This window comes from Xenopus laevis, chromosome 5S (genome assembly GCF_017654675.1).
Source record: "Xenopus laevis strain J_2021 chromosome 5S, Xenopus_laevis_v10.1, whole genome shotgun sequence".
In the NCBI taxonomy this organism is placed as follows: Eukaryota; Metazoa; Chordata; class Amphibia; order Anura; family Pipidae; genus Xenopus; species Xenopus laevis.
In genome coordinates this window covers 27,376,535-27,656,747 of record NC_054380.1, presented here as the reverse complement: position 1 = coordinate 27,656,747, position 280,213 = coordinate 27,376,535, and the positions used below count along the sequence as shown (strand labels likewise).

General features: G+C 37.3%; 1 protein-coding gene and 1 long non-coding RNA gene across 2 annotated transcripts; one reads left to right on the top strand and one right to left on the bottom strand.

The window, feature by feature from the left end:
* Nucleotides 1–25,941: 25,941 nt before the first annotated feature.
* LOC108717538 lies at nt 25,942–59,306 on the bottom strand. Its single transcript, XR_001935852.2, has 5 exons — nt 59,218–59,306; nt 41,605–41,700; nt 40,562–40,672; nt 27,151–27,271; nt 25,942–26,109 (listed from the first exon to the last, which is right to left on the bottom strand). It is a non-coding gene; the product is annotated as an uncharacterized LOC108717538 (long non-coding RNA).
* A 48,620-nt stretch (nt 59,307–107,926) lies between these two features.
* On the top strand, nt 107,927–231,301 carry ccdc85a.S (coiled-coil domain containing 85A S homeolog). The gene is made up of 3 exons (XM_041564344.1): nt 107,927–108,632; nt 130,156–131,083; nt 231,080–231,301. Exons 1-3 carry the CDS (start codon nt 108,426–108,428, stop codon nt 231,127–231,129), a joined length of 1,185 nt encoding a protein of 394 aa, XP_041420278.1. The 5' UTR covers nt 107,927–108,425; the 3' UTR covers nt 231,130–231,301.
* Nucleotides 231,302–280,213: the final 48,912 nt, after the last annotated feature.

Sequence of the window (280,213 nt, the reverse complement as noted above, 5' to 3'; positions counted from 1 at the left end):
AAGGTTTCATTTTTGCTTAACAAATAATTCACAGTGATAATGTTTTATAACTTTTATATATTTTTTTTTTCCGAATTTGACAATGCAAGGCATAGATTACTGTTCAGCAATTTCACTGCAGGAGGTAATGAAAAGGAGGCATTGCAAAAAAGAAATCAATATATGGAGAAAGCTTTGGCAGCCCACATGGCTGGAGGTCCATACCATATTTCTATTATTTAGGAATAGACTTTTAAGGGGAACTACAACTTAACTAAATAAGAAGGGCAGAAATGTTTGTTTAGGGGTTTTATACCAGGACAAAGGCACCCACAGCCCTTTATCAGGGAAGATCTGTGTCTCCAAAGATGCCCCAGTAGCTCCCCCCATCTTCTTTTCTGCTGATTCACTGCACATGCTCTGTGCTGCTGTCACTTACTGAGCTAAGGGACTGATGCACAATATGCTGAATATATATCATATATATCATATACATGTCACAATATATGGCTGATTACTAAATAATTCATATTATTGATACATGGCATATCAGAAACCAGCACAATTAGCATCAGAATCTAATAATCAGCCATGTAGCATCTACTTATATATGACAGGCAAACTTAATTTTCTGCTTTGCAATTTATGACAACTCCTAAGCTTAGCTTCTTAAAAGCTGCTCAAAGTCCACTGAGCATGTGCGTGTCAAAGACACTCCTAACAAAATCCAAGATGGAAACTCCTGTGACAACTTGGAAAACCTGGATCATTACTACTACAGATAGTTGGCACCCGCAGGGACATCGCCAATTCACTAACAGGTGCAGGCACCAACTCGTTAGCAAACAGGACCGTTGCAGCGGTCATTCGCACGATATTGCCAGGCGACTTAACGCTCTGGCGAACAGACGTTACTCCACAAATTCACTAAAATGTGGATTTTACTGAACGTTAGCTCTTTCGCCAGAGTTGCCTTTGTCACCTCAGACCAGGTGAAGTGCTATAAAGCAGCTAGATCTTCCTCAATCTTCTGTTACTTACATATCCTGTGTGCTGAAAATGCATTAAAGTTCAAAAAACACTGGCGACTTTTCCCTTTTTTAAGTGGGATTGGCTGCAAGAGTCTTACTTACTTTTTTGGGTAAGTGGGTTTCTCCACACATTTTATTAGATATGGAACATTAATTTTACTGTGGACTCATGTGTAGGGCATTATATTTACTCTCTTGTCTTTATTAAGGTTCCCTGGACATGTGTAATATAAACCGGTAACTTAAACCATTTGCAGCAACATTTATAATAAAGACGTCCATACAACTTAAAATTTCCCGCTGTATGCAAATTGACCTAAGGGCAAGATCACTAGCGAAGTTTCGCTAGGCACAAATGAATGCTAGCGCATCATCACTATGAAATGCTTGCACAACCGAAGTAATGATAGCGAAAAGCCATCAGTGTTCGACGCCCGGGATGAAACTTCGTATTTTATTGAATTGGAGTATTCGTAGCATATTTGCACCTCGCAAGTACTGCGACAGGTGCGAAGCTGATGCTGGTGAAAATTCGCCCGTTAGTGAATCTCCCCCTTAGAGGTTTTTGAATCCACCATTAAACTTCTATATTAGGTCCTAAATCTTCAGAAAAAATACGTTTCCCATAGAAGTTTATTACACATTTTGTACCATGTTCAAGAAAAAAGTGATCATTCTCTGACCTAAATGCTCTGAACAGCATTTCTCTGCTTTTTTGTTCGGGCAATAAACAAGAATGACACATTACTGCACAGTGTCTGATGCATAAACAAACATGGTAGCTACTGCGAGAGCAGAGGAGTGCTAGCAGTTGGGACCAAAATGTGTAACCTTTGTTCTGCAGGAAGAATGTGGTCCCACTGGGCCAGGGTTCAGCTTCTTTGGACTGCATTCTTTGGAGTATGGGGGTATGTGCCATGAGCTAGTAAGAGCAATTATGTGCTCCAACAATGAGACTGCAGTGTGGGGTAGTTCCCACCATTAATACCTGCCAGACTGTAGGGACTCAAGACAGTGGAATCCCTTTTAGACACACTGTCAGATCCTGGTATGCTGTGGGCATACACCTGACTAATACCCATGTGGAATTTTGTGATATGATGATCTACCGTAAATATTCTGTGTATGTTACCTTTCTTATTTCTTCAGTAAATCTACTGTTCTTATTTAAGAACCAAAATTATTTGTGGTATTATTTGTGAAAGAGTTATGCTTCAGCTTGAAGATCCTTTCCTCCATTTATCCATTCCATTGTGGCCCAGCTGATCAGAGGAACCACATGAAGCAGTGTTGTAGAGAGAAGATGATAGCAGTACAGAGCTACACATGTATGGAATAGTTATTCTAAATATATTAATTGTTTAATATCTTGTCATTTAATATCTAGAATACAATTTTATGTTCACCAGCACTTAATGGGATATAAATTATGTTTTCTTTGGTCCATTACCTGATCTCAGAACACAGTATGTAAACAATGGAACAAGCTCAAGTTATGGTGTTGTATATTTATTGATATGGTACAAGGTTTCATGCTAATTATATTTTTTATCTTGCTTCTCAGTTATGTTCACCACATGCCAACAATATATAATTATTACCTGAAATCTTAGTGAAAAGCCTTTAGTTCTAGATGATGTTTTTTTATTTACATTAGGAACAGTATGTGCTTTTAGTGTGAAAATTTCTTGAAGGAGAAGCTTGGCCTTTTTTTCTTCTTTGAACACCTTCATTAAGAGCCTTTCTCTGTAGAGGTGTAATTATGTCATCTATGACCCAATCTGTTTTTCAGAAGGCATACCGTAAATGTCCCTTGCAGGAATAGTTCCATAAATGTTGAAATGTGTGTTGTTATGCCCTTCTAATAATTAATGACTGCCTGATGTATGCATGTTCTGTTTATAAGGAGCCTAATAGTCTCTTTTTTATTTCTCATAGAAGTATGTCTAGTGCATAATCTATGCAGCTTTGCTGTTCATTCCCTCTCTTGCTCAAGCTCCCTCTCTCCGAGAGACATGTACAGTCATCCATCTTCTCAGTGAGTAGCTTGTGTTCATCCTTCCATTAAAGGAGAAGGAAAGGTTAAAACTAAGTAAGCCTTATCAGAAAGGTCCACCTAAATATACCAGTAAATCCTCAAAGTAATGCTGCTCTGAGTTCTCTGTCAAAAGAAACCCAGCATATCTTTCCTTCTATTATGTACACATGGGCTTCTGTATCAGACTTCCTGTTTTCATCTTAAACCTCCCTGCCCAGACGTGAGCATGCTCAGTTTGATCCTCTCCCTCCCCTCCCTTCTCTGCTGTAATCTGAGCCCAGAGCTTTGAGTGAGCAGGTAGAGACTCAGGCAGGAAGTGATGTCACACCAAGCCAATATGGCAGCTGCTATCCTAAACAAGAGATTCTAGAGCTGTTTACTCAAATATGGTAAAACATTCTACAGAATAACATTCTAGCTTGCACTATTGTGGCTAATCTATTGGCAATAAAATGCCTCCATATCTTTCCTTCATGTGGTGCTGTACATTTTATTTTGCTTTGTTATACATATGCTTTCTGGGAGGCTTGTATCATTACTCAGGAGCACATGAAATTGTGGTGATCATAGAGACTTTTATGTGAAAACATAACATTTTGTATCAATTTTTAAAATCTGTGCACAAAAAATATATTTTTGAACATTTAGGGGGTTATTTATTTAAGTCCGAATTTATCTCAATATTTTTTGCTACAAACTCTGATCAAATCCACTTGGGTCTTTTAAGCTTATTTATTATTACATTTTCTTGAAAATTAGCTTTGAGGGAAAAAATCAGATTTTCACAGTTTTTTCATTATTATTGCACGAAAACCAGCGCACATCAAAAAATCATTAGGACTTCTCCCTTTGACTTATATGCAACCTCGACAAGTCTGAGATGCTGGATTTTCAGATTCAGACTTTTCCATCCTCGGCGTTTAATAAATTCTGAAAAATTCATGATTTTTCAAAAGTCCAATTATATAAAAAAAATCACGAATTTTTCGTGATTTTTGTATTCGGAGTTTAGTAAATAACCCCCATAAAGAAGGAATTAGAGGTAACCTTGTTTACAGAGCAGTGTACCTACTGAAGGCACAAGAAGAACTGGGTTATATAGTTATTGCAACAACTGGAAATTGTAGTCCTACTCAATGTCTCACTGCTGTCCTATGTACTGCATATCCTTGCTTGTCGCCTATATTAATGATAATTTTTCATTCTCTGGATTTCACTTTCCTTCAACTTGATTAAACGCAATCTCGAGTGAGGGAAGCACAAAGTGCAAAATATGATGTCCCAAGAACATTGCGTTATAGGATAGGGAAGAAAAGCTTACATTTTGCCTACAATATCAAGTATAATTTTAAATACTTTTGTCTTAACTACCATGTAGTAGTTCATCAGGTTTTGCCGCAAACAAGATGCCCATAGACTCCAATGGGTGAAAAAAAATTTGTGCGTCAAAACTTTCCCCATTTCGCCAATTTTCGGTGAAGCAAAACAGGTCAGATTCGCCCATCACTAATCATGTCATGGTTATCACAATAGACATAATCAAATCTCACATTCAAATTCAATTTCGATTTGGTGATTTAAAATTCAAATTTGTAAGTTTTGACCAAAAAAAAATTTGAATTCAAATTTACCATTCTAACCTTAATAAATCTGCCCCTATATGTCTATGAAAAATACTACGTTGCAAAATGCAAACTTTCATTCTTACTTTTTAAACTACTATTCATGCATTTTTTATTACTTTCCCTCAATAATGTTTTAGAGGAATGTCTCACAAGTGATTTGAGATCAGTGAAAATAAGCCTGAATTTGGTGTGCCTCAATAATTAAAAAAGAGAAATATCCGGTTAAGCTTTTGTCATGGGTTGTGGGTGTTTGTTCTAGTACCAGTTGCAGAGTGTAACTGCACAAACTCCAGTGTTTTGCATGTAGTAGCATTTCCTAAGTGACCACCCATCCGTTTCTACTGTGTTTGAAGTCAATTTTCCAGCAGCACACCAAGTCAGTTGTAGTGATTGCAAAAAGAGAGGCTTGATAAAGGGTCCAGTGGCCTTAAAACGTTGCCTGTTTGATATGTGGTTTTTGGGCTAAATAAATCACTTTTTGCAATCACTACAACTGACTTGGTGTGCTGCTGGAAAATTGACTTGAAATATTTATGATCCCGTGGCAGGCGTGGATCTCCCAGTTCAGCACCAGACACCAGTGACTGGATGTTATTTTGTGGGAGTTTGAGAATTCCATTCCTGTTATTTCTACTGTGTTTGATGAAGTATACATTTGCCTGTTTGCTTCTGTTTCCTTGATGCTGCCTTGTCTTCTACAAATGTATAGGAAAAAAGTCTGTTTAGTGAGAAAAACATACTACATGGTACATGGTTTGTTGTAGCCAACAGGGCAAAGTGTAGTTGAATTAGTTGAATCTTATAAATATGAATCTTGCCCTGTATACCAAAATCCAATTTGTCTTATCTGTCCCATCTGTTGCTATTTTACACTTGATAGCAAAGAGCTTAGCCGAAAGATGTTAATAGTCTCATAATCCCAATTCAAATTTATTTTTGGAGGATAGAACAGTAAAACTCCCATGGAAGAAATCATACTCAACACTATTTTACTCTACAGTCAGCTGTGATTCCTTTTGGTAAATTTGCATCAAAGATGCAGAACTGCACATACCATCTCCCGTCGTGGCCAAGCTAATAATTTCTATATTATCTTTAGCTGGTCTACATCTTCTGCTCTCCCGCTTTAATTTCTTTTGTTTCATCAAATGCTATTTCACCATATATGAATGTCAAACCCCATCACAACTTACAGGAATCCCTTCACAAACCATTTGTCCTTATCTGGATGATTAGTCGTTATTATTAACATACAGAACACGTAGGCTTTTTGATGCAACCAGTCCCAACGGATGACCAATTATTTTAATGGTTTATATGTGATAAATTATACATATTTGATGCTGAAGAACAGTTACTAATTTTGGGGGAAAAGGGATAGCCTTTCAGTCAATGGTAAGCTGGACTTTCTTTTTGGGTAAAAATAGATTTCTCAACTTCATAAACTTCAACTTCTAAATCAGAAGAACAGATTAGCAAGAGGCAGTTAAAGACTTGTAATCATACTGTAGTTGTCTAATTGAGCAATCATTGTGGAATTGTTGGGAGCCTGATTGAGTAATCCTACAGCCAATCCTTAGGGAAGACAAATGGAAAACATTATGGGTGCATGACAATCTGCAAAATCAGTCTTCGTGTTACTTTAATGTAGACTGAATCACAAGAAACTTGTAATTGACACTGAGTGAATGATGAAAAAGATAAAGATATTCCAGAATGCAGTTATTTGCAAACATTTGTAGGTGGTAGTGTGTTATAATGAATAGCAGCTGAAAAGAGTTCAAATGTAACATTAGATGGCTGCTTTCTAAGGTCTGTAAGCTTTAGCAAGTCAACAATAAAATAATAAACTCATAAAGATAAAAAGCCTAACGTGTCTATAAAATACTCACATTTAAGAATAGACACAAGTATAATTAATTTAATATGAATGCAACAGCATATCCAATAGGGATTTAATTAAAAACAAAATGGCAGAAGAAGCAATCCAAATTAAAGGGATACTATTATAAAAACATGTACATGTATATTTTTTCTTATTACTTTATTTTATAACATTCTGATCACACCAAAAGATCCAACTACGTCCTTGCTAGACAAAACAATACAATCCATATTTCCTATATATATCCTATGCAAAACTGGTCCTAATGGCAGTGAATCTGAAGTTAGCCTCCAAATGGAAGCAGAGTATGGACCTCTCTTGGAAACCTGATCTCCAAAAAGCACCAAATGACATGAAGGGCACCTCCTGTAAATTGTATTTTAAGCTAATAATACCCACACCCAATTTTATTGAGCTTTCCCGGAATTTACATTTTCTAGCATCTTGTATCACATGTACAGTACCCTGATTTCTTGAGAAAATTCTACTATATTATTGCTCTACTTTTGATCATCATTTTTTTCTCATCAGTGAATAAGAATGATGAAGTTTACTTTGGTGTATGAAAGTATTTTAGAAAAAGGTACATGATTATTTTCATGTGGTGTTGACTTTGCATCACACTTGTGAACATACAGTAGCTATGAATAAAGTAGAGGTTCAGGAGACATCAGCATAGGAAGCATCTAAACACAACAAGCCCATGAGTATATCAATAACCATATCCCAGCTGTAAATTTGCTGATCCACTGCCTGAAGCAACTCTTGTCTGAATGAGCTCAGGGTACAATGACCTCTTCTTACAGAATAACGCATTACCCACAATCAAATATAAAAAGAGCTGGAGAGCAACACAAGCATGCAAAAAGTTTCTGATGGTGCCAAATATGGCCTATTATGGGCCATTGGTAGCCCCCATGTGGACTGGCAGCCTACAGATGCTCTGTTTGCAGTACACATTTGTTTTATGCAACTAAAGCTTGCTTTAAAGCCAGGAATTAAAAAATGAGCATCTGCTTTGAGGGCACTGGAAGCAACATTCAGTAGGTTGGTGAACAACATGTTGCTCACAAGCCACTGGTTGGGGATTATGGCCATTAACTTGTCACACAAAAATACCTATCGTATCACAGTGAGGAGCAAGCTACAGTAAAATAGCATTTAGATGACCCAAGTTTTACTGGCAAGGGATATAGGACATTCAAGAAAAAGTTACATCTAAAAATATTGAAGAGTTGATGATAATAGAGGATAGAGACAGGTCAAGCTGAGGTTCAAATGTGGAAAGTGGCATTGTCAGTGGTTAAAAGTTTTGGTGAAATGTTCTAATGTGCCAAATTCAAAAACAGAAAAATAACTAACTAGATTAGCTATAGTATAGACTTGACCTACCTACCCTAAATAAGCTGCAACAACCAGTGGCAATTAGCATAACTGTACTCACTCTTATTTTATAGATGCTTTACTATTCTTTAACAATGTACCTTAGCAAGGAGCAAAAGGTTGAAGTTAGTATCCTCTACTTCATCTCTTTTTAATAACAGTGCCAGTAGTGGGAACAGAAGTGAGTCAGTAGAGAAATGGCAAGTAGTGGAGGGTAGAGTTAATGGAGTGTTAGGTTGAGACTTCTGGAACTGGGAGCATAGAATTATCAGCTTGGGACATAGTTAGAGGCACGCCGAAAGTTAGGATGGGTAGGACTCAATTAGAGTCTATTGGAATAGGGTAAGGTTAAAAACACATTGAGACCTATTTATTGAAGGTTGAATTTTAGTGGTTTTAGAGGTTTCTAAAACCACAATTAAACTCGTTTTCTCTAAAATCACAAATGTCATGAAAGTTATCAAAGGATTCAAATATAAAAGTACGAACAGAAAAAAGGATGAATAATGAGTTAAAAAATAAGAAACCTCTAAAAATTTTAGTTTTTCAGATAATTACTAGCAAAAAAAAATCTGTAAACCTCTAAAAGTCCAAATTGATAAAAAAAAATGGTCCAATGAGATCGGTGCAGTTTGCATTGAATTTGATGGGAGCTTGACAGCTTTTACTTGGCGCAATCCTGTATTAGAGTTTTTTGTGGTTTGTACACTTATAAATCTAAAATTTTTAGAGTTTTAAAGAAATACAGAAAAAACACAAATTAGAGATTTGTGGAAAAAAAGGGATTTGATTGTTAGTAAATAGGCCCATTAAAGTAATCCCAACACTAAAAAATACACTTGAAAATATGAAAAAAAAATGTAGAGAAAAAATTTGATTTGGCAAAAAAATAGAAATTTGAATCTTAGTAAATTGGCTGCTTTCTAGGCAACAAAAATCAACTTACACAGAGAAAAATACCCATTCAATGTTAAGCTGTGAGGTATATACTTTCAGTGAATATGCACGTTTGACATTCTGTTCTTACTTATATATTGATTTTTATTACTTAAAGGGGTGGTTTACCTTTGATTTAGCTTTTGTATATTATAGAGTAGACAATGCTAAGCAACTTCATTATTAATGTTTTAAAGTATCTTAACTATTTGCCTTTTTCTTCTGATTTCTTTCCAGCTTTCTCATAGGGTCACTGACGCCATCTAAAAAAAAGATGAACGCTCGTGGAGTTCTACCCTAAGGCTACAAATTTTATGTTATTGCTACTTTTTATTACTCATCTTTCTATTCAGGCCTCTCATTCAAATCAATGTCTGATTACCAGGGCAGCCATCAGGGGGGGACAGGGGGGAGAGTTGTAGGGGACCCGAGGGTAAGGGGGGCCCGGCCACGACACACTTACTTGATTAGCCGGGCCCCCCATCATTCTGAGAGCTGCTGACTTCGGGAAGGCATAGACGTTTAAGGGGCCCTGGCCACCAATTTTCTCATAATGTGGGTGTGGGGGCTGGCCACCATTTTTTTTTCTCATGTGGGGTCCTAGCCACCAATATTTTTTAATGGGGGGGCCCTGGCCACAAATGTTTTTTTTGGGGGGCCCTGACCACCAATATATTTTTATTTTTTACTAACATGTGGGAACCCTAGCCACCAATATTTTTTTTTGTTTTTGTACTGTGTGGTGGGGGGCGAACCTGTAGATGGGGCTTGCGGTGGGCGCAGCCAAGGGGGCCCAGAAAATGTTGTCATATGGGGCCCTGCGATTTCTGATGGCAGTCCTGCTGATTACTATGGTAACTTGGACCCTAGCAACCAGATTACTGATATTGCAAACTGAAGAGCTGCTGAATAAAAAGCTAAATAACTCAAAAACCACAAATAATAACAAATTAAAACCTCTAAATCATATTAAAGGTTAACTCAAAGGTGAACAACCTATTTAAAGGGAATATTATTTAGAGTTACACTACATGGAGCATTAAAAAAGATGTTTGTGCACTTCTATCATGGTGATCACAATGCACCCCTGGGATTTACAAGGAAATTAAATCAGTTTGCTGTTTCTAATTCACGTTTCAGTTACTAATCAGGCCACTTTTTGGCACCGGACAGAACTAACCCTTCCAATTCATTCACAAACACATTGAAAATACACATGCTTTGACATCTGATATTCTTTATTTGCAACACAATTTCCAATGGAAATACAATTTTGCCATTATTTAATTAATTATTTTGCTTTCAGCTGTTAATAGTTCTAAATGACTGCTGACTTCTATAAAAAAATCCCCACATAACTAATGATTCACGTTGTGCCACAGGGACTCTAAGATTTATGCTTAATCAAATCCCTGGAAACCAAATGATAAGCTCTTTGGATGCCTTTCAGAATGACTAAGCTAACAAATGGCAAGTGAATAACATTGTTTTAACTTATTTGAAAAAAAACCCAAAAATCCAAAGACATAGATTATTTCCAGTTGCTGGTATCCTTTTTTTAACTATATTGCACTATAAATGAAGAGGTCTATGTCTTAAATATATTGATAATGGGTTGAGTGCAGAGGACTCTTGTATTTGTCTATATGTATTTTGTGGTCACACCCTCATTGCACCCCCGCCTAATGATTTTAAAAATTAGTGGTGAGCACAACTTTCCCTTGTTTGTTGTACATCTATATTAAAGGAAATATTGTAAGCCTAAAGTTCTACAGTTAAGGTGGGTTGAAAAAAGACCAAAGTTCATAAATTTCAACCCTTCCAAACTAACCCCATATGTATACGAATCTTGATCTTAAAGGAACATTGTCTTAAAGGAAAGTCAATATAATGTAGTGCTGCCCTGCGCTGGTAAAACTGGTGTGTTTGCTTCAGAAAAACAACTATAGTTTATATAAACAAGCTGCTGTGTAGCTATGGGGGCAGACATTCAAGAACAGAATACGCAGTAGATTACAGATAAATTCTGAATAATCCCATTGTATGCTAAAGCATTTATCTGTTATCTGCTGTGTATCCTGTGCCTTTTCTCCCCTTTCAGGTTTGAATGGCTACAGTTCACTGCTGCACTTTCATCAAAACACTCAGCCTCTCTCCAGGCAAAGTCACCAGTCCCTTGGCACTCTCAAGCTCAGGCGCTCTGTCTCTCTTTATCAGACACTCTCTGTGTCTCAGATTCCATGAGTTCCTTGGTTCTCTTTCAGGCTTTTGTTCCCACACCAGGAACACCTAGGACTGTATCTCTTCCAGACATCCAGGGAAGAGCCCATAGGTATGCGAATGCACCCCTTTTACCTGCAGGAGCCGCCATCTAACTAATTACTTGATTGGGAGGGAGTAGGCAACCCCCTTCAGCCAATACACTTCGGAGCACAACTTCGGATTTTAGTGAATTAGCGGCGCCCTGGCGAACTTCGCCTGGCAAAGAGCAGCGAAGTGCGCGAAGGCTGCGCTAGCGCAACTCCGCAGGTTAGTGAATTTGCCCCTTAAAATTTGAGGGTAGATGGTCAAGGTTGGGGTTGTTTTCTTTGGAAAAAAGATGCTTGACATTAGAGATTATAACTAATTACAAGTACATTAGATGGAATCTTTTTTTCCAAAGGATTATCTAGAACTACAACTGATTTGCTTCAAGTGACTTGAAAGCTAATGCTGTTATTGCCATGCATCAGAAGTGACACATTGTAACACAAATACTGGGGAAATTATGTAAGTACAAGTTGTTTTGTAAGTGCAAATTGTGTAAGTGCAAATTGTTATGTGTATTCTGGATTACTCAGCACACAGGCTCCTACTGAACATATAGATTAACTAGTAATTACGCAGGTTTTATATATAGACAAGGGTAATGGCAAACCAGGAGATAAATCGCCCATGATAAATCTCCCCTTTTCCAGGTGACTAATCTCCTGTGAATGCTTTCCCACCAGCAATAAAGTAAATCTACAGTGGTAAAACATAAAGTCGCCGAATGCATGAAGCAACTTTGAGCGACTTCGACCAATAGCAATATTAAATTTGCTGAAGATATTCTGCATTTAATAGCTGGGCCTAACACATAAAGAGAACAATTTAACATATAAATCTGATTTTAATTAGGAATTTCTAAATGGCTCCAAATTAGCAGTTGTGTTAAGCCACAATAAAAAGTTATCTGTTAACACTGCTTTAATTTTTTTGTTAAGGAAGTGATAAGTGGAACAAAACATGAGCTAATACAAAAAAAAACAAAGCAAATTTGCCATTTTGAATTGCAAAAGTGTGAGTTGCTAAAGCGTAAGTTAATTAAACGAAATAGTTTATATTACACTCATTAATGCTGCATTCTACTAAACATCTTTTTATTTTGTTCTTCGCCTTAAACTGTCTGATAAAGATATAACGACTGCATTCTTACAAACTTTGTTCATGCACCATATGACTTTCCTCAGGGTATCAGCTCTTTAGGTGTTTCATTATTAGGCTTTTATTTTTTATCTGTAAACGTAATTATAATTACATTACATAATGATAAATGAGGTTACTGATTGTAATTATCTTACCTCTGTCCAGATCAAAGTAAGATTCATCTTGCCTGATTACGTATTCAGATATATCAGATTAACACTCCATACTTCACTTTTATCCGCTTCTGACTCAGCTTTACAATCATTTTCTTATCAATCTCTACTACCCCACAGCTCATATTTTACTTATTCCCTTCATCTCGTGTTCATGATCATGATCTTATGTTCTCAAGGTATTAGTTGAGATGCTTAGAGGTAGCTGCGGCAAATAAATTCTTTTGTAACCCTATATAGCAGCTGGGGTTCCTACTCTAAGGTCACTTTGGTATTACTTGTGCCAGGCCTGGTAAGTTGCTATTACTCCCAGTTTACCATCTTTTACACATGACTTTTACCTTCATGTACTACTGCAGGAAGGGTTTCCACATTGGTCTAAAGTGGGGATCCCTAACCTTTTTACCTGTGAGCCACAATCAGATGTAAAAAGAACGCAAGCATTAAATACATTGCTGGGTTCGTGTGATTGCCCATTTGGTAGCTCCTATTTGGACTGGCAGCCTGCTGGAGGCTCTGTTTGACATCACATCTGTTTTTTATGCAGGAATTCAAAAATAAGCACCTGGGAGCATCATCCAAGGTGTTCTTGAACTACGTGTTGCTCAGGATCCACCGGTTGGGGATCACTGGTCTAAAGAATAGTTTCCCTGATGGCATGGGCACAGCGTAGTAGCTATAAACAACATTAGTACTTACTGGACATGTGTCTGCAGAGAACAAGGCCCTTGCAGTAGTGTTCTCTTTATCCCATGAATTCTTACGCTGCTGCATGATACTTATGCTACTGACCCTTTCTACTCTCTTTGGTGGAACTTCTGACTGCTCCACAAATTGCCCTAATCCTATCTCTGACTCCTGTAGTGAGTGGACTATTCCATGAACTTGCCCTCACACTAGCTAGGTATAACTACAATTGAGACCTTTTCTCTTTCTGAAACATCCTGCTTTAGGCTTTTCAGCACCATCTACCCCACGCCCACCCCCACCCAGCAAGTATAATCCAAAGAAACTAAACCTTCTCTAAATCTCTTTTATAGATTAGGAAACTCAACAGACACTCCCAGATTTCCCCCAGAGCATGACTAATCAATCAAAAATCAGACCCAGCCCATAGTTGGTGTTAACTTCTTCCAAAAATGAAAAATTATACCCTTACTATACTTATATTATCTTCTTTATTAAAGAAAAACATTCACAAAGAACACTGAATACACTTGTGGTTACAGCATTTTCATATTTATTGTGCCCACAGTTAGGGCTGCCATCAGGGGGGCACAGGGGGTACTCCTGCAACGGTTGTGCTGCACTTTTTGACCGTGCCGATCCAACTGCTCCAGTACCGTCTCCATGGTGCCTGCCTCCTGGGTGATTGCGCTTATTCCCGTGGGTCTGGGTTGAGAACTCACTGCTGAAGTTGAAGTCCGGCACGCAAGGATTCTTATAGGAACAAGCAGAATGCCAACGCCCAAAGCCCGCAGCCAATCGGAAAGCTCAATTGCCTCCCCCACAACTCGCTGGCCGCTTCAACACCTTGTCTGCACTGGCTGCGGGGACTCGTCTCCCTGGTACAATGACAGGTAGCGGCTGAGTCCACTGTCAGGTCTGCGCTTTGGGGCAGAAAATAATTCTCTCATTTCTAAAGGCACCAGTTGAATTAATGTCCTGACAGGACTCCCTGGGCTCACAGTCTGGGCTCTACCGAGAGTCCCAAAAGCGGAAGAAAGACACGAAGTCCCGAAAGCGGCGAAAAGACACGAAGCCCTGAAGAGGAGAAAAGACCTGAAGTCCTGAAGCAGGCGAAGTTGAACTTCTGAAGCCACAAGTTCAATTCTACTGAACACCATTTTTTTTTAATCCCCTGGCCACCAATGTATTATTAAAAATTCAAAATTATTAAAAAAATATTTTCTGGGGCCCCAATTTTTTTTAACTTGTAAGGGGGGCCCTGGTGCCAATGTTTTTTTTTTAAATATTCTCTGGGGCACCAATTTTTTTTTTTTACTTGTAACGGGGCCCAAAGTTTTTTTTTTTTTTTACATACTTTATGGGGAGGCCCTGGTCACCAATTGTTTGTTTTAACTTTTAGGGGGGCCCTGACCACCAATTTTTTTTTTTTTAATGCCACAGTTTTTTTTTAATTTATAAGGGGACCATGACCATCAATATATTTTTATAACTTGTGTGTGTACCTTTTTTAGCGCTGATGTCGGTGTGGTGTTTTAACTGTGGTGTGTGGAGTGGGCAGGATCTGGGGTGGGGCTTGGGGTGCGCGGGGCCCTGAAAATTTTGTTGTACGGGGCCCTGTGATTTCTAATGGCAGCCCTGCCTACAGTTTTATATAATACATAGGTGGAGGGGTCCATTGTGGTAAAAAAAAAACTTTCCAATAAGGCTATTCCTTTTATAAGATCTATTTTTTCTGTGCAGTTGTAAGGCTTTCCTAATTATACACAAATTCATACTCTTTCTAATTTCTGACCAAGTGTTTTCTCCAGTAGTAGAAAATCTCTAGTGGAGAAGATATAGATACCACAGATTCCTCCCAGTGTCTCTCCAGTAAGAGGAATGAAATCTGCCTGTTATTGTGCAAATGGGGTGGACTGAACAGTTTTTGGCCGGAATCTGCTTGTATGTATAGTGATAGGCTAGCGGATCTCTGCTGGTAGTTTTCTGCCAGTGGAAAAAACTCTTGGTCTGACATTAGCAATTGCTTTCTTCCGAGGAAGTGGTGAGATGTAGTGGTGGGTGAATAAATTCGCCAGGTATGGATTTGCGGCAAATTATCGCAATTCTCCATCCGCAAATAAATTTGTGAAATTTTACACGACAGAGTGAATTATTTGCAGTGTGAACAGTGTAATTTAGAAATAAAAACAACACCATAAAAATCATGACAGAATCCCTTTAAAATGAGGCTGGCTACAAAGACTGAAAAACAATTCACTATTGGCTGCTGGGAGAAGCAATGGAATTTGGTGATGCCAATTGATACTTCATTTATGAAGGAATTTTTCAGTCTTCAATTCATAATACAGGTATAGGATCCATTATCCAGAAACCCATTATCCAGAAAGCTCCGAATTCCAGAAAGGCTGTCTCCCATAGACTCCATTTTATCCAAATAATCAAAATTTCTAAAAATTATTTCCTTTTTCTCTGTAGTAATAAAATAGTATCTTGTATATGATCCAAACTAAGATATAATTAATCCTTATTGGAAGCAAAGCCAGCGTATTCGGTGTATTTAATGTTTACATGAATCGTTATCTGGAAAGTCTCAGGTCCCGAGCATTCTGGATAACAGGTTCTATACCTGTATAATACAAAAAAGCCATTTATAACCATGTAAAAATATATCCCTATACATATGGCTTTGTGATTCCATCGTTAGGGCTCTTACTGACGAGCGTTTTTACCTGCGCTCCCCTGAGTTACGTTTTTCTGCGTTCAGCCGCAGGGGAGCGCAGGAATAAATGCATTACATTTTTTCCAATGGGGCTGTACTCACACAGGCGGGTGTAGGCGCCGAACGCAGGAAAAATACAGCATGTTGCGTCTCAACCTGCGTTCGTCGCCTACACGCGCCTGTGTGAGTACAGCCCCATTGGAAAAAACGTAATGCGTCTATTCCTGCACTCCCCTGCGGCTGAACGCAGAAAAACGGAACGCTGGGGAGCGCAGGTAAAAACGCTCGCCGGTAGGAGCCCATATACTCAGTTTTCGGTGATATCACATGACAAATGGACATTAATGCTTTATAAGAAATAGTATAGCATGCCCTTTAAGAATATCAGAAGTCACCTGAGACTTTCATGATCTGTATAAAATCACTAGACATATGCCTTTATATATCGCAGGGGGAACATTAAACTCTTTATAATATCTACACACATTTGTGGCCAACTTATTCTACAGAATGAAAAAATTGTGCGCCCTAAAAAGATGTTTGTTTAGATGCCGAAGGCAATGCATTAGGAACTGATGGCTGCTCCCTGGGATCCAATCAGTTCCTGATGCAGTATCTACAACATCAAAATAATTGAATTTGGCCTAGATACAGTAAATGTATTTTATGAAACAAAACTAGATATAAAACCCAGTCTGATATGTCTTTTCTGATAAAGAGCAGATAAAGCTGGGTATACACGTTTATAAACAAGACTTATCCTTTCAAAGACACTGATGGATAAAGCCGACCAATTACAAACGGGACAGCCTCAATATTCACGGTATTTAGTTATTACTGACTGACACACTGATTTAGCAGACCGCGCGGATGTATTGATCCATAACGCGAGAGAATTGCTGTGTTTAGCATAATCCCAGAGACCACTGTGAGATAATTTATTAACTGCTCACAGTTGCCAGCTGAGATTAAGCCAATTCACAGCCATTTAGTTTAGCCGTGCAAGTGAGTTCTTGTCAGTTGCGTTCCTTTTCTAAATTCCTCCGTTAGTGGGAATGGCTTCATTCCACACATAAAATAAAAACACCTGGCAACCAAGAAGATATGCAAACCTTTTAAATCCTCGTTATTGATGGGCTTCATTTAAGGAACGTAATCAAGCAAAGTATTCCCAGCACTAACAGCCATTCATTTAAAGCATAGATTGTCCTGGTATATGAAAAAACAAAAGCTACTGAAAATTGTTTCTTTGGAGAAAGCCTATTATGAGCTAAATTCATATTCTAGGCAGATATTGAGTAATAACTACTCCTATTTTTCTATGTTATTGCTAAACTGACTACATAAAGTAGGGAACATAAAACTCATAGTTTTTATACTTAGAGCTGGGGCAAGCACAGGTTTTTCAAGGGGAAAATCCTCATTTTCTCAGTAAATGTTTGTCGCTTTGGGGTTTCCTCATGAGGCAACTTCGGGCGACTTCGGAAAACGAATCGAGTGCCATCACGCCGACGATTTACATTTTAGTGGATGGGAAGGCATGAGAGGCAGTTCGGGGAGATTAGTGTGCCCTGACCCTAACGGAAATTTTAGTATGATGTGGAGCGTGACAATTTGCAGTTGGTTTTCATTTTTATTACTTGGGGTTTTTGAGTTAGATTTTTGTTCATCAGCTCTTCAGTATGCAATTTTAGCTGGTTTATCTGGTTGCTATGGTCCAAATTACCACAGCAACCATGCATGGATTTGAATAAAAGCCTGAAATATGAAAAGGCCAACGGGCCAATTTACGCCAGTGACCGCTTTGCCACACTCCGCGCCACTTTGCCAGGCGCAAATTTATTACCAATACGCTAATTCACAAAAATGCAAAGTTACGTCTCAGCAGCTGAACGCTGGTGAATATTCGCTAGCGTTACTTCGGCAGTGCGAGCATTTTAATGCATTTCCGGCATACAGGATATGATGTCACTGACATAAGATTGAGGAAGATTTAGCTTCATTTTATAAGTTTGCCTGGTCTGAGGTTGCGAAGGAAACTCTGGTGAAAGAGGTAACGCTCAGTAAAATTCGCACTTTACTGAATTTGTGGAGTAATGACCGTTCGCCGGAGTGAAAAGTCGCCTGGCGATATAGTGTGAATGAACGCTAGCGATGGTCTCGTTTCTCAACGCCTGTTACTGAATTGGCGATGTCCGTGCGGATGGGATTTCTGGCGAATTGTCGCTAGTGATGGGCGAATTTGTCCCATTTCGCTTTACCGAAAAAAAATTGCAAATTTATTAGCCGGTGGCGAAACTCGGAAATTCGATGCGAATTTGCGCCTGCCGAATTTATTCGCCCATCACTAAACTTTGCCCTTTAGTGAATCTGCCCCTATGTCTCTTACCACATAGCACTTAAGCTCTGTGCCCTTATCTGAGCTCTGTGTACTGTGTATATTTATTGCGTATTTTTATATATTGTACTTTTATTTACATTGTACATTTATGCATTGTACAGTGCTGCGGCTTCTTAACAGTGCTTTCCAAATACAGTAATACATACATACATACATACATTTTCTTTAAGATGGGGTAGGTGACCTCCACAAGAAAGATGGAAAGAGTCAGCAGAAAAAGGCAAATAATTAATAAACTATATATAAAAAAAATAAACAAAGACCAATTGAAAAATTTCTTATAACTAGCTAAATTCTACAACATACTAAAAGTGATCACAATGAAGATATCATTTCATATATACCATATTTCTTTTAGTAAGGGAATGCCAAGCTTGCCTGGGTTAAAGTATTCAATTTCCTTGCTTGTAAGTAAGGGCATGATAACAGAAACAGCAGACCCTATGGCTCCAGGAGGATCTTTGAATTTAGAGGCAATTACATAATGTGTTGAAAGGTTCAACTGAAGAACAAGTTAGTTATATCCTGACATATTGTGCCTTCCAAGTTATAGTTGTTCTTCATAAGCATATATAGCAAGAATGACAAAAAGAAAGGTTTAGAAGAAAAGAAAGGATTCGTGAAGTATATGTTGAAACTTAAAATAGAGGGTTTTAAAGCTATAGGAGGTATTTTTAGATGATGCAAAAGCAACTCTTGCCTCCTCCTCTTAAGTTGAGGGAATATGCCTTGAAGCCCAAGCAATGGTTCTGTAACAGCCTGAAAAATGCACTAGAGCACTGCAGGCTGAAAACATCAATGTAAAGAAGCAGGGAACAATTTCAGATACGTTGGTGCTGGCTAAAATCCACCCAATGTGCCATTAGAATTAAATGAACCCGGCACACATAGTTTGCTGAGACATAATTCATTTTTTTTATTTGTTATTGTGCCAAGAAACTGTGCAGGTATTTTGTCTGGAATTATGCTAGCATTAGATACCATTAGATGCCATACTTTAAATTCTTTAGAAACCTGTGATGAAAGTTCTAATGCCTGCTGCAACAAGTTCAAAATAGAGATTAGTTTATAAAACAACAGTCTATTAGATCCCAAAGTCTGTGTTATGAAACCTTCTGATCTGATACATGAATCAGACTGCAAAATCAAATTAAAACATGTAGATTGTGTGTTATAGATCCAAGAAGAAGCAGGGCAGAATTAGTCTTGGTGTCTATTATTATTATGTCTATTATTATTATATTATGTGTGTGTGTGTATATTTGTTCAGCCAAAATCCTTATTGCCCTTTTAGCAGGAGTTTCAGGGGTATCTATTATGGCAAATCTCCCCCAACTGGACTTAAAGGGAGCCAAGTGGAAACATATTTTTTTCAAAAATGCATCTATTAATAGCACTCCTCCCAAAGAATCCTGCACTGAAGTCTGTTTTTCAAAAGATCAAAAATAATTTTTATATTTAATTTTGAAATCTGGCATGAGGTTAGCCATGCTTTTAGTTTTCCAGGTGCCCCCACACATGTGATTTATATCAAGTCAAGTCAAGTCAAGAGTGAGTTTATCATCATTTCATCCATATACGTTTGTACAGTACACAGTGAAACAAAACAACGTTCCTCTAGGACCATGGTGCTACACACAACATAGATTTTGGACAAAAGACAAAAATTTTGCAATTTGCAATTGCAAAATTATGCAACTCCTGCAAGACAGGACAGCATAGTGCAGGGACAGGACAAGACAGTGCAGACTCAGCATATGTAATATGTTAAGTAAATAATGCTAAACGTCAGACATGATGGGTGTATCATTGTGATATGATAGTAGTAAGAAAGTTATAAAGAACATGATAAAGTGCAGATGTGCTCATAGAGAACAATTGTATCCAATGGCAATTTATTTATACAATAAGGTCAGATGGAGTGTGTGTGTGAGACAGATCTGTCCAGTCCCTGAGTATTCAGGAGCCTTATGGCTTGGGGGAAGAAACTGTTACACAGTCTGGTAGTGAGGGCCCTAATGCTTTGGTACCTTTTTCCAGATGGCAGGAGTGTGAACAGTGAGTGTGAGGGGTGTGTTGGATCAGCCACAATGCTGGTGGCTTTATGGATGCAGCGAGTGGTGTAAATGATCGTGATGGAAGGAAGAGAGACACCTATGATCTTCTCTGCTGTCTTCACTATCCTCTGTAGGGTCTTGCGCTCCATGACAGTGCAGTTCCCAGCCCAGACAGTGATACAGCTGCTCAGGATGCTCTAGATAGTCCCTCTGTAGAAGGTTGGTGGGAGATGAGAATTCCTCAGCTTGCGAAGGAAGTAGAGGCACTGTTGGGCTTTCTTGGCTAAGCAAATGGTGTTGCGGGACCAGGTGAGGTTCTCTGCCAGGTGGACACCAAGGAATTTGGTGCTTTTGACGATCTCCACATTAGAGCCGTCAATGTACAGTGGCAGGTGGTCACTCCTAGTCTTCCTAAAGTCGACAACCATCTCCTTTGTTTTGTCTACATTGAGAGACAGGTTGTTGGCTGCTTTGCTAAAATGCTCCCATGCCCCACCTAGTTTTAGATATAAGAACAGCACTCAATAGTAAAGCACCCAAGTCCCACTGTGACTCCTCCAGTTACATTAAGTAGGAGAAACAACAGCTTTTCTGAAAGCAGTTCCATTGTGAAGTGCAGGCTCTTTCTGAAAGCAAACCAATATTACAGCTAATATTTACACTTATTGGTTAATATATACACTAATATATTAGGGCATATATTGGATAATAATATATGTACACTTATTGGTTCAAGAATAAAAATGTAAATGGTAGATTAGATTACTTGCAATGTAATTTAGTGATAAAATTATACCATTAAACTCATGGCAGAATCCCTTTAATGCATTAATCTGTTGTGCAAACATATGAAGCACCGTGCATAAAGTTTACTACAGCGTCCAGCTCGGAAAGTATTCCGTTTTTGGACACACGGGTGTCGAGATGTGGTGGGTCCCTGTCGGTTGATCTGTATGTCAAACCAACCGACAGGAATACCCTACTTCATTTTGATTCCTTTCACCCCAAGCAGGTAAAAAAGTCCCTGCCTAAATCCCAGTTCACCAGGGTTAAACGAATTGTGAGTGACGAGCCCTTGTTGAGCTTAAGACTGACCGAGATGCAGGATAAATTTAAAGCAAGAGGTTACCCTAATGATATGCTTATGTCACAACGCAGACAGGCTGAAATTGAGGGAACAAATAAGAAAATGTGCCAGATAACTCATGAGCAAGATCGCATTCCTTTTGTCTCCAAGTTTAACACCTTATCCCATAATGTTTCAAATATTGTAAAAAAACATTGGAAAATCTTGAGAGAAGGGCTTCCTAACGTGAAGAGCTTCCAAAATTTCCCTATGATGTCTTATAAGAAAAGCAAAACCCTAGCCTCAACTTTAGTAAAATCGGATATAGGCAGCCAAAAAATGAAACAAGGCACACTAAGATCAATCAAATGTGGCACTTTCCCGTGTTTGGGATGTAATTGTTGTTCAAACTGCCAAAAGGGTGAAGTGGTGCATCATCCTCGACAGGGCACACCTTTTAAGATACGGGGATATTACACATGTGCCACAAGCTTTGTAGTATATAGCATCAAATGCCCTTGCGGCTTTTTATATGTTGGTCAAACCTCACGCCCTATCCGTGAAAGAATTAGAGAACATAAGTCAGCAATTAGAACAAAAAAGGTTGACCAAGCAGTTGCTGCACATTTTATAGAGGCGGGACATGGGATACACCAATTAAACTTCCAGGTACTGGACCATATTCCCATGCTTAGACGAGGGGGGGATCGCAAAAAACTTTTGCTTAAAAAGGAAGCTCAATGGATCAGGAGACTTGGGACACTTTCCCCACAGGGACTGAATAGGGAATACGACCTACAGCCTATTTTTCGCTGAATTTGTCATTTTATGTATATTTTTTTAATTCGCCTTTTTAATCTGTTTTTGTTTTTCAGACAACTTGCATACATTGAGTGGTCTTTGACCTACAAAGTATTTATTACGAAACTCAATGACTTGAAGTATTGAATAACAGTATGTATGTAATATGTTTTCCTTTTTTTGATACCTAAATGTAACCAACAGGTGGTGTGCCTTTGATACAATGTAATTATTAGTATAATAATATGTATGCAAATTGTTGCGTATACTGCTGTATAACCAGTAGATGGCGAAAATTCTCTTTGTATAAAAGGGGTGGTTTTAGTGGGTGATTTTAGAGCTTGAGAAAAGGCCGGTAGGCCTGAAACGTCGCAGACCAGGCTGTTTGCCAAAAATGTACCAATAAAGGCATTTTAAATGGATGGGTGCTGTACGGAAAATCTTCTTTCTTAACATATGAAGCACACCTAATCTTATGGATGAACACTTGACAATGCTAGTTAATGGACCTTCTGTATACTGGGTCAGTTCATTTTCCAAATGTTTTTCTACCAACACTTTAACCTGCCTGGGTGGAGGGGGGCTGGTAGACTTTCAGCAGAACAGTGAGAGAAGTGCTAAAATCTTAGATGTCCTTCACAATGATGGCACGTGCACTAAATGCTAGATACTGTACCTCTTCATCTTTACTAAGCAGTTAATATACAATACTTCATTCTTAGATTTAAATACCTCTGCCTTCCTCCAGTTCCTCATCCTCTTTCGATATTTTTCATGGAAAGAGGAAAGAAACCTACCAGGATAGATGATTGTTTGAATTAAATCAGATCTGCAACAGCACAGCTTGAACACATTTCTGAGACACAAATCGTTAGTTTATATGTGGCTTTCACGCTATGAAGTTCCCTATACTTGTCGGCGTAATAGTCAAAATGAAAACAAATTTAGAACAAACATGAATATATGTTGCATTTTTCCATGGACCATTTGCTAAATAAATTTCTTACAGGAGCCACAATTTGTTTTTCTATAGGCACATTTTCTGTGACAGTTGGGTATTTACAGTGAGTACATAATTTTGCTTTTGAAAGGATCACAGATATGGATTATTGTGGTTAGGTAGGCTTACATTTAGACATCAAAACTGTCTAAATGTACAGATATGTGAAAGGCTATGATTTAAAATGTGCTATTCACGTGCCTTTTTTTAGAACTTATTTGGTTTTAACAGGTAAGTTTCCAAACATTGCGACTTTTCTCGAAGGCCAGGAACAAAATGTCCTCAGTGCAGATTTACAGAGTCATCTTGTGATGGAGTTGCAGAAACTCATTTAGACAATAGTCACACAGTAAACAATAAGCAATAAAAGAATAACATAAAAACATCAGCATGCTCAGGTTTATAGATCCTTTCCTAACCCTTCTTTCTGTTTGTTTTTGTGCCTTATTGCCTAAGGCAGAGATCCCCAACCAGTGGCTTCTGAGCAACATGTTGCTCTCCAACCCCTTGGATGTTGCTCCCAGTGGCCTCAAAGCAGGTGTTTTTTTTTTTAATTCCAGCCTTGGAGGCAAGTTTTTACTGCATAAAAAAAACAGGTGCACTGACAAACGGAGCCTCCTGTGGGCTGCCAGTCCACTTAGGGGGGCTATCATATGGCCAATCACATAATTTATTGCTCACAGGTAAAAGAAGGTTGGAGACCACTGGCCTAAGAGGATTAGGTATGTCTGCAGTACATGGTACACTTTCCCCACAGCTGATACCCAAAATCATGGGGTATGGAGCCCCTGGTCTGACCTCTAAGTGGAGAGGGGGGCCTGTTGGGGGCCTGTTGTTGGGGGCACATGCCTTTTTTGTGATACAAATATCTGTATGCATATAGAAGGGCATCAATCAAAAATCTTAGGGCTAAGTTCCCTGTTACAAGTGTAATATGCCTTTGTAAGCATCACCACGACCCAGCTATTGAAAAACCTGGCAGGTGGAAGGGCACATTTCTACTTTTTCATAAAGCTTACTGAGGTCCAGACACTGTGGATCGACTCTGGGTTGCAGGTAAAACCAGCTGTCCACCACAAAGGTGGACTGGCCAAAGCAGATGAAAAAAGATGAATGAAGCACATGCCATATCTATATTCCTTTAGTAAGCTTTTGTTATACAGGTAAGGAACCTATTATCCAGATTTCTGGGGATCTGGGGTTTTCTGGATAAGGGATCTTTCTGTAATTTAGATCTCCATACATTGTCTACATTGTCATGAAACATTAACATTGAAATACTCAATAGAGTTGTTTAATTGTCTAAGGATTAATTATATCTCAGTTTGGATCAAGTGCAATGTGCTGTTTTATTATTACAGAGAAAAAGAAAAACAGTTTTTAAAATCTTATTGATTAAAAGGGAGTCTGTGGGAGACTGCCTTTCCATAATTCAGAGCTTTGTGGATAATGGGTTTCCAGATTACGAATCCCATGCCTGTACTTACATCATTGCAAAATGTAATGTGTGTTTGTGGTTTAGTATTTACCTATACAGACTTTTTTTGCGCTGAAGCATTTCATAAATTTAGCTGGTTTATTATGCAATGTTTTGGATATCTGATCACACACAAATGAATCACACTGATCAGAGTTTTCAGAGGGATTATTTAAATTGTCATACTCATCTGTGGTCCCATTATCCCATTATCACTTCCCAATTGGGATGATGAGTGATGGAGGACTGTTGGTAATCTTACCTTACATATCAGTAATTTATTGCCAGTCGGCCCATGCCAGCCTACTGCCTCCCTCTGTTGTGTACGAGAAGGAGTGTCTTTGTGGAATAAAGAAATTTCCATTCCATCCATCTTATCCTGAGTTAAATTCCTAAAGTGAGGGTAATCTTGTTACTTTTTTATATGTTCCATACCTCTGGGAATGTCTAAGAATACTGGCAACCAATTCAACATTCCCTGTAGGTCATGCAGAGTCTATATTACAGTACTAATTAAAGGAGAACTAAAGTCTAAAATAGAATAATGCTAGACATGCACATATTTTGTATACTAAATATAAACATAAACTTACTGCACCAGAAGCCTAATAAAACAAATGATTTATGCTTTCAAAGTTGGCCGCAGGGGGCTGTAATCTTGTAACTATGTTATTTATCTTTGCAAGACCAAGACTATGCACATGCTCAGTGTGGTCTGGGCTTCTGTTGGAAGGGTTAAGCTTAGGGATCGTCATAAATTATCAAAACAGCACAAGTCAAATAGAAGCTGATACAGCAAGGCTGATTAATAATCAGAATATACAGACTGCACTGGGTCTGCGGATACAAATCTCTACATGGTTGCCGGCTGCTCTACAGGGAAACAAACAAAGCTGCTCTCCCGTTTGAAAGTATGATCGTTTCCCTGCAGAGCAGTTAGGACCTTCTGAAATTTCCTATCCGCAGCAGTCAGAGCAAGTAAAATGGAGGGGGGATTTCACTACATACAGTCAGGTTTCTTATAAAAATGGTACACATATTTCAATTGAAGTATATTGGAGATAGATTTCTTTTTCATTAAAGAAAGTAAAAATTGGATTTAATTTCTTTGCATCCCCTTTAACAACAATTTGTAATATGTATACATGATTTTGATGTAGTCCATAGCTATATAATATATGTATAATTGATCTATAGATATAACATTAGACATGACATTAATACTTACCCAATAGTTCAATATCGACACAGAGATTTAAAAAAACATTTTTGGTAAGCTTTCAGAAGATTAGAGCCGAGGTATGTGGGGAGATGCCACATATTTGGCATTGTTTCTTAAGGGCAGAGATCAGTTTGTCAGGTTCAGATGGAAGCCAAATGATTCACTTGTCGGAATTCCATCTTCGATGAAAGAAAATGAACATAGAATGTGTGTTATGAATTTAGTTCTATCAACAGTACAATACAGGCAAATCTTCTCAAAATCATCACACTAATGTTGTACAACACTTTCTCCTGTGAGAAGCAGAACTATTTAAGATATGCTGACAGTTTCATATCAGTGCTGCATTTGTGCCAAAAATAAAAATCGAATCTACAAAGTGCAAGTATGCTGGGAGTAACACAAATCGTTCACATTGTCATTTAGATTCATACCAGGGAGAAATATCTCTAATGATGACTGTAATATGCTAAATATGCACTTTTCCTCACAAAAGATGTGTTGATTATAGGGCTGTTCCTTAGGAATACTTTAAATAACCACTATTTCCCCAGATGTTTTACAGAACTGTGCTTTGTTAGTGTGGAATCATATAGCCATTCTAAGAGACCCTCTCAATTTGAAATCAAAATAACATTAAAAGGGTGGTTCAACTTTACAGGGATACTATCATGGGGAAAAAAATTCAGTTGATAGTGCGGCTCCAGCAGAATTCTGCACTGAAATCATTAAAGTTTAGTATAGTCTGACTGCAGTGGAAATAAAAGTAGGTACCAAGCTGACAGGCAGGAGTAAAGTAGATAAGTACAACACAGGGTAAAGGTGGCCATACACGGAGAGATCCGCTCGCTTGGCGATGTCTTGAGGTGGGCAATATCGGGCTGATCTGATCGTGGGCCCTAGGGCCCAAAGATCGGATCCTAACAAATTGTAACGTGTAGTCGGATCGCAGGACCGCATCAACGAACAGATGCTGCCGCGATCCGACGGGATTTTTAGTCCCATCCAATCGAGATCTGGCCGAAACTCGATCGGGGAAGCCCGTCGGGGGGCCACATACACGGGCCAATAAACTGCCGACTCGGTCTGTCGGCAGCTTTTATCGGCCCGTGTATGGTTACCTTAAGAAGGATCAAGAGGTACAACAAGCTGATCAATACCTAAAAGGATCAATACCTAAAAGATTACTATTAAATATGAATATGAAAAATCAAATATACCTTCAGACTGTTGGACCATTACTTGCATAATAACAAGATGTCTTGCCAAGAGGGGTAGTCTATGCTGCAAGTTCTAAGATTTTCTGCATTGCCAGGGGGTTACTTCTTCCATAATTCTACCCTGAAGGAAAGACCAGACATTATTTAGAGTACTGGAAGGCAATTTTCCTCATTAGGATGGTGCTATTTATAAATTAGGAATGCTATGGGCTAAAGGACTATGTGCAAAACAAAATTTAAGTAGGTTTAGTTGTTAGCAGAGCATTTTAAGAAGCATAGACAACATATTTACAGTCCTTATACATGTAACTGGAACATTACAGCATAATGCATGTTGCTTCTCCTGGTTTATATGGCCATGCCAGACTGGAAAAGCAAATCAAGGAGCCGTGCCAGACTGGAAAAGCAAAAACTATTAAACAATTAAACAAATAATTGAGGTTAGTTCATAAACCACAAAGTCTAATGGGGGTCTCAACTCATATTTCCTGGACAAGAAAGGCATACAAATTCCTGGCACACATCGTTGAGAAGAGATAAAATATATTTTGGTGACATTTTTCATCACAAACTTTAAACTTTTAATCTGGTTGTACTTCTAACATGCTAAAAATAAACACCTTCACAGTATAGTTACTTTATCCTGGAGTTGCACTCTTTTAATAAACTTCTCTGGCCTGATTCATCTCCCAGCAACAGACATTGGTTATTGCCTCTTGAATTATACTATTTCCCAAAAATTTGTGATGTGGAAAATATCTAAATAATATAATTACACTCATATGAGAGACAATATAAATGTTATTCAAGGAAATATGCCTATTATATAAATTGTAGTGTGGCTCTGTAAGTTGTACTGTTGACTAGTGTCCTCTCAATAACAACAACATTACTGGAAGTTAATGTGATGACAGAACATCTGGTGGGAAAGGTAGTGCACAATGGAGTGTGGCCAAAGCAGAACAGGGCTAGGGTAGTGGGTGTTAAAGGTAACCTTGTAACTTTGTTAAACATCTTTGCAAGACTAAGACTGTGCACATGCTCAGTGTGGTCTGGGTTGCTTAGGGATCGTCATAAACAAAGCTGCTTGAGTTCTGCATGGCTGGGAAGTAAGGCGGGGGCTCCCCCTGTTGTTCATAAGTATGAGACTAAGACTGTGCACATGCTCAGTGTGGTCTGGGTTGCTTAGGGATCGTCATAAACAAAGCTGCTTGAGTTCTGCATGGCTGGGAAGTAAGGCGGGGGCTCCCCCTGCTGTACATAAGTATGATTGTTTCCCTGCTCAGCAGTTAGGGACCATCTGACAATTCCTATCCACAGCAGTAAATGAAGGGAGAATTTCACTGCATACAGTCAGGTTTCTTATAAAAACGGTAAACATTTTTTAATTACAGTTTATTGGAGATAGGTTTCTTTTTCATTAAAGAAAGTAAAAATGGGCTTTTATTTTTTTGCATTTACATGGCCTTTGCACACAATGTTAATATTACAGGAATGTTATGGTATTTTAGGTTTGGATTTATTATTTGGAATGCTTGAAACATGGGTATTGGGGGTATTGGGAAGGTGCCTTAAAATTAGGCATGCACCGAATCCAGGATTCAGTTGGGGATTCGGCCTTTTTCAGCACGGTTCAGATTTGGTCAAATCCAAATGCTTGGACAAACTGAATCCTTAAAATCATGTGACTTTTCATCACAAGGAAGTAGAATTTATTTAACCATGCATCATGTGCATGTTTCTCTTTAACCCCGGTTCTTTTAACTAAAATTAACTGTGGTTCTTTTAACTAAAATGTACCATTTGTGTCCATGTAGGAGTGTCAGAGCATGTGACATAAAAACAGGGATTGGCACATGATTCAGTTGAATATCACAGGAAACCCTAGGATTATCACCTGCTCAAGGCAGGTTCAAATTATATGACTCCCTTGAACCAAAGTATAATGCATCTTACATCCTATTCTGCAGAACAGAAATTATCTATTAATTACAGTTGCTTATATATTTAGCAATTTATCAGTGTGTCCCTAAACCTAGATAAATCTCACCTAACAGGTGAGCAAAAATTTGCATTGCACAACTGACAACATGATTTATGTTTTTCGTCAAATCAAGCAACTTATTTATACCTCAAAATCGAATATATGAAAATAATGAAACCTATTTCTACAAAAATAAACATATTTTGTATACACTACAGTGCAGGGTACATGCATAAGTCATTTACAATTACTATAAAGTATTTAAACTTTACAAAAACTATTAGCCCAGTAAAGCTTTGCATTTGCATTTATTTCAAGCTCAGAATCATGGAAAGGCCATCTCCCATAGACTGCCATTTTACCCAAATAATCCAAAGTTTTAAAAATGATTTCCTTTTTCTCTGTAATAATAAAACAGTACCTTGTACTTGATCCAAACTAAGATATAATTAATTCTTATTGGAGGCAAAACAGGCCTGTTGGGGTTATTTAATGTTTACATGATTTTCTACTACACTTAAGGTATGAAGATCCAAATTACGTAAAGATCCATTATCCGGAATGCCCCAGGTCCCGAGCATTCTGGATAACAGGTCCCGTACCTGTAGAATACAATAATTAACAATGGGCAATACGGAACGAGAGCCGGTATAATGGGCAGTTATAATGGGCAATAACAGATAAAGCAGAGTTAATTGGCAACTGATAAGGACACCATGACTGGAAACACTTGTTATGGTTAGGAGGGACTAAGAGAGAGGCATCAAGAAGGCATGAGAAGTATTAATTGGAAGGGCATTTTCAAAAAAAAGGTGGATAATCTTTTTTAGATTTGGGTAACTAGTTTATTTTTTATTCCTTTCTTTTACATTTTACTGTCTTCCATTGGTAAGAGAAACAGTACTGAAAGATAGCTCGTGTACGTGTTGTACATATATCACCAGAAAATTCTCATGTAACTCAGTCAGGGGAATAAATAATTTACAAGCAGTAAAAAGTACTAACAAAAAAAATGTGGATTCTAGGGGAATCCCTGCAGTAAAATACCTGTTTCATCTCACAATATTCCTAACCATCAAATAAACGCTAGAAGAAAAGCTTTAATGGTCGACAAAGGCTTCAAGCTGGTTGCTTTCCATTTTTCCCTTTTAGTTTTAAAGAGGTGTGTCAAAAATGTTGGTATGACAGTTTGAAGAACACAGGCAGGTGCAATATCTTATTGCTCTGATTTTAAATCCAAATAATTTGGTATGTAAATCAAATATAAGATGAACAGTTCTCTGTTTATCTTCTGCTAAAGACATATGCATTTGAAGGGGGTTATTTATCAATATCCACATTTTATGATGTTTTAAATAAAAAAGTCCAACCAAGTAGAATCTCATTTGGGAAAATGAGGAAAAAACACAACTTTTTTGCATTGTTGCACTAAAAATATGAATTTGTCATATGTGAAACCCGAAAAGTCTGAATTTTTCGTGAAATAGGAGGAAATACCAAAAATGTTCAGATCGTACGAAACCCAGCCAAGACAATAATATCTTTGAATTGCAAATAGGACCTCTGCCATTGATTTCTACAGGATCTCGACAGGTTGGAGATGGAGTATTTTTGAATTCTGACTTTTTGCAGCCTTGGGGTATAATAAATCTAAAAAAGAATGTAACTAAAAATTTGGATTTTATAGGATTTTTTTTTTTTAGTTTTTAGCATTTGGACTTTAATAAATAACCCCCTTATTGTTATATATTGTTATATATTTATTTTACAGAATGCTGACATTTGTATTTGTACACATGGGGGCACATTTACTTAGTTCGAGTGAAGGAATAGAAGAAAAAAAACTTTGAATTTCGAATGTTTTTTTTTGGCTACTTCGACCATCTAATTGGCTACTTCGACTACAACTTCGACTCGAACGATTCAAACTAAAAATCGTTCGACTATTCGTCCATTCGAAGTCGAAGTACTGTCTCTTTAAAAAAAACTTCGGCAAGTAAAACCTACCGAGGTGCATAGCTTTCTAACAAAAAGGTCCCCATAGTCATTCTAACAATTTTCTGGTCAGAGAAAAATCGTTCGTTCGATGGATTAAAATCCGATCGAATGATTTTTCGTTCGATCGAACTAACGAATTGCTGTAAATCCTTCGACTTCGAAGTCGAAGGATTTTACTTAGACGGTCGAATCTCGAGGGTTAATTAACCCTTGATATTCAACCCTAGGTAAATGTGCCCCATATTGTCAATGATTACTGTTAAATAACAGTTGATTTTTTGTTTTTTTTTACAAAGCTACCACTGGGGCACTGACCACCCACTACCAAGCAACAGTTTCCTTAGTAACAGTTAACCAATGTGGTGCTCCATTGTTACTGGGTCTTTGCATGTGCAAAACGCAGCAATTCACAAGAACTGTCATGGACCTTGAATTTATAAATACAAAATAGTTTATCACCCAGAATGGACAACATTTTTTAAATCTTTTTAAACCTTTGAATGTGTTTGAATTATCAGTCATTTTTAGAGATACAAGCTTATACCATAAACTACCACAAAAAGTGAACGGAAAAATGTTAGGAAATGATTTTCCAAAAAAATATAATTTTAATTATTTTAGTGGAATGAACAGTTTTCCTACTTTACACAAGGAATTATAACAGACGGTTATATGAAGTCAGAAGGATGTGTTATCATTTCTTGGAAATGTCTGTGAAAATGACGTCTCAAATTAAATCTTCGTTAGAGCTAACTCTTGTTTTTTTGTTCACATTCAATTCTGTGAATGAGCCAACATACTTTTTCAATTAAAGCAAGTACAGGACATGCTATTTTAATCCACCCCCCACCAATTTCCTTTATGAAAAGTAAAATGCTAATAGTTAGTCATCGTGGGTGTGCTCTCCTTGTGTTGCTACACCAGGTCAAATACCACATGGTAGAAAATAAAAATGAGACGCAATCTTGTGCCTATTTATTATGGGCTAAATATATTTCATGACGAATAATCTCAGTGCCCTTAATAGAATTAGTAAAACCCACCCATGATGCCTTATGCTTCTCATATCACATAGCTGTAATAATCTTCAATAGTTCTCTTATGAAATCCCAAGGGGAAAATGTGGTTATAACACAAAGCAGTGGCGGAACTACCGGGGGAGCAGGGGGTGCGAGCGGGCCAGGGCCCGCACCCCCTCAGGGCCCCCCGGCAGTCCGTTCGCCTCTGTAAAAGACCGGCAAATGCGGCCGTACGGAGGGGGCAGGGCCCGGCTGTGCGTCACGCACCAGGGCCCGCCCCCCTCTAGGATCGCCACTGACACAAAGTGCTACGTTGTATAAAGTGCTACTTTAATGTATACAATCAAACACAATTATCAGTAGATAACCTTACTCCTAAGTAGGGATGCACTGAATCCAGGATTCGGTTTGGCCAGGATTCAGTTTTTTTAGCAGGATTCGGATTTGGCCTAATTTTTGTGCCTGAACGAACCGAATCTGAATCATAATTTGCATATGTAAATTATGGACGGGAAGGAAAATAACGTGACTTTTCATCACAAAACAAGGAAGTAAAAACATTTTCCCCACCTTTTCCTTTCCCACCCTTAATTTGCATATGCAAATTAGGTTTTGGTTCGGTATTCAGACAAATCTTTCACAAAGGATTCGGGGATTCGTCTGAATCCCAAAAAGTGAATTCAGTGCATCCCTACTCCTGTATCTTATTTGTAAGCAGAACTATAAAATATGTTCCCATTATTGCATTTCTAGATTTATTTGAAGGGATTTATAGACATTTGGTTTTGGTTCATTCCTCTATTTAATGGTGTATAGATATGTTTTACCATATCAGTGTTTATCATTAAGTAAATGTGTGTATTTATTTTATATCACGAACAAGAGGGAAATCAAATATTCTAAATAATAGCCATATGAGAATCCCAAACAGAATCCAAGACTCATCTAGAGAAATCTCCAAAAAAATGTTTTGGGATATTTAAAGTAAAATTGACATCACCAAGGGTGGAACACGAGCATCCTAAGAAGTGACTCAACATTCTTACTCAGAGCCGCACTCTTTCCAAAGGGCGAAAAGACAGAAAAAAAACGTGTTTAATAACCATCAAGATGTAAATACATGGAGATCCAGCTTGAGCCACACCATATCCCTGACAGGCTGTCGGCGGCCTAGTCCTGATGCTCAGTCACCCTGGAGAAAGACATCCTGAAGATGGGAAACTGATTCACTGGTAACAGGAACAGCAGCACCTGTAGCACCAATATTTAAAAGAACAGTTCAATGTGAAAATAAAAACCATGTAAATAGATAGACTGTGCAAAATAAAAAATGTTTCTAATATAGTTAGTTAGCCACAAATGTAATGTATAAAGGCAGGAGTGACTGGATGTCTAACATAATAGCCAGAACACTACTTCCTGCTTTTCAGCTCTCTAACTCTGAGTTAGTCAGCAACTTGAAGGGGAGCCACATAGTACATTTCTGTTCAGTGAGTTTGTAATTGATCCTCAGCATTCAGCTCAGATTCAAAAGCAACAGATATGACCCATGTGCCCCCCCCCTCAAGTCTCTGATTGGTTACTGCCTGGTAGCCAGGGTAACCAGTCAGTGTAATCCAAGAGAGCTGAAAAGCAGGAAGTAGTGTTCTGGCTATTATGTTACACATCCAGTCACTCCAGCCTTTATACATTACATTTTTGGCTAACTAACTATATTAGAAACATTTTTTATTTTGCACAATCTATCTATTTACCCAGTTTTTATTTTTACACTGAACAATTCCCAAAATAGAGGCATAGGACTCCTACTTTACCACTGCAAATATTGTAATAGACTGGTCATCTCATTAGAAGCCTCCTAGGGATAAATATATCCTAAGACATTACTATTTTGCAACCCCATACTTTTCCTCCTTGGTGGAGCACAAACTACTCTTCATAACTTGTTCTTACCAACTTATACCCCAGGGGATGTACTATGACAGGAGCTAGTCTGTCACAGAGCCCCTATATCTCCTGCTTAACTAACTGAAATGTTTATCTTATTGCCTTGAACTTCTCCTGATGCCTTCCTCTAGCTCAGTCTATTTGTCACATCTACCCCTTGCACAGGGGTAGTCCACAAAAAAAAAAGAGGCGGAGCAGAGCACTAGGGAAGCAGGAATTCTGTACTACCCCATGGTCAATGGAAGTATAGTAACCAGCACATTTCTTACATCAGTAACTTTAAAAGGAGAAGGAAAGGTCTTTTAACTTGGGGGTGCCAAAAGTTAGGCACCCCCAAGTGATCGCATGTACTTACCTTAAACCCTGTTTTGGTGCACCTATAAGGAGAGAACTGCACTGGCCCAGGAACCTTCCAGCGAAGCCTTCTGGCTTCTTCTTGTTTCTTGCAGCTGTGCATGAGCAGTAGCAGGAAAGCTGAACTTTAACGAAAAAGTCAGCTATTTCATTCTACTGCCCATACGTCTGCCCTGGGAATTTTGAAGCTAGAAGAAGTGGAAAGACGATCGCTCCATGGTTTTTGCTGCAACACTCAATGAGTATCAAACTTTAGTAGAGGCTGGTGACTTCGTACAAACACCAAATTAAACAATTGAGGTTTTTTTTTCCACTAAAAATTCTGATTTTATAGTAATACAAACTCAATTTTTTTAGCATTCGGACTTTAATAAATAACTCCCTAAATGTTCTATTAACATTGTTAATTGTGGGATTATCAAGAATAAAAGGTCTATGGGAGGAAATAAGGTCACTGACATATTGACAGAAGTAAAGCAAGACAAATACCATTTAAAAATGTATTAGTGGCCCTTCAAATCCTAAATTAAAATCTTGTTATAATGGTAACTCACAAGCTACACATATAGAGCATAATAGATTATAAAATGTTGTCCATTTTCCTGTTACTTTGTCACAATGGATCAATTCTTCAGCACTTCCAACAGAAACTGCCAGTGAATTCATAAAACAAAATCTGTTCTCAGTGTTTGTCTTAATATGGCAAAAGAATTGTTATCAGCATGCTTATATAGTTTTACTGAACTGTAAAATGTTTTGTCAAGCTATAATAATATGTATGTGTTTGAAGGGGGACCCATGGTGCTTACCGTAGGGCTCCAGGCAATGGTTTCTATCATTAAAAACAAAATGTTTTTGCTGAGTCCTTGAACAATTAGCAAGCAGCGCAGTTAATGTTTTTTTTTACCCATTTGCAAGCATGTTATTTGAATATTGGAATCGGCTGCTTGTTGAAAGAATAGCTCCCTCTTCTGACTAAATATAGATCTGAAGTGCAGAACCTGTAAAGTGCTTATTAGGTATTAAAATGCAGATATTTAAGGAATTCACGTTATTGAGAAAATGTTTAAAAGCCAGATTAGTAATCCAGTTTTGCACAATTATTTGCATAAAGATCCTCGCATCCATTGCAAACAAAATGATTACTATATTCCACAATTAAAGGGGATCTTAACCCCAAAAAAACATAAATTGGTGTAACCATATTGACTGCGCAATGAACATTGGAATGAACATGAATCTCCTATTTTAGGTAGTTTCTGAGATATATCAGTTTCATACAATTTTATACTGCAGGCTTCAGCCTTTTCAGCTTTTTGAAAGCCAAGGATGTCAGCAACCCTAACAGTCTATGCACTTGATTCAGTTAACTTTTGGGTTGCTGACTTGCCCTGAGAGAGCCCCAAAGCCAATGTCCTCTGACACCCCGTCCCACCCAATGCGCACATAAACATTCTTCCTTTATAACGGAGCACTAGCGCCTAGTCTCTAGCTGGATGGCATGCTGCCCCTTAATCACAGCTGTCAGCCTTGGCTAGTGGAAATGTGGGGGACCTTGCCACCAGAAATTTTTGACACAGACCTGAAGTGACATCACACAGTGAGCATACTCGCCTGGTAGTAACGTCACAAGTATGTGCAAAGGATCTACTGATGTCGCTGTGCTCTACCCATGCATTAACAAATGCTTTCCTGGGATGTCGCTGAATGCTATTGCACATCCACATGATGAAATTTACAGAAAACCTTGAAAAATTTTGACAATTCTCTAGGGTGACGGCAAACCGGGGGAAGGGTGCTAAAATCAAGTAAATCGTGAAAAATGGGAGGGATGTAACAGCTCTGCTCCAATTTAAGCCCCCCGAGGCCGGACCTTTGTGGCCGGGCCTGGCTGACTCTCAATTGAGTCAAAAGCTCAAAAAGGCTAAAACACTTAAATTATTTCAGAAAACATAAAAAAAGTAAAAGAGCTCAGGAAAGCTCCTGAGTTTACACAGGATCCATTTTTAATCCAGTCTGGACAGCACAAGTAAAACATTTATTAGAACATCAGTAATAAATCACGCAAACTGACTTAATTTTATTTTTCTTTAAAGCACGTGTTTTCATGATAATGATATACTATATACTATAACTAATTTACATGGTTTTGCATGTACCTCCAGGGACATACAGTAACCTAGAACTCTTGCTATGGACAAAGGGGTGTATTTAATAAAGAGTGCTTGCAATAGTTTGCCAGAGTGAAATTCCTTTGCTATCTCTCTCACTCTATTAAATTTTGTGTAATTTTGTGCATATTTTTCAAAAAAAACAAATTAAGGGGGTTGTACCCAAATTTTTCTCATTATTTTATTAATACTCCCACCCACAATTTTACCTTATTTATCAATAAAATAACTTGAAAATTTGGTGCAGGATGAGATTCTATAAAATCAAGGTAAAATCGTGGAAAAAAGTTCTGGATTATGGTCTGAAAACCATACATTTTTTTGGATCATAGTATGAAACCAAGCGCAGATCATGATATCTTCCAATTGGAAAGGGGACATCTGCCATTGACTTCTACATGACCTCTGCAAGTTCTAGACAGAATATTTTTGGAATCTAACTTTTATCAGCCTCGAATTATAATACATCTCTAAAAATGTGAGGTTTTTTTTTCCACGAAAAAATTGTGTTTTCCCCTTTAAATGCCAACCAGAAAAAATTAGACTTTAGTAAATAACCCCCTAAATGTCTACTTTTTAGATCACTAGAAAATTAGTCTAGTCCTGATACTGTCCTTGGACAATGCCTTTACTGTGTTCACTTTTCCCCCTCCAATTTGTGCCTGTATGTAAGCCAACCAACCATTTAGAATGTAAGCTCTATGGGGCAGGGACCTCCTTACCACATAGCACTTAGGCTCTTATATGAGCTCTTTGTACTGTGTATATTTCTTGTGATCTTTTATATATTGTAGGAAATAGGAAGGACTTTATTAAAAACAAAAAATAGCAAATACAATAATATATTCTCGTAATTTCCGATATATCAGAATAAATATGTTCTGTGTCTCAGCCTTATCATAAATGCAGACTTCATAGACTTCATATGGTCAGAACAGTTTTGGTTAAACCTTCCTTTGATCACACTTTGCATGATAGATCTTATAAAACAAAACCTCAGTTGAGGAGTGTCTGGGCTTTGTTAATTTATTAATTATCCTACTTAATTATTAATTATTAATCTGTCCTACTTAAAAAGTTAGTAAAATTTACCAGCACCATTTGAATACTGTAGGTAGTTTGGTGTATTGGTACATTATATATATTTCATTCTGAACATTCAGGGGGTTATTTATCAAAATCTGAAAAATCCTCACTATTTTCCGAAAACGACTCTGACCAAATCTTTGACTTTTCCCCCTTATTTATTAAAACATTTTTCAGATTTTCAATAAAATCGTGAAAAAATCCAAAATGTACAAACTGCGAATTTTTTGGATTTTTTAGCGCAGATCAGGATATAAACGGAACATCTGCCATTTACATCTACTTGAACTCAGCAGGTCTGAGTTGGAGTACTTTTTTTTTTTTATCAGGGTCTAATAAATCACAAAAAGTTTGAGCTTTTTTTCTATGAAAAAATGGCGGTTTTCCCCTTCAAAAGTCCGACCAGAAAAAAACAGACTTTTATAAATAACCCAATAAATGTTATTTAATCGGTTTCAGCCATCAAAAAGATGAATTTGGCTCTATGCCAGCGCTAGAGCTCTGTAAACGTCTTTGGCTCCCAAACATGGCATATACAATATTGTGACCCCAACAAAGAAATAGTTGTAGTAGATCACTGATCTCAATGTCCAGCTGGTAAATCAGCTGATGCCCCTGCTTGTGCTGCACATGTTATTTATTTACTCAAGCTGTTTATCTTCTATAATTATTCCCCAAGATCACCTTCTACTTCAGTTAAACAATTATTTACATGTTTAGTTAACAATTATGTTTACAAAACTACAAAATTGAAGAGGTACAGTATGATTTGTTCAGAAACTGATGGCTAGTAATGGGCGAATCTGTGCGAAACGCATTGAAGCCAATGGGGGTCAAAATAATTTTGACACGCGTCAATTTTGATGCCATCGACAATTTTTATATGCTTTTTTGTAAACTATTTTATCCAAATGCATTAAAGATAATGGGCGTCCGAATAATTTTGACGGACAACAATTCTTATGCATGCAACAATTTTGGTGCACACCAATTTTTTTTGACGCGCCAGATTTTTCTAATTTATTCACTGGCGGAGAAACGCGGAAATTCGCAGCGAATTTGTGCCTGGAGAATACATTCGCCCATCACTACTGATGGCAAATAAAAAGATTATGCTGACCACAAGAGGGAGCAAACCTTACATATTCTATATATGCAATAAACTAGAGGCACACTGATCTACTGTAACATCTGATTCAGCAATACAGCTAACTGAATTGGTCTGTGAATGTGAAGTGTAACCAGGGTCGGACTGGGACACCAGGGGCCCACACAAAATCTTTTGACCAGGGGCCCAACAATTAATCTTAGACCAGGGGCCACTGTCAGTACTATTATTTTTCCTCTCCACACTCAACCTCTATTCTCCTAGTCTCTTTTCTTTGCATAGTATAATCTATTATTCCATCTATTTAGCCTCTTTGTTCTCATAGAAATAGGGAATGGCCATGAAATAGGCCAAATGTTTAGCAGCATGAGGGCCCACTGACACCTGTGCTCACCGGGAGTTTTCCTGGTATCCCTGTGGCCCAGTCTGACGCAGAGTGTAACAGAACAGGTAAATAGACCCATCCTTCTGTAGATTGCCCATCTACAATTGAGGTTCTTTAAAGGTTCTAGACAACACCCTTAATAGGAAAACTGGTACACTTTAGAAATTTAGACAACTCACCACTTCATTCAGTGGGTCCAGGTGCACAAGCCCCAGACAAATGCAATATCTGTGCTAGATGAATGGCAGGCACAAAACTGGACCAGGCTCTGTCTGCACTACAAAATGGTGTTTGTCATCAAAATAATGAAAAAATATAAATCTGTGAATACTAAATAAGCTATCAATACTTCACTTTTAGAGGGGTGCGCCGTTTTGGTGTAAATAATGTAGATGGATAAATAAGGGTTTGCCTAATTTTTAACTATAAAGGGAGGACTACTACTTCTGTGTTAGTAGTACAAGTAAAGGGGTGTAAAATAATTCATATGTATCCTGCAATATATTAGATAGCTGGAAATGCCCCTCATAGCATAGGGTAGTCCATAATCGCTGTGCACGAATTTACACTTTGCATAACATTTTTCAGAGAATAGAAGGGGTCCTACAATACCTTTAATGTAAATAACTCAGTATATTACAGTATATAAGGTAGTACCACAGTATATAAAGTAGCCTGCAACACCTGCAAGCAAAAAGTAGTCAACAGCCATGGTCATACACAGGCCGATAAAAGTTGCTGACTCAGTGTCTTATCGTGCAGTATATTGTGCCCACCAACGGGATAACAATATTGAAAAAAGGAATTTCTGGTTCAAAGCCAAATTATACAATCTCACCCATCTACACGTGGGGTCTGGGTACACACACCCAATAACTACAGCTCAAGGTGGAAATATTAAACCAAGGAAGAAGCAGCAGGCACTCACACTCAGTGGACTGTCAAATTTTATTTCAGGCAAGGAGCGAATAAGCACACCACCTTATGCATTTTGTGCATGCAGATATTTAATCATAGACTTCAATGGGATTGCCCTATTAGATATTTTGTCAAAAATTGGGAAGATATTGGTCAGGCAAGTTTAAAAATCCATTTTGGTGATGACCGCATCAACTCATTGATGCAATCCTTGCCCTGACAGCCTGCGTTCCCAGCATTGTGATCCAATCGTTTGGCCCTGTCAGCCCAAAATTGCATAAGGGCATATCAGGGAAAGGTGACCTGGCCAAACAAGTGGATGTTTATGTGTATGGCTAGGTTAAGTTAACCCACAACACCCACACAGCACCCACACAGCACAACATGTAACACAATACCCCACAGATAATAAGGTTGGTTATAAGAATAGACACTACTTACCAGGACTCGTGTGTGGTTTACAGGGGTTTAGTAGGTGACGGGCCAGGCTGACAACCCATATTTTCATATTCCCTCCTTCAGTGGAGCAAATGGGCGATCAAGAAAAGAAGTCTATGACACACAAAGCAAAGAGGGTCAAAAGCATGGGACAAAAGAGATGGGGATGCAGGTAGAAACAAACAGTGCAACTATACCAGAAAGATCTCCAAACCTTCTCAACTAATTTTTGACCAATCACAAGTTTGACTACTTTTCAATGGTGTATACATTCCGTGTTCTGTAGGCAGAATCACAGTCAACCTGAAGCCATAAATAATTCAAATGTTCTTATGATTAAATGCTCCTTTTATTTCTCAGAGAATTGTAAGATTGACAACACAAAGGTTAAAATATCTTATGGCCGAAGGAAACCTGATACAGGCACAACATGCTCATTATCCGAACTTCATTAATGGCACAAAACATAGTCATATATATAATAGCAATATTTATGAAATCGGAATCATTTTAATTAACTTCCACTGCAACCAACCACAAACATCTTGGCTGCTAAACGGACCTCTGACAGTTGTTGATAATAGAAGAGATTTCTGCTACATTCTTTTTTCCCATTAGCCTCATGCATCAGATCATGTGATGTCAACCTTTCTCCAAAGCAGAAATCTGTTTTTTGAACCTGCTTGAAAAGCACTTCCCACATTACTGGATATTATTGCTCTTTCTTTGAGATCTGTGATGCAAGAAGTAATCACATTGGAGGTCAACCTCGTATTTAGCCCTTTGTTTGTAATTAATTGTGAATTAAACCAGTCTCTTGCAAATATGTGAAAAGTTATTTAAAAAAAAAAGTATTTGTTAAAAGTAATTTATGATTATAATGAATAGTTCTACTATGTATCTCTGCCGTGTACAATGAGACATTATGGGTGCACACTTCTTTGTGACAGTATCTAGAACATGTTTAGCATACATTCATTATACAGTATGTTGTTTTTCTATGATAACATCTTTAAAGAGATCAAACAATGTCACACATTTCCTACCTTCAACCTGTTCTCCAGTGATCAATGGCTGTTGTTGTCTCTGATATTTTCTGTACTGGAGCACAGGGAGGAGGATACACAACCAACCAGACATATCTGCAAATGAAGACAGAATTAAGTTTTGTATCTGAATTAAACTGCCAGGCAATACTTTGCCATTCAATTGGAAGACAGAGTCTTTCTGACAACCCAAACCTTGTAAGCCATTGTCCTGCTGGGCACAGTGGGAGTCCAACGCTGAGTGCCATCTGTCAATGCCTTAGACTTTTTTTTGCATCCGCACCTTTAGAGTAAACTGTATAAAACCACACAAAGAAAGAAGTACTTATTCTGTTTTACCAGTTGATCAGACATTGATTTCTTGCACTGTAAACCTATAGGTGTTCTGCTTTTGCTAATAAAAATATCTGTTTACTCTATGGCTGTTGGCTATAATTGGAACAGTTGCACAGACATTCAACATTTTTAAAGGACTATCATAAAGCATATTATTTCCAGTTATGTTGGGAGTATTAAGGTGTTGCCAGGGATACATGAACAATCTTCTTTGGCATAATTAATGTTATTTATTGGGAATTGCTTTGACCTTCACTGAAAAAAGAGTTCAAAACTTTTAACCTGTTTGTGACTGTATACAGCACCTATTTACAGAAGGATACAGTTATATATCAAGAAGTGATAGACAGGAGGGGCCAATTAGTGTGCAAATGCAGTGAGCAAAGTGCAAGTTTTAGACATGTTATCCGTTCGACAAAGCAAGATTTTCATCAAAATTCTAATATTGTTGTGGTCATCAGGTGGAGTTGCTCCTGACACAATAGTGACCAATGCATCACAATTGATGTGCTTTTACACAAATGAGACAAAACTACACTGAAAAAGTTTGGATGACATCACTTCCGTTTTTAGACACAATGGGGCAAATTCACTAAATGGGCAATTTTCACCAGCGAACGCTCCACCACACTTTGCGCCACTTCAGCAGGCGTGAATTCATTACCACTATGCGAATTCACTAAAATGCGAAGTTGCATCTCAGCAGCTGAATGCAGACGAAGTTTCGCTAGTGTTAATTCATCAATGCGAGCATTTCTTAACGATTTTTCGCTAGCGTTCAATTCTGTCGAGTTAAACTTCATTATTACACTTATGTTTAGGTCAATTGGAATAGGGTGGGTACATATATGGCATATAGACGTCTTTATTAGTGATGTTGGTGCTTGAAATGGCCACTTATTATTACACATGTCCAAGGAAGCAAAATAAAGACAAAAGAGATCCTCTAATGCCCTAGACATGAGCCCACCTAAAACAAATGTGGCATGCCCCTCAAAAAATCTTCAATAATTAGAACTTTTGAAGGCAAGCCCACATTAAAATATGAAAAAACTTTTATGACTTTTCCGCATACAGGATATGATGTCACTTACATAAGATTGAGGAGGATGTAGCTTCATCTCTTCAGTTCTCCAGGTCTACGGTGGTGAAGCAAACTCTGGCAAAAGAGGTAACGTTCTGTAAAATGTGCACTTTAGTGAATTTGCGTAGTTGCAATCGTTCACCTGGCGATAGGGCGCAAAACTGTGCTAGCGATTGTCTCTTTCGCTAGCGAAGTGTCCTCTATGCCTGTTAGTAAATTGGCGATTTTCCAGCAGTTTGGATTTCTGGTGAATTTTCGATATTGATGCCCACTTCACCCTTTAGTAAATCTGCCCCAAAGTGACGCTGAATATATTAATGTTGGGAACTGTGGGAACTCTGAAGCTACCACCTTGTTGGAGGTGCCACTAGCTCAAAGGTTCCCCAGCGTCAGTGGGTGCAACAGTGCTTCATTTGGAACAGGGGGCAAGAAAAAGTGATGCTGAGCGCAACCATATAGAAGTACAAGTAGCATTTGTTGACACAAGTACCTATGTACCTTTAATAAATGGGGTTAAATGAGCAACCGACTGTAGGAAAACATTTTTTGTGACCACAAATGTCCATGCAGTTCTAAATGACTCCTAGTAGTAATTATGCTGAAAAAGCAATACATTGCAATGCAATACAATACATTACAGGTATGGGATTTCATATCTAGAAACTTATTATTCAGAAAGCTCAGAATTATTGAATTATGGGAAGGCCATCTTACATGGAGTTCCAATAATTAACTGACACTCGCGACTGGTTCATGCAGGGATAAACCCTTGCGTGTTTATTTGCAAATGTGCAATGGGGTACAACCCCCGAAACATTGCACATTTGCAAAATAAACAAGAAAGGTTTATCCCTGCTTGAACCAGCTGCGAGTGCCAGTTAATTATTGGAACTGTCTGTTTGGGAGGGTGCCGATCCCTCCATCACCGTGCACCAGGCGCTGATTCTTGAAGGCCAGAGTGTGCGAGTGGGCCATACTATCCATCTTCCATGGAGCCCATTTTAAGCAAATAATTATATTTTTTTAATGATTTCCTTCTTCTCTGCAATAATAAAACTTGTACTTTTTTTCTGGTCTGACTTTCGAAGGGGAAAACACCATTTTTTCTGAGGAAAAAAAACAAATTTTTCCTGATTTATTAAACCCTGATGAAGGAAAAAAGACTTAGGGCCCATTTACTTAGCTCGAGTGAAGGATTAGAAGAAAAAATACTTCAAATTTCGAATGGTTGAATATGGCTACTTCGACCATCGAATAGGCTACTTCGACCTTCGACTACGACTTCGAATCTAAAGATTCGAAGTAAAAATCGTTCGACTATTCGACCATAGTCGAAGTACTGTCTCTATAAAAAATACTTCGACCCCCTAGTTCGCCACCTAAAACCTACCGAGGCCAATTTTAGCCTATGGGGAAGGTCCCCATAGGCTTCCTAACAATTTTCTGATTGAAGGGAAATCCTTCGATCAATGGATTGAAATCCTTCGAATCGAACGATTATTCCTTCGATCGTAGGAATAGCGCTAAATCCTTCGACTTCGATATTTGAAGTCGAAGGATTTCAATTCGGCAGTCGAATATCGAGGGTTAATTAAACCTCGATATTCGACCCTATGTAAATCTGCCCCTATATGTCATGGGTTGCGACCATCTAATTTGTAATCCCCATGACTCTCACTATTGCCCTGGGCATAAACAGCTGAGCAAAATGGAAACTGAAAGCTGCAGTGCAAAGCTCTACTGTGCAAGCTCACAACCCAGAGCAGCAGATAGGATTGGAGAAGCCATAAGCAAGATGGTGGCACAGTGCTTCCTACAATAGAACCACAGCCGCCATGCAGTTTTTTTCATCAAAAAGGAGCACTGGTCCAGGGTCTGAGGTTAGTGATTATAACCTCTGAGGTAAGCCTAACAAATTGGCACTCCCATTGCTTAAGTCTTTCATTCTCCTTTAAGAAATCTAAGATGGAAGAAGGAGGCTGCATTTGCAGAAAATCTATAAGGAAGCCGCAGACGCAGCACAGAACAAATAACAGTCTAATATACAGTATACCTGTACTGTAAGTGCCTCTGTTTATAACCACATTGTACTCTGTGTAATAAGAGTAAAAGATATCAGAGAAGAATAACTCCTGTATTTTCAGCAAACATTGTGTGTTTATCATTTCTGCAGGCAAATTATTCTTCATATATCTGCTACCTGTAATGCGCACTATTTTACAAAACAGATGTTAACGTATCTGGTTCTTAATAGCCTTGTTAGATTAAACCCAGTGCCAAAATCAATGATCCTTTAGCACTTAATAAATAGAAGCAATATCTTATCTCTCAAAGCTCTTTTTCAAGAGCTGCCCTTTATCTTTCTTCCCTCTCGAAACTAATCCCAGAATCAGTTTTCTAGTTAAATAATTTTACAGAAGGAAAAAATACTCTATCATAGCCCAAAGCAGCATATATATATACTGTATGCCATCAGGTTTTATATGTCCATAAAATTAAATACTGCAGTAATTTCAGAATTATGGACTAGACTTCATCAAATGCTGCCTTTTAAACCCGAGCGCATTTAATCATAACTAGAAGCCAATATTGTACAGACTACAGGCTATAAATGCTGTAATTGTCGGAATCTTTTTATATAGAGATACTAGAAATAGGAAAAGTGATTTGGAAGCCCAGGGACTCAATAGAAAATAAGACTGCCAATAGCATAACCAGTATTTATATGGCATGCACAGATGTATACAGTGTATTTTTTCATTTAACATTTTAATTTGAACAATGAAAAAACATAGCATCCCTGTGCAATAAACGTTGGTTTCTTGATAAAGTGCTGAAAAATTGAAATGGGAGGAAAACTTGAAAATACAGTAACTGGCTTAATGAAAAAATAGGAATTTAGAACGAAAATTGAAAGCCAACAAGTCACAGACAACTATTCATCGAGGAAAAAGTCTAATTTAAGTGGTTTTAGAGATTTTTGGAATCACAAATAAATTCACTTTCTCTGAAATCATGACTAAACTTACTTTCTCTAAAATCTCTAATGCCATGGAATTTATTAAAAGGTCTGAATTTAAAAAGCTCGAATGAAAAAAAGCACTGCACAATCACACAATTCTTAGTGAAAAAAACCCCCAAAAACCTCTGAAAGCCCCACTTGATTAAAATACATTTATGTAGTAAATTACTGTATGTGGTGTATTAGAGGTCCATTTATCATTGGTTGAAATTTAGTGGTTTAGAGATTTTAGAAACCATGATTTAACTAAATTTATGCCATGAAAGTTATTAAACAATCTGAATTTTTCAGACAATTACTAGCAAAACAAAATCCAAAAACCTCTAAAAGTCTAAATTGATTAAAATGGTCCAATAGGATCAGCGCAGCTCCCTCTGACTTCTATGGGACCTTGACAACTTTTACCTAGCAATTTTTTTTTGTTTTTTATACATCTCAAATATTTAGCGTTAGAAAGAAATATAGTAAAACCACAAATTTTTAGAGATTCATGAAAAAAAACATAATAATTTGAGTTTATGTAATGTCAGAGTTTTAAATTTAAAAAAAAAGTTGAATGCTTGCTTATTTATTAAAAAATCTGAATATAAAAAAATCTGATAGAAAAAAGTGAAAAAAAATTGAATAGCCTTTTACTCCGTTTTTTTATATTATTTTGAATGGGTCGGAAAATTGAAAAAGATAACATTAAAAAAGCGCATTAAAATCAGCCATTGCCTTCTACATGAACTAGCCAGCTTTTTTTTTTAATGGAGCTTTACAAATAAATATCATACTTACAAGTTTTTCTAAGCCTATTCGAACTTTACAAATAAATATCATACATACAAGCATAATTTGAATTCACAAGTTTTAGGGCAAAATTATTCAGTTTATATATCCCCCTAAAGGTATTAGCATCCGCCATCGACAAATTCTCCTTGAATTTTTCTAGTTGCACTACACTCTGGGCCTGCTTGCATTGGTAAAGGTAAGAGTTGCTGAAGACGGGGTGATTTCTAGTGACTATAGAAGAAGCAGACCCCCTCGGTCCGGGCACACCTTTGCACTGCCCATTCTAAGAGTGCCAAGACCTACGGAGCAAAGTGCACAAAAAGGCCAATACATGCACTGGTCTCTGTTCAGCTTGCACTTGTCACATATCCGCCCTGTTCAGCAGGTACCAAATGAAATTGGAAACCTGGTATGAATAGAATTTGCTGTGTAACAGTAGAATTAAAATAATAGTGCTATATTGCTAGAAAAGCAGCTATAGGCATTTGTTACGTTTACCTAGAATGGCATTTATTTTCTGAAAACATTTCCCTAAACGAGTAATTCAAGATTCGCTGAAAAGTGACACTTCTTACAGCTAGAATTTATGCAAACCAATTCCTTGGTAAAACATGTGCATTTTTAAACAGCCCTTAAGGCTCTATATCATGTAAACATCATCCTTTAAAAAGTAACAGTTATGTAAAAACTTCTCACGGCTTTAGGATTCTCTTCATTTCCTTTGCATTTGCACTAGGTAATGCAAATGAGGGGTCATCTATGCCGACCCCTGGACAGATAAATCCACCACTGCATCTCCCTCACCACTGCGTGTCTAAATGGCGCTTAAGATTGGGAACACATGTGGGTGGAAGCTTTTATCTTCTTCTCAACCCTCTTGAATACAACACTGCCAAAAGCAGGCAGCTCTGTATTCATGGGGACAGTCACTCTGTTATCTGCAGAAATTGTTTAAAACAGGAAGGCTGTGTGCAAAAGATGGCAGATAGTTGTTTTGTACTTTACATACTGTATTCCCATTTGTGAATGACCCCATAGGGTTTTAATTAAAAAAAAGCCAAAAAAAAAAAACCAAAAAACAATATAGAGAGAGAGAGAGAGAGAGAGCGATATATATATATATATATATATATATATATATATATATATATATATATATATATATATATATATATATATATATATATATACACATATATATATATATACAGGTATGGGATCCGTTATCCGGAAACCCATTATCCAGAAAGTTCCGAATTACGGAAAGGCCGTCTCCCATAGACTCCATTATAATCAAATAATCCAAAATTTTAAAAATGATTTCCTTTTTCTCTGTAGTAAGAAAACTGTACCTTGTACTTGATCCCAACTAAGATATAATTAATCCTTATTGGAAGCAAAACCAGTCTATTTGGTTCATTTAATGTTTACATGATTTTCTGGTAGTCTTAAAGTGTGAAGATCCAAATTACGGAAAGACCCGTTATCCGGAATGCCCCAGGTCCCGATGATTCCGGATAATAGGTCCAATATCTGTATATACATATACAGCATTTTAACCAATGACAAATAATGGTGTTGTTTTATATTGTCATTCCCGGACTACTATCAGGGCAACATTCTGTCACCATGCACACATGTACAGTCCATGTTGTAACATTATTATTATTATTATTTCTTAAAATAGAGCTTCATTATTCTAATAAATGACTACATGCGGAGGCTTATTTATTAGAGGTTGGTTTTAGTGGTTTTAGAGGTTTTTGAAACCACTACTAAACTAACATTGAATTTAATAAAGGTCCCGATTAAAAAACTAAAAAAAAAGCACTGAATGGAGAGGTAAACAATCAGAATAACTCAAAAACTTTGAAAAATTTGAGTTTTTCAGACAATTTCTAACAGAGAAAAGATCTGAATACCTCTAAAAGTCCAAAGTGATTAAGGGTCAAAGCACACAGGCAGATTCCGGGAGATTAGTTGCCTGGCGTTAAATCTCCTCTTCTTCGGGTCGACTAATCTCCCTGAACTGCCTTCCCTCCAGCTAAAATGTAAATCGCCAGTGGAATGGCACTCGGCACGATTCGTTTTCCAAAGTCACAACTTCATGAGGCAACTTCGGGTGACTTTAGTAAACGAATTGTGCCAAGTGCCATCCCGCCAGCGATTTACATTTTAGCCTTAGAGGTTTTTGTCATTTTTGCACTAAATAAATCTTGAATTTTCTCAATTTTTTTTTTTTAGAAATATAGGCGGCAAACCACAAATGTTTTGAGATACACGGAAAAATGAAATTCGATTGTTAGTAAATGGGCCTAAGAGTATTAGTGGAATCTTCGATTTTAGATCTAACACTTGATATTAACTGAGCTAACATGTATCCTATTGGTTTTGTAATGTTTTAACTAGTCATTGGTGAATTTATTCGCCAGAGACGAATTCATGGCAAATTTGCGCGTTTCGCTGGCGGCAATTAAATTTGCAAATGAAAATTCAATGGCAAAAATTCACTGGCATCTAAAGATTTTTGACGCTGGCGTCAAAGTTTTTTCGACACCGGCTGACGATCGACGGATGCCCATTGACTTTAATGGGCGCCGTCGTCAACTGTTTTATTACTCTTTAAAGGGCATGTAAAGTCTAAAATAGAATAAGGCTAGAAATGCTGTATTTTGTATACTAAATATGAACATGAACGTACTGCACCACAAGCCTAACCAAACAAATAATTTATGCTTTCAAAGTTGGCTACAGGGGGTCACCATCTTGTAACTTTGTTAAACATCTTTGCAAGACTAAGACTGTGCACATGCTCAACGTGGTCTGGGCTGCTTAGGGATCGTCATAAACAAAGCTGCTTGAGTTCTGCATGGCTGGGAAGTAAGGCGGGGGCTCTCCCTGCTGTTCATAAGTATGATTGTTTCCCTGCTCAGCAGTTAGGGACCGTCTCACAATTCCTATCCACAGCAGTAAATGAAGGGAGAATTTCACTGCATACAGTCAGGTTTCTTATAAAAACGGTACACATTTTTTAATTAAAGTAGATTGAAGATCAGTTTCCTTTTCATTAAAGAAATGAAAATGGCATTTTATTTTTTTGCCTTTACATGCCCTTTAAGGAGAACTAAAGATTAACTAAAGAAGTAGGGCAGGAATATTATACATTCTATTTTGGCCGTCTGTACCAGCCCAAAGTAACGACAGCCCTTTAGCAGTAAAATCTGTGTCTCCAAAGATGCCCCAGTAGCTCCCCATCTTCTTTTCTACTGTTTCATTGCACATGCTCTGGCAGTTACTGAACTTAGGGACCAATACACAATATGCTGAATATATATAATATAAATGTCACAATAGAAGTCTGAGACTGATTAGTAAATAATTATTGGTATTTGGCAGCTCTGAAACCAGAACAATTAGCAACAGAATTAATAAGCAGCCATGAAACATCTGCTTATAAAACAGTTAAGCCTTAGGGTAGGACTACATGGATGTTTTCGTCACGATCCGACGCGCTGCGACATAACGCATGCGACAAGTGCAAATCTGCATCCGACAGTCGTGTCGGATAAACACTGCAACACCATGCGACAATTCTATCACTTAACTTATTTTTGCCGCATATGACTTGTCGCATGCGTTTTGTCGCAGCGCGTCAGATTGCGCCAAAAACGTCCATGTAGTCCTACCCTTATTTTCTGCTTGATGATTTAGCTTAGCTTCTCAACAGCTGCTCAGATCACATTGAGCATGTGCATGTGCCAATTTTGCAGGTCTGGATCCTTATTACTATAGAGATACTCAACCTTTATGCTGGTTCAGGAAGTTTAATATATATAAAATATTAATGCACCATAATTGAAGATAGCGTGTCTGCTTCCTGAATATTTCACCTGCTGCAGATTGCTTGTGGCTACTGTTGTTTCACCATGCCTTGGAAAGTCTGAGAACGTGCCAGTTGCAGTAACTAATTGTGCAGATGTCCTGCTTCACAGCAGTGGGCCTTGGATTACACGGTCTTTAGCTCTTGTCAGTTCATTGGGGCATTTGATATATTAATAATGCTTAACTAAGAATAACTGGTTGCTGCAAATCTACAGAGACTTGTAGGATTCAGCAAAAACATACTGTAAGCAGGCCTGGACTGGGAGTCAAAATAGGCCCTGTCATTCCAAGTACACAGAGGCCCAAACTGCCTCCTACCAGCCCAAACAGCCTCCTACCAGCCCATTATATGGTAACTTTTATGGAGCCGTACAGCAGCCCCTCTGGCATTTGCCAGAACCCACAGATTGCCAGTCCGGGCCTGACTGTAAGCATGGAAAAATGAAAGGTGCAGCGTTTAACCCATTAATAATTGCTGTAAAGACATTCACATATACTCAATACTCAAATGATAAAGTTGTCACCAGAACAAGACAATGATTTATTTGATACATTTTTGCACTCACATTTCTGTGCCTGAAAATATATGCTTATTGTAAAGAAAAAGGCTCATGCACGAATGGAGCACATTGGGTTAAGTGCACTTTTCTGACACAAATCACCATGGGCGTATAAATTTGCCACACACAAATTCACAGCGGATTTCCGGGTTTTGCCGCAAGCCAAATACAGCATTGACGAAAAATCTGCCGTCAAAAAAAATTGGCGCACGTCAGAATTTCGATGTAAATTTGCGAATTTTTCGGCAAAGCTAAACTGCACAGATTCGCCCATCACTAACGAGCAACTCAGTAGAAGCCATTTGCTGCAAACCCAGGGGTGATCCTGCCCAATTTGCAATGTACTTTTTGTGGTTCATGTTGATAAAAGAATATGGGCTTTATAGCAGCTTATGCACAATAATGATGATGGCATCACAGATACAAGCAGATACCTAGGGGCATATTTATCAAGGGTCGAATTTCGAATTGAAAAAAGACCAACTGAAATTAAGTAAAAGTTATTTTGTGGGTTGAATAGGTCCATTTTCGATCGATTAGGTCCGTATTCAGCCAAATTCGAATCGTACGAATCGAAGGAATAGCGCATTCGATAATTTGATTAGAATTTTTTCCCAAAAAAAACAATTGACTCCAAATAGGTTCTAGGAGGTCCCCCATAGGCTAAAACAGCAATTTGGCAGGGTTTAGATGGAGAATGGTCGAAGTTGAATTTTTAAAGAGACAGTTTGATATTCAAATTTTTTTAAAATTCGAATTGAATTTGGACTATTCCCTAGTCGAAGTACACAAAAATAGCTCAAAGTTTTTTGTTTTTTTTTCATTCGAAAATTCACCTCGACCTTTGATAAATCTGCCCTGTAATGTATTGTTTTACGATGGTTTGTTTTGGGGTCTCAGAGACTGAATGATCAGAATCTGATAGGAGGCAGGCAGCTCAAGTTTAAAAGAATGCATTTGTAAAGGGCCAAATCTACATTTTTCAGCAAAGTTATATAGAAAAATGTTTCTTTCCACTCAGTAAAGCAATGTGCTCACATCATGCCTTCCTTCTCCAGTTCAAAGAAAGTATAAAACAAATCAGCAGCCACAGAAGATGATTGTGGGAGGGGACAGGGGTAGTTTTTGCCAGACAAAACTCTTATTTCCTTCCCACCCTTCTGCCCACATCAACCTTAGTAACCCAGCAGGGAAATTCTGAGGGGGGACAGGGCCCCTTTGGTTCAACACCTTCACTTAAACGGACACTAAACTGTAGTGATGGGCGAATTCGCGCCATTTCGCTTTGCTGAAAAATTTGTGAATTCCCTGCGAAATTCGCGAAACAGTGAAGAATTCGTGAAACTGTGCCGGCGTCTCGTTTTTGATGCCAGCGTCCAGTTTTTTGGACGCGGGCACACATTAGCCGGCGAAAATGCGCCAGCATCCAAAAAATGGACGCTGGCGTCCATTTTTTATACGCCAGCAAATTTTTGCACTCATTTTGCGAATTCGCGCCTGACTAATAAATTCACCCATCACTACTAAACTGTATTGCACTGCTCAACCACACTTAGTAGATAAAAATTCCCAGCATACCGGGTAGGTATAGTCCAGCAACATCAGGGCTTTATTCTTAAAGTATTATTACTTAAAGGACACCCAAAAATATTATCCCGAACATAAGGTGCGGCAAATATAACCCGCACTCCGGTTACGGATAACAGTAACGAGTGGGCATGTCACGTATATGGATTGCACATAATGCACGCATATGAGTAATAAGTGACAATCGCTCATTATGTGCATGCGAGTGCCGCAACATGGCCGCTCATACACGGAGCTCCCTCCTGGTGTGGGTGGCCTAGTGCTGACGGGGTGCAAATTATAAAAAAAAAACTACTATTACCCCCAATCGGAGTGCTGGCTCTATTTGTTTGGGGAAAATGTTTTTAACAATTGTGGGTCCCTTTAAATGATCTACTTCGGGAAGGTCCTCTTATTTGGCTGTGGGCTGCACCTTCTGTATGTTCCAATACTTAACCAATGTCTAATGAGTCTGGATAAGATGCTGATTGGAGAGGACATTGTTGTGGCCCCTGCATGAGCCCTGCATGCTCATGGGCAATACGGCCAGTATATAGGCAGCTTTAGAGAAATGTGTTTTCATAATTTCAGATTCTATGTACTTATGAATGAAATAAAATGCTAATAATTACAGTCATAATAGTCATGTGAAATTGCATTTAATAAAGGCACCGGGTTCTTTCTGACAGCATCCCAGCATCAGTTTCACTTAGAGGGTTTCACTAAGAGAGTCTAATGATTTCAAATGGGTCATTTAGACTTTTAAGTGCATATTTAGGAATGTGACTGAATGTTTCCCCAGTAGAATGAATAGTAATACTTTTTTTTCTTTAATAGCTGCTTGCATACACAGCACATACAGAACACTGAAAAAGCCCCAACAGGGAGAAAGTTTGAACACAAAGACAATGAAACAGCGATGCTAAGGAAAATGTGATTATTCAATGAAAACAGCACAAAAAAAGGTACTTTTTCTCTTCAGCACAAATGTTTATTATCCACAGGGATACAATGACTTTATGTGCTTTGAGCTGGTGGGGTTTTTTTTTTGTACTTTGCAGATAAGAAGAGCTATACAGGCTTAAAATAAGAAGAAATTGTTCTTTTTAAATAGGCAGCTTGTTATTTCTATTCTTAAATTCATGCGATTCAGCATTGTCAGTAAAAGTGATGATGTCGCTGAAGGGAAGTTTTATCCCATTAACAAGTGAACAAAGAGTGTAGTACATGTACGATGCTATATATATATATACTGTATAAACAAGTCCAGTAGGTGCCCGCACTCTGACTCGAGTCTTCATTTATGGGTGCTGGGTCGATTTAATTGTATATTTCTTATAGAGGGACCCGCACACCAAAATCTTGTGTTATAGAATCTTTATTGATCCATCACATATATATATATATATATATATATATATATATATATATATATATATATATATATATATATATATATATATATATATATATATACTATATATACTAATACCTGTAACTAAAAGACTTTTTCCAATTACTTTCTATTTTCTATTTGTGACAGTTTTTTTCACCTTCTAAAGCAGTTCGGGGGGAGGGGTCACCGACTCTTTGGGGCAAATTTACCTAGGGTCGAATATTGAGGGTTAATTAACCCTCGATATCTGACTGCCGAATTAAAATCCTTCGACTTCGAATATCGAAGTTGAAGGATTTAGCGCAATTCGTTCGAAGGAATAATCGTTCGATCGAACTATTAAATCCTTTGAATCAAACAATTCGAAGGATTTTAATCCATCGATCGAAGGATTATCCTTCGATCAAAAAATTTATAGGAAGCCTATGGGGACCTTCCCCAATAGGCTAACATTGGGCACGGTACGTTTTAGGTGGCGAACTATGGGGTCAAAGTTTTTTTTAAAGAGACAGTACTTTGACTATGGAATGGTCGAATAGTCGAACGATTTTTAGTTAGAATCTCTCGAAACTAATTGTATCAACTAAGGGGCAGATTTATCAGAGGTCGAGGCGATTTTTCGAATGAAAAAAAAAATCGAAGTTTGAGCTATTTTTTGTGTACTTCGACTAGGGAATAGTCCAAATTCGATTTGAATTTGAAAAAAATTAGAAAATTCAAAAATCAAAATTTATCATGTACTTTCTTTTTAAAAATTCGACTTCAACCGTTCGCCATCTAAAACCTGCTGAATTGCTGTTTTAGCCTATGGGGGGCCTCCTAGAACCTATTGAAAAATGTAAGTTTTTTTGGGGAAAAACTTTGAATCGAATTTCTTTTTCGAATCGAAAAAAGTCTGTTCATGGAGAACAATCTGAAATCAACTGAACTGAGAAAAAGTGTTTGGAAGGTGAAGAACCCCTTTAAGATCACAATAGTCTTGATTATTATACTGTACTTGTTTTCTAATGCTTTGTCCTGGGTAAAGTACTCCTAAAATGTTTATCTTACATTATGGGGAAGATTTATCAAAGGTCGAGGTGAATTTTCGAATGTAAAAAATTCGAATTTCAAGCTATTTTTCGACTAGGGAATAGTCCAAATTCGATTTGAATTTGAAAAAAAGTAGAAAATTCGAATTTATTATGTACTGTCTCTTTAATAAGTCGACTCAACCATTCGCCATCTAAAACCTGCCGAATTGCTGTTTTAGGCTATGGGGGACTTTCTAGAACCCATTTGGAGTCAATTGGTGGACTTCAATTAGTGGACTTCAAAAAATCAAAGTTTTTTTGAGGAAAAACATCGAATTGAATTCAATCGAATTCGCTATTACTTCGATTAGAACTATTCGAATTCGGTCAAATACGGACCTATGCGATCGAAAACGGACCTATTCGACAACAAAAAAAATCGAATTAATTTCGCTTGGTCTTTTTGAATTAGAATTTCTGAGTTTTTTCAGTTCGAAATTCGACCCTTGATAAATATGCCCCTAATAATAATATGTTTATCTTCTATTCAAATTAATTTATCAATATCAATAACTAGTGATGAGCAAAATGGGGGAAAAAAATTATCGGACATCAAAAAACAGTGTCTCCCGTTGACTTCAATGAATTTGGTAAATTTTCTCTCAAATTTTCCCTAAGCAAATCGGGTCAGATTGGCCCATCACTTAAAATAACCTTTTAATAACAATTTGTTTTCCAACCTTGGGTCCGTCAGTTACTGTACTATAACTTCCACAATCTAACATAACCATACTTATACAGTATATGTAAGTTGCCAAGAGAACTTATGACAAGTTTAAATAAATGAGCTGCTGAAATGCAATGTCTTGTTTTCAAACAACTGGAGGAATTGATATCAGTGTGTAATCAAATTGTGGACTTTTGTATTGTGGGAGGTGATTAGGTTTTTAGGAAATGATGGATGCAGGTATTTGAATGTAATTAGTATATAAATAAAAAGTGATGGCCCTTGGGATTTGTGCACTTGGCCTGCTGGAAAGTTGGTGCTTGATTCCACCAGAAAAGAACCAAGAACTGTAAAGTTTGGGGTTGTCCTGCCTTCATTTATTTGTTGTATCTTAACACAGCAATATATAGAAAAGATACACAAGAACTTCACACGTAATACAATATAGTACAGGTATGGGACCTGTTATCCAGAATGCTCGGGACCTGGGGATTTCTGGATAATGGAACTATTACAAATTTGTTTGGGTTGACTACAGGGTACTGTTTTATTATAACAGAGAAAAAGGCAATCATTTAAAATGTTAGAATTATTTGAATAAAATGGAGACCATTGGAGATAATCTTTATGTAATTCAGAACTTTCTGGATAACGGGTTTCCAGATAACGGATCCCATACCTGTACAGTATTGTATTGTATGCCTATCAGATGTGAAAAATAAAACTATTTTAAACAAAAAAGTGGTTTCTAGAAGAGAAATTTGCAATTGGCCTTCAGATAGAATAACTTTTCATGCTGCTGATTTTCCTGGTGTCTGGTTGATGTCAATGACCATAAGAACCGAAGTCCAAAATGCCCAAAAATAAGGTCTCATTTACAAGCAGAAGTGCATGTCACCTGATAGGGTTTCCAACGTTATTGCCATGCACCTGACCCAAGTCTGGCCAATGTTTAAAAATGAGTACAATTGCACACATGCTTCAGAAGTCTCCCTTCACTGGCCTTATATATAGGAATTGCACCTGGGCCCATCACCCCCGCACCGCAAATATAAAATCTACCCCTGTGCTGTCACCCTTGATAAGTGGTATCACACCTCCGGAAGGCTCCACCCACACCCTGGTAGTTACACCTCTGATATTAAGTTATAAAGAGTCACTTATGGATGCAGCCGCAAATGAGCTGATGCTACAATGGGTGAAATGTATACATATCAATGCCATTCATTAAAGGTACTTGCACCATTGTGCCTGTCTAGACTCATCTACCGAATTTTTAACGTTGGCATGTTAACGCTGCATGCCAGAAATAATGGCACAACTACCATCTGTTTTGCAAACACGAGCAATTGCAGTTGTTCACCTTTTGATACATTGGACCCAATTAGGGTTGCTCAATTGTGGCTGTGCAGTTAACTGCTTAAAAAGTTGCTTAAAATGGAATTCTGGGTGGATAATGCTGCATTGTGGGTAGAAGGCATGGTGAATTGTGCGCTAAAATGACACTTTACACACTGTACTACATTCGTAAATGACCCTTTAGGGTTTTTTTATCTCAATATTTCTGCTACAAACTGCGATCAAATCCACTTGGGTTTTTTATGTTTATTTATTATTACATTTTCCTGAAAAAATTTTTGCAGGAAAAAATCAGATTTTCACAATTTTTCCGGATTTTTTTAATCTGATTTTCACGATTTTTTCTGAATTTTCACCCAAAAACTTCGGGGAGAATTGCACAAAACCCAGCGCACATCAAAAAATCATTGGGACTTCTCCCATTGACTTATATGCAACCCGGACTGGTCTGAGATGCCCGATTTTCAGATTCAGACTTTTCCATCCTCGGGGTTTAATAAATTTTGAAAAATTTGCGATTTTTTAAAGTCCGATTTTATAACAAAAAAAATCAAGATTTTTTCGCGATTTTTGCATTCAGAGTTTAGTAATTAACCCCCTTATAGTGTTACAGTATGTGCAATGTGCACAACTGGGCACCCCTACTTTATATTTATATATGAGTAATAAAAATGTTTCATTGCATGCATATTCATTAGGAAATGTGATACCTTTTACAAAGAAGGAAGGAATTATGTGAAGGAAAGGAGAATATCAAATTGTTGAAATAAATGTAAGCAATCAAACTATGCTGTAAGCATATTCTCCATAAGATATTTTATATATAAATATATATACATGTAAACAGCCCACTATGACTTTGCTGCACTACAGGTATATGGAATGCAAATATTATCAACCATTTTCCAGATAAGGGATCTTCCCTTACATCTACTAAATAATTTCAACACTTGGGGGCATAATTATCAAGGGTCGAATTTCGAATTGAAAAAACGTAAAAATTCAAAAAGACCGACCGAAATTAAGTCAAAGTTTTTTTTGGGTCGAATAGGTCAGTTTTCGATCGAATAAGTTTGTATTCAGTCGAATTTGATTTCTACGAATCGAATGAATAGCTCATTTGATCAAATTCGATTCAAAGTTTTTTCCAAAAAAAACTTTCATTTTTCAAAGTCCACCAATTGACTCCAAATAGGTTCTAGGAGGTCCCCCATAGACTAAAACGGCAATTTGGCAGGTTTTTGATGGCGAATGGTGGAAAGTCGAATTTTTGAAGAGACAGTACATGATAAATTTCGATATTCACATTTTTTTGCAAATTCAAATCAAATTTGGACTATTCCCTAGTCGAAGTACACAAAAATAGCTTGAAATTCAAATTTTATCAATTCGAAAATTCATCTCGACCTTAGATAAATCTGCCACCCCCATCAACTCCCATAAATTTGAAAAAAATGACCAATTGAAATTTATTAAAAATGGGTGAATAGGATCGAGCTGCAAATTTAAATCTTTTTATAAATTTTTTTTTTCAAAAGTCTACCAAATGACTCCAAATTGATTGTAGGTCCCCCATAGCCTAAAACACAAATTCGGCAGGTTTCAGATGGTGAATAGTTGAATTCGAATTCTTAAATGGACAGTACATGATAAATTTCGAAATTCTAATTTTTCCTAGTCGAATTAAACTAAAATAAACTCGAAATTCGAGTTTCAAATAAACTTGAAATTTTAATTTGACCCTTTATAAATCTGCCCCTTAAAATTTCAACATTTTAAAACAAAGGGCTTGCTTCTTCTGCCACAACATTAATTTATGCTAGATTTATTAACACATCCCCAATCTGTTTACACATTCTTAAAATGAGCCAAACAATAAAATGTTTTTTCCTACCTTTTTATTCTTGGGTGACATCTGTAGAAATTTCGGCTGGTAGATGTTACAGAAAGCCTCGTAATTCAGAGGGAATAGTGTCAGTTGCTGAAAGAATAAACACACAAGACTGAAAGACTGAAAAGCAGGTTAATAACAACCCTAGGAGACCCCGCCCATTACCCTCAAAGGCCACAATTCTTTATCAATGTCCCATTATTGATCTCACTCGAGATTAACCATTAACCATTCATCTTTACATTTGATTATGAAGCTCTTAGAAGAGTTGTCACATTTACTCTGACCTTTTAAAATATTTATAACCAACACTCAACAATACGCTCTATCCACTGCGACCTATAACAAATTCTGTAACGTGTTTATTAAAATCGAATGGCCGTATTTATTTCACATCTGCTGAAAAAACAGCAAGTAGTGTGGGCAGTGAATATTTAAGTATTGAAATGATTCATTTCGGAAAGCAGATATATGTGACCTTTAATAATTGTTGTTGTTTCTATATTCCAGGTTACCAACTTGCTGTGGAATTAATCTTACATCTCTTTTCCCCCTTCTTTTGTTCATAGATTGAAGAGCAGAATATTTTCTGTTTGTATATGCCGAATTCACTTGATTGTAAAAAAAAAAGCAATTTAAAAGGAAAACAAAAATTAGCATTAGTGATGGGCGAATAAATTCGTCCGTCACGAATTTGCGATGAATTTCCGCACAAAATTTGCCAGCTTCAAAAAATTTTGGACTCGCGTCAAATAGCCGTGCGTCAACACAATTCGGATTCCAATTGACTTTAATGTGATCGACTTTTCAGACGCGCGTCCAAAACTGGCGTCAATTTTGATTTTCAAGTTTTTTTTTGCAAATTTTTTGCTATTTTGCAAATTTTGCGGGAAACGGGAGAAATTGCCCATCACTGATTAGAATGTTTATACAAGGAGATACCATGGTCAGCATAGTTGTTTATGCTCTTGTATAAGGGGAGAGGCACGCGCTCACATTCGGGGAGATTAGTCACCCATCAACAAATCTCCTCTTCTTTGGGCAACTAATCTCCCCAAATCTGAGATGGCAGTCGGTGCGCTTTGTTTTCCGAAGTCGCCTGAAGTTGCCTCAAGATCTTCAAAGCAACTAATCTCCCCGAACTGCCTCCCGCCAGCTAGAATCTAAATCGCCGGTGGAGGCAGTTCGGGGAGATTAGTTGCTTCGAAGAAGATGCGATTTATCACTGGGTGACTAAATCTCCCTGAATCTTAGCGTGTGCCCTTACCCTAAAGGTGCACCTCTGCCATGTTTGTTTGTTTCTGAACACTTAGGCCACACAGGAAGATCAGTAGCTGCTACTTGGAGCTGGTTAAACATAAGTTTCCCATGAGGTGTATAGTAAATTGCACATCCCACAGAAAACTACTACCCCCAAATTTTAGATACGGTTTAGATGGGATGAGGTTTCCAAAAGGGCCCATTTTCCCAACTGCTGCATCCAATAAATTAAATAATCTCTGGGGAATACACTGCACAAAGCAACAAAGAGGTTAATTTTTAATTTCCTAATCATGAATAGATAGCTGCTAAGCAGTCAATTTAGTATCCCTATTTCACCAAACATTTGGAACTCTTTTAACCGAGTTACATCTCCTTATAGGTTCATTTCTGCTGAGACTGGTGTATTGAGAATATACAGTAAATTGTAACCAAATATGGAAAATCCATGGAGTGTAAAGTCTCTTATAAAACAAAGAATAGCTTCTGAATTCTGACATGGGCAGATGTGAATATGTGAAATGTGCTTATCTTTTTTCAGAACGACAGGACCTTGAATATTCGAGTGGAATGAGCTTTCCATGTGCCGGGGACCTGAGAGAAATTCAGCATCTGTAGCGACAAGCCGACCCTGATAAAATCCTGCACTTTGTGTAATGATCACTTGGAATTTTTTTATGTTTAAACATGTGCTAAATGCAAATTCTATATACATATGTTGCTTTGTGCTTTATATAGGTTAAGCCCTGGGTGGCACCATTCCAATTTTGTTAAATGCAGGTCTATAAAATATCACTAGAAAAGGATAAAAACTTTTGTAGTACAGGTATAGGATCCGTTATCCGCAGGTCCTCTTACCCAGAAAGCTCCGAATTACGAAATGGCCATCTCCCATAGACTCCATTTTATGGTAATCCAAATGTTTGAAAAAGGATTTCCTTTTTCTCTGTAGTAATAAAACAGTAGCTTATACTTGATCCCAACTAAGATATAATTAATCCTTATTGGAAGCAAAACCAACCTATTAGGTTTATTTAAAGATGAAATAATTTTCTAGTAGACTTAAGGTATGAAGATCCGAAATACAGAAAGATCCATTATCCGAAAACCCCCAGGTCCCGCGCATTCTGCATAACAGGTCCCATACCCGTGCTTTCCATAATTTGGATCCCCATTCCTTAAGTCTACTATAAATCATTTAAACCTTAATTTAACCCTTAACTTAATTAAGTGGATTGTTTTGCCTCAGATAAGGACTAATTATATCTTTGTTTGGATCAAGTACCAGGTACTGTTTTATTATTAGAAAAAGGAAATGATTTTCTAATAATTTGGCTTTGGATTATTTGCAATTATGGGAGATGGCCTTTCTATAATTTGGAGCTTTCCAGATAACAGATCTGTACCTTTACTGAAATTTTGCATAAAACTGTTTTTTTATGTAATAAGCATAGAATACCATTGTGTATTTTAGTATTCTTATAATGGTTGGTGTGCAAATTTCATTTTGCATTTTATCTACCTTATCTAGGTACACAGGTTACATGACTTTCTAGTAGACTTAAGGGGGTGGTTCACATTTAAGTTAACTTTTAGTATGTTATAGAATGGTCAGTTTTAAGCAGCTTTTCATTTGCTCTTCATTATTTATTTTCTATAGTTTTTTAATTATTTGCCTTATTCTTCTAACTCTTTCCAGCTTTCAAACGGGGGGTCACTGACCCTATCTGAAAACAAAGGCTCTGTAAAACTACACATGTATTGTTATTGCTACTTTTTATTACTTCTCTTTCTTTTCAGGCCCTCTCCTATTCATATTCCAGTCTCTTATTCAAATCGGTGCACGGTTGCTAGGGGAATTTGGACCCTAGCAACCAGATGGCTGAGATTGCAAACTGGAGAGCAATTTTGACAACTTTCATAGGGTACGAAAAACCCTGGGGTTTATTAACTAAACTAAAAAAAAATCCAACCAAACTAGAATCCACGATTTACCCTCATTTATCATATCATATTTTTCAACAAAAACACGGAAAAATTGAATCAACAAAAAACAAATTTTTGGATTGCTGCACAAAAACTTCGACTGTTGGATTGTTGAGCGAAAAATCTGAATTTTTCAGATCTTGACACCCGAAAAGTCTGAATTTTTCCTGAAATCAGACGAGAAGCCCGAAATGTTCTGATTATTGCATGAAACCCAGCGCAAACAAAAATATATTCGAATTGCAAATAGGAACTCTGCCATTGACTTCTACAGGACCTTGACAGGTTCATTTTGGATAAATCTTGAAAAAGTAATACATTTTTTTCCCACTAAAAATTGAGTTTTTATAGTAAAAACACTAAAATTTTTCAAGTATTTACCATTCAGACTTAAATAAATAAACAAACCCCCCTGTGTTACCTCATTTGCATTGCTTAGGTAGTAACAAGGTCAGTGCAAGTTTATTATTGTATATAATACTTAGTGGTGACGGAGACCATCTGTAGTTAGAGCGAACAACAGGGATTAAGTGTTGAGGTTTTACAGAAATCAATCAGAACCTTAATGGAGCAGGAAATTAGAAAATAAACCGCAGCTAAAGTTCAGCAGGTAATAGAAGGCAAGATGATCAGAAATGTTGAGATAAGAAAAAGTCACTGTAGTTATTTTCATCTGGATTATGCAGCTAGCATTAGTGATGGGCGAATTTCGTTTTTTTTTTATGCAGGCGTCCGTTTTTTGGATGCCGGCGACATTATTTTCTGGGAATTTTCGCCAGCAAATTTTCGCGGCCGTTTCGCAAATGTATTCGCCGACGGCCACTCGCGCAAATTCGCTGCAAATTCATGCCTGGCGAATAAATTTGCCCATCACTAGCCAACGCATTAGTGATTGATTGCAGTTGACTGGTGATCCTTTTTTATATCGGGGCATTACATTTGATTTACGATCAATATTTTTCTGATTGTCAGCCTACTACTGAAAATAAAATACAAAAAGGAAAAATTGTGAGAGCACTCCATGGCTAAATAAAAATGTACTAAAAATACATTGAAAGTGCTACTGATCTGGCCAAATTAACTACAGACATAGAAAAAAAGAAGAAAAATTGATCAATGCACATTCCCTGGTCCCCTGTCATATCAGTAATCTATGCAGATGCATGTATTTACAAAGACAGGGGGTTTTTTAGTTACAAAATTATGATCATAAGATTGATAAGCCACCATACCACGTCAAGGTAAAACCCATATGGCGGTCCCTAACTATTTACCTCTGGTAACTGAAAATAAAAGCCTTGTTTAGGTTCCCTTATTGATGCTTTTCTCAGTAAACCCTTTCCAAATATGAAAAGAAAAATATTCAGGTCTATTATCCAGAAAACCTGATATTCAGAAAGCTCAAAATTACAGGAAGGCCACTCGGCGCTTCCATTTCCAAAGTCGCCCAAAGTTTCCTTGCGAGGAAACTTCAGGAGACTTTGGAAACTGAAGTGCCGCGATTGCATTTTGGACGACTTCGGAAATTGAAGCGATGCGAGTGCACTGCCGCAGGCATTTTTTAATTGAAGCAGGCGGAAGACACAGGTAAGCAGTTTGGGGAGATTAGTCGTCCCAAAGTAGAGAGGATTAGTCGGCGGGCGACTACATCTCCCCGAATCTCCAGGTGTGCCCTTACCCTAAAGGGCAAATTCACCTTCATTAGCAAAACTGTAATAAAAAAACAGAACAGGCCGTTTAGCAAATTTATTCGCTGGTGGCAAATCGCGCAAATTCACTGCAAATTCGCGCCTGGCGAATAGATAATAATAATAAAATAATAGCTTGTACTATAGTTACTACGTTACATGAATCCATATTGGCGGCAAAACAATCCTATTGGGTTCATTTAATGTTTAAATATTTTATAGTAGACTAATGGTATAGAGATCCAAATTACAGGAGGATCCCTTACGCAGAAAACCCCAGGTACCAAGCATTTTCCATAATAGATCCTATACCTTTGTGTGTGTATATATATATATATATATATATATATATATATATATATATATATATATATATATATACATATACATATATGCGACAATATTGATATTTCTACTGTATATATTGTTATGTAACAGAGAGAGAATAGCATTTTATATTTATATATGATATTATATTGATTTCTATTGTACCTCTTTTTCTGAATGTAAAAAATGCAGATGGAGCCGACTTGACATGAGAATCGGCTTCACCAAAATCATATGGATCACATGGAATTCTAGATACACTTTAGAGATTTATCACAGTCACAGCTTGAAATCGCTCTAAATTATTCGTTAGTCCGTTCCATGTTTCTCTTTCTATTTGTCTAATGGAAATAGGAAGAGCACTGGAGCCCACCACATTTAGCACTTCAGTAAAACTAATACATAGTTATTATGGTTTTGCACTTACCTTTTGTTTCAAGCCTTTAAGCAGAGACTTTAAAATGAAATAAATAGGACAGCACCTACTGCAATTGATTAATGTATAATGTAAGTGAATTTAATCTGCAGCTAGAGCTTACCTCCCAACTGTCCTGTTTTTAGAGGGACAGTCCCTCTTTTGGCAGCTCAACCCGCAGTCCCTTGTTTGTACTGGAAAGTCCCATTTGTCTCTGCACTGAACAGCTAGAAAAAGAAACAAAGTTTCTAACCTAATTGGCTTTTGGCAGAGAACCCAGAACAGCCACAGCAGCAGAGAAGATACTTTGTAACAATTTCAATATAAGCAAATAAATCATTGTAACAATACAAGATAATAGGTCCCTTGGGAAAAGTTAGACTCACAACTTTAGGGCAGGGTCACATGGGCAGATTCAGGGAGATTAGTCGCCTGGTGACTAATCGCCTCTTCTTTGGGGTGACTAATATCCCCGAGCTACTTCCACATGTCTTCCGCCTGCTTCAATGAAAAAACGCACCAATGCACTCGCGGAGCTTCCATTTCCGAAGTCGTCTGAAGTTTCCTCACGAGTAAACTTCCGAAGACTTCGGAAATTGAAGTGCAGCGATTGCATTTTGGACGACTTCGGAAATTGAAGCGATGTGAGTGCATTGCCGCAGGCATTTTTTCATTGAAGCAGGCAGAAGACAAGGGTAAGCAGTTTGGGGAGATTAGTCACCCCTAAGAAGAGAGGGCACACCTGAATCTCCAGGTGTGCCCTTACCCTAAAGGACAATTCAGCTTCATTAGCAAAACTGTAATAACTGAAAAAAAACAGAAATATGTTCAAACTTTCATAACATGCCAAATTTAGTAAAATGAACATGGTAATTAGGGGGTGTGGCCACAAAAAATGGGCATGGTCATAAAAAATTTCACAGCGCTACACGCGGCTTCTTTTTTGTGCCTCTTTTTTTTCCAAACTGTTGGGAGATATGGCTAGGGATGCCATCTGGCCGGTAAAAATAATGGTTTATCCCAATGTTACTAATAGGGAAAAATGATAACTATATAGGAAGGCCGGTATTTTTTTACGGAAAAGGTGTCAACCCTATCTGCAGCCTATTGGACAACTTTGTTCAAAGGTTCCCGACTTTGCAGATCATTGGATACAGATATGGAACCTGCTTTCCACAATGCTTGGGACCTGGAGCTTTCTGGATAGTGGATCTTTCTGTAATCTTGCCTTCATATTTTAAGTCCACTAGAAAATCATTTAAACATGGCTGTTTTTTTCTGTAATAAGGATAAATCATATCTCAGTTTGAATCAAGTGCAAGGCTCTGTTTTATTATTACAGAGAGAACAAAAAATTTGCATGCAAGTAAATGTGCCCTTAAGTGTTTTTCTGGTGGGTCTCATATGTTTCGCTGCATTAGTGGGTGTTTGTATCTTTAAATCTGCTAGGGAGTCTGGGAATTGTGAGGTATAATAGGAGCAAACGGAAGTCACATCTCTAGGAGGAAGCTAATCCAGCAAAACATACTTTGGTCTGTGACCAAATGCATTAAAGTCAATGGGCATCTGAATAATTTTGATGGGCAACAATTTTTTTATTTGCCCATCAATAATAATGACCATTTCCCCACATGGAACATTCATCAGGGGGAAATTTTACAAACTGTGCTGGCACCCTTTTAAGTTCTAACATACCAGTGGCGTAACTATAGAGGAAGCAGACCCAGCAGTCGCAGGAGGCCCAGGGTATGGGGTCTGCTTCCTCTATAGCTAATAAAAAAACCCTCCCCAGCAGCTCACTTACTTGCAGCGAGGATGGGGCCGCAAGCTAGATGGGATTTGGGTGGGGCAGAGGCGGGACAGGAACTAAGGGAGAGGATGGGGATCTAGTTATGCCACTGACACATACAGGGGCGTGACTATAGAGGAAGCAGACCCTGAGGCTGCAGGGGTGCCCCAGGAGGCATAGGGGGCTCCATGAGGCCCAAATAATGAGCAATCTCAACATTTATGGGTAAAACAGGGCAATCTCTGGATATGTTGGGGCCCTAAAATAAATTTGCTGTGGGGCCCAGTAACATCTAAGTACTCCACATACTATTGAACTTAGAACTTTACTTTACAACTCGTGTTTGAAGGATTATGCCTGTGGGGCAGGATCTTTATATTACACATAAGCATGGAGGAGGGTCCCTTTACTGCATATTGTTGAACTATAACTCACAAATTGGGTGAAAGATTACGTCTGCATAGGAGGAATCGAAATCATAAGGTTGGAAACATGGTAATGGTATTGTGTAATAGTCCACAGTAAAAAAAAGTGTGTTAAGAAGTTTTGTTATACGAGGTAATCTAACTTGTGCTAATTACATGGATGGTACATTTTATTAAGGGGTAGCCCCTTATATTTTAAACTTAATTACAAATTAGTACAATGTTTATAATGATATTTTGAGTTGCTAAATAAGGGAAACACTATAAGGATTCCAAACTTGTTTAACTAGATTGTGTTAGTATTAGTGGGCCCAACAACACACCACTGTTCTATTATTCAACTACATGTAACTATTGGGTGTGTAGTACTCCCCGTGTTTACAAACTATTGGGGACCTGTGTCAAATGTCTTAAAATTGTGGTGTATCTTTCACTCTTGTTTCTAAAACTTCTGTTTTTAAACTTATGCTACTGGCGTCCCCTAAATTTCCACCAACTTGTACATAGCAGTAATGAGAGTCAGTGTTAATAGTCATTTCTGACTTGCAACAAGCAATTTATATGCAAATGCCACTATTAACGCTCTTGAAGTGACGCCATTCCAAAAAATCCTGTGGAAATTGCACCCAACCAATTTGCAAGCCAAACAGGAGTTAATTTGTGTCCTTATTGATGCTAAGCATGAACGTTTCAATGTTCGCAATTTTTTGCTGGAATCTGAGTAAAAAACATGGTATCTGCATCCATGAAATGTGCCCCATACAACACCTAAGGGCTCATTTACTTAGCTCGAGTGAATGAATAGAAGAAAAAATACTTCGAATTTCTTTTTTTTTTGGCTACTTCGACCATCGAATTGGCTACTTTGACCTTCGACTACGGCTTCGAATCAAACGTTTTGAAGTAGAAATCGTTTGACTATTCGACCATTCGATAGTCGAAGTACTGTCTCTTTAAAAAAAACTTCGACCCCCTACTTCGCCACCTAAAACCTACCGAGGTACAATGTTAGCCTATGGGGAAGGTCCCCATAGGCTTTGTAGCAAATTTCTGATCGAAGGAATTTCGTTCGATCGATGGATTAAAATCCTTCTAAACGTTATTCCTTCGATCAAACAAATAGCGCTAAATCCTTCGACTTCGATATTCGAAGTCGAAGGATTTAACTTTGATAGTCGAATATCGAGAGTTAATTAACCCATTAGTAAATGTGCCCCCAAGTTTATAGGGGCCAGAAAATGAACACTGAGGGGGTTATTTACTTAAATCTGAATTTTCCTTATTATTTTAGTAAAACAACTTTGACCAAACTCCCATCCACAAATTTACCTTATCAATACAATAATTTAAAAAAATTGGCGTGGGAAAAGTTTCTATAAACCCTTGATAAAATCATGAAAAAATTGAAACGTACAACTTTTGTGGATTTGACACCCACAAACTCTGACTTTCGGATTATCACCCAAAAACTACAATTTTTTTCAGTTTATCATACGAAACCCAAAAGCAGATCATAATATCTTCCAAAAAAGGGACATCTGCCATTGACTTCTACATGACCTCGGCAACTTTGAGATGGAGTATTTTTTCATTCTGACTTTTAGCAACATCAGGGTGTAATAAATCTCAAAAAAATTTAGTTTTTTTTTTTGCCAAGAAAAAATTGCATTTTCCACTTTACAACACCAAGCAGAAATATTGAGACTTAAGTAAATAACCACCTGAGTGTTTGTTGGACCCATGATCTGGCTATAAATAGACAGTAATTATTGTAATACACTAAAATAGTCATGAAATGAAAATAAAGCAAATCTAAAAAGCCAGAGCAACTTAACTGCAAGAATGAGTGAGGAATACTACAAAAACAATTCATTACATTAGCAATAACACTATAAGTAATATAAAATGAACTTTGAGGGTATGAAGGATTCAGGTCAATGGTACATATCCTGAGAAACACAAACTTCCATCCTCTTTAACCCATAATCAAGGGTAGAGGAAGGATAATTAGAAAGAGTAGGCTAAACAAGAAATCTCTCTATAAATGACTTCCTCTGCTTGTAAAACAACCTGCCTCATATTGCCGTGTAATTCAGAGAAAGGATATTGCAAAGGGAGGCTGAAGTAATGAATCACATACACCAAGGAACTAAAGCAAGATGTGTGCTTATTGATTAAATGATATACAGCTCTGGTGTGAGAACAAGGGAGCAGAGTTAAAGCTGGACACACATTTGTAGCTGAGGAAACCGGCTCGAGAAAAGTGTGGACATTCAGCTATAGATTTTTTTTTGCAGCTAAACCCTGGGCACAGTGGCTACAGATAGAAAGAACACCAGTTTGGTCTTTTGAGCCTATGCTTTGAGTTTGAAAGTTTAGAAAACCTTGTTCTGTATGTCCTGTTTTAGGATGAGACAGAAAAATATTTTAAGACTCACAGCAGTATAGAAAGGAACGACACACACACAATTATGTTGGTGACCCATTTATTGTGACCACCTGTGCATTAACGTTTCGTGGGACACAACCCACCCTTCTTCAGGATAATTTGCAGTGAGCCATTGCCAGCAGCAGTAATAACAGCATAAACTTCATATTTGTTTGGGGCAAGTCAGGAGTGGCTATTGACACAATCCACTAGTAAAAGCCTGGAACTACTGCCACATCCAGACTGGCAGTCATTCCACTGTATAGCAGTGTTAGTGTATATACTTCTCAAGAGAAGTGCAGGACTTCTTGTGCTAAGACACAAATCATGACCAACCGTAAGACAGTCATCTCTTTTCTTCCAAAAATGGCTTCATATTGAAGGGCATGAGGGAGGGCTGGAACTAGGGGTGGGCAGAAGAGGCACATGCTTAGGGCACAATGGTGGTGGTCACCTCTTCTGTAGCCTACAAACTGAAAAATTCAATGGAGCTGGCACTCAAATAAAGACAATCTTCCACCAGATTGTTGGAGCAAAGTAAAAAAGATTTATTGTGTCCACAGGCTGTGGACACAATAAATCCTTTTTACTTTGTTTCAACAACCTGGTGGGAAATTGCCTTTATTTGAGTGCCTGCTCCATTGAATTTTTTGGTTTGTCCACTCCCTGTGCTGAGGGCTCAGGGTGGTGCACCTGGGCCACTTCCTCAATGTGGTGAGTAACATTCAAAGGGATCCTCATTCAAGTTTATCATCTTCTGTAGCCTACCTCTAACCCAGAAACTTTCTCCCAATTTGTTTTACACAGTCCCCTACTCCCCTAGGTAGCACTTACGTTCGTTCTCCTTCATGCATGCCTACAGAGGAGGGAAATCGACAAAGCAGGCTGGTTTGACCTGGCTCTGGCACATCGGGGGTTATTTATTAAGCTCCGGATATTCGAAATCCAAAAAATTTGGGGTTTTTGGACCAAAAAAAAAAAAATCTGAATTTTTCAGGATTTATTAAAGTCCGATAGTCCGAAAATCCAAATCCAAAAATCCAGCATCTCAAAGCTCTCGGGGTCCTGTATAAGTCAACGGGGAAGGTCCCAGTGTCTGCGCTGCTATCCGTACCGATGATTTCGGACAAAAAAGTCCAAAAAATTTGTGTTTTTTTGCGGAAAAGTCAAAAAAATTTGGACTTTCCGAGCAAATTTTTGCCCGAAACTATTTTTTTACTTTTTTAATGATAAATAAGATCCATTCGGAAATTTGGAGTTGCTCGGATTTTTATCTTAGAAATAAATTCAGAGCTTGATAAATAACCCCCATAATGTCCTGCTTTTTGCCACTTTTGTCTAGCGTTCATATTGCAACTAAATGAACACCATTAATGCACATTATCCTCTTTAAATGCATCATTAACTGGCACAACTTTTTGTATGTCAGCTCTTCAAAACATGTTGGTGATAAAAAAATACATGGTAATAAAATACATGTTAATATGTAGATGCATTTCCTATAATGCCCTATTCAGCACTGACTAGTAGAAGCAATTAAGCGTGAAAGCCATTTTGGCATTACAAAAGTTTACTGAAACATTGGCAGCTGTTCTTCATACTATTCTGCATTAATAAAACCATCGTGCTATGACTATGCCAGTTCCCATTCATTTCAATTTTGCTGAACAGAAACCCCATGCTAGCTCCAACATTAGCAAGCTCTAACTCTGTTTGGCTATAGGTCAACCCTTATAAAGTGCAAAAAGATAATTCCAATTGTGTTAGCTAAGACTAATGTCCTGTAACCCTGTTGGTATAATGAATAGGGCATTTTATTGTGAAATAGGTTGGGTATAATTAAAAAATCAAAGGACAGTGCACCTTCTGATGAAAACAGATGGTCTAATTAGGAAACATACTGTACAGGGAATTTAGTTGGCAAAATAGAGCCAAGATGAATTTGTCTGCAAGAACTGAGTATTCATTCCAAGAAAATGGTATGTTATTAACAATACCTAATATACTGCATTTAGTATCATATTTAAACACTGCCTCAAGTATGAATTGGGTATAAATTGGTGAAATCTGCCAGCAGCAGAAAGCTCTTGAATCAACTCCAGCAGTCCAGGGGGCAAATTCACTAAAAGACGAAATGCCTAACGCTAGCGTTAATTCGCCAGCGTAGCGCATTTTCGTTAATTTGCCGATTCACTAACGGACACTGGCTTAAATTCGCTAGTGTTACTTCGCACCCTTACGTCTGGCAAATTTGTGCAACGGACGTAACTACGCAAATTACCTAACGTGCAGATTTTTCCGAACGCTACCTTTTACGCCAGACTTCCTTCGCCACCTCAGACCAGGTGAAGTGCAATAGAGTAGATAGGGATTGCTTAAAAAAAAGTTAAAAATTTTTCTAAGTCCCAAAAAACGCTGGCGTTTTTTCATTTTTTATGGGTGATAGGCTGAAAAAGATCGAAAATTGATTTGGGGCTCCCCTCCTTCCCCCCTATATTTCCTGACTCATGGCAACTTAACTATACAGTGGGCACATGTGTAGGGCAAAATAAAAATTTTATTTGCTGTTTTGAAGGTTTCCCAGGCTTGTGTAACTTGAAGGCCATTGTAACTTGAATTTGGCGCCGTATGCAAATTAAGCATCGCTAGCGTAACTTCGCTTTGCTTGACGAATTAACGCTAGCGCAACTTCGCAACCTCACGCTTCCCCCGCAACTTCGGATTTTAGTGAATTTGCGTAGTGCTGGCGAAAATACGCCAGGCGAAGTGTGGCGAAGCGGATGCTGGCGCAACTACGAAGTTTAGTGAATTTCCCCCCCAGGTCTCAAGTCACATTTAATCCAAGCACCTGTATAACCAGGCTCAGTAAAACATAAACAGTGCCCTAGGTTTGGAGAGGATTATGCCTCATTTGGACAGTCATTTGCAGGGCTATCAATACTGAAAAACCTACAACAAAGCAATTGGTAAATAGTTGGATTACGTCACATGCCGTAGGTTGAATTTCTTACATGACCCACGTGCAATGGTACTAGAAATAGGGGGTTATTTATTAACACACAATTTTTTTGTGGCATCTGTTTTTGACAACGAAAACCCGAAAATGTTGCAGTAAAAAAGATACGATTTTTTTTTTTGGCGATTTATTATTATTATCCAAGTCCGAGTCTGAAAATATGCCATTTAAAACCTGCTGAATTAATGTAAAAGTCAATGTCCCCTTCCCCTTAAGTTTTCAGGGTTTTATGCTGTTTTTTCTGCAAAACTTAAATTTTTCGTGGTTTTCGGGCATTAAACACAAAAAGATTTTCATGCGACAAATCCAAAAGTTGCGGTATTTCCTGATCAGATTTCTTTTCAAGTTTTTTTTTACTGATAAACAAGGGCAAATCATGGATTCTAGTTTGGTCGGAATTTTTTTATTTAAAAAAAAAAAAAAAACCTGAAAAATTTGGATTTGATAAATAAATAACGAAAAGAAAATGAATCAGGGGCTAGATGATTAACTTCCATATGTAATAAAAGGCATTACGTTTGCCCAGGAGCAGTAACCAATAGAAACAAATTCATATGCTTTCAAACAGGTAACCAGTGAATGCGTCCTGCTAATTGGATGCCATAGATGACTACTCCTGGGCAAACTTAGTGGGGGTTATTTATAAGACCTGGGCAAATTTGCACTTGCGTAGCAACCCATGAAAACCATCAGATGACTGATTTCAGAGTTCAACTTGCAGCTGCCTGAAAAAAGCTAATTACAAGAGACCCCTGCCAGGACCCGTCTTCACCAACACCCTTTTGGGCTCCAGAATGTTCTGCTGTGGATTGACAGGCAATCTGAATTTGGCAGAGTTTGATCCAAAGCTTAGTACAGAAGCAACAGGATGAGCAAGTGCACACAGCCCCAGGTACTAGGGCACAACAGTTAGGAAGTAGTGATGGGCGAATAGATTCGCCTGGCACGAATTTGCTGCAAACTCCTGTGTTTCATTTGGCAGTGTCAATTTCCGATTTTCATGATTTTTTCGGGAAAACGTTCAAAATGCTCGATTTTTTTCGTGAAAAGGTTCGAATTGTTTAATTTTTTAGTGAAAAGGTTCGAATTGCTTGATTTTTTCGTGAAAATTTTCGAATTTCATGAATTTTTTGTGAAATTGTTAGAATTTCACAAATTTTTCGTAAACTTTCCGATTTCCCGACTTTTCTAGAATTTTCTGCCGTTTTGTGAATTTTGCAGGAAGCGAAACAAAAGAGATTCGCCCATCACTATTAGGAAGCAGTGCCAGTCTACCAGGTTGCTTGTCAGTAGTTAGCAGAGTAGTCAGAAGCTCTATTGAGGAGAGCAGGAAGGTTAGTACCCTAATTTTCACCAGCAAGCATAGGGACTCAAGTGGTTAGATTTAGGCCATGGGCACATGCAGCTGAAGGCTCCACTGCTCTCAGCCGGAATATTTTGGCTGAGAGAAGTGGATCCACTCCTTGCCTCATTTCAATTGAAATGTCAGAGTCTACCATACATAGGTCAAAATAGTCCAATAATTTTGCTGTTTCCAGTTGAATTTGCCATAAATTAATTAGGGTAAAGATACCCAAATGACCAATTTAAACTGCACAAATCTCATATTTTTGGCGTAGAGATGTTCTTGCAGATCTGGAAATCTACTGCCAGTCTGCGAAACGGAAGAACCCAAGCCAGTATGGCTTCTTTAGTAAACTGATTATTCACTCCAAAGACTCAGATACAAGATCGTTTACGCACAAACACTTTTGGTTCACAGGCAGACATTGGATAAATGAAAAGTCTGGGCATGGATGGCCAGTTATACAGTCACAGTGAGAATATAAACAGTGTGACTGCTCCAGATAGTAGCATAGGGATGGCATATTTATCACTGCTAATTAAAAGCAAGACAGCAATTAATTGCAGCTGAAATATGCCTGCCAGAGATAAGCACTTTGAGTAGATATTGTATGTTGAGAGACATATTTTCCGCATGAAAATGTTCAAGTAGCTGAATACACGGCTGCATTTCATGCATTCCTAAAAAAACCACATTTTTTTAAAAATGAAATGATATTTATTTGCACTAGTTCCAGAATAAGTGTGCAGGGACACTGGTGTCATGGTTCCTTAACTCGCCTCAGACGGCAGCAGCCCACAAGTTAGCAGGGGTGGCAAAAAAAGTCACTCCTGGGAACTTTAGGAACCAAAATTCTGAATTTTAAATCAGGGAGCACAATTGCACTCTACGCACTACTGATACAGCCCCCCTACACCTGCTCCGGTGCTGGAAATTGATGTGCTGCGTGCAGGGGGGAGTTGCATTAGAAAGGTCACCTCTAGGAGGCAAGAAGCCCCGAAATGCCCCTGCAAGTGGGGTACCTTTTTTTGTTAAGATTTACTTTATCTTTACCTTTATAGTAAAGGGTAGTGCTTCTTACTGTTTATATAGCTAATAAAGTAACCCCTATTGTAAAATATAAGTATATTAAAAGTCACTGAGATGTTCCATGACTATATAAAAGCATAAGGCTGAAGGCCTCATATTGTCCAACAATGGGTACTTTATTTATTATAATACAGTGAGTCAGTGACAAAAATGACATAACTAAAGTTGTGTTTATAGCTATGACATCATTAAGAGACATTTATAAGGATATAATTTATAGAATATTTATGGCTTGTGTGTATATATATATATATATATATATATATACAGTATAATACACAAAGCCATGAATATCCTGTAAATTATATCCTTATAAACCGTGCTTAGTGATGTCATTTCTGTCACAGGACTCACTGAGACTTGTGTAATATAATAAATGAACTGTTCCAAAATATGAGGATAATAGAAGTCAACTCGGAGTTCCATGACCTTCAGCCTCGTGCTTTTATACGGTCATGGAACTCCTCGGTAACTTATATATCCATATATTTTACAAGAAGGGGTACTTTATTCACTATATAATACACACAAGCCATGAATACCCTGTAAATGATATCCTTATCAACAGCTCTTAGTGAGGTCATAGTTATAAACAAAACTTTAGTGATGTCATGGAAATAAGGTTTTGGATGGATCCGATGTCTGGATACATGTGGCATAATGTAGGTCCTGAGTGAGTAAAATAATTCCAGAAAGGGAGAGAATAGCTCTATTTATAGATATATTCTACAAAACCATACATGTTCGATTGTATGAAAGGGCACAGCAGGTACAAATGTATCTGAATGTGTAATCAAGACTCATTGAAGACAAATTTAAATACACTATTCCAGCCACCTCTATACAATAACATGCCCAGGCCTACAATATAATGTATAAAAGTATTATTGCAAAAAAAAACGGGAAATGTGTGTTGTATTTTATCATAAATTACTGCCAGGGCCAGGATACCAGGATGTCCAATAAGGACTATGGGGTGTATTTATCAAAGAGTGAAGTTAGAGATCACCACAGTCCTCTAGAGTGAAATTCCACCACTCTCCGTTCATTTCTATGGGATTTTTTAAAAGAGTATTTATCAATGGGTGAAAGTGAAAGTTCATCCATTGATAAAAAAAACAATTTGCAAAATCCCATAGAAATGAAAGGAGAGTAGAGAAGGACTGCGGGGAATTCTAACTTCACTTTTTGATAAATTTACCCCTATGTCTTGAAGTAAATCTAGCATACAAGTTATTCAGTAAAAAGTTAATAACTAGTGATGGGGGAATAAATGCGCCTGGCACGAATTTGCGGCGAATCTCCACGTCTCGGCATCAATTTCCTATTTTTTCGTGAAAACGTTCGAATTGCTCGATTTTTTTAGTGAAAACGTTCGAATTACTAGATTTTAGTGAAAACTTTGAATTGCTCGATTTTTTCGTGAAAACGTTCTAATTGCTCGAAATTTTGGTGAAAACGTTCCAATTGCTAGGTTTTTTTAGTGAAAACGTTCGATTTGCACAATTTTTTCATGAAAATGTTTGAATTTCATGATTTTTTCGTGAACTTTCCGGTTTCACTATTTTTTCGCCATTTCACGAAATGGGAGAAATTCGCCCATCACTATTAATAACTATATCCTACCCCTTGCCATATACAGTCAGATGTCCTTTACACTACTTCGTTTCCAATGACACATTTACAAGTCTAAACATCTAAGAGAACCCTTGGGATTTGCTTATATGTGACTGTAGGTCTGCTGGAATTGCTAAATGCTTCAGTGCTTGTGTGTGGGCTGCATAGATCTCGCAAGAAAGAAAAGTTGATTCTGTATTTTGTTGCATCTTTTGGGCAGCATCTGAGCTGGCTGCTATATGTAAGCATGCATTAATATTCATGAAACTTATTCTACAAGAATGAAATATTGCACATGACTGTACTTTGCTCATTAGCAAGCAATACCGGAGAACAATATTTCCATGATGATAACTGTGCTACGGGCAAAACACTCTCATTAAAGAACACTTTTCTAATGTAGGAAAAAAACAAAGTATTACTGTGGATCCAGAGAGCTGTGCTATATTAAAAAGTACATTAAAAAGATAAATATATATATCAGAGTATCAATATACCAGCACCAATCCCACAAATCTTTAGACACTGCTTTTTGTTATGAAGTTATTAAAGGAAAACTAAAACTAAACAAATAACTGATCCAGAAATTTCACGCCATATGTTTGCTTCTGTAACAGCTCAAGACCACCCTGGCTCTTTAACAGTGAAGATCTGTGCCACCAGTAGCTCACCATTTTCTTTTCTATTGATTTAATAGATTGATTCATGCTCTTAAAATATGGCAGCATAGAAATCAGTTTAGTCTGTATCAGAAGGAATTAAATGAATTAACGATGCCTGTAGTATGGGAGTGGGAAAATCTAGGGAAAAGTCTAAATTCGATTAGAATTTGAAATGTATCATGCACTGTCTCTTTAAAATGTCGACTTCGACCATTAGCCATCTAAAACATGTCGAATTGCTGTTTTAGCCTATGGGGGACCTCCTAGAACTTATTTGGAGTCAATTGGTGGACTTTGAAAAATCAAAGTTTTATTGGGGGGGGAAACTTTGATTTGTACAAGAACTGACCTATTTGGCCAAAAAAAACAACCTTTGATTTAATTTCGGTTGGTCTTTTTGAATTCGAATTTCGAAGATTTTCAAATTCGAAATTATACCCTTGATAAATCTGCCCCAAAGGGTCAGGCTTCAATCACTGAAATAGCATTGGACAATAGTGAAAACTAATAGAATGCAGATGGAGGGTATTAGTATTGTGTCTTTTGGAATTCACAGTAACAGCAAGCAGGCAGTAGCCATTTTGTAGGCAACACTATTTTGTTTATGTGCCAGAATGGGGGACCTGATGTTCATGCCAATGCACAGGCTTCACAATTATAGGCAGTGAGGGTGGAAGGGGAATGAGAGGAGCACAGTGACAACTTGGAAGTGGAGAATGGAAAGTGAAAGTAATTGCCTGTGCTTAAGATACAGAGGCAGGGCAGGTAATATATGATTGACAGCTAAGATTTTTAAATACCTTTATAACAGGTATGGATGCTTTATTAAAAAAACAACATGGGTATTATGTTCCATTTGAAATGGACTTTTATTAAACAGATTTGTATGTCTGGCTGACGGCCCCCTTTAAGGCCAGTTGAAAAGTTGCTTAGATTAGCCATATTATAACATACTAAGTCACATAGGGTAAGCCTAATGGTACAGAGATTGTCTATGTGTCTATAGGAAAGAGCTAATTAATTATGGGAGAGGACATGGTTCCAATAATAAACCTTGCATCTATAAGTCGGCTTAAATAATATATCTGGCACAAAGCTATGCAAAATCCTGTAGTTATTGGTTGACAGTGGCTTTATAAACATCAAGAACGTCAGCAGCTGTTATGATTACATTAGGTTAACTGCTGCTACAGAGTTATAGGGGCTAATGTATAATGAAAGGTGTGGTCTTGAAAACCACAGCAACTAACTAGCAAGTGGCATGTACTGATGCCCTGTATGGAAGGAAACATCTAATATGCAAAACTTTACTCTTAAATTTGGTTACTATTTCATTAACTGTAATCAGTGGTGTAATTAGAGTGCTGCAAAAAAATCTTTAGAAGGGCCTGGCGCACTCTGATCCCCATCCTCCAGGCCACTTTCAGCTCCGCCTCTGCCCTTCCCACATCCCGCCTCCACCTGTCCACTTCCTGCCCAAACCCGCCCATTCCTGTCCGACTCATCCCTTTCTCACCACAGGTAAGAGAGCGACTGGGGAGGAGGGTTTTTTTTATTAGCTCTAGAGGAAGCAGACCCCACAGTCTCGGCCCTCCTGTCCTGCACTGTAGTAAAAACCACAACTTTTTCATTGAACGAAGAGTTAAATATCTGAATACAGATACGGGACCTGCTTTCCAGAATGCTTTCAACCTAGGGTTTTTCTGTAGTTTGGATCTCCATACCTTACATCTACTAGAAAATCATGTAAACATTAAATAAACCCAATGGGCTGGTTTTGCTTCCAATAAGGATTAATTATATTTTAGTTTGGTTCAAGTACAAGCTACTGTTTTTTTTTTATTACAGAGAAAAAGAAAATCCTTTTTGAAAATTTGGATTATTTGGATAAAATGGAGTCTATGGGAGATAGTCTTTCCGTAATTCAAAGCTTTCTGGATAATGGGTTTCTGGATAACGGTGCAGGTGAATCTGTTTAAAAGATCCCCCAGTTTTTCATTGTGCATGGCTTTTTACAAGAAATATCTAGAATATAAATGAAGTTACAGTGCGAAGCAAGGTACACATCACCATAAGCCTATCACCTATGCAAGTACCTATGCAAGAAATCAGTAATTTAAGCTTTTCCCTGTTGCAAATATACAAGTAAGAAATTATTTTTTTTTTCCATATCACTTTTGCTGTTTACTTAAATATGCAATTATCAAAAAGTAAAACGATTGCACAACAGTCGCAGGACAAACTCCAGTGCCGGAGAAATGCAAAATGAAAATATGGAACTGGGAGAAATAAAAACAAAGATATTTGGAAAACAGTGTAACTGTGAAAAAGCCACCTTTCTCTTACAATCTGGATTCGCACAATGAAATGACTGACAGTGCTCGTAGCTTTTGGAGCCTGTTGGGCGTCGGATGGTTAAAGGCTGCAAGTAGAAGCAAACAAGCAGCCATAGATCATTCCATACACAGAAAATTAAAATAATTGATTGAGTTGAGAAATACCTTGTTTGTCCAGGCAATCCATTGCTAAAAACTAGAGTCCGCAATCAGGAACCGCAGAATCCAGCCACTCTCTTCCGTGTTCTTTTTCATACCTATATTGAATGTTATATTTATTCTGTTGATGATGACGTGATTCTCCATAAACTACTGTTTGTATATCCAAGGCCTTTCTCTACATCTGGGTGGAGATAGCTAGAAGACTGAATGACTGCAGTCGGTGCATCAACTGTTCCTTAGTTTTTATACCATTAGTTAATTTGAGACAAGGGTAAAAACTACTGAGCCATAGAATGTACTGAAATGACCAGCTCTTATCCTCAATTGTGCGGCATTAAACAAGGGGCATTGTCAAAACAGGGGGGGGGGGAAATCTGTCCAGTGAAATAATCACTGCAGTCTAGCTTACCCCTATACTTCTCTTCCAAGCTTGTTCTCTGAACGAGGCCCCAGCTGATTCAGTCTGCATCCATCCATACATAAATCATTCCCCTTATTCTATTGGTTACATGGTACATGGCAAGTATTGATTTTTCCTTTGCTAGAGAACCTATGATTTTCTTTTTTTTTTTTGCTGAAAGACTAAAAGCGAATATAATTTCTGTTTATAATATACAGCTAGATATATATCCAAACAGAAATGAAAGCATTAACATTGATGCTCCTATTCTCTAGAGGTTAAAAACAGGAACAATTGGATAACTGATTTTTGCATATTTCGCATTAGTATATGACCAGAATTTTACGATACCAATAAAGACAATGATTTTCATGAAGTGTAAATGTTCAAAATCTTGTTGTCTACGTAGTTATGATCTACCTCTAACAATTAGCTGAATATACAGTAAGTGCATTGATCACAAACAGGATGAGCAACATTGTTTAGATATACAGTATACTCTATGTTAGAAATGGTTTTATATTGGTGGATTTAGGAAGCAGCAGTTCGTTGGTCAATGGGATGAGATATTGTGCAATAAGCCAAGATAGCTAATGCCCATTCATATCTCAATTTCTCTGCTCTAGCCCTCGTTCAGTAACTGCATTACAGAGAAAAAGCATCTTATTTTCTGATGGGATGCTGGAAATTGCTGGAAATAAACTGATAGTGGGCTCCAGCTGATTCATAGAAATACAAAAAAAAAAACAAAAAAAAACAAGACTGACTAATTTCTGTGAGTATGCCGATCCCCTATCCCTTGCTTATATAAATATGTCTTTTACTGCAACTTTGCTCAGCAACATAATCACAAAGGCGTGCTGACATTCTTAAAACATCTAGACAAAAAAAAATGAAAATATTAAAATGAAAAAAATATATATACAAAAACTGTTATTTTTCACTGATATTAGTATATCATGGATATTTTGCATATATAGGTACTGAAAATGTCCTACCTTTCAATAAACAGGGATTGTTTGTCCATATACTGCAATGGCCAACTACATCAAAGTCATCCCTGGTCTGGCCAGTCCTACACTCACTTTCATTAAGAATTCTATTCTTTCATTATGCATCTTATAGAGACTGAATTTTACCCAATACTTGTTAAAACTCTCAATGGTTGCCCTTTAATTGAACACAAGGACATGGCCCTAGGGTAAGGAGAATTTATTTTTGTGCCACAGCACCACAAAACAATTTCTTGTCTAATTTAGTCAATATAGAAGGCTGCATGGGAAAAGAACCCTGGATCCCAAAACCTATTCAGTCTGAAAATGGACACAGAAATGTAAGCATTTAGCATAGACTAAATGATAATATGATGAAGCATTCCTGTCTTATGACTACAGCTCAGTCACACACAGACTTATCCAGGCAGCAGAGCATTAGTCCTATAGATCCTGTTTTGTGTCTTGTCACTTGCTGAGATTCTCATTGTACATCTAAGATCCTTGCTACAAAGATAAAGAAGACTGTAGGGGTAATCATATGTAGACAGGGCTTGCAAAAGATTGGTAGGGCAACAATTTGGGAAGAGAGCGTGAGGCAGAGAGTGGTAGTGAAACAAGAGGAACGGCTTAAATGTACCTTCTACTATGTAAATGTAGGTGGGTTGTATGAGTAGTTAGAGGAGCTATGTAGGACATTAACACTATAATCTACTGCTAATGATGCTCTGTATGTATGCAATAATGCCACTTGTGTTGTGTTTTGGCCATATGTGGGCAAGTGGTACATTTTTAATGAATGGAAAAAAAAACTGAATAAAAAAAATATGGAAATAAAAAAAGATAAAGAAGACAGCTGATTTGATTGATATTTATTGACTTTTATCAAGGTGAGAACTAGATAGATAGTTATGGTTAGTGATGTGGCATGATTGTTATATGTACTATGAGTAAATTAAAGGAGAGTTAAGCCCTATAAATATTCTAACTAGAAATTTATGTTATACATTGAACTTAAATCACCAGCCCATAGGTTCAGAAGCCCCCTAATATGAATATCCCATGTCTTCAAAGTTGTCCATAGGAACTCTCCATCTTAGATTTTGTGAGGCCATCTTCTGAGTCTCAGTGTCATTGCACATGCTCAGTGTGCTCTGGGCTGCTGTTAAGAAGCTTAGGAGTTCCTGGAAATCATCAGCAGGAAATGAGGCTATATCTGTTGCATCTACTCATCCTGGGGGTGCAAGTGCTTGAGCACTAAGAGGTGCAAGAGCATGGGCCTTAGTGTTCACTTAACAAACACTTGCTCCCTGGGGAATGCTGGCACTAGGCTCAGAGCCTTTTTTACCACCTGCTATTGCCTGCTACTCTCAAATGCTCCTTAACTTGCATGTCTGAGTGATGCATAAGTTAGGGAGCAGGTAAGGGGCAGGGACCTATGTGCCTCCCCACTCCTGTCACTCACCAGTACAACATTGACTAATGCAGTCAGCGCTGTATTCACAATATGCAAAGTGCAAAAAATGGCTGATTGTAGACTTTGACCCCTGATATTTAATTCAGAAGTAGTTGAAGCTTGGTGTGTGGTGACACTGTGTTGATTTTTTTGAAGTATTATTATGCAGAGTAGAATTCAAATTAAATTTACTCTGATACGTGCTAATTAAGAACCAACTCACTTTGGAGCTACATTTATTTATAGTAGCCACATTCTTATTATAGCATCTTACTCCATCAATCACTTCTCATCAGCTCATACGGATGAAAAGAAACAAAAGCCGGTGGAAATGCCTGAGCTCTGCAAGCGTGAGAATGAAGGCTCCAAATTAAAGAATGAGAGAAAGCATGTCTGAATAAATACCCATTTCCAAATGTGTCAAAAAAGGAAACCAAATTCAAAGACAAATTGTCCTTATGTTACAGGAACAGAAATTAGCACATTTCTCTGTTGTTTTAGTACATAGTCCCTGTTCTGTGCTACTTATGCATCTCAAGGAATCACGTTCAATGCTACTTATCTACAAGTCAGCATTATGCCTACCATGAAATAACTATTTGTCTATAAAAAACAGTTATTCTTTTTTAGTACATATAGGGGCCCATTCACTAAGTTCGAGTGAAGGAATAGAAGAAAAAATACTTCGAATTTTGAAGTGTTTTTTTGGCTACTTCGACCATCGAATGGGCTACTTCAACCTTCGACTACGACTTCGAAACGAACGATTCAAACTAAAAATCGTTAGACTATTCGACCATTCGATAGTCGAAGTACTGTCTCTTTAAGAAAAAACTTCGACCCCCTAGTTCGCCACCTAAAAGCTACCGAAGTCAATGTTAGCCTATGGGGAAGGTCCCCATAGGCTTGGCTATCTTTTTTTGGTCGAAGGATTATCCTTCGATCGATGGATTAAAATCCTTCGAATCGTTCGATTTAATCGTACGATCGAAAGAATTGCCCAAAATCCTTCGACTTCGATATTCGAAGTCGAAGGATTTTAATTCCCCAGTCGAATATCGAGGGTTAATTAACCCTTGATATTCGACCCTTAATACATCTGCCCCTAATTGTCTGTAGAAATCTAGTCTACCATGTTTTGACCCCATTACTGGCAGCTTGATAAAAGATGAATACGTGACATGACGGATAAAAATAAGTATCTTAATATTTTATTTAACAGCTTCACTAGTCACAGGTCCTCGGATCATAATTTGGAGATACAGTCGCTTCTCTTGTGGCATCTATAGCACACAACAAATGGAAAATATTGCTTATGTGAAATATTTGAAAAATATCAACTTTACTTTGGCAAACGGTGATCATACAAATTCATTGCACATTCAAAACCCAGTTTTATATGATGACAAATGTACACACTGAGAATTTTTTTTCCATTTGGAAAACCTCAAAATAAATGAATGTAAAGGTGCCTAGAAGCTCTTCTGAGCACTTTTGCAATTTATATTATTTTTACTAGTTTTCAAGATATTAGCAGTAGTGATGTGCGGGTCGGGTTTTACCTGACCCACACCCGCCCGATATCCGCCCTCCATCCACGCCTGCCCCCAAGCCGGGTTCCTTTGACCCACCCCACCGATGATGTCACAAAAGGGCGGGGCGAGCAAGCACGCGTCTAAAAAAGTTGAACCCGAAAGTCGGAAGCTGGCAAGTAAACCCGTGGGTCCCACGAGTATTGGGCTGGCCCACACATCACGAATTAGCAATTTTAAAAGCTGCAAGTATAATAAAACTGAAACAACAGGAGCCACAGAACTGACCTGCTAATTCTCCCTCCCCCTGCTACTCCAGCTCCATTGCCACTGGGGTTGAATAATCTTGAATGGAGAACTAAAGCTTAAAGGACCAGTAACATAAAAAAAAATTCAAAAAATTTGTTTCTTTGTAACGAAAAAAACCCACTAAAATAGTTTTAATTTTTAAATCGCAAAGCTTTTATTAAGAAATTACTTACCGATACTCTGCGTGTGCTCCTCTTCAGAAACGGCGACAGGGCAACGATTCATCGTGCGGCGCTCGATTTCTCCTCCCTGGCTATCTCCTATAGAAGGCAGGGAGGAGAAATCGAGTGCCATACAATGGATCTTCGCCCTGACACCGTTTCTGAACCGCAATATAAAGTATGTAGAATATAAAAGTCACAATACATGGCTAATAAGTAATTAATTCAAGTTACCAATGCATGGCAGTTCTTCAACCAGTGCAATTTGCATCAAAATCTAAAAATCAGCCCTGTATCATCATCTCATATGACAGCGTGCTTCTTTTTTTCCAAAGTTGCCAGTGATTCACTTTATTGCTGGTGGAAAAGTATTTACATAAGATTAGTTGCCGGGCACACCTGTGATGTTAACTACTAACATTTAGATGGGAGTTGTCAACTGGGGTCTTGTACATTGATCCACCAACACCTTTTCATGCAGGGGTAGGTCAGTTAAATGCAAAGGGTCCTGATCTATCATAGACCTACTAAAGAACAATGTGGTAGATAAAATGTGTTTTGGCATAGCCCAAATATAATCAGAACAATTACATTTGAAATTTATCCAATCCAAGGTGAGACAATCATACACACATTGAACCTTATCAAAGGGAAGGCATGAGTCAAAATCAGTTAGATCTTTGGGAGCTAGATAGCCTTAAAGATCTGTAAAATTACATCCCTCCCTTAAAATATCTAACCCTTGTCATGTATGTAAACATACTCAACTAGCTGCTGATGGACTACAAATCCCAGCATTAGTGATGGGCGAATTTCGCGAAACGGTGAAAAATTTGCAAAATGGCGTCCGTTTTTTCGGAAAATGTTTTTTTGACGCCGGCGAATTTTTGCAGTGAATTTTGGCGAATTTGGCGAATTTATTCGCTGGCGGCAAATCGCGCAAATTCGCCGCGAATTTGCGCCTGCCGAATAAATTCACCCATCACTACCCAGCATTATTTAATATAGTATGAAAGGTTAAACGGTGGAACCTACAGTCCAACAACATCAGGGTTGTATTCAAAAGCAACATTTTATATTATTAAAACAAAAATATTGATATAGAATGTATTATCCAGAATACTTGGGACCTGGGGTTTTCCATATATTGGATCACCAAACTTTGAGTCTGCTAAAAAGCATTATAAAACATTAAGAAAATTGACAAAAAACAAATAGGATTGTTTTGACACCTATATGGATTCATGCAGCTTAGTTACCATCAAGTACAAGTTACTGTTACAGAGAAAAAGGACTATGGGAGATGGTCTTACTGTATTTTGTTGCTTTCTGGATAATAGGCTTTCAGATAATGGATTCCCTTATCAAGGCTATTGCAGAGACTTTTATCAAAATTTGAATTTGTGAATTTTAGAGGTTTGTTCAAGTCAAATAAAGTTGAATTTTTACCAAACTCAAATGTTTGCATAGTTGGAATGTAAAAGAAAAAATTGCACAAAACCCCTTAAAATCATTTTCTACTCATTATGTTCAATGGGCCCACTAACGATAAAAACCCACAATTTGATATACTCGAAAAACTGAAATTGAAAATAAATCACATTTTTGCCTAGAACAGTTTTGACCTCTACATGAGTTGTTTTTTTCTTCGTATTATGTACTTAATAAATATTGAACATTCAAATTTTAAAAACTAGAATTCAAATTCATGAGTTTTAGCTCAAAATAAAAAAATTGCATATTGCAGCATAAGCCTGAATTCGAGAGTTGATAAATGACCCCCTTAGTCTTTGAAGTACACTCACTAGACAAGTATTATTATACACATTCTAGTCCAGGAAAGAGCAAATAACATCGTAAATAACAATAATAAAGAATAACATAAATTCTCCCATTTGTAAACATTTCATTATCTGATTTAATGTGAAGAACTACTATTTAAATAAAAAAAAACAGAAATCAATTGTGCAATTTCTTCCCAATACCAGAAAATAATCCCTTCTCATATTGTGCATTAAGGCCAATATATATCTATATATGCACAACAAACGGAATGGGGGAAGCAGGTAAAATTGGCAAGTATTTAATTGCAATACATATTAATACATGTTGGAAGTGCTATTATGTTGTTTATCTTAAATTAGCATCTATATAAAATAAATCCTTACCATCTGCTGTAAAATGTTGATTTGACTGGCCTTGATTTCAGAATCACCACTGGAAAATTGTGAGCTAACTTACTGAAATTAGATGGAACCCCTGCAGTCTAATCCTTTGTAGCCGGCGAGAGCTTACTGGGTTTTTAATGTTTGATTAGTGTTACTGTAATTAAAGAAATTACTAACAAGGCAGGAACCTTCTGTCTGGATTTCCATTAACGCGGTCCATACGCAATATTTTTTTACCTTTGTGTGCATCTTGAGTGGTATGGCAATTATCACCAAATTGTCAAACAGAATGCAGCAGAAATGTAGTGTCGTTTATGGTCAGGTTGATGAATTTTTCAAAAGGAAAACTAAAAAATATGTTTTTAAACAAACCATTAATTGGATCTTTAGCTCCACTGTGGGAACTAGTACCAAGCTAAGCGGAATACAGGATGGCTTTGTATTTACATTATTCATTTCAGTCAGAGGCTTTCACAGATTTACAACTCTATAGACAAAAGTTAAATACTGTTGAATTTTTATAAACTAAAAATGTATTTAAAAATCAGGGCAGTTAAGTATTTTTTAGAATGAAACTGATTATTTAAGAAAGTGAAATACCATTATTTTAAACTACTACAGGGAAAGTGATGTTGTGCTCCACAACCCCTCTGGTGCCCCTGCCTCCTACATGCTCTCCCAATGCCAGACCCTTACCCCCACGCACACCTTATATTTACCTTTGCCATGATTGGGGAGGCTGACTGTAATTGTGTCTGGGTCCATGGGGCCCACAAGGGCCTGGGACTAGTGCTGTGCGAGTTGGGTTTTACCCTACCCGCAACTGACCCTAACCCGCCCTGCTTCCACCCACACACGCCTGCCCCGACTTCCAGGGTTCCTTTGATAGACCCGCTCCATGCCAGCCGTCGCAACGATGATGTCATCAAAAAGGGGCGGGGCAATAAGTTGCGTATCTATAAAAAAAGGAAGTAGGAAGGCGGCAAACCGGCAGAGGTGCGAAGTTGGCCCGAACCGGGTAAACGCACAGGTCCCACGGGTATCGGCCCCGGCCCACACATCACTACCTGGGACCCATTGGGTTTTACCCGGTGGCCTGCCAGCCCAGTCCAACCCTGCTACACTTATAGCTAATCGAGATGCCAAAAGCAGTTGGTCTACATAAAATGACCAATATGCTCTCATATGTGATAAAATTTGCAAATTTAAAGTTACTACACTGCAAATCGTAATTGAGCATAGCACACTGCTTTAAAGGAATTGTTTAGTGTAAAAATAAAAACTGGGTAAATAGATAGGCTGTGCAAAATAAAAAATGTTTCTAATATAGTTAGTTAGCCAAAAATGTAATATATAAAGGCTGGATGTTTAACATAATAGCCAGAACACTACTTCCTGCTTTTCAGCTCTCTTGGTTTATATTGACTGGTTACCCTTGAGGGTACTCAGAGACTTGAGGGGGGACCACGTGAGTCATATCTGTTGCTTTTAAATCTGAGCTGCATGCGGAAAATCAATTGTAAACTCAATGAACAGATATGTACCATGTGGCCCCCCTTCATGTCGCTGACTAACTCAGAGTTAGAGAGCTGAAAAGCAGGAAGTAGTGTTCTGGCTGTTTTATTAGACATCCAGTCACTCCAGCCTTTATACATTACATTTTTGGCCAGCTAACTATATTAGAAACATTTTTTTTTATTTTGCACAGCCTATCTATTTACCCAGTTTTTATTTTCACACCGAACTGTTCCGTTAAGGTGGCAGATTCTTCCAGTAGGAAGCTTTAGTACATACACTCTGCACTGGTACAAATTAAAACGTTCACAATCTTTCTTCCACTGGCAGATGTGGTCACTAAATACTGTACTTTGTGAGCTGGAAAAAGCTACTGTGTATTAACTTTGCGCAATGGAAAAATAGTTTGTCCAGCAACCACTTGGAGTGGGGGGATAGTGCGCCATGGCTGCGGCCAATAAGCTGGGACTGTTGTTGGTTACCTGGAAACATGACCTTACCACTCCCTTTCCCAGTAAAACTTAATTCCTTCACCACCTACTTCTTAATTATGTTGGTATCTCAAGTGTTTTTGTTCATACTGTTTTTGATTTTGTACAGCTGTTATGTTTTATTGTCGCAGCTTTTATCTGGTTGTTGGCAACACCTGACAGCGGATGTGTAAATTATTTGGTGAGTTAAGCAGCGTGGCCTGAAGACTCCTGTTACAAATGATTTGTAATTTGTGTCTGCTGGGCCTCTTTGCAGTTAGCATATTTTGTTATGTTTGTTTATGCATATTTAATAAAAGCTGTGACCAGGTCTCTGCAAAACCTGATCATTTTGGAGGGCTGAAAGTACAAAGGTGGGGTGGAACAGGGTTGTGAGTGAGTCTGCGACTGTGTGGCAGTGGTGTCCCTTGAAGTGGAGACTCAGAGTCCCAAATCCCGAGTCCGAAAATGTTCCTGTTATATAAAGGGCCCCTATGTGGCTGCAAATGCTACAAAGGCTACAGGGCTTCTTTATACAAGTGCAATTTTGAAAGCAAGTTGCCATGTTTTTCACCCACAATGCTGCAGTCTTTCCCATAATTCCAGCATAATTGTAGATTTTTACGTCATGAGAAAGCCAGCTTTGTCTCTGTTATTTTACATTGCTTCAGACCTTTCAAAGTAAGTTCAGGGGGAAGTTCAGGCCTGGATTTGTGGAAAGGCCACCTAGGCCCAGGCTTAGGGCAGCAGGATTTAAGGGGGCAGCATGCCGCCCAACCACATCCACATTGGTTCAAAAACACTGGGGACGCACTGGAGATACAATCATTTTTTAAATTTCCTTTGTGCCAATCCCCATTGCCCAGTCCAGATGCACGAATAAAGGGGAAGGGAAAGGGTCGACAAACGTCAGTGGGCCCAGGGGCACCCACTATGTAAATCCGGCCCTGGGGAAGTTGTTCAAAGAAATAATGTGTAAAATATTACACCATTTTTATGGCATTTTTTACAAAATGATGCCTGGCGATGTGTGGCGAATATTTTGCTGCTTTTTTACACCACATAATAAATCTTCCCCAAGGAGTGTGTTTGGATGAAATTACCTTTAATCAATATTATTAGTGATCCTCGATGCTGTATGCCTGCCTTTGAAAAGGGTTTAGGGCTGTACACACAAATAGAATTAAAGAATTACTGCTAGTCTCCCTATAGATGGTGCAATAGAGCCGTTCATTAAACCAGCATCCCATGAAGAAACAAATTAAAATCAGCAGATGTAAATGATGTCAATTCATTATAAGGGAACTGAACCCCAATTTCTTTCTGTATTTACAAACGAATTCAAGTTGTATAAAATCCACTTTTTTTTGTGAAAAAAAACCTTGAATTTTTCAAGATTTCTTAAACCCCGAGGATGGAAAAAAAATCTGACTATTTTAGGTTTTTCAGGGCAAAAATCCAAAAAATTTTGACTGTTCGGGAAAAAGTCCGAAATAATTGAGTGATTTGGGAAAAAATTCCGAAAAAATGTATGATTCAGATTTTCGCTCAATTTTGTCTAGTTTGTCCCCAATTCGATTAAATCCAATTGTGGATTCTAGTTTGGTCTGACTTTTTTTTATTAAAATTGTATTTTTATAAATAAGGCCCCTAATCTACTGACATTTGTTACATCATTTCAAGAGTCAGAACCAACAGTACAGAGAATAGCAACTAGAAAGCAGCAAATACTGCTTTTATTATCATTTACATCTGGCTATAAAGCCATTTAAAAAAAATTTTATGAAGTTATATTGTTGCTTAGAAGTACAGGACATTCTTTTTCTTCTTTGTACAGGTATCGGACCCATTATCCAGAATACTTGGGAACAAATCTTTACGCAATTTGGATCTTTATACCTTATGCCTTCTAGAAAATCATGTAAACATTACATAAACCCAACAGGCTGATTTTGTCTCCCATAAGGATTCAATATCTTAGTTGGGATCAAGTACAATTTACTGTTTTATTATTACAGAGAAAAAGGAAATCAATTTTTAAAATGTGTATTATTTGGATAAAATGGAGTCTATGGGAGATGGCCTTTCCGTAATTCAGAGCTCTCTGGATAATGGGTTTCTGGATAACCTGCACTGCAGTACTTTTAGTAGCAAAATGTTTTAGTTTTTTTCATAAGGATATTTTTTTCATGAGTCAGTGTTCCTGAACTTCTGAATCTGAAACATCTGAATTGGGATGCACCGAATCCACTATTTTGGATTCGGTTCGGCCAGGCAGAAGGATTCGGACGAATCTGAATGCTGCTGAAAAAGGCAGAATCCTGGCCGAATCCCGAACCGAATCCTGGATTCGGTGCATCTCTAATCTGAATGAAAGGGGATGTTTAGGGCCAGGAGGTTGATAACTCACCTGCCTCGCCTTTGCCCAGACCTTATTAATACAATTGCTGCTATACTAAAAATCTAAGGTCTTACCTAATAAGATGGCATAGTATCTTTTTTTATGAAGTTGTGTTTATGGTTCTGCTTTTTTTAATAATAAATGACCCCCTAAAGTGAGTTTTCTTGTTTTTTCCCCATTTTTTGCATTACAGGGAATGCCAACTTATACTAAATATGGAAATTAAATAAGATCAACACTCAACCGGTGAAAGCATAATTTTCTGTAAGTGGAGCCCCTTGCTCCAACAGACTTGTATATTTTTTGATGATTGTTATTGTTTAACCCAAACAACTAATACATCAAGAAAAGTGCTCCATTTGATTTCTTTTTAAATGTTTGCTTTGGGGGTTAATATTTGACCATGAACGTCTGCTATCTGAAAACTAATCTTACCATGCTGGTAACTTTAGGTTCTTGTCCTTTACATACGTATATCTACCCCTATAAAGCCTCCTTCCCATCCACATCAACCTAGGGTATATAATGGCAGGATTAACTTGTTTTTGGAAAAGGATGAAACATGAGGCATGGCAAAGTAACCTACAGCTTCAAAGACCTTACAGTGTGATTATTTTATTGCATCATAAGATCATACTATATTATATAGAATATGCTGAGATCTGTAACACAGGCCTGCTAATTTATCCAACCCTGACGCTTTAAGTTTATACAGAAGATCATTCCATTCTATTCTCTTCTTGGAAATTCTGTATCAATAAAGCCTTATTTCTCTTGTGTTCATTTTACATGAGAGGCATAAAAAGATACTGCTACTATCCCATAATACAATAATGGGCAGCCTACTACTAGTGTTGTTCTAATACAACACACTTCAAATTATTGCTTTAAAAAAAATTTGGTTTTAATGCAATGCTTAAAGCTCATTCATTGTTGTATTGATTTCCAGCCTTGGTTTAAGCCATTTGAAGGCCAATGAAATTGTTTTCCATTTACCTAGAACTGTAACAATGGAATTGTTATTGTTTTTGAATTGCCTCTTTACTACAAGACAATGTTAATGGATTGTTAACTATTCCATTTAGCTTTTGTGTTGCCCTTAATATTTAAGAATTGCCTTGATCCTACAAATGTACTTCATGTGAGTACATGGATATAACTGGCACATGTAACGCATGTCAAACATCTCAAAAAATGAGTAATGTCTAGTACAGCATTTCTCTTGCTCAACAAATGCATTTCATTTATTAATATACAACTTCCCTTCTTAATAACATTCCTTTCCCAGTTGACTCGTTTTAATTTGTAAGTACTGTCTCTATTTTTGATGATGATACAAAGATGTCCAAGTTCCACTTTGCAAAGTGATTTGACTAAATTGGCAAACTGGGCAATAAACTGGCAAATGCACAGTTTTGCATTCGGTAGAAACAACATAAATTCCAGTTATACACTAAATGGTAGTGTGTTGTATACACCCTTAAAGGAACAGTAACACCAAAAAATTCAAGTCTTTTAAATGAGAACTAAAGCATAATCAAAGAAGTAGCTAGAAATGTTGTATATTATGTTTTGGGCTTCTACACCAGCCCAAGGCAACCACAGCCCTTTAGCATGAAAGATATATGCCTCCAAAGATGAGAAGCTGAAACTTTAGGGTGGTGCAATACGTTCAGTATATAAAATATTGCATTTTTAGCCATATTCATTTATTAGGGTTTACTTCTCCAAGTAATGAAACTATAATGTACTGTTGCCCTGCACTGGTACAACTGGTGTGTTTGCTTCAGAAACTCTACTATAGTTTATTTAATAAAGCTGTTGCGAAGCCATGGAGGCAGCCATTCAAAGCAGAAATAGGAGAAAAGGCACAGGTTACACACAAATGGATAAATTCAAGTGTTCATTCAGGCCCCTAGTGGCTAATGTGTCCAGTCTGTATATCCATCTGGATTCCAATTTCAAGAGTTCCAAATCTCTGTCACTAGTGATGGGCGAATTTGCGCCGTTTCGCTGGAAAATTTGCCTCATTTTTGCGGCTGGCGAATAAATTCGCCCATCACTATCTGTCACCACATGGAGGCATGAAGGCACATGGTCAATTATCATATGCCGAAACTGTGGAAGAGACAGATGTATAGCACTCCTGTGGTTATTCATCCTTTCTTGGTAAGTTGTAGAGGCTTTACCCACATATGCCAAGTCACAGGGGCACCAAGCCCTGTACACCCTGTACACCACAAAAGAGCTTAAACATGATAGTCTATATCTGATCTTGTAACGATGACCTGTGTGTGAGTGATTAAATACAGGCTCCTGTACCATCCCGCTACAAATGATAGAACAACCAGTGCATCTATAGCAAGCATCTTTATTCAATGCATACAACCAATTGGATGGTTGGCTGCTGGTTTGAAGTCCTTTACCATAAGTGAATCACCAAGATTATTGGCTCATCTGTAGCCCATAATTGGTTTGGAAAACCCTGTGAATGGTAGTGAACCTAACAATTCCTGATTTATTCATCAGGGACGTCCTAATTTCCTTGTTTTCTGGAGAAAAGGTGAAAATTAGGGTGAAGTATTTGTGGTGTCCTCAGGTTGAGCCTTCAATAAATCACTTGGTGTATGTTGAAAGACCTTCTCTTTCTGCAGCTTAGGATCGTAACCTTGTTCAAGTAACTGTTCCACCATATCATTCACTGTAGCAAAGCTTTGTCTCAGTCAGAGTTGTTCCTAAGGAACTCAAAGGAACTGAGAATACGAGACATCCCCCGGAAGGTGGAAGAGTGATGGTGCGAGTGTACGTGCAAAATGGTGTTTCTATCAGTAGCTTTGTGGAACAGGGTAGTGGCCAGTCTATTACCATCCTTGTATATTTCTAGATCTATAAAATGTATAGAGTACTCACTGATCTCCATAGTAAACCTAACTAGAGTGGTTAATGTGTTAGCAAACAATTCTCCTGAGAAACCCTGCCAAACCAGAAAGAGAGAAAAGGTGCTTGAGAGGGGACATGAGTAAATTAGAGCACATTGTGTGTACAGTATATGTATACACATGTGTGTATGTATAGACACTAGATTTCATTTGGAGGGGGTTGAACTTGATGGACTTTTGTCTTTTTTCACCCCAAATAACTATGTAAATATGTCATTTAATAATATTGATCATTTCTACATATGGAACAATATGGATAGTTAGCATAGCATTTCTCCTTTAGACACTAAAAATGAAACTATGTTTACACCTTAAGATGTAACGTATTTGATCTGTTGAAAAATATCATTGCGCTTTGTATGTTTTTTCCTCCACTCTCCAGCTGGCATGGCTGACTTTCATTTGGCAAGTTCAGAAACCGGCTTTGCACAGTGCCAACACTGCAAAATATAACATAGTCTTTAAATAAAAATTCAAGGTTTCAGATGTAATTGTATAATTTAACTTTATGTAATTGCTAGTTAGAACTCAAAAGAGCTACCAAGGTTTGCTAGAACTTATTAAAGCATTTTCATTTTCATGAAATAAAAGAAATGTCTGAAAAATGACAATTTTTAAAAAACAAATTACTTAGAGTCTGTGATTATAAAAGAATCATCATCGCCATCAGCAGCATTTATTCAAGTGGGGCTGGAAACATTATAACACCAAACAAGTGACACTTACAAATACAAAGAAATTACAGATTTAAAATTCTAAAGGTTATTCACAAGTACTGGTGTAGTGTGCACAGTGCAGGTATGGGTGTAAATCAGCAAGTTTTTGGACAGAGACTGTTAAATAATTCTCACCATCACCACTGATAAAGCGAACAAGAGTCCATTAGTTCCACGATCAGTTCCAAGAAAATTGGCCCATTTTCTTGGGACTAATTAACTTTTGTTTACCTTATCAGTGGTGAATTGTGTGCTGCTTTGAGCTTATCTATCATGTATCCGAGTACTTAGAGCTATGCTTATCCCTTATATATTGTAACTTTGGTGGTTGTGCTATAATACATTCCTGACTAACTATGGAGTCCATAATTTACCTTGCGTGGTCTACTTTAATATGTTTGTGTGTTTTTATTTGGAGTTTTTTGCATTAAGATTTAATAAAGGGTTTTTGTAATTTTCTTTGTTGGGGTATAGCTTCACTAGTACAGAGGATTCTGTTTTCTTTCCCTTTTTCATCTAAAAAAATATCCATTGGAAAGGAATATTACATTCTTGTAAACATATAAACTATTGTGATTGTTACAGATTTTCAGAAGCAGAGACAGGGGTTACTGAACCAGTTGTACTAGCTGATACATTAGATAGGTATAAGAAGGGGTTGGATGGCTTTTTAGCAAGTGAGGGAATACAGGGTTATGGGAGATAGCTCATAGTACAAGTTGATCCAGGGACTGGTCCTATTACCATTGTGGAGTCAGGAAGGAATTTTTTCCCCCTCTGAAGCAAATTGGAGAGGCTTCAGATGGGTTTTTTTGCCTTCCTCTGGATCAACTGGCAGATAGGCAGGTTAAATAAAGTAAAAAGGTTTAACTTGATGCACGTGTGTCTTTTTTCAACCTAACTTACTATGTTACTGTGTTAAATCCATCAAAGGAAACAGAGTGGACACTGTGTAACAGACACATTATTTTCCATTTATTATAAGGTGGCCTAGTTGTTCTTTTATTTATATTTAGGCTTTGGCTGAATCCTTCCTAAGTAACAAGCTGTACAATGTTTTCTTCTATTTACTTACTTTGGTTTACAAGCTCTGGCAGACCCTTACACCATCACAGCGCATGAGCTATTCACACATCGTACTGTTTTTCATTCTCATGATGGCAGAATTTTAAAGTCTACCGGAATATACATCCATGACTGCAATAAATAGTGCAGAAATTTTTGATGTCAAAATCTCTAAATATAAAATCTTATTGAAACTGGGAAAACTATGGTGCAAAGAATGATATAACACCACCCATGGGCTACATGTAATGTTGTATAGCTTCTCTTTCTGGAAATCTCTAACACTAACATGTAAATGAAAGTATATTAACTTCATGATCAGAAGCTTGTAATTAAAACCTTTTTTTTTTAAAAAAAATGTATCAAGTTAAAAATGATAAATAATTAGTGAAGAAGGAATGTGCAATGTTTTTTATGTTTTCTTTGCGGTTAGTGTCAGTAAAGGTTTCAATAATCAAGATTTTTTTAAATTAAAAAGAACTAGGATAATACGATTTTGCTAAAACAAAAAGAAAAAAATATGAGATCAAAGTTATGGATATGCGTTTTTCTAAGTGACAAGCTTGTCTTCAATACCACTTCTTTTAAATAAAAACAGATGGGTGACCACATATGCGCCGTCCCTATTCCTTGTTGGATTGTCATTAGGAATCTGGCATTCTTCATTGTAAAGAGCACAAATCGAATGCATTGCTCAGATGCCAGCTCTTTTTTTCCTAGGAGGGAGATATAACCTTGTTCTTTAGTGAAATCAGTTTATGTAAATTCACATATATCAACACCAAACATACATCAGTTGTCACAATTCTTATAATCAAAACCAATCTTTAAAAATGAATTTTCAGGACAATATAAGGTTCCTTTATGGTAAGAAGATATTTTTTGACAAATCCATTTAAAAAATTGTATTGCCTTTATTCTCTTGAAAGCTTAAAAAAAACCTTTTGACTTTTTTTACATGCCACAGTTGTGTGCCCTGGTCTGAACTGTCAAATTAATCACATCTTAACTTTTCAGTGAGCTTTCATAAATAATGCATATAAAATTGTGTTATAGGTGTTTTTACTTGGTTTCTAAGTCCATTAAAACCAAAGAAAACACTAAAGAATTTTTCGGCGAAGCGAAAAAAAACGGGAGAAATTCGTCCATAACTATCCATACTAGTGATGGGCGAATTTATTTGCGCGATTCGCCGCCAGCGAATAAATTCGCGAAACGCCGGCGAAAATTTGCGTCAAAAATTCGCCGGCGTCAAAATTATTTTTTCGACAAAACGGATGCCAGCGCCAAAAACGGGCGCCGGGGTCGAAAAAACGAGCGCCGGCATCAAAAACGGGCGCCGGCGTCAAAAACGAGACGCCGGCGCGATTTCGCGAATTTTTCGCCGTTTCGCGAATTTTTCGTCGAAGCGAAACGGCGCAAATTCGCCCATCACTAATCCATACGTAAAAAGAGTTGATGAGCAACACAAGCATGAAATAGGTTCCTGGAAATGCCAAATGAAAGCTGTGATTGCCTATTTGATAACCTCTATGTGGACTGGCAGCCTATCGGAGGCTCTGTTTGGTAGTACACCTATTGTTATGCAACCAAATGTTGTCACAATCAGCTCCCTAAATCCAGAACTAGTGCTAAACTCCCAGTCTCCCAGTCCCAACCTCCTTTGGCCTCAGGAGGAGCCCTCAGCTACTCAGATGCCGCCAGGTCTTTATGTGAAAAGAGCAAAGCGGAGAGTTCTGAACAAGCAAAGGGGCACTTTTGTTAGCAAGTTTAGGACAGAAGGCAACACCAACTTCACAGGGAATAGACAATATACCGAGGTTGGGCAAGCAAGGGTTAGTACAGGCAGAGTTCAAGTGGGGTCAGACATGCCAGGGTCGGTACAGGCAGAGTTCAAGTAAGTCCAGACAGGCCAGGTTGGTACAGGCAGAGTTCAAGAATAGTCAGGCAGGTAGAGGTTGTTATAGGCAGAAGTTAGACAATAACCAGAAGTAACAGGCAGTAAAATGCACACAGGAACTAACTAAGTAGACCTAACAATGGGCAATGAGTTTTGGCCTGAGGCCCCTTTAAATATCTAAATGTCACGACAAAAACGCGATGACATCATCATGCCCAAGCGCAAAATGCGGAACTGCTCGCCGCGCACCATAGGAAGAGCAGTGCTGAAGGGAGAGGACTAGGACTGTGGGCATCCCCGCGGCGGGCATCTCCGCCGGCCCCTAGTCCCCACTAGACCACCATTTTAAGCCTTTACACTTGCCTCCAAGCCAAGAATTTGAAAAATAGGAACATAATTTGATGCCACTGGGAGCAACAAGATGTTAGTGAGCAACATGTTGCTCACAAGCCATTGATTGGGGATCACTGCTTTAAAGAATCTCTATGGTTGTTGACCAGGGACAGACTAGAGTACCTTATTTACATATGTTTGGAAATAAGATGTTGAATCCCTCTGCTTTTGCTTGTGCCTAGTATTTCTTCTATTGATGTCCCATGGATCTCATCATGCTTTTACCAATGAAAATACAGTCAACTGGAGAATACGGTTATAATGACAACATTTGTGGGTGCAGTAACACTGCTATGAAAGGTATAAAGTATGTCCTTGCACAATAATCACAACTCTCATTGGATAATTTTCTTGCATCCTAATACAGCCCTCCTTTTTTGAGGAGCTAGGTGAACCAACATTGGGAAAATGTGTGTCTGGGTAGCATTCCATAGCACCCAATCAGTGAATAAATTTGCGAAACGCCAGCAAAAATTAGCTGGCGGAAATTCGCCAGCGTCAAAAAAATGAAAAAAAAAACGTCCGCCGGCTTAAAAAAAACGATTAGCAAATTTTTCTCCATTTCGTGAATTTTGCGGGAAATTCGCAAATTTTTCGGCAAAGTGAAACGGCGCAAATTCGCCCATCACTACACACAGTTATTGTGAAGCCCATTAACATCTGGGGTAGAAATGTAAACCTTGCAAACTGAAATTTTCTTTTCATGATGAAAAACTGATAATTATTTTTAGAGGCTGTTTCCAAGTTAGGGGTTTGTACTTATTTATATGGTTATTTAATGATGTCATTTCATTATGTTTCTAATCTCTTTCACATAGTTTGGTATTTCACTGTTAATAGCTTTTCATGCACTTCTCTATGTTTTTAAATTAGGCTCTAAAGTAAGTGTCTTATTAAATAACCTTCTGGAACCCAAGTAAAACACTTTTAATGAGTAAAATAAAAAATTCTTGCTGCTTATTTTATCGCTGTGTTTCTGTTTTCTACTGTCTATGACCGCGTATTAAAGCAAAATATATAGTTATAACTAGCAATGCGCTGAGAGTTCAGGGCTGCATCCTGTAAAATCTATTATGAAAGGAACACAAGGAATAATGATGTCTTCTGTGTGTTTATATTTGCTGGAAAAGAAAGCACTGGGGAAGGGGAGGAAGGATTATACCAGTTTGAACTTGGTACTGATTTACAGAATGCATTACAATGATTCTGATTCCAGGAATTATGTCAGCGACACTTTAACAGACTCCTAAAGTTATTTTATTTTTTGTTTATTTATTTGTTTAAATGTGTTAATAGCCCCAACTCATTTTCTAGCAGGCTAGTGCATACCTTCCAACTGTGGGACAGTCCCGATTTTGACAGCTCAGCCCCAAGTCCCGTAACAATTTAAGATAAGCAAAGATACAATTGTAACTATTTAAAGGGATACTGTCATGGGAAAACATTTGTTTTTTCAAAATGCACCAGCTAATGATGCTGCTCCAGTAGACTTCTGCATTGAAATCTGTTTTTCAAAAGAGCAAATTTATTTCATTTCATTTTGAAATATGACATGGGACTAGACATATTGCCAGTTTCCCAGGTGCCCCAATCATGTGACTTGTGCTCTGATAAACTTCAGCCACTCTTTACTGCTGCACTGCACGTTGGAGTGATATCACCCCTCTCCCTTCCCCCCCAGCAGCTCATCAACAGAACAATGACATGGTAACCAGATAACAGCTCCCTGGTAGATATAAAAACAGCACTCTATAGCAAAAATCCATATCCCACTGCAACACCTTTAGTTACATTGAATAGGAGAAACAATAGTCTGTCAGAAAGCAGTTCCATAGTGCAGCACTGGATCTTTTTGAAAGCACATGACCAAGCAAAATTACCTGAGACAGCTGCCTAACTAAAAAAAAAACTACAAAAAAAAAATCTCTTGGGGAACTGAGACTCACAGCTTAAAGGGCCCTAAAACTCCCAGAAATGTATTCAAACTTTCATAACCTGCCAGATATTGTAAAATGGACATGGTAATTAGGGAATGTGTTAATAAAATTGGCGTGGTAAAACAAATGTTCGGCACACTATGTGCAGCTGTTTCTGTCCCTCTTTACATTTCTCAAATGTTGGGCGGTATACTAGTGTTAAATTCTCCTTCAAACTAGGCTTAGGGTTTCCTATCTTCAATAGGCTAGAGTTTGTGTCACTATGGGTGACATGTCCAGCATTCCTAGGATCATTACTCCAGCAGCAATTTGCCAGTCAGGGCCACTGTGACAAGGCAAGCTCTAGATAGGTTTCATAAACTTTTGTCAACAGACTTCCTTTGCGCATGCCCCATCCTGGCAACCATAGGTGTCGGAACCAGAGGGGCCAGGGGGTTCCATGGACCCCCCCCCAGAATTTTCCTCCCCTGGACTTGCATGCAACCAGTTTCAGAATCGGCCCTGTTTTAAAATCCAGTTCAGCGAGCAGGTTGCAGGTGACTGCAGGGAACAGGTCACAGGGTTGGATTAGCTGTTTGGCATCCTGGGCGCCCAGAATGTGTTAAAATAAATGAAAGGTGGGATGCAATTGGATTATGGATCCAATTGCATCACTTAATGCTGAGATCGGTGCATCCCAGTGCCAGGCTGTGTCAGGAGAGAACAGGCAGGTGGCACTAAATGAACTATATAAAAGAGGAAGTGCAGTTACAGTATATGAATTCTGGGGGTATTTATACATGAAATTGCCACTGTGCCACCCTGCTATGAGTTTTGGGTATATTTATACATGGAATTGCCACAGTGCCACCCTGCTATGAATGCTGGGAGTATTTGTACATGGTATTGCCCCTGTGCCATCCTGCTATGAGTTCTGGGGTTATTTATACACTGAATTGCCCCTGTGTCATCCTGCTATGAGTTCTGGTGGTTTACAGAAAATAAAGGGTTAAAGTGGTATTAGAAGAGGTTTTGCACCTTCCTTTGTATCATCTAGAAGTTAGACAGATTTTATTTAGATCAAAATGTTGGACATGTGTCTTTTTTCAACCTAAATTACGATGTTTATATATAGTTATTATGCTGATGCAGTGGGATTGGAGAACATTGCTGTGTAACCAGCAGAAAAGGAGTTCACGTAATGAGAGATATTTGAATTTTCCACATTACTAATGCAGTCACTGCATGACTTTCCCTATCACAGGTTACACAGTGGTCTAGGCCTACAGCTGCTCATACCTTACTTTTTGGCAGGGCAATAGAGTGAGGCAGTGCTTGGGAAGGTGCTAGAATCTCATATAACTATAAAATATACTTGTGCTTATGCCCACATTGTTCAGCTTGCCAGTATTGCCCATATCTTACTGCTTGTGGTGCCATTGTCCATTGCTCTCTACTGTATCTATTTTGAGTATCCCACAGTCTCTGCATGTAATGTACTTTAGGTGACAGAATCTATTTTCCCTCATGGTATAATGTGCTTATAGTGACAACATTCACAGCTTACAGTTTAAATTATACATGCAATGTCAATACCCCCTGCCTGCAGTGCCAGACTTTAAGCATATGTTGCCTCCACTGATGTGGTTTAATCTGGCCCCTAACCACAAATATCTTTTTCTTCCTATGCTGGCACCCATGAATCTTCGAGGGCCCCTGAGGGGGGGGGGCATACCACTGTTGAGTTGGTTTGAGTATGTTCACTTATGTATAAGTATACTGAGATTTAAATCCAGCCACAAAGCTCCCCCACTGCGCCCCCTAGTTCTCTATAGAAATTGAGCAAAAACTTTATTGCACATGTAAAACATTTCACCAATGAGAATTCTACCTTATAAAAACATTTATTATAGACCAGCACTAGGTCAGGCATCTTCCTGTTATCTTTTAGCTTCATTATATTACACTGAAATCAGACATGGGGATGAAGGACAGACATATTCAGTGTTAGGAAAACTGTGCTCAATGCTTCCAACTCCAATTGCAGGAACAAAGTACATGATTTACACAGATTCCTGGAGAGCCGGGGAAAAGTTGCATTGACCAACAGGGTTTGATCACCTTTGAGATAACTTTTAGTATGATGTAGAGAGTGATATTCTGAGTCAATTTGCAATTGTTTTTCATTTTTAATTACTGAAGGTTTTTGAGTTATTTAGCTTTTTGTTCAGCAGCTCTCCAGTTTGCATCTTAACCAATCTGGTAACTAGGGTCCAAATTACCCTAGCAACCAGGCATTGATTTGAATAAGAGACTGGAATATGAATAAGAGAGGACCTGATTCGAAGGATCAGTAATAAAAAGTAATAACAATACATCTGTAGCTTTAGGGTAGGACTACAAGGACATTTTCGGAGTGATCAGAAAAACACCGCAGACAAATCGCAATGTGACGGAAATAAGATAAGAGATAGAAATGTTGGATGAATTTGCAGCGTTGATCCAACGCAATACGACTGTCGGATGCAGACCTAGCATGCAGACGCAGCGTGCAGTGTCGCAGGCGTTTTGTCGCAGTGCGTCGGATCACTCTGAAAACGTCCTTGTAGTCCTACCCTAAAGCTACAGATGTATTGTTATTGTTACTTTTTATTACTGATCCTTCTAATCAGGTCCTCCCTTATTCATATTCCAGTCTCTTATTCAAATCAATGCATGGTTGCTAGGGTCCGTGTAGTCTGACACTTGGGGGCCGATTCACTAACTTCGAGTGAAGGATTCGAAGGTAAAAAACTTCGAATTTCGAAGTTTTTTTTGGGCTACTTCGACCATCGAATGGGCTACTTCGACCTACGACTACGACTTCGAATCGAACGATTCGAAGTAAAAATCGTTTGACTATTCGACCATTCGATAGTCGAAGTACTGTCTCTTTAAAAAAAACTTCGACCCCCTAGTTCGCCATCTAAAAGCTACCGAAAAGCTATCGAAGTCAATGTTAGCCTATGGGGAAGGTCCCCATAGGCTTGGCTAACTTTTTTTGATCGAATGATATTCCTTCATTCTTCGATCGTTTGATCGAACTATCTGCGCTAAATTCCTAGTCGAATATCGAGGGTTAATTAACCCTCGATATTCGACCCTTAGTGAATCGGCCCCCTAAGGTAGGACTACGCAGACGTTTTCAGCGTGATCCGACTCACTGCGACAAATGCCGGCAAAAAATTGCATGCAACGGAAATAAGGTAAGTGAATGCATTGTCGGATGAAGTTGCAGCGTTGATCCGATGCAACATGACTGTTGAATACAGATGTTACACGATGCCTTCTATAACATAATAAAAGTTACCTTAAAAGTGAACCACCCCCTTAAGTGTATGCTGATGTTGTTGGACTACAGCACCCAGCATGCCCTAACATTCAAAATATGTTGAAGTATGCTGGAATTTGGTGTCCAGCAACAGCTCTGTTGAGCATAATGCAAGATTCTTAAGCAGAACAGTGGCATACAAGATATGTACTCATAGGGGCACATTTACCTAGGGTCGAATATCGAGGGTTAATTAACCCTCGATATTCGACCGTCAAAGTAAAATCCTTTGACTTCGAATATCGCAGTCAAAGGATTTACCGCTATTCCTACGATCCTATTCGAACGATCGAAGGAATAATCGTTCGATCGAACGATTAAATCCTTCGAATCGAACGATTCGAAGGATTTTAATCCATCGATGGAAGGATATTCCTTCGATCAGAAAATTCTTAGGAAGCCTATGGGGACCTTCCCCATAGGCTAACATTGGCCTCGGTAGGTTTTAGGTGGCGAACTAGGGCGTCGAAGAATTTTTTAAAGAGACAGTACTTCGACTATCGAATAGTCGAACGATTTTTAGTTCAAATCGTTCGATTCGAAGTCGAAGGTCGTAGTCGAAAGTCGAAGTAGCCCATTCGATGGTCGAAGTAGCCAAAAACAAACATTCGAAATTCGAACTATTTTTCCTCTATTCCTTCACTCGAGCTAAGTAAATGGGCCCCATAATGTTGTTTTGAGAGGGATAGGGAAATGATATGCCATCATTTTAAATACGAATACACTGAATCTTGACAAAGCCAAGAAAAACTACGTGCACACTAAAAAATGATAATTCTATTCCCCTGATTCCTCCTCTGGGCAGCCTTTATTTCCCTTTACTTGTGACTTTCCCATTTATAATAAGAAAAATAAACAGTGATGGAAGGCACATTACCATATTCCCTGGAAGGGTTTGTCAGAGCAACATTCTTATCCTTATCCACCGAAATGTACTCAATTCACTATTTTAACATGTTCAATTGTACAATCATTTACACTAAAGTTCCCATGCAATATAATGTGCTGGCTCAGTTTCTATGTTCAATAGTTACTTTAAAGACAGTGACAAATACATACACCCATTGCTCTATTATTGACTCCTGCGGGTTACATCTAACATGAACTGGAAGCTAACTGCCTGTTATTATAATGCATAGCTCAGAACAGTGTTTCAGACTGGATAGAGAGTATGTTTGAGTCACTTGATGACCTACAATCCTTTTATCTAGCTCTGTTTATAAGAATCACTAAGGCTACTGGCGATGCTTTGTAGAAGTAGAGAAGACTGAATGTGTTGTGTTTCAAACTTTTATAAGTACAGGATCTGTTATCTGGAAGCCTGTTATCCAGAAAGCTCTGAATTACTGGAAGGCCATATCCCGTAGACTCCATTTGAATGAAATAATTAAAATTTTTAAAAGTGATTTCCTTTATCTTTGTAATAATAAAACAGTATCTTGTACAGCATTTGATCCCAACTAAGATATAAGCAATCCTTATTGGAGGCAAAATAATCATATTGGGTTTAATTCATGTTTAAATGATTTTTTAGTAGACTTAAGGCATGGATATGTGAATTATGGAAAGACCCCCTTATCCAGAAAACTCCAGGTCCCAAGCATTCTGGATAGCACCTAGTACCTGCTATACTGCCCTAATCTCAGTCTATTACATCCAACTAACAGGATGGCTCCACACTTCTCTTCTGCGGGCTGCTGTCATCTTGACCACACCCTTCCTAGACTCCTCCTCCTCTCTTCTTCCCACTGTTGTCCATTTTGAAGGATACCTGGCACCTAAGGCTGTTCTAACCCAACCCAAGTTTCAGCCCCTGATACAGCATGGTTTATGTGAGACTCTCTCTCAGGAGGGCTCACTGGAGGATGGGAGATGGGTTAACCACACTGATTCAAACATGCCAAACAGTACTATCAATAACTTGGGTGCCAGTGGTTCTAAAAACAAATTGTTAACTCTTTATTCACTGCATCACATACAACCTCTTTGGTATTACTTCACACATGGTACACGATACAATCACTTTACAGATACTCTAGACACAGTTATGGCGCTTGTTATCCAGAATGCTCGGGGCTTAGTGTTTTCCGGGTAATAGATCTTTCCATAATTTGGCTCAGCATACACTAAGTCTACTAAAAAATAATTTAAACATTAAATAAACCCAACAATCTTGTCCCCAAGAAGGATTGATTATACTGTATACTGGATCAAGTACACGGTACTGTTTTATTATTATAGAGAAAAATATATCTATATATATTTACAAAATTTTAATTATTTGGATACAATGGAGTCTATGGGAGATGGCCTTCCCATAATTCAGAACGGGTCCCATACCTGTAGTTACTTCCTGAGTGGTATGCATCACTAGTGTAGAGAGCGCTATCGCTAGAAGAACCAAATTTCCACTGTAAACAAAAAAACAGAAATGTAACCCTACCTTGGCTACAAATGCCTTTTCCATCTAGATAAGAAAGAACACAAATTACTTTCCACAGGATGAGCCTAGGCTAAGTGGAAGGAATGACTTGTGTGCTGTTGTGTAAAATATAATAATAGGACGGCAAAGGTTCTTGCAAATAACAAATAGCAACAGGCTTTATTGTATAAAGAGCCACAGTGTTAAGTACTTACAGATCCTTGAGGTATTTATGATAATTGTCAGGTACATACAAGGAAGACTTGATTTTGTGACACCACTGTGGAGAGAGAATTGTTCACATTCTAGGGTTTCAATGCCTCATGTGGTCCAGATCCCCTACAGCAGAAATGAATCAGGGAGGAAATATAGCCTGAATCCCTCTTCAGTACTGTGGCCCTCCTACTTAGGCAAACAGAACCTAGGGGAGAGCTACTCCCTTCTATCTCTCTTGGTTGGAGCACAGGCTGCTCTTTAACTAACTTTCACTAATGGGGTTGTCCCTTTATGGCAGCACAACCTTACTGGGCCTTGTGGATCCCATGCTCCCTGGAACACTTCCAGCTGGTTCAGCAAATGAAAGCCAATGAGGAATATCCACTCCTAATCAAACACTATATTTGAGTGTGGCATGAAGGGCCACTGATACAGACGTGCTAAAAAGCATAACTAGATACATGGGACCAGGGAGGGGGCAATGACTGGAGCCAGCCTAGGGGCACCCAGTTGATAATTCCGGCCCTGCCAATCTCTGATTGTGACATCATATTCTTGCCCGTGATGTCACCACTACATTGTCATCACCACACCCTTGTCACTGTCATCCAACTTTACATACAGGGAAATGGGGTTCAAAGAGATAGAACCACATTGTGACTCCCCTTTTAAATATTAGGGAGCACTGGCCAATTACAGAACTGTCAGGGGACACTTTAACCTGGAAAGGAAACCATCTCACCCTTCCAACTCTGAAACAAGCCCAGCCCTTTGCTGGATTAACCCTTATGGGGACTACTTAAAGAAAAGGTTGGTAAAACCTTTACCGTTCTAAAAATATGTGTCTTATATTGTCCACTCCTGTTTTAATTGCTAGCCCTTGCAAACATAGGGTTTTTCTCTGAAATATGGAATGAAGTAACATATTCTAAATATACAAAAATAATGTCTGCCAATCTAACTGCTCCGTAGCCCACTACAGTGGATGCAGAGATAACTTTGGAAAAAAACCATAATCCATAGTTGCGTTCAATGTCATTTTTCCAACAAGTCATTCTTTGTGTTTCATTATGCTCTCTCCTACACAGAGGATAACAATGTATATTGTGTTTACTGTAAGGCTAGCTGGCATTTCTACAGAGCTGCATCCTACTGAGCGGATTTCTCAAGGTGACAAAAACTGCAACAGTGTGAATCACCACCCCAGTCACAATGCCTGCCTGTCAGCAAAAGTGCTCAGATATTGTGCTATCATGTCATAGAGAGAACCTGACAAATCAGCTGCTTTTTTTCACCCTTGCTTTTTTAGACACTGGCCAAAGCAGCTGTTAGTTCTAATATCACCCACTAATAGGTTCATAGCTATTATAAAAAAATCTATTTATCTAAAATATTATCCTAATTATTATTTCAGTTTAGAAATAATGAAACATCTTCCTGTCATCAATAATAATATGCCAGGCTAAACAAATAATGTCAAGTGCATATTTTAAAAAAGCGATTCTTTGCAATAAAATAGATGATTGTGTGGTTTATTTCATAAACAACATGGAAATGTTCTGTTATATAATTGTACAGAATGACAGCTCGTCCTTTTTAAAATATCCTGTTCTTGTACCACCACCCACGGTGTTGCTTGCCATTTAAAACAGATATTTAACCTAGCAGTACGGAGAAATGCGAGGGGGGAAACGTCTGCACAAAAAAACTTACAGGTAGCCAGCAGATGGCACAAGCAAACTTACATCCGGGCTTAGGCTGCCAATATTCAATAAAGAAGCAGAGGAGAGGGTCATTTCTCTTGTGCTGTATTAGCAGCAGCAGCTGAAGCAGCCAGAGTGTCTAGTGTCTGCTGCAGGCAATGGGACTCTCTTCTAAGTCAAAAGCCTCCTCACTGCAGCTCGGCAGTCAGGATCCACAGTGCCACGCTGAGAGGAGCATCCGCATGCTCTAATGTCATCCACTGCAGTCAAGCTACAAACAGGAGATATGAAAAGAGCCTGCAGTTGCTTTGAAGTAGTCATTGATTCCTTCAAGCTGCTTTTCTGAACTCTATGGCATTATCATTAAGGGATTATAGTCTGTCTTTTTGATGGATTTATCTTTCACTCCCCCTTACCCCAAACATAGAAGAATATGATGCCAAAAAAAAAATGTCTCACTGAATAGAATGGCTTTCCAAAAGACTTACTCCCTGGAGTGGCTCATCTTTTTGGACAGTTTATTTGCAAGGAGCTTTAGAAGTCACTGTTGAGAATACTTAGGGAGTAAGGCTCCTGAAGGTTTTTATACCGCTATTAGTTATTCTGGGGGGTGGTGGAAAAAATGTCGAAGATTGTTGGGGAAAGTTGTGCCGAAGACCTAGTGAAGGTTTCTGACGAAGAGATGATGAAGTGGAGTAAAGAGGAGCTGATTCAACGGCTCCGCAGGGCAGAGGCGGATAAGATGAGTGCCATGCTGGATCACAGTAACCTGATCCGGGAGGTGAACAGGAGACTGCAGCTGCATCTGGGGGAGATCAGAGGGCTCAAGGTAAGAAGGTTTCACTTAGGGTGGTGGCACATGTGGCTATTCATGGAGATTAGTCACCCAGCGACAAATCTTCTCTTTTTCATGCGACCCCGAAATGCCTTTCCGCCGGCTAGAATGTGAATTGCCAGCGGGATGGCAATCTAATCGCTTCGTTTTTCCGAAGTTGCCTCACGAAGTTGCCTTACAGTGCAACACGATAAGAGCATTAGCACCGAGTGTTAATTACCTGGCTCAGCGGCACGCATCACGCCTGAAATTTAGGGGGTTTGCAATCCCAGGTGAGACTTTCAGGAGTTACTCACATGCATCAGATTCGGGGACACGCTGAATCTCATTGGCACCTCTCCACAATGCTAGCAATTACGTAATGTGCAGAGTGAGAGAGAGAGGGAGCGGGAGAGCGAGAGATAGAAAGCGATAGAGTGAGAGCACATGTATATGGAATATCTTTTTCAAACCTTGTGGAAACACGGGTCCCCCTCAGGGGTTTCTCAAACCCCCCCCCTGAAGATGTGGATTTCATGCAAATTTGATTGGAAACGGATTAGTCCCATAGAGATGACATTAGCCGGGTCTGAGGATGGAAGCTTCCTTTGCTGTGATTGCAGTGATGTAATGCCTCTGGTGGTTTCAAGATGTTTTAACCGTTCCGTTGCTGCTCTCTCTTGCAGCCTGGGATGAATTGCAGTGGGGAATGGTTACCCGATCCTAGGAAAATTTAGATAAAAAACACACACGATGACTGTAGAAATGATCTGTTTAGTCGGCTCTGTTTAGAATCAGGGCAGCCCAGTGTGCTTCCATCATTAAATGATCTGATAAGGATAACTAATCACTGGTCCTGATGTGAACAATATTCAGCATTCCTTCCACAGATGAGACAGATGTATGGGATGATTGGAGTTATAATACAGCAACAGCTAGTGTCTACAGGTTGTAAACACTGATAGCAACTTAATAAAATGAATGCAGATAGGAGTCCTCTGCCTGCTCCCTAATTTTCAAGACAAAACTGCATTTAGGGGGTAGAACAGGTACAATGCCCCTAAGCTAAATAATGTATGGGCTGTACACACCACCAATTATTATATGATTAGGGAAAGTTACAAAACTGTGTTCTGCCCAACACTTTCCTTTCTTTTCTATTGCGGCTCTATAGCTGTTGGATCATCAGTAGGCAATGCTTTATATCAGTGCTGCCCAACATGCAGCTTCCAACTGTTCCTAAACTACAACTTCCAGCATCTTATGACACTCCTATGATTGTTAGTTGTAGTTCAGTAACAACTGGAAGGTGTGGGATGGATTGTGAATAATGATTAGATATAAGACAGGTCTCTTACTAATGTAAAAAAAAAAACATTTGTTTAAAGATCATTATTATGAAAGTATAGTGGACCCCAGAGCTAGCAATCCCAGTAATACTCAAATGCAGCATGACCGCAAGTATTTTTTAAAATACCTGTGGACAGGTTGTCCAAGTAACCTGTGCAGCCATTAAGTGTCTATGAGTCAGGTGCCTCCCACACTGTACTGCTGTTATAGTATTTTTTCGTTCCCCTGAAACAGCAGAATATTAGCAAGATGGGGGAGGGGGGGGAATTACAGATGCACAGAAAGGCACATGTTCCGTAGTAATTTTTTAATAGAAATTAGTTGGTTTTAGTATAACACAATTCAGGAATAGTGATTTGCGAATTTGCGCCGTTTGGCAATTTCCAGCGAAATTTGCAGAACGGCGAAAAATTCACGAAACTGCAAAAAAGTATTTTTTGACACCGGTGAATTTTCGCCAGCGAATTTTCACTGCAGTTTTGCAAAAGTATTCGCCAGGAGGCGAACCATGCAAATTTGCCGCAAACTCGCGCCTGACGAATAAATTTGCCCATCACTATTCAGGAATTATCAGGAGTAAAGTAATGATAAATTACTGATGGCTACAGTTGGGAGGATCATAATGTAACATTGCATGTAACATTCTTGTTACACCACATTGAGTGGTGAATCTGCACTAGAATTTCTCCAAGTGTTTTGTTTCTCTTGGAAAAAGAGAGAAAAATGCAGAAAAAAAATAAGAGGAATGTATTAGAATTTTGCCATGAATTTAGTTTTGCCAGCATTAAAATGTACCAATGCATTTGCAGTGAGAAAAAAATGCAGAAATATGCTCATTGACTCCAAAATGTTTGGTAAAATTTCAGCACTGAATTTTAGCAAAAATGTCTTCATTTATTTGCAGTTTCACAAACTGCAAGCAATAAATATGTCTTTGTGGCATAAAAGTTATTGTCTTACGCGCTTTATTTTATATGTTGCAGAAATGAGGGGTAATTTATGATGCAAAGTAGAAACCACTATAATTGCTGGACTTTTACACTCGGTCCTGTACATGATAAACAGTGTTCGACAATTCATCTGGGGGAAGCACATACGAAATCCCCTCTTTTGCTCTCTACCCAACCCCTAATTTTTACATCAGTGAGACCTGCAATTAAAGTGGTTATTCACCTTTAAATTAGCTTTTAGTATGATGTAGAGAGAGGTATTCTGAGAAAATTTGCAATTGGTTTTAATTTTTTTATTATTAGTGGTTTTTGAGTTATTTAGCTTTATATTCAGCAGCTCTCCAGTTTGCAGTTTCAGCCATCTGGTTGCTATTGTCCAAATTACCCTAGCAACCATGAATGGATTTGAATAAGAGGCTACAATATGAATAGGAGAGCATCTGATTAGAAAGATAAGTAACAATAACAATGAGGGGGTTATTTATTAAAGTCAAACTGCTTAAAACTTGATAAATTTGAGTTTTTTTAACTGAAAAATCCACATTTTTAGTGGAAACAAAAATAGAATTATACGAGATTTCTTATTCCCCAATTCTGCAAATCTGAAAATCTGACATCTCAGACCTGCCGAGGTTGTATATAAGTCAATGGGAGAAGTCCCTATCCTATTTGGAAGTTCCTGTGGTCTGCTCTACAATTAGCCCGAAAATCTGACTATTTCAGTCTTTTTTTCGGGCAAAAATCTGAAAGTTTTGGGCTTTATTGGAAGAAAGCACAAAAAATGGTAAGATTTTGGAAAAACCTCCAAAAAATCATATGTTTAGGGTTTTGCTCGATTTTATCGAGTTTTCCCCAGATTAAATCACTCTTTTTTTTATCGCAAATAAGGTTAAATCATGGATTCTAGTTTGGTCGGACTTTTTTATTCAAAAAAAAAATCAAAAATAACCCCCCACGTGTGTGGTTTACAGAGCATTTGTTTTTTAGATGGGGTCAGTGACCCCCTATTGACCCCCTAATTAAAAGTTGAAAAGAGTCAGAAGGGTGAGGCAAATCATTTAAAAACTATAAAAAGTAAAGTAATGAAGACCAATTGAAAGGTTGCTAAAAGTTCACTGGAAGTTGTAAAATTATTTACAGAATACAGTGAATGTTCCAATTAAAAACACACAGTATAAAACACTGGCTCAGCTTTTGACCCAAATGTACACTGCAATGGAATGATGTTTCCACAGGATAGTACTTTGCATTTCAGATGGGGACCAGATACTGCCCATTTAATTGAGATAACTTGATCCATATTTCAGATCTCCTCTGATCAGCAAACCCCATTTGGCTATTCTTTATAATATTTGTCAATGTTCTTCTTGCTTGAAGAATAAGTTGTGTAAGGGCTCTTGTATAACCTCCTTAGTGATGTTATTATACCCAAGTAATGCAGTATCAATGAGGTTAGGATTTGTGGTCATAATAATAACCTTTCCCCATAGGACTCATAGGTAATCACAGTTACTACATGTGACTAATATGACAATTTCAATGAATATTTATTGGAATGTTTACTTTTCATTCATTATGGAAAAGGCAGTCATTGGTGGGAAAAGGGAAGATTGTATCATACTTACCGTGATCTTCCTTTCCTGGACACTCCATGTCATACTTACCGGGATAGCCCCGCCCCAGTGCTCCCATCAGAAGGACCCTCCCCAAAGCTTTAAAAGCCCAACCCCACCCCCAGTCCGGTGTCTCGTAATAAGCTTCTAGAAACTACCGAAAAAGGGATGGGAAACCTGACATGGAGTGTCCAGGAAAGGAAGATCACGGTAAGTATGATACAATCTTCCCTTTTCCTGGACACTCCATGTCATACTTACCGGGACTTAGCAAGCTAATATCCCAATGGGAGGGAATTTGTTACACATAAGGAAGTGGCCGAGTATAATCTATACCAGATAAAACTCAGAAGAATGAAACCCCCAAAGGTGGACCAAAATCACCTTGTGGAAATCTGTGAACTCTATTTTCAGAGGAAATGGACTGGAAGAGAATAAAAGGAAATAGTACTCCTTAAAGGAACCCACACCAAAGTAATGATACCGAGTGTGAAACCAGCATGACAATTACATTTAAAAAGAGAGAACTATCTCTTATTAAATAGAAGCGGATAGGAACCCAGAGTAACACTTCTACATAGTCTTACTCCTACTACATACCAGCACGTTTATTCCAACCGCATAACATCCACAAGAGGACTCTTGGAAATGGCTCAAAAGCATGGTACCTGCAAAAGAGGATTTAGTAGGGGGAAGGAAAAATACCATCACTAGTATTCTACATGACCCCGCTCTGTATGACACTACCGGTACATGGCATCACCTAGTGTAGTTCCCAGTCTCTTTAATACTAAGGAACCTGTATTTATTCCAGACCATAACCAATACACATCTCAATGAGAGGTCCGTAGAATGACTTATGGAGAAGGAGTGCTGCCAATGTGGGAATACCTTACCTGCCCTGTGAGGTATCTAGAAGCATTCTGCAGTCTGTACAGATTGAAATTGTTTTTATCTTTAGCTCATGATCCAACACCAAACAAGACTGGATAGTATTAAGATCAGCGTGCCGTGGAGTAGACCAGGTAAAAGAAATGCCTGCAGATATGCATAACCTTGCTATGATACAGTCCTCGAGCCTTCACAGATGTGACCTGTACATAGCTGGAGTTATTGTACCCCATAGATTGGGCCTATAAACAATCTGTATGGCCTGCTCCCATGAGTTTACCATATAGGAAGAAATTTGAATGACTCAAGGAAGTATTACAACCAACAATACTGCTAGAGATTGGTTAAAATTAATCTAGGTATGGAGATATAATTATTTACCTATTATTCTGCAATGGAACTCCCCTACTAACCATACATGCATGTCCAAGCCTGTTGGCAAGAGATGCAATAACCAGGACCTTGCCTAAGGCCGATACTGCAGCCTTGGTCTAAAAGGATAGTGTATAAGACCCTTTTTATAGCTTGATGTTAAGCCCTATGATACTTACCTCAACTAGCCAGGCCAGTCTATGGTGGTGTAAAAGGCTATACCCAGAGTAACACAGCCCTTTAGAAAACCCAGCATGCCAAGATTGCATGCTTCCTGTCCACCATATGGATTAACATTACAGAATAGCCTGTTATAACGAACCTGTGGATCAAAACTTTTAGCTATAACTGAATTGATGGAGAATACCTAATTTTACAGCCAGCTTTATATGGTACCCATTAATATAATATGTCCCATGAATATATAGTCCAAGAGCTGACCCCTATTGTATTGGAGACAAACTAAATAGGTCTGTACTATAAAATACCTCATTGCAAAGCTCTAAAACCCTGTGGCAGTAGTGAATACAGTATACAGTATGTGATTTAACCAAACATTTGCACTGACTGATGCACCCACTGTCTTCCAGACTGAGACCAGATAAGTTGCACTCCTGTAACCAAGAAAGAGATCCTGATGAATATCATACCAGTTTTATAAATAGACCTTGATTTATCATTGGAATATACAGAACATCTATCTTGCCTGATATCCAGCTGTGGCGATATTAGAATCCTTGTTAAATGTATATATGACTGTATACATGTCTACGTCCATTTAGCCCCAGGCCAATCCTTTCGCAGAAGCAGGATACGTATTTATCTTATTTTCTTAATCAGCAGGAATAAGTCCAGTCGTAGAACATAGATTCTAATTAGTGAGATCCTTAAGACTGATAACTATTCCAACAGCCTATAGTTGAATGTAAGCAAATATATGGACCACGTTGACTTCAAAAGTTGTGGTCTACAAGTTCATGTTATAATACAGCCATTGTATAATACCTACCTGCTGTTTGACTATTGCATAACACCCATATGCAATATAGTCGTATACCTTTAAACCAGAATTGGCCACTACTCTCACACCATCTTTGTAACGGTGCATAATCCTATATATTACATAGCATTTATATGAATCAGAATTGGCCTTAGCCAATCCATTTAGACAAGATACATGTCTACATCAGTTACCACCTTTACTGTATCTGTAACCCATATACCGATTGTGGAATACTTACCGGGACACAGTCCCCTAAGCCATTATGGACTGCTGTAAATAAGGGTATAATACTTATCTGCAACACAGCTGACGTACTTAATTAAGTTCATAATACCTATATCTGACTTGGCTAGCGCCTTTAAGTCAGTCTTGGCTGCTGTTATCAGCAAGCATACGTTACCCTATTGGCTTATTTGCAAGAGTAATCCATGCTTATAACCTAAATCAAAGTTACTTGAAACAGACATGACCCAGGGATACTGGAGCCTTAACTTGTGTTACTATGCTTACATACAAACCTGAAGGTTATATAGGCACCCTCCGGAAATGCCTAGAACCTTACCACACCCATTACTCATCAGTTTAACATTTACCTTCAGTTTGGTTGTTCTATTGATTGGTGTCCAAACCAGAGAGATGTATAGCATGTTCATTTACTTTAGTTATAACCTTAGTAAGCACCAAAGCCACTGAAATGTTTAAGCATATACATACAGTAAGGTTATAGTAGTGACCAGTGGCTGGCCCAATTGATGTATGACATGTGCATTAGTATGTGGTTATTATAGCCAGCTCCGAACCACTGATGTTACCCCATCTACATTCAGTTTGGTGTAATATTAAAAAGTGCCTATACCAAAAATGTCTAACATGTACATTCATATTTGGTTATTAAAACCAGCTCTGGAACCACTAAAAAGTTTCCACATATACAGTCAGTTTGGTTACCACATAATGCAGCAACAGGCCCAGAAATGTATAACATATGCATTTGTATTTGGTTATTCAAGCTAGCTCTAGAATCACTGAAATGTTTCACATATACAGTCAGTTTGGTTACTGCCTTATGCAGTGACAGACACAGAAATGTATAATATATGCATTTATATTTGGTTATTCAAGCCAGCTCTAGAATCACTGAAATGTTTCCACGTATACAGTCAGTTTGGTTACTGCCTTATGCAGTGACCGGCCCATAAATGTATAACATATGCATTTGTATTTGGTTATTAAAGTCAGTTCTAAAATCACTGAAATGTTTCCACATATACAGTCAATTTGATTACTAGAAAATGCAGTGATAGACCCATAAATGTAGAACATATGCCTTTGTATTTGATTATTCAAGCCAGCTCTAGAATCACTGAAATGTTTCCACATATACAGTCAGTTTGGTTACTGCCTTATGCAGTGATAGGCCCATAAATGTATAACATACACATTTTGTTTCCACATATACAGACAGTTTGGTTACTGCCTTATGCAGCGACAGGCCCATAAATGTATAACATATGCATTTGTATTTGGTTATTAAAGCCAGCTCTAGAATCACTGAAACAAACAGTCAGTTTGGTTGCAATATTCAGTAGTGACAGGACTAGGAATTCCTACATAATGCAGACAGAGCACTCGGCCCAAGAGTAAAGAGGCCCCTTTCTCTGGCTGCCCATCCCAGCTAGCCAGTATCCACATGCTCACACATATACACACGCATATACACACATATATAAACACATATATATACTGGCTAAACAGTTTACTTCCTTCCATACAGCAATGTCTAAGCTTCTAAGCTAGCTAAATCAGAAGCAGGAGTAGAAGAAGTACATGTTAATTTAGTTCACAAACCTATACTATAAAGGAAAGAGTCGTAACACAGAACCTTACCTGATGTTTCAGATAATCAATCTGAGCTGCTAAGGGAGGGGCTGGGAGGGGATCTACCTGTTCATTAACTGAACCTGAACACTGACCTCCAGAGTAATTACCCAATTACCTGCAGCTGCTGTTAACCGAACCTGCAGATCAACATAGTATTCTCAGCGCTCAAATAAGAAGGCTAACATTGTATTTGCAACATTCACATCACATATAGACAAGTCTTGCCTTAATGCTGCTTTCAGACCCTGCAGATCATCATTGCATAGAACTGCTCTCAGCTGCTCTCAGCACGTAGAAACAGTTTTGCATTATAACTGCATTGCATTATCATTGCTCATAGAACGTATATATCAGCCTTGCAGCTGCACAGTTCTTCCAATGGCCAACATGGCTCATAATTTTTTAAGAGTTAGGAGACTCTGGAACAAGGTGGCGTCCTCAGCTTAAATTTAGCTTTAACCGCCAGTAGATTTAAGACCTCAGGGTTTTCTTTTATTTAACCCTGGAAGCTGCCAATTACCTCAACCTTGGGAAAGTCTTTTGAGGGAGGCAGCTGGCTCTGACACCTAAATTCCTCCAGAAGAAAAAAATAATACCCCCATGTGGGGGAAAAAAAGAGAAGGAGGCCATAAGGTTCAGGCCGCTAACTAAATATTTGTCATCAGAATAACGTACCTAACTGCCACCTCCCTCTCCCATCCGTAAAAATCATAAAGGGTGTATGAGCCATATACCCCAATGCCGCTGGACGCTTTTTAGACATGCCCAGGTAGGCATACGGATGGGGGGACATAGCACTTGCCACAGACCTGGATGTAATCAGGCTGGAGGGCACATGGATCAAGGAAAGCAATGATATTAGCCACAGTAAAAACTGTGCCTACCTGATCCAGATGTTTAAACACTGAAGATTCCACCTGAGGTAATGTGCTTAGGGGTAAAAGATCACCAGGACCAACCCGAGTCCCTAGGACGCTAACAGCAGCCCTACTGCTTCCCCAAGGTTAAAAAGAAAACTTGCTTCTAACAGGAGCAAAAAAAAAAACTGAAGCAGAAGGAAAAAAAGACACCGGACTGGGGGTGGGGTTGGGCTTTTAAAGCTTTGGGGAGGGTCCTTCTGATGGGAGCACTGGGGCGGGGCTATCCCGGTAAGTATGACATGGAGTGTCCAGGAAAGTCCTTTTAACACAAGGCAGAAAGCTGTAGCTTAACGGGTTTGTTCATCTTCCAAACAAACACCTTTTTCAGTTCAGTTGTTTTCAGATTGTTCCCCAGAAATAAAGACTTTTTTTCAGTTACTTTCCATGATTTATTTTTTACTGTTTTTCTAAAATCTAAGTTTAAAGTTGAATGTCCCTGTTTCAGTCTAGTAATTCAGGTGCAGACTCAATTTTGCAAAATTGAGTTGATACATTTCTCAGCAGCATCACTGAAGTATTAGCAACTATTGTATCAATTCTAACAGCTGCCTGTAATGAAACTCAGGGATTCTGCTCAGCAGGGACAAAGATAAGAAATGTATCAACTAAAAGATCAATTACAGGGTCGGCGACCCCACCTCCCAGAGCTGCTTTAGTAGGTGAAAATTGACTTTACACTTCAATATTAGAAAAATGGAGACACAAAGGGGGTTATTTACTACACTCCGAATTTATTGAACCCAGAGTATGAGAAAAGTCTGAATCTGAAAATCTGGCATCTCAGACCTGTCGAGGTTACATATAAGTCAATGGGTGAAGTTCCAATGATTTTTTGATGTGCTCTGGGTTTTTGGCAATACCCCGAGTTTTCGGATGAGAAATACGGAAAATTTGTGAAAATCAGTTTTTCTGGCGATCCATCTGAAAACAACTAGTTGTTTGAAGGTGAACTATCCCTTTAAAGGGATATGTACATGTTTATCCTCCTTTATGGTGCTGGGCTAAAATTTATAGTATTTTCTAACATATTAACAAGGGTAAATGTATGATGGGAGCTGTAGTCAAGCGACCACAGAGATACATTTTTAAAACAACATCGGTTGATAAAATTGTATTCTGAAACCTCTGGGGTATGCAGCTAAATGATGTAAGACTTAGGGGCAGATGTATTAAGGGTCGAATATCGAGGGTTAATTAACCCTCGATATTCGACTAGGAACTAAAATCCTTCGACTTCGAATATCGAAGTCGAAGGATTTAGCGCAAATGCTGCGATCGAACGATAGAAGGATTATTCCTTCGATCGTATACACCAACAGATGAACGGCACTCCGATAAAAAACAGGCTTTTTATTACTGGGCAATGTGGAAATACATAGGCCTTACGCGTTTCGGGAACACCTTCCCTTAATCATAGGCTTACAAAATGAATCGAAAATTTGCTTTATATACAATAGGTCTCCAGCGACCCCTGTTGGTTGTCTGGATTGTTACAGTTAAAAATGCATATCTACTATTGCTTTATTATATTATTTGTATTAATAAAAACAACCACACTTTGCTAAAATATATAAAACAAAAGAGGAGGAGAAGGGGGTAAAGAGAAAAAGACCCCTTTAGACCTTGGATATTACATATAATTATCTATTCAAATTAGCGTTTAGAAAAATGGCTAATAGCCACAAAATTAGAGCATTATAATGTTGAAAAATCTAAAAGGTAGTCTTTGACTTGTTGGTAAAAGAACAGTCTATGGCACTCGATAAAATCCTTCGAATCGAACGATTCGAAGGATTTTATTACAACGATCGAAGGAATATCCTTCGATCAAAAAAACATAGGCAAGCCTATGGGGACCTTCCCCATAGGCTAACATTGACTTCGGTAGCTTTTAGATGGCGAACTAGGGGGTCGAAGTTTTTTTTAAAGAGACAGTACTTCGACTATCGAATGGTCGAATAGTCGAACGATTTTTAGTTCGAATCGTTCGATTCGTAGTCGTAGTTGAAGGTCGAAGTAGCCCATTCGATGGTCGAAGTAGCCCAAAAAACACTTCGAAATTCGACGTTTTTTTTACTTCGAATCCTTCACTCGAGCTTCATGAATCGGCCCCTTAGACTCTGCTTCAATTGAAATTCTGATTGATCTCTATGCGTATAACACTATATTCCTGTGTAAGGGGCTCAAGGGTAAAGTTCCCCTATTGGTTCTGTTACACATGACATTTTTGAGAGAATTGTCCCTTATTAGACCAGGGGATTATGTGACCTTTTCCTGCCTGCAGTTTATTAAATGGGAGGGAGTGCATGGCTCTTCTTTTTTAGACTTCACCTGGTCCCAGGGGTGGATGTGCTGGAAGCAGAATGACCAAGTATTAGAGAACTCAAGACTGCAGGGAGCCAGTGAAAAGGCCAGTGTAGTGACATCCTAACTCCTGTCATAGTACAGGTATGGGATACTGTATGTTATTTATAAATGAGTTAACCAGAAACCTTCCAGTTACAGGAAGTCATTGTCCATAGACTCCATTTTAATCAAATCATTCAAATGTTTTTAAAAGGATTTCCTATTTCTATGTAATAATAAAACAGTCCCTTGTACTTGATCCAGACTAAGATATAATTAATCATTAAGCAAAACTTCTATTGGGTTTATTTAATGTTTCAATTATTTTTAGTAGACTTAAGGTATGAATATCTAAAATTCTTATCCAGAAAACACCTGGTCCAGAGCCTTCTGGATAAAAGCTCCCAAACCGGTACAAGGGGTATAAGAGCAATTTACACCATTGTAGCTAATCCAATGTGGTAGGGCTCAGGGTAGTGCGTATTGCAGTGGGTACCATTGTATATCTGGTATTCTGGGGCTAATACCTTTGGTGATACTACATATTATTCTTCCTGTTGGTTTAATGCGGAATCTATTGTCTTATCTACTAAAACACTAATACAGGGGTGTCCAACCTTTTGGCTTTCCTGGGCCACACTGGAAAAAGAAAAATAGTCTGGGGCCACACATGAAATACAAAAACTTTTGATTTGTAAAAGTAAAGGAAATACACAGAAAAAAACCTAAAATATCAGTTGGATAACCAGATGGAGCTGTACACTGAAATATGGGACACCTGGATATTAAATAGACTTATTATTATATTGTTATTACTAACTGGGCAATTGGCGTCCCCCTCCTCGCTATTCCATAGGTAACCACATTGTTACAACCTGGCATAGTAAGCCTGTTCCTAACAAGATGACAGACTGAGGTGGATAATGTGAGCACATAGTGTTATTTCACTCTCTTGTTTTCTCCTATATCCATTCCTTTATTTCTTAATTTCTTTATTTTCCCCCCTTCCGTTCCTTTTCTCTCTCCTTCTACATACAATGTGAATCAAATGTATGTAATTAATTTTTTGCAATGCATAAAAAAAGGAAAGCGAAGAGCACAAGTCAGATGTGGGGTAGTTTGTAACACTCCAATAAAAGATATTTTTTTACCACGATACCCGTGAGTGCTCCTAACTGTATCTATATATATATATATATATATATATATATATATTATCACAATGATGGTATGTAAGTTTGTAACCTGTCAGTGTGGTGTACAATGTGTAGGCAAAACACTTAGGCAAATGGGTTTCTGGGATAGATGAATGCTCAGCTGTAGCAAAGTATTTTGTAGAACATGATCGTTTTGCAGTAGTTAACCTCCAAGGTATAGAGACAGTGACACATACGATTAGAAAGGGATATTTTGACAAGAAACTAAAGAACTGGAAGAATTTGGGATATACTGTATAAACTAAAGACATTAGAACGTAAGAGAGATGTAATAGGGAATATTTGTTTTTTTTCTGAGGCAGGTGCAATTAAAATCTACTACATTTGTATTTGCTTTAATAATTTAAGCATGTTCATGACGGTCTTGTGTACCTTTAAGCCCTGGGCACAGAATGGGAGGGGGGGGGGTGATTTAGTGTTTAAAATACACACAGGTTTTCAGAGGAATAGTTGAAAAGTGTCATTTTGTTAATTCTGACCATCTGTCCTGTGTTTTTATGCTAATACTAATAAATAAAATGTTCCCAAATTGATGATTATGTGTATCAGAACCACCTGTGTGTGACAGTCTCAGCATGGGCTCTTCACCAAAACTAATGCCATGCCTGTCAGTGAGCAAACAAGTCATGGCAGACAGGAGCAGACTGGCCTTTTTGCTGTTAGCATTTCTGTGTTAGCAGATAACATGCTTTGTGTGCCGCTGGCCTTAGTGTTTTCTACATGTGTGACATTTCATGCTAAATAAAACAATGGTACAGATGCAGCCACTTTGGTTTGTGTGTTTGACACAGAATAACTAAACCCAGATATCCCAGTTATCCCATTTAACACAGAAAATTGCGTCACAGCATCCCATCTATGAACAACGGTGCTCTGGAATGCTAATGAAAAGGTTAAATGCATTAAATAAGTTAAGATGACTTTAGATACTGTAACACCGTTTCTTCAATTAATCCTGAGTCTGTAGTTCAATTACTGAAAGAAATTTAAAGAAAAAGATAAGAACTTTTATTTGGTACATATACACTAAGGGGAAGATTTACTAAAGGGCGATTCACCAGCGTTACCGCTTTCAGGCACTTTGCCAATTTACTAATGGGCGCATAACTTCGCTAGCGAAAAATTTAGATATTCGAATTTTCAAATTTTTTATTCCCTAGTCAAAGTACACAAAAAATAGCTCAAAATTCCAATTTTTTCATTCGAAAATTCACATCAACCGTTGATATATCCGCCCCTACATGTCATAATTTCCCTCTCATTTTATAGGGCACTTTACAATACTATGCTCATTATTTTATTCCCTCCTTTAATTTTTCTAATGGAAATACCTAGACATACTGTAAATATATTTCTCTCTTGTTTGGGCTTCACTAGGATCTATAAATATGTTACAAGCCGAACTATTAGGGGCACATTTACTTAGTCGAGTGAAGGATTAGAAGGAAAAAAAGAATTTCGAAGGTTTTTTTTTGGCTACTTTGACCATCGAATTGGCTACTTCGACCTTCGACTACGACTTAGACTTTGAATCGAATGATTCAAACTAAAAATCGTTCGACTATACAACCATTCTATAGTCGAAGTACTATCTCTTTAAAAAAAACTTTGACCCCCTAGTTAGCCACCTAAAACCTACCGAGCACCATTGTTAGCCTATGGGGAAGGTCCCCATAAGCTTTCCTAGCCTTTTTTGATTGAAGAAAAATCGTTCGATCGATTAAAATCCTTTGAATCGTTTGATTCAAAGGATTTAATAGTTTCATCAACCGATTTTTCCTTCGATCGTTCTATCAAATGAATTGCAGTAAATCCTTCGACTTCGATATTCGAAGTCGAAGGATTTACCTTCGATGGTCGAATATCGAGGGTTATTTAACCCTTGATATTCAACCCATAGTAAATGTGCCCCTTAGATTCTCTAAAAGTCTGTACAGAGAGATGGAGTTCCGTTGGACTAATCTTATATCCATTATATGGTCAAAAGTATGGAAATGTGCTATTTAATCCAGGCTCATCTTTGCAGACACTACATTTGTTTAAAGAGCAGGCACTCAATGGGTTTATTGAAATACAAAAACATTGACAGCCTTATGCGTTTTGTGTTCTCACAACACATAGAGGGTTATTTACTAAGCTCTGAATTTTTCTAGTCGGACTTTTAAAGGTGAAAATAAACTGGATTTTTGTCTGGATTTACCAAGTTAGATGGTATTAAAAGTCTACTGCCAAGAAAATGTAAAAGTAAATGGCAGATGTCCTGTTAACAATTGGAAGATTTCTGAGTTGCGCTGGGTTTTCCAAAAAAAATCTTAGCTCTTGTGCGGTTTTACGAAAAAAATCATAGAATTCTGGGACAAAATCTTTTACAATTTTCTGCAAAATTTATTGATAAATAGGGGGTAAAAGTCAGTGCGGATTTGGTCGGAGTGGTTTTCAGAAAACAGGGAGAACTTTTCAGATTTTGATAAATAACCATAGACATAACAAATATGCTGCGCTGAAGCTCAGGGCAGATAACATTGGTCTCCTCATACACGTGATGAGTCCCTGGAAACAAAATATCTTATTGTTCTGCTTACAGGTGCATCATACAATAATATTTGTGACAATGTTGTGTTTTTTACTTTGTGGCAAAGTTCCATGGGGAATGGAAAACTAGACTGTCCTGCACAGAACCCAACTAAACACCAAACACCAAAGCAAGATTGCATGATTGCTCAAAATCAGTGCCAATCTTTTATGTTTGAATGGAGGCAAATCCTTTGTACAATGTTCCAACATTTATTGGAAAGCCTTCCCAGAAGAATATTGGATAAAGACATTTCAGCAATAACTTCACATTAATACCCTTGATCTTTTAGTGAGAAGTTGGATAGGTAGGTGTTTACATAGTTTAGGCCATATAGTGCAGGCGTTTATCTATATCACATAGAATATTTCAGGTCAAATTCTGTATAGTTAGTTGCTCTTTCAGGCAAAACCTGTTTAGTATAAAATCTAAAGAATTTCTTTTTCTTTTTTCAGCAATAATTATATAGTAGTGTTGCCCCCGGGCTCTTACTGCTTTGTACTTACCTTTGCAGAGAAATGCATTTAACAATTTAGGAGGTCAGACAACATTTATGTATTTCAATTATTCATGGGGAAGATTTGAATAACATAATGTCTCATTCTCCTCCACTTTTGTGCATGGAAATGTTCATTTAACAGTAGCAAATTTTAAATAGCGCCTGCTGTTCAATGTGAGCAAATTGTCATATTCTCTAAATAGCTCGACATTATGAAGTCAGGTGGAATAGTACATGTAATCACGGTGCATTATCGAGTTGCTTTTAAAGCGGAATGTGCAATACAAGGGAAAAATACAGATTTGGTGTAGTGCCAGCGCTAGATCTGCCTTCATGCTGAATTTTGATAGTGACAAAACAATAAGATATTAAATATTGTAATTTTTACCACATTACAATTTTGTTATAGAGAACATACCCCCAGCCATTGCTGTGTCTTTTCACATCACATCATAGGTTATGTTTTGGAAATACACATTTGCAGATTAGAGGAACACATTACAGCAGTTTGCTCTTTTATTTCTTATTGGCTTGTTTAAACCTCATGTTTGGTTCTTTGTAAAGCAATAAAATAAATCAAGAATTAAAAGCAAAAAGCCTTCTACAGGATAGGACAGCAAGCACCAGTGCAGTCATCTGGTTTAGTGGGAAACTATATCTGATTATTCAGACTTGCCATAGAGATCATTAGTATAACCACAATATATATCTCCAGCCCACACTTCTCAGCACAGTAATAATGCACAAGCATCAGAGCTGGAAAAGTAATCCAACATTATATATATATATATATGGAACTCCAAGGTTACTTCTAATATCCTCATATTTTGCAACTGAGGGTACTTTATTTATTATAATACACAAATCCCAGTGAGTCATGTGACAGAAATGACATCAGAACTCACCGTTTATAATTGATGACATCAGAACTCATCGTTTCTAAGGATATACACAGTGTGTTTCTGTTTCCTTTATTTATACTTATTGCAGCCCTTTCCTAATCCTAATTTGAAAGATACCGAGCCAAATATTTATGTTGCATAATTACATAAGTGATAGTTGAGTAATGTTGAGTTGCCATCAAATTGGTTCCAATCAAATGCAAAGCTTGGTCTTGCACATCAAGAGATCAAATGTTTGCATCCAATAGAGTGTAGGATTCAACGTCTCAGTTCAATCACAAATACTTCTGTCCAATGAAGCAGATTAATCCAAATATAGTGGTAGTGATGAACTTCAATAATACGCAGTGGGTTGCTGCAAAAAGGTGCAAAGAGCTACGCTCGAAACATTTTGCAGCAACCCACTGCGTATTATTGAAGTTCATCACTATCACTATAATTGGATCAAATGTTTGCATATACAGGCGGATGCAAGAGCTAGCGCAGCTTGCACAGAGACCACAATTGGTAAATATTAAGGAATACGTGAATTGATTTGTGCAAACGCAATACTTATTTCCTTTTGCCTTGAATACACCCATTCAATCGGACTTATTGATACTGCAAGCACAGTGGGCAACTTTTCCATGAGTCCCCCATAAAACCAGTTTTGTATTAAAGAAAGATATGATAAAGATAAGATAAAAACTTGTTCCTTGTACTCCTGTATAGATGCGCTTGGCATCAATCAGTCCTTCCCACCTTCCACTCTGAATCAGGTGCAGCTGCGACTATTGATGCAGGGGGTAGCTCCAGGGTTCCCTTTGTGCCCTGCATCAATACACAATGCACACTTGCACCTAAAGAATCAGGCACAGATGTCACCCGCATGGGAGAAAACATGAAGATTGCATGTTCACTGCACCTCCATACATAAATGCACCCTTAGGTGTTGCATAGGGTGTGCAGGGGTCTCCTTCTGGTGCTGTTCTGTTCATTAATGCTGTTCATATTCTAGTTTTGACTTCCTTTTATGAACAGGTTTACTAAAACATGATATAATAAAGGGTATAGTCATTCCCAACTATGTTTACAATCACCTCTTATAACTGGGGATTGATGTCCAAGCCAGTTTCCATATCCTACCCTATGGGCCCCTGACTGTAAAAACCCATGCCCCTAAAATCACTATTCACAGTCCATTTTTTCCTATTCCAAGTACACTGCCCCGCTCTACCCCAATTTACAGTCTAAGGCTTTGATCAAAGACCTAGGTTGAGATCTGAAAATTATTTTTTTTCATTCCACGCACACTGCCCCGCTCTACCATAATCTACAGTCTAAGGCCTGGAGTAAAGGCCTGTAATGGTCCCATTAACATATATTGTAAATAAAAAAAGATTTCTGATGTTCTTCATGCACAGTTGGTCAGAGCTCTTGGCACTCCTTCCTCTAAAGAAAACGAGGGACTACTATAATGAAAAGGAAGCAATATGTGTAATGTAGGTAAAGTAAACCTTTCTCACAGGGCAGCCAGTACCATAACTGTGTATAAGCATAGAGCTAACTTGATAGTGGACTAATACTGTGCCCCTGTGATTGTCTGTTTGTCTATCTGAACTGAAGCAAGTCACAAAAAAGAATCTGCCCTGACTGGCTATTACTATTTTGCTAGTTACTCCATTTGTTCCCATGGTAAAATATTACACTGTTGTATTTGGGGTGCATATTAAAAACATTTTAAATGCACCCCATCATCAGTACTGTTTTAGTAGTGCTCCAAATTTGTGTGTTATATTGAATATCGTAGAGTAGGGTACAATGGTTTCTTTTGGTTTTTCAAGAGTGTGTATAACATACATATAAAATCTAATATAATTTCTTTAGGCAGCTTTATCATGCCCTGATCGTCAAAAAATACCGAGCATTTCAGATTTAGCAATTTAATTTCCAGGCTGAACGATTCTTTCCAGCGCTAATTTATTGATATTTGATAAATTATCCTCATTTTGTTTAAACCACTGCCAAACGGAGTGCTAAATTATCAGTCGGAATAGATGAGTTTGTTATTATTCATTTACCGTATGTGTATATGATGTCAGTGTGCAGTACAAATAGAAATTAAATTCTCAGCTTTGCTGGAGGAGGGACAGATATAGACAGTTGAATCTCTATGAAGATTCTGTATATTCCATCAATACTACAATAAATAGAATTTATATTTAGTCACGTATACCAGTCCCTCCTCCAGTGCTGCTCAGGATCTTATTTGCACTGGGATAAAAAACATAAATACATAAATAATAATATATATGTTGTATAGACCCAGCAGTCACAGGGTAGCCTAGAATATAGGGGGGCCAAGCGAGCACAAGTTACTGGGTATATAAAGCTTGACCACAGCTTTCCGAGCTCGTCCTCATAAACAGAAAAATAAAACTGATTAACTGAGCATTATGAAGCAGCGGTCCAAAAAAATGGCTTCATAAAAGCTCTGACTCCTATCTGACCAGCACATTTTCAGTGTATTTTTAACAAGTTGCTCTTCATCTCCATCACTCCATCTGTAGGGCATGTGATCTCATCCAGCTCAGCCAGAGAACAGTGTGTGAGATTTCACCTATTAATCCTTCCAGTTTCCGTTGAAGCACAAAGTATTATCTCCTGTAAAAAAAAATATTTTAAATCAATCACATCTTTTGTTATGAAGATAATGCTGAGTATACCTATCTTTTGTAAAACCTCTAATTCTGTTGTTGTTGAAAACATAAACATGACCGGTTTTGACAAATAATTTAGCAATACTGAATAGTGATGGGAGAATTTGGGGCGTTTTACCTCACCGAAAAATTTGCGAATTTCCAGCAAAATGGCGAAAAATTCGCCAGCGCCGAATTGTGGGAATTCGCCACGAATTAGCGACTGGCGAATAAACTCGCCCATCACTAATACTGAATGGCTTCTGGTTAAATTATCATGCAGAAAGAATCCATGTCATAGAGATCATACAGTGCATCCCTCTTTGTTGACTATACATATTATATATTGTCAAGGAATTATTTGGATTAATAAACATAAACATCAAGTGAACTTTTATACTATAGAGCCAATCCGACTAGGATTTAATATATGTGAAAAGCCACCTTTTCACATATGAATCTATTAAATTCTGCACAAATGTCAGCTTTTTTGCATTAAAGAAAGTCGCCAATGCTTTTGTATGCAAGTAGAACGGTTCCTTTTTGGACAAGGGGTTTAATTCGAAGCAGCCCATTGGTTCTTATCTGTATGAGGATGCAGGCTCTATGATATAAAGTATAGAGAACCCAGTTCTTACATTTCATTTTTTTTTTTTCGTCAATCACAAAGCGTAGGGGAATAGACAAGTGCTAAATGACTATGGTCAGTTTGAGACCCATTGATACCCTTGACACATGTGTGGCAGATGAAGGGTGTGCTATAGTTACGTTTTAAGGTCGCCTGGGGACTTTCATTTGATTATTATGTTTCCCTCACTCACAGAACATGTGGCAGGAGAATAGGGTGAAAACATTTACCCTTTGATTGACTAATATATGTGAATTGATTATTTCTATGGCATATAGTCCCATAGGAATGTCTAAGGATGAAAAACTGCACCACAAGGGTCTATATTAAAGTCTTTAAGGTTTACAAAAGCCACCTTTTCTTAACTATACATACACAAACACACTCAGAAACCTACAGATTGTAATTATTTAATAAACATAGAAATGCTGACCTAGAAATGAATGTGGGTGAGTAGTATTGTGTTATAGGTAGAGAACACAGGGTAGTAACAAAATAAAAGCTATAATGCTTTCATGCCAATATAATGGTACTTGTGTCTTGCAAGAAAATTATTTTAGAAGTAAATAAATGCACACTTACCAACGCTTTGAATTATTTCCTTCACATTTGAACAGATTTTCTGGGCGGCATTTAGCATTACTTCAAGGAGAACTAAAGCTTAACCAAAGAAATAGAGCAGAAATGTTGCATGTTATGTTTTTGGGCTTCTGTACCACTACAAGCCCAAGGCAACCACATGCCTTTAGCAGGAAAGATCTGTGCCTCCAAAGATGCCCCAGTAGCTCCCCATATTCTTTTCTGCTGATTCACTGCACATTCTCTTTGCTGCTGGCACTTAGGGACGACATACAAGAAACTCAATATATATAATATAAATGTCACAAAAGAGGCTGATTATTAAACAATTATTGGTACATGAGAGCTCAAAAACCAGCACAGTTATAATCAGAATGTAATAATCAACCCTATAGCATCATCTTATATGACAAATCTCATTTTCTGCTTGATGATTTGTAACAACCCCTGAGCTTAACTTCTCAACAGCTGCTCAGAACCCACTGAGCATGTGCAAGACACTCCTAACAAAATCCAAGTTAGGAAACTCATCAGATAACTGTGAAGGCCTGGATCATTACTACTATAGAGATGCTGAAACTTTAAACTGGTTCAATAAGTTCAATATCAATATATAAAATATGTCATTTCTAGCCATATTTATTAGGGTTTAGTTCTCTTTTTAAAGGCTTCATTGGACAAACTTTAATTTACCTGTTTTATTTATACTGAAAGTGTGTGATGCGGTTATAATAAGCAAATTACTAACGTCTGTTTCCTTTGTCATATCAAATAAATGTGGTTGAATGGTTTGAAAAAAATATTAGTAGTATTTAGTATTAATGATGCTGGCAATTTATCCTTCCATGTTTACGTCTTTCCCCATATCTGGTAACCCAAAACGACCTCCCTCTCTTTATTTCTCCATTTGTCCCTCCTTCCTACTCTTTTCAAATAGTGTACAAATAAAAACGTAGTCTAATCATTATTCCAGTAAGGGAAGTCATAATCTAATGTTGTTGCAGGAATGCATTACTTAATCCTTAATTATTTATGTAGATTATGATATTTCCAGTAGTTATATCTATTTTTATATTTAGGGAAAAAAATTCACATCTCTTTACCAGTCTATTTACACCGTCTATTTATCTTTTTAAGGATGTGAATCAGAAGCTGCAAGAAGATAATCAAGAACTCCGAGACCTATGTTGTTTCTTGGATGATGACAGGCAGAAAGGGAAAAAAATTTCTAGAGAATGGCAAAGGCTGGGAAGGTATACATCTGGAATCATGCAAAAAGAGGTTACTTTATATTTGCAGAAGCTGAAGGACCTTGAAGTAAGACAAGAAGAAATGGTCAAAGAGAACGTGGATTTGAAAGAAATTTGCTTTTTGTTAGATGAGGAAAAAATTGGTGGAGCTGGAAGCCGAAGTTCGATTGACAGCCAAACAAGCCTCTGTCAGTTAAATACAACGGCGAGTACGTTTTTAAGAGACGTTGGGGATGGGAGTAGCACTTCTAGCGCTGGAAGCACAGACAGCCCAGACCATCACAAACCCAACCCAACTAATAGTCCTGACCACCTCCAAAAAAATAGGGGTGAAGGAAGCCCAGAGCAGCAGAAACATGGGAGTGGAAGTCCGGATCATCTCCAAAAGAACAGGAGTTCTGCAAGCCCCGACCATCAGAAACATGTGAAAAGTGCAAGCCCAGAACATCATAAAAGCGTGGGTAAAAGTAGTCCTGAGCAGCAAAAGCATACTTGTAGTAGCCCAGAGAATCTACAGAAACAAATGTTAAGTAGTAGCCCTGAACATTTTAAAAACCATAGGTCTGGTGGTAGTCCAGAATACCAAAAGCTCAGCAGTGCCAGCCCAGAGCATCTTCAAAAACATACATTAAGTGGAAACTCAGAACATCTTCAAAAAGCACGGGGCAGTAGCCCTGAGCATCTCAAACCCCATTTTGGAGGTAGTCCAGAGCACCTCAAACTTTTGAGTGGGAGCAGCAGGGAAGGCACCTTAAGGAGACAAGTAGCAGATGAAATGTCAGCTCATCACAGGAGTGTGTACAATGGAATGAATGGTGGGTGAAACGCCTACTGGAATGACCATTTTCTTAAGATGAGTTTTCTGCATGTCTTTAAAAAAAGTCAGGATAGATATGCTACACATTTAAGAATCATGCACACGTTATGCACATGTATAGTTTTGTCTTATTTGACATTGCTAAAGTTGGTAATTACATAAGGCAATTTTATTTCCAAAACAAGATTTTACCACTTAATTAAAGAGCATATGTACCATATTTATAAATAGGCTTTATTTTCTCCAGTAAAATATAAGACCATAGATAGAATATTGAATATTACTTTTGCTGCAGATCTTCAGTTATGCATTGCACCTGAACTACTATAACTTTTTAGCTCCACTAAGGCCTTTGTAAATGTAATGTCTAATGTATGTAGACTTGCAAGAAAACACTTTACAGTATGTTTTGTCTTTCCATTCAAAATATTGACAGAAAGAAATATATCAGCATGACAAGGCAACCAACCATGTATATACTCTGGCTGGGGAAGGAATGGATACATATCCTTTTTACTTATGGGTAAAGAAAATAGAGCAAACCTGCTCATGCATTTTAAAAGACAACTATACATACAATGGGATTACATATCAACCTCCTCCAAATGTCATATGCACGGTTGATATTGCTGCCTTGGGAAAGCACATGTTTTTCTCTTGCACTGCATAAAATGATAGTCTTTCTGTATACATTCAATTGCAGGACATTTTTCTATAACTGTTGGCAAATCCAGCCTGATGCTTTTCATTATTTTATGACTTGGGTTGCTGTCAGATATATGATTTTATTTCATTTATACTCAGAGTGCACATTACCGACATCCATTTTTTTTCCAGTTTAGCAAAAACGAAACAGCTGAAGTCAAAAAACGCAATAAGAGCATGAGATTCATTTTATTTGTCTGATGTTTTATGACACTGCGTGCCTTATTTTGCTTGTATATATTTGATGGTAGCATTTTAGTAGCCATAACTGCTAAAATATTGGAGAATGGTCTCAGTGCTTACATCCAGCTGGATTTCTGAAAGGTTTAACTTCCACACTGTTAAGGTAAATTGAATAAAAACCAATACTAAGGGGCACATTTACTTAGCTCGAGTGAAGGAATAGAATAAAAAAAACTTCGAATTTTAAATGATTTTCGACCATCGAATTGGCTACTTCGACCTTCGACTATGACTTCAACTTCGAATCGAACGATTCAAACTAAAAATCGTTCGACTATTCGACCATTTTATAGTCGAAGTACTGTCTCTTTAAAAAAAACTTTGACCCCCTACTTCGCCAAGTAAAACCTACCGAACCTCAATGTTAGGTCCCCATAGGCTTTCTAACAAATTTTTGGACGAAGGAAAAACGTTCGATCGATGGATTAAGATCCTTCGAAACGTTCGATTCGAAGGATTTAATCGTTCGATCGAATGATTTTTCCTTCGATCATTCGATCAAATGAATTGCGTTAAATCCTTAATTAACCCTCGATATTCGACCCTAAGTAAATGTGCCCCTAAATGACAAGTTCAATTTCTATGTACTATAAGAATGTATTGTTACATGTTAGAGGTGGGCACATATTTAGCAAGAGGTGTCCAAATACAGCTGAAATTATAGTATGAACAATTTATGCTGAATTTGCAAAAATTCACAAACATTAAGGAGCAGATTTATCAAAGGTCAAAGTGAATATTCAAAGTAAAAAAATTCAAACTTCGCTATTTTTGTGTACTTCGACTAGGGAATAGTCCAAATTCGATTTGAATTTGAAAAAAATGTACTGTCTCTTTAAAACTTCAACCATTCGACGTCTAAAACCTTCCGTATTGCTGTTTTAGCCTATGGGGGACCTCATAGAACTTATTTGGAGTCAATTGTTGGACTTCTAAAAATCAAAGTTTCTTTTTGAAAATACTTTAAATCTAATTCGATCGAATACTTCGATTCGAACGATCGAATACAGCCTATTCACCCGCAAAAAAAAAAACCTTTGATTTTTTTTTATACATTTTGTTTGGTCTTTTTTTATTCAGATTTCGAAGTTATGGGAGTTCAAAAAAACTCCCATTACTGCAAAATTCGACCCTCAATAAATCTGCCCCTGAGAAATGATTATGAAATATTTTGATGAGGTTGAAAAAATAACTTTTTTCTAATTCTTCTGAAACTGATGAGGAAAAAGAAAACAAAATGATATTAGTGCTTCATAGTTTCCATAAATTAGCTTTTTCTTATGGTAAATTGCATCAATTCAGGGGCACATAATTGTGGTATATACTAGACATGTCAGAATTTTTCTGATGTTTAAATAAAAAAAAAAAGACTGACCAAACTAGAATCCATGATATACCCTTACTTATCATTAATAAACCACAAAAAAAATCGCATTGGGAAAAAAACCTCTATTTTTTCTGATTGTTGCACGAAAACCACAACTTTTTCGGATTGTAGCACAAAAAAATCTGATTTTTTTTGGATTTGACGACCAAAAAGTCAAAATTTTTCATGGAATCGGCGCAAAATCCAGAAATGTTCGGATTATTGTATGTAACCGAGATCAGACCATAATATCTTCCAATTGCAAATAGGACCTCTGCCATTGACTTCAGTCACATGACTGGAGGCAGCTGGAAAATTGATAATATGTCTAGCCCCATGTCAGATTTCAAAATTGAATATAACAAAATCTGTTTGTTCTTTTGAAAAATGGATTTCAGTACAGAATTCTGCTGGAGCAGCACTATTAACTGATGCGTTTTGAAAAAAACATGTTTTCCCATGAAAGTATCCCTTTAATTAATGAGCCTCAAAGCCTCTATTTCTAAATACATAAGAAAATGTGTTTCATTCTACTCCAAACTATTCAGATGAATCTAGCTGTCTATGTAACACACAAATAGGCATGATCTAGGTCGCTTAATTTAATCACTAATTAATGTTTCAAAGCTAAGGAAGAAGAGGTAAAGGGATAATAGAAACAAATGTATTTTTTTCTTAAGGGGTTGTGATGCAAGAGAATAATTACTCCCACTTTTTGATGGGACTGACCTAGAATTACAAGACTGGAAACCAACAGTCTTATGTTTATAAGGAAAAACACAAGTGGAAAAAATTGCTGTAGATATTTCACATAGCATTACACATTTCCAATTCTGCCCTCATTCCCTAAACTATTCTTTATGTAAAAAGAAATGCCTTGTTTAATATGGCTTCACGTGTAGGAATATGTTTCTGTTTTTTTCCCATAGGCCAGGGACATTTTTTCTAAGCAATCTACTGTGTTTATTTTAGATAAATTTGTGCTGCAGGAGAAGTAAATAGTAAATGCACAAAGAATCAAAACTGTTATTAGGTTCCTGGCACATGGGGCATATTCCCTACTGGCAATTTCAAGCAGATGGAGACAGTCCAGAATCCTGCTGGGGACTCTTTAATTCGTTTGAACAAAAAAACTTAAATGAGTGTCTTCTGACCAAAATCCTGACGTCAGTGTGAGAGCTTCACATGCTGGTCTCCCCAGCCCATTGCCAGGTACTTGGGGCTAAATCAAGTTGTGGAGCTGAGGGGGCAGAGGGTAACTCATGTTCTATTGATTGCTGCATTTGCAAAGATTGTCATTCACATGCACAGGTTGGATAAGGGAGGGGCAGGTGGAGAGCCATGCTTTCTGCTCCATACTCCTTATATACAGTATAGTTACATAGTTACATAGGTAAATCGGGATGAACAAAGACAAAGACCATCAAGTTCAACCCCTCCAAATAAAAACGCAGCATCCATACACACACTCCTCCCTACTTTCAAATAAATTCTATGTACCCATACCTATACTAACTATAGAGATTAGTATCACAATAGCCTTTGATATTATGTCTGTCCAAAAAATCATCCAAGCCATTCTTAAAGGCATTAACAGAATCAGCATCACAACATCACCCGGCAGTGCATTCCACAACCTCACTGTCCTGACTGTGAAGAACCACCTACGTTGCTTCAAATGAAAGTTCTTTTCTTTTCCTCTTTATGGGTAAAAAGGTCCCCTGCTATTTGTCTATAATGTCCTTTAATGTACTTGCAAAGTGAAAGTCTACACTCATAATTTAGGTCTTCCAGGTCTAACCAGTTAAGTTGCACTTAGTCTCTGCACTCTCTCCAGCTCATTCATATCCCTTTTAAGGACTGGAGTCCAAAACTGAACTGCATACTCCAGATGAGGCCTCACCAGGGACCTATAAAAAGGCAAAATTATGTTTCATCCCTTGAGTTAATGCCCTTTTTATGCAAGACAGAACTTTATTTGCTTTAGTAGCCACAGAAGGACACTGCTCAGAATTAGACAATTTATAATCTACAAAAAAAACCTGATCCTTCTCAGTTAACGAAACGCCCAACACACTGCCATTTAGTGCTTAACTTGCATTTATATTATTTTTGCCAAAGTGAATAACCTTGCATTCATCAACATTAAACCTAATTTCCCAGTATCCTTTATTAACCCTTCAAAAATCTTGACTACTACTGATGTCAGACTAAGTGGCCTATAGTTTTGAGAATGGGATCTCTTTTTTAATAGTGACATCACAAGTCACATGACTGGGGGCAGTTGGTTAACTGACAATATGTCTAGCCCCATGTCAGATTTCAAAATTGAATATAAAAAAATCTGTTTGCTCTTTTGAGAAATGGATTTCAGTGCAGAATTCTGCTGGAGCAGCACTATTAACTGATGCGTTTTGAAAAAAACATGCTTTCCCATGACAGTATCCCTTTAAAGATGAACAACCTCTTTAAAATGAATGATATGCTTCTTGGTGCATTCTGGTCCTTGTCTGCCTCGTCCTCGTCTACCTGAAAAACACAGACAAAAAATGCAGTCATTGTACCAAGGTCTTAAGAGTACACATTACCATATTTACAGCATGTTAATTATACTATTGAATTATGGCTCCTTGGTGGAATAGATGGGCAATAAAATGTGATGGATTATCCTGTAACCCAATCAGATCATGGTCAGTATGTCCAAACTGAAAATCTTACCTGATCATGCCCTTTCTTGGCAGGGAGCTGGCACACCAGAGTATTAGAGTTTCTCCTCACTTCTGGTCAGTTATGATCATTGGAACTGTCTGCATGGATAACCAGATTATACCCTCTCGCTGTCCAAATAACCGACCAACATACAGTAAGAATGAAGAAAAAACAATTAGTTGAACAGAATACATTTTGTTAGATTAAAGCTGGTCATACATTGCCAGATTTGATTGGGCGGTTTGGATAATTTTGACATACTGACTGGCCATCTAGGCATGTATTAGAGGTTGGTGGGGAGGGGGGGTGACGGATCATCTCACAATCCTGGTAGAACACAGATGCTTCAAACTATTCTATGATAATGATGATTTGGGATGATTCGAAGTCGAAAGATTTTACTTTGACGGTTGAATATCGATAATTAACCCTCAATATTTGACCCTAGGTAAATGTGCCCCTTACATCCTGCCATTCTTATGGCATTTGGGCTGATCTGTTGGAGAGCATCTGTAGTTGTAAAATTATTGTAACATGTTCCTTTATATAAGACAGGATATTTTTGTCATCATCATTATTATTGCTTAAACTCATATTATAATATGTTTTAAATATGTCTCTCTTTGTGACCTTGATTATTAAATGTATGATGTTGACAAATATGGATGACAAATATATCTATTTTGGCTAAGGCCAGAGAAAACTATACCTAAGACAGAAGACTTGACAATATACCAGTGTAGGCATTAAAATGTTTGCAACTACCTTAACAGACATTATTGACTCTCTGTTAGCTGCTGTGGTAGATATTTAAAGACTTGAGCTTTTTCCAAGTGGTTTATAATACATAATCGATTTTCATATTTCCTGCATTTTACTGTGAGCTTTGATTTGGATGTCAGAGATAATATCAAAGGGTTTTAGGTCTGGTTATGATTCCCAGTTGGTGTTATTAGTAAGGAAATAGCAAAAGTGCTGACTAATATTACCTTGTAAGTATGGCTGGGGGAAAGATTGAGTAATACATGAAAGAATTATTGGGAGAAACATGTAACTGGTATTGAGCTGTCAGAAAGTGAAAGTATTTTGTATAAGATGTCAGCTGCTTCGGAATAATGAGGGTTGTGTGAATTATAGGGAGATCAGTGAGCGGTGGAAAGAATGACATTCTTTGGAGTAAAAAAGCAAAATGATACTGATGAGTCTTGACTTAAAAATACTGTTGTCACCCACATTTATTAATTTTTATTTTTCAGTTGAGTACATGAAAAACTGCAATACAATGTGTTATCTTTGACAAGGAATTGCAGCTTCCATATATTGCATTTAGGGAATTAGCAATGGCCAGTGCCGCTGTTGTCAAATTGCCATAGAAAGTCATGACCTATAGTCAGATACAGGTGTGGGATTTATAATCTGTAATGTTTGGGACTTGGGTTTTTTAGGTACCATCAAGTACAAGTTTCTGCTTTTTTATTACAAAGAAAAGTGAAATTATTTTTACAGATTATGAGATGAGTTATAGGGGGTTATTTATCAAAATCTGAACTTATCTCACTATTTTTGGAAAGTCACTCCAACCAAATCCGCACAGACTTTCCCCCCCTATTGATCATTACATTTTCCTGAAAAATTGTTGTGCTGGAAAAGTCTTGATGAGATCTCTACTTTTTAGTATTTGAAAACTGAATACCGAAACTTTTTTTGATTTGATACTCGAATACCGAGACTTTTTCACATTCGACTCCCGAATACCGCAACTTTTTCGGAAACCCGGTGCAAATCAGGATATCTTCGGGACATCTGCCATTAAATTCTACATGAACACGGCAGATCTGAGTTGGAGTACTTTTTTATTCTGACTTTTAACACCGTTGGGGTTTAAGAAATCACGAAAAAAAGAAATCTCTACAAAAAAATGGTGGTTTTCCGCTTTGAAAAGTCTAACCAGAAAAAATTGGACTTTGATTAATAACCTCCATAATTATAAGATATTATGAACTCCATATGAGATGATGAGTCATGTAATGCAGAGCTTTTTGGATATTGGTTTTCCAGATCCCATACGTGTCATCGGATTTATGCTGTTGCTGACAATATACAGATCATTACTGGATTTGCAATATAAATACTACAATGATTTATTAAAGGGCTTGTTCACCTTTGAGATAACTTTTAGTATGATGTAGAGGGTGATATTCTGAGACAATTTGCAATTGGTTTTCATTTTTTATTATTTAAATGGTTGGTTCACCTTTAAGTTAACGTTTAGTATGTTATAGAATGGCCAATTCTTAGCCACTTTTACATTGCTTTTCATTATTTATTTTTTATATATTTATAATTATCTGCCTTTTTCCTTCTGACTCTTTCCAGCTTTCAAATGGGCGGCGCTGACCCCATCTAAAAAGTAAATGCTCTGTAAGGCTATAAATTTATTGCTATTGCTACTTTTTATTACTCATCTTTCTATTCAGGTCCTCTTCTATTCATATTCCAGTCTCTTATTCAAATCACTGCATGGTTGCTAGGGGAATTTGGATCCTAACTACCAGATTGCTTCATAAGCAAATTGAAGAGCTGCTGAATAAAAAGCTAAATAACTTAAAAACTTTAAATAATAAAAAATGAAAACCAATTGCAAATTGTCTCAGAATATCACCCTCTACATCATACTAAAAGTTATCTCAAAAGTGAGCAACCCCTTTTTTTAAGTTATTAAGCTTTTTATTCAGCAGCTCTGCAATTTGCATATTAAGCAATCTGGTAGCTAGGGTCCATGGGACATGGGTTATAGGAATATTATTAAATCATTTCTAAGATCACAAATATTAATATATATGAGATATTCTTATAAATCTTATAACTAAACCTGCAGTAGACATATCATAGGTCTATTGTTTTTCTATTCCAAGCCTATGCGACCTCCACTTCAATGATACACAACCAAAAGTGCTAATACTAGGTATGGGATCCATTATTCAGAAGCCCATTATCCAGAAAGCTCAGAATAAGAATCCATTTTATCCAAAAAAAAAAAAAATCTAAATTTTACAAAACAACTTCTTTTTTTTCTTGTACTTGAGCTAAGCTAAGATTTAAATTATCCTTATTGGAAGCAAAACCAGCCTAATACCCTAATTATTGGATATTAGGGAACTTTGAATGCTATTCTATTTTGTTGAGCACACTGAATACTTTGAGTGTTGAGTCTTTGATTAAGAGGTGCATATGTTTATGTACGTTTACGTCTTATCTATCTATTATATTATATTAAGATTTGTTGGTTTCCTCTTGGTTTGTTCGAAGTGTGTTAACATGATTGGCTATTTTACCTTTTCATAAGATAATTTGTTTTTTAATTAGTTTTTCAATGGCTTTATATATTTATTCATTTGAGCTAGATGCCAACTAGATATGTGGTACAGATATTGGATCCGATATCTGGAAACCCAATATACAGAAAGCCCTGAATTGCAGAAAGGCAATCTGCCATAGACTCCATTATAATCACATCCAAATTATTAAATACAATTTCCCTTTTCTCTGTGATAATAAAACAGTACCTTGTAATTGATCCAAATTAAATATAATTTATCCTTTTTAGAGGAAAACCCAGCCTATTGGGGTTATTTAATATTTATACGATTTGCTATTAGACATATAGTGATACTGACACTAAAAAACTACTTTTAAAAATATGAATATACATTAAGGGGGTTATTTATCAAGACCGAATTTATCTCAATATCGGCTGCTACAAACTCCGATGTAACCAGCTCGGGTTTTTAACGCTTATTTATTATTACATTTTCCCAAAAGAAATTTTGCCATAAAAGCTCAGATCTTCATGATTTTTTCGTGAATTTTCCCCGAAAACTCCGAATTTTTTGGAGTTTTCACCCGAAAGCTCCGAAAACATTGTGAAATTGCCCTAAACCCCCGACACAACCAAAAATCAATGGGACTGTTCCTAGTGACTTTTATGCAACCTCGACAGGTTTGAGATGCCGTGTTTTTATATTCGGGCTTTTTAGCCCTCGGGGTTTAATAAATTCTGAAAAATTCTTGATTTTTTTAAAAGTCAGATTTTATTAAAAAAATCGGGGACCCTTAGGGAAGCGGAAAAACGGCTCTACGAAAGACCTACCATAGCCAAACTGACCAAAGTAATTTCTTATAGAAATCAATTGAAAGACCTAGATATTACTCAGATAGAGAAACTGATGACCTGGACCAAGCATACATACTATGAATATGGGAATAAAGCCCCCACCCTACTGGCAAAAAAACTGAGGGACCAAAAACTGGCCAGGGGAATAATGTCTATTAGAAATAAGCAAGGGAAGTTAGAACATACCACTGAGAATATCACTGAGGTCTTCTACCACTATTATAAATCCCTCTATAATCTAGATCCTCATTCGCAAAGGGATGTACCTCAACTTAGGAGGGTACTCAAGACTAAACTGAAAGCCTGGCTACCAAAAGATGCCCTGACTACCCTCCTAGAAGGAGACAAACCACCTCTCAACCAAGATATAAGTGAAGCGGAAATAGCCCAGGTCCTTAAGGATGCCCCAGGGAAAAAAACTCCGGGACCTGATGGTTTCTCCTATGGCTATTACAAGACATTTCAATCCATTCTCACTCCACATCTATTAGACTTGTACAATGGGTTCTTAAAGGGGAGTACTATACCTCAAACTATGGCCCTCTCTCATATCACTTTAATACACAAAGAAGGGAAAGATCCCCTAGAATGTACTAATTATAGGCCCATATCCCTGATCAATGTGGATCTAAAGATATTTAGTAAGATTCTGGCAAACAGACTGGTCCATATTTTGCCCCGCCTCATAGATAGTGATCAGGTGGGATTTATAATGACCCGACAAGCAGGTGATAATACTAGAAGGACTATTGACCTAATTGATGTGGTAAATGCCAACCCTCAACCTACGCTACTGTTAAGTCTAGATGCGGAGAAGGCTTTCGATCGTCTAGACTGGAATTATATGATGGCTTTGTTAGAGTTAATGGGTTTTGAGGGGAATTTCCTCCGGGCAGTGGGAGCCTTATACAGTCAACCTACAGCGGCTGTCAAAATAAATAATAACCTCTCCACTGAGTTCAGAATCACTAATGGTACTAGACAGGGATGCCCTCTATCGCCCCTTCTCTACGCATTATGCATAGAACCACTGGCAGTAGCCATAAGACATAATCCAGATGTCAAGGGGATCCGATTTCAGCATAAATCCTATAAACTTTCCCTGTTTGCGGACGACGTCCTTCTGACGCTTACTCAACCGTATACATCCCACCCAAACTTACATAAAACGCTTCAGGAATATGGTTCCTTTTCAGGGTATAAGATTAATGAGCATAAGACTGAGGCCCTTCCGCTACACTTTCCACAACATATGTTGAAGACCCTGCAATTAAACTTCAACTATGCATGGAAATCTGACTCAATCAAATATCTGGGAATCCACATATCTAAGAAATATGAAAATCTTTATGCCTGTAATTTTCCCCCTCTTTTACATCAAATTAGAAAGGATCTGGAAAGGTGGAATAGGGGCACTTTGTCTTGGTTTGGGAGAATGGCTTCCATAAAAATGAACGTGTTACCGCGCTTATTGTACCTATTTGAAACGCTCCCCATTGAAGTGCCCACTGTAACTTTGAAAAACATACAATCCATGTTTACTAAATTTATATGGGCTTACCGTAAACCCAGAATTAATAAAGATGTGCTACTCAGGAAGTTGTCGCAGGGCGGTCTCTCAGTCCCGGACATTAAAAAATATTATTGGGCATGTCATCTCAGGCAACTGATTCACTGGACAGCTAGTAGCCATATCAATAAATGGTCCGAACTGGAGGGTGCAGCTGTCTGCCCATTTCATCTGACCAACATGGTATGGGGTTCGGGAGGGATACCGAAAGGGACGACCTACCCTCTACATACTATCGACTTTACCAGTATAATATGGAAGGCAGCCCAGTCCCAACATACCTTACAATCCCAGTCCTCCCCCTTACGGAGCATATTAGGGAATCCAGAATTTTCCCCGGGTTGTAACCTAGATTTTGGGCAGAACTGGGGCCATCCTACTGTATTCCATATCTGGGATCTATGGGACTTTGTTAAGCGAATGCCCGTGGACTTAGCAACTTTGAAAACAAGATCTGGGAACGTGGATATCCCACTTTACCAGTACCTGCAAGTCTCACACTATCTTAGACCCCAAATGAAAACGAGTACGAAGCAGGCTTTCTCTTCCTTTGAAAAACTATGTTACACGGGCCCAGGTCAAAAACAGGTTATATCTCATATCTAGGATGTATTGATACAGTTGCCCATTGATGACTTCCCGAAACATAAATATATGATATATTGGGAGGATAACTTCCCGGCAGAGATAAGTTATAGAAACTGGGAAGGTATATGGGATAATGCTAAGAAAAGCTCAACTTGTGTCCAATATAAAGAAAATATTTATAAGATTCTGTTGAACTGGTACTATACCCCGGAGAAACTCCATAGAATCTACCCATCAACCCCAGATAGATGTTGGTGGGATTGTGGGCACAGGGGGACACTGCCACATATTTTATGGGACTGCCCCAGGATTATACCCTACTGGGACATGGTGAGAACACTTTTGCAAACAGTGTTACGCACCACTATACAAAGGGAGCCATGGACTCTTCTCTTGGGGAAACCTAATCTTAATCTCCCTAAAGCAACCAGGAAGTTAATGAATCATATCCTATCGGCAGCCAGGAGGCTGATCTGTCAAAAATGGAAGCAAAAAGCCACCCCACAGGAAAGTGAATTGAAGGATAAAATAGAGGAGGTGAAACGGATGGAGTATCTTGCGGCCCTATGTAACAGATCGCTCCCTCATTTTGATGAAATATGGGGAAACTGGATCTTTTCCTTCCCCCCCTGATCACTGAAATTACTGAATAACTAGAACCGATATAATTAGGTGTCCACTTTGTCAAAACTGAACCCTTCTCTGTTCACAATCTGCAATTCCTTGTTTTTCTGTTTTGTTTTTCTTTCTTTCTTTTTCTTTTTTGTGAGAATTGTTATTATACGCGAATTTGATCTGTGATGACTGCTTACCGCACGAAATGTATAACTGGTAGATGGAAAGTGATAATGTCATCTATGTCACATGTAATAACTGCATTTTGAAAATTCAAAAAAATAAAGTTTAAAAAAAAAAAAAAATCAGGGAATTTTGGGTATTCGGAGCTTAGTAATTAACCCCCCTAAAAGTTCCGTATAGATCATGCTGATTTATTTTTTGCTGAGAGGTTTTGTAAGTAATTGTTAGTTGAAGTTGCTAAACCTGACTGTTTTGCTAACCTGACTGTCCCATCTCAGCCTGTCAATTAAAGTTTCTAATGATAACGCACTACTTCTGCACAAATATGGCAGCCCCCTCATAGGCGATCACAGGGAGTCAGATAGGTAATGTAAAAGCATTGGGCAAATACTTTATGGCAAAATTATAAGAAACATGCAACGTCAATTTTATGGTAGATGTAAAAAAAAGTTCAATTTCTGGTGTCAGTATCTCTTTAAGGTATGAAGATCCAAATTATGGTCCCAAGCATTCTGGATAACAGGTCCCAAATTGGGAAACCTATTAAGTGAGTTTCTTTCACAAATAGTTAACTTCCATAACACAAATGGCCTATGCTAGGGACTTCTACAGCAGTCAGTTGTCTCTTTATTAGAGAGTCCAGTTTATGAATATGGTTTGGTTTCTACTGATGCACATCTGGACTTTGATACATATCTTTTCAGGCAGATAAAACTTTCAAACAATAGCAGAAATTATCTTGATACTCTTACACTTTTAAATACATTTCCCTGAAGAAATTCTGGAGCAGGGTTAAGCAATATTTTATATTAGACTCAGAAGTTAATTATTTGCTTACAACTGCTTCTCCCCGAATTAAATTTAAAACATTTGACCAATATAAAGGTGAGCTTTTTCTTCCATGTAGTAGAATATGCTTAGAAAAGCCATTCAGACACAGCTTGATATCCTATTATCGCTTATTCTGAAAAGGCTACACTTTCTAGACACGATCTTGTACAAACTACTGTCCAGACTTTACAACTGAATGAACCATTTACAATGGGAAGACGGATGAATCAGCGCTTACATCTAAACAAGTCTTAAATAAAAAATAAATCTATGATCATTACATTTAAAACTATATTTAGTTTGGTTTTCTTACAGGCTGCCATAAAATTCAATAAAAGGCAGAATAATACTCTTAAATTACAATAATGCGTACTGCTTTTTTGAGCTTATTTTTTCTTATAATGTTTTAAAGCATTGAGAACATTTTTTTTACTATATCTCTGCTGTATAAGTGTGAAACAAAAGCTAGTAGAATACAAAATCAACTCTGTCCAAAGAGTTGACCAAAGAATAAATAATTATCTATCAAACAATTATCTGTCCAATCAGATTCATTCAGATCAGTCACCTAGAAAGATACATCCATGTTTTAATTGGATTGAAATATATATTTATTAAAATTACTAAAACATTTAAAAATTAAAACAAATTAACATAGTACTAACATGGTACTTATTGCACTCAAAAAAAAACAGCTGCATAGAATCTGTAAACATTTCAATGGCAGGGGAAATTCTCAGTGTGATCTTTACAAAATCTGCTCCATGGTTTTATCTGAAAACAATGCAGTTGTACTGTAAAAACGTTCTTTCTTAAAAAAGAAAAATACAGGAAGGGGCTTTTTTTTACTAAAATCTGAAAATTTATCATTATTTTTTTAAAATTTTGTCCAAACTCCCATCCACATTTTTTAAAATTTAAAAAGAATTGGAACTGGAAGAGTTGATATGCTCTTGGTTTCAAACAATAATTTGAAGATTTGGGGGCACATTTACTATTGGTCGAATATCGAGGGTTAATTAACCCTCGATATTCGGCCATGGAAGTTAAAGCCTTCGACTTCGAATATCCTAGTCGAAGGATTTAACGCAATTCGTTTGATCGAAGGAAAAATCATACGATCGAACGATTCAAAGGATTTTAATCAATCGATTGATTTTCCTTCGATCACAAATTGCCTAGAAAGCCTATGGGGACCTTCCCCATAGGCTAACATTGGTACTCAGTAGGTTTTAGGTGGCAAAGTAGGTGGTCAAAGTTTTTTTTAAAGAGACAGTACTTCGACTATGGAATGGTCGAACAGTCAAACGATTTTTAGTTCGAATCGTTCGATTCAAAGTCGAAGGTGGAAGTAGCCAATTCGATGGTTGAAGTAGCCAAAAAAATATTTTGAAATTCGAAGTATTTTTCATTCTAATCCTTCACTCGAGTTAAGTAAATGTGTTTAATCTGAAAAATTTTGAGTTTTCGGGCGTCATATCCAAAAAAAGTAAAAAAAAATGTATGATTTGATCCAATCTTTTCCTGTACCAGATTTCTTTGCAAAAATGTATTGATAAATATGGTAAAAAAAAAGTCAGTTGGAATTAGGTCGGAGTGGTTTTAACAAAATAGTGGGATTTTTTTGTTAATTTTGATAAATAAACCCCAAGATATCATGGGGAAAAAGTGCATAAAGTTTTAATATAACATTTTTTTCTTATTAAAACCAAAATAAAAAACTTACCATGCAAAATGCTGGTCAAGAAGTTTGAATTTTTCCTTCATGAGACGTCAAAAGTCTCAGAAATGCTGATTATACCGTTCTGCTGGCTGAAAATAATGAAAACTTAAGGAACCTTTTATAGAAGGTGACTGTAAGAGCTGTATTGCCATTCAGTTTTAATATAAAGTATGATCGGGTCAGCCTGCTATGCTAATCCAAAATCAAATTGATGGAGAAATAGTGGCGGCACTGTCAGATTTTATCTTCGTTGTCTTAGAAATCAACATGGATGGCTATTGCAGCAATCTATAAAGTGACTATGATAAATCTGGACACTACTTTATTACAAGGATTATGCACAATGAAAATCTGTAAAGCAAGTCTACACATTTCACTTATGTAAAATTAATGAAAGTTAAACCAGCAGTAAGCCTGAGTGCGTACAATATTGATTCTTGAAATTCTGTTTGTGACGCTTGAGAATCAGTAAGTTTTCAATGCAAGCACGTCACATAAGTATTTTGATGACCTATTAACCAGAATGTGCCGAATATCCAGAATATGCTTTAAACAAAAAAGATTTCTTTTATGCTAAATAGTCTTTATTTATGTTAAACATATTTAGAAACTAATCAGCCATTACTTTATTTATAATACACAAGAAACAGTGAGCCACGTGACGGAAATTACATCACTAAACTCGTATAATATTTAATAATATCACTGTTTATTAAGATATAATTTACAGGATGTTCATATCTCTTGTGCATTATATACAGTACATATATATAGATATAGATACTGGGACTCCAAATAAATGTGTAGGCTTATTTATTAAGAGTAGAATTTTAGAGGTTTTAGAGGTTTTGGAAACTGCGATCGGTCGGCTCTTTTTCCACCATACACACAACGAATATCGGACTAAAATTCGTACGATATTATCTGTGTGTCTATGGCCACCTTTACTCACAAACTCTAAAACCATTCTCCCATAGACTCCATTTTATCCAAATAATCCACATTTTTAAAAATGATTTCCTTTTTCTCTGTAATAATAAAAAAGTTCCTTTTACTTGATCCCAACTTATATTTTTAATCTTATATAATTAATCCTTATTGGAAGCAAAACCAGCCTTTTGGGTTTATTTAATGTTAAAATGAATTTCTAGTAGACTTAAGGCATGAAGATTTCTTTTATGCTAAATAGTCTTTATTTATGTTAAACATATTTAGAAACTAATCAGCCATTACTTTATTTATAATACACAAGAAACAGTGAGCCACGTGACGGAAATTACATCACTAAACTCGTATAATATTTAATAATATCACTGTTTATTAAGATATAATTTACAGGATGTTCATATCTCTTGTGCATTATATACAGTACATATATATAGATATAGATACTGGGACTCCAAATAAATGTGTAGGCTTATTTATTAAGAGTAGAATTTTAGAGGTTTTAGAGGTTTTGGAAACTGCGATCGGTCGGCTCTTTTTCCACCATACACACAACGAATATCGGACTAAAATTCGTACGATATTATCTGTGTGTCTATGGCCACCTTTACTCACAAACTCTAAAACCATTCTCCCATAGACTCCATTTTATCCAAATAATCCACATTTTTAAAAATGATTTCCTTTTTCTCTGTAATAATAAAAAAGTTCCTTTTACTTGATCCCAACTTATATTTTTAATCTTATATAATTAATCCTTATTGGAAGCAAAACCAGCCTTTTGGGTTTATTTAATGTTAAAATGAATTTCTAGTAGACTTAAGGCATGAAGACCCAAATTATGAAAAGATCCATTATCCGGAAAACCCCAGTTCCCGAGCATTCTGGATAACAAGTCCCATACATGTACTGTGAAAACCACTAAAAAAATGTAGTTTTTTGGACAATACCTGGTGAAAAAAAAAATCCAAAAACCTCTAATAGTCTGATTAGCGCAGCTCCCATTTATTCTATAAGACCTCCACAACTTTTACTAAGTTTGGTATTAAAGGCTTTTGTGATTTTTTCATTTTGAATTCTTAGAGCTTTTAAAAAATATAGGAAAACCACAATTTTTTCTAGTTGTTAGTAAATGGACCCTTTTCAGTTGCAGGCACCTAAATTAATTGGTTTTACAAGTACAAGTCTGATTACAATGTTTGGACAATGTTTTGAATTGGTGGTCCAGTGGTAGTAGTATTGTCCACAACAATGGATTTTTCATAACATGCAGCAGTGCTACACTAATTTTAGGGGGTTATTTATCAAAATCCGAACTTTTCTGATAATTTTATTAAAAAAAGTAAGAGCAAACTATTTATTATTAAAATCGAGCAAAAATCCGAATTGTCCAATTTTTTCTGATTTTTTTCCTGAATCGTTTTTTAAGGCTTTTTCCTGATAAGTCAGAATTTTTCCGATTTTGCTGAAAAGTCCAAAACTGTCGGATTTTTGGGCTAATTCCAGGGCAGACCACAGAAACTTCCAAGCAGGATAGGGACCTCTTCCATTGACTTATATACAACCTCAGCAGGTCTGAGATGCCAGATTTTAGGATTCTGACTTTTTCCATCCTCGGGGTATAATAAATCTGAAAAAAATGGTGCCATTTGGACTTTAATAAATTACAGGTAAGAAGAATTTCACTGGCACACAGGAGTTGCGGTAGCAGGGCAAGCCCTTGCAATTTTATTATGAGCTGTGCAACGTTTCGGGGACACGCCCCTTTGGTTTTATTTGATCAACGTTTCGGCTCAACAGCTGGAGCCGTCTTCAGGAACTAACTAACTGAAGACGGCTCCAGCTGTTGAGCCGAAACGTTGATCAAATAAAACCCTTTTGTTTATTTCATATAAAGACCTGTTTGGTGCAGTTTTCTTTTTGATTATTACTATTGTTGTCTTTAACCAGCACACAGGCATTGTTTTTTGTTTGTCCATGTGCACCATGTCTAAGCTTATTGTTTTATATTATATATATATATATATATATAATTTGAATATTTTATTGAAAGGGGTAGTTAGGATGTGAATAAAATGCTAGAAATGTGACTTTAAAAAAGTAATAAATCCTGGAAATAACTAATAATCAACATAAGCTTATGATATAAGCAATCTCATACAGCTTATTGTTGAATTAATTTTATGAAAGCAGATTTATGATTCTCTAAGATGCCTGAAAGATTAAACAAACAGATATTACATTATTTATTATTCAAAATCAGTTTTGTGGTTTAAGAGTTGGTATTGCTGCTAGATAGTGGAAAAGTCATTTCTAGATTGTTCTTTCGAAAGTTGGTATTGAACAACGTGATTGCCAGCAGTGTTGAAAAATAACATTGTACTAAGAATCAAATCAATCCTAGGTCAACGCAAAGATTTCCCCTCTCCTAATGTAATTCAGAACGTTCAATTGTTAGCTTTTTAAACTGAATTGGCACCACAGGGATTGTTATTCAAAAAAAAACATTAAAACATACATTATAGTGCTATACTGAAAGAAGTGCAGGTGGAACATTTTGTTGCCCTATAAGTAAAAGTAATGTTTTCCCTTTCTCCTAAGGGCTCTACTGCAAAGCTTCTCTGATACCAAACACAAACGCCCTTCTACACTCACATGTTCTAATGTGTTTATGATTAGTGATGGGCGAATTTGCGCTGTTTAGATTCGCCAAAAAATTCGCGAAACCGCGAAAAATCCACGAAATGGCGCCAGCGTCTCGTTTTTGATGCCAGCATCCGTTTTTGAGGCCAGCATCCGTTTTTTACGCCGGCATCCGTTTTTTTTCGCCAACAACATTTTTTTTGCCGCCGCGAATTCGGGCCTGGCGAATAAATTCACCCATCACTATTAATGATAAAGAAAGTACAGCTAGTATTTATTTTTTAAAGGAACAGTAACACCAAAAAAATGAAAGTGGTTTAAATAAAGGACAATATAATGTACTGTTGCCCTGGACAAGTATAACTGGTGTGTTTGCTTTATAAACAAGACTATAGTTCATATTACCAAGCTGCTGTGTAGCCATGGGGGCAGCCATTCAAGCACAGGATACACAGCAGATAACAAATACGTTCTGAAGAATCCCATTGTATACTACAAAGAATATCTGTTATCTGCTACATATCTAAAAAAGTCTAAAGTGCTGGGAAAGTTTTAATAGTTAGTAGTAATGAACTATTAATTAATAGTTAATTTAACAGTACATTTTCTGAGCAATAATGAATCAGCCCTCTGTTTGACATTTAGGGGGTTATTTACTAACTTCCGAATGCGAAAATCACGAAAAAATTTGATTTTCAATGGCAGCCACCGAGGCTACACAGCAGCTTGTATATATCAACTATGCTTGTGTTTCTGAAGCAAATACACCAATTTTACCAATGCACGGCAACACTACATTGACTATTATATTATATTGTTTATATTCCTTCAAACACTTTCATTTTTTGGTGTTATTGTACTAGATAGGTACACAGGGGCTAGGAGTTTTTAGTACACAATTGGAATAATGTTTCTGCCTCAGCGGGTTTACAATCGTAGCCTGTTTTCCTAGAATCTAAGGCGGAGAAAGGTTTTTTGAAAAAATACTGTAAACAAATTTTAATTAAGAAAATCAGAGAAAGTGTTATTTAATATTCCAAGTAAGTGTATTTTTACCCATTATGTAATGGTTAAAAGCCTATCTGAAACATTTTAAGAAGCTAAGAAGACATTGGGGCAACCCGTTCTATAACAGATGGTATGAACGTCTACCAAGTAGTCAAGCAATTCATTATATTTAAAGTTTCTAATTCCTGATGAAATGAAATATTTGAGCAAAAAAAAGCAGGACCTTAAAAGCAGCAAACTCTCAAGGTATGAAAAAAACATGAAGTGTCATATGAACTGCTGCGTCTTAACTCAATTGATTGTGGTTCCTGTTGTGGAGGCTTCAAAATTATATCCATCCTAAAGTAGCCTGATATATCTGGAATGCTAAACAGTCTGTGGTAAATTATAAAATATATTCAATTACAGTTCAGTTCAGTAAAGGTTATTTGTACTTTTAACAAAAATAATTTTATTTCAATCTGCGGGGGATAAAAAAACATTGCAAGAATCAACTTCATGTTGTAGAAAGGTCTAGTAAAGAATATGGATATTATCTCACATCTGTTATAGCTCACAACTATCATGTAAACTGATACTGATAATACTAGTAGTGATGGGCGAATAAATTTGTCAGGCATGGATTTGCAACAAATTTAACGCGCTTCAACGACTGTGAATGTTTTCGCGAAAAATCTTTTTTTTGCTCACATAAAAATTGACGTGCGCCACTAATAATTACTTTGCCAGCAACCTCACACTGTCTCTAATTTCTAATCATCCTTTAACCCTTGATTGTATAAGACCAAACAAAAACTAAACTAAGGAGGTTATTTAACAACGTCTGAATTTATCTAAATATTTTCTGCTACAAACTCTGATCAAATCCACAGGTTTTTTACGCTTATTTATTATTACATTTTCACGATTTTTTGGATTTTTCATGAATTTCACGTTTTTTTTCGGAATTTTCACTACTTTAAAAACTTTGGTGTATTGCACGAAACTCAGCGCACATCAAAAAATCATTGGGACTTCTCCCATTGACTTACATGCAACCTCGACAGGTCTGAGATGCCGGATTTTCAGATTTAGACTTTTCCATCCACAGGGTTTAATAAATTCCTAAAAATTCGTGATTTTTTAAAAGTCTGATTTTATAACAGAAACATCACACATTTTTTGTGATTTTTGCATTCCGAGTTTAGTAAATAAACCCCTAAATGTCAAACAGAACACTGTTCAACAGGAGAGGGCTGATTTATTATTGCTCAGAAAATGTACTATTAAATTAACTACTAATTAATAGTTCATAACTACTAACTATTAAAACTTTCCCAGCACACAAATATTTTTTTTGGTAAAATATTAATTTTGATAGGCCAAATATTTTTTTTGTTACAATGTGTAACAGGTTTCATGAAAGTGTGTGGCATATATCTAAACCCATTTCTAATTTGCATACAATAGAGCCTATAGTAAATAATAAATAATGTGTATGTTTTCCCAGTTTCTTTTAGCTTGGTTTAAAAGGCAATGTTTATTCGCTACAAGCAACTTTATGAAAGTTTTATCAGAACATTTACTCATCACGGCTCCAGATTCTGTGAAAGTGATTTTAATTTAGCTCAGAACCATTGTGAGCTGTGCCTGTTCTCAGGATCTCTTCATAAGGTGCCCATGGATCAATATGTGAGGAATACTGACAGGCCTACCTGTGTTATTGATTGGGCTCCTGTGCAGAAGTCTGAAACACACTCTGTACTGGTTAGAAATGAGAAATTTCTCTGTGATGGTTAGAAATTATGTTTGACAGTCCTGTAGTAGGTTCTGTAGTAGATTCAAATAGGACAAAAAGGGTTAGGAATCATTTTACAATGTGTATAGCCAAAATATCTCAGTTTTCTATACAATTTTACTCTCCCATTTATAAATGTATTTCCATGTATCATGATTTATAAATGAAAAGGCATTACACATATATATGATATGCATGGTTGACTGTAAGACCTCATCATATATTTTGTACTCCTGAAAAATCATAAGTAAAAGTCTTCTCTCTTCATGTAATTTTGCATACCCCAAACCTATCAAGCCATGTCCTGCTGGTGGTGCTCATTGGGTACATTGCATAGCATTTATGATACATTTATGGGGACTAATGGTGTTTATATCAGAGATTTTGGGTGTCCCACCCTTATACACATACCTTTTATTTTTATTTTAATTCAGGAGGGAGGAACCTTTGCAAATCTCCTGCTGCAATGATGTTTTTTTAAAGCACTTTAAACACATTGGGGGTTATTTTTTATGTACAGCACAGGGAGCAAAATGCAAAAAAACGGCCAATCTGCCATGCACTTTAAGACAATACTGCAGGTCTCTGAACTCCAATACTGAGGGGTGAGACAAGTTTTCCCCCAATTATTACAGTGCTGCTTGTAAGCATGGGGTTAGTGAGGCATGTAGACTTACCTCCTTCACTATCCACATCCCCAGCTTGCTCTTTATTTACATGAAAGTTAGGGGGCTTCAGGGGGCACAATCCACAGTGTGGCCCTTTACTTACCCCTGCCCTATTGCATGTGGTAAGGACATGGCTGCCTTGCACCCTTCTCCCTAAAGACAAGATACAACACATAAACTATTTGTTTAAGGGGTTGTTCACCTTCCAAACATTTTCTTCAATTCAGTCGTCTTCAGGTCTTCTGGTTAGTGATACTATTCAAGGATTACCACATAGACATCATCTTCTTGTGGCTGCAAAAACCAAAGTTGGAAGGAGAACACAGGCATTTCACTCTACAGCAAATGCTTCCCCCAGCACAGAGCCTCATATAGGTTCAATGAACAAGGTGCCCAGTACCCTGGGGTGGTGCAGTTTTCAGCAATCACAAGCTCCAGCCATTGGGTCTCATTTTTCCTTTTCCTTTAAAGTATGGGTTATGAGCAAGAAGACATCTAAATATAATTAATTCATAGATATATATTTAAAAAAAATAACTTAAACCTTTATAGTACCTAGCCAAAGATGACCCTATCCGGTATTTTATATCTATATATATACTTTCTGTTATTTCTAAGGATATTTTTTCTGATAAGTTGACAATAACAGTTAGAACAGATATAAGTTTACATAAGATGCTTTCTATACTCTAAAATAATCCTAATAATCCATTTTATGTAAGTATCTTTTGTTTTTGTCCATTGCTTCGTCATGCATGCGTAATCTGTTTCCTCTACCTGTAAACAAAGAAACCAGATTAAAAGATGTCCAAAAAGGATACTTAATTCGAAATGAGTTAAAATCTCACAGTTCACAAAACTGGCAAATATTGGACATTCGCAGCTCCAGAAAATTTTACAAGCTCACTGCATTTTCAAAATATTCTTATTGTCTTCCAGGAAAACTGTTTATATTTTCAATGCAAATAGAGTATGCTGAAAAATACATGGTTTCAATGATAATTCATGAGGAGCAGTATCCACAAGTTATCATGGATTAAACATTGCATTAAATATGACTGACATATGTATTGAATAAACAGTACCCTCCCCCCCAAAAATTAAACCAAAAAGACTATGCTATTAACAGAAGAATTCTTACTTTTATCATACCAACCTATTCCTCTGCACTTTAATCAGATTGTAAATTATACATTGCCCTAGTGTACCTTACAAGTCCATGTCAAATTGGATTATGCTACAGTCATTTATATCCAGTTAACCTGTTTGTGTTTTTGAAGAGTGGGAGGAAACGGAAACCTAGAAACCCAAGTAGTATCCTGCCTAGAATTGACCCTAGGACCATAGTCCTACTCTTATGGTTTGGTTAAAGTGTTGAGATTGAGTTTGGAAAAAAGGCACTCAACTTGCCCATATTAAACTTTTATCAGGTACAAGGAGGCCAATAAACCATGCAAAAAAACGCCCGTTTTTGACGTCGGCGTTCGTTTTTTCGGAAAAATTTTTTTGGACGCCGGCGAATTTTTTCGGTGAATTTTCGCGGGCGTTTGGCGAATTTATTCGCCTGCCGCGAATCGCGCAAATTTGCCGCAAATTCGCGCCTGGCGAATAAATTCGCCCATCACTACCCATGATCAAATTACCGTAAAAAAAACCATACTGTTGCTCACAGTCTTGGGATTCAATACATTAGCCCTAGTGTTATTTTGAGGTACTTGAGATAATAAATCCCTGAAAACGTAGACAATTTTATCAAATCTTTTGAATTGATCTACTAAAGCTGATAAGCAAGTTTGAACGATTTATGAAAAATTCCAGCATAGATCAAATTTCAGGAAATCAGACTTATTTATTAAATGTCAAATGTTAGTGGATTTAGAGGTATTTGAAACGATGTAATTTAGTAAAAAAAAACTAGTACGAATGGGAAAAAAATGCTGAACGCAGGGGTGAAAAGACAAAAAACCTTTTTTCCCCCCCATACTTACTAGCAAACAAAATCAGAAACCCTCTTCAATTCTTAAAGCAGAAGGAAAGGCTGAAATTAAGTAAGTTTTATCAGAAAGGTCTATATAAATACACCAGTAAACCCTCAAAGTAATGCTGCTCTGAGTCCTCTGTCAAAAGAAACACTGCATTTCTTTCCTTCTATTGTGTACACTTGGGCTTCTGTATAAGACTTCCTGTTTTCAGCATAAACCTCCAGGGCAGGGCTTAAGCATGCTCAGTTTGCTCCTCTCCCCCTCCCTCCTCCCATCCCTGCTGTAATCTGACCTCAGAGCTGTAAGTAAGCAGGGAGAGACTCAGGCAGGAAGTGATGTCACACCAAGTTTATATGGCAGCTTCTATCCTAAACAAACAGAGACAGTGTCTACAGCTGTTTACTCAGGTATGGTAAAGCATTCTGCCAAATAAACATAGCATTCTAGCTTGCACTATTGTGGCTAATCTGTTGCCAATAAACTGTCTTGGAGCTTTCCTTCTCCTTTAATTGATTAAAACTGGTTCAATAGGATCATTCCACCCCCCTTTGACTTCTATGGGACCTTGTCAGATTATACTTGGCCCAGTTTTGTATTAGAGTTTTTCGTGGTTTTTACTATTAATAATCCCAATTTTTTTGAATTTTAGAGAAATAATAAAACAAAATGTTTTAGAGAAAAATTTTGATTGATAAAAAAAATAGGAATTTTAGTAAATTAGTATTAATGGCCATAAAAGAGACTGCACAAAAGAAAATTATTTATGAGTTATTTCAGCTACTTAAATATGTCAGGCAGCAAAAGATGATTTATTGAACTTCTTCCCCTTCAACTTCTCAGAGACACCTTTTGCTGCTGCTCTGTAATAAACTATAAAACATGTTTTGCCAAAACATGACAGTTTCTCTTGACCTTCAACCTACACTTTTGCTATTACAAGTCTGTTTAAATGGTATCCAGAAACCAGTCAAACTATCCGTTTTGCACATACAGTACTAACAGCTAATTGTTCAATTGCTGTAAAATAGACATTAAGAGAGTTTACTAAAATCCAAACATTACCCACTATTTTCTTAAAACCACTTCGACCAAACTCCCATCCACATTTTTACCATATTTATCAATAAATTTACTCAAAAAATATGTTGCGGGAAAAAAATTCTTATGTGCAAAAATCCGAATAGTTTTTCCGGATTTTTTCAGATTCGGATTTGATGCCTACAAACTCAGAAAACCACACATTTTTTTGATTATTGTACGAAACCCAGAGCAGATCATGACATCATCCAATTGTAAATGGAACATCTGCCATTGACTTCTACATGACCTCGGCAGGTTTGAGATAAAGGTTTAATAAATCATGAAAAATTTGAGGGGTTTTTTTCTCCAAAAAAATTGACGAGAAAAAATCTAATAATTAATAAAGAACCCCCTAAATATTGGTTAAGTGGGAGGCCTACCTTCACAAAAATCAGTGAAATGTTTTTCATCCAAATGACTTAAGCTAGTTAGTTACCTGTTTCTCTATTTTGTGTTCATTATGATTAAAAATAATGTGAATTTGGCTAAAACAAATGAATTTATTGGGTGTGGGATTGCGACTAAAAAAAAGCCATACTTCTGCTTTGAAAAACAGTTACTTACTCACCTCTCTTCTTCTGTGTTCTCTCTTTACTATATATAGTAATGTCAGTTGAATTTATGGTAAATTATTTATAGTAAATTGATGCTAAAGTTATGGTAAATGTATGATAAATTATTTATAGCAAATTATTATTTCATTATTGTAAATTAAAAAAGCCATATTGCTTCAATTTCCATTAGTTACCCATCTCTTTTCTTCACTTCTAAGTCAAACCATTTCTAATAATGTGAAATTCATGCTGAAAATATAATGGGGACTTAAACTGTAACGGTAAAATATTGCATACTCTTGCTGTTCTTCAGACTAGATCAGTACCACACGTCCAACACATGAAAATTAGAAGAAATAAATGAAAGTTGGAGATAATGATGGGTTATCATTTGCATGTGTCATAATTTTGTCCTTTTTAGGTCAGAATCTGTGTTTCATTTTGGGAAATATCAATTCGCAAGCTAATGAGGTTTGGAATGTGTTAGAAACAGACTAATAACGCTGCAATAAGTCCAATTTAACCAAGATGCTGGAGAAATGTGTTGCTTCAGCGTCAATAACAATTAGGGCCTTATTTATAGTGATGGGCGAATCTGTGAAACAGTAAAAAATATGCAAAATGCATTAAAGTCAACAATTTTGACACAAGCAACAATATTTATGTACGCGACTATTTTGTCCAAATGCATTAATGTCAATGGTTGTCTGAATAATTTTGACACGCAACAATTTTATGCGCGCGACTATTCTGACTATCCGGTGGATTTTTCACCAGCGACACCACAGTTATGGCGACAATGCAGTTTCACAAATTTATTCGCTGCCGGCAAAACGCAAATGAATTTGCCCATCATTACTTATTTAAATAAAAAAGTCAGGCTAAACTAGAATCCACGATTGGAACTTGTTTATTATTTAAAAAGCACAATTTATTCATATTGGGGACAAACTTGATAAAATCGAGTGAAAACCCGATTCGTACAACTTTTTTACCCAGAAACGTACGATTTTTTTCAGGCTATTTCCCGAAAAAGCCAGAATTTTACTTGGATTTTCGGGATAATTCCAGCACAGACCACATAAACTTCCAAATAGGGTAGGGACCTCTGCCATTGACTTACTATGTATACAACCTCAGCAGGTCTGAGATGGCATATTTTCGGATTCTGACTTTTTGCAGCATAGGGCTTAAATAAATCCTGAAAAATGTTATGTTTTTTTCCACTAAAAATTTGGATTTTTTAAAATTTGGACTTTAATCAATAACCCACTTAGGAGGTAATGCTATAAAAGGCACTAAATTTGCCCAGGAGCGGTAACCCATAGCAACCAATCAGCAGGTAGCATTTACTGTTTACCTTTTTAAAAGTAAACATCTTTTGGCTGCTGGGTGTTACTGCTCCTGGGCAAACTTAGTGCCTTTTATTATTAATATGGGGGTTATTGTCTAAAGGTGGACATACACGGGCTGATAAAAGCTGCCGACAGACCAAGTCGGCAGCTTATTGGCCCGTGCATGGGGCCCCCCGACGGGCTTCCCCGATCGAGATCTGGCCGAAAGTCAGCCAAATCTCGATCGGATGGGACAAAAAATCCCGTCGGATCGCGGCCGCATCTGTTCGTTGATGTGGTCCCGTGATCCGACCCCCATTCCCATTAGTTAGGATCCGATCAAGGTGGGCATATCTGAGAGAGATCCGCTCGTTTGGCCACATCGCCAAACAAGCGGATCTCTCCGTGTATGGCCACCTTAAGAGAGGATAGCAGTTTGGACTTTCATTAGGTACCATAATATTGCTAGTTGATATAAAATACCGTGTAGCTAGATAAGATGGATAAAAGGCCAGTTGCAGCTTGAAATGTTGCTGTTATCCAGGTCCTGCATGTGTATCTAATAAAGACATTTTGGGAGGAATGTAATATAAGTCGCTAACGGAAAAATACATTTGCAATGTGAAAAGTTATGCCTTTGCACAAAAAATCCTGCTTTGCGCAAATTTAATATACTGTAGCTTTTGCGAGCACGGAAACTGTTCAGCGACCACTTCCGACAGTGGACGGGCGTTTGCGAATTTTATAGTTTGCGACAGTGTGCAGTCAATTTAATAAAACTTCTTACTGAAAAAGTCGTTAAATTTGCTCCAAAAGATTACGACACCTTCAAGCACTTCTTAAAGGAGAAGGAAACCCAGTCAGCACAAAAACGCTCCCCCCCTCCCCTGTGTTGCTTCCCCTCCTCCCCCCTGGCCTACCTGTCTCGCTTGACAAATGCCCCTAACCTGTTACTTACCCTTCTGCGCAGGTCCAGTCTACAGAATTCACCGACGCCATTTTCTTCCAAGTGATCTTCTTCCTGCTTTGACCGGCATTTTGGCGCATGCGCAGTAGGAGCATTTCGCCAGTACGGATCTACTGCGCATGCGCCAAAAGTCACAAAGTTTTCCGATTTCACTTCGTGACTTTTGGCGCATGCGCAGTAGATCCGTACCGGCGAAATGCTCCTACTGCGCATGGGCCGGTAAAGCAAGAAGAAGATCACTTGGAAGAAGATGGCGTCGGTGAACTCCGTAGACTGGACGCAGAAGGGTAAGTAACAAGTTAGGGGCATTTGCCCAGCGAGACAGGTAGGCCAGGGGGGAGGAGGGAGGGGAAGCAACACAGGGGAGGGTTTTTGCGCCGACTGGGTTTCCTTCTCCTTTAAGAGTGCGCAATTACAGTTCGTAATGCAATAACAGTTTAAGGAACAATATTGCATTGCGAGATGTGAATTTTTAGTCTAATTGGCACGAATAGTTTTGCGCTTTGCGACTTTAATTAATAATTAATAATTTCTAATAAAGGGTATGAGTTTTGCCAAATTTTCCTAGCAAATTTTCTTCCGGTTGGTTGAGATTAGTCTGATATTCCAATGTTATAGCTTGACAGAGAAAGAAGCTTTATGGTGTGTGATAAAAGACTTACTTCTCCCTAAGTGTCAGTATTAATTGGAAAATTTGTGCACTATATCATGGCTAATCAATTACTGTCGTCAGGAGCCACAATCAATCAAGATTTTAGGAACAACACAATCCTGAGTAAGATGTATAAATGATAATTAACTGTAGTATAGACTATTAATAAATAAATCACCTTTATCTTGGCTGTTTGTCAGGGTTTAAACTTGGCCACCCCTGCAATAAAGATTAAATTAAGCAGCATAAGGAATGTATCATTTTATAATTAACTTTTATTAACATTTAAAACTTACTGTATCAAGTCTTTTTTTTTATATTATTTTCTTTAATTTCTAAAGCCAGTATAAATTTCAAGATATATCATTTTAATAAAACCAACATGGTGTTTCCATGGTCACCAAAATCCACTTAGATTCTTGCAAATCATATTGCCTGTAGGAAAGCATTGCTAAGGATATGTTTGTTATGAGCAAATATATTTCTACGTATTACCTTTGGTGGTATTGTGGACATTATCCTGGCTTAGAGCGCATTATAGCACAGAACTTTCTGCTAAGCCCAGTAACAACATAACATTTAAATGTCATTTAACGGATCTGGAAGAGTCGGCTTCCAGCTGTAGCTTTATAATGTAGGTGGCAAAAGTGTTATTTATAATTTTATAATTTTTGAAACTAAAGGGCTAATAAACCCATAGGAGTCCCTTAGTTTTATGATCGTATGTCATGGTTTACTAGATCTGCTGCAAACATATGTCTTTTTAAGTGTAATATTCCTATAACAAGATTAATTAAGGGTCGAATAGTAAATTCAAATTCAAATTTTTAAAAAAATTTTGGTTTCAAAAATTCAAACATTCTAATTTTCATCCCCCTATTCGAATGTAAATTTGAATGTGAGATTTATCACATCCCGACATGAAGGGGCAGATTTACATAGGGTCAAATATTGAGGGTTAATTAACCCTCGATATTCTACTGCCGAATGTAAATCTTTCGACTTCAAATATAGAAGTCGAAGGATTTAGTGCAAATAGTTCGATTGAACGATCAAACGAAAAATCGGTCGATCGAACGATTAAATCCTTCGAATCGTTCAATTCGAAGGATTTTAATCCATCGATCGAACGATTTTTCTTCGACCTAAAAAACATTAGAAAGCCTATGGGGACCTTCCGCATAGGCTAACATTGACTTCGGTAGGTTTTAGGTGGCGAGCTAGGGGGTCAAAGTTTTTTTTTAAAGAGACAGTACTTCGACTATCGAATGGTCAAATAGTCAAACTATTTTTAGTTCGAATCATTTGATTCGAAGTCGAAGTCGTAGTCGATGGTCGAAGTAGCCAAAAAAAACATTCGAAATTCAAAGTTTTTTTTAGTCTATTCCTTCACTCGAGCTAAGTAAATGGGCCCTGAACTCCTAATTCGAATATTCGCCACCTAAAACCTGCCAAGTTCATGTACAAGTCAATGGCAAAGGTCTGTTGAGCCATTTGGAGATGTTAATAGCCTTCCTGACATTCGAGTTTTTTTTATCGGAGGAAAAACTCGTTCAAATTTTAGACATTAGAATTTTTTCTTAACTTCCCAGTCGAATTGAGTATATTCGAATTGTAAAAAAATCACATGAATTCGAAATTCGACCTTTGATAAATAGGCCTCTGTGTAGTTAGCTTGTGCTGCATAATTACAAGGAGAGTGATTCATCATATTGCAGTTATAAAAGGATAAAACCTAAAGAGTTACACATAAATAATATAATAATTTCTTTAAACCCTAAAAATTAATTTGGCTGAAAATGTCACATTTTATACACTGAACTTGTTGCACCAGCCTAAAGTTTCAGCTTGTCAATAGCAACAATGATACAAAACTTCAAACTTGTCACAGGGGGTCACCATCTTGGAAAGTGTCTGTGACACTCGCATGCTCAGTGGGCTCTGAGCAGCTGTTGAGAAGCTGAGCTTAGGGGTCGTCGCAAATATACAAGTAGAAAATGAGGTTGGTCTGTAATATAAGGTGGTGCTAGAAGACTGGTTATTACATTCTGATTCGGTGCTGCCATGTAGGCATTATCTGTATTATTTACTAATCAGCCTTATATTGTGACATTTCTATTCAGAGGGGCCCATTTACTTAGTTCGATATTGTATGTATATATGAAAGACTAGGAGAATAAAGAGTTTGAGTGAGTAGATGAGGAATAATAGTTTGGAAAGGTCCACTGTCTCAGGTTTTCTGGTGGGCTCACGGTTTTAGGTTTTCTGGTGGGCCCCTGGCATCCCAGTCCGACACTGGTTATAATGCCCTACACATGTGCCCACTGTATAGTTTATGTTCCATATGTTAGAAAATGTATGGGGGAAACCGGTTACACACAAAAAACATTTCTAAGGACTTTTGCAGTCTATCACTCTGAATAAAGGAAAAGACGCCAGCGTTTTTTGAACTTTGATGCTTTTTCCACTCACAGAATATGATTTAAGTAACAGAAGATTGAGGAAGATCTATGCACTCCAGTGCACTTAGCCTGGTCTGAGCTGAAGTCAAGTCTGGTGAAAGAGGTAACGTTCAGTAAAATCCGCATTCTAGTGAATTTGCGGAGTAATGTCTATTCGCCAGAGCGAAAAGTCGCCTGGCGATAGAGTGCGAATGACTGCTAGCATCTATCTCTTTCGTTAGCAAATTGGCACCTGCGTCCGTTAGTAAATCTGTGATGTCCCTGCGGGTGGCAACGCTGGCGAAAATTCGCTAGTGTTAGCCACTTCGCTCTTTAGTAAATCTGCCCCATAGACTCGCATTTTATCTTAATTATCCAAAGTTTAAAAATGATTTCCTTTTTCTCAAAAATAATAAAACAGTACCTTGTACTTGATCCCACCTAAGATAGAAATAATCTTTACTGGAAGCAAAAATATATTTCTACGTATTACCTTTGGTGGTATTGTGGACATTATCCTGGCTTAGAGCGCATTATAGCACAGAACTTTCTGCTAAGCCCAGTAACAACATAACATTTAAATGTCATTTAACGGATCTGGAAGAGTCGGCTTCCAGCTGTAGTTTTATAATGTAGGTGGCAAAAGTGTTATTTATAATTATATAATTTTTGAAACTAAAGGGCTAATAAACCCATAGGAGTCCCTTAGTTTTATGATCATATGTCATGGTTTACTAGATCTGCTGCAAACATATTGGCCAAATGTCTTTTTAAGTGTAATATTCCTATAACAAGATTAATTAAGGGTCGAATAGTAAATTCGAATTCAAACTTTAAAAAAAATTTTGGTGTCAAAAATGATTTCCTTTTTCTCAAAAATAATAAAACAGTACCTTGTACTTGATCCCACCTAAGATATAATTAATCTTTAAGCAAAGACCAGCCTATTGGGTTTATTTAATGTTTACATAATATGAGAATTAAGGTGTGAAGATTCAAATTATGGAAGATCCAAATTATGGAAAGATCCATTAACTGGTAACACCCAGGTCCTGAGCATTCTGCATAACAGGTCCCACACCTGTATTTTCTAAGATCATACTGTTCAGGGGACCAGGATAAAATTATTATTAAATCGGTGAAAATGTAAAATCAGGGAAATGTGTGAAACCAACTTTTTCTTCAAGTACTAAAAGCATATAAGCACAAGAGTCAGTTTTACTTTGAAATACAACATTTTCTGCATTAATAACCAGTAGTGATTGGCGAAAAAATTTGCCAGGCGCAAAGTTGCGGCGAAACTTGGAAAAAAATTTGACTCGCATCCCACACCCAAATTATTCGGACGCCCATTAACTTTAATGCATTTGGACAAAATAGGCACGTCCAATTGTCCCAGGCATCAAAATTGACGTGGGTGTCAAAATTGACAAAATTTGTGATTTTTGGAGGGGATTCATGAATTTCACTGGAAATTCACAAATTTTTGTCGAACAAAACGGGACAAATTTGCCCATCACTAATAACCTGGGTTAAGCATTAATTTTACATTATGGGGGACATGTGTAAGGCTTCTCTGTCAGTCAAATGCACAACCTAAACAAAAGCAAAAATGATTGGTGCAGGACTGTATGTAACCTCTTTATTTCACAAACATCAATTTTTGGGAACACCAGGACAACATTTTTATGTAAAATCTGGGAAAATACAGTATTACATACAATAAGGGAAGTTCATCCATTGAAATGTAATATAAATTGGTGAGACTACAAATAAAAAATGCAGGAAAACTTAATATAAGGGTACATAAAATTGCGGTTTCACTGTAATCCAGGTTTTAAAAAAACGTATTAGGTAATGCATTCTTACAGAAGAACATATCTAGGCTTTGGGTCCCTATATTTTCAGGTCTTAAAGTGCACATATCACCCCCAGCAAGATTTCACAGACACAAATGGAGGCAGAGAATATAAGGTGCAGATGTTTATTCTTTAAAACTCTAGTCCAGTTTTTTTTTTGCTCAAAAGTTGTTTTAAAATGAAGGTACATTAAGTACATGTTCCTTTCCTTTGTGAATAAGAGCTGAACCTATTTCAGTAATGCTGAAAAGATTTAGGTGCTGCTGTAGACCAGTTTCTGGTAATCCTAGAAAATGAGCTGTAAAGCAAGCCTCCGAGGCTGCTGATCAAATCAAGGCACAGTGGGGGTCATTTATAAAGTTCGCGCAGCGCATATTTTTCGCAAATGGATGTATTGCGCATGTTTTTTGCTGAGCGCTAATATATTGCACTGCTCTGCCCGTCTTTCCGGTTTTTGCGAATTCGCAGTGTGAATACATTTTCGCAAATGAGACAGGAGTTTGCGCGAGCGCACCCAATGTGCGAGGTTGTTGTGCGTGAAAATAGCATTAAATTCGCAGTTTGCAAAACTGTTTTGCGAATATTTTATCCGCCACCAAAGTTGTGGCGTAATTGAGTCGCAGAGTGTGCGCATAAATTTGCGAATTGTGACATATTTATAAAGCCCCTTTAGACATTCGCATTGTGAATAAAAAATTCGCAATTCTGTATGCACCCTCTTATTCAGCTTTATAAATATAACCATGCGCAGGGCAAATATATTCACTTTGCGAACCAATCTGCCCTGCGCGAAGTTTATAAATGACCCCCAGTATCTTTAACTCACTCAAAATCCACATTCAACTGAGACACATTGGAACACCATATTTTCAGCTTTCACTTTTCATTTTTTCCAGAGAGAAATTTTCCCCAATTCAGTCACTTTATCACCTTCGATTAAGATGTTAGTATTCAGCCTTGAAAAGATAAATGGAAGTTGTCCAGTTTTTCAATTATGTCTGTAAGATAGCAAAATCTTGCGAGCAGCTTGTCCTCCGAGAAACACGGACATTGTGCTTCAGCAGAAACATTTTAACGTCCCCAGTAAGATCTCTCAGTCTTTGCTTTACATTTATTTGTTAAGGCCAATGAATCAGTGGTTTATAATTTATTTCAAGGGACTGAAAAAATAAGATTTTCATAAGAATATGGGGAGGGTTATTTAATAAAATCCGATTTTTTCTGATTATTAAAATAAAAAAAAAGTCCGACCAGACTAGAATCCATGATTTGACATTATTTATTATTAAAAAAAGCACGATTTAATCGGATCGGGGAAAAACTAGATAAAATTGCAAAAAAAACTAATTGTAGGATTTTTAAAGGTTTTCCCTGAATCAGACGATTTTTTGGGGTCTTTTTTCCCGAAAAGCCTGAAATAGTCGGATTTTTAGGCTAATTCCAGCACAGAAATCTCCCATTCACTTATATACAACCTCAGCAGGTCTGAGATGGAGGATTTATGGGATTCAGCAGCGACTGACTTTAATAATCCCGAAAAAATGTGAGTTTTTGCACCAAAAATCCTGATCAAACTTTATATATGGGATCTGTTACATGGAAACCCATTATCCAGAAAGCTCTGAATTACATGATTAAAATGATTTCCTTTTTCTCTGTAATAATAAAACAGCACCTTGTACTTGAAACACACTAAGTTATAATTAATCCTTGAACTGCCCAATAGGGTGAAAGCAAAATCACCCTATTGGGCATATTTCCTGTTTACATTATTTTCTAGTAGACTTAATGAATGAAGCTCTAAATTACAGAAAGATCCTTTATCTGGAAAACCCCATGTTTAGAGCATTCTGGATAACAGATCCCATACCTATATTCTGTATATGTATATATATATATATATATATATATATATATATATATATATATATCTCTCTCTCCTGCTTTTAAAACTGTTATTTTACTGTCCACAACCAGCATTATAAAATCAATATATAATTTAATGGAGATTATGAGTATATGATCTATTGTATTCCATCCAGGGTAAATAATAAGGTTGCTGAGAGATAACAGGTAGTGTAATTGAGTGAACTACTCCATCACTGGCTAACTTATTTATTGAATTCATTTATTGGAATGGATTTTATAAACGAAGCTTTAGAACCATGAACTTGGAATGTATTTAATCGATCGATTTAACTATAGGTCGCTGTGATCTCGCAACATTGATATTTTTGTTTAATGAGGATAAGAGATGGTTTATAGTTTTATGTTGTTTTACAGAGTGCCCAGTCTTTTCATTATTGAATTAATTGTGTGTCATAAATTCATGTAATTATTATTGATTCACCAAGGAGATTGCAATTGCAGCATGGTTTATACTGTAGGATTGGCGGCTCCCACACAGACCCTGTGGCAAAATGACCAAAATTGTTTTCTCATACTTCCCACCTATTTATCTGCTATCTAGAAGCATTTTGCGGGGCCATTTACATTTGCTACCACAGTTGTGTTTTGTGCAGACAGTTGCATGTAAAACCCACTTCATTATAGTGTACCTGTGTTACAATGCACTCTTTGCACTCCCATATAGTTCAGTCCTTCTTGCTTCCCATTTTGAATCAAGTGCATTTTCGCCTCTCGACAAATATGAACCAAATGGAGCTGCCACTACCTCCAGACCAGGCGGCAGCTCCAGGGTTTCCTCAGCACTAGTGGTGTGCAAGCCGGTCCGATACCCACGGGACCTGCGGGTCGTGCAGGTTCGGGCCGACCACCCCTCCCCTTTCTGGGTCACAAGTGGGTCTGGGTTAAGCTCTTCTGCCTGCCCGCGACCTTACAATGCTGGCTTCCATCTTCCGGGTTCAACTTTTATAGACGCGCATCTGTTCGATCCGCCCCTTTTGTGATGTCATTGGTAGGGCGCGCAGTGTGGGTCTATAAAAGGAACCCAGAAGTCAGGCTCGTAAAACCCAACCCGCACATCATTACTCAGCACCCTGCTTCAATAGGCGCAGCGCATTTTCATCTGCAGAATTATATGCATCTGGTTTACAGCAAAGTGGCATTATATTTGATGCATTGGCTGCAATTGCGTAAGTGGCAATGCCCCCTTGCGACCACATTGATGCTGAAATTGTGTAAAAATGCTGCATGATGGGAAAAACATGGTGAATGCACTTTGTCCACTTCACTTGCAGATGCAAGTGAGCTCTTGTTTATGAAATAAGGCTATATGCAGCAAAATTCTGAAAGGCAACACAAAATTGTAGTGCAACGAAATTCTTCAAAAATGTAGGAGTTATTTATCAAAATCCAAATGTTTCCGATGTTTTAAATAAAAAAGCCCGACCAAACTAGAATCCATGATTTACCCTTATTTATCTTCAAATGGAAAAAACGCGACTTTTTCGCATTGTTGCACAAAATCCGCTACTTATTCCGATTGTTTCGTGAAAAATCTAAATTTTTCGGATGTGACACCCTGAAAAATCTTTTTCATGAAATATGCGGAAAAGCCTGAAATGTTTAGATTATTGTACTAAACCCAGTGCAAATAGGACCTCTGCCATTGACTTCTATGGGATATTGACAGGTTGAAGATGGAGTATTTTCAGATTCTGACTTTTTGCATCCCTGGAGTATAATAATTCAAGTTTTTTTCCCACTAAAAATTCTGATTTTATAGTATTATATATATATATATATATATATATATATATATATATATATATATATATATATATATATATATATTTTTTTTTTTTTTTTTTTTTTTTTTTTTCCTCCTATAACTGCTTGGGAGTCCAAGGGCAATGCATCATATTAGTCACATGGCTGGAGAGCGATACAGGTGGAATCTGAATTTGTGTCCTTTCTCTGTCTGATCTTGAACTCATGACCTTTTGCTTTTGGCTATATTTTCTAGAGCCAGTGTTCTGTTCCAGCTGGTTACATTGTTGTGACATTTCTTCTTCGCTACTAAGCTGTGTGTTATTGTGGCCCAGCTGTTTTATATTATCCAAACTGTTTAGAATTATTAGCCTCTTCCAGCCAGAAATGCCCTTTTTATGTCCTCTCCAATGAGTCATTCTCTTCCTGTTATAGGGATTTCTGCCCTGAGTTCTGGAGTGTACTTTTTTGTCCTTATTAAATTAGTAATAGTTGGCAAGAATAATATCCAAGTCAGGATACAAAGTGCAATAACAGGCAAGAAGTAACAACATTAAAATAAATAAACATAAAGTATGCATCACAATACATCAAATAGAAGTTTTACGTGCTGGTTAAATGAAAAGGCCATAGATGACCATAGATGAGCTACTGTAAGTATCCATGGAACACCAGGTCATAAAGTGAGAGGACCAGGGAGAGAGTTCTGGGCAGGCAAGGGAACAAAACATTAACAAGAAGAACGGGGAACTAAGAGCATAGTCGTGGAACAGGCTGGGTCAATACCAATCGGCAAAGCGGTACCAAATCAGGAGGCAAGAGAGTAGTTAAGGTCAGAATCGTGATCCAAGAAGGTAGTCAAATAAACTGAGTTTGCCCACTAGTAGAAGTAAACTGGAGTAATCTATCTATCTATCTGTCTGTCTATATATTTCTCTGTCCCTATGTTTATCCATCTATCATCTATAAACTGGAGTCATCTATCAATTTGTATGCAACAGTGTTGTTTGTAATTTATCTTATAACTCATTGGACATGCACCAAAACTATATATTCGGGATTCACATGATTATATGCACCAAAATCTATAATTTTTGGATTCTGGTCATTATAAAGAACTGAATACAAGCCACGATTTGCATATTCAAATGCAAAATGAGTGAAATACATCTGAATATAAAAATGATTGCCTTCAGCCATCTAATACTTTAAAATATCATTGCTTTAAGTCTGGAGGTCAGCTAGGGTGGCATTTGAGTAGAATGCCTCGTTTGGTCTCACAGATACTTTGTCTCTGCAAATTTTTGTCCAAATGCATTAAAGGACAAGGAAAGTTAAAGAAGTAGCTAGAAATATTGTACGTTATGTTTTAGGCTTCTGTACCAGCCCAAGGCAACCATAGTCCTTTAGTAGTAAAAATCTGTGTCTCCCAAGATGCCCCAGTAGCTCCCCATCTTCTTTTCTGCTGATTCACTGCACATGCTCTGTGCTGCTGTCACTTACTGAGCTTAGGAACCACTCACAATATACAGTACACAGAGAATAGAAATTTCACAATATAAGACTGGTTAGTAATTAATACAGATAATTACTACATGGCAGCACAGAAACCTGTGCAACTAACATGAAAATTAATAATCAGCCCTGTAGCATCAGCAATAAGTGTATATAAAACATGGCATTTTTAGCCCTATTCATTTTTAGGGTTTAGTTCTCCTTTAAAGTCAATGGGCGTTCTTTCTCACTCCAAATGCAATGGGCATTTTTTTATTACGGTGAACATTTTTGTCTTGACTTTTAGTAGCGGGGAATTTTTACCGCAGTTTCGTGAAAAAAAATCTGCAGATGGTGAAATGCGGAATTTAGCCAAGAATCCATGCCTGGCTGAAAAAATTTGCTCATCACTAGTAATAAGGCATAATTTAAAAAATCCATGAAAGATAATTAAGATCATAAATAAAGTAGATTACAATGAAAGATGTGCTAAAATCTGCTTCTAGGGATCTGAAAAGGTTTGTTCTGAGCATAATGTGAACAAACATCGATTCAATATTTTGATTGCTCGTTTAGGCAGCAATTTTCTCTTACACATTCATAATTGTATATTTCATTTTATTTTTCATTTTAAAGAATTGTATGTTCATATTTGTGCACTGGAAATAGAAGCACCTACTGTATGTTTCCCTGTGGTCTTTACAGATTTATTATTCCTGGGAACCATTCACATGAATAATCTGACACATCTTCAAAGACTCTGATCCTTATAAAATACATGTTTAGAACAATTCAGAGACAAGGTTGCGTATGATAAGAATAGACTTGGGAAGGACGAGGGAAATTGTTTAAATCTGCATAAAGCTTTTGATGAAGAATGGCTTCCGTTGGTCTGTTTTCCATGGTTGGCTTTACTTTTAATCAGGACTGCAAGTTCTTATACTATTAACCTCCCACTGGGACACATATTTTATGTACCTTAATTTAGTAATTCCTCTAAGCCCGTTGTCTCTAGCTCCCTGTCTGTGACACTGTGATAAAGATAAGGTCAGTTCCAGCTGGGCAGACAGAAGGACAGAATTGGGTCATTGGCTTTTTTTTTAATCAACTTTGATACGAAAGCTATACTGACCATTTAGGTAGTTAATTCTTACAAATATTCATATAGTGCAACCAGAGAACTAAATTATATAAAATGTATGCACTATTGTGTACTATTTTCAATGTCATTAAAAATACAAATTAAAAAGTAACTATTAGGGGTTATTTATTAAAGTCTGAATGCCAAAAACTTTAAAAATTCTAGTTTTTTTTTTACTATAAAAAACATTTTCAGTGGGAAAAAAAAACCAATAATTTTTTGAGATGCACTATACCCAGAGGCTGCAAAAAGTCAGAATCTGCCGTTGCCATCTCAGTCATAAGTCTATATCTCAGTATATAAGTCAACCGGAGATGTCCCTATCCTATTTGGAAGTTTCTATGGCTGCCTGCGCTGGCTATTTTGGGCTTTTTTTTTTTGGGAAATAAAAGCCAGAAAAAATTGAAAGATTCAGGAAAAAAAACAGAAAAAATTTAAGATTCAGGTTTTTGATAGATTTTATCGAGTTTTTCCCCAATCGTGCTTTTTTAATAATAAATAAGGTCAAATCGTGGATTCTAGCTTGGTTGGACTTTTTATATTCAAATAATCAGAAAAACTCGGATTTTGATAAATAACCCCCTCAGTGATGAGCGATGAGCCAAAAAATCCATGTAACGCATTGAACCCATTAGGCATCTATTCTTTTTTACACGTGGCAATTTTTTACTTGCGCAACAATTTTTTTATCACAGTCAATGGGTATTTCCCTTGTGGCAAATTTTTTTATACACGCAACTTTTTTCTCTCTCTCCAAATTCATTTGTCAAAGGGTGTTTTTTTTCTTGCAGTGACGTTTTTGTCTTGGCGACTTTTTAGTCTCTGCAACTTGGTGACTTTTTTTGTCCAAATTCATTAATGACAATAGGCGTTTTTCCTTGCAGTGACTTTTTCGTCTCGCCGACTTTTTTGTCCAAATGCACTAAATTCAATGGGCATTTTTGGCGACTTTTTATCTCAGCGACAATTTCGTCTTGGCGACTTTTTTGTCGTGGAAACATTTTTCATGGTCGATTTTTGCCGCAGTTTCCCAAAAAAATTGCAAATGGCAAAGTGAGCAGTCCATGCCTGCCGGAAACATTTGCTCATCATTAGTAACTATAACTAGCACTGAAAATTTTTTGTTGCCAGACATGGATTTTATGGTGAAAAAACTTGAGAAAAATACCCATTGATTCCAAATTTGTCAGTAAAGTGAAACTGGAAAGATTCATTCATCCCTAACTATGAGATATGGGAAAAGTTGAGTAGTAGTTCATCCCTACTGAGATCATAGTATTTATAATAGAAATCATTGAAATGTGGTAAAAAGCATTTAGAACTGAGATTTCAATGTTATAGAGGGGCATTGTCTGTTTTTTTGGTATATTCTTATAATGTTGGGTTGGTATAAGAAAAATTGGTGGCAAGAATGTTGTAGGATATCAAAATGATACCAAAACTGCAACTTATGAGGACGTAGGTGGGGAAAATTTTTATACATGAATAGGATACATTATCTGAAAACCTGAGAAAGCTTAGAATGATCTCTTATAGACTCCATTTGAATTAAATAATTCAAACAATTAAAAAAAATTACCTTTATTCTGTAATAATAAAACACTAGCTTGTACTTGATCCCAACTATGCTATAATTAATCCTTATTGGAGGCAAAATAATACAATTGGATGACAAACCTATTGGTATGCAAGAGAAAAGAAAATACGTATCAATCAAGAAAACCACCCAAAGTAAATATTTATCTGTATATCTTTCGGTATTAAATTAAACCCTTTGATCCCGTGGCTCTATATATATTGGTTCACCACTTAATAAACATTCCTACAAAGTGCAAGTGCTTGATTTACATAAATTAATAGATTAACCTCAATTGAGGCTATTAAAAATTGATATTTTTAAAGTGATATAGTGCTTAAATAGAGTGAAACTCAAATTCAAGTAGATTTTCAATTGATTACTATATATGCTTTATAATTTGTAATTCATAAACAGTTCATTAGGTATTAGTGAATATTGGATTATTAAAAATCAATTAAAACACCAGTATTGAGTGCTAAAGTGCCAACAGGTTGTGATAAAGGTTCACTTATAAATCAAGAGAAATTGAATCAATTTCTCTTTCCTACTTTCTCATGGAATCAGAGCTATTAATATTTGCACTGTAATTGATTTACTAACAGGCGCAGCCTCAAATTCGGTAGCGAAACAGACCTTTGCTAGCTGTCATTTGCACTCTATCACCAATGGATGTTACGCTGCAAATTCACTAAAATGCGGATTTTACTGAACGTTAGCTCTTTTGCTAGAGTTGCCTTCTCCACCTCAGGCCAGGCGAAGTGCTATAAAGCAGCTAGATCTTCCTCAATCTTCTGTCAATTATCATGTGAGCCTAAAATTCATCAAAGTTAAAAAAAACGCTGGCGTTCTTTTTCCTTTTTTCAGCGTGATTGGTTGCAAAAGTCCTAACAAACTTTTTTTGGGGAACTCTTTTTTTCCCAGACATTTCATAACATATGGAACATTAATTTTACAGTGGACTCATGTGTAGGGCATTATATTAACTCTCTTGTCTTTATTAAGGTTCCCTGGACATGTATAATATAAACCGGTAACTTAAACCATTTGCAGCAACATTTAACATAAAGACGTCCATACAACTTTAAATTTCTCGCCCTATGCAAATTGGCCTAAGCGCAAGATCACTAGCGAAGTTTCGCTAGGCACAAATGAACTATGAAATCCTCGCACAAAAGTCACCAGCGTTTGACACCCAGGATGAAACTTCGCATTTTAGTGAATTAGCGTATTCATAGAGTATTTGCGCCTGGCAAAGTGGTGAGATGGGTGCCAAGAGGTTGCTGTCGACAATTCATCCTTTAGTAAATCTGCCCCATATGAGAAAAATACATTTTATTTTCTTATCTTATCAACATTGAAGTACATTGGGAGACTTGGAATTGAATTAAGAGTAAATCTGGATTTGCTGCACTTTTCCGCATTTATTGCTCAATACCTATTAGCTATAATTATAAAGACACTTCTTAAAACTACAGTTTCTCTTTGTTGTGAGTCTTATATAGAAGTACAAAGACTGCAAACTGCATGCCCCAAATTAAACATTAAGAAGTTACATTATTATTTGTTATCCCAGTGCTATGGCCAGAGGTGTATAAATCATCTTAACCATATCATCAAAGTAAAGATGAATTATAGGAAATGGAATGGGATCTGCCAAATGTAAAATGAATGAGATCTGTAGGCAGATCACAAACATACTGAGTGGTTCAGTCAGTTAAAATAGTATAAAGAGAGAAGAAGCTTGAAGATCAAAGACATAAAAAAAACATAATTAAATACAAGATAGTGTCATCTGCGATAATATTTGGCTGCTTTCACGTCCACGGTGAATATTTCATTTTCATACACAATTTCCATGCACAAAACAAATTGGGAAAGCACTACTGTACAAGCAAGATGCCAAAGATGAGAATACAAAAAAAAAAAGAGAATTTAAAGAGTACTTCTTCAACACTGAATTTATTGCAAACATAAATATATTTTTAATTGATGTTTATTCTATCCAGTGGGACTGGATTCACTCTAAATTGAGTCAAACATATTACCAGTCCATTTCAGCAACTATATTCAATACCTCACCACATGGCAAATGGGTTAAGTGTAGGGATTTGTTTGGGACCCCTTCCAGGGACAAGAATACCTACCACTTGCAGGCTACATTCTCACTCATTAGTACAGTTTGAACTGAGATGCTGTTTAAGAATACCTTTAGATATTTATTTGAAAGGGGGATTCCAAATTAAAAATACATTTTGTTATAATATAGCCATAAGTATTATAGATTACACATAGGGGCACATTTACTAAGGGTCAAATATCGAGGGTTAATTAACCCTCGAATTCGAGCCTCGAAGTAAATTCCTTCGAATATCGAATTCATAGGATTTACTGCAAATACTACGATCAATCGAAGTAAAAATCATTCGATCGAAGAATTCGAAGGATTTTAATCGATTGATCGAATGATTTTTCTTTGATCGAAAAAACCTTAGAAAACTGATGGGGAAGGTCCCCATATGTTAACATTGTGCCTCGGTAGGTTTAAACTGCCAAAGTATGTAGTCGTAGTTTTTTTTAAAGAGACAGTACTTCGACTATCGAATGGTCGAATAGTCGAACGATTTTTAGTTCGAATTGTTCGAATCGAAGTCGAGGTCGCAGTCAAAGGTCGTAGTAGCCTATTCGAGGTCTCTGAGGAAGTGTTGTATCACGAAATGCGTAAGACCTCAGATACTAAGTTCATCTGATTGATACTATGTTTAAATAAAGTACATTTTTTTTATCGAACTGGAGAAGAGCGATTATTGTTTGATGCCCAGGAGTGCGCTGCCTCCAATCTAATACCTTGCTGTTGGCGTTCCCCTTAGTGACGGACTCGGGGCTGGCTGCACTTGGGTCACTACTATTGCAGGGTAAGATCTCAGCTTTTTTTCAACTTTTTTTTACATGAATGAAGACTGTTGAAATTCAGTGTTCCTAATCAAGAGTAGGGTCCGGGGCATTTGGCACCCGGACCAACCGATATTTACGGTGAGCGAGTTTTGGTCTGAGACTAATTAACAGCTGTGATTGGAACCCGGAACTGTTCTTTTTCTGCAAGAAAAGAAACACCCCTAGACTCTAATGTAGTTTGCTACAAAAATGACATGCGGCATAAACAAATTTGTTGCATGACAAAATATTAGCGACAAAACCAGTTTTGAAAATTTTTCACAATTCCACCAGTTATTTGGTGAATCAAAACTTGACAGATTAGTTCATCACTTCTTAAGAGATTCAGAGCTATAGTCTTGCTTAGATGCAGGAGCCGATCAGCTGAGTAAATGGTAATGAGCCACATTATATCAAGTGATGATGTGATACATAGAACTTAATGGCGGAACACAGGTCACCAGCAGAATAACACAAAAGGCAGAATCATTCAGATTGACTGTGTATGTACAAGACACTCTGCACAAAAAAATACCGGGGGTGGGGGTTGGGCTTTTAAAACTTTTGGGAGGGTCTTTCTGATAGGAGCAGTGGGGCAGCGATATACAGAACTCAGTAAATACTGACATGGCATTGTCTAGTAAAGGAAAATCATTGGATGTTACAATTGTTTTTACAAACTACATATAGGAATATAGCAGCTAAATATTTGGAAGGGTTTTTTTACAGCTAGGAGAGCTATGAAGATGTGGAATTCTCTCCCTGAATCAGTTGTACAGGCTGATACATTAGATAGCTTTAAGAAGGGGTTGGATGGTGTTTAGCAAGTGAGGAAATACAGAGTTATGGGAGATAGCTCATAGTACAAGTTGATCCAGGGACTGGTTCCGTTGTTACCTTGGAGTCAGAAAGTTTTTTCCCCCTCTGAGGCAAATTGGAGAGGCTTCAGATTTGTTTTTTGCCTTCCTCTGGATCAACTGGCAGTTAGGCAGGTTATATATAGAATTAAAAGGTTGAACTTATCGCGAAAATTAAAATGTATTACAAGCTTCAGCATACTGAAATAAGAAACTATTAAATATTCTGTACAATTTCTGAAATAATCAAGTTTATCTTCACTATTCCTCTGGAAAGAAGATGTATTGAATGATTCCATAAGTGATTCCATAGATTCAAACAATCTTTATTAGTGATGGGCAAATTTGCGCTGCTTATATTCGCCAAAGAATTAGCGAAATTCGCGAAACGGCAAAAAAATTTGCGAAACGACGCCGGCGTCCATTTTTTGCGAATTATTGCAGCCGTTTCGCCGGCGGCAATTTGCGCGAATTCGCGCCTGGCGAATAAATTCGCCCATCACTAATCTTTATGTTTGAATACACATTATAAGCTCTGTAATTATAAATATGTATTTTAAGGGAGCTGATATCTCTTTTTATCCATGTAGGTATGCCTTATGCATTCATTAATACTTCATGTAACTGACAAGTCTGTCAATAGCATTGAAAGTAAAGTCAACTCTAGCGTGACTAAAATGTATTACTGGAAGTATGATCATTTATTAATTTGTGATTGTCACAATAGCTTAGTCCACTAAATAACTAGAGGGTGTATGGATTGAAAAGATGTGGCACTTATCAATTTTTTAATTTTATGACATTCCATGCAGCATTGATTAGAGCCACATGGATGGGTATATATCATGTGTTGCCATGGAGGCACAACCAAGGATTTCACTGAAGTGTTAGACAGTCCAATATATTCTAGTAAATTAAATGAATTGCTAGAATCCCATTTGAATCATTACAATTATAAAGCAGTTTTAATTACGTAGTTACATTGGGTGGAAAAAAAATCTAAATCAAATTCAGTCCCTTCAAATGGCTCTCAGTTCTTATACATATAAATAAAAAAAAAACAAGGACCAGCTCCCCGTAACTGAAAAAATAATAACGTTTCTTCATTCCATTATCTTAGTAATATAACAACTTTTTACTGCACATGAAATTAAACTGAAATTAAAAAAACTATATTTTTGGAAAATTCACATTCTGACAAATTTAAAAGTTTGCCTACAATTTATCACTTTACTTTATCTCCCACATATCAGGTACTAAGATTATCTTTCCTAAATATGAGTGCCAGGGGTCTTCAGAGACATTTGATGCCTAATATGCAATTGAGAAAAAGACAAAAGGCCTTGGAAACACATGCGAATCGTCGTCATGGTTTTTAAAAAAGCTGACGCATATCCGCATAAAATACGCTAGCTTAAATCGCTAGCGGTATCTATGTTTTTTAGTTTGACTGGTGAATGGGAAATATTAAAATAATAAAAGTTGTACTTCCTTTGACTTGTCAGATCTGTAACAAAAATCTATAACAACAATTTTAAATAATGTAATAACATCAACTCTTCTAAGGCACTTATACAGTACCAGTGCTAATATTATATTGTAAAGTGAATCCAGATATTATAGTATGTTGATATAAACCATGCGTGGTTTTGCATCACAATGATGTCAGTGAGTAATGAGATACCTTGTGATATATATACAGCTGTCACGTTGTATTATATTCAAAAACTTATGTATTATTTGTATTAATGTAAGAAAGAAATTGATTGTAAAGTGGTTTCTTTTACAATTGTTATAACATCATATTTTGACAACTAGTTTATAAAATGTATGAAGGAGAAGCATTGAGCTGCATATGAGGTTTGTTTGTTCTATTTATAATGGTGCAATCAATTTTAGAAACTGCATCTTTTATTCAAGCACCAATCAATGACAAGAAAGTAACATCTTGCTTGCAACGTTTCTTGGCTGAAAACAGAAATTGTACACAGTTATAAATATACCTTTGTCTCCAGCTAGAAAATTCCATGTTCTTCAATTTGTGAAGTTTGGTAGGGGATATAAGACACTTTTAAAGGGTCACGTTTTTTTGTGTTCCATTGGCTTCCATGTAGCACTTGACTTTACTTGTTATTTGTTTTGGTTGCTGGTTATTATATATTTATTTTTCATCATTGCTCCTTAGCTCCTTCCCTACCTATTATTTTTTGTTGATGTTGAGCTTGATTTAAAATGAAGACAAATTATCCAGTTTGCTTTAAAGGGACATTAAAACTAACTATAACATGTCCCACTGCACTAACTTGTATTTTTAGAGCACCAACATATTTCACAGCACTGTAAAAGAAATGTATATATACAGAGAACATACAGAATTACATACATAGCAAACCAGTAACTGATACAAAAGGTGAAGAAGGCTCTGTGCAAAAGAGTTTACAATCTAAAAGGGAAAGAGATTGAGACACAAGGGGGCAGCTTTACTAAGCTCGAGTGAATAATTAGAATGGAAAAAAGTATTTGGGTACTTTCTCCATCGAATTGGTCAAATTCGATCGAATTCGATCGAATCGAATGATTCGAAGTAAAAATCGTTCGACCATTCAACCATTTCGATAATCGAAGTACCTTCGACTTCATACTTCGCCACTTTAAACCTACCGAAGTCCAATGTTAGCCTATGGGAACATTCCCCAGCACTTTTCTAAGTTTTTTTGGGTTGAATAAAAATCCTTCGATCGATCGCTTAAAATAGTTCAAATCATTCGTTCGAATTTTGCTGAACTACAGCTCCCTGCATGCCTTAAACTTTTTACTAAGTTAAAGTATGCTGGTATTTGTTGTCCAGCACAAAACTTAAGTAAAGTATGGGTGCGCAATTTAGTGTCCCTTTAAGGAAGTAATCATTAGTGATGGGTGCATTTGCACCGTTTTGCTTTGCCGAAAAATTTCCGAATTTCACGCGAAATTCACGAAACAGTTAAAAATTTTAGAAACGTCAAAAATGGACACCGGCGTCACAAACAACAAATTTGCCGCCAATTCGCGTCTGGCGAATAAATTTGCCCATCACTAGTAATCATCAATCTTTTTACTCTAAACAGAAATATTTTCATCTATATTTCATATATTATTTTAATAACAAATAAGGGCTCATTACCACAAACCCGCAGAAAAGCCACCTTACAGGATGATTGTTTGGTTGTACCCTCCCGAGAACATATACATCTTTTCCCTCTGATAAAGACTGAACCTAGCAAGAAGTTGTGCTTTCTATGATGTTTGAATCATCCCTGACAAGTGAAAAACATATTTTTATTTATTGGAACCATCTGGGCTACTGAGAATGCGCCATATTAAATATACTCTAATTAAAGCTTCTGCCCAGTGACACACGCTATCAGTGGTAGATAGTACAGAGGTAACATTCTGCATTTGCTAAGTACAGGTATGGGATCCATTATTTGGAAACCAGTTATCTAGAAAACTCCAAATTACGGAGTGGCCATCTCCCATAGACTCCATTTTATCCAAGTAATCTGAATGTTGAAAAGGATTCCCTTCTTCTCTGTACTACTAAAACAGTCGCTTGTACTTGATCCCAGCTAAGATATAATTAATCTTTGGGTTAATTTAATGCTTAAATGATTTTCTAGTAGACTTATGGTGGCCATAGACACACAGATCCTATCGTACGAATTGAGGATTCGTACGATTTTCGGATCTTGTGTGGTGAGTGCTGACTTCTTTCGTCCGGTGGAGATCAGTCATTTGGTCGATCGGACACGTTTGATTTTGACCCGACCGATCCCGCTGGAGCCCATTGCGTATGTTCGGATTACTCCCGATATAGCCATGCTCGTTAATGGCATATCGGGGAAAGATCCGCTCGTTTGGCGATGCCGCCAAACGAGTGGATCTTTGCGTCTATGGCCACCTTGAAGGTATGGAGATACAAATAACGGAAATATCCATTATCCGGAAAACCCCGGTCCCGAGCATTTTGGATAACAGGTCCCATACCTCTACAATAGTTTTATGCAAATAAAAAAAATACAAAATAGTTGCATTCATTTGAGAGTACTGATCTATTATTTAAAATGAGTAATAATGGCCTTGCCTACACGCTCAGTTCTACAGAAACATTTCACAAAGCAAACTGTCCTGCTGGATGCTATTATTGAGTTTTTAATTGTTGAAATTCCTCATCTACTCAGTTTTTTTGTCTTCCTAGCAGAAAGAATGCAAAGAATAGGCTAGAACAGTGATCCCCAACCAGTAGCTCGTGAGCAACATGTTGCTCTCCAACCTCTTGGATGTTACTCTTAGTGGCCTCAAAGCAGGAGCTTATTTTTGAATTCCAGGCTTGGAGGCAAGTTTTGGTTGTATAAAAACCAGGTGCACTGCCACACAAAGCCTCAATGTAGGTTGACAATCCACATAGAGGCTAAAAATGGCCAATCGCAGCACTTATTTGGCACCCCAAGAACATTTTTCATACTAGTGTTGCTTCCCAACTCCTTTTACTTCTGAATGTTGCTCACAGGTTCAAAAGGTTGGGGATCCCTGGGCTGGAGTTTACTTAGATTAATATTTATTTGCCTCAGATTCGATTTTTAATTGATATTTGCTATTTCTGGCATAATTTGTAACGGTAAAACCTTCCTGGGGTTAATTACAATTTTTTGTCACTTGAACATAGATAATTCTGTTGAATTCTAACTGACTGAATAAAATATAGAGATTGTCTTGGCATATCTGGTTCATAAGGTTAATAGATTTTTATGCATAAAATATTTGGAGATAAAAAGAAGCCAGTGGGAGTGCTAATTAAAAGTCAAATATATTGGGAATAGAAGGGGAAGTTTAATTTATTAACGCAAATATATTAAGGAAGGAAAATCGTACAATACCATTATTGCTATTTATTGTTCTAAGTGCAGGGGAATTAGATCTGATTTTTGTTGCTCTCTATGCTCTGTACATGCTCTGAATTTTCCATCAGACTAGGTAGCCAATGATATTGAGTAAAATAAAAGTCGATAAGCCATGCATGTGACACATTGCATTCAGAATTTGTACTACATGTACTGTATATGCAGGAGTGTTGTTACTGAAAGAAATCCATTACTAAAACTGAGTTAATATATGTTAAAAGTTAAAATATATAGTTACATATATCTACAGTATGTACGCTGGTTCTATTCCGATCAACTTTGCAGGATTAGCGGGTGAGGAAAAGTTTATGCATGTGCAGTTTGGGGAAAGCCTCCATGTTGATGATGTAGGCGCTCTAAAGATTGTGGCCACAACGGAACTGAAACTATAAAAATGAAATGGAGAAGAAGCCGGTAATGAAATGAGTGAGAATAAACCTAGCGATCTAGTAGATTAAAGGGGTTGTTCACCTTAGAGCTGACTTTTAGTATGATGTAGAGAGTGATATTCTGAGACAATTTGCAATTGATTTTCATTTTTTATTATTTGTGGTTTTTGAGTTATTTAGCTTTAAATTCAGTGGCTCTCCAGTTTGCAGTATCAGCGCTGTGGTTACTAGGGTCCAAACGAACCTAGCAACCACTTCTGGATTTGAATAAAAGACTGGAATATGAATCGGTGAGGCCCTGAATAGAAAGGTGAATCATGAAAAGTAGCAATAACAATACATTTGTAGCCTTATGAAGCATTTGTCATTAGCTGGGGTCAGTGACCCCCCATTTGAAAGCTGGAAAGAGTCAGGAGAAGCAGGCCCGGATTTGTGGCAAGGCTACATTGGCCCGGGGTCTAGGGCGGCGTAATTTCAGGGGCGGCCCAGCCGCATCAGTAACTAGCACTGGAGACTCACGTCAGTCTCCAGTGCTGTTCCCAAGTGTTAAGATGTGCGCATGCGCGCGCACACACTGAGGGGGAAGAGGACGGCACCTGGAAGGGGAGGGACATCGATGGACAGGGGGAAGCGGAAGTGGAGGCGACAGTGCTGGACAGGGGGAAGCGAAGGGGATGGCACAGTGCTGTTCCCGAGTGTTAAGCTCTGCGCACGCACAGAGATCGGAAGGCCCTGGAACGCAAGGGGACATTGCTGGACAGGGGGAAACCGGAAGTGGAGGTAACAGTGCTGGACAGGGGAAGCGAAGGGGCGGCACCAGCAGGGGAGCGGGGGCGATGAGTAGAGCCGGCCTAGGGGCGGAAAGTTTGTAAATCCGGGCCTGAGGAGAAGAAAGCAAATAATTTAAAAACTATAACAAATAAATAATGAAGACCAAATGAAAAGTTTCTTAAAATTAGTCATTCTATAACATACTAATAGTCAACTTAAAGGCGAACCACCCATTTAAGGGTGACTAATTATATACTCAAGCAGAGAACCTAGCCTGGTTAGGGTAAGATGGACTAAAATTAGCCAAAAAGTCTTTCACATACAAGACATGCAGCATAAAGCCTTCTGAAAATAGATGATATTTACTTGCCTTGTGCCATATACTGTACATAGCACTGCCTTTATACCACAAATAAGAGTTTGACTCTGACATGAGGCATTATGGGCAGAGACATGCAAATCACTCCTTTATGTTCCTTTGGCCAACTGTGCATCCAGAACTGCTGGTTTTTATAGCACAGATACAACCTAATAGTTCAGAGCCATGTATAGTGAATAAAGTACCCCCTCTTGTAAAATACAAGGATATTATAAGTTACAGAGGAGTTTCATTACCATATAAAAGCACAAGACCGAAGGCCGAGTGCTTTTATACAGGTCATGGAACTCCGAGGTAACTTCTAATATCCTCATATTTTGCAACTGGGGGTACTTTATTTATTATAATACACAAGTTTTAGTGAGTCATGTGACAGAAATGACATCAGAACTCACCGTTTATAACTGATGACATCAGAACTCACTATTTACTGTATAAGGAAATAATTTACAAGATATTCACGGCTTTTGAGTTTTATATAGATATAAACTTACAGACAGCCTGTTTCAATCCTGTTAGATCTCCGCCCATAATGCATCATGCGAGTCAAACTCTCATTTGTTACGGTAGTACTGTGTATATGGCACGAGACAAGTAAATATCTTCTGTTTTAGCCCATCTCACCTTAACCAGGCTAGGTTCTCTGCTTCACTACTACACAAGTTCTACCCACTCAGAAGCCATGTTCCAGTATCTTGCACTGATGAGATCTAACAAAATTGAAACAGGCTTTCTGTCTGGCTCTGAGCTAATAGGCTGCATCTGCGCTATAAAACAGAGGTTCTGGATGCATAGTTGGCCAAAGGGACATAAAGGAGTGATTTGCATATCATATAAGATTAAAGTCTCCAAAAATGGAGCAGGTTAAAAGGGCAAAGTATGTGAAGAAGAAGCAGGTCCTACTGGCACTCAAAAAAGTCCTGTGGCTCTGTTGGAGTGCCGGTTGGCCCTGTTTCTTCTTCACATCCTTTGCCATATCACTCCCTAAAGCTGGGGGGCTGGTGCACCCAGACCACATTTATTATTTAGTGAGTCATTTACAATTTATTCTGGAGCACCATGTTTCTCCCAACTATTGACAGGTTAAAAGGGACCTATGATTATAACAAGTTTTAGATACGATATTTTTCAATTAGTAATATTTTCTAAATGTGCTAACGCCTTTGAAAGATACGAAGAGTTGGACCCCTCTCGCTTGCACTGCTGCTTCCATTGCTATGTCAGTTTCCTAGCTAAGGAGAGCTTTGGGAACCTGGGGCCATAGCTGCTATATTGGTCTAATTGGCCATACTAAGTATTCTTTAAATTGATTAAATATCTTTATTGTTCGAGAACACTTTAAAGTTAAGGTACATGCACTCACTGATTTGCAATTTGAAGGATATTTTCTTAGGCACAAAACAAGGCAAGTCAATTGAGCTTGTTCCATTTGAATGGAATTGTGATGAATAATCCCATCTATACAAGATTAATGCTATGGGGAATTGTGACAGTCGCTGCATGTATAATTTCATTAATTTACATGTGCTTACCTCTCTGGTTTATTGACAACAATCATTTTCTCAAGGGCTTGTATGCATAAACATTGTTTTCAATGTCATTATTATGCACTTAATTATATTTAAAAGACATGAAAAGCCCCACTAATCAAATCTTTGCCGGTAAAAAGAGGAACGCTTGCCCCCGCTGGAATGTTATTGTAGTTTAGCTTGTTGTCTATTCATATATAAAGATTGCTTCTGTGAAAAATCTTATTTCAGCATGATTGAGGCATCCATATTGAATATACCATTGTTTTCTTTGCCATAACTGTTATACACAGGCACGTCTACATTTGTAGTTTCATGCTAACTGCACTAAGGAGATTTTGGAGCCATGGCCTGGTCCAAAAATAATCCTTTCCTGCAATAACCCAAGTCAAAAGCTTAAAAACTAGTCTGCAAAGTGGATGTCCTCCACCCTTTCTGAAACAGAGTTTTTCTTTAACTGCTACTAAAACAGAATTGTGTCTGCGATGTTCTATTCCTTATTGAAATCACGCGTGCAGGGAATTGTGGGGTTTGGAGGATGCAGGCTGAGGACAGATGTCTGTTAATACAAAGTAACAGTAGTCAGCCAGCTCAGCAAAGTAGTCAGACAGATCAGCAGGAGAGCAGGGGGCTAGGCTTAGGGAACTGTTCCAAACCATTAAAAATCATGAAAAGTCTGAATATTTTTTTAATTCATGTATATTACAAAGTATAGTGTTTGACTTCCTTTGAATTCAGAGCAGTATCAGCTCCTTTTGGAATTTTGGAACTGCTTTTGAACAAGTTTTCAGAAACCTCACCTTCAATCTGCAAAGTATGTTCCAAACTGTTCAATAAAGGATCATACGTTATACGATTTACATTTTATGGTTTGAACATGGGTATATTTAGCTGAATATAACTGCAATAAGGCTTTCTACTATGTGGTCATTACTTCGGGCTTCCAGTCACAACATCAAGCAGAAGTCCCACATCTTCACTCTTGAATTCTAAAAATATATTTTAATGTACATTTATAATACTTATTCCTGCCCCCACTATCCTTTGTCTTTACTGACCAGTTAATTGCAAATAAAATACATTTACATACATACATACTTTATTGCCTGCTGCTGCCAAGATTAAATTAAATTAAAATTTCTAGCGTTTACCTAAAGTCTTTAACATTGTTGCATCTGAAAATGTTGCCTTTCTGTGTTTTCCACCTTAAAAATGGTGTATAAGTAACCTATAGCGATTTTTTTCTACTCACATTGGTAGATCAAGAATTCCATGAAAACCAGCACACTTGAAGAAATGATGCTGTAATAACGTTCTTTCTATAGATTACATTTGGGGGGGGGGCATACATATCCCTTTGTCAGGAAAGTTGTTATTCTTGGTATGGCACAATAATTGAGCACAATAATAATAGAACATCATTTCTTGGTGTGTACTGTCTCCCCTTATTTTACGAAATGTTTCCTTCTGCCAAGGATATACAGTACCCCATTCCCACCTTCTATCCAGAAGGTCTTCATTCATGCAAAGCTCTAAGGTCATGCCACATGGGGCACTTTATTGCCCACATGAAATCAAGCTTCCTGAGGATGACAAAGCACCAGAATATACATTTTGTGGCAGTAGATCACTGCTGGTTAAAAATTTAATTTGAGTAATTGTGTAAATGCCTTTAATGGCATTTTCACTTGATTCAAATGTTTTACTGGTGAAATTCTTTTTTACTATAAAGAAAAGGTATTTTTGAGCACTGTGTTGCTGATGGAAGGCAATGTGTCATTACCTTTAAGGCTCAATAGCAGATTAGTAGTCAGCACAACTGCAACTCACTTCTTTGGCTGGGTGCACGTCCTCCAGTGGCCACCTTCCACTGGCAATATTAGCGAAGAAAGTTAGTCCAGCACCCACTGTTTCATGAATAAAACGGCCTTTATTGGACCAAGGGCATTACAGCAACGTTTCAGACCAACTGGTCTTTTATCAAGCCTTGATAAAAAGACCAGTTGGTCTGAAACGTTGCTGTAATGCCCTTGGTCCAATAAAGGCCGTTTTATTCATGAAACAGTGGGTGCTGGACTAACTTTCTTCGCTATTACCTTTAAGGCTCCACCAGTCTAGGTTTTCAAAACTCACTAGCACACCCTGACATTTCCACATACATATGTCCTGCCCAATGCTCAGTAAAGAGAGAGATTGGCGTCTTCCTATCATGGGGGCAGATTCCCTAAAGGGTGAAGTGACTAACGCTAGAGAAAATTCACCAGCGCAACGTCATGTCGGAACTTTGAAGATTTGCTAACGGGTGCAGGTTTCACTTTGCTAGCAAAGGAGATAGACGCTAGTGTTGCTTCGCACTCTAATGACAGACAAATTTTCGCTCTGGAAAACGTACGTAACTCTACAAATTTACTAAGACTCGGATTTTCCTGAACGTTACCTCATTCACCAGCTCAGACCAGGCGAAGTGCAATGGAGTGCATAGGACTTGCTCAATTTTTGGTGCAAAATTTTTCTAAGTCCCAAAAAAGCTGGCTTCTTTTCCTTTTTTCTGAGTGATAGCCTGCTAAGGTCCGTAAAAATTTTTTTGGTTAACCGGGGTCCCCTCTCCATTTTCTAACATATGGAGCATAAACTATACAGTGGGCTAATGTGTAGGGCATTATAACATCTCTATTTTATTTATTAAAGGGATACTCTCATCGGAAAACATGTTTTTTTCAAAATACATCAGTTAATAGTGCTACTCCAGCAGAATTCTGCACTGAATCCATTTCTCAAAAGAGCAAACAGATTTTTTTATATACAATTTTGAAATCTGACATGGGGCTAGACATTTTGTCAATTTCCCAGCTGCCCCTGGTCATGTGACTTGTGCCTGCACTTTAGGAGAGAAATGCTTTCTGGCAGGCTGCTGTTTTTCCTTCTCAATGTAACTGAATGTGTCTCAGTGAGACATGGGTTTTTACTATTGAGTGTTGTTCTTAGATCTACCAGGCAGCTGTTATCTTGTGTTAGGGAGCTGTTATCTGGTTACCTTCCCATTGTTCTTTTGTTTGGCTGCTGGGGGAAAAGGGAGGGGGGTGATATCACTCCAACTTGCAGTACAGAAGTAAAGAGTGATTGAAGTTTATCAGAGCACAAGTCACATGACTTGGTGCAGCTGGGAAATTGACAATATGTCTAGCCCCATGTCAGATTTCAAAATTGAATATAAAAAAATCTGTTTGCTCTTTTGAGAAATGGATTTCAACGCAAAATTCTGCTGGAGCAGCACTATTAACTGATTCATTTTGAAAAAAATGTTTTTTTCCCATGACAGTATCCCTTTAAGGTCCCCAGGACTTGTCGATGTAACTTTATCATTTCCCGTAGTATGCAAATTATGCAACGCTAGCAAATCTTCGCTGTATTTGCCGAAAAAACGCTAGCGAAAATTTGCCAGCGTTCAGCACCCTGGACGCAACTTAGTACTTTAGTGAAGTAGCGTTGCCCTAGTGAATTTACGCCTGTCGAAATGTTGCGATGGCTGCGAAGCAGTCGCTGGTGAATTGTCGCTGGGAATTTGCAGCATGGACTTGAAAAGACAAAAATACTGGCACAGCATGGCAAGTTAAAGCATGTTTATTGAGTGCAAAAAAGTAATGTTTCAGGGAACATCACTTCATTAGACATTGTGCCTGATGGTGGAGCATGCCCTGAAGCATTGCATTTTTGTACTAAATAAACACGCAGAGGTTGAAGCCCTCTTGAAATTGCCATGCTGTGCCAGTGTTTTTGTCTTTTCATTTTCTCCATTGGTGCAACCAGAGGAGGAAACACCAATAGCATCCATGTCCATCAATACCTAATACTGTTCCAATGACCATAACCCACGTGTCAGTGTCACATCATCCCTGTGTATGCATTGACAGACAGCTGTAGTCAGGATCCCACTATGACTGGCGGCAGTGGCATTTTCACCACTGACACAAAAGAAAACTTGTCTCTGTGGTTTCTAAAACCAAACCTTTTCAGATAAGATTTAATTGCTGGACATTATCTACCATTCTCTCTGCAACTTGTCCTCTGGATTAAGTGTACAACCTTTTACATTATTTTATGATTCCACTTTCCGAAAGCACTCCATCTGCTTTCAGAAAATTCACATTAATGGACACTTCATTCAGCACTTGAATAGCTGAAAACGTGTTGCCCAATTTTACTAAACGTAGGACTCAACAAAGCAATTCAATTTATATTTCTTATAACTTTCCTCCATATTTGAGAAAAACGATTCATATAGAAATGTGTCTCTGGACCTTGCTCAGACACAGACTGCAGCAATTTCAGAAAACATGGGACAGTTGTATTATGTGAGGTGACTGGAGATATGAATTAAGCTTTTACATTGACAGAGCACCTTCCTGAAACACTGAATGCAAATTTGTTTTCCCCATGACAGATATGCCTTAATATTTCTGAGTGATGGGATGCATGTGTCAAACAGTCAAAGGCTTTCAGATATGCGTCTCTTGCTCTTGAGATTGTAATCTTGCTTTGGGTGAAATTGTCACATGAAATTTGTACATTGCTGTTTTTGTTCAAATGACATTGGACATCATCAGTATATATAGCAAGTGAGGAATTCCTGGTTCTGCCTCTGGACATACATTGCCTCGGTGGATTCAGAGCTGACTGAGCACTGCATACCCCTCTGCACAGTAAACTAAATATGAAATGTAATTATTATTTGAGTTCTATAACTGCAACCTACATCGTTTTTGAGCCCTGCAGAATAACGTTTGTTGTAGTAGGGAATGCAAAACATGCTGTGTGTTAAAATTATTTTTTTCTAGTAAAAAAAAGGAAAAAACATTTTTACTTATATATTGTGAACATTTTAAAGAAATAGGGGCACATTTACTAAGCTCGAGTGAAGGATTCGAATGAAAAAAACCTATTATTATATTAGTATTAGTATCTTTTTGGGTACTTTGACCATCGAATAGGCTACTACAACCTTCGACTTCGATTCGAACGATTTGAGGTAAAAATTCGACCATTCGATAGTCGAAGTACTGTCTCTTTAAAAAAACTTTGACTACATACTTCGGCAGTTTAAACCTACTGAGGTACAATGTTAGCCTATGGGGACCTTCCTCATTACTTTTCTAAGCTTTTTTTGATCGAAGAAAAATCCTTCAATTGATTACTTAAAATCGATCAAATCGTTTGATTCGAAGAACGATTTTTATTCGATCATTCGATCATAGGATCTGCGCTAAATTCGATATTCGAATTCGAAGGATTTTACTTCGATAGTCGAATTCGAGGGTTTATTAACCCTCGATATTTGACCCTTAGTAAATGTGCCCCATAGAGTTAAGTCAATAAAACCAGTTGTTTACAATCTAATTCCCTGGCACAAACACACAAACACTGGGCTGAACTTAAAGGAGAAGGAAAGCCACGGAGGCATTTTATTGCCAATAGATTAGCTGCAATAGTGCAAGCTAGAATGCTATATTTATTCTGTAGAATATTTTACCATACCTGAGTAATCAGCTCTAGAAACTCTCTGTTTAGTATAGGAGCTGCAGTATTAATGTGGTGTGACATCACTTCCTGCCTGAGTCTCTCCCTGCTCTGGGCTCAGATTACAGTAGAGAAGGGAGGGGTGGGGGGAGAGGAGCAAACTGAGCATGCTCATGCCCAGGGCAATGAGGTTTAAGCTGAAGGCAGGAAGTCTGATACAGAAGCCCATGTGTATACAATAGAAGGAAAGAAATGCAGTGTTTCTTTTGACAGGGGACTCAGAGCAACATTACTTTGGGGGTTTACTGGTATTTAGATGGACCTTTCTTATAAGGCTTACTTAGTTTTAACCTTTCCTTCTCCTTTAATTAGGACCCAGTAAACCTTTTTTAAACTCAAGCAAAGATACAGAGATCATACAAACTCAAAATCTGATAGTACCCTAGTTGGGATCATACACTATAAAGCAGCAATTGGATAACATAGCTTGACATGGCATGGTGTCTGTAGGCAGCTTTAGAATTAGGAGTCAAATCTTCTTAGTGATCCAGTTGAAATACAGTACCTGTAGTCTTTGACAATGATAGGTCTGTGATATAAAAATGTCTCTCTACTCTTTTACTATTTTTTGTACTCTTTTTCTTGTTGAAAAACATTGGATTTTGTATCCAATTATTTCAATATCCTACAGTTACAAACCCATCATTTACACAAATGTTGATAGTCTGTCTAGAGGAACTTTCCCCCAAGGACTCTCTGGAAGGCTTGTCTTGATTAAGGATTTTATTCTTCTAGACTTACTCTGCGACATGTTATAGTCAAGGTCTTTGAATCTTAAAAAAAACTGTATTTATTAAAATAATGATAAACTTACTTAATATACATAATATTTAATTTTTAAATTTTATTAAGGTTACTGTTGTTTAAAGCCCAAATCTTTATTTGCTTAAATTCTGTGTTTGTAATATCTGTCTAGGCATCATTTTAAAAATTCTCTGTGCTCAATGAGTAGGCCAAGTTCTATGTCTACTTTTAAAACAATCTTACATGTTCATATGCAGGTATATGCATGCATATGTATTTCAGGAACTGTAAGCATTCTAGGGGTGCAGTACTAATTAAGTCATTTATCTTCACTTCCATAACATGTTGCGATACTACAGTAACAATCTTCAGAATATTTTTTCCTGCTTTATATTTTTTTATATTTTTATATGGGGGCAGATTTACATAGGGTCGAGTATCGAGGGTTAATTAACCCTCGATATTCGACCATCGAAGTTAAATCCTTCGACTACGTATATCGAAGTCGAAGGATTTAGCGCAAATAGTTCGATCGAACGAAAAATCCTTCAAATTGTTCGATTCGAAGGATTTTAATCCATCGATCGAAGGATTTTTCTTCGACCAATAAAAGCTACCAAAGCCTATGGGGACCTTCCCCATAGGCTAACATTGACTGCGGTAGCTTTTAGGTGACCAACTAGGGGGTCGAAGTTTTTTCTTAAAGAGACAGTATTTCGACTATCGAATGGTCGAATAGTCGAGCGATATTTAGTTTGAATCGTTCGATTTGAAGTCGAAGTCGAAGGTCGAAGTAGCCCATTCGATGGTCGAAGTAGCCAAAAAAACATTCGAAATTCAAAGTTTTTTCTTCTATTCCTTCACTCAAACTAAGTAAATGGGCCCCTAAAGCATGTGCACCCTATGCCATGTAATTAGTGATGGGCGAATAAATTCAGCAGGCGCGAATTCACAGCAAATTTCAGTGTTTGGCTGCAAAAAAATTTGTAAGGGCGTCAGAAAAGTCGCTCGCGTCTAAACCGGCGCCAGTCAACATTAATCGGACGCCCATTTACTTTAACAACAGCATAAAAATTGATGCGGGCATAAATTTTCGAGTTTCGCAAATTTTTCACCGTTTTGCGAATTTCGCCCATCACTACATACAATTCTTATTTTCTACATTTAATCATGTTGTGTAGGCTTATTTATTGAAGGCCGGATATTAGTGGTTTTTTAGGTTTTTCAAAATATTCCAAAATAATTATGCCATAAATTTATTTTAAGTTAAAAATATGTCTTTATTACAAAACCATTTAAAAAGATATGCATACAGACCACATGGTATTCTGCCTTACACGTTCATACCCTATGGTATTTATACATATGCTTATGATTAAGTAGCAGAGTGTATGAAACACGTAAGGCAGAATACCATGTGGTCTTTATGCCTTTTTTAAATGATTTTATAATAAAGACATATTTTTAACTTAATATCGATTTACGAGATAATTATTTGATTTTAGACTTGTGTACCCTTTTGAACTGGGGGTTTTATCCCAGTAATTATGGGCCCTTTGGGCCTGTCTTCAAAACGCTAGCATCCCATTAAAATTAGATTTTTGTTTTTCAAACCATGACTAAACGTACAAACTCTAAAACCATGATTGTCCTTGAATTTATGAAAAGATCCAAATATAAAAAGTGTGAAAGAAAAAAAAGAGCTGAAAAATACGTATACCTCAAAAAACTCTAAAAAAAAAAATCAAGTTTTTGGAACAATTCTTAGCGGAAAAATATCTGAAAACCTGTAAAAGTCCTAACTGATTTAAAGTGGTCCAATAAGATCAGAGCAGCTCTCATTGACTTATATAGTACCTCAACAACTTTTACTTGGTAAAGTTTGATGATAAAGGTTTTCATATTTTTTATTTTTAGAGCTTTTTTGAAATATAAGAAAACCTCTAAATGTATATTAAACATCTCTATAATCATACAATTGACATTCTTAAGATTTACCATGATTGAAACTTAAAATGTAAACTATTGCATCATTTTTCCAAATACTCTTTTTTTTTTTTAAATGTTTCTATAATTGCATAGTTACCAATTTTGTCAAATAATTTTCAGGCATACTTTGGATTGTTTCACGTATGTACATGTATTGCATGATAAATTGGGATGGGCACTACAGTTTTGATTTTTATTATCACTCTCTATAATTATAACTGATGTAAAGGCCCCCATACACAGGCTGCTAAAAGCTGCCTACAGACTGAGTCGGCAGCTTATTGGCCCATGTGGGGGGCCCTCCGACGGACTTCCACGATCGATATCTGACCGAAAGTCAGGCAAATGTTGATTTTGCTGGGTGAAAAATCCTGTTGGATCGCGACCGCATCTGTTCGTTGATGTGGTCCCCAGATCCGACAGCCTGTATGGCCTCCATTCTGATCCAATCATTGGGCCCTAGGGCCCATGAGCTGATCAGCCCGATATCATCCACCTCAATGTGGGCATATTGGGGAGAGATCCGCTTATTTGGCGACATCGCCAATCAAGTGGATCTCCCTGTGTATGGCCACCTTAAGAGCAGGCAATTACGTTCATGTTCTCGGAGATTTAAAATACTATTGTGCAATTGGTCAGGAACATATTATTAAGATATGAAAAGACAAATCTGAATTGAGCTCAATACAAATACAGAACTGCATTTCTGAAGCCTTAAGGTAGCCATATACTATAAGATCTGCTTGTTTGACAAAGTCGCCAAAAACAAGCAGATCTTTTCCCGATATGCCAAACTAAGCTGGACAATATTGGGCTTTAATATGATCGTTGGACCTAGGGACAAACAATGGATTACACCAGTGAATTTATTGGCCAGGTGCGAATTCGCAGTGAATTTACCCGTTTCGCCGCGGACAAATAAATTTGCGAATTTGCAGCAAAATTTTTCAGCGTTTTTCCTACACCGGTGCCCATTTAGACCCGGCAACAATAAACGGACGCCCATTGAATTTAATGGGTGCCGGCGTCAAAATCGCAGTTTCGCCAATTTTTTCGCCATTCGTGGGGAAGAGAAATGGGACAAATTCGCCCATCACTAGTCACCTTTATTCCATGCACTTAGAAAATGTAAGTTGTAAATGTTATGTTTTGGGTTTGGAAACAAATTGAAATAATAAGAAATCACAAAATCTGTAATAATGAATTTATCATTTTGATCAATGGATGAATATGTTTTATAAAAAAAAAAAAGAAAGCTGGTCTAGAGCATTTAGTAATATGATATTTAAGTGTAATTAATGGTGATTTTGCAATATAGAAAATATAGGTACATTTCCCTTTATTATAATTTCTATAATCAGTCATTACCGTTAAACGTTTTACATTTGTACATTGTTTTTTGTAGGCAAGTGTAATAAACTAAGAACATTTAATACTGTCCTTTTCGTCTATAATATAAAAGCAGCCTTATTAACTGTAACATATGAAGTTTAATTACAGTTACCAGAACAAAGGAATATTTTTTTTTTCATTAATAAAGCAAATTGCAGTTATTTCTTAATGTGAATGACTGCCAATCGTATCCAGATGGGCTATTAATATTTTGCTCCTTTTAATATTCAGATTTAGAATAAGTTTTGATGAGACTTATTTCATTTGTTCGACTCTGAGGAATCTACAAATGGCAATTATTTTAATTGTTCCATAACCTCGCAGCATTGAGTAACAAAGTAAAATGAACTGAAGTCCTGGGAAACATTCTTATATCCCGAAGATCCAAACAATTTAGAGATCAGCACAAAACCTGGAAAGGGTTTCATCACAGTTTTACTGTAGCACAAATTGTAATTGCTTTGAGACAACAAACATACCGATGCAATTATTACCAGCAAAATATTTTTGTAAAGAATTGGATCATTTACATGCCGACTCTGTAATGATGCATTTCAATGTATGTAGAAGGAGCAGAGATTCGCTTTACCCTGGACTGTAAATTAATGAACGGTTTACTTATGCCATGCAGGACTTGAAACATAACAGGCATCTCCTTTACCGCAGCATTTTTAATCAGGCCACAGTGAATTTTTTTTATAACCAAGCATGACTAGAAACGCTTGTTAACAATCTTAAATGGAGTCTGCAGCCAGTTTTTCTGTGTAAACAACTAAATTGCCCATTGTTTGAAGTTGGTTTTTTTGTATCCCTTGTGACATTTTGCAGTTCATAAACTGGAAATGTCATAAAATACTCCCTCCCTTCTCTTCCCCTTGCTGCTCCCTGAATTCCCAGGCTGTGCAGGGAAGCTGGCGGCACTCAGCTGTAGGACAGGAACCAATCAGCAGCTAGCAGAACCTGATAGGGAACTGAAGCCTTTCTGTGCTTGTGTGACTGTAGGGCTGTGATTGGCTGTCTCCCTTCTACTGTGATTTTGGCTGGGACCGTTAGAACACGCCCACCCCTCATTAGAAACACAGACAGGGACCAGAGAACATCTCCAATAAAGGGGCTATTTTTAAAGATAATATTAATTTTTAGCACCATGTAAAACCAACACCATATATTACTTATAATTGCCTACAATTATAATGTATAATGTATCCTATATTTTTCATGTATCCTATATGTCGCCAGGGACCTGTAAAATAGTCCAGCTTTAGCCACAGGAGGCAGTGTGGTGTCAGTCTGACCCTGATAGAATGCCTGTGACTCTTCCTCTCTGTCAATATTCTCTAGTCAATAGCATGTTCCAGCTCTGTGATGATCATTAAAGAGTTATTTAAAGGAACAATAACACCAAAAAATTTAATTTTGACATCTGTCAGAAAATAGATCGGCCAGGTTAAAAAAATCTTTATCGGTCCCAGTGCAATCTATCTATGTTTGCAGGGCACAAGCAGGCAGCTACCCTTTGTTTTCCTGGCAATATTGCCTGAAATGGTCTTTTTAGTTGATTGACAATTCGTACGATCGTCTTTTAAAAATCTTTACATCTATGGCCATCTTAAGTCCTGCTCCTGTCCTTATTCCCCATTATCTGACCTCCCAGTTTTGACCTTGGACGTTTCTGCCACTCCGATCTTAGTTCCCGGGTCGGACTGGGCCGGCGGGACACCGGGAAAAAACCCAGTGGGCCAAGGCTCTTTTGGGCCCTGCCAGCTCAGTCCCGCTCCTGCACTCCCTCTTCTGCACGGAAAAAAATCCAGTCGTGCATGTACGCGCGCACATGCGGTGAGGGTACACAAGGAATCGGTCATCAGTGGCACTGGATAGTTTGCAGCTGGGACCCGTTCCTGTGCTCCCTCTTCTTCAGAAAAAACTCACCGGCGTGCATGCGTGCGTGGGCGTGCGTCTGCAAAGGGGGTATAGGAGGTATCGGCTGGAGGACCCTCTTCTGCTTACCAGCGCTTGTGCACGCCCACACAGAGGGGATGGAGGAGGCATCGGTAGCATAGAGTAGTTTGTGGCTGGGGGCCCTGGTGGACGTTGTGGGGGGCCCCTGAGGCTGCAGGTCCGGTGGGCTCCTGGGCCCCCCAGTCCGACACTGCTTAGGTCTATTTCCTCGATTACATTTATCTGCTGCCCACCCTTGACCTTCAATCTGTCTTAAAGGAACAGTTCAGTATAAAAATAAAAACTGGGTAAAATAAAAAAAAAATCCAATATAGTTAGTTAGCCAAAAATGTAAGCTAGAAAGGCTGGAGTGACTGGATGTGTAACATAATAGCCAGAACACTACTTCCTGCTTTGCAGCTCTCTTGGTTACCAGGCAGTAACCAATCAGTGACTTGAGGGGCCACATGGGTCATAACAGTTTGCTTTTGAACCTGAGCTGCATGCTGAGGATCAATTGCAAGCTCACTGAAGAGTTATATCCCATGTGGCCCCCCCTTATAGTTGCTGACTAACTCAGAGTTAGGGAGCTGAAAAGCAGGATGCTCGGGGGAATGTAATAAAAGTCGGTAAAGAAAAAACAATTTGCAGTGTGAAAAGTTATGCGTTTGCGTGAACAAATTTTGCTTTGTGCAAAGTTAATATAGCTTTTGCAAACCCGAAAACTGTTTAGCGACCCCTTCCGACAGTGGAAGACTGTTTGCAAAATGTTGTAGTTTGTGCCAATGCGCAGTCAATGTAAAAAAACTTCTTACTGAAAAAGTCGTTATGTTTGCTCCAAAAGATTACCACACCTTCAAGCAGTTCTTAAGAGTGCACAATTAAAATTCGCAATGTAATAACAGTTTAAGGAACAATATTACATTGGTGTGGATGTGGATTTTTATTCTTATTGGTGCAAATTGTTTTGCTGTTTGCGACTTTTATTACATTCCCCCGGTTGTGTTGTGTTCTGTTAGATGTCCAGTCACTTCAGCCTTTATAGCTTACATTTTTGGCTAACTAACTATATTAGAAACATTTTTTTATTATGCACAGCCTATTGATTTACACAGTTTTTATTTTTAAACTGAACTGTTCCTTTAAGGACTTGTTTTTCTATCCGCCCCAATTTTCAGTTGTCTGCAGAGGTCTGCACAAGTTTTTCTTTATAAAAACTGTGACATTACTCAGCACATTGGCTCCTGTCAGTTTTATCATCATTATGTCTCGGTCTCTTCTTCCCAATGCTTTCATGGTTCACTGATGTATTTATTTAAGCTACATCAGGTTAATATCAGCACATTTATGCCAATTTAGATTTCATAGCACCAATCTGCTAGAGCAGCAGTCACCAACCTTTTTTTACCCATGAGCCATACTCAAGTATAAAATAATGTTGGAGATCAACACAAGCATTCAAAAAGTTTCCTGGGCTTCCAAATAAGGGCTGTGATTGGGTATTGGTAGCCCATATGTGGACTTGCAGCCAACAGGAGGCTCTGTTTGGCAGTACACATGTTTTTATGCAACTAAAGCTTGCCTTTAGCCTGGAATTCAAAAGGAAGCACCTTCTTGGAGGCAACTAGGAGCAACATCCAAGGGGTTGAAGAGCATACCTTTCATACTTTTTCCTGACAACTCTAGAAATGACTGCATTACCTATAGCTGTTTCCAGGGGACTGTAGGAGGCCCTGTTAAAGTATGTAAAAATAATTACCAGTTTACTATTATGTATAAATCATTTGCAACGTCCATATTTTTATATTTTTCCACGCAACAGATAAATAGGCGAAAAACTGAAATGACACTGAGATAACTATAAAAAACAAACTATACACAAAGGGACATATTTATTAACTTTGGAAATAAACATCACCAGTGATGTTGCTCATAGAAACTAAAAAGCAATTCGATTTGTTACCTGCAAGTTAGAAACAAAGGCAAATATCTGTTGCTATGGGCAATATTACAGGTATTGTTAATGAATATGACCCAATATGTATTGTATATCGGATGCCTGATGATGTTCTGTACTTGGCCCTTGGTTTGCAAATCATATTCAGAGATTTTTAGACACCCTTTTACTAATCACTGATATCGAGACCAAGATTTGTAACTGCCTCCTATTTTTCTGCTTGAGGAGGAATCAACACAACCTCATGCAGTCCTTCTTCCCTTTAACACTTACAACTAATGTTACACCTACTAACCATTTTGATTCAGCATGCTGCCTGGTGTAAAATTTGCCTCTTCCCGTTTCTTCTCTAATTATATTAATATCACTACCAAAACCTGCTCCTTTGTATTTCTAACCTGTGCCTCTTACTCTATTAAGCAACTACTAAAACACTTATATGGCCTAGACTATAGTACTCTACTGTTAATTGTTCCCTGAAATTCCCACTGCTTCCCTTTAGTTATCTTTTAAAACCTCCTGCTATATTGTACCTTGTCTCATCTATGAAAGAACTCCCTTGTAAAACTCTTTATTATGACCCCCATGTTAAGCAATGGATAATGTACAAATGCATTTTTTAAACTTTAAAAAACACCTAACTGCATTTCAGGAATTGTGTCTCCATAAATTCCTGATCGTCTTCTTCTGAAAACCAGAATATTTTCATCCACATCCACCATTCTTCTATTATAAAGCTTTACCTGTTGCTGCTTTTTTACCCCTATAATTCCTCAGTATGGGTCTAAGCTCATTGAAACTCATTTTTTCTGTTCTTTTTTTCAAGTTACCTGGTGTAAGCATTATGGGGCATTTATTGTAAGTTCCTGAATGCAACTTCTAGCTTTTGCACTGACATTGGCAGTTTGGACCGCATTGTTGAGGACATGAGGACATGTCATTTAAGACGGAGTGTTTGGATACCAGATATAGTCACATCTCCTATTATATCAGTTCCTCTTAATACTTTATAATGAAGCCCTATTGAGAACCCCAAAATGCACACCCAATATTGGCTTTTGTCAAAAAGGGAATTAAAAAATGTAATAGCAGAAGCAATAACAGACTGGAATGACAGGGGCCCACCAGAAACCTTAGACCATGGGCCGACTTTGCAAACTATTATTCCTCCTCTCCTCACTCTTTATTCCCCTAGTCTTTTTTACTTACCTACTTTTTTATTTACTTACTATACTCTGTTCTTCCAATATTAAGGGGCCGATTCACTAACTTCAAGTGAAGGATTCGAAGTAAAAAAACTTCGAATTTCAAAGTGTTTTTTGGGCTACTTCGACCATCGAATGGGCTACTAGGACCTTCGACTACGACTTTGAATCGAACTATTCGAACTAACAATCGTTCGACCATTCGACCATTCGATAGTCGAAGTACTGTCTCTTTAAGAAAAAACTTCGACCCCCTAGTTGCTCATCTAAAAGCTACCGAACTCAATGTCCCCATAGGCTTGGCTAACTTTTTTTGATCGAAGGATATTCCTTCGATCCTTGGATTAAAATCCTTCGAATTGTTTGATTCGAAGGATTTTATCCTTCGATCGAAGGAATAATCCTTTGATCGTTCGATCGCACTATTTGCGCTAAAATCAAAGTCGAAGGATATTAATTCCCAGTCGTATATCGAGGGTTAATTAACCCTCGATATTCGACCCTTTGTGAATCGGCCCCCCACTCTCTTTTCCCCCCATAAAGAAATAGGGAATGACCATAAAATTGGCCAAATGATTAGAAGCAAGAGGGCCCACTAAAGGAGTTTTGCTGGTATGCTGGTGGGCCAGTCAAACACTGAGCAGAAGTAGGTCCAAGCATTGCAACATCCTTTTACTTTGTTTGCTGGAGAATCATACTCTTTCTACAGCCATGCAAATGTAGCCTACTGAAGTAATAGATCTATCTTTCATCACTTAAATTGATTTCCCTTATCTTGGCATAAAGTGTGTCTCTGTCAAGTTGCCAAGAGATGGGAACTGGCACTAGTAGCAGCAGCTGCTTCAGCATTAAAAATGAAAGTGTCAGGCAATATTCCTCAACATAAGAATGATAAGTTGAAACACACAAAGTTTATTGTGTTATAAACAAACGCCATCACACTTATCTGTATTATTCCTAAAGGCTTTATAAAAGCATGCCTTACATATTAAAACAATAAAGCGTAAAATAAATCCTAATGTAGATGAAATGTGTTTATTATAAGTAATAATGTACTCCCGGTATTAAAATATATGGATCTTAGAAGTTACTTCAGAGTTCTGGTTAAAGTAAAAAAAAAAACACTTGGCATTTATTATATAGTCTTGGAATTTATTATGATTAATAAAACACATTATACATAGCTGTAGCTAAACTATTTAAAATTTTCATTTTAGCGACTTTTTCCATGCAAAATACATTGGAATCTATGGGCATTTTTCTCAGCTATATAACCAATTATTCAGTCCAACTCTTCAGTCCAAGTCTATACTGATGAGTTTAAGAGGTATGGGCCAAAATCACAAGAAATATTTTCTAGACTATTTAATTTGGGTAGAAGTTCTATCCTGCATGTTGTGATATGTGCTGTGAAAGGCAGTTGTCATTTAACAATGTGTATGTCTTTTGAAAGATAAAATGGTCTATTTGTTGGTATTCAATGTATGTTGTAATAACGGGCCTTTATTTGTTTGCTCAGCAAAGTTTCCTAAGGCATTGATCACAGGGTTTTGTTTTAACCGGATTTTGTTAATAGATTTTATACTTCATACATGGTTGTCAGACCACAGGTCAATAGTAGAAATACACTGGCACACACGGCAATTCAAACAGGGAAATCCCTTGTGTCTTTATTTGCAGAGAAGCAACGTTTCGGGGCAGTACCCCTTTGTCAAGCGATGCTTGACAAAGGGGTACTGCCCCGAAACGTTGCTTCTCTGCAAATAAAGACACAAGGGATTTCCCTGTTTGAATTGCCGTGTGTGCCAGTGTATTTCTACTATTGACCTTGGGGAGGGTGCCGATCCCTCCAGCATTGAGCACCTGGCTATCCTGACTGAAGGCCTGGGTGTGCGAGCCGACATCTCTAACTTGTCAGACCACAGGCTCATAGTGGCTCTGGGTTTGGTAAATACAGGAATGGGACCTGCTATTCCGAATGCTCGGTAAGGGATAAGGGATCTTTCTGTATTTTGGATACTGTAAGGGGCCGATTCACTAACTTTGACTGAAGGATTCGAAGTAAAAAAACTTAGAATTTCGAAGTGTTTTTGGGCTACTTCGACCATTGAATGGGCTACTACGACCTTCGACTCCGACTACGACTTCGAATCGAACTATACGAACTAAAAGTCGTTCGACTATTCGACCATTCGATAGTCGAAGTACTGTCTCTTTAAGAAAAAACTTTGACCCCCTAGTTTGCCATCTAAAAGCTACCGAACTCAATGTTAGCCTATGGAGAAGGTCCCCATAGGCTTTCCTAAGTTTTTTTGATCGAAGGATATTCCTTCGATCGTTCGATTCGAAGGATTCTATCGTTAGATCGAAGGAATAATCGTCCGATCGCACTATTTGCGCTAAAATCCTTCGACTTCGATATTCGAAGTCGAAGGATTTTAATTCCCAGTCGAATATCGAGGGTTAATTAACCCTCGATATTCCACCCTTTGTGAATCGGCCCCAAAGTCTACTAAAAACTCACTTAAATATAAAATAACCTCAATAGGATTGTTTTACCTCTGTCAGGGCAGTGTTGAAGTCTGGACAAAGAATGATGCAGTATCACAGACAGACAGAAATAGTCAAATGCACGGGACACAAGGGACACGAGGGATTAAAGAAGCTCAAGGTCCATACAGAAATCAAGGCAGGTGGCAATCGGTGTATTTAGGGATCAAAGAAGAAGGGCCAGCAACCAGCAATAAGTAAAATAGCAAATATAAGCGCACCCAGGAACTCACAGAAATATGACCTATATTTGGGCATGAAATTCAGATCTTTGGCATCCTTTTATCTTGAATTTTTGCACCAGTTCACATCATGACCTGGTGCCACATCACTACTTGGTGCCCCAAAGTGACATTGCAGCCATGGGCTCCACCATCTTGTTAATGCAACAGCATTCTCCTGGCAGATTCCAATAAGAATTAATTTTATCTTAGTTTGGATCAAATACAATTGAATTGCTACAGAAACAATGAAAATTTATCTTATAAAATGGGAATTGGCCACCCCATAGTTCAGGATTTTCTGGATAACGGCTTTCCAGATAACAGACCCTATACCTGTACTTCATTAGACAGAGTCAAGGGTACAACACCATCATAAATGCCATTACTGGCCTTTAATTCTACATTCCATCTTGTGGACATGGCATCACAGAGTTACACCCACTGTTGTAAAGGCAGAATAACAATTTTCACCATGACTCTCAAAATGATTTTGAATATCCAAAAACTGCTATTCTATGATTTTTTTTTGGCAAAATGTTTATTTTATTTGTAAATATTTTTGAAAATAGATTCAGTTCAAATCTTTAGGCTCTTTTGTGTCCAGAGCCAAATGCAGCCTTTGTCCTTGAGTCCTGGATGTATGCTCAAAGGAGAGTGGAATCAAATGTCTATTGAAGTGAAACATATACATTTAAAAATCAGTTCCAGTTGCTATTATTACTGTTTGTCGGCAAAAGGGCACTTGGTGATCTCAAAGCTCATCATTTTTTCCTGGAGTTGCAGATATTGTTTTTCATAACCGGTTTTGTGTTTTTGTATTTTTTTTACACCAGAATCCCAAAAACATTCATTATAATTATTAAATATTTGCGTAATAATACATCAAAATCATTTCAAAAGCATTGTTTAGTGTGTGCAGTATCTAGTTGTGTTTTATGTCTCCTGTCATGTCAATAATAAATATAGGAATAATAAAGGCAATATGTAGGAGGGAATGTGCAATGTATGCAGTTCTCTATGAGAAACCTTTCTGAGCTGCCACCATGATCTTATAAACTCTTCCTCTGCTAAATCTTTTTATAATATCATTTAGGGCGATTTTATCTCTGGGTGTAAAATAAATTTCTCAAAATATTGTCCAGCAATACTGTAATCTCCCCCACATGTTAATGAAAACTGAACAATTTTTTAGAGAAATTAGTGGAAAATTCTTATTTTCACCCACTCCTATATATTGCCACACAGATAAATAGTATGACTTAAGATCAGTATTCTAGTCTGTAATTAATGTGAGCCATATTCAAAAGAAAGAACATTATAACGGTCACAATAATGTAGGAATGCACCGAATCCAAACTATTTGGAATTTGTCCGAATCCCCAATCCCTCATGAAAGATTCAGCCTAATCTCAAACTGACTCCAAACCCTAATTTGCATTTGCCAATTGAGGCAAGGAAGGGTTAAAGAAAAATCTAAACAGTTTACATTTTTTCAATTTACTTCTCAGTGTGATGTGATTTTTAGGATTTGTATTCGGTTCGGCCAGGCACTTGGATTGCACTGGAAAGTGAACTTTGCTTTCTGCACTTGCGAATGTAGTTTACCTACCCCTTATCCCTCTTAATATTCCTCTAAGCACAGGAAATGTAAGATTTTTTATTATAAATGGAATACACATTTTCCTAAATAAGAATAAAAGTTATACTTCAGCACCATAAGCTTTTGTTTTACAGTTAATACATTGTAAATATTTTTTTTGTGTCAGTCAATAAACTTTCAGGTTCACAGAACACCAAGGGGGTTATTTATTAAATTCGGAATGCCAAAAACTCGACAAATTCAAGTTTTTTTTATATCTTAAGGATGGAAAAAGTCAGAATCTAAAAATCCAGCATCTCAGACCTACTGAGGTTGTATATAAGTCAATGGGAGAGGTCCCTATCCTATTGGGAACTTTCTGTGGTCTGCACTGGAATTAACGCAAAAATCCGACTATTTCAGACTTTTCGGGGAAACATGAGAAAAATTGGGGCTTTTCAGGGAAAAAGCCTAAAAAAATTAATGATTCAGGAAAAAAATCCGGAAGAATCATATGATTTGGATTTTTGCTAGATTTTTTCATGTTTGTCCACGATCCAATTAAATCGTGTTTTTTTTACAAAATAAAAATGATAATAATGGTCAGACTTTTTTCATTAAAGCAAAGTCGGACTTTGATAAATAAGGCCCCCCTAGTCTCTAAGGACAAATTAACTGAATTTGTAGGGGCATTTGCATATTTATTCTAACAACTATATTTACATTCTCCCAGCAATATCTGTACTTTTAAAACACATGTTTAGTGAAGATTCACAATGATATAATATGTTCCTGAATTGATAAATTGTTCTGTTTATTGGTCAACACATCCAAGTAGATTGGAAGCTTTGGAGAGATTTCTTGCTGAAGGACATGTATACAGTATAGTCTCTTTATACTCTGATAGTTTATGCTGCATATTGCATTCTTGCAAACTTTGTAATCTGCTGCACTCCCTGTGACACTGTATAGTATAAGGAAATATATGTATGTATATCACAACTAGGGTTGCCACCTTTTCTAGAAAAAAATACCGGCCTTCATATGTTTTTATGGTTTTTCCCTATACTTAACATTGCAATCATGCAACATTTTTACCGGCCAGGCCGGTAAAATACCGGCCAATTGGCAACCCTAATCACAACACACTATTTAGCAAGGTACCCTAATAACAAACCCATAGTGCTCCAAGGTTTCAGTTCTACCCAATACTTCTTAGTATGCATCACCAAAACGTTATGAAAGGCATTTGTCATGATCACCAACCCGAACCACATAAATTTTGATTCCAAATTCGCCTCCTGTGCCCTGCACCACTGCGTTGTTTCTCACTCTTTTCATTGCTTTACCCGGCAGCCATTTTCCAGTTGCATTGCACACGCGCCGATAGTCCCTCCCGTCTGACCTCTATATTGCGTTTACTCATTCAATAAAACTTTATTTAAACAAGCAATTTTTACAATCAGCTGCAAACGAACGCAATTTCTGCATAGTAAGTTGTGCCTATGTAAAAAAGGGTGTTTATTTTGTTGTTGTTTTTAAAGATATATAAAATGACTGATATGTAATTAAAGCCTTATGTCATTAAATAAAGTAGATTTAATACATTTGCAGGAGGCAGTTTTTTTGCCAGCCCCGGTAACTGGCTGCTCTCTACCGCCTGAGGCAAGGTTTTCATTTCATGGCAGGAGCGACCCTGGCATTTGCACTGTAGTCCAGTCGAGATAAAGGATCTACAGGAAGCAGTGCTGGGCCACCCGGCCGACTATGTCGCCCCCCACCATTCGCGCAGAGGAAGTGCGAGTGCACATGCGCAGAAGAGCCGAGGCAGAGCGAGTGCGCATGCGCAGAATGGCTGAGGAAACACAAGTGTGCATTAACCAAAGAAAGGAAGCGAGTGCGAATGCGCAGAAGAACTCCATGCAGAAGGAACTGCAGCCACAGCTTAAGGACACAAGGGTCTGAAGTAGGGAAAGGCATTAGAAGAGGTACTTCCTGGCGCCCATCTACCTTTGCACCCTAGGCACGTGCCTCTTCTGCCTACCCCTAGTTCCGGCCCTGGCAGGAAGATATGGCCATTATTTTCTTTAAAAAAACTGCTCTGCTGTTGGTGTCATTCTCAAGCCTTTCATTTTAGATCATTGGAGCTTATAGACAACATGATCAGCTGAAATTATCTCCCTTATTTTAAGGGTTGTAAACATTTAAATATTCAGATAATTAAACTTATTCTAATGTAAAATGATGTAAACCCCTGATTCTTATTACCAGTGCATTATGATTGATGTTTAAATTATTTTAACATAGATTTTAATGGCTTTATTATACAAACCAAATTTGCACATATAATTAATATGCAACATGAAGACTAATTTGAATGTGCATACTCTAGTTGCTGTTTCTTCAAATACTATTTTATCATTAGTTTATCACTCATTTATCATTAGCACCTGGCAAGTGCTTGGTGCTGCAGTGTATATTACTCATCCCACATATGATAAATAATCCACAAAGACATATGCTATGACACCCACCAAATAATAGCTGCAGCCAGAGAGTGTATAATGCTCTGAAAGAAAGCTCCTCTAACAGGCTACAAATGCTTCTACAACAGATGATTAAATAAGCTGTGATGTATATCTGGCAAGGGCTATGAAAATGAAAGCAAGTGGAGCTGATTGATGTTTTTGCTTAGCTGATTCAGAATATGTTTTGGTTGTCCAATATTTTCATGCAAATTAAAATCTACATTATTTTTATAGTATGTTTTACCAAATGAATGAAAGGGAAAGAAGGGAGAAATATTTCAGCCTCCTGACAGGTTGATGTTCCTATAAAAATTTTACGGTGATATACTGAATGGTCCCTTAATATTTATAGCATGTTGTGAAGAATATGTTTAAATTGCTGTCTGAAGGCAAAATATCAGATGTCTAAGATGCCATAAACTGAATTGTTCTAAGTATGTGTTGGGAAAAAAATTGTTTGTTTTCCAAAAGCATGATAATCTTGAAAGCAATACATCAAAACAATGATTTGGGTTTAATCAGTTGATGTAACAGTATGTTGTATAGTAAAATAATTCAACTGTCCAACCTGCCAACAGTAGCTCAAAAACATCTTTAAGATCGTGAGAGTCTCCAAATTTGTGATCACAATTTTGCCATGGTCCAAGAAAAGGTATGGTATAAACAACCCATGAAAAAATGTTTTGCATTTTGCCACCTCAAACCTGCTGAGATGCTAGAGAAGTCAACGGGAAGTGCATTTGCAGCATTCATAGCTTTCTAAAAATGTTCTACCATGATTTTTTCTCAACCAACAAATTCAATTGCGATTATCCCAAATTTTTTATCAGGAGAAAAATTCCAACAACAGCCTGCAATGGCATAGGTGTGAAAAAAACGAATTTACCAGATACACAGCCTTACATTTTAATATAATAATAGAGACCAATTTTTCCCTCAACATGCCAAATTTCCAGCAAGTGAGGAAGAATGGCTGAGGTCAGGAAGTTCTTACTGCACAAATGGAAAAAAATGTATACAAAGTAAGCAATGGTACAAAATTGTGCAAAAATATGTAAGATATATAGGATGCTGCCACTTTAAGAGATTTTTCAAAATTGGAAAACTGGGCAGCAAACTGGAAAATGAGGTTCAATGTTGAAAGATGCAAAGTTATGCACTGGGGATCTGGGAATTTTTGAAGATAACAAGTTGTTTACTACAGGCAGTGTCTGTCTGTAGCCGCTAAAGCAAATAAAGTTCTGTCTTGCATTAAAAAATGGCATTAACTCAAGGGATGAAAACATAATTTTATCTCTTTATAGGTCCCTGGTAAGGCCTCATCTTGGGTATTCAGTGCAGTTTTGGGCTCCAGTCCCTAAGAAGGATATTAATGAGCTGGCAAGAATGCAGAGATGCAGGATGGAAGATTTAAATTATTAGGGCAGAATGTCAAGATTGGGGTTGTTTTCTCTAGAAAAAAAAGATGCTTGCAAAGGGACATGATTACACTTTACAAGTACAGCGGGTATTATAACCAAATAGTGAGGGATGTTTTTCCATACAAAAAGATTAACACATCAGAGGCCACCTCTTTAGACAAGAGGAAAAGAACTTTCATTTGATGGAGCAAAAGTGGTTCTTCACAATGAGGACAGTGAAGTTGTGGAATGCACTGCCGGGTGATGTTGTGATGGCTGATTCAGTTAATGCCTTTAAGAGGGGCTTGGATGATTTCTTGGACAGATATAATATCAAGGCTATCGTGATACTAAAATCTTCAATAAGTATAGATATTGGTATATATAGTCTATATATGTGAGTGTACAGAGGGTTCAGAGTGAGTGTTTTCTTGTATGTGTGGTTCATTTGGAGGGGTTGAACTTGATGGACTTTGGTCTTTTTTCATTTCAATTTAACTATGTAACTATGTAAGTTTCCAGCAAGTGAACATTAGTAGCTGGGGATTGGGAGTTCTAAAGGCATGAATGGCAATGTGTTTTTGGGGGAAAATGTATGCAACGTAAGCATTTCATGCAGCTGAGGATGCAGAAATTAATTGCATATATTCATATGAAGTTTCAAACATTTATTTCTAACTTGGTGTGCTGCTAGTTTTTGGATATAATATGGTCCAGCACTATCCTGGAGGATAATCAACCTGAACCTGGTACACTTGATTTTAGCTATAGAGCTAGTGGGTATTTTAAATCTCTAGACTTATGTTAAAACCTATTACAGTCTCTCCTTTTCAGTGATATTTAATTAAACATTTTTTCTACTTATTTAACGCCTTGCTTATTGGCTGGCTTATAAGTTGCATTTACTGCTGCAACTACATCATCGTAATTATCACTTTTGTATTAAAAGACACTTCGGGCAGATTTATCAAGGGTCGAATTTCGAGTTTATGGGAGTTTCTAAAAACTCCCATAAACTCAAAATTCGAAAAAAAAACAACCAATCAAAATTTATTAAAAAATTAAATTTTTTTAAATTCAGTTGAATAGGATCGACCTGCAAATGACTCCAAATTGATTGTAGGAGGCCCCCATAGGCTAAAATTCAGCAGGTTTTAGATGGCGAATAGTCCCTTTAAGAATAGTTCTTAAAGGGACAGTACATGATAAATTTCGAAGTTCGAATTTAAAAAAAAGTTTTTTCAAAAAACTCAAATCGAATTTGGACTATTCCCTAGTCGAATAACACTAAAATGAACTCGATATTCAAATTTGAAAATTTGAGTTTTCAATTTGATCCTTGATAAGACTGTCCCTTCATGATAAAAGTACACCACACCCTTTTCACTTGAACAGGCTTTTAGAGCACAATTTTGGGGAATATAGTCCCTGTAAAGAACACTCACCCTGGTGGTCTAGTGGGCAGCGGGGTCCGACTCCGCTCCTTCGGCGTGGTCGACCGCTGCTCCTTCCTTTTCTGTGTCCGGTTCCCCTATGGTGCGCGCGCCACCGGGTTTATGCGTAATGACGTCATCACGCATTGGCACGAATCTCAAATGTATAAAAGGGGAATTCAGTGTCCAGCTCATTGCCTATTGTTAGGTTCTATTAGTGAAGTTCCTGGGTGTATAGTCCTTGCAATTCCTGATTGATCTTCAGTGTTTGACCTTGCTTGTCTTCTTGACTATTCTGATCTTCTCCAATCCTGACCTTTGCCTGCCTGATTACTCCAACCTCTCCGATCCTAATCCTAGCCAGCTTGTGACTACTCTGACCTCTCCAATCTGACCTTTGCCTGTCCACTGACTATTCTACGTTCTCCTATCCTGATTCCGGCCTGTCTGACAATTCTCTGCTTGTGGTGGCCCGGCCTGCCTGTTCCTGATGGTGTTCTTCCTTCCAGTATCCTGGTGAGATGATCGTGCCCCTTTGCTAGTCCAGAACCGTTAGCTTTGCTCCTCTCTCAAATAAGACCTGGCAGCATCCGATTAGCTGAGGGCTCCTCCCACACAAAAAATTAGGACAAATACAGTAAATTAACAAAGAAAAGATTAAAAAATAAATATGAAAGCTCAAGGTCATGCTTTCATTCACCCTAAAAAGTGCACAGTGCAAAAAACAAAGTGCTCAGTGCAGGGTGCAATCGATGAGTCCTCCCTTAAAGGGATGGGCTCCTAAAAAGATCTCTCAGAAGCCCCAGGCCAAAAGGCTCTAAAGGCAACCAGAGTCTTTGGACTAACCTTTACCTGAAGGCTAGGGTAAATCACTTTAATCCCTGAACCCCAGGCCAAAAGGCACTAAAGGGCAAGTGTCTTCAGACTCTCCTTCTCCTCACTGCTAGAGAGAGTCCATTTCTCCAAGGGATCTGCCAAACCTTCTCCCAAGGATCTAGAGCCAGATTCAGGGAAGACTGGAACCTAATGCCCATTCATTCCTTCCCTCTTAGGTGATTAAAAAAGAATTGTTCTGATAATTCCTGAATATTTAATGTAGAGTGTACAGAATTTGAGATAACTGTATTACTGAAGCCATTAAAGTTACTATTTTTTAGATGAAAATACCTGCTCTATATATGCCCTTTTTATATGTTAATTACAGTATATTATTGACAAGCAAAACAAATGCACGGTAATTAGTGCTTTAGATGACAGTAAAATAAATGATACTCATTGGACAGCCTTCTTGCATTTGTAATTACGCTGCTACTAGCTGTTGGAAGTGCTAGGGAAGGTTTTAATTCCTTTATCCCATAATTTCTGTAACAATTGCCATTTACAGCTATAGACATAACTGGTAGAATTTCCTAAAAAAAAAAAAACACTAGGAAAGTATAATATAAATAACTGCTTGACATAACTGCACCCCATTGACTCATTTGTTTTTCATTCTTGATTTAAAGATAACCACCTGATACAGTAAGTAAAGAATCCTATGCCTATGGGAAGAAAAGCACCAGAAGGTCATCTTTTTAAACAATGTTTCTATTTTTCTGTTCACTACAGAAAATATATTCAACCAAAATTTGCTGCTACCTCTAAAGAAAGAAAAAGAATTATCTTCAACAAAACATGCCCCCCCATACCAAGGTTCAAGAAATAGACTACTTTTTGGAATTAATTAAAACCAAGATGGATTCAAATTCAAGACATTTGGACAGGGTTGTATAACTCACAGCACAAAAGAGATTACTTTGACTTTGACAAGGGCTTAATTAGCCCCAAGATGCTGCCCGCATGAAAGAATTAGAAATGTGATTAAATACATTTTTCTGAGCTTGAGTAAACTCTGATTTGCCAGTTATCATGTCCTTTTATTTTTCTGCTTTCCTCTTTAGAAGAGATGCTTTGGCATTTACAAAAACACTTTTACTTCCAATTCAGTAAATTAAAGTTTAGATTTGGATGACTTATATATATAAGAAAATTCACCATCAGGGCATTCTTTAATCATAGTGTTTACGGACAATAATTCTCTTGTTTGTAAGGCTACTTAGTTTTAAACACCCACTTGCAATACTTGTTTAGCCCCACCCCCAAGATTTATCTTGGGGGGTATTGTGTAAAAATATCTATAGTATTTTAAAAAGAAAAAATAGCCCAAATCTTATCCTGACTTTTGTAATCTGCTCCCATCAGTCCAGCCACTGCTATGAGCCTTGCAAGACAGTACCGTACCTACCCTACATTTTAAGAACCTCCAAGCTAGCTAGTTATTCTAAATGACTGTACTTGGAACATGTTCTGAGTTGTCCTAACAATTCTAAATGAGACAGAAAAAAAATTATAGATATTAATAGCACAAATTAAAAAGCATCTAATTAAATCCTCACTACTGTAGCATATTATATGCAAATTAATTTTATTAATCTCTGTTGTAGAATTATATGATATTCTGATCTTTGCTTAACTAGACTGGCATCATTCATTATGCAAATTAGTAATTTCATCACTTCAGCTCAGGGCTGTACTGGAAATTTGTATTTAAAAGAACACTATCATCAAAATAAAAATGGATTCGCACATAAATATCTGTCTAAAATGTAAAGTATAAAGCGCAGATGGGAAATTATTTTATAGTTTAATTGCCACCAAAAAATAGACATTTTAGGTTAAGGACTTCTTTTGAGGCAGAGATATGAATTCAGCTGTCACTAGCTTCCAAGTGACACACCCTGTAGTTAATGGAAGGAGAAAAGCCAAATTTCAGATGAATAGGTACTAGTGTGCACAAAGCCAGTGTAAGTAATCCTTATGTTGATATCAATATTGGCGGTCCTTGACTCCTTGATTCCCTGAATAGAAGTGTAGGGTCATCCTCACAAAAGTCCTGTGGCCCTATGTCTGACCTATACCAGTTCAACTGAATCTTATAAAGTGTATACAACAAAGTCATCTTTGCTGTATTTAGTAACATCACATGACAATATTCTGTTCCAGTGTTACATGTGGAGGATTATTTATTACATGTTGAATTTTAGTGGTGTTAGAGGTTTGTGAAACCAGAACTAAACTCACAAATAGTGATGGGCGAATTTCTCCCATTTTGCTTCACCGAAAAATGGCGAAAAATTCAGGAAACGTGAATTTTGATGCCTGTATCAATTCTAAATCTCGTCAAAATCGTCGCAGGTGAAAATTCTGACACCGGTGACAATTTGACGCACATTAAAATAAATGTGCTTGTTTAATTGTCACGTCAAAAAATATCTGGAAAAAAAAAGTCAGTTTTGATTAAAAGTGGTCTAATAAGATCATTGCGGCTCACACTGACTTATATGGTACCTCAACTTTTATTTGGCAAATAGTGATTGGCGAATTTGCCCCATTTTGCTTTGTCAAAATATTTGTGAATTTACGGTGAAATTCGTGAAACGGAGAAAAATTTGAATACAGTGGGCGTCAACATTATTTTGACACCCGCTACAATTTTTAGATGCTCGTCTACTTTGTCCAAATGCATTCAAGTCAATGGGCGTAGAATATATGCGACAATCTTTATGCGAGCGGCTATTCTGACTGTGGCTTTTTCAACAGCAATTTTTTGGCACAGTTTCACAAATTTATTTGTGGGCGAAGAAATGCGGAAATTCATTGCGAATTTACGCCTGCCGAATTTATTCGCCCATCACTATTGCCAAAGTTTAATATCAAAGGTTTTAGTGTTTTTCACTTAATACAGTTAGTTTTTTTAGAACTTTTAAGAAATATAGGTAAACGAAAAATTTTCCGAGATTCATGGAAAAAAAAAAGTCACAATTCGATTGTTAGTAAATGGGCCACATAGTATCCATTATACCAAAGGACCCCTGGGAATCTGGTCTCAATTATTCTGCCTGTATTATTTCCCTTTTTTTTGGGCTAGTCAGTCCAAAATGTCTTGCTACAGGGTACATTTTTTAAAGGAATTAAGATAAAGCTGAAGCTAAGCTAAAAAAAAACATTAAATAGAGAATTTAACAGCTGAAGCACACAAATACTGTGTTGGGGTTCTGGGAATTTCTGTGATGGAAAGGAGAGGAAACCTGAACAAGGCAAAGAGAAATCTGACAGTGTGGAACATGCCAAGATTTAGGTGGAATCTAAAAGTCAGTGCAGGCAGCAATCAGTCAGGTACAGGTCAAAACCAGGCAGTAAAAACAGAAGAATAATCTTAGGCTTAAGTTTGAGTAATTAGTGTGTTTTAAAAGGCCTTTTACAAAAATATTCACAGTGCATGCATCAGGACGTATGCTGTCAGGAACCTATGCAGTTGACATACTATATATACACAAAAAGAACTGGGATCTGGCATGAGAATAAAGAGTAAGCGCTGGTCTACGGGTGCCTAACAATTATATTATTATTGATGCATTAGATGTTAAAGTCATCATCCAAAGAGTAAAACCTAAGGAGGCATCAGGGATATTGGGTTTCAGTGGTGCTATTGCTTATCTTGACAATATTTTGGTAAAAAAAGAAAAAAAAAGAGCAGAAACAATATTTCTATTGCCTAAACATTTTGAAATATGTGAACCGTGCATCCTACAAAGGGTAATTTTTCACTGGCTGACTTGTCGCCTGCTGCCTGTTTTTCTGTACTATGGCATTTGTCTTTAGCATGCTGGGAATACACAGATACAGCATGCATTATTATTTTGACACTATGATAAGATTGCAGTAAAGGTATAAAACATTTTGTGCATGTAGAGAAAAGCTAAGGTTTTATGTGAGCTGTCTAAATCTATCAGTTTGTGCATTTTTATTCTATTTCCCTGCTAACCTCTATGGCTTGTAAATCTTCTTATTTATTTAGTTTTTATGTTGATGTAAACCTTTCTGACACATTTCAACTGGTGCCATGATGTCTGGGTCATTATCCAGCATTTTTTTGTTACATACATTATGCCCACATTAATATTTAATACTGTGTTCCATGCTTTTTCGTGAGACTGAAGATTCTATATAAACTGTAAAGTTGATCTGTTTCCCTGTTTATATCTCTGATATATTTTAAGAGATCTTTGGCAGTTTCTGTAGGTCATGTCCCCCATTATTAGAACACTTATAAGTCTTTGTTTCTTTGTTATCTCAGTACAGTGTGCCCACCTCTAGCATGTGTGCTTTGTTACACTATATGCAGGCTCATTGCTCTGTTTTACCTGCTTCTTAGTTGAAAGTAATTTTCTTAAGTAGTTTTCTAGTTGATCTGGTTCTAAATGTCAAGAATGTGGATTAGTAATGGGCGAATAAATTCGCCATAGTTAAATTCGTGGCAAAAAAGTGGGCGAACTTTTTTGCGAAACCGCTGCAAATTTCGCACACGCGGCTCGTTTCAAATTTTTTTGTCGCACGTGTAAAAAAAAAGGACACGCAACAAACAGAACGTCAGACACAGCAGCCAATTCGATGTGAGCCCTCCCACTGTCTATATAAGGAGGTGCAGAGGCGCCCATTACTTTTTTGGTAGGGGTTAGAGAGAGCAGGACAATGAGAGATTATATTTAGCTAGAGGAGTTTTTGTAGTAAGCTTTTTTTTTCTGAGTCAGTGCAAGTGGAGGTTGGGGATTTCCGTTTACTGTTTTCCCTTTTCTGCTTGCCTGCTCACCACCCAATAGCCCTTGTTAGGGCTAACTGTATTTGTCTGTGCTTTTGTGTGTGTGTGTTCCTTGTGGGTACACACTTCTGCTGAGGGGATTTAGTTGAGGGTTTTATTTTTTTCTCCTTTCCTTCCCCCAAATATCCAAACCCCCCTTTATTTTTTATTTTTTTTAGTTTAGTTGTGCCCACTATGACGGGCCGTGGGAGAGGGGTGGTGGGAAGAAAGGTGGGATAGGGAGGGGCGGGCGAGGAAGAGGCTGTGGTGCTGGCCATGGGCATCCTGCCCCACAACAGCTCAGCCCACGTGCCATGCCCAGTCTGGGCACTGTAGCGCAGCACAAGCTGCCATCACAGCAGCTGCAATCAATATGAAAATAAGCCTTTTTCAATTTTTACTGATATGTTAAATAATCACAGATGTTTTTAAGAAACTGGCAAAATGAGAGCCTTTTTTTTCTTTTAAAAGATAGGAGTCCTCTAACAATGCAGGGCATGTGTGTAGCAGTATACTAAGTGAAACACACGTGGTCTTCCCGTTGAATCCAATGCAATTCAACACATTCAGTCACAAAGCAAAAGATGCCTTATTAATTTATCATGTATAGAAAATTAGTTCTGCACACTCAATAGAAATTTCCAACTCAGGTGGTAAGATTTGAAAAATGCTTTACTTGATAAAAAGACAGGAACAGTGACATCATCATCACAATAAACAACAAACATTTTGCATAGTCATAGTATACATACCACCCTTAGGTACAGAATAAAGGCAGACAAGAAATTACAAGTGGCGGATACACCTGCAAAAATGAGAATAACCCCAACGTTTCGGCAAAATAGCCTTTGTCAAGGGGATTATTAATTTATCATCACAGTCTACAAAGCTTGAGTAATGGAGAATGTTTCATTGGTAGCCCCAAAGGTGAAAAAAGGTGAGACAAACAAAACACCCATAGAAGATAGGTTTCATCAAATTGCTTTGCGCGTCAAAAAATAATGTCCAGCAGCAAAACACAGATACGTGCTCATGATGAAGTAATTTGACATGCAACAGGACTGCGAGGCATTATTTTGACGAGTGACAAATTTTTCACAGTTTTGCGAATTTCGCTGGAAATTCGTGAATTATTTGGCGAAGCGAAACGCCACAGATTCGCCCATCACTAATGTGGATACATCAAAATGGACATGTATATAGTACAGCTAATTCCACAGTAATACAGTACATCAAAGGTGGCTCCAACCTGGTTGCAGTTTGCAAGTAGAATAAATAGAATCAGACAACAATCCCAAATAAAATATTCTTTACTTATAAATCTTATTATGTCATTAACGGTTTCATGCAATTTGCTACAAAGTATATCTAAAAAAACATTTATACTATAGTGTATCATTACTTGCAATGCGTTTTATGAGTGCTTCTTGACAAAGAACAGCACATGCTTTGTTATTTATTCAGAACCATTACAGCTAAGTGGGCTAGCAATTAGTGCATGGATAGTATATATATATAAAAAGTGTCCTCATTACTAGTACAAAAATAGTAATTTTTATTTTGAAGGACAGTTTGCTCTTGCACAGTATGTCGGCACAGTTTATGTGGTTAAATAAGTTCATTATTATTGCATGGGTGCCCAACAGTTAACAGCAAGTCTTACGGGGTTTTTTGTCTTTTTAATTTGTTGAATAAATGTTCACTTCAAACAAATACACAAACTTTCTTTTCTAGAAATACACTTTCCTATATACACGTAAATAATTCTGCCTCAAGTAAGTTAAGCAATTAGACTTATTATTTTTTTTTTTTTTTTTTTTTTTTTTTTTTTTTTTTTAACTGTTGATTTACTTATTTGTATAAATATTGAATAGTAGCATAAATATGAATTTTAGTACATTTAGGGGCAGATGCATCAAGGGTCGAATACTGAGGGTTAATTAACCCTCGATATTCGACTGGGAATGAAAATCCTTCGACTTCGAATATCGAAGTCGAAGGATTTTGCGAAAAAACTGCTATCAAGCGATCGAAGGAATAATCCTTCGATCGAACGATTAAATCCTTCGAAACGAATGATTCGAAGGATTTTAATCCAACGATCGAAGGATTATCCTTCGACCAAAAAAATTTTGCCAAGCCTAAAATGGTCGAATAGTCGAACGATTTTTAGTTTGAATCCTTCGATTCGAAGTCGAAGGTCGAAGTAGCCCATTCGATGGTCGACATAGCCCAAAAAACACTTCGAAATTCGAAGTTTTTTTACTTCGAACCCTTCACTCAAAGTTAATGAATTGTCCGCTTACGGGGGAATGTAATAAAAAACGCTAACGGAAAAACTATTCGCAATGCGAAAAGTTATGCCTTTGCGCGAACAAATTTTGCTTTGTGCGAATTTAATATAGCTTTTGCGAGCCCAGAAACTGTTTAGTGACCACTTCCGTTAGTGAAAGACCGTTTGCGAATTTTATAGTTTGCGCCAATGCGCAGTCAATGTAATAAAACTTCTTACTGAAAAAGTCATTATGTTTGCTCCAAAAGATTACGACACCTTCAAGCACTTCTTATGAGTGCGCAATTAAAATTCGCAATGCAATAACAGTTTAAGGAACAATATTACATTGGGAGATGTGGATTTTTAGTCTTATTGGTGAGAATTGTTTTGCTCTTTGCGACTTTTATTACATTCCCCTGTTAGTGTTTAATACAATTGGAAGCTAGATATACATAGTTTGAGCGATATTTGAAACATCGGGCACTTGCATCTGACGAAGGCTACACGTCATCTCTACTGAAGCTGTTTTCCTGCCAGTATGTATATATAAGGCATATCCATTGTCTATTTGATACTTTGAGAAAGGCCTTAGGGAGGCCGAAACATCAGTCTGTAGCTTTTATTAATAAAATAAATTGTACTTCTAAGACCTGAGAGTGCGGACTCCTTTTGAAGTTTACATAGCATTTGTTTCTGCACCCAGGCACATTATTTGGTTTTTCGAGAGTGCTGGCACCTCCTTGGATTATATATACACACATATATATACACACAATGAATGTTATTCCAGGATTATAATAAAATGTATATAACTTAAAAGTCACCCTCCTTTAGTACAAAGGTGGGCAAAATATTTTAATTATAATAATTATAAGTCTGTTTGACTAAGCATTTACTTTACTCAGTCTTTTTATGTTACAACATGGTCTTTTTAATGCCACCATATTCAACTTCTTAGTCTGAAACACACGACAACAAAAACAAACAAACAAAAAAAAAAAAAAGATATTGATTATTCCAGTTGCAATTATTTACAGGTTGGTTTGTTTATTCATGTTACTTTGGGAAATGTCTAAATGAATTGTCTGTCAGATATTGGTCATTGCTGTGTGTGCGTGTGTAGAACATACTTACAATCCCTTAAACTCCTAATGAGAGAAAATATCTGTGATCCATGACATCAGAAGCTATTGACTGTTCATTGAACCACAAGAAGATCTTAAAAGGAAAGCATTATTTCAGGTAGAAAGTATGGCAAAACTGCTCCTGCTAGATAATTAAGAACCAGTATAGGTTTTGTGATAGTATTATTGAACATTCTACAAAGAAAGAAAAGGAGTGATGAATTCAGTCGGACGATTTGCCTTGAATTCTACAAAGAAAATTGCTTGACTAAATAATCAGAATTATTCTGTTCACTTTAATGTGGTGTTCAATCCTGGCTTGATTTAAGTGCATTAATGACCCTAGCAACAAAAAAAATTTACATTACCTTGAGTCCCGGTATATATAATATCTAAAATTGATCCTCAGTCTAGAGGTACATGTACAGTCCTATGAATCTGTGAAAGGTGTTTGACTAGCCCCAATAACTGAAGATTATTGGGACACTTTTAGTGAGTACTCTACATTTTGAAGTAGAGTTGATATGGTTTAGGAGAGGGTAGGGGGCTGTTCAGGGAGCTAGTAGTTGGAAAAGATTGGGGTTCTGTTTCTCTTTAGCCCATTAGTGATGGGCAAATAAATTCGCCAGGCATGGATTTGTGGCAAATTTCCATATTTCGCCTCCTGCGAATAAATTTGCAAAACCATGCCAAAAATTTGCCACTGAAAAATCTGCACCATCCAAAAAAATTTGCGTGTATAAAAATTGTTGTGCACGTAAGGATTGTCGTTTGCCGTTTTTTGTGAATTTTTCAGCGAGGCAAAACTGGACAAATTTGCCCATCACTAGCCAGCATTAATTCATGCTGATAGAAAAACAATCCCATTTAAAAACAGATTCTTTTAACAACCTTGATCTTGTCTATTGTGTACTAACCACCTTGGGATGCAAAGAGATGGAATGGGGGTTGTCAAGATTGTAAGGAGGTTATGAAACACTGCTGAGAATGATAAAAGCAAACAATAACAAGAACGTTTCACAACAAGCCAAGAGAAAGGAAACTAGAGGAGAAGAGGGCAATCCATTATGTCAACAGTTGCTGAGAGATCAACGACTATTTAAGGAGAAGTGGAATTTGCAATTAGCAGGTCATAGGTGAGACGTGTTAGAGCATTTTCTGATTAATGTTGTGGCCAAAAACTAGATTGTTGTCAGTCAAGCAATGCAAGGTAAGAAAGAAAACAAGGCCATTATATACTAACCACTCAAGTAGTTTAGAGATGATTAGATTAGATTAGAGAAAGAGATGTGATAGGGTTACTAAAACCATTAGGGTGATTAATGCACATTGTACGTGAAGAAGAGGAGGAGAAGAAGAACATTCAATTGGACTGAGAGGACAGGTAGTAAAATATAAGGAAAACGTGTTTTGAAATATCATCTTTAATCAGAGGGGAGAATAAGCACAGAAGAAGCGGAGACAAAGGGACAGCTAGGAGGATCTGTGCAATGTAATTTCTTTTAGTATAGATATTGCTTTTGAAGTGATTAAGCAATGTATATTGAAGGATGGGGAAGAGATGGGTGCAGATAAAAGTAGAGAAAATAGAAAATAGGTATGCATGATTATTGGAGAATAAAGTAATGAGCGCAATAACATAGGTTTGTAAGGCCAAACTAAGGCTTGTATTGTAAATCCAATAAACTCCATTGATTTCTGCGATAGACAGGGGACAGAAAATAGATCAACCCACGGGGGATGTAATAAAAGTTGGTAATGGAAAAACTGTTCACTGTGCGAAAATGTATGCCTTTTGCTTTGTCCGTATTTAAGAAAGCTTTTGCGAACTGTTAAGTGACCACTTCAGATGGAAGAAAGATTGCAAATGCTATGGTTTGCGCCAGTGCATAGTGTGTAGGTAATAAAACTTCTTAAAACCTTCAAGTACATCTTAAAAGTGCACAGTGCAAAATTCATAATACAACCTAACTGTACTGGATCAATATACAGGTATTGGACCTGTTATCCAGAATGCTCGGGTTTTCAGGATAATGGATCTTTCCAAAATTTGGATCTTCATATCATAAGTCTACAAGAAAATTAAATATTAATAAACATTAAATAAACCTTACAGGCTTGGTTTGCTTCCAAAAATAATTAATTATATTTTAGTTTGGATCAAGTACAAGGTACTATTTTATTATTACAGAGAAAAATTTTGATTATTTGGATAAAATGGAGTCTATTGGAGATGGCCTTTCTGTTATTCGGTGCTTTCTGGATAACATGTTTCCAGATAACAGATCCCATACCTGTATATATATTTTAAATAATTTACATTATATGTATAACAGATGACTATTTTTAAATAAATCCATTAACTTTTAGTTCGAAATTCCTTATTTCCTGTGGGGATTTGTGCAAAAAGTGTAAACTTAATGGTGTGAAAACTATTTCTGTGTGTGAATTGCGTTTTGTGCTCATGTTTAATAACTATATATTTGACCTTGGGTCAAGCAATAAAAGACAAGTAACTAATATAGCTCTCTGTTTCTGCAACATTAATTACACATTATTTGTGTTCAGAATCAATACAGTTTCCAGCAGACCCTTATGCCTTTTTATTGGCTGCTAAAGAGGAAGATGCTTTCTGGAAAACTCCTCAATGACCATGATATAGTACTTCATTATGGCATTTACTAGACAGTTTCAGAAGTACTTATATATATATATGGGATCGATGCACTATTTATATATAACGGCAACTGCTGCAATTTCTCTGTGATTTTTTTGCCTTTATGAACTCTTAAAAACACATTAATTGTTGAAATCATCATGCTTTTTTGTGACGTGTTTAACTTAATGGCCCATTTATGAACAATCAAATTCCTATTTTTTTTCACAAAAACTCTGTGATATTCCTGTTTATAAAAAGCTATTAAAATCCAAGATTTATCAAGTAAAAATACCCACAAAAGCCTTTCCTGCCAAAGTTGGGTTGTTAAGCTACTGTAGAAGTCAATGGGATGTGCGCTGATCCTATTGGACCATTTGCAAACCAATCAGAATGTTAGAATGTTTCTGATTTTTTTCGATACATTTTTTTCGCTAAATCACATTTTTTATTTCTTACTTTTTTTGGTTGGAATTTTTAATCAATTCAACGACTGTCGTGGTTTCGAAAACCTCTAAAATCACCTTCAACCCAACATAAGACTCTAAGGGGCAGATTTACTAAGCTCAAGTGAATGGTTCGAATGTCAAAAAGTTCGAATTTCGAAGTAAATTTTTGGGTACTTCGACCATCGAATGGGCTATATTCGACTTTGATTCGAACGATTGGAAGTAAAAATCGTTCGACTATTGGACCATTCGATAATCGAAGTACTGTCTCTTTAAAAAAAATTCAACTTCATACTTCGCCAAATTAAAGCTACCGAAGTTCAATGTTATCCTATGGGGACCTTCCACAGCACTTTTCTACATTTTTTTTGGTTGAATAGAAATCCTTTGATCCATCGATAAAAATCGTTCAAATAGTTCGAACCGTTATTCGTTATTCGACCGCAGGATTGCCAAATTTGTTGAAAAACTTCTAATTCGATATTCGAATTCAAAGTTTTTGAATTCGATGGTCGAATTTCGAAGTTTTTTGTACGAAATTCGACCCTTAGTAAATCTGCCCCTAAGTGTAGGAACACAGCTTTTTAGACAAATTAGGTAAAATTTCAAAAAGCATCATAGTATATGGTGTGCAATTTGGTGTCATGCTGAATCATAGTAAATAAATACACGCTTTTTAAAGAGTAAGTGGGTCTACGAAAACTTGTTATTCTATACCCTATTTACATTATCTATCATTCCATGTCTGTCTTTCTACAATGCATGAATATGTCTAGTCTAGTTTAATCAGTAACACAGTGATTTTTAAAAAGCGATGAGGGTAACTTGAACTTTAGCAGTTAAGGACATCAAGAATATCTTGTACAATGATGTAAAGAAACAATATTTACCTTTGCTGCTTTCACCCAGTCTGTACATATTGTGCTAATTGCTTCAATTTAAAAAAATACTCAAAATAATACTCAACAATAGTTAAAAACAACGCTCAATTTTTTTTAAAAAAAAAACTAGCATTCTCCATTCTTCATGATAAGCTCATTCATATTAGTCATGCTTAAAGGGATACTGTCATGGGAAAATTATTTTTTTCCAAAATGCATCAGTTAATACTGCTGCTTCAGCAGAATTCTGCACTGAAATCCATTTCTCAAAAGAGCAAACAGATTTTTTTATATTCAATTTTAAAATCTGACATGGGGCTAGACATTTTGTCAATTTCCCAGCTGCCCCTGGTCATGTGACTTGTGCCTGCACTTTAGGAGAGAAATGCTTTCTGGCAGGCTGCTGTCTTTCCTTCTCAATGTAACTGAATGTGTCTCAGTGGGACATGGGATTTTACTATTGAGTGTTGTTCTTAGATCTACCAGGCAGCTGTTATCTTTTGTTAGGGAGCTGTTATCTGGTTACCCTCCCATTGTTCTTTTGTTTGGCTGCTGTGGGGGTAAAAGGGAGGGGGGTGATATCACTCCAACTTGCAGTACAGCAGTAAAGAGTGATTGAAGTTTATCAGAGCACAAGTCACATGACTTGGGGCAGCTGGGAATTTGACAATATGTCTAGCCCCATGTCAGATTTCAAAATTGAATATAAAAAAGTCTGTTTGCTCTTTTGAGAAATGGATTTCAGTGCAGAATTCTGCTGGAGTAGCACTATTAACTGATTCATTTTGAAAAAAAAATTTTTCCCATGACAGTATCCCTTTAAAAGCACAGGCAGAACAGAGTGAAGGAGGCTATTTTCCTGGACAAGATTCGAATTAAAGTTTTACCCAGTGCCAAATAGTTAAAACCCTACAGCCTCAGACAGGAGCTGAGAGGGTTTTATACTTTCTGTTATAATTAAAAAATTAAAGTATAAGTACAATTTTTTTCCTTTGGAAATTTTGGTTCATAGTTTGCTACAGGGATGATGTGTAAAGGCATGTGACACATATAAAGATGCAAGTTGCAGTACAGAGAAGTGGAATTCAGAAACCAGAAACTGCTTTAATGTTTCCTATGGCCCCTGTTATATCCAAAGCATTACATTACAAAACCAAAGAATGAGTTATACAATACATCAATAGCTCTTTAATATACCTTCTTATATGTCTTTATTCTGTATTTGTCCAATGGAAATATTAAAAAGTAAATTAACAATGATTTTCCTTTACTCTTTTTAGCTGTATCCTAGCATGGATAAAGGAGTTACTGAGGCTACGGTTTTAGTCTTGCCTACGTTAGTGTATCAAGCTGACTGGAAGAAAGGTTCCTTATCTCCCATATCCCTAGTATTGTGTTTCAATCCAGTCTTCAGACAGTTCTTCCACTGCCTGTTATAGCAAAATACTATGCTGGGATCACTAAGCATAATTTGTTTGGAAATAATGAGCAAAACTGCCCCATTTCACTTTGAGAAACTATGAAACCATTTGTGAAAGAGCAAAATATTGCCAAATGCATTAGTCAATTGGTGCTTTTTTCCAGAAATCTTTCTATATGTATTAGAGTCAATGGGTTTTTTTCTGTTTTTTTGCCAAAAAAAAATTCTTGGAGAAATTCTAATAGTGCTACTTTTGCATTTGTTTGTAATGTTGCCATTGGTGTTCATTTTCCCCATGATTTTTCACATAGTAAAAAAAGTGAGAAATAAATTTCTTGACGAAATAAAACATATGCCAACGTTTTAGCACACATAAAATCTCTGCACTGAAAACAAGAATTTTACTGCAAAAATGGCTCCACTGGAGTACTCATTAAACACTACCTTATAATGATGCTACTATGTTTGCGCAAGGTGCATATGTGCAGTAGAATGAGAGCAGAACTTTAAGCAAAAAGCTGACTTTTTCCGCTACTGCACATGCATTGGCCTGGGGCCTTTGAAAAGCAAGAAGCGGAAGAAGAAGATGGTGCTCACTGAGAAGTGCAAATATTAGGCATCCACCAGTGATTACCCCAGGCCAGTGAGAAACTGCACCAGCCCAGGCTATCAGATAACTGATTATAATTACTAGTGAGGGGCGAATCTGTGCCATTAAGCTTTGTGAAAAATTTGCGAATTTACTGAAAAATTCACAAAACGGCAAAAAATTTGCAAAACCCATTGAAGTCAGAAGTCAAAATTATTTTGACGCGAGCGAAAATTTTTATACGCACGACTGTTTTGTCCAAATGCGTTAAAGTCAGTCTGCGTCCGAATAATTTTGACACGTGACAATTCTGACGCGCACATTTTGTTTTATGTTTTTTTCGCTGCAGATTTTTCACCTGTGAATTTTTGCCACAGTTTCTCAAATGTATTCGCTGGCAATGAAGCGCCCGTAAATTTTGCTCTTTAATATACGCAGAGCTTAACCTTAAACAAAAAAATAAGGGGGGGCGGCTCAGAAATTGCTTTTGACATGAACTCTGTGAGTAAAAATGAATGGCAGTCAATGGTACAGAGGATTTCAAGTCATTTATTATTAGTGATAGGCAAATTTCTCCCGTTTAGTGAAAAAATTCACAGGAGAATCGTGAAATTGGAAAGTTTCACGAAAAAATCATGAAAATCTCAAATTTTCACGAAAAATCTTGAAAATCTGACATTTTCATGAAAATTGGAAATTGACACCAGCACCCAAGCTTACGCTGGCGTTAAAGTCAATGGGCATTCAAATAGTGTTGACGCGCCGATTTCTGACACAAGTGTCTTTTCAGACATGCGTACAAAAAATTTTAATCAAAATGAGCATATAAAACAAGAAATCATTGATACAAGTGCGCTATGTTCCTTCAAAACTGTTTCTATTTTTACATTAGTCTTTTGCCCCAAATGCAACACTCCATCTCAAATTTACTTAGATGCTGACTTTATAGAATAAAAATGTTTGCTAGGGGTGAGTATTACCTGTTCCCATGTATCATACAAACACTGGATTCTTGTATTTTCTGTTCAGCAGCAATTAACAAGCAATTCTGTTGCAGTACTGTTCTCAACTGAGATTCCATTCTTGAGATTATCCTTGACCTTTACTGTACATCAGTGGCATTTACTGAATCAAAACATCATAGTTGTTCTTAGAAAACTGGCTGACTAATAACTTGCTAAACTTTACTACACCGAATAGAAAAACAGTGAGAAAAGCTATTTAAAAATATATAATTTTTTTTTCTAAGTAGACCCTTTTATATCCCTACTGTAGACACCATTTACTGTATCTTTTAATTTATACAATATATACTTTATTATTAATATATACGTTATCAGACTGCACAGATGGCAACGCTGTATTAGAAAGGGATTATTTTAAAATTAAGAGGGTTATTTTTTTCTGGTCAGACTTTTAAAGGGGAAAAAAACTTGAATTTTTCGATATGTATTAAAACCCGATGGTGTAAAAAGTCTGAATAAAAAAGTATTTCAACTCAGACCTGCCGAGTTCATATAGAAGTCAATAGCAGATGTCCCATTGACATTTGATTGTTGATATCCTGATCTGCTCTGGATTTCATTCAATAATCTGAAGATTTTCTAGTTTCAGGTATAAAATCCAAAAAAGTTGCCGTTTTTGGTAACAACATTATATGATTTTAATTCTTTTATGATTTTAGTGTTTTTCCCGCGCAATAAATTTTTTCATGAATATGTTGAGATAAATAGGGGGTGAGAAAGTCCGGGCAGATTTGGTCAGAGTGGTTTTCAGAAAATAGTGAGAACATTTCGGATTTTGATAAATAACCCACTAAAACAAATCATAAAACTGTTTCACTATGCCCCCTGGTTCTCTATGGTTACAAAAAAACATAAAAAAAGAGATGCAAGAAAACCTATAATGCTTATTTAATCCAAAAACTGGGCATAATTCAAAAAAATAATACAATTCCTATAGGTTCTATTGTGCACCACAATGGGACCTAAATTTTGTTTTATAGAATTTAGGGTCCAGTATTAGTAATAATTAGCAAAATTAATGTTTAACATGCATTATGCACGTGCTATATCAATGTTTTTTGGATTTAGATGAATACTGAATATTTTACAAAGAATTCAGGTGAATCTAGATTTCAAATATTAATTTGAGGGTTTCTTAAACTATGTGACCTGGAGGCCCATTTATTGAAAGTCGAATTTTAGTGGCATTAGAGCTTCTTGAAAGTACTATTAAACTTATTTTCTTTAAAACCATAAATACCATGAAAGTAATTAAAAGATCTGAATAGGAAAAATAGAAAAAAATGCTAAAATGCATTAAAAATATGAATACCTCTAAAAATTTGAGTCTGGATGGCTAAAAAGAGTTCCAATAGGATCCGAGCATTTCCCATTGACTTCTAAAGTTTCTTGACTGGTTTTTCTTGGTGCTGGTTTATATAAAAGTTTTCCGTAGTTTTTCACACTTTGGGGCAGAATGAGTAATGGGAGTTTTTTTCAACTCCCATAACTTTGAAATTTAAAGTAAAAAGAGACCAACTTAAATGTATTTAAAAAATCAAAGTCTTTTTCTGCGGGTTAATAGGCTGTATTCAAAAAAAGAACAATTCTGAGTTTTCGGGGAAAGCTCCGAAGTTTGGCCGACCCTATTTTTTCCGGCATTTTTCTTCATAAATAAGGTCCATTCGGGAATTCAGAGTTGCTTGAAGTTTGATATTACAAATACTAACATAAATTCAGACCTTGATAAATAACCCCGAGATTTTACTTAGCTCCATGTGATTTTAAGGGTTTGGATTTGGTTCGACAAGGCAATTGGATCTGACCAAATCCGAATCCTGACAAAAAGGTGCATACTTTATTTTTCCAAAGTTAGAATTTTATTATTTTATTTTAAACATAAAGAACAAACAAAACATAACTCAACCACTCATTTTTATTACATGGAGTCTAGCAAAAAGTACAGATCAACACGGTGACTAGTGAAGGACTACAAAACACATAAGAATTAATCTCAAATTTCTAGGTCACATACTCTATGTATTTGGAAGGGATAGGTAGTACTGTCTTACATTCTGTATACTTTATACAAATTTAGTGTTGGATCCTCTGTTTTGGTAGGTCAGTTTATATAGTGGAACCATTTCATTAAACAGTTCCCTCCATGCCTTTACTGTTGGGGGTGTTGGGCCCATCCAATGCATAGCCACCATATTTTTGGCATAGAAGAGCAGTATTCTGAGTATTTTTGCGGGATGATATCATCCAGTACACCCAGAAGGCATGTTCCTGGAGCAACCACTGGGGAAGGTCAGGTTGGTTGCTAGGAATTCTATTACCGCAGACCAAAAGTGGTGAGATAGGGGGCGGGACTAAATCATGTGGCGGAAGCCAGCTGAGGGCGAAAAAGGTGCATAGTTTTTTTATGTAAAATATATCAAAATACTAATTTAGGGGGTTGTCACTAAAACTCACATTTTTTTAGATGAGTTTTAAAGGGGAAAAACTCAAACTTTTTAGAGGAAAAAACCTTGAATTGTTCATGATTTATCATGCCCGAAGCGTTAACAATTCAAATCTGAAAATACCCAGCTAAAACCTGTCAAAATCATGAAGAAGTCAATGACAGATGGTCCTTTTACCTTTTAAATATGTTTTATGTCTTCATGGTTGTGAAAAGTTTTGGACTGTTTGCGCTGGTTTTCTTTCCCTAATCCGAACTAATCAGGGTTTTCGGGTGTCAACTCTAAAAAGTTGAGTTTTCAGAGCATCAGTTTGAAAAAGTCAAATTGACGCTCGATTTTGTTGCAGCATTTTTTTTTCTAGAAAAATTATTTAAAAAAGGGTATTTGGGTTTGGGCGTTTGGTTGGATTTTTTATTATTCAAATGAGAGAAATTTGAGTTTTAGTAAATAACCCCGTAATTTCTAATCTAGGTTTATTACTTCTACGTTAATAAAAGCTATTTTCTTATAACTTGTAGTGCTTATTCCAAAATATTATATGTTGTGAGTTTAATATTGCAATATTTAAGATAAAAGCACAGACAAAAGCAAGCCCTCAAGGAGACTGTTAATTTTAAAACGCATATTCATGAAAAATTGTGTTTGCTTAGGGAGAAGTTACTGATTTTAATAAAAATGTATATTAGCTGAGAAGCCTTTTTGAGAGTATGGCATTCATGGATGCTGCCAGCACATTCCTTATTTAAAGATGAAACAGATGAATTCTAAAAAAAAAATGTAAGCGTTGCTTTAAGGCCTCACACAAATTATGACTTATATAGGAGGGCTACTGGAATGGCTGCTCACATCAAATTGTATAAGACTGCTGCCAAAAAATGGCATTCATATGCTGCACCAATATTGTTGTTTGTCGTCATTAAAATGGAACTTTGCCTTAGCCATGCAGAGTAGGCTGTCCTGATTGTAATACCATCAACCAACCATTTTTTTTGTCTCAATCTGACGAGTAAAAACACATTTTTGGGGCATCCTGCATGGACTTGTTTTAAAAGTGTGTACAAAGATTTATATTTTCAGCTACATATTCGACTGCCGAATGTAAATCCTTCAACTTCGAATATCGAAGTCGAAGGATTTTGCGCAATTCGTTCGATCGAACGATCGAAGGAATAATCGTTCGATCGAATGATTAAATATTTCTAATCGAACGATTCAAAGGATTTTAATCCATCGATCGAAGGATAATCCTTCGATCAAAAAAGTGTTAGCAAGCCTATGGGGACCTTCCCCATAGCCTAACATTGGCCTTGGTAGGTTTTAGGTTGCGAACTAGGGGGTCGAAGAAATTTTTAAAGAGACAGTACTTTGATTATCGAATAGTCGAACGATTTTTAGTTGGAATCGTTCGAAGTCAAAGGTCGTAGTCGAAGGTCGAAGTAGCCCATTCGATGGTCGAAGTAGCCATATTCGACCATTCAAAATTCGAACTTTTTTTCCTATATTCCATCACTCAAACTTAGTGAATGGGCCCCTAACTGTGTCCATATAAGAAAAATATATAAGATAATGTATTCTACCTGCATTACCTTATTATGCTGTATTTCTAAATCTTTCCACCTTTTTCCTAATGCCTATCCATTATTTGCCTGTGCTTGATAAGAATCCCCATTCTAATCCATTGTAGCTGTTTTTATTTTCCCTTCTTCCCCCAATCACAACTTCCTTGATTTATTATTCTTTCACTGTTCTCCTGTAGACAAATTGTGAGTTTCATAGTGTAACATCTGGTGCATTTATTCTGGTGGCCCATTGTTTGCAATAAATTAAATATTACAGTGAAATCTTAAAACAGTGCGACTATATCATTAAATATGATCCATTTACCTTTCTTTTGTTTTTTTAACTTTTGTGTTTTAGGTACCTCATTTCAGTGTATTAACGCCCTTGTCCTCCCAAAACGCACACCATAAACCACCCTTTGACACACCTTTCTTCCCAGGTCCCATCCCAACTAGGTCCCTGTAATAGCAAATAGGTTGCTACCAGACAGGGAACCAAAAAAACGGAATGTCCTCCCTGTGTTAGTGGGATGGCAGATCCAAATGCCTGTCTGTCATGTTAAAAGTGTGCTACTCTAAAGCATGGGGTGCTTCTTGGTAGGAAAAAAAGAATTGGGTTCCTGATCTACACTTATATAAGACTGCTATAGCTATGGCCTGGTAGAGTAAAGTCAAGAGAAAAGTTACTATAAAACGTAATTAACCGAATGCTTTGCAGGGGCACTAAATCCTATTATATTGCATAGCTCAACCAGACTTTATTTAGTTGTTTCCAGCCTACTTGAGCATATTAACAAGGTAACAAGGTTAACAAAGCATTCTGGGAGCCGTTATCCAGAAACATCAGAGTTGTTTTTTTTAAATTTTCCCAGACTTCCAGGTCCTGTGACTACATTAAAATGCTAAATTAGCCTGCAATGGGAATCCCACCTGATCTGTGTAAATCTAGATCTGTGTACTTTTATATAAAATTGGTGATGGATGTTTTGAACACAGTTATCCTCACACATAAAAAGTCTGTCCTTTATCCCCATGTCTGATTGCAGCATCATATATTGAAGACAAAATGGCACAGTAGTCTCCATATTTAAGTTTACAGGAAAATGCCTGGAATAGCACTCAGCATTCTCATTGGTGAATTCTCCAGTATCTATAAAGTAGTGTTTGGTTAGTCAATTTCTAATTATTGAATGGTTTTCCATGTGTAATTAAGTTTTTATTAACTTCTGTAGAGAATTATGGGGCACCATGGGAATTGCTTTATGGTTGGTCCCTTTAAAGTGATGTCATCAGAAATTAACCCCTTTTTTACAACTATCATAACCTTGACTTTGTGTGCACTTATATTTTCATCCTCAGTATTTGCACAATGCTTTAACATGACCTATCTGATCTCCTGTGTTGCTTTATGAGGGAGCATATATATTTGTGCTAAATTAGTCCATTGCGGGAAATTCTGACATGTTGGGAAAAGACTCAGGTTGGCAAACAGTGAGTTTACCATGATCTATAGGTAACTCTAATGAACATTAATATTTTTGAGAATAGTTTTATAGTATCACTTTAAATGCCCATAAAGGAGAATGAATCAAACTATAGATCAGTAGCAATAACAAAGAGAAATCAAGCAAATGTGCTGAATTTTTATGATTTATTCAGATCTCTGCACAATGTTTCAGGGGATCAACCCCCTTTCTCAAGTGGTGAGTGCCATCTGATTTCTCTTTGTTATTGCTACATGTATGGAACTGAAGAGCAGCAAAGTTCCCAGATAGAGCACCACAGTATTTAACCCATGGAGGTAGGATTCTATTGAAGTCAAACTATAGATCTCAAATGCAGAAGCTTAGGGGGTTATTTAATAAGCTCTGAATGCAAAATCAGACTTTTAAAAAAAATCAGGAATTTTTCGGAATTTATTAAACCCCGAGTATGGGAAAGTCAGAATCTGAAATCTGGCATCTTAGACCAGTCAAGGTTGCATCTAAGTCAATTGAAGAAGTCCCAATGATTTTTTGATGTGCGCTGGGTTTTTGGCAATACCCCGAAGTTTTCGGAGTTTTCAGGCAAAATTCAGAGTTTTCGGGGGAAAAATCCGAAAAAATCATGAAAATCTGATTTTTCATGTTCTTTTTCAGATTTTTTCCCACAAACAAAATTTTCGGAAAGTGTATTAATAAATAAGCCCAAAAAACCCGTGCGGATTTGGTCAGAATTCGGACTTTGATAAATAACCCCCCCACTGTATGCATTGGTAATCCAATGAAAGTTAAGAGCATTGTAGTCAGTGTGCTGTTAGAAATGATGAATTTGTCAAACAAAAAAATGCTTTATCAATAGGAAGTGTGTCTATAATCGAAAGAATTACATAAAAGGACCAAGACAAGTATTTGTCATCTCTGATAAATAATGAAAAAAAAATCAAGGACATAAGCAGAATTTTTCTTGTAAAATGTTTGATTTTATTGCTTTTTTCTACCTTAGTTATCTAAGTCAGAAACATCATTGTATATATATACAATATATATTTATATATATATATTGGATTTTGCCAAAGCGTATGATATAGTGCCCCATAAACATTTGCTTTCTACATGAAAATATTGAATTAGGTGCATCCCTATGATACAGTATTTAGATTATAAGAAATGGCTAGAAAGAAAATGATGCCAGTTTCAAATGACATTCTTCAATAACATTAACAATTGATTCTTATGGTCATAAACTCCAGCTAGGACAAGTGCCTGCATAGCTTGAGAAGAGTGCATCAATTTCATAACCACTACAAGCCAGGTGTTAAACATTAAATCCCATACTATTTGTGTTTAGTTACAGAAATGTTTTTAAAGTATTTTGGTGGAATAAGAGAAAAATTACACATCTAAGTCAAAGTTTATAGGCTGCATTTTGAATTGTTTTTATGAACATGACAACGGAGTAAAGACTGAAAGCTATCTTTTTCTCTCTGTTTAGGTAGTCAGGCTGTTCCAGTGCTTGCCACTTTTGATCATTGTTTTGTTATTCTATTGATGCATATTTTATGTGCAGTGAAACTATAATAATGTTTTCTATCTCTATGATTTTAGGTTATGTGGAAGAAACTTGGAGATGCTGCAGGTTCATGTCCTGGAATTAGACATCTGTCAGGCAATCAGTATAAAGGACCAATGTGATAGAATCTGATTATTGCCTGAGCCCTTCTGAAGATGAAGTACAAACTTAAATGACAAAGAGATGATTTAATCAAATATGTTAAGCCCTAGGCAGAAAGTGACATGTCTTAACGTAGCACTATATATATATATATATATATATATATATATATATATATATATATATATATATATATATATATATATATATATATATATATATATATATATATATATATATATATATTTATTACATTAAAGAGGTACAAGTTCCAAAACATTATCTTTTATGCTGAAATGATATCTTTTAAAAATAAAGTAATATTGTTTTAAAGCACAATCTGAATGGTAAAAACGTTTAGAGGATGGCACAATTATTTTAAACCAAAATAATTGGAATTTTAGTTTAATATAAATAATGGAGGCTGTTTCTAGTGAAGTTGAAAATCATTTTGCAGCACTCTTAAATGATCTCTGGCTCTACACACATAGGGAAGCTGACTTATGAAATATTGGGCCATACTGGGCCTGCCCTGTACCCCCTTACTGTCAGACTCTGAAAGTTAGAAAATAGATCACACCCCTCTTTCTCCTCAGTTGTTCTTGTGCCTTATTGAAAAGTCGTGAGCCTAAGAAATTCAGTTCTCGGATTCACCTCCACTTCATAAGGGTTTGGGTTGTTTCTAGTTCCTAAGTAATTGTGGTTGTTTGACAAGTGAAGCCCAAGACGGTATATTCCATTCTCACTAGTAAGCACAGAGCGAATGGAATGACACTGAACCAGTTTCTATTAGCAAGGATCAAAGGCTGCGATAAGTGGCCTTCATTTCCAAATAAAAAAGATTGCATACAATTCTTGGTGCCATTTGAATACATTATACCACTAAATAATTATTCTTACTAATTCCTACGTAACAAAAATTGTGTCATTTTTTTGCTTACTTTTCGAAGTGTAAATATAAAATCTTAAGTACTACAATACTAGGACAAAGGGTAGTGATTAAAATGTTAATAATAAAGAGCAGAAAATATAATGTAAAAATATCAAAAATGCAATGTTTTTCTTGTCATACCCACATATTAAGTTAAAAGACAGCGAGCATGCACTATTGCTCTGGTTACTAAAAGAAAATCGACTTCATGATTAGTTGTATTTTGTGGTGCTAAAATCATACTGGTTCCTTTCAGGGAGTCTAGCAAGCAGAAACTAAAAAAATAATTTATTTCTAAAAAAAAAAATAATTTTGATATTATTTACATGTATTTAAAATTATTGGGACCACACTTAACTTTAGATGTTAAGCAATTTCCACTAAAAAGAATAGTTTTGAAAAAAAAAAAATATACGCTGGATCACTTCTAAACAATGTTTCGATTTTATATGCTTTTCTGATTTAAAGGATACAAAAGTGCACTGCTTTATGCCAATAAAGCTGTTTTTTTCCCATTAGCGTTTCTTCAAAGAAATATTTTCATTAAGTTAAAGCATGGTATCCCATTATTGAAATGCTTGATGCTCTATATATGATTGCCTGATTATTGACCAAGAGGTGCCATAGATGTGCGTAGTTGGGTTTCATAATAAGTGAAAAACATTAGGTTGTGTGTAGTTAAATGCTTTGATAGATGTTCCATGTGATTAAAATTCTATTATTTATTGTATGAATGTGCAACAGGCTTGCGTCAAGATATAGTTGCTTATTTTTCCACTAAAGATGTTATTTAATAGGAATGCAACAATCTTCTATTTTAGACATAATATTAGCCAGATCAAATACATTTTGTGTATATGTCAATTCCATATTTTTTAGTTGTTGAATTCACACATATTTGCATTCTGCCCACTAATTTTTTCATTGGATAATTTTGCATCTCTGCTCAGAAAACTAGTGGCAGCATGTTAAGGTGGTTTCCTTTCTTTTATTTTCCAGATTGTAATCTTTAGTGTAACCAAAATATTAAATTGATTTCCACCAAAATGTGAAAATTGCTGTATTAACTATAAACAATGTAAGGATGAAAGGTAACGTGACCCGGTTTAAAACAGAATAGTACACAAATGGCATACCATTAAACAGTTATGGATAGCCTACACAAAACTTAGGGGCAAATTTACTTATGGTAGAATATCGAGGGTTAATTAACCCTCGATATTCGACTGACAAATGGAAATCCTTCGACTTCGAATATCGAAGTTGAAGGATTTACCGAATCATTTGATTTGAAGGATTTTAATCCATCGATCGAACGATTTTTGTTCGACCAAAAAAAGATAGCAAAGCCTATGGGGACCTTCCCCATAGGCTAACATTGACTTCAGTAGGTTTTAGGTGGCGAACTAGGGGGTCGAAGTTTTTTTTAAAGAATGGTCGAATAGTCGAACGATTTTTAGTTTGAAATGTTCGACTTCGAAGTCGTAGTCGAAGGTCGAAGTAGCCAATTCAATGGTCGAAGTAGCCAAAAAAACATTCGAAATTCAACGTTTTTTCCTCTATTCCTTCACTCGAGCTAAGTAAATGGGCCCCTAAGTATTATGTTCTTTATTTTATGCAAATGACAGTTGCTATAAATCAGAATGTCTCTAATCACTAATACAGCAATTTAAATGCATAAACTAAATTAAGAAACCATAGGGAACATCTCTCAGTTGGATGTCTCAAAAATGATATGTATTTTTGTATATTCAATATAATCAAGTATAATCCTTATCAGAAAGTAAAAATGTACAGGGATAAGACTAGAAAAAGATGATTGGGGTATAATATTAGCATCAAATACATGAAATATAGGGAGGACACAAGACTCATATCCTTAAATAAAGAATGGAGATGACACTCATAGCTGAAAAGACGCGACCACCCTTCATAGAAAGATGAGGAAAATAGTGACAACAGGAAAGTCATTTAGAAGTGATGAGTTAGAGCGCATTTTACCTCCATGAATCAATTATTAAGAACAAAGAATCCAACAGTCAAGGAATACATGCAAACTGAAAGTTGGTAGAATTAGTATGAAAGACCTAGAAAACGTCTTCAAGTAAGCTAATATGTAATTATGAATTATGGTATCGGGTCGGCACGCACATCACTAGTTCACTGGTCCCTGTCTGTGTTTCTAATGAGGGGTGTCCTATCGGTCCCTGCCAGAAGAAAAGTAGGTGGGGGACAGCCAACCACAGCCCTGCAGTCACACAAGCACAGACAGACTTCAGATCCCCATCAGGTCCTGCTACCTGCTGATTGGTTCCTGTCCTACAGTGCAGTGAGCTGAGAGCTGCCAGCTTCTCTGCACAGCCTGGGCATTCAGGGAGCAGAAAGTGGAAGAGAAGGGAGGGATTATTATTGGTTTCGCTGAAATATTCGATAAATCAGCCTAAAACACTACTTTTTTAAGCCCAATTTTTCTATATCTGAATGGGTATAATGCACTGGTACATTCTTATTTTTTACACAAAATGTCTCTTTTAAACCTCTCTGTGCTGAGCTTTGGGCATAGCAACGTATTTGTTGTTAAAGCCAACAATTGTTACAGCCAATACAAAATAGACAAAAGGCCCATGTTCTTCAGCCCCTTTGTTGATATTTTTGGTATTCTCTAAAGCTTAACACTTGCCTTTGAAACCCTTTAGATGCCCTTGAAGCCTAGAAACTCACCGCAATGTTAAGCTTTCTGTTTGCATCACCATTGTACATACCATGTTAAAACATCATGAACATCATCTGCATTAACTTTCTCACCTTAGATAAGTGGAGAATGTATAACTTTTTTGCTTATCCATTTGCCGCCAGTGATAAAAATGTACAGCATCGACACTGGCATGTCATTAATGTGCTCAGTAGAAGACCTGTTTATGTCATGTTGATCTAATGCTAAAACCAAATAGACTGTTTGTTTTGAATGCACCTAAACCAGATATGCATAACCAAATAGTTCATTTTGCAGTACAATATGTAAAAAAAAACATGCCAACCATTAGGTTAAATATGCATGACTTAAAGGTGAAGACAACCAAAAGAATACCAATATACTGTTAGAAATGCCCTGATTGTTCTTAATTCACCTACTTGAAATCTTTGTTTTCCACAGAACTAGCCTTTTAACACTATGGGGCACATTTACCTAGGGTCGAATATCGAGGGTTAATTAACCCTCGATATTCGACCGTCGAAGTAAAATCCTTCGACTTCGAATATCAAAGTCGAAGGATTTTGTGCTATTCCTACAATCGAACGATCGAAGGAATAATCGTTCGAATTGAACGATTCGAAGGATTTTAATCCATCGATCGAAGGATATTCCTTCGATCAGGAAATTGTTAGGAAGCCTATGGGGATGTTCCCCATAGGCTAACATTGGCCTCGGTAGGTTTTAGGTGGCGAACTAGGGGGTCGAAGAAATTTTTAAAGAGACAGTACTATCGAATGGTCGAATAGTCGAATAGTCGAACGATTTTTAGTTCGAATTGTTCAATTCGAAGTCGAAGGTAGAAGTAGCCCATTCAATGGTCGAAGTAGCCATATTCGACCATTTGAAATTCAAACTATTTTTCCTCTATTCCTTCACTCGAACTAAGTAAAGGCAAGGTCAGTTTGGCTTCCTGCCCTGTGGATTCAGTAAGCAAGTCTAAACATCAGGAAAAGAAGTTTGCAGGCAAAAGCTTATTGGGATCCCAGAAGTATGGATGCACCCAATCCATTATTTTGAGATTTGGCTGAATCCAGACTCCTACCTGAAAGATTTGCTGAAATACCAAGCAGAATCTGAATTATATATATATATACAGTATATATATATATATATAGGTATAGATAAAAGAATGGCTCTGTTTAATCCCTTAAAATGTACCAATACAGAAGTAATTGTTAATTCAATCTATTTCCCATTCTATTAATAAGGCAAAAATAAGCTTCACATTTGCCATGTTCTGACTGGTCACCTGTTAATTCAGTTTGGCTATTTTGGATTTTTTTCATACAATTGTATTTTTAAATGAAATTGCTTTAGGTTACAAGTTTTAGTTTTACAGTTTTTTGTTTGAAAGGGAAAGACATACAGCTGGAAACAAACGTAAAAAATTTAAGGTTCTTCCTTTGACTGCTGAATATTTTACACGAATAATAACTAAATACAACATTAAAAAAATGCTATTTTTGTGCCAATTTGTGTGATTTCTAGATTAGAAATGTGCAGCTATTCATTAAAATCTACTAAAAAAAAACTGTACTAGTAATAGTAATAGCACATAATACCAAATACAAGCATGGCTTGAAGTACTGTATTGAAGGAAATTGTTGCATTCCTATCATATATAGATATAGAAACAGGCCTAAGCACTAATCTGGAGTGCCTAATATATAACATAGTGGTGTTTTCAATTAGAAATAATTATGTACATTTTGATACTGTATTGAGATTATTTTTTTACAGTTCTGCATATTATATAGCATTACGTATATGTATTCAATAGAGCAACAATATTAAAATATTTATTGTCACCAATGTTGTTGTGGTTTGTTTTAAATAAAATTTAAACAAAATATTGCAGTTACAAAAATGTTATCCTGGGTTGTAAGATTTTATCCTTTGTACAATAAGCTCTATACCCTAAATACCGAGAACAAAGGTGAAAGCCTTTCAAAGGAAAGAAACAAATTGCAAGCACAGTAAGGAATCTTTTCTCAGTTTAAAAGATAATTTATTTAAAATCTATTTTCTTGTTATCAACAGTGAAGTAATAGAAAACTGACTTGATGGACTAATATTGCCATTCAACATTTTTTTATAAAAATGTTGCAGTTCTAAGATAAAAGAAAATGTGGACTTACAATAAGTAAAGTCTTTTATTGGCCGAGTTACTAAAACTTGGACGTTTTTGAAAAACGTCATCATTCTGAAAATTTTAGAAGCAAACTAGCCTATGCTAGTATAACCGACCATAGGACTCATTTACAATGTCCTACACAGTGTGTCCTCCATTTTTTGCATTCATTTTCGGAGCAGCAGACTACCCCATGAAATGGAAGGCACATAGGTATCATGTGCCCCTGTGGTAAAGCATGCCCCCACATGTCTACAACAGCTACATTATATGATAAAGAAGAATCAGGCCTCTGAATGTGTTCCATTCCTTACCTTTAAGAAGTGACCACAGAATGGCCAAGTCTTTTCAGTTGGTCATCATTTCACATTTTGTTAACATTTTTAAATGCTTTGCCTTCTTCTTCTGACTCTTTCCAGCTTTTTTGGCATCCAAAAAAAGTATTACTCTGTGAGGCTACAATATTATTGTTATTGTTACTGTTAACTGGAGAGCTGCTGAGAAAAATAAAAAGCTAAATAATTCAAAAACAAAAATTTACTGTTAGACCTATTGCAAATTTTCTGAAAAGGTGAACAACCTCATTAGGGCAGAGACAGATGCAAAGAATCGGGGAGATTTAGTCGCCGGGCGACTAATCGGCTCTTCTTCAGGCAACTAATCTCCCCAAAAAGCCTTCCCGCCAGCTAAAATCGAAATTACTGGTGGGCTGGCACCCGGTTCGCTTCCTTTTCTGAAATGGCCAGAAGTTTCCTCTTGAGGCAACTTCGGGCGTCTTCGGAAAACAAAGTGCTCCGAGTGCCATTCTGCTGACGATTTAGATTCTAGCCGGCGGGAAAACTTTTTGTGGATATTAGTTGCCTGAAGAAGAGGTGATTAGTCACCGGGCGACTAAATCTCCCCAAATCTTCACCTCTGTCTCTGCTATTAATGGTACTCTGCTTTGACAAAACTGCATCTGGCACAAGAGGAATGGAATGATAGGCCATTAGAACTGTAACCAGTGCCACACTGGGGAGCTAACAGTATAGATCCTAAGTCTCCACTTGGGGGATTTTGATTAGTTAAGTGCCTCCACCCAGGGGTAAAACCAGGTACTGGTTAGCATATACTCCATGGGGCCTGAATCTCCAGTGATTGCTTTAGCCATGTAACAAACAATAGACCACACAATATGCAGTAACTGTAATAGATTATCAAGAAAACATATGAGCAGTGCAAGCAATGACAACAGTGAAATAACATTAATAAATAGGTTATTAGGCACTATAACACTGGGTCACACCTTGTATGAAAATGTTTAAGGACCCTTTAAAGGAGAGCTAAAGCTTAGTGCACAAATGTTGTACATTATATTTTGGACTTCTATATCAGACCACAGCAACCACATGCCTTTAGCAGGGAAGATCTGTGCCTCCTAAAATGCCCCAGTAGCTTCCCACTAAGATGCCTGGAATTCAGAAGCCAACAGTGTAAGGAGCGGGCCGGGAAGAGCAAGAAGAAGAGCTTAACCCAGCACCGCCTGCCACCTGCAAATAGGGGTGCAAGGTCGGCCTGAACCTGACCCACCCCCAGCAGGTATCTGACAATATTTCAGTGATACCAAAGTAACATGAGCAGAGTTATGTATTGCAACACCAGACTGATGGACCACAGGATGTGTAAAGTAAAAGGTCTCATCAACTCTCAGAGATAATGAAAGAGAATAAATCCTTTAAGAAGGATGTGGGGAAGCAGTCTAGTATCTTTAATCCATACTGAATTAGGCTGATGGTTAATCCACAGATCCATTGTACATACTGGCAACTCTACAGGGCTGAAGTCCTAACTCTCCTACAGGGATTACTTCCCTAGCAATAGCGCAGGCAGCTGCATTAGTTCCATTCACTATGATGGTTGAATGGAAAGGCTTAACTCAATCTTTGCACCATGAGTGTGGGGTTCCCAGGGGTATGGGTGATGGGTAACAGTTCTTCAGGTGAAACCCTAGCTCCCTACTCAAACAGATCAGGAGAAACACTCACAGGAAAGTAGGAGAAACCCCAGGCAGGCTCTTAGTATTTTTTTGCAGAGTCCATGCTTTCTTTCTTCTTTCCTTCGTGGAGACGATCTGCCTCACTCTCATATCTTTGTAGCTCCAAAAGCTCCTCCAGAGCTGTCACAAGGCCAAAAGCAAATGCCTCTTGCTGATTGGCCAATCTATGGCTGATAACTGTCTCACTGAAGTACAAGAAGCAGCCATGTCTTTGGTTGTCCATCACGGGTTTATGCATTTAGGAAAAAGGGTCTAAGTAACACTTTTCAACAGTACCTTAAAGCCTATGTTCCAAACTATGGGGCCGGCCCGGAAACTCTCTAAATCAGGGCACTGAATAACTGACATACAAACTGTGGGAAATGAGAGACCTACCAGAGAAGAGTATCTCACATCAGATACAAATCCAGAATTTTAAATTAATGCCACTGATAATATCTATCTTCAGACAACTGAAAGAAAGAAAAACAAGCAAAGAAAAAGACAATAGTGGTTTAAATATATACAGTATTTCCACTTTAGAAACTTGGATGTTTTAACAATTCTCTCTGCTTTTTTAATCCCAGTAATTATGGTAATAAAGCAACAAGACCAAGAAGCTTTTCTTTGTAATTCAAACAAAACGTTGTGTAATTACTGCACTTACAGTGTGATTAATTTCTTAAAGATAGGTGTTTTTTATATTCAACAAATATCAATGAGCAAAGCGTTGATTAAGACGACTATACAAAGATGCACCAAAAACAGCACCCACTGCCAAGTGATGATCTGTTGATGTTCTGCAAAATGTCACAGACAATTGAGTATTCTCTCTCCTGACCTTTCTTTGCCACAACACTGGAGTTTAAGTCACTTTCGTGTATGTTCTGAAATTTCTTTATTGTCTCCATTGAATACATCTTACTATTTTGTTATACAAACATACAATTCTCTATTCATGGGAGAAGCTCTTTCTCCTATTGTGAAAGCCTTTTGCCCTCTTTCCACCTTCTATTCTCACACATGTGACTTATTGCACAAGTCTTTTAAAGGCACTTACAGCTAATATGTAATTGGTGTAATTAGCAAAAGTACTTTAAAATTTTTATTGTTTTTAGAAAATACATTATTTGCCTTATTTTTATTTCTTACATTTTCATTCACGTCTTTTATTTTATTTTTTTTAAATAAGTGTGTGTTTAACACTTGACTAGTAGTATATTCCTATTTGTTTTGGACCTTAGCAAACATCACAAGTCAAAATTAACTAGTTACATAAACTACATACACACCAGGGCAGATTTATTAAGGGTCGAAGTGAATTCGAGGGAATTTTTGAAGTAAAAAAAATCGAAATTCAAAGTAATTTTTTGGATACTTCAACCATTGAATAGGATACTATGACTTCGAATTTTCCCTTGACTTCCATTCGAAGTAAAAATCATTTGAATATTCGACCAATCGATAATTCAATAAATAATTCGATAATATAAATACTGTCTCTTTAAAAAAAACTTCGACTTCAATACTTCGCCGAAGTGCTATGTTAGCCTATGGGGACCTTCTAGACCATTTTTCTAAGTCTTCACACATCGAAGTAAAATCGCTCAATCGTACGCTAAAATCGTTTGATCGTTCGATTGCCAAATTCGGTAAAAAATACTTCGACTTTGATATTCGAATTTAATTTAATTCGATGGTCGAATTTCGAACTATTTTACACTTCGAAATTCGACCCTTGATAAAACTGCCCCATAGAGTATCCACTTAAACAATTCGACCCTTGATAAAACTGCCCCATAGAGTATCCACTTAAACAATTCGACCCTTGATAAAACTGCCCCATAGAGTATCCACTTAAACAATTCGACCCTTGATAAAACTGCCCCATAGAGTATCCACTTAAACAAGATAAATGAAAATTGTACTTGCTAAATGCAATCAGTATTTATAAATAGAAATTTCACCCCTTTCAGTTGCTTCTCTACAGTTGTATGTTTACCAGGTCCTCTCTCTGCAGACCCTCCCTGCCGACAAGAGTTCTGCAATGTACACATTGGTGAGATAAAATGTACCTTACACCAGATGGGGAAATTTCCAATTATAAAAGCGCTCTGCTTGTGCATATTTTAATAATTTCTATTACAGTGGCATTATTCACAATGGAGTGGACTTTTTCAGACTGCAATTTGACTTGGAAAGGACCTCACATAAACTCCAATTTGTATTCAGCTGCCAATAACACTACGATGTTTAACCTCACAACTCAAAATATTTTGTTCTCGATTATTGGTCACATTCTTAAGCTATCAAGACAATCCTTCAAAAAGATATCAATGTGATTAAAATATTTTAATATCTTATATGTTAACTCAAACATATCCACACAAATCCTAAATAAGCCTTTCAACAAATCATTCTTAATCATTTCCCTTTCAATGGATCTCACTAATCCAACCATTTAATCATCTCCAATTGTTTGCACATGACTTTTAACCCTTCATCTTTGCAAGTTGAACATGCTAAGCTCAGTTTCAATATTGATTTTTTATCCTGTACAATATGGATAATTTTGGGGCTCCTATGTGAATCAGATGTGTCTTGAATGCTGAGCAGAGAAAACGACTGAGAATAGCAAGGAGACTTCTCTTAAGATAATGTATGGCACAAAAGTGGTTAACAAAGGGTTGCAGAGACTGTGGGGAGGTGCTTAGGAGCAGCGGGAACTTTGGGCTGATATAAAAAGGGAGATCACTTATAGTGATAAGCGAATAAATTCGCCAGACGCTAATTTGCTGCAAATTTCTGGGTTTCTCCGCCAGCAAATAAATTCATGAAACTGCGGCAAAAATTCCCCAGCATAAAAACCCACCTCTTCAAAAAGATTTGGGTGAGCGTCAGAATATCTTTTTGATTAAGCATGGTTTAATAAAGCTCTGGCCAACCTCCACCCATTAAGAAAAGGAAAACTGAGTCTGCTGTTTTTCATTTTATTGATTGCAAGTGTTAGGGAATAATCCAAAGACCGGAGATCATTGAGGTAGAAGGTTGAGGAAGTTTATTAATTATATAATAAACATACACGAGCGTCGTGGGTTCTGTACAGAGTATAACACAGAACTCCAGAACAAAGAAAAGACCACACATTATATACCCTTCGAGAAAGGAACTTCAATGGGGATGGTCTCTCTAAGGAGGATAGGGAGTATTGACAGGTATCTGTCATAGTGTCTCAGTGTGCAATTATCTAGTGTTAGCTAGTTATGTGAACGAGAAGGGAGTAACACAGTGGGAGAGCTTCAAGGCCAGGGCACCTGGTAGAAGCAAAAGGATAACATAACAGACTACTGATAAGAACCTTCTCGGATGGCACACTGTCTCCTGGGTAGTCTTGAAACAGTTCCTAGAAGGGCCCCATGGGCACTTTGAAACTGCTAAGTCCACCATGGAGGGGGGCTTAGGAATGTGAGGGTCCATACAGGGCCTGCAAGACTTTTCCTTCCACAAAAGTAGAAGGTTGTATGTTTCACATAAGTGACTGCCTCCCCAAAGTCCAGGTTAGAAGGATTGTTGCTTCCCCTGCTGCATCATACCGCTCAGCAGGGGTGCACTAGTAGTTGCTGTGGCACCTCCGCCTGTCGGCCCTAAACGTCCCCCAAGACTTGCCAGGGTCTTGCTGGCTGGCTTAGGGGAGTCTGAAGTCATTGATCAATATCGACTTATTAGCCATTGGCTCATGGATCTCTATGAACTTATCAAAAATGATATTGATCCTCTGGCACCTACAAATAGTTTAGTTCCATCCCCAAGTTATTGGCAACCTGACATTTTCTGCCATATGGCAGTTTTCAGTCATCAGAAGGTCTTGTCAATGGCATGTCTCAATCCACTTTCAGTCACTGACTCAAGCTCTTTGAAAAATAAGTCATTTATTTATCAATTTTCCCAACACCAGACAGGAGTGGCTGAAAGTGAAAAGGGACTTTCATGTCCCAGGAGGTCCGCCTAACATCATGGGTAAAATAGATTGTACTCATGTGGCTTTATTGAACATTCGTAGCCAGGAGCAAATTTTCCGGAACAGGAAGCACACATGATTCTTATATTCTGCACAATTCATCATTCTACAGACATTTGGAATCTGGTCAATTAAGTGGTGGCTTGTAGGTACAGTAAGTGTTGTTTCAACTTTCCATATAATACTAAATATGTTGGACTTGGCATATTTTAGTCAAATATCTTAGACCTATTTTAACATACTTATGGCATACTAATTGCCAAACAATTGTTAATTAACATAAACTATCACAAGTCATAAGATGTCAAAATCCATCCTTAGTGTGTAGTCCCTTTGTCTATAGTAGTGCTGTCCAACTTCTGTGGTACTGAGGGTCGGAATTTTTCTGGCCTACATGGTGGAGGGCCGATAATGGAAGCCAGTGTTGAAAAAAACCCCTTTTTTAAAACCACACCCACTTTAAACCACACCCATGTTATCACAAGACCATGTCCACATTAATGGTTTTAGCACAAATACCAGGCTTATGCTCCACAGGCAAAGTATGGCACACACAGGGAGCATAGGGAAGGCAGAACAGTAGACCACAAGTAGACCACTCTAAGATGTACTACATACAGTGGCACAGTGCTGGTGCCCCTTCAGCACTTTGTGTGAATGTGAATAGGTGAACAATGTGGGCAGTTTCAGTCTAAATCTCAGGTGTGAACAGTACAGGGCTCTAGGCTTGTGAACAATAGAGGTGTCACAAGTGTGAACAATGCAGGGGGGTGATCAATACAGAGGATCACAGTCTGAATTTGAATCTTTTAACTATGCAGGGGCCAGTTAATCCCTGTAATCCCACTCCAAATTTTCACTGCCGTTTCATGAAAACATTTGCCATAGACGGAATCCAGGAATTCGCTGCAAATCAATGACTGGCCAATAATTTTGCCCATCACTATTATTTACACTGGCTGCTTACTCCATTTGCTAATCCAGCCACACCAGGTGAAGAAAGGTACAATGCAGCTCATCAAATGGCCAGACAAGTAATTGAGCATGCATTTGGCTTACTCAAGATGAACTTCCGCTGTTTGGATGTCAGGGGATGTTCGGCAGTATTCCCCTAGTAGAGTGTGCAATATAATTTAAGATGCCTGCATTTTACATAATATTGCAGTGGACAATCTATTACTAGCGGAGCTATAGTTACCTGAAGCTATTGAAGGTGATGAGCAAGGTTTAAATCCTCCTGTTAATCCCGCATATGCAGCCAATGTGGGACCAATGTCTGGCAGCAAATCATACATGGACACTTCTCTTATAAATTAATTTAAAATGCTCTCACATATGAGATTCTGATTAGCTGTTTAGCTTACAAATGTGTGTGCTACCTCATCTATCAACATGCTTATTTCCATTTGATGGCATTTATATCACACTGCACACTCTTTCTTTTTTCATGCAGGATCATTGTAATGTTGTTGTTTGGCCCTGTCAATTTTTTAGACAAGTGTAATTTGCACATTACATGCTTCTACACATTTCTTAGTGTCCCGACCACACAAAGTTTTTTATGTGAGGGTACTCTTTGCTGTTTACTGAAACATTACATAGCACAACTGTAGATGGGCCTGTGATGCAGGGGCTGAACTAGGGGTAGGGAGAGTAGGCAAGTGCCTAGTGCACAAAGCTGGGGGGCGCCAGGCACGTACCTTCTTTGTCGCCTAACCCATGTCTGGTCCACTCTCTCAGGAGGATCCTGGGTGTCTCCTTGTGCACAGACCAATCAGCTTGGAAATAACAGCAGTCCAGGGGTTCAGGGGTTGCTTCAAACAGCAGACAGGCCTCTTGTGAATGCAACATTTCTCAATGGCAGTTTGTACAAATTCACATCAATCCCAGAGATTGTCTCAATAGATTGTAACACTCACAATTAGGAATACTCTTGGTAACTCTCCTCCCCAGTGGTAGTTTTGCCTGTCTTGGTGATCCCTTCCCCAGCAAAGGTATACTTTTTGTGGTATCTTGCACTCTAGCAGCTCCCTCTGCCCTTGTGCTCACCCACTCATGGGTACTAACCCCGCTGTCCTCCTCGTTGGAGCCTTGAGCTGCCTCAGTAAACAACCTAGCCCTGTCTTTCGCTCCTAGAGCAACTATGACAATGTTAACTATGCTGAACTTTAACTAACATGCATGGAAATCATGATAACGTATTACCGCTAAATTGAATGCTTCTCGCATTCACTAAATTCCATATCGCAATGAATTGAATTAGGTACAATAGCTCATTCTTTATCGCAGGTAAACACATCTTTTCATCATCGTCCATTTAGCACATTGGGTTGAGTCTAGTCCTATGTAAGATAATGCCACAAAATTGTTTAGTGGGTAAAATATCGACTTTGTCTTTTTCAAAAATGTATTTGAATTTTTCATTAAACAAGCAAAATTACTTTTCAAAAATAATGTCAATTTGACATGCCCCATGAGTCTAATTGGTGAAGAATACTTCTTCTAGATATATTGTTATTTAATTCATTGATAATTAATTAACATGAATGGAAATAATGGATAGTTGATATTCAATGGTCATATAGTAGATAAATAATGATTTCAATTCATTATTGATTCATTATGATTATGATTTTCAATTTATTTATTTGTATTTCGCAATGGCACCAACACAAATACATACACACATAGCTGATATAATAAAATTCCTCTCAGCATTTGGCTGAAATCAACTGTTACACTTGACTAAATTACGGCAATAATCACAAGACAGATTGTCTAATCACATTCTGGGAAACATGGAGTGTTGTGTTCATTTTGGCACTAGAATATTTGCAGCGTAAATGGGCAATGAGTTATAGCCAATTTAATGACCCATTTTAATGGATCATTTACAAATTTATAATAAAATTGTTGAAGCTTGACTTGTTTTCTGATCATACATTTAACTAAAAACACCTCTTTTTCTAAATGTAGGCTCTTGCAGAGAATAAAATAATGGTAATTAATTTATTATTCCTTTTTGTGCGTATCCTGTTATTATTTCAATACTGTTATTATTTAGAACTGCAAAATATCAACATTTTAGATTTTTATGCAGATTTGCTAATTCTCTCACCCTGGTCCAACTGGTTTGATAATTATCATTGCAGGAAGCTGGTTTTCTTAATGAAAATGAAATATAAGTATAAATATGTTATTTTAGCTTATGCATTTAGATATGTAGTTTATTTTTATTGACTACAATTTGAAAATGATGCTCCCCAAATATGGGTTGTTACTTGGAGAAGTAAAGACACACTACAGGCTACAGTACAATTATCTTTATTCACTCTTTCTATTGCTTTTATAGAAACTTAAATCTATTCATTTTAATCAATTTATCAAGTTAGAAAGTCATAAAAACAGGGACTGTTCCATGTGGCTTTTAGTGTAGCGTGAATTCTACTTTTAGTATGTCATGGCCAGTGTATGCAGTTTGTTGATATTGGCACAGTACATAGTAAGGCAGGCCATATTTGTTTAATTTAATTCATATACATATACAGATAGATAAATAGACAGACAGACAGACAGACAGATGGATAAATTAAGGGATATTAACAATTGTGAGCAGAGCCCATAGACTCCAATGGGTGAAAAAATTTGTCATTCATCAAAAAAAAAAAATTGTCACACATCAAAAAAAACATTTTTCACCCATTGACTTCAATGCATTTGGTGAATTTTCACCATTTCGCAAATTTTCACAAAACAAGTAAGATTCGCCCATCACTTTTTAGGGCCAAAAAGCATAAGGTTGGCTTACTCTAGCAAGATATGACATCGAAATTAATTAAGTGCTTTATGGGCCCCCTACACTCCTGGGCCCCCCTGCAACTGCAGGGTCTGGCTCCTCTGTAGTTATGACCCCTGATGATATGCCCTGGGCCTCTTCAGGAACAAGGTGCACAGCACCGCCATTCCCAGGCAGAAGTGCTCTGTGCATCTTTCTGCCCAGGGGAATAATGAATTCCCCGTATAGTGTTGGGCTAATCTAAAAAAACTTTAACTGTCAGCAGCTCTGACATAATCTTTTCCATTCATGTGAATAATACTAAACTTCTTCAGTGTATACAATAGAGGAGTCTGAGTTCCCAGGCTCACTACATAGCTGCACTGATGGCTCAGCTCAATCTAGTCAGTGGCTGACTCAGGATATAATTCATAAAGCTTTAATAAAAATTGTAAACAAGGCTCCAGGGCCTGATAGCATACACCCCCAGGTTCTAAGAGAACTTAGTTTAGTTTTAGACCAGCCCCTATTTCTGATTTTCTCAAGTTCGCTTTCATCTGGTATGGTACCTATGGATTGGCGAAAAGACGATTTCATTCCAATATTTAAAAAGGGATTACGATCTCAGCCTGGCAATTAAAGACCAGTAAGTTTGACATCTGTGGTGGGCAAATTATTTGAAGACTTGTTAAGGGATCACATTCAAAATTTTGTCCTGGTGAATGGCATTATGAGCAGCAATCAGCATGGCTTTATGAAGGATAAGTCATGTCAGACTAATCTGATTGCTTTTTTTATGATGAGGTAAGTAAGATGCTGGACAGTGGGGGGGGCAGTAGATGTGATCTATTTGGATTTTGCCAAAGCTTTTGATAGCGTGCCCCACAAACGACTGCTTTCTAAACTAAGGTCTGTTGGGCTTAATGAAGTCGTTTGCACATGGATAGGAAACTGGCTACAGGATCGGGTACAGAGGGTGGTTGTTAATGGTACATTCTCTACTTGGAGTAAGGTTCTTAGTAGGGTCCCCCAGGGCTCGGTATTAGGTCCACTTTTATTTAACTTGTTCATTAATGACTTAGGGGAGGGTGTTGTAAGTAATGTATCAGTGTTTGCAGATGACACAAAATTATCCAGCCCAATTAATTCCATCCAGGATGTGGCATCCTTGCAACATGATCTTGACAAACTGGCAATCTGGCAAATGAGATTCAATGTTGATAAATGTAAAGTCATGCACCTGGGATGTAAAAATATCCAAGCCACTTATACCCTTAATGATACTGCACTAGGCAAATCCATTATGGAAAATTACCTTGGAGTCCTTGTAGATAATAAACTTGGCTGTAGCAAGCAATGCCAGTCGGCAGCATCAAGGGCAAATAAGGTCTTGAGCTGTATTAAAAGGGGCATAGATTCACAGGAGGAGGTCATTCTTCCACTTTATAGAGCACAGGTAAGAATATTTTGTACAGTTTTGGTCTCCGGGCTCAAACAGGACATTATTGAATTAGAGAGGGTCCAGAGAAGGGCAACTAATCTGGTAAAAGGTATGGAAAATCTTAGCTATGAGGAAAGACTGGCCAAATTGGAGATGTTCAGCTGGAGAAGAGGAACTTAAGGGGAGATATGATAACTATGTATAAATATATAAGGGGATCATATAATAATTTCTCTAATGCTTTATTTACCAGTAGGTCTTTCCAGCTGACACAAGGTCACCCATTCTGATTAGAAGAAAAGAGGATCCGCCTAAATATTTGGAAGGGGTTCTTTACAGTGAGAGCTGTGAAGATGTGGAATTCTCTCCCTGAATCAGTGGTACAGGCTGATACATTAGATAGCTTTAAAAAGGGGTTGGATGGCTTTTTAGCAAGCAAGGGAATACAGGGTTATGGTAGCTCACAGTACAAAATTATCCAGGGACTAGTCCAATTGCCATTTTGGAGTCAGGAAGGATTTTTTTCCCCTCTAAGGCAAATTGGAAATGAAAATCCAGCATCCAAACATACACCCCTCCTCAAGTGTGCCTCAAGTGCAAGTGTGGCCCACTAACATGCATGGAAGGTTGTGAGTGACTTGACGCCAATTATTTTAAGTACCTAACGTTCACCAATACATTTGGTTCATCCTGCCTTTTCTGAAGAAATTATGTCTAAGTACATCTGTTGCCACAGTGGATCCCTGAAGCTAACACCATCCCGGACATAGCCGTAGTTCCAGGGTTCCCACATTGAGTTGCATCATTAGGAGGCAATATTTATCAAAATCTTAATTTTCCTGATTATTTTATTAAAAATTAGAATCCAAGATATAAACTTATTTATTATTAAAAAAGCACAATTTAATCGGATCGGGTTAAAACACGATAATATCATGTGAAAATCCAAATAGTATGATTTTTTCCGATTTTTTTCCAGAATCGCTTGATTTTTTTTTTTTTTTGACTTTTTCCGAAAAAGTCTGAAATAGTCTGATTTTGCCCGAAAAGCCCAAAATAGTTGGATTTTTGGACTAACTCCAGTACAGACCACAGAAACTAGTATAGGGACCTCTCCCATTTACTTATATACAACTCTGTAGGTCTGAGATGCTGGATTTTCAGATTCAAACTTTTTCCATTCTCGGGGTATAATAAATTTTAAAACATTTAACGTTTTTGACATTCAGACTTTAATAAATAACCCCCTAGGTGTCCAGACTTGTTCCCAGCACACTCCTGCTGTATACATAGTACAGGTGTGTTTTAAGTAACACAATGCCCTCTCTGGAAATGCTAGCCATAAATATAACCTGATTTATGAAAGTGCACACACATAAAAGTGCTCTCCTTGAGGCATTGCTTATAAATGAAACCACAATAATGGTGGAATTCTGAAGAAAAAAGCTGCATTGTTGTAAAAAACAACAGCTTTGCATCAATGTTGTTGGCACTTTATAACTTTTTTACAAGCTTCTAAATCAATGGCAATCAATGGTTTAAAAGTATACAATCACCATAAACCCTAATATCAAGTCCCATCACTACAGTTGCTATCACTGGCAGCCAGCCTTGACATTAAGAAAGCTCTGTAGCACCATTACTTTAGCTATTCCTCCATGCCCATCACACGGATTATATTCCCCCCTGAGTATCAGTGTCAACATGGGTCATGATTTTCCTTTATACAGAGTTTTCAGGTAACCAATCTATTGACTTGAGAAGCCATTAGATATGAAATGCACTGTTTTTCATTGATGGTGACAAACAAACATGGGGAAAAAAACTCAAAACAAAACATTATTTTAATGTTTTGAGTTATCTGTCTTAGCCTTTAGTTTTTGAAAGGCCATAAATCTTTCCCAGTGCAATAGGTCATGTGTAACTGAAATCTCTGTTACCATCAGTTCTTTGTAAAATGATGTAGTCATGCTTGAAAGGAATGATGGATTGTTTACAGAGTGAATGAAGGCTGTGGACCTAGTTGCACAGAGAGATTTGTTTTGTTTTTTTATTGAGGGACTAACACAAAGGTAGTTTTGGAATAACATGTATTAATTGTTTAGACGAGTGCTCGAAATTGTGGAATACACTGTTTAATTTAAAGGTTCACTGAATTGTTTTTGTATTTAATGAATGTAGTGTTACAGATAGGGTTTCCATGTGCACGGTTTTAAAAAGGGCTGCCTGGATCAAAACTGCCTGCTCGGTTTTCCAAATTAGGAAAACTGCCAGGGCTCTATTAGACTGACATGGTGATCAGCCAGTTGCCAGTTTATAACCCTGCCCCTGATGTCACCAAACCCATCTCTGATGTCTCAGACTCCGCCTTTAATGTCACCCACCACACCCCTGTGACATTACCGCCTGCCCCCCTGTCCCGTCTCAGTACAGGCTGAAGGTGACAACCCTAGTTATAGACCCTTCAAAGGAGATGGAAAGGTTAAAACTAAGTGAGCATTATCAGAAAGGTAGAAATACACCCATTTCTTTCCTTCTATTATGGCATGGGTTTCTGTATCAGACTTCCTTCTTTCAGTTTAAACCTACAGGACAGGGGCTTGAGTATGCTCATTTTGCTCATCTCTCCCTTCTCCCTCTTCCCCTCCTTGCAGTAATCTGAGCCCAAAGCTATGAGTGAGACTCAGACAGGAAGTTACATCACACCAAGCTAATATGGCAGCTGCTATCCTAAACAAACTGAGAGAGCTTATAGAGCTGTTTACTCAGGTATGGTAAAGAATACCGCAGAATAAATATAGAACTCTAGCTTGCACTATTGTGAATAATTTATTGGCAAATAAAATGCATCTGCAGCTTTCCTTCTCCTTTAAACCAGGCCATTTAGGGAGTTTTCCTAGTGTCCAAGTGGTTGTTGAATGACTAGTGATGAGTAAATCTGTCCCGTTTTAACGAAAAATTTATGAAATGCAATGAAGTCAATGGGTGTTTTTTCATTGTGTTTTTTCACTCATAGTGCATTAAAGTCAATGGGCTTTTTGTTCAAGTTTTTTCTTACACGAAATGCGTTGCTAATGGGAGTTTATTCTCACTCCAAATGCATTAAAACCAATGGTATTTTTTCCTCACTAGTCCAAATACCTAAAAGTCAATGGGTGTTTTTTTTTTTAAATTCTCACTCCAAATGCATTAAAATGACTAGGCATATTTATTGCTGAGTATTTCTCACAGAAGATTTTCGCTGCAGTTTTGTGGAATTTTGCTGCAAATCCATACCTGCCGATACAATTTGCTTATCAATGTGAATGATATATTTGAGGCATTTAGCAACATTTAAACTGAAAACTGTATAATACTATAATATATATTTTTATAGTTTTATATCATGTTTGTTAGAGAAACATGCCACTGAATTATGCCAGAATAATTATTCTATATAATCAGTCTAGTTATGGAAGGTGTAATTATATAATATTTTTCTATTAAAACATCCAACTGTGTAACATATAGGCAGTCACCAGGAGGCTGAGCCAGATAATATAGTTATTAAGTACAATGCTATTATCCAGTAACAAACTACAAAGATGAGAGGATGGAAATAGAATGCTCCATCTTTGTCAAACTAATTGATGCAGTGCAGTCTAAGAGTCAGCTCTTAGAACTACAGAACTATCTATCTTTCCAACATCAGTAATCCCTGTGGACTATATATACCCACAACAATTTGCACAGTTATTTCCAGAAGTCCTCTGTATCCCCTTATGAAGTTCTCAGGATACAATAGAGAAGGCAGCATTCCCCTGCCCAATGAAACGTAAGACCCATCAATCCATCTCCATAACACACAAGTGAAAGGAGCAATTGGCATCACTGGAACTGTATATAAGCTAATGTCACAGAAAGTCTGGTGTCTACGTATCTGGACCTTCAATCACAAGCTGTCCCAGCTGTGCAGTATGATAGGTGTTGCTGTATTTCTTTTACTCTTATCTGCCAGCTCCTGTGTCACCTGGTATGTTCTCTGCTGTCTCCCTTAGGTCATCATTGGAACAGCAATCACTCGCATATGAAAGAAAATTGTGTATAAAAATGTATGTTCCAGTTCTTGTCCATGTGAAAAATGTAATTAAGTAAGTATTTAAGTAAAATTAAGTATGTAACAACAACAAAAACAATCAAAGCAAGAGTACAGACAACATTTTGCAGGGCTTAGTCTGGAGGACTTTTTCAGTGAAAATTGTAAATACATCCATTAAAGAATAATTAAGCCTTTAATTGTAAAATCCCTTGAGATTGCCCTAAACATCCTACAGAATAACATTACCTTTCTCCCTGCATTCAGTCTTATTTGGTTTCAAAATTTCAAGCAGCTCAACTTCAGCTCTATTAGCTGCTTCCTTGTCTAGCATGAAGCTCCACCCCTGAGCTCTCCTTCTTCCTTACGTCTATGAAGATCTAAAGAGGAGCCTACTGGGCATTCTCAATGCTTCTGCATCAATAGAAAACAACCAGTCATGCCCAGTAGGAACATCTTTCTGTTCTTCATAGTTAGAGAGAAAAGAAAAGCTCTGTGGCAGAACTTCACGCTAGACAAAGAAGTTGCTAAAAGAGTTGGAGTTGTCTCAAAAGTTAGAAACCAAAGAAGACCCAATGCAGGGAGAAAGGGATGTTATTCTGGGGGATATTTGATATATAGGTTTGCCAGCAGTTTTTGTTTATGTGTATCCTACAGATTATCATAAAGTTTTCTCAGAGGCAATATTGTTGTTTTGTCTCCGCATCTTTTCCCTTGTGAAAACAGCACAATAGCGAAAAACATGGCAAATAACCTGAAACAAAGCCCTCCATTCCTCTGCACCTCTCTTCATCTCTACTATTGTGTCTCCATATACTGTATTCCTGGCCAACTCCTCCATTCCGCTCGGAGCTACTGCCTGGGCACATCACCCACATTTACTGTTATTTCTTGCCTTGAACATATAAAAATATACATACAAGCAAAGCAGGAGGAGATGCTTGAGTTACAAGAATGTTCAAGATTCCTTGCAGAATTCTAAAGAATCTAAAGTTTAGAGCAGTTCTCTGTAACCTGCTGTCTGAATGGGATTTATTTAATAGGCCATTACCCTTGTGATGTGTAGGAACTATGTGCAATATAGTGTTCACTCTACTCTTGTCAAATTCAGTAGATACAATGTGATGCAAAGTTATTAGGCATTCCTAACATTTGCAATATCTATGCAACTGGCAGGCTTATAGTGTTACTGCCCATTTGGGGCTTTGCTTTAACTGCTGCTCATTTAAATTAGTTTTTCTAAAGGAAAAAAAGATAGAAAGCACAGATTTTGAAACTTATAAGAATGTCACAGATGATGCCTACAGAGCAAGAAAATCCTCTATAGTAAACATATAAACATAATAATCATATGCCACCAACACAACAATACCCAAAAGAGTAATATAAAACATAAATTACCACTAAGGCTCAAGATTATATGGAAAACACAGATATATCCATATCAAAATGGCAGCTTAACCACATTAAAACTGCTTTGTGTTCTTATATTTATTTACTATCACTTCCAGGCTGTCAGGAATAGTATTAGCAAATAGGCACATTGACTGTACTTAAAGGAATTACTCACCTTTAAATAAACTTTTAGTATGACGTAAAGATTGATATTCTGAGACAATTTGTAATCTTTTTTCATTGTTATTATTTTTGATTTTTGAGTTATTTAGCTTTTTATTCAGCAGCTCACCAGTTGACGGGTTTAGCAATATCATTGCTAGGGTACAAATAACCCTACCAACCATGATCTGATTCGAATAAGAGACCGGAATATGAATAGGAGAGGCCTGAACAGAAAGATGAGTAATAAAAATGAGCACTAACTATGCATTTGTAGCCTTACAGAGCTTTTGTTTTTTAGATTGGGTCAGTGACTCCCATTTGAAAGCTGGAAAGAGTCAAAAGAAGAAGGCAAATAATTCAAAAACTATGAAAAAAAAACAATGAAAGCCAAATGGAAAGTTGCTTAGAATTAAGACAGTCTATAACATACTAAAAGTTAACTTGAGGGTGAACCACACCTTTAAGTATTTGCATTAATATGATCATTTACTGCATCAGTCATGGCACCAAATTGTTAAGCCCAAAGAAATTCACATGCATTGCATAAAAAACAACTCAATTCAAGTTAAATGGGCATAATTATCCTGAAAAGGTCTATTTCACACTGAACAATTTATTTAAGGGGAGGGCTACAGTATTCATCAAAATTTGATTTTGTGTAATTTTAGAGTTTTTTTCTACTTCAAATCATGAATTGAATTGAATGTTTGCTATTTTAATAAAAATTTTATTAGAAAAAAACTAGAATGAAAAAACTGGAATACCTCAAATTCACAGTTTACTAATATTTTTCGGTTTGTAAGCTTTGAGAAACTCAAAAACTCAAATTGCTTAAATAGTTTAACGTTTGCCTAGGATAACTTATGTTTGCTTCTACATGACTTTGCAAGCTTTTTTTTTTTGCATTGATTTTCCCACTTAAATATTGGAGATTTGTGTTTTTTAACCATGATTCAAATTCATGATGTTTAGTGCAAAGAAATTTGAATTACAGGTTGATAAATAACACTGTTAGCATTATTATTCCTCATACTCCTCTATACTTGTAGTTGGTGAAGTGATACTGACAGTACCTAAAGCATGTGTAGAGGAACAGCCTCTTCTACTCCTCCAAAAAGAGATGCAGCCTCTGGAGAGGTGGGGGAGTGCCAAATAAGGCCTGGTGCCAAATCTAATGCAAAAGCACAGTTAAGACAGGCAGAAGGTTGGTATGGACAACAGAGGTTCAGAATCCAAGAGTCAGTCAAAACTAAAATTATGAAGTAAAGGTTCAGTACAATGCTCAGTATGTCACCAATAGCCAAAATATCTTCTCAAGGAAAGTGAGAATTCATATTTCCAGGGTTCATTTGCATTGAATCAGGACCTGCAAGGGTCCCTTTCGGCAAACCTATGCCCAACCCTGACCCGCTGACCTGTAACCTGGCCCGCACCCGCCACCCAATACATCCCCCTGCCTATAACCACCGACCAAGGACCAAATAGAGTTAACTTATCTTCAAACCCAAGATCTGTGAAACTGAAAGTAATGCCATCTGAGACCAGAAGTGACATCACTCCAGCACTGATTTAACAGGACAAGGAAAGAAATTTGCCCAAACCACATGATAGGATGGAAGGGAACAGTCCCACATCTTAGTGGGGTACCCACATGGTAAGGGAATTGGAGATTTTCTGCCTGAAACTCAACCACTTTACAGCTACTCCGTGGGTATTCTGTGGGTACCCGTTGGTAGCTGACCTGGTGCAGAACTCTAACTTGTGCAGTCCTGTGCTGGCATCAATTCTAACTACAAAGTAGTTCTTTGGATTGTGACGGCTGAATTGGCACACACTGTATGCATAAAGGGTGTTACTAACAAGAAGCTAAAACCTACAGAGATAATCTTCTATTCCTTAACTGCTGGAGACTTTAATATTTGATTTAAAATGATTCATTCTGCAAGTACTGAGCAACCTATTGTATATATTACCAATGAACTATTTTTAGCTCACTAAGCCTGTCATCTAATCTGATTTTAAAACTCCTCATAGAGCATTAGTTTACATTAGTTTAATATAACCTATCATTTACATTCAACTACCTATTATTTTATTTTTTTACATTTTTAATGTCCAGTATCTGTTTTAAAGAATGCTCGAAGACTAAAGCATATGAATACAAGACGGTATTTTTAGATTATAAATAAGTGTATTTGACCTAGTGATTAGAGGGGAATAAATTGTATACTTAATCCACTACCTGAGCTGCAGCATATTCAAAGGAACAGGCTCTCCTACTCCTCCAAGAGATACACCCTTTGGAAATGTGAAGTAGTGCAAATAGTGGTTTTGAGTCAGGTCTAAACCAAAAAGAAAGTGCACAGTTAAGACAGGCGGAGAAGGTTGGTATAGGCAGTAGAGTATCAGAAAATCAAGAGTCGGCCAAGGTTGGAATCATGAAGTCATGGTGCAGTACAATGCACCAATAGCGATGATCACTTTTCAAGAAAGTGTATATAGTAAGTCTCATTTACCAATCCCAGGTGTGCAAGGCTGGAGCCCTATGGGCTTTCAAAATGTCTGTAGATTTGATCCTGCAGGTTTGGTGTTGTAAGATCTTCTCTTTCATATGGGAATATCTTGAGCCTATGATTAAGTGCTCTTTAGTGGCACAAAGACATGAGTCTTTTTCTGCACCTTTGTATGGATAGAGGAATGCATTCAGGGTAAGATTTAAATAACAAATATATAAGCTACCATGTACAAAGCAGCTACACAAAAAATAAATATAAACATAATAAAAAATGGAAGTGCTTTCTACACTTGCCAACCAGTTTTTGCTATAAATGTACATGCACAATTTGTTCCACAGAAAGGTCTCTGTGGGGCTTGACTTGAAGGTGGTGATAACTTAATGGCTGATTAAGTAACATTCAAATTTGAATTTCAAAGATTGATAAAGCACAAGAAAACTTGAAAAGCTCAAATGTAAAGATTTTGGCTCCTTAAAGCTACCTAGTTCATGTATAGCCAATGGGAGTTGTCCTAGGCAAAATGTAAGAGTTTTTTTTTTTTCATTCATGAGTTGGTAGACCCATTAAAATGATATAATACAAATTTGCTGTATTTGAGTTTATTTTCTTGTTTATATTTGTAAGGTTGTAATTAAATGAGCGGCACTGTTACTCCAGATAGTAGCTTTACCCCTATATTTGCTCCAGAGGCTTATTATTCTCAGGGGGTGAGCCCTCGCAATGGTGTGGAGGCAGGGTTTTGTACAACTGTAACTGTATGCAGTGCACAATATTTGGGTGCTAGTGAGTCTTGCGACTTAGAACATATTTATTAAAGAACATAATTCACATAGGCATTCAATTGGAGATAAGCAGCAACATAGAAAATCAGTGGATAGGCATATACTCACAGCACCAATGCTCAGTATATCCCAGCAGGGTAAGAGAGAATGCACAGCATCAATGAAAGTACTCTCAGCTTTCAGCTTTTACAGAACTGTTAATTGAAAAATGTAGTTTACCAGGGAACTTGTGGTGCACCCCAGAGAAGTCACGTCTTAGGATCTGATGTCACGCAAATGCGCAGAACATCTCCTGAAGCCACAAAAACAGCAATTCATATGCGCACATCCCTCACTGAAATGGCTTGTGCTTGTGCACATCGGATTTTTGAAAAATTGTCAGAAGTCATCAGAAATCGGGGAAAAGCATTAAATGGACGGGAGACCTGGGGACACAGCCTAAAATCTGGTAACTCCCAGTAAAACTGGGGGAGTTGAAAGCTCTGCCTTTAACATAAGTTTAACTCCAATCAGTGGCTTGTGAGCAACATGTTGCTCACCAACACCTTGGATGTTGCTCCCAGGGCCATCAAAGCTGGTGCTAACTTTTGAATTCCAGGCTTGGAGGCAAGTTTTGGTAGCATAAAAACCAGATGAACTGCCAGACAGAGCCTCCTGTAGACTGTCAATCAACATAGGGGCTACCAAATAGCAACAACTACTTATTTGGCACCCCAGGGACTTTTTTTCATGCTTGTGTTGCTCCCCAACTTTTTTTACATTTGAATGTGGCTCACGGAAAAAAAAAAAGTCGGGGACCCCTGCTCTAGACCCTAGCTCTGATACTTAGTCCCTACTTCTGGGCAATTAGTACATGGGATCGTAATCCCACTCAATACTCCTCAGTGGAGCCTCTGCTGTGGTGTGGGTAGCCTATCACTAGCTAGACCTGACCTTGTCTAGGTTTCAAGTGCAAACCCTAAAATTCTACTTGTTTAGGGGACTGATAAAATGGGCCCTGAGCACATATATGTTCAGCTTATATATTATTGAACACTGTCATCTAGTGGCTAAACCTGGGAACTCTAGTGGTCATGCTTTGACCCAGGAAATGGAGCCTAACTCCTGTATAACTAAGGCACCCTTCTGTGGTCAAACTTTAAGGAAATGCAATATAAATGAAGAATACATATGTAAGTCCTCTAAATAGGGTTGCCAACTGTCTGGTTTTGACCCAGACAGCCCAGTAATTTGAAGGGCTGCCCATCTTATTTTGCTATACAGTTGCCATAGGACTGACCATTGTGCCTTTTGTACAAATCCAAGCCCTTAGGGTTCTATATATCCAGCTATGCAAATGGTTTATCTGAATGTATCTTTACTGCATACAGTAACCTGTTTAACCTATCTGACTCACAAAATCATGTGCTAAGCATTTGAGCTGCAGGGAAACGTGTACAGTACCTTATGCCTTTTGGGTTTAAGGAAATGTGCATATATACTGTAGCTAATTTCCGCATGCTGCAACTAGAAAGGTTTTGCTTACTATGAACAAGAAATAAGAGAGCAGCAGGTTTTGCATATATGAAAATCAGCCTACTTCTCGTTTAGCTCGACAAATAATTAGGTCATCCTAGAAATTAGATATATCATGGGACATTGCTTATTTATAAATTTAGACTTCCATTTGAAAAAAGAGAATGTTTTAGGAGTTTTAGAGGAAATAATTTCTCAAGTGTTTTGCATCTGATTTCTGGGCCAGATGAAGTAAATACTTAGTTAATTATCCCTCATTTTTCTACAGAGCGTCAGCGTGTGATTTACTGACATTTGTCTAACTGCATCTCCCAGTGGAAGTCACCGTTGAGCTTGCTGACCTCTAGAAAGGTTTATAGCAAGGGAAACCCTCTGTGAATTCTAATATCCTCATCATCTGCAGTGTCTATAGGAGGGATCCATTATAGTTTATACATTACAGAGAGGGGGTACATTTAAATATTCTTGACATGCCATTTGCTTAAGATTCAGATTCAGATTCATCTTTATAGTATGAGGCATAACATTTTCAAATCTGAATTGGGTAAGATTTTATTTTTTTTATTTTCTCTTAAAGGGGATTTTCCTTTGGGACTCCTTTTGGCATGTGATATTTTCTAATTTGCTAATCCAAGACACTCTAGGAATTGTAGTTGCAGCAGCTTCTAAAATGCAGTGGGTCAGCAATTGCTTATACAGGGCTAAGAAAAGTTCAAGGGTGTTTGTTTTCAGCACAGATTCTGAATCATGGGTAAAATGTAGGATTATAGGAAAATAGAATTAATAATAATATTATTTTCAATTATATTATTTTTAATATTTATTTTCATTTTTTTTTTACATTTTGTTTTTAAATACTTTTTTTCATGAAAAAACTGGTAATAGGAAGCTTTTTAATGCAATGAAAAAAAGGGGGCATTCTAATTGCACCTTTACTTACCTGTATTCACATGTGGCTAATATGCACAAGCTGTTGCTTAAACTACAATTATCACCATTTCCTGGATTAGCAGTTGGTAGTAGTGTTGAGCTAAACTGACCCTTTTTGCTTCTCTTGATTTTAGCAACATGGTACATAAGTTAATAAACGTAATATCTTAATAATAATGATAAAAAAAACATGTCCAATGTCCCATGACAGTATCCCTTTAGATAAACTCACTGTGTAATCTGTAGGTGGCCGGGCAACATAGTTGTGGACATTTATGTGCTCTTTAAAATGTGGCAACGTTTCTGTTCCTCAAAAAAACTTTCAAAACTAACATATCAAGGTCCATTTCTTAAAGTTCAAATTTTAGTGGCATTAGAGTTTTTTAAAAACTCAAATGTGCTGATTAGCTGAAAGATAAGATTATCTATAAAACATCAACGAATTTTAGTTTTTTGGACAGTTACTAGCAAAAAAAAAAATCTGAATGGCTAAAAAAAGGTCCAACAGGGTCAACATACAGTAGCTCCTATTGATTTCTATAGGACATCGACTGGTTTTACTTGGCAAAGTTTTGTATTTGAGTTTTTCGTGGCTTTTACATTTAATAAACCTCTAAATTTTGGAATTTAAGAGAAATAAAACAACCATAAATTTTCAGAGAAAAAATATAATTCATGAAAAAAAATAGAAATCCAAATGTTAATAAATCAGCCCCATAATGTGTCTTTTCCTTTTCCTACAATGCATAAACCAATGAGCTGCCCCAAATGTACCAAAACATCAGCAAATAACCCACAGAGAAAACTTATTACACCATATATACAATATAACACATAATGCAAAAAGAATAGAGGAAAAAAATTGTTCTTAAAGGACCAGTAACATCAAAAAATGTTTTTCTAAAATTTGTTAGTATACAACAGAAAAAAAACAAAAAGACAAATTAAACATTTAAATTGCTAAGTCTTTATTAATATATAACTTACCGAAATGCCGCTTGCGTTCCTCTTCAGAAAAGGCAAACTGGCGATCCATCGTGCATCGCTCGATTTCTCCTCCCTGCCTTCTTTATAGGAGATAGCCAGGGAAGAGAAATCGAGCACCACACAATGGATTGTCACCTTGTCTCCTTTTCTGAAGAGGAGCGTAAGCAGAGTTTCGGTACGTTATTTCTTAATAAAGACTTTTTAAAAAAAAAAAAATATGTTACTGGTCCTTTAAGGCTGTATATTGAAGTTTTAAATATCCTTGCTTTGTGGATCCAGTGACTAAAGCAGCCTGTTAGTGTGCCTTTGAGGTTTTGTTCGGTGAACCACGTGACCAGAGTGGAAAGGCTGCAGACGCATAAGGATCCTCGCTCTCCCTCTCCATGATTTCCCCTTCGGCGCCTTTGTAGTGAAATGGCCACAGCTTTTTTACAATGTGAACAAGTTAAACAGGTTACATAACAATAAACATTACCACCCGGAACTACTCCACTGGAATGAAAGGGCCCCACCTGCACTGTGCTAAGGTGGGCAAGTGAAGGCATAAGAAGGCCTCCCTCTGAACTCCTACCTAACCAAGGAGGTTAAAGGAACAGTTCAGTGTAAAAATAAAACCTAGATGAATAGATAGTCTGGTAATAGGTTAATTCCTGGTAACCAATCAGTGGGAACCAAGAGAGCTGCAAAGCAGGAAGTAGTGTTCTGGCTATTATGTTACACATCCAGTCACTCCAGCCTTTATACATTACATTTTGGCTAACTAACTATATTAGAAACATTTTTTTTTATTTTGCACAGCCTATCTATTTACCCAGTTTTTATTTTTATACTGAACAATTCCTTTAAACCACACCATAAATGCTAGGGGTACTAGCCCCTTTCCACTCTGGCAAGCATTCCCCTGCCAAACCCCCATGCTGTGATATAACCAACCCCCACTATGAGAAGCCAAAGCTTCCAAACATTACCAAATCCCTTACCCTCTCGTCAAACCATTTTAGGGTGGGTGGGCAGATGGTGCTCACCGCTGACAACATGGACTGGTTTGATCATGCTGCAGTCTCCTAGCAACCAAGGTACTCCTTCCCTCCTCCTCTCTCTATGACCTTAGACCGACCCTCCCACTTCACGGACCTCCTGGCCCTGACAAGGCTCCCCTCTTTTAACCCTTTGGGTTCGGGTAGTTCCGTTACTTTAAAAGAGACTTTCTTTATTCCTCTGTAACTGCCAAAAATGTGTTGTATTGTTTATGTTGTATTAAGGAAAAGTAAATGTTTTTTTAATGGAGAAGAAAAGAGATGTCTGAAGGGTTATTTGTCTCATGGAAAAACTGGGGAAACAGAGGTCATTATAGGGAGTCCCACAGCAGTAAAGATAAGAAGACCGCCGTAGAGAGGGTGGAGCATGCCTGTTCAGCAGTCAAATATTGAAGATCCGTATGAGTCAGCACTAAAACAAGCTCAGGGAATAAGAATGTAGCATAGAACAGAAATCTAAAGTGTAGTGGGTTTTCAGTTGTTACAGTTTCACATTTGCCCACTATTGCGTGAGTATTGAACAAAGCAGGGTTGGCCCAGAACTGCTCCTATAAAGAGACAGCGTGTCTTTTGCGAATGTGCACACCGAGGCCTGAAGTTTCGAGGTCGAGAGGGGGTCACCGGGGACTGCCAGGAAGGCCCTTCGTTTTGCAGCCCCGGTGAGCCCCAAGGCTCCAGTCCGACCCTAAGTATAAGTGCAGGTCCTTAGTGTATCAATCTTTAAGAGGTGTGTTTTGTCTGTAGTCTAAATAAATTCTTATAAGTTCATTCCTGTTTTATTTGTTACTCTAAATATGTCATGAGAAGCTAACAAACAGTTACAACAAGAATTATGGCACCATGCCGGTACTGTGTTGTGAAAATGGAAACCTAATAGCAAACACGTTCCTCATAACAGCCAAATTCACTTTCCCAAGCGTTTGCACTCTGGTTCACATTATCACGGCTATTATCTCAGTTCAAATTGCATTTGCTGTCTATTCCACACTGATTACAATAGTGGCTGGATACAAACTTGACAAGGATCAGGCTGAAGGAGAATTACTAAGGTAAAAGTGTCAGTCAGTTGTTACAATGTGAGACAGCAGCTGTCACGATTGGAGGCAATAAAGCAAAACTAACACACGGAGATATAAAACTGGATTGTTTTTTTTTTAACAGGTTATTTTACATGTTTTAATGTCAAAAATATATATTTTTCAGTTGTAAATATTTTGACACTGCATTGCATATAAAAATCTAAATAGGACTGTAGTTTGAATTCACAACCCATATAAATTGCTATACAGTATGTATAAAATATAAACCCATCAAAATATAATCTGCACCAAACAACTAGAAGATATTGAGGATGAAGGTCACCTGCATTTACATGCATAGTCGTTGTTATAGCAATAAAAGAATAACTTTCATCCTTTTTCAGTATTGCCAATGCCAATCTCTGGTTTAAGTATCAGTATCACTAAAGACTTCATATACTTTCAAATATAAATTGCCGGTTTGCTGCTTTTGTAAAAAATGTTGTGTCTGCTGTGAAGTGATTAAGCCTCTTGTGTTTTTAGACATATGCTCTATTGAAGCAGTGAGGCAGTCAAGCAGGGCTGTAGGACCTGCATGCTAAGCAGATGGCAAACAAGAAAATAAAAGCACTGATTTTTTTTTTTTTAATACAAAAAAGTCTATCTATAAAAGAGAGATTCGTATCATACTTATGATGATTTTCCTTACCTGGTCAAACTCCACATCAGCTCTCATTAGGATAGACCCTTTCCGCTGCTCTCATCAGAAGGACCCTCCCAAATGAGGTCATGTGCTCAAAAAAGTACAAGATACCCTGTATCTAGGGTGCATTTAGGGTTGCCACCTTTCTAGGAAAAAACAATGAAATACTGACCCTGGCTTTTGCTGGTATTTCACCGGCTCGATCAAATTCTTTCCTAAGTTAAAAAAGAAAATGCTCACAATTGCTTTTAATGGGAATAAGAACAGAAGAACCAAAGGGGTTGGGGTTGGTTATTAAAGCTTTGGGAGGATCCTTATTAGTGATGGGCGAATTTGCAAAACGGTGCCGGCGTCTCGTTTTTGATGCCGGCGTCCGCTATTTTGATGCCGGCAGCCATTTTTTGACACCAGCGCATTTTTGCGGCCGTTAAGCAAATTTATTCGCCGGCGGCGAAATGCGTAAATTCGTGCCTGGCGAATAAATTCGCCCATCACTAATCCTTAACATGGAAGCAGTGTACTATCCCGTTAAGTATTGATTGATTTTCAAGAGAAATGTTTTATGTGCAGTTCATAGACAAGCATTTATGAACTGTTAATATAAAGTATTATTCCAGTATTAACCAAACAAACAAACAGCTTAATGTGTGTGTAAGTATAATAGGTGTACACGCATTCTATGCCCATATATTTAACATCAATTGAAAGATGGTCTTAACCCAAAAAACATTTTTTTTAATTCTAAGCTACTTCCAACAGCAGATCAGTTAAATTGTATTAGTCTGTAAATATAAACCAACATTAATTCATGTATACTGGAAAGTGTCTAAGAATGAAACTTCCTTTATTATTCAAAAAAAATTATAGCTTTTGGATTGCGAGCTTCTTAATGTAGAATAAATTAAAAATAAACCCTGTTTTGAAAAACTATAATTTTTGCCTCAAATATATAATCTTGATTCCCAACTCATCTGAGAATTAAATTTAAAGAAACATTCCAAGATTTTCTTAAACATATCTTTTTGAATGATAAGGAATTTGTAAATACAAAGGTTGGTTTAACATTTTAGAAAAAATGTTTCTATGGAAACTGTATTTGGGAAACACAAGCCTTTTCAATGTTCCTTCAAGTCTGGCAAAACATTTTTCAAAGGGTTTTGGGTGCTATTTACAGTCCACACACTTGCACAGATGCTGTACTTTGTTTTAGCAAAAAAATATTAATAACAAGTAACAGAACAACAACCAAAGAACTTTGCCTGTAAATTTTATATATCATGTTTTATGATCTGATCTAGATAGTAATCCCTATGAAAACTAAACATATGGAGTAGGTTTACTAATATTGATGGACACATTTTCAAGCTTTTGCACTGTTTTTACATTTTTGTATCATTCACTATAATTTGTGAAATTTGTTACCTACAGGACAAGAAGATAAATCTATTCCATCTATTCATGGCCAAGATAAAAAAAAAATCAACCAGCATGAACATACATTGTAAAACCCTAGACAAACTTTCAATAATTTTGGCCATATGTTATTATGTTTTTTGCCGTGAGATGGCAACAGATTATTATGAGAAATTTGAAAAAAGTTACAGTAAATAGAAGGAAAGCACATATATCTGAAAATCATCACAGGAAAAATGTTAAAACATTTAACCTGAATTTGTTCTTTCATAAATGGAAACAAAATCCAACTTTAAGAAAAAGCTAATTTAATTAAAATGTGGAGAGAGAAACATTGCAACCTTAAGTGAATCAGTCCCTTGAAATTATCATGACTCGTGTGACCTCTTTTGTATATAGCTAACTCTTTGCAAGTTAATATTAGTATTCTTGTATGCTGCTTCTGTATTCATTTTCTTATTTGCATTTTTGGTGAACTGCAGCGTTGGCAATCTTCTTTTTCTTTTTGGCAGGACCTGCCATGGGAGAGGTTTTTAGATTTAATAATGTAGGGAGATGTAGTTTGGGAAAAACTTTGAATCGAATTTGATCGAATGCGCTATTCCTTCAATTCGTACGATTCGAATTCAATCAAAAGTGGAACTATTCTATCGAAAACGGACCTACTTTGCCAAAAAAACCTTCAACTTAATGCGGTTGGTCTTTTTGAATTAGAATTTCGAAGTTTTTCAAATTCGAAATTTGACCATTGATTGGGACACTAAAAAAATATTGCATTAGAATGTACACTGTTTATATAAGAATTGTATGCTCTTGGATATCCTCTTTGATGGCCTTTCACTTTTTTAAATTCAACAGACAAAACTGATCATATTCTCACACACATGCCCTACCCTGACCCTGTCAGTTACCATAAACATCGCTAACATTCATCTACCTTCCTCATTAAACCACCTCTGCAGCACCCTTACCAACAAAGTTTTCTTTAACAATGCCCCACCTTACATTGCAGAGAGCTTAGAGTCTAAGAAATGGTGCTATATCCATTTTATTTCTCCTAAGACATGTTACCTTGTCCAAAACATATTGTTTTATGTTCATCCTATATTACTTTCTGTTTCCTTTTAAAGCCTTCCTGTCAATCTCAGTGAAAATCTGCTGTCAATAAACACTGACAAATGCATGGGACCTCATGTGACAGATGGTTGAGCACCAATCAGTAATAATACTTTTGTGGAGTGTAGTGATTGCAAACATCACAGAACATTTACATAAAATAGAACATCTTGGTGGTAATGGCCATTCTTAGGAAAGCAATCAATAAAAACTACCCAAAGAACTATTTAGTTCTTTAAAGTAGATGACCAACATCTATTAAAACCAACACATAATTACAAATGCTGCATTATTTCAGCCATCTATCTGTTATCTACCTACAGAGATTAATGTGTTATTTTTATTTATATTATATTGTAATACTGCATCACTATGGAGCAAATGGAGGACATAATACTGTTAAGTTTTATTGTCCTGTTTCATTTGTTGTATTATTTTAAATTATTTGTCTACGAGTCTTGGAGATCTGGGAAAAAATGTTATTGAGCAATACTGCTCTAAGAATACAACCCTGATGTTGCTGGATTATAGCAGTTGAGCAGTTTAAGTTTATTACTTTAATGGTTTGATAAAAACACAATATAAAAAAGATCTTTTAAAATGATAGTAAACCATTTTATTGTATTTATTTAATGTATTCCCTTAAGGAAGAAATGTAACATGTAAATTGTTGACCTAAGCTATAACAAGGAAACAGAAAGAAAGGAAGCATTTCATATCTGCAAATCTGAAGGGCTGATATACTAAGCGCCAACTTTTTCGGGTCAGGCTTTTCATAGCCTAAAACCCTGGATAAGTTCCAGAAAAGCGCAACTTTAAATAAAATAGTGATTTTATGAAAAAACTGTAAATTCTGAATCCAATAATACGAAAACCTGTTAAAAGCATGTAGAAGTCAATGGCAGAGGGCCCTTTTACAACTAAAAGATCTTTCTTAGTTTCGTGGTTTTTGAGGTTTTCAGGTGTTTTTGATGCAACAATACGAAAAAGTCGTAGTTATCATTCAACTAGCCAAAAAAGTGGTATTTTGTAATGACTTCTCTATGACTTTTACCCGTTTCGGCTTTTTCAGTTTGGATATTTTGATAAATGACTGAAATTCAACCTTTCGTAAATAGGCCTCTGAGAGTATATCATGTAATACTTATACTCTAAAACAGGGTTCCCCAACCACTTTTACCCGTGAGCCACATTCAAAAATTAAAAGAGTTAGGGAGCAACACAGGCATGCAAAAACTTCCTAGGGTGCCAAATAAGGGCTGTGATTGACTATTTGGTAGCCCTTATATGGACTATCAGTCTATAGGAGACTCTGTTTGGCAGTACACCTGATTTTTATGCAACCAAAACTTGTTTCCAAGACAGGAATTCAAAAATAAGCACCTGCTTTGAGGCCACTGGGAGCAACATCCAAGGGTTTGGTGAGCAATATGTTGCTCACAAGCTACTGGTTGGGGATCACTGCTCTAAAATATAACAACAAGTATTGCAAAGCAGAGACCAGGAAAGCAAAAATGGAAAATAAGGAATTGATTGCTTCACTACAAAAAAAACGAATCCAAAACAAGAAAAAAAATGAATCATAATAATTGTAATCATAATCTTGTTTCTACAATCTCAATTACGCGTATAAGAGAATTCTTTAGAAAGACTCAGCCTTGGAGGACTAATAAAAACTGTTTTGTTGTGCAGTGTTGCTTTAATAATGCATCTCTATTATTGCTGGACCACAAGTCTCTTGTCTTTGATAATAAGCTGGAGAATGCTGAAAGTCCAGCAACATATGGGTTGAGCAACACAACTACAGAAAATATACATCCTGTCTAAAAACAGCAAATATTTTGGGTCTTAAGAGGTCTTTTTCCTCTTAATATACAATAGTGGAACCAGTATTTGATCACATACACAGTAGATTTGAAACTTAAATGTAAGCAATGTTAATTTGAACAATTCTGAACGGGCTAATAGTCTTATTTTCTCATCAATCATTTTGCCAGTCAAGAAAAAATATTTTTTTCTGATTAGCTGGTCACCCAGTGCTTGGATGGGAAGCGAGCAAACGAATTGTTCCAGTATAGAAAATAATTGTCAGAATCCTTTCTTCACTCCCCCAGGTTATTTGCATTAGGGAACAAAGGTTTGGAGGAGACGGCAAATTTAGTAAGCTGATGTTGCACACAAATGATAGCGCCCTGGGTACAATAAAAAAACTTACAATTAATATGATAATGTGATATATGTAAATTATAGCAGATCAAAGAAAAAAATATAAAAAACGTTTAATCTGTACAAACAGTTGTATAGGTTTATGACTTTTTATTAAGGATTTTAGCAAAAACGACTAACCAAAACAAATGAAGCCCCAAGTGTAAAACCAAGAAACTAGAACACAGGAAATGATTAGCTATTACTCATTAAATATATTATGGTGATTTCAGAAAATTATTGCACTTCATGACCACTGAACAAAGTCTTATTCACTATATCTGATATTAATTAATAGTTCTAATAATTTGATCTATATTATTATTGTTATTGCATAAAAATAGATGTTTTGCTTAGGACAAGTATTGTATTATGCTTACATTTAAAATACATCTTATATATAATAGATCTGATACCTGGTAAAGCAGAACAGTAAAGAATACTTACGTTACTCTCTTGCTAAGTGCTATCTTTAAGGGTTAAGCCCTGTAGTATTATTTCTTAAGTAAGTGGGCTAATGAAATCATTGCTCTTACAGATAGAAGAACCGAGTGGAAATTATTTCAGCTTATGTATAAGGAATATGCAGGGAAGGAGGAGTTGTTTTACATCTGCATATGGTAGAGGTAAGTACAGAGAACACAGGCTAGGGGCCCATAGTGAATGGAGGATGTGTCTTGGTAGGGCTAGTATTAAATATATAAGGAGTTCAAAGAAGCCTTAGTAGTGAGTATACACAAACAGGTAGTCCACAAAGTGAAGCAAGTCTAGAGCTTCTTACTTAGCATTAAAGATCTAGGAAGTGCTTTAGGCTGTTTCTCAGTGGAGTGGAATCTCTGGATAGTAAGGTTCATCTCTGTGATGGCTAGATCTGAGAGAGGTCTTAAAAGCACTACTGCCATAATTATCCAGAGAAGACTCTGAGTGCCGAGACTTGATAAGTGTTTGCAATATCATTAATGGGGAGGCCCATTTATCAAAGGTTGAATTTAGAATTCATGTGAATTTTTTTAAATTCAAATATACTCACAATTAGACTGGGAAGTTATTTAAGAAAAAATGTGAATGTCTAATATTCGATCGAATGGTTCCGACACGAAAATTCAAATCGTATTCGATTCGTATGAATAGAGTTTTTCTCCTGAAAAAAATCTTGAATGCCACGAAGGCTATTAACATCTCCAAATGGCTCAACAAACCTCTGCCATTGACTTGTAACTGAACTCGGCAGGTTTTAGGTGGCGAATATTCGTATTAGGACTGTTTCCATGCTCGAGATGTGATAAATCTCACATTTAATTTTACATTCAAATAGGGGGATTCAAATTTTAATTAAAATTTACTATTCGACCCTTGATAAATCTGCCCCTTACTACTGCTGAGAAGATAACAGAACACGAATGGGAGAAAATGGCTGGACAATTTCTATAGTAAACTTTCTTTGGAGCACACCACTTACTCTTTTCTGTAGGGTTCATTCAATTTCCAGGCAGCTCCTAGGCCACTCCCAGGCCAAACAAACCATTTAGGTTATAAGCAAGGAAGAAGCGCTCCACCATAAAATACCATATGCCTTTAACTCATTTTATTACAGAAACTATGGTACACGCTTTCGGGGGCCAACTCTTCCTCAGGTGCAGTGTTATTTTAAAATTTACACAAACATTTTAGCCTAGTTTTCCTAAAAATGCCTGTTTGCCCTCTTTTAATGTAAAATATTATTTGTATGCATATTTTGCCATAGGTCCTTCTTTAAATAGTGAATTCCAATTAGTTTTTAACCCTTATGCCATACACAAATCACACAGGAGTTACTAATGACAGTAGAGTTAGCAAAGTGAAATTTTGAGAGTAAGTATCTTCTTTTCCCCATAATGTAGCAGAATTCCAGCATCTGTGCCACTCAGACCTTCCTGCTTCCTGTTCTGAATAAAACACAGTTGCACCTATTGACACAGGGGAACCTACTGTGGCTACTACCACCTCCAGCCCAGGTGGTAGCTCCAGGATTCTCTTAGCACCTAGCGTCAATAAGAACAGCACACTTACGCCTAAAGAATCAGACACACATGTCTCTCTCACACCAAACACCAGAATTATGCCAACTGGACTTGGAAAACTTTGCTGTTCCATAGTGTAACACTAATGCTAGACTGCTTTAACCTTGTTTTATATTTCAAATAACTGGCTCCTGTTCATCTATCCTTAGGGGTTTATTTACTAAACCTCAAATTTTTCTGGATGAGTTTTTAAAGGAGAAGGAAAGGTTAAAACTAAGTAAGCCTTATCAGAAAGGTCAATCTAAATATACCAGTAAACCCCCAAAGTAGTGCTGCTCTGAGTCCCCTGTCAAAAGAAACCCTGCATTTCTTTCCTTCTATTGTGTACACATGGGCTTCTGTATCAGACTTCCTGCCTTCAGCTTAAACCTCATTGCCCTGGGCAAGAGCATGCTCTGTTTGCTCCTCTCAACCCCCCCTCCCTTCTCTACTGTAATCTGAGCCCAGAGCAGGGAGAGACTCAGGCAGGAAGTGATTTCACACCACATTAATACTGCAGCTCCTTATCTAAACAAACAGAGAGTTTCTAGAGCTTTTTACTCAGGTATGGTAAAACATTCTACAGAATAAATAAAGCATTCTAGCTTGCACTATTGCTTCTAATCTATTGGCAATAAAATGCCTCCGTAGCTTTCCTTCTCCTTTAAAGGGGAACATTTGAAATTTAAGAGATTTATTATGCTCTGAAGCTGCTAAAAATTAGTATCTGAAAATACTCCAGCTAAAACCTGTCAAAATCATGTAGAAGTCAATGGCAAAAAGCCCCTTTAAAGGGCATGTAAAGTCTAAAATAGAAAGGCTAGAAATGCTGTATTTTGTATACTAAACATGAGCATAAACTTACTGCACCACAAGCCTAATAAAACAAATAATTTATGCTTTCAAAGTTGGCTACAGGGGGTCACCATCTTGAAACTTTGTTAAACATCTTTGCAAGACTAAGACTGTGCACATGCTCAGGGGCACATTTACTTAGTTCGAGTGAAGGAATAGAATAAAAAAAAACGTTGAATTTCAAATGATTTTTTTGGCTACTTCGACCATCGAATTGGCTACTTCGACCTTCGCGTACGACTTCGACTTTGTATCGAACGATTCAAACTAAAAATTGTTCGACTATTCGACCATTCAATAGTCGAAGTACTGTCTCTTTAAAAAAAACTTCAACCCCCTACTTCGGCAAGTAAAACCTACCGAGGTGCAATGTAAGCCTATTGGGAAGGTCCCCATAGGCTTTCTAAGCTTTTTTTGGTCGTAGAGAAATTGTTTGATCGATAGATTAAAATCCTTCGAATCGTTTGATTCGAAGGATTTAATTGTTTTATGTTCGATTGCGGTAAATCCTTCAATTGCGGTAAATCCTTCGACTTTGATATTCGAAGTCGAAGGATTTACCTTCGGCAGTCGAATATCGAGGGTTAATTAACCTTCGATATTCGACCCTATGTAAATCTGCCCCTAAGACTGTGCGCATGCTCAGTGAGGTCTGGGCTGCTTAGGGATCGTCATAAACAAAGCTGCTTGAGTTCTGCATGGCTGGGAAGTAAGGCGGGGGCTCCCCCTGCTGTTCATAAGTATGATTGTTTCCCTGCTCAGCAGTTAGGGACCGTCTGACAATTCCTATCCACAGCAGTAAATGAAGGGAGAATTTCACCGCATACAGTCAGGTTTCTTATAAAAACGGTGCACATTTTTTAATTAAAGTAGATTGGAGATCGGTTTCTTTTTCATTAAAGAAAGTAAAATGGGATTTTATTTGTTTGCCTTTACATGCCCTTTAACAATTGGAACATTTTTTTTTACCTTCAGGATTCTCAATAGTTCAGGGCTGTTTGCATTGGTTTTCATTCAATAATTTGATAAATTCAAGTTTTCTAGGTGACAACTCGAACAAGTCAAGTTTTCGGAGCGTCAATTCGAAAAAATACAATTTATTTTGCAAAAAGTGAGAAAAAGTTGAGTTTTAGTTAAAAAAAAAAAAAACCTAAAAGTTTGAGTTGCTTGAACACATTTTCCTGTTTTTAAATGTTCCTAGATTTTATAAATTTTACAGAAAAATCTCCCCTGGAAAAATGGTGTCCATCTGTATGCTCTTTATAATTTACTAAAGCTTCATTTGTAGTTCATTCTCATATCATATATGATTAGTTTTCTTTCAAAATTAAATTATGTGATTACATTTCTATGAGAAAAAGAGAGTTTGCACTATTACTTTATTACTATTATTATCTACTTAATCAACAGAATTTTCCGTCATAAACACTGAAACAGTAGCTATGAAAATAAATGCTTTGCTGAAATGTCAGTGTAATTAGAGCTAAATCCAGGAATTGATCTCCAATATAATTGCAGACATGTTGTCACTTTCAGATCAATATCTGGAAATGGAGGACAATTACTGTTAAAATATAGCTGCCCTGTTTAAAAGATTATGCAGATCTCATGTATACATAAAGGGACATTTCTTAACAGCAAACAAATACACAGATCCACATTACATTTTGACCACAATTTAATACGACAGGATTGCAGAAAAGAACATAATATATAGGGATGTAGCGAACTGTTCGCCGGCGAACTAGTTCGCGCGAACTTCGACTGTTCGCGTCCGCCGCAAGTTCGCGAACGTCGCGCGACGTTCGCCAATAGGCGTTCGCGTCAAAATCGTTCGACCATTCGACCATTCGATCGCTAAAATCGAACGATTTTCATTCGATTTGAACGAAAATCGTTCGATCGAACGATTAAAATCCTTCGATCGTTCGAATGGAACGATTTTCGGATGTTCGAAGTTCGCGAACAGTTCGCGAACTGTTCGCATTTTTTGCCGGTGTTCGCAAACGGCGTTCGCCAACACATACTCGGCGGTTCGCTACATCCCTAATAATATACCAATATGATAAAATGGTTATTGTTTTCAAAAAATGACATACATTTAAAATGTTATTTTTATGTGTATGAAAATTCTGGGAGGACATATTAAAGGCCAAATGAACACTTAGCTTTACACACATGCCAGCAGCATCTTTGATAGCAAATCTTGTGCAAGGTGGATAGCTCACTGCTGTATGTCCCGCAAGTGCAAATTGCAATTTCAAAGGGCAGTTGCTATGATTTTTACCCACAATACCATTTTTTGTCCATAAAACAGTTTAGCTGCAGTCACCAGGGGGAGTTGTGCTTGACACAATTGCAGCCAAGGCATCAATATTTGTGCAGCCTCGATTGCATTTTGGCACAAAACGGATGCTCTAAGTCCAGTTGCCATCACATATAATGATGATCATGCCAGACATGATGGCAGCTGATCTTAGAGCATCTGCTTAGTCCCAAAATACAAGCACAACTGCACAAAGATTGATGCCTTGTCTCCATCCCCACAGTCATTTTTACACACCCCTGCCACTTGGTCCACACACCTACTTCCTTCCCCTCCACAGCTTCGTTCACATGCCCCTCACCTACACAGCTCTCCACTCACTACTTCTCCATTTGCACCACCCCAAAAAACTGCGCCCAAGGCTGGTGCCTTGCCATAGTTTCAGCCTTGGCACCATGCATCCCCTGGTGCTCTTTGCTTGCAACAACTTGTAAACATAATCCCACATTAATATATGAAAATACACCAATGTTTTGTCTTTTTTATGACAGAATATGACATAATAATGTTGAGGATGTAGCTTCGTCTTATCAATTCACCAGCCATAACCTGGGGAAACAGACTTTGGCAAAAAGGGTAAGGTATAGAAAGTTCATGATTTGCAGATTAACAATCGTTTGCCTGGGCAAAAATTTGCTTGGAGAAACGACATGAAGCTTCTCTTGTTCTGCATTTTTCAACTTTTTTTAATAATTAGGCGATGTCATTGTGACTTGTCATTTTGGCGAATTTTCTTAAAAAAAAACACATTTCGCCCTTTAGTAAATGTGCCTCTATGTCTACTGATATTTGGGTGAAGCAGTGCATTAATGGAAGGTTTATGCCCCTTCCAGTAGTCTGTACATATTATGGCGTGTGTTACCTCTTTCACTTATAAACTATGCTGCTCTAAATGCAAATATATTTTTCTAACTGGTATACGACTGTAATTAAGTAATGCCACCTCTTTAAATAACTAATAATGCCATAAATTAAAAAGCATTTTATTTCAGAAAGTTAGTCAATGAGTATCTGTTCATCTAGCACCTAGAACCATTTATTGGCACTGACAAACCATTTTATCTTCCCTTTTTATCTTTCTGTGCTCAAATTTTTGTATTTATACACATCTTATCTGCTGTTATACAAGTATGTGCCCTCTAGTAATGCAATAACTGCCCCCCCTGGCTTAACATTATCTATCTATCTATCTATCTATCTATCTATCCAGGAGTAGTGCCTGTAAAGCATTACATCTATGATACTGGTCCTTTAAGAAAATCTCCTGCCTGGTTATGAACTTATGTAACAGAAAAGTGTAAAGTCTGAGAGAAATGGAGACTGAGCAGCTGTGGGAATATTTGGGATTTAATGATTGTATGTATTTCTTTCCAATTTAAGAACTTTATAGCACTATGAGTTCATTTTTGTAGTTCAAACATTTTACTTAGGAGTACTTTACAAAACCATTTGAAGGTACACAACTGAAAGCTCAGGTTAAAGAATGGTTCCCACGAGGGTGTAATGTTGTTCTGTATCTGTGTTGATTCATTTTTCATTTTAATTTCTGTGAGAATTCACCAATGTAACGGCAGTTATGACAGAGTATGATATAGATCACCATTATGGATGTGCATGAGAGTGATCCTGGGAGAATGAATATCCCAGTTGTGTGAATAAGTTAATAAAACAGATAAATGATTAGATTGAACTTTGCCAAAATACCGGCAGTCAGAAACCAAACATTTTGTAAATAGTAAAACTAATATCTTTCATTTGGACAAATATCCATCTTTCATAAGATGTACACCAAGTAACTTCAGGATGGTACCCATTTACTTTGGAGATACTTAGGGAAGCATTTATCAACCACTGTGTCATTTAGAAAATAATGATCATGGAAAAACTAATCTATACCAGCTCAGAACTATGTAATTATTGACTGTGTGTTACTGTTTTCTTTTGCGAAAAAAGCTTTTTTCACAGTAAAATATTACAAGTTAATTAAACAGGATGAGAATATACATTCATACATCAATTAATCCCATTATTGTTCCTCCTGTTAAAATGACAATTCACCTTAAAACTAACTTTAATATGATGAAGGCAGCAAAATTCTACTTCTATTTTATTCTATTTTTGGGCTTTTTATTATTTGCTTGCTATGGGTCAATCTAGGGGTGCAGCGGATCCAGGATTCCATTTGATATTCAGTTTTGTCAACAGGATTTGGAGTCGGGCGAATCAAAGCGCCTGACAGAATCAAATCTAAAGCCTGGAAAATCGTGTGACTTTTTGTCACAAGGAATACGATTATTTGTAAACTTTAGTTATGCAAATTAGGGTACAGATTCAGTTTGGGATTCAAAATCATTCATGAAAGATTTATGATTTAACCAAATCCCAAAATATTGTGCATTCCTATTAATTACACTAGCAACCAGGAATAAAGTGAGGTAGCCAGGCTTAACCTGCAACTGAAAATGCAATATGGCTGCTATTCTTATTTTGCACAGTTTATTTTTCTGCTAAGGCAGAGAGCCTTAGCAGAAAAATAAACTGTGCAAAATAAGAATAGCAGCCATATTGCATTTTCAGTTGCAGGTTAAAAAAGAATTACCACTGAATAGAATAGAAATGCAAATTGTTAAAAAAAAGTGCATTTATAACATTCTACGGGGCAGATTTATCAAGGGTCGAATTTCAAGTTTAAGGGAGTTGTTTAAAACTAGCATAAACTCCTATGAACTCGAAATTTAACCAATTGCAATTTATTAAAAAACAATTGAGTTCCTAAAGGGCCAGTGTACGATAAATTCCGAAAATCAAATTTGAATTTTTAAAAAAACTTGAATTAAATTTTAATAATTCCCTAGTCGAATTTCACAGTTTTGGCCATATAAAATTGAAAATTTTTGTGAAGTTAAGCTAAAAAAAGATTAGCTTAACTTCACATAAAAATTGTAATTAACATAGAAACTTCCAACCCATGCCAAACTGCTAACTGATCCACCACTTTTCCAGCCTCTCCAATTTATCTCAGAGGGGAAGAATTATTATTTACTCCTATTTTCTCATTTGCCAAAAAGCCATCCTACCCCCTTCTTGAAGCTATCTAATGTATCACTATAGGCAGATTCAAAACCTATGAGAGAGTTACTTCCCTCTACAATCCTTGTTGGAGCACAGGCTGCTCATGCTAATTAACCTTACTATCTTACTCTCCTAGAGAGGCTGTTAGGGTAGAACTCCATGAGCATCCGCCAACAAAACGCACAAAACAAGTCGGATGGAGTCACAGGCGTCAAAATTCTTATTGGAATGGAGGAAAAGTTGCAGGCAAAAACTACATTACATCTGTCGTGACCCGACTGTCGTATGTGGACGCAGGAAGCAGCGTCTTTATCTTACAGTCGGACCGTGTAGTTGTTACCGCCGACTTTTCATTCAGTCCAATTATATCTGGACACATGCAACTCCATTTGTTTTGTCAGGTGCATTTTGTCGCTGGGCGTCGAAAATTGCTTGTGGAGTTCTACCCTTAGATTTGATAAGTGACAGCTGTAGCTTTTAGAAACTAGCTGTGTTTCCATAGATCTCACAAACTTGTCTTTTTGTCCCCAAAAAGAGTACAAATACAGCGAATATTATGCATATACATACAGTATATACAGGTATGGGACATATTATCCAGAATGCTCAGGACCAGAGGGTTTCTGGATAAGGGATCTTTATGTAATTTGGATCGCCATACCTAATGTCTACTTAAAATTAATTTGATTAAAATGGAGTCTATGGGAGACTGCCTTGCCATAATAATGGTTTTCTGGATAGCGAATCCCGTACCTGTGTGTGTATATATATTTAAAAAAATGGAAGGTCAATACAGATGGCAGATAAATAGTACCAGAGTATGTTTTTGGCTCTTGTTACCACATTGTGCCCTTACATGTCTACCAATGACTTATTGTCTGCCTTTTCTATCATAGTTGCCTTTCAAGTTAACAGGACCAGACACACTAGGAATACAATAGAAATAGTTGATGTACAGTATGAATCTATTGATTCTATTTTTAAGCACTTTCTTGTTCATAAATGTAATACCATGTGGATTAGAACTAAATATGAGAGTAACACAGCAAAGGTAATATAACTTATTAAGACAAATGTAAAAAGCCTGGGGCTCCACCAGTCAGATATCAGTTTTAATATACTGAACATGGGAGCACAGGCATTTGTTTACAGTTCCAACTCGTACTCAAGTTAAATAAAATAAAAAAAATTGACCTCTGGGTAAAGTTAATCCCATTGCCAAAAAGGTATATTATTTTTTTTGTCATTAAAGTATAGGAATTTAGATTATCTGTCAGGAAATATCTTGAATAAAAAAGAAATATAGAATGAGAGATATTTCAAATCTTTTTTTGTGTTTGAAATATGAATCCAAATGTATTTCTGTTAAAACCAGACCTAAACTTTTTTTTTTTTTTTAAAGATTATCTTTATTGATTTTATAAATATAACACCAAGGAAGAAAGAAGAGAGTGAGGAAAGAGAGATATATAGATAGAAGGGTGGGCATTCCCTCCATGTTAGAGTGTATCATGCGGTAAAGAACCAGGTTAGTCAAATGCCAGCAGTATCGGTTTGTGTTTCTGTAAGCCAGGACATCCACGCGTTTGCTTATGAATACTTACTAAGATCTCTTACTCAAGAATGGAGTCATTTACTATTACCCTACAGAGACTAGTGCTTAAAGTGGACCTGTCACCCCAATACAAAAAGCTGTATAATAAAAGTCCTTTTCAAATTAAACATGAAATCTAATTTCTATTTTTTATTAAAGCATTCATAGCTGTTGTAAGCTCATTTAAACATCTCAGCTGTCAATCAAATATTGTCTGCCCCTCCTCTATGCCCTTGGCATAGAGGCGGGGCAGACAATTACTTTCACTTTCCATTCAGCACTTACTAGAAATCGCTGCTCTCCCCACATTCCCCCGTTCCCTTCACGGTTTAATTGTGTAGCCAGGGCACAGGGATGGACATCAGGTCCCCCTTTCTAGTGCACAAACAAGATTCTGAGATGATAACAACAGTGTCCACAAAATGGCTCCTGCCTACTTGCTATAATTATGAATTCCCAGACTGGAGGAAACAAGATTCAGATTATAGTGTATTAAAGTTAATTTGACTTGACTGATGTGATAAAATAGGATTATGAATAATTTTTTTGGGTGACGGGTCCCCTTTAATGCAAAAACACTACTATTTGTTCCACTTTTTGCTCACTGCTGAGCAGGAGAGCTTGCAGCTCTCAGCAGTGGCGGAAATACCAGGGGAGCAGGGGGTGTGAGCGGGCCAGGGCCCGCACCCCCTCAGGGCCCCCTGACAGTCCGCGCGCCACTGAAATTCGGGCCGTATGGAGGGGGGCGGGGGCCCGGCTGCGCGTCACGCACCAGGGCCCGTCCCCCTCTAGTTGCGGTACTGGCTCTCAGTGCTTTGTTATGTAAGATGGTAGCCAATCGGCGGCACAGTAGACCTTACAGGGCAACCTCGGTCAATCTGTACCTGTTAGGGTCAGGGCACACAGGCAGATTTGGGGAGCAACAAATCAACAAATCTCCTCTTCTTCGGGTTAACTAATCACCCCAAACTACCTCCCCTGCCTTTCCACCGGCTGAAATGTTAATGCCGGCGGGATAGCAGTCGGTCGATTTGTTTTCCGAAGTCACCCGAAGTTTCCTTGCATAACAAAAAAACAGACTATATAGGATCTATGGAGAGATCCAATAAAAATCACTGCATATCACAGTGTAAAGTACCATGCAGTTTGGGCTCAACCCAACTCCCTGAATTGGGTCATTGGTTGTCCCGGCTTTTCATTTTGTCCGATTGGCTGTGATTGTATTCCCCTAATTGCTTAGGAAAGTGACCCAGTAACCTATATTTTCAACTCTCAGTGTTTCTGTCATGAATGACTAAACATAAAGGCAGATGTTTTTTTTTTATTTACAACAGAAAAACAAGAATTTTTAGCTGGCAGCGTTATGATGCTGCATAGCTGTTAGGACTTGTGGGGTTTCGAACCTTGGTTTTGTGTGTCTTACATGTGTTTTTCCCTGCTGAGCCACTGGGGGCTTTTTGTGGTGTCTCCTCATGAGAATTCACACACAAGCTTTTGCTAAGATCTCTGTCTCCTTTTAACTCATTAAGGCCAGGTGTCTGTAATCTTATCATAATGAATTTATTTAAGCCAGTCCCTTAGCACATAACATTGTTTTATCATTTAAATCAGTTTGGTGATCTTGTCCCTGCTTGTTCTTGTTCCTGTTCCAGCCTATGTCCCTGCCTTGCCTGTACCCTTGTTCTGTTTGAATACCCAGTTCTGACTGCTGCCTGTCTCAACCACTGCCTGCTTTATGGACCTGCTCTTGTTTGCCACTTTGCCTGATTCTAAAAGGAGAAGGAAAGGCATTTTACTTGGGGTGGCAAAAGTTAGGAGCTCCCAAGTGATTGTATCTACTTATTTGACACACCAGATAAGTACACCTATCAGGAGAAAACTGCAACCTGGAATTACCCAGAGTTATTCCTGCGAGCACCGCAAAGTGATCATCTTCCTGCATCTTCTTTCTTCAAATTTCCCTGGGCAGATGCATAGCCGACTTTTTCGTTAAGGTTTGGCTTTTCGATCTACTGAGCAGCCGCAAGTAGTGATGGGTGAATAAATTCGCCAGACGCAAATTCACTGTGAATTTCCAAATTTCACGGCCAACCAATACATTCGCGAAACTGCGGCGATAATTAGCCGGCGGAAAATCTGCCACGTCAAATAAAATTGGGTCAGAATAGTCGCGTACATAAACATTGTCTCGCGTCAAAATTATTTGGATACTCATTGACTTTAATGCATTTGGCCAAAATAGTCACGTGTATTACAAT

Excerpts from the sequence above, each read along its gene's own strand:
- ccdc85a.S (XM_041564344.1), top strand. The coding sequence starts at position 108,426 with ATGTCGAAGATTGTTGGGGAAAGTTGTGCCGAAGACCTAGTGAAGGTT. Across the intron at positions 108,633-130,155 it reads GGGAGATCAGAGGGCTCAAG|GATGTGAATCAGAAGCTGCA; the intron begins GTAAGAAGGTTT and ends TATCTTTTTAAG. Across the intron at positions 131,084-231,079 it reads TGTGTACAATGGAATGAATG|GTTATGTGGAAGAAACTTGG; the intron begins GTGGGTGAAACG and ends CTATGATTTTAG.